At 43.6% G+C, this 288,358-nt stretch overlaps 4 protein-coding genes and 4 long non-coding RNA genes across 39 annotated transcripts in view; 5 read left to right on the top strand and 3 right to left on the bottom strand.

Moving 5' to 3' along the window:
• Nucleotides 1–4,247, top strand: part of LOC117086203 — a 6,824-nt gene extending 2,577 nt beyond the window's left edge. The window contains exon 2 of the long non-coding RNA XR_004438242.1: nucleotides 3,231–4,247. This is a non-coding gene — a long non-coding RNA (uncharacterized LOC117086203). The remainder of the gene's footprint in view (nucleotides 1–3,230) is intronic.
• Nucleotides 4,248–48,625: 44,378 nt separating this feature from the next.
• On the top strand, nucleotides 48,626–50,198 carry LOC117084870. Its single transcript, XR_004437723.1, has 3 exons — nucleotides 48,626–48,736; nucleotides 48,828–48,946; nucleotides 50,019–50,198. It is a non-coding gene; the product is annotated as an uncharacterized LOC117084870 (long non-coding RNA).
• Nucleotides 50,199–78,106: 27,908 nt separating this feature from the next.
• ACSL1 (acyl-CoA synthetase long chain family member 1) lies at nucleotides 78,107–148,735 on the top strand. 7 transcript variants are annotated; one of them, XM_033215829.1, is made up of 22 exons: nucleotides 78,130–78,280; nucleotides 90,457–90,521; nucleotides 101,100–101,326; nucleotides 115,113–115,227; nucleotides 119,849–119,913; nucleotides 123,712–123,813; nucleotides 127,140–127,239; nucleotides 127,461–127,639; nucleotides 130,875–130,907; nucleotides 131,037–131,088; nucleotides 131,616–131,689; nucleotides 134,369–134,446; nucleotides 136,366–136,500; nucleotides 138,070–138,204; nucleotides 138,827–138,922; nucleotides 139,908–139,980; nucleotides 141,800–141,888; nucleotides 142,532–142,648; nucleotides 144,570–144,713; nucleotides 146,413–146,514; nucleotides 146,627–146,698; nucleotides 147,069–148,735. In XM_033215829.1, the coding sequence occupies exons 3-22, from the start codon at nucleotides 101,132–101,134 to the stop codon at nucleotides 147,207–147,209; spliced, it is 2,097 nt and encodes a 698-aa protein (XP_033071720.1). In that variant the 5' UTR covers nucleotides 78,130–78,280; nucleotides 90,457–90,521; nucleotides 101,100–101,131; the 3' UTR covers nucleotides 147,210–148,735. The 7 variants fall into 7 exon arrangements, with proteins under 7 accessions (XP_033071718.1, XP_033071720.1, XP_033071722.1 ...); XM_033215827.1 differs by lacking the exon at nucleotides 90,457–90,521 and having other exon boundaries at nucleotides 78,107–78,280; XM_033215831.1 differs by lacking the exons at nucleotides 78,130–78,280; nucleotides 90,457–90,521 and adding an exon at nucleotides 95,922–96,418.
• On the bottom strand, nucleotides 108,832–162,372 carry LOC117086202. Its single transcript, XR_004438241.1, has 3 exons — nucleotides 161,182–162,372; nucleotides 110,909–111,372; nucleotides 108,832–108,957 (listed from the first exon to the last, which is right to left on the bottom strand). It is a non-coding gene; the product is annotated as an uncharacterized LOC117086202 (long non-coding RNA).
• LOC117086201 lies at nucleotides 147,709–151,622 on the bottom strand. Its single transcript, XR_004438240.1, has 2 exons — nucleotides 151,543–151,622; nucleotides 147,709–149,397 (listed from the first exon to the last, which is right to left on the bottom strand). It is a non-coding gene; the product is annotated as an uncharacterized LOC117086201 (long non-coding RNA).
• A 3,901-nt stretch (nucleotides 162,373–166,273) lies between the features above and the next one.
• On the top strand, nucleotides 166,274–210,125 carry CENPU (centromere protein U). 6 transcript variants are annotated; one of them, XM_033215821.1, is made up of 13 exons: nucleotides 166,275–166,595; nucleotides 169,611–169,659; nucleotides 171,548–171,665; nucleotides 174,492–174,597; nucleotides 182,589–182,649; nucleotides 183,153–183,389; nucleotides 187,069–187,138; nucleotides 193,560–193,668; nucleotides 201,322–201,400; nucleotides 201,621–201,668; nucleotides 202,894–202,955; nucleotides 206,117–206,273; nucleotides 208,819–209,222. In XM_033215821.1, exons 1-13 carry the CDS (start codon nucleotides 166,294–166,296, stop codon nucleotides 208,930–208,932), a joined length of 1,512 nt encoding a protein of 503 aa, XP_033071712.1. In that variant the 5' UTR covers nucleotides 166,275–166,293; the 3' UTR covers nucleotides 208,933–209,222. The 6 variants fall into 6 exon arrangements, 5 of the variants coding, with proteins under 5 accessions (XP_033071713.1, XP_033071712.1, XP_033071717.1 ...); XM_033215822.1 differs by lacking the exon at nucleotides 206,117–206,273 and having other exon boundaries at nucleotides 166,274–166,595; XM_033215826.1 differs by lacking the exons at nucleotides 206,117–206,273; nucleotides 208,819–209,222 and adding an exon at nucleotides 205,600–206,105.
• Nucleotides 208,352–255,569, bottom strand: PRIMPOL (primase and DNA directed polymerase). Of its 18 annotated transcripts, none has more exons than XM_033215803.1 (14): nucleotides 255,292–255,569; nucleotides 253,245–253,322; nucleotides 246,467–246,705; nucleotides 244,709–244,806; nucleotides 242,216–242,345; nucleotides 237,552–237,699; nucleotides 230,916–231,203; nucleotides 225,070–225,232; nucleotides 220,845–220,933; nucleotides 217,194–217,283; nucleotides 217,008–217,116; nucleotides 212,592–212,674; nucleotides 212,463–212,509; nucleotides 209,264–209,681 (listed from the first exon to the last, which is right to left on the bottom strand). In XM_033215803.1, the coding sequence occupies exons 3-14, from the start codon at nucleotides 246,644–246,646 to the stop codon at nucleotides 209,424–209,426; spliced, it is 1,683 nt and encodes a 560-aa protein (XP_033071694.1). In that variant the 5' UTR covers nucleotides 246,647–246,705; nucleotides 253,245–253,322; nucleotides 255,292–255,569; the 3' UTR covers nucleotides 209,264–209,423. The 18 variants fall into 18 exon arrangements, with proteins under 18 accessions (XP_033071708.1, XP_033071709.1, XP_033071710.1 ...); XM_033215808.1 differs by having other exon boundaries at nucleotides 217,194–217,280; XM_033215804.1 differs by having other exon boundaries at nucleotides 246,467–246,702; nucleotides 255,292–255,564.
• Nucleotides 255,570–255,642: 73 nt separating this feature from the next.
• On the top strand, nucleotides 255,643–277,067 carry CASP3 (caspase 3). Of its 4 annotated transcripts, XM_033215796.1 has the most exons (8): nucleotides 255,643–255,804; nucleotides 258,076–258,585; nucleotides 266,039–266,106; nucleotides 269,435–269,559; nucleotides 272,713–272,841; nucleotides 273,170–273,345; nucleotides 273,633–273,753; nucleotides 275,261–277,067. In XM_033215796.1, the coding sequence occupies exons 2-8, from the start codon at nucleotides 258,583–258,585 to the stop codon at nucleotides 275,488–275,490; spliced, it is 852 nt and encodes a 283-aa protein (XP_033071687.1). In that variant the 5' UTR covers nucleotides 255,643–255,804; nucleotides 258,076–258,582; the 3' UTR covers nucleotides 275,491–277,067. The 4 variants fall into 4 exon arrangements, with proteins under 4 accessions (XP_033071687.1, XP_033071689.1, XP_033071691.1 ...); XM_033215798.1 differs by lacking the exon at nucleotides 258,076–258,585 and having other exon boundaries at nucleotides 255,648–255,804; XM_033215800.1 differs by lacking the exons at nucleotides 255,643–255,804; nucleotides 258,076–258,585 and adding an exon at nucleotides 258,659–259,035.
• The last annotated feature ends 11,291 nt before the right edge of the window (nucleotides 277,068–288,358 follow it).

Here is a 288,358-nt window from a genome sequence, read left to right as displayed (position 1 = left end):
GTTAGTGACAAACCCAGCCGGCCTGCAACCCTCCCGGCAGAGAGTGAAAAGCAAACACGACTGGAGGATACCGCCCACCCTGGTCCCCAGAGAGCCGCGTTGTTTCCTCCCGCCGAGGCCTTTGGATCGGGCCACAGCAAGCATCCCTGGGCACCTGGCTGAAGCTAGAAACTCGGGATAAGAATGGAGGCCCTGGAAGGGAAGAAGAACTGAGGAGTGAGCTTGCCCTGTGAGAAGGGGTGGAGCTCTTCAGAGGATGGGGGTGAACTTACCAGACACCTGAGGAAATGGAGGCTGTGCTGGAATGGGGGAGCCTGGATGAAAATCAGAGAATGAGAAGGCCGGGTTCAGAAGGGTGGGAAAGTCCCCGGGTGTTCCCCTCGAGGGGGATGAGGTCATCTGGGGCCACTAGGAGGACCAAGCCTTTAGGCAGAACCTCAGTATTTACCCTCCTGTGTTGTAATCCTGCCTTATTTTGGGTTTCTAAAAATTGCAGTAAGATGTACATAAGAGTTACCATTTTAACCATTTTCAAGTGTACAATTCAGTGGCAGTAAGCACATTCACGATATTGTGTAACCATCGCCCCACTGAGTTCCAGAACTTTTTCATCATTCCAAACACAAACTCTGTACCCATTAAGCAATATTACCCTTTCCCCTCAACCCCCGCAGCCCCTGGCGACCTCTGCTCTACTTTCTATCTCTTTCAATTTGACTAGGTATCTCAGAGAAAGGGAATCATATAATGGTTTTCCTTTTGCATTCGGCTTATTTCGCTTAGCATGTTTTCAAGGTTCATTCATGGTGTAGAATATATCCAAATGGCATTCCTTTTAAAGGTTGAATAGTATTCCATTATATGTAGATGCTACCTGACAGTCAATGAATGCGCTCACTGCCATATGTGCATAGAAACCCGTACTATGGCACTGGCTTTTTTTGGAGTGAGAATCTTGCTCTGTTGCTCAGGCTGCAGTGCAGAGGCACGATCTCGGCTCACTGCAACCTCCACCTCACAGGGTTTAAGCAATTCTCATGCCTCAGCCTCTCGAGTAGCTGGGACTACAGAGGCACTCCATTGTACCTGGGTAATTTATATATTTTTAGTAGAGACGGGTTTCGCCATGTTGGCCAGGCTGGTCTCAAACTCCTGACCTCAGGTGATCCACCAGCTTCAGCCTCCCAAAGTGTTGGAATTACAGGCATGAGCCACCGCGCCTGGCCTGATTTACAGTATTTGAAATCAAATCCATCCTCAGCGTTTCCCCAAGGGGATCAGAGCAGGGCACCCGGGAACATACTTCCTTCAGGAGTGTTACAGAAGCTTAGCTACTGACACGCTCTCTCCTGCTGCACTTAAAACTGGAAACAACTGAAATGGTCAGCAATGTGTGATGGCTGGGAAAATCACAGTCCATTTCACCAGTAATGTCCTTCAAGATTTTTCAGTGAGATGGGCAAAAATTTCATGATATAAAATTGAATACAAACAAAGCAGATGACAAAAGACATATATAATGTTATACATTTGTAATACGTCTTAATACATCTCAGTAATACAGAGTGCATTGCGGTAAGAGATATGTACATATATAAAAGCAGGAAAGAGATGTGAAGTATAGTTTGTCTCTGGAAGATGGAGTGAGGAATAGTTTTTGTCTTTTCTAAATTTTTCATAAAATCCTGTGTCATATTCTTACGTTCATCTCTGGGTGGTCACCCATGTCAGGACCATGAGAGGCCCGTGAAAGAGGCAAAAAGAATCCTCAAAAAATATCTACCCACTAAATTCTCTGCATGACCTAGTCTCAGGAAGGAAAGGGTGGAATCTTGTTACCATATTAGCAAGAGTGGCTGTGCACACGCTTGCGGGGAAGAACTTCCCTATTATGACACTATTTTTCAAAACAGGCTTTTCCGTGCTTAATCTGTTTTGTGAATGATCCTCTCTCTGCCCCTCCCCATCCTACAAAAGAGAAGACATTCATTTTTATGTGTGTCAATGGTAATTCTGTTGGTAAGGCTAGGTCCTATTGCCTGGCCACAAAGGGGAACCCATTTAAGACCTCTGTCCCTTGTGGTTCCATGGCCTGGGGATGCATAGGAAGGCAGTCACCACACAGTACGGGAAGAGAACCTGATGTTCTCACTCAGCTACTGGTTCACTTGGGTTAAAAAATGTCATGGGCAGACAGGCTGGCCAAGTTGCTGTATTCTCTTTGGATTCAATAGCAATATCACTTATTTTTATGTATTTACTTATGCATATTGTATTTCACAAGAACAGGCTTCAAGATGGTTTACTAGCATTTGTTTGCTTTTATTTATCACATTTATAAGTATTGGTTTATCAAATTTTATACTGTAATAAGATGTTAAAAACAAACCAGAAGAAAAGAAAAGTAGAAGAAAAGGAGGTCGGGGGAAATTAGTGTGCAGAACACCTGCTGTGAGACTTTGCAGAGTTACCAAAGTTGGATGGGAAACTCAGCTGGGAGCTTCCTGGTGGTTAAGGGGGATCCCAAACAGAGGGTCACCTTAGAGCTGATTCAGCAAGGAGAGGACCATGAACCAAGCACTCTTGCTTAATGGACTCTAACCATCTTAAAACACTGTCAACCAATAATTGAAAACTCACCCAGAGTCCAACAACAGCCGTGTGCAGACACAATCTCCTGGGGTGGCCAGAGAGGACAGAGACATGTTCCAGCTGCCAGATTCATTGCTGCTATCTTCTGAGAAGCTGGGAGTCAACACTAGGAACTGAACAGTGCCCAGAGAACAGCAAACTAGGGCTGGGTCTTAAAAAGCCCTTGCCTAACTTTATAAAGTCTAAATGAGTTTTGGTTTTATCCTAAAATGTTGGTAAAACTCCTTAGGCTGGTATTCAAGGCCACCACAAGCCAACACCAACAAATATCTATAGCCTTGGTCCCACTTCTCCACATCACCTGTCATTCCAGTTGAACACTGGCCTCAGGCTCGCTGTGCCTACTGTTTGACACCCCTTCCTCTTCTTTGCACAATTCTTTCCTTTAACCTAGAATGATCTCCAGAGTGATTTCCTTTCACCCGCAATGATCTCCAAATGGGGTCGTCTGGGGCCCAAGGGAAGCCCCACCTAGAAGAGAACGTTAGAGCATTCACAAGGATTTCTTCTTCTGATAAGAACACCAAAGTTCCTTGTGGGGTAACTAGTTTCTCTTCTATTTCCGTTTTCTCTTCTAGGAGGACAGCACATTGCACTCTCACCTCCTTTGCAGTTAAGTGTGATATAGTGCCAACAGAGTGTGAAAGAAAAGAAAGAAGATGATTCACCTCCCAAAGAAGGCGATTCCCCACTGCTGTGTCCCTTCTATCACCTTGATTCAAAAAACCAAAATGGACCCAGGAACCACGTGTTGAAGATGGGAGAGCTCCAAAAGAGACTGGAGCCCTGAGTCACCACCTGGAGGAAAACTACCCACCCATCAGGAATTTATACTATACAATTGGGAGTTTTTGGGTTACAGCAGCTACTTTAACTAAAACACCCAGAGACAAGAGTTATTATTGCACACACTGGTTACCTTTTTGTATGTGTGGGTCCTCTCTGTTCGATGAGACTGCACATTCCTTTGAAACACGTCTGTTTAAAATTCTTATATCCTCAGACAGCCTAGCAGAGAGTATGCACAGAGTGAGCCTTCAGTAAATGCTGAGTAAATAAGCTCCTAAAGGATGAAACTGGGTCTTCAAAGCTTGTTCTGACCAGTACTTAGTATAGGATTTTGTGCTGTTGGTCACTTTTCATAAAGGTTCTTGCTATTAAGGAACTTGATATCCAAGGTACTCACAGAGTAGAAATTCAGGGGAAACAAACAGAAGAGATATGTCCAAAAATCCATTTAAAATTTCACTGACAGATATTTATCTCTTTAATCCTGGAAGTTGTTGCACGTAAGGGAAGGTTCAGTAGAACGAAAATAGGACTGCAAGCTGGGAGGAGATTTGGGGTCTCTTGGCCAACTCTGCCACAAATTGTGTTACCTTCAATTTCAATTTCCCTGCTGGTAAAATGAAGTCAGTGGTCCCCAAAATGAAATTTGGACTAATGGCAAATTAGCTAGCATTTGATTACACATCGATAGGTTCCCCATGTGATTTTAATGCACAAATCAGATTTGGGAACCATTAGGTAGGTGATCTTATCCTATGAGTCTATCTTTTTCAACATGGAAAAATAAATGTGTTTTGCTGACCGAAGGCTGTGTAACTTAGAACTGGAAAGACACATAGAATCGAATAACCCATCTCTATGGGGCAAAAAAATTAAACACCTTTAGTTCGTCCAAAGATGAAACGGAAAAATAAACATGTTTTAAGATGATTTGGTAGAGAAAATATTTTCTTTGCCAGGATATTAGAGAATTTGTCAAGAGTTATTAAACAGGAGGGTCAAAGGTTTCATTGCAGGAACTTCATAAATATTTGTTTATTAGCTGATTAGTGTGCTGATCCAAGCAGAGAAGGAATTCTGTCTTTGTTTTAAAGCCAGGATTTCTAATTGCCCTTTAGGGATAAAAATGTGCTCTGTGTTCAGCTAAGCAACCTAAACTGTCTACTCCATTATTCAAACAAACACCAAAAGGGATTTAATGTATCCTCTGGCAACCAAAGATCATACTCCCAGGTCAAGCTTCCTTCGGGCAGATATCAATGGTTACTTTTAGCTATTGAAAAATATTGCATAATTCACGCGCTGTGCTTGACAAAGTTGATCCAAACTCTGGGACCCTCAGGAATTTCAGGCAGAATTCCTTCCTCTTGGAGGGTGTCTTCGTTCTCCACCCTGGGTGTTTATCATGCCTCTGAGTGAAACACAATGATAACAATGGCATAGCTTTTCAAAAAAGAAATGATCCAGAGTCCTTTCTAAAGTGCAGCAATCAGAACTATTGATTCTGAAATTGAGCCATTTCCAGTGGTACTAAAGAAGTGGCATATTAGAGAATTAGAAGATGTCTTCTGTTCAGCACACTCCAAATCACTCTCTATACAAACGTATTCAAAATGTATTTTTATTCAACATATTCAGAATGTTCATCCTTCAAAAAGTGCTTCCCCCATTAGCCAGCCACATGCAAGTCGGTTGTTCCCACCTTTATTCTACTGATATGGAGGTCATTTGAATGCTCTTTTCTCTGTTAACATGCTGTCATTTGAACAATACACTCACGTTTCATGCAAATTTGAATTATGCAAGTTTTAAATAATGCTATGTAAAACAGCAATAAAATACTACTGGAGATTGCTCAATTTCAGAATGGGCAACATTTGAAATAGTCCAAATTCCTCCAAATTTGCATGATTTATCCAGAATGGCATAACAAATCCAGAGCACAGCCAGTGAAACTTACACCGTGTTTGGACCCTGGTCTGGTGGCTGTGCCACGGTTGTGGTAAACAGAAACCTCCACGGGGAAACCTCCACAGGCCTTGGTCAGTATGACGGGGAGTCGTACAATGAATCAAAGCAGATGTTTTCCTGAGGGATTTTTGTGGCTATAGTGCAGTTTAAAAAAATTCATCGTGTTAATAATTTAATATTTTTGATATCCTATGAAAGTATCACATAAGCTTTTATAATATAGTGGCACTGAAAACGTGCTGTAAATTATTATACTCCATTCAGTATGACAGGGGAATGGTTCCAGGACCCCCAGCACCTTCTACCCCAGGATACCAACATCAGCGATGCTCAACTAACTGATAGAAAATGGTCTAAGATTTGCATAGAACCTACTTACATCTTCTTGTATACTTTTTTTTTTTGAGACAGAGTCTTGTATACTTTTTTTTTTTGAGACAGAGTCTAGCTCTGTCTCCCAGGCTGGAGTGCAATGGCACGATCTCAGTTCACTGTAGCCTTCGCCTCCTAGGTTCAAGCAATTTTCCTGTCTCATCCTCCCGAGTAGTTGGGATTACAGGCACACGCCACCACGTCCAGCTATTTTTTTTTTTTGTATTTTTAGTAGAGACAGGTTTCACCATGTTGACCAGACTCATTTCGAACTCCTGACCTCAAGTGACCCACCCACCTCGGTCTCCCAAAATGCTGGGGTTACAGGCATGAGCCACCATGCCCAGCCCCTTCCCATATACTTTAAGTCAACTCTAAATTACTTACAATATCTAATTTTATATTGAATTACTTAGGATTTATATTAATCCTAAGTAAATAGTCATTATACTATTTGGCATAGGGAATAATGGCAAGAAGAAGCCTGTGCGTGTTCAGTACAGACACAACCATCTTGTTTTTGTTGTTTGCTTTTTGAATACTTTCCATCCATGGTTAGTTGAATCTGAGAATGTTGAATCCCTGGATACTGAGGGTCAACTGTAGTATGAAGCAACATTAGATGTGATAGATGAAGAAGGCCTGTCACTGGCCATGATCCACCGTGCCATTAATTTGGGAGAAAGACTCCGCAAAATAAAAGAGACTGTGCTAAGACGCATTTTGAAGCATCTTTAAAGCAAGTATACCATGAATATAGAATATAGGCACTCTGATAACATATTCCCTTCCTGTCTTGTGATTATCTATAGGAAAATTAGACTTAGATTAAGCACATCTTGGATGATGCCATTCTTCAGGAATGTGGCTGCCTTTAAACTATTTTTATGTGAATATAGTGCATGTGCTTCCTAGATTGCAATCTCAGAAAGAAGTGGAAACCATCTGTTGTTTTTATATCCCACACTCCAGTTAGCTAATGACAATAATGGTGGCATTGTGACAGTAGTTTACTGTTTACAAAGTGCTTCTGTCTCAGTTCATCCATGTGACGACATTGCAAGGTGAGTTTTCTTGGTTTCTAAGCTTGACAGGCCAGGACCCAGAAGAAGTGTAGAGAGAGTCGTTGATTTGTCTGGGTCACTCAGCAACAACTGGTGGGTAAGAAACTGGAGAATGGGAAACTACAGGCATCCGAATGGGAAGCTACAGGCACGAAATGAGAAGCTACAAGCATCCAAATGGGAAGCTAAAGGCATGGGATGGGAAGCTACAGGCATCTGAATGGGAAGCTACAGGCATGGGATGGAAGCTACAGGCATCCAAATGGGAAACTACAGGCATGGAATGGAAGCTGCAGGCATCTGAATGGACTTCTTGCATCTGTCTCCCTTTAAAGCCCTGCATCTGATTCTGTCTCTTCTGGGTACAGGCATGTCTGGCGACATGGAGGATGAACACCTCTCACGCTGCCTCTCTGCTACATGATCTTTGCCTGTGGTCCCACACTGATTCCTCAGAGCATCAGTTCATTAGGGGGACTTATCTGGGGCTGGTTGGTGAGGAAGAAGGGTCCCTGGTGTGCACTGATGTTCACCGCATGGAAATGTGTCCCGTGGGATGGAGAGAAGTGGAGGGGCACACTCCATATCAGAGCAGAGTGGTCATAGCTACCAGTCCCTGAAGAAGCAGCAGGAAAAGCCAGGGGACCACATTCTGTTTCCAGCCATAAGGAGTCATGAGATCGTGGAAAGATCCTTTAACCTCTCCAGGCTTAATTTCCTCATTTGTAAAAGAAGAATAGCACTTGTCCAAGCCACCTCACCAGACGGTTATGAATGATGGGAATTCTTTCTTTCTAACACATGCCACGCTTGGGCAGGGCTGCCCTGGGACCTCCGGTGAGCCTGCAGGAGAGAAGCCTCCCCCCACCATGCCAACAGACCCTCCCCACCCAGCCCCCACACTCCCTGGCTGGCACGCGTGGGACTTTGTTATTATTGTTGTTTTAAAAAATGGATTCGGGGTTTTGCATTTGAAGAATAAATAACAAATATTCCAGCTGGTCAAAGAAACTGAAATACATATTTATAAGCCAACCTGTTTTGTTAGTTTTTACAAATATAAAATTATGTCCCCTTTTGGTCTGTAAACTAAACTCTATACAATTATCTGAGTGTGAGGAATGAAATCAGTTTTAAGAAATTTACTTTAGAGGCTGGGCACAGTGGCTCACTCCTATAATCCCAGCACTTTTGGAGGCTGAGGCGGGTGGATCATTTGAGGTCAGGAGTTCGAGACCAGCCTGACCAACATGGCGAAACCCTGTCTCTACTAAAAATACAAAAATTAGCCAGGTGTGGTGGTGCCCACCTGTAATCCCAGCTACTTGGGAGGCTGAATGACGAGAACCAATTGAGCCTGGGAGGCGGAAGCTGCAGTGAGCCAACATCGTGCCACTGCGCTCCAGCCTGGACAACAGAGTGAGACTCTGTCTCACACCAAAAAAACAAACAAAAAAGAAAGAAAGAAAGAAAGAGAGAGAGAGAGAGAGAGAGGGAGGGAGGAGGGAGGGAGGGAGGGAGGGAAAGAAAGAAAGAAAGAGAGAGAGAGAGAGAGAGAGAGGAGGGAGGGAGGGAGGGAAGGAAGGAAAGAAAGAAAGAAAGAGAGAGAGAGAGGAGAGAGAGAGAGAGGGAGGGAGGGAAGGAAGGAAAGAAAGAAAGAAAAAGAAAGAAAGAAAGAAAGAAAGAAAGAAAGAAAGAAATGTACGTTGGAAATGTCCAGAACAGGCAATTTAGATGAATTTATGAGGACTCTCTTTTCCTTGGCGCAAAGGCACCTAGGGCATAGCTTTACCAAACCAAGGAGATTTGGCAGGGCATGTGCCCTTGTCCTCCAGAAAACAAAGAGTGGGTCTGTAAGCAACATAGGGGAGGAGGAGGCTCACTCCTACACACACACACACGTACAACTCCAGGAAGGAGGCAGGTGGGAAACAGGAACACCCCCTTCTCCTCTTCTCAAACCTCCACCAGTACCCATTGTCCTTTGGTACCAGTCCTGCCCCTCCCTGGCTGCCTCTGGGTTGCATCTAATTTCGCCTGAGTTAATGTCTCTGTCAATGGTTCTATGCAGTGGGCTTTGCTCTGGGGAAAGATAGAAATAAATTTTGTGTTGTGGTCTTTTGATTCTGGCTGCTGGGAGTGCCATGTTGAAGGTGAGTCTCAGGTGAGTCGTGGCTCAGGGAGAGTAGTGAGCACCCATTCCACAGAGCTGCTTTCCCTTCCCCTGGGCCTGAAGTTCCCCTGGGAGGCTCTTGGCTGGCAGCCCATGGCAGCCAAGCTTCTTTGTTCATGGTAGACACACCAGAATTCGACACAAGTCAAGAGTGTGCAAGTGTGTGTTTAGAGACAGAGGGCTTTCCCTCTTACCCATTGCATAAATTAGTTTAAAAGAATCTTCGAACTGCAGATGTTCTAGTGTGTTTCTATGTCCATCCACTACCTCCACTTAACCCCTTTGGTATATAGACCTGTTCTGAGATTGGGGAAGGAGGCTTCAGAAGGCCCTGTGGCTTGCCCTAGGCCACTCGGACAATTGGTAGAAGAGCCAGGCCTGGAACCGGTTATCTGCACCCTCCCATCTTGGGACACTGCTAGCATGACCTGGTTCCCTGGTTATCCCCTGGGTGGGTCAGACTGTGCAGGTCAGAACTCAGATAAGGCACCGGGGGAACACACGGAGAGGCCTTTGCCAAGAGCAGTGCAGCCTGAGAAACAGAATGAAATCTTTGAATGTTGTGGGTGCAGAAAGAGGCGAAGTAATTGACTGCTGTTGGAACCCAGGAAAGGAAGCTGGGAGCAGGCGATGTCAGAGATTGAGATGTTTGGTACCCAGGCCGCAGGCACTGGGCCCCATTTTCGGGAACAGGCCTCTTGCCCCTGGGAGGGCATCCAGCACTAAAACGTCAGAAGCTCAGTCCTACAGGGACTAAAGTGGTTGGCAAGGGACATAAATGGATATTCAAGTTTATGAAATAGGGCTGGAACCTCATGATTACGTCAAAGATGGGGCTCATGAGGGGAGAGGGGGGCAAAGCAAAACCACAGCATCCAGAAAAAGGTGTCTGAGTGTCGGGTCAATCCCACTAGGGCCACAGATAGGGGCGGTCCCAGAGGCGAGATGGGGGTTGAGCTTGCAGATTTGGAATAGTTAAGGGGATTGGTGCAGGGACAAAGGTGAAGGCTGCTGACCAGGCAGAACTTTTGCACTGACTTTTAGCCCAGTGCTCTTTTCTATTAAATATTTATCTATTAGAAGTTCTGCAAGGCTAAGACTTTTCACCCTTGTACCCTATAAAAAAAGGAGGGTAAAGAGATGTGAGGTTCTGACTCGCTTCTGCCAGTTTGGGGAAAGCAGTCATATTTACCCAGATTTGGCAATCCCATATTGGATAACTCAAGCAAAGGAAAATCATAGCCCATGGTCAAGCTCCCATTTCTTCATAAATACCAGGAAAATGGGCTTTGAAAAGGTGTTACATAAGTCATCCTATTGAAAAGTCAGGTAGGAAGTACAATGTGCAATTCAGTCAGTAAGGCAGTTGCCACTAGACTCGTGGAGGAAAGAGGGAGATTGAGACTCCTGTCAGAGGCAGGATAGAGAGGGGAGGAATACTAGTCTTATAGTCAGAAAACCTGGTTGACTCTGCCATCCCACTGCTCTGGGCAATGTCCTCATCTATAACATGGGGAGTACACACCCCAGAGAGGAATGAGAAGTAAATGAAATTGTATCTTTGCAAGAGCATTGAAAGAATTGCAGAGAATTATTTTCCTATAATTTATACCCACCACCCCTTTCCTCTTTCTTGGCTATTCAGATATTCTTGGCTGAGTCAAGGAATGAATACCCAGCTTGATTAGGCAGGTGTGGACTGAGGCTGGTGACCAACCCCATGGTCCCTCAGGAGCTTGGTGGTGAGTTCTTCTAGCAATAACTCACCTGCGTCTAATCCCACATTCACTCTCTGAGAGCAATAGAGAGAGGCTAGCGTTCTGCTGACTGTCCAGGCACTGAAATGATCATGGTCAAGTCATATCCAACTAACTCCTTTTTTTCTGTAGAAAATACTGTATTATAGAGTTGCACGTGCTCTTATTGTAGAAGGGGGCTGAAAAACTGATGAAGAACATAGCTTTGCTTGTTGATTAATGTCAGTGTGCTAGCCAGAGCGAGATCATTAGGTCTCTGTTTTTGGCCATGGTCAAACTGACAACTTAATGAGTAATGCAGAGAAAGCGCACTGATGAGATCTGTAAATGTGGGAAGAATACTTACGACCAAATAACAAATGCTAACTAAATAGATGATAAACAAAACCAAATAAATGCCCACAAGATTCTGCTAATGATTTTCACTCCTGGTTATGCACTAGAATCAACAGGGAAACATATTTTTTAAATATTCGTGCCTTCTAATTTAGTTACATTTCCCTGGGAATTAAAAAAACAAAAAGAGAGAGAGAAAAATCACATGACTAGGATCCTTTCCCAGAGATTCTGAGTATGGGGCCAATCTATGTGAAAATCGTTTTAGAAGGGAGTAAAGGCAAAACAAAACCAAGATGCAAAGTGGTATACACTTTAGGATACTAAGTATATGAAAATACATATGCAGAACAAAGATGATAAGAAAATATAAGAAATTGTTAACTGTGATTAACTCAGGATTAACAAACAGACTGATAATAAGTGACCTTACTTTCACTGTATTTTCTACATAAGCCTTCAATAGTCATAATGTATTGCTTTTTAATCAAGGGAGAGAAGTTGATTTTTAAAAAAAAGATGTTGGAGTTGACTGACTACTTCGGTGAGCCAACTGTATAATGCTGGTTACTAAGAAAACCATCAGAATCATAGGCTGCCTGTCCATGAACATGGTAGCTACTTAAGGTCACAAATGACACCATGGGCTTTGTGCTGAGCAGAACTCCCTGGAGTTGTGTTTGACTCTGAGGGCCACATATGGACAGAGATATCATCCACCAGGAGACGAAGGGTCTGCAACACGTCATGAGTCAAGAGCAAGAGGCTGGTTGGAAAAGAGGAGACGGGGGCTACGGCAACTGTCTCTCTATATCGGAAGTGCTTTACTATAGAAGAAGGGGCAGGCATCCTCAGAAGCCATTCATCAGCAAGAACATGCTGGCCCAACCTAAGAAAGAGCCTGAAAGAATAAAATGGTGCAGCAGCAGGGTAGGCTGCTTCCAAACGTATGAGGTTCCCCGTTATGCAACGTGTAGTGCATGCTCTGAAACTTCATGTATTTGGTAGGAAAAACTTCTGTGTCCTATTTATTCATAAATGTATTGAAATGTTCATTTATTCAATAAATATTTATTGAGAAGATTGTTGCAAGAAAGTTGGAGTAGGTGCCTTTCAAAAGTTCTTTCTGATCAAATCATGCTTCTGCTTAGTTCAAAAGAAGTGTTGGGGCTCTGATATTATATTGACTGAAGGAAAGAACATCCAACTTTTAAAGAATTAAAGTTAGTTTTATTCAGAAGTCTGACTCAGGACTATGGACTGAGGACTAGAGCCTGGGAGGAACCTTTCAGGGAGGTCGGACTCCTCCAAAGCAGTGTTTTAGTTCATAGTTTCACATCAAACTTGTTCAGACGTTACAGTAAAGCAGAAACACATCAAGTTTTGGATGTAAGAGTACATCTGATTCCAGGTCACAGAGGCATAATCGTTAACCACACCAGATGTTGTCTTATATCTAGGAAAGGGCAAAGACCAGGGTCACTTACCTTTTCTGGAATACAGTGACCCAGGCAAGAGATGTAGGAGCCGTGTGCTCTACCCTGCTGTGTCTTCAAAGCGTCCCTCTGGAAAGCTACACACACTCGCCACAGGGTCAGGGGCTCTGTGAAACTATGCTAGCCAGCATATTGAGAAAACGCAGCTTCTTACATGTGCTGCTCTGTCTCACCACTATGTGTGTTCAAGAAAGTTTTATTAGGTGCTAATTACCTAAGGAATAATTATTAGCATGTACCATGAATAGGTACAAGATTAAGGTTAAGATGCATGGATTCCAAGCCTGCAAGGCTAAGGCCTTTGGTAGCAGTTACAGGAAACTCCGAGTAGTCCTGAGAATCCAGGCCCAATTCCAGATGGAGTCATTTAGCTTGACTGATCAGGCCAGGGGGCAAGACGGACCCAAGCAGGAGGTGAGCAGCCTTGAGAGGACCCATGAGAAGGGGCTAAGGCCAGGAGATGGGGGTAAAGGCACTGAGAAAACAAACTGAACGAGGCCAGAAGAGAACTGGACTCTTAAATTGGAGTGAGTGGAAACAGAGACAATGAAAAGGCTGGGAAAACGATCAGATTTTCTCACAGAGCACCCCTCCCCATCCCCACCTCCCCTCACTCCCCATAGCTGGCCTGCACTGCAGCCCCAACCCCCACACCTCCACTCCTCCACTGCAAGGACCTGATCAGCAGTGAACATGTCTTGCGTTGTTCCATGGTCAGTATAGAAAGGGCGTCTTTATCTTTTTCACTAACACTTCCCCAAGCTCTTATTTCTTGATTGAAACACACACACACAGAGACACACACATACACAGCTTTTTTGAAACTCAAGATCCAAGAAAAGATGTTCTCATTGTTGATCAGCCCATTAGACCAAGGCCAAGAGTCTAGAATGAGGTTCCACATGGAATTCCAGTAGCTCCTTTGTGACTCCCCCATATAAACTCTCTCATCCCTCACTGACCCTGGGACATATAAATTACCCCCCACTGTGGGGCAGGTATCTCAAGCTGGACATGATCCTGTGGCATTGGCCAAATCCTAGAGCCAAAGAACTGACCATGCTCAAATTACCATGGTCCAGCACAGGAACCAGAGAAGATTCCAGTGGACCTTTTCTGGGAAGGTGACATTTTTTCCCTGGCATGGTTGCTGTGTCTGGCACTATGCTGTCTGTTATATATATATGTACTAATTCTTACAAAACCTTTGAAGAGCATGTCATTTTAGAGATCAGTAAGATGAGATTGATAGAAGTGAAATGAGTTACTTTGTATTGCCAGGTAGTGGAGTCAGCATTCAAGCCCAAATCTGCTCGAGAGCAAAGCTCATGCTGCTTATACAATACCACACAACCTTCCTCAGAGCAATGCTATTCATCAGCTGCATCTGGAGAACAGGGCCATGAGCCAGAGCAGAAGAACCAAAGGCCCACAGCCCATTAGATCAAGGCCAAGAGTGGAGTACTGACAACTTACACCCTTTCTTCCCTCCTTTCCCTCCCCTTCTCCCTCCTGTTCCTTTACCAGTGCAGGAGGGATGAGACCCCTGGGAGGTGACAGAAGCTTGGGCTGGGTCTGGAGGTGCACCTGGAAAGCAAGGCTCTGTAGATCAAACAAGCAAACCAGAGCTGCGACTTCACAAGGAGCCACTGAACATGAACCAAGTACTCAGTTCAGACAGCTTACATCTTCATTAGAGAATCGCAGAGTTGCCCCAAATTGTTAAGCAACACTCAGGGCTGTATGCAACCAAGCCCTGAAGGAGGCTCCAGAAAGCCAGGATTCAGTCAGGGCTGAGGTCAGAGGAGAGCAGTGTGGGTAAAGGCAGCTGAGAAAGGCCCCGAGGGACTCACAGTCACCCACAGAACTTCTGCCTCTGCAGTGTCTGGATCAGAGTGTTTGTTGAATGACAAATAGAAAATCAAGGTGGTTTGAATTCAGATGGAAAGAAATGAATTGAGATGACATTCTTAGAAAGAGAAAAAATATCAGATAAGTCATAGGGGTGCAAATAAGTGGGGAGAGGGAGGAAAACTGCCATGGTTCATAGTGGGAAGAAGTGGTGGATCACACGGGGTAGCTGGGTGGGACTGATGACTGCAGGGCCATGAGGGCCTAACAAGCAGCTGTTTTGTCCTATAGACACAATCTACTCACGGGCACTCTGGCATCTCCATATGGGTGTCTAATAAGCATCCTGAACTTCACTGGTTCTAAACTGAGCCCCAGATCCCAGGTTTTTACATCTTGGGATGCATTGATGGCTACTGCATCCTCCCACTTGCCAGGCCAAAAATCTTGGAGTCAGTCTTGACCCCTCTCTTTCTTTCATAAACGGAGTTTAATCTGTTAGGGAAAAAGATTAGCTCTACCTTCCCAATATGCCTAGATTCTAAAATGCAACCCCTTTTTCCCACGCCCACTCTCCACCCCGGTGCAGTCTCTGCTCCCCCTGCCCAGCTCACCACTGTGGTTCTTGGGTTGACTGCCCTGCTTCCATCCTTGTGCCCTGGAGTCTGCTCTCCGTGCAGTTGCCAAAGGCATTATTTTTTAAATGCAAGTCAGATCATATCATTCTGTCTTAGTCCATTTTGTGTTGCTACAAGGAAATACCTGAGATTGGGTAATTTATAAAGAAAAGAGGTTTATTTGGCTAACAGTTCTGCAGGCTGCACAGGAAGCATGTCACTGACATCTGCTTCTGGGAAAGGTCTCAGGCAACTTCCACTCGTGGTGGGAGAAGGGGGCCAGCATGTCACATGGTGAGAGAGCAGAAAAAGACAGGAGGGGTGCCATGCTCTTTTTAACAACCAGCTCTTGAGTGAACTAATAGAGTGAGAATTCACTCACTACTTTGAGAATAGCACCAAGATATTCATGAGCGATCCACCCACCACAAGCCAAACACCTCCCACCAGGCCCCACCTCCAACACTGGGGATCACACTTTAACATGAGACTTGGTGGGGCCAAACTAATCGTATCCAAACCATGGCATGCTCCCTCACTCAAAGCCCATCCTTGCTGCCATTTCTCTCAGAGTGAAAGGCCAACATTGGAAAGATATTGGAAAGACATCCTTCCAATGTCCGGCAAGCCCCATGGTCTGTGCACCTACCTCCACGCTGCACCTCCCCAGCCTTCCTCCTGCTGCCCTCGCCCCACTTGCTCCCTCTGTCCAGCAATACTGGCCTCCTTGCTGGTCCTCAGCTGCTCTGGGCATGCGCCAACCTCAGGGCCTTCATGATTGCTCTTCCTCTCCTGGGAATACACTTCCCCAGGTACTCCCAATGGCTTCCTCATCTGTCCTCCAGGTCTTTACTCCAATGCCATGTCTTTGGTCAGCTCTTCTCTCACCGCCTGGCCTAACACTGGGTTACTCTTCTCCCTTGGCACTCTTATGCTTCCTTCCTTGCTTTTTCTTCATAATATGTATTATAATCTGACTTAAGTACCTATTTAATATACGTCGATCTTCCACAACTAGGATGCAGCTCCATGAGGATCAGATCTTTTGTCTGCTTTGCTTGTTGATGTATCTGGCTCCTAAAATAGTGTCTAACATATAACAGGCATGCAATCAATCTGCAATGAATTAATAAGCAAATGAGAGAGAACTTGGTTCAGGGAATGTTGAAAGTACATAAAAAGAACAACAATAATAACAATCATACTACTTTTAATTTAAGTTACTATCTGCTCAGCTTTTTTTTTTTTTTTTTTTGAGATGGGGTTTTTTGTTCTTGTTGTCCAGGTTGGAGTGCAATGGTGCGATCTCGGCTCACTGCAACCTCTGCCTCCTGGTTTCAAGCAATTCTCCTGCCTCAGCCTTTCGAGTAGCTGGGATTACAGGCATGCATCTCCATGCCCGGGTAATTTTTGTATTTGTAGTAGAGATGGGATTTCTCCGTGTTGGTCAGGCTGGTCTCGAACTCCCAATCTCAGGTGATCTGCCTGCCTCGGCCTCCCAAATTGCTGGGATGACAGGTGTGAGCCACCGCACCCAGCCACTATCTGCTCAGTTCTTTAAACTCCACCCTGGTTGAGGAAGCCCCTCCTTGGCTGCATTTCATTATCGATCTTCTCCCTGTCAGGTGGGGCTTTTGTGGATTGGTTGACAGAGAAAGGGTTTCAGATGATATTATGGGTTACATTATGTTCACTCCAAAGGATACGAAGTCCTAGCCCCCAGTACCTCAGAATACGACCTTATTTGGAAATGGGCTCTTTACAGAGGTCACCAAGTTAAAACGAGGTCATTAGGGTGAGCCCTAATCCAATGTGATTGGTGTCCTTATGAAAAGGGGCAACGTGGACACAGGCAGACATGCACAGAGGGAAGCTGAGGTGAAGACACGCACAGGGAGGAGGCGACTGGGGAAGGTGCAGGCGGAGGCTGGAGCTCTGTGACTGCAGCCACGGAATTCCTGGGGCCACTGGATGCTGCAAGCAGCATGGAGCAGGCTCTCCCTCACAGCCCTGGGGAGGAATCAACCCACCCTGCCCACACCTGAACTATCCTGGACTTCCAACCTCCAGGAACGAGAGACAAAAAATGTTCCATTATTTAAGCCTCCCAGTTCGTGGTTCTTGGTTACAGTGACCCTGGGAAACTAACACAGTTGGGAAGCTTCCTGTTCACCAGATGGTCAGCCTGACTTGGGTAAAAAAGAGAAACCCAGACCTCACGTTGCACTGATGCCAATGGATGGGATGTGGAGGTGAACTGGGGTACACATGGCAGGACACGGGCCCGCTGGGGAAGGGTAGAGGAGCTGAGGATGGCTGGCAGGGCGGACAAGGATTTCTGACTTCTGCCTTGGCCATGGCTGTGCCCTGTTGTGTTGGCAAATCACTCCACCGTTGGTACCTCTCTGTCATCACTTGCAAAGTGAGTTTTTGGAGTGGGTGTTATTCCATGGTTCAGTGGCATGCTAAGAGGCCTGGACATCTGCAAAAGGCAAGAGGAAACAATATCTGATGAACAGTGACCATGAAAACATTTTCCAAATTATGATTAATTTGCAGAGCCCAACTCCACAATTTACAAACTTTTCATGTTCCCCTTGACTGGTGTTTCCTCATTTATTTCTAGCCTGGGTGGATGTCATTGATAAAGTGAGTGTAAGATGACGTCAGTGCTTCAGGAGGGTGAGAGGCCCTGAGTGGCAACTATAAAATTAAGCTAGCTGCAGCCTGTTAATGTCCAATTCAAAAGCAGACGTGGAAAAATAAAAAAATCACAAAAAGGAAGAGGCCCAAAGAAAGACATTTTTGATCTCTTAGAGAATAGGTCTGCGCAGACAGGCCCCAAATCATATATAAATGGCGAGCTTCTTGTCAACTCTGCCACTTCAGTCCTGGTGGGATTATATGTCAGTTGCATAAACTGCTGTAATTATTGGGTTGGCAAAAATTATATCCAGAGAGAAACTCTAGTGTCCTGTGGGAGCTATATCTCTGAAATACTCTGATTTGGAAACAATTAACTGCCTCCAACATCTGTCCCCACAGTCTGCAATCACCTAAGCATTGTAGCAACCCAAAGGTGAGTGCTCCCCTCCCTGCAAAGTAGGGGTGACGGGATTCGAGGAGATGGTGCCAGCTTAACCTGGGCAAGATACAGCTATGGTTTAAGGGAAGCAGGGACCTTTGAGGTTATCTATGCAACCCTCCAGTCCATTCAGGAAATTAGAATATGAGCAAATGGAAGGATTTTTCATTGATTCATTCAACAATGAATCATTATGGGAACTTACTATTTTCCAGGTGCTAGACACTGGACATTTGCTTCACTAAACTTGCTTTACTACGTTTATAATTTCAGATGAAAAGCTGGAAAATGCAATAAGAACTGTGAAGGAAAGAAAATCACAAGGGCACTGAACTCTGATAGAGCGACCAGCTTTGATAGAGACTTCTGTGAAAGGCAAGGCTGAGACCTGCAAAGTGAGGAGGAGCTGGCCACGGGAAGAGGGAGAGCAAGGCCAGTCCACGTGGAGGGAATGGTGTGTGCCACGGCCCTGAGATGGAAAATTAAATGTCTGCTTCCAAAGGAGAGGGAGATACTGGGAAAACAAATCCACAAGTAGAACAGAATTAGGCATCTAGGAGGAGCCATAGACAACAACTTGCCAAACACCATTAGTTTATATTTTTGAAAGTATAGACTGGGCATAGTGGCTCACGCCTGTAATCCCAGCACTCTGGGAGGCCAAGGCAGGAGGATCACCTGAGCCCAGGAGTTCGAGACCAGCCTGGGCAACATAGTAAGACCCTGTCTTTACAAAAAAATTTAAAAATTAGCTAGGAGTGGTGGTGCATGCCTGTAATCCCAGGTACTTGGGAGACTGAGGTGGGAGGATCGCTTGAGCCTAGGAGGTCAAAGCTGCAGTAATTCATGATCGCACCACCGAACTCCAACCTGGGTGACAGAGCAAGACCACATCTCAAAAATTAAAAAAAAAAAAAAAGTTTAGAGAGGCTCATTTTCGTCCCTAAAGTCTTACAGCAAGCCAGTGGAAGAGGGCGACTAGAACACAGAACTCTGGACTACTTCATATCATCACCTCCTTACCCTCTCTCTCTTCTTACTATATTCATCGTGTTGTACAATAGACCTCTTGAATTATTCCTCCTGTATAACTGAAATTTTATATCATCAAAGTATTTTCCTAAATGGTACTTCTGTTCTTAACAGGACATCTGCTATTGGATTAATTTTTTCCCCTGCTGGCCAGGGGTGGTGGCTCACCACTGCCTGTAATCCCAGCACTTCGGGAGGCCGAGGCAGATGGATCATTTGGGGTCAGGAGTTCGAGACCAGCCTGGCCAACATGCTGAGGCTCTGTCTCTACTAAAAATGCAAAAATTAACTGGGTGTGGCGGCATGCACCTGTAGTCCCAGCTACTCAGGAGGCTGAGGCAGAAGAATTGCTTGAACCCAGCTGGCAGAGGTTGCAGTGAGCCAAGATCTCACCACAGTACTCCAGCCTGGGCAACAGAGTGAGACACAGTCTAAAAAAAAAAAAAAAAAAAAAAAAAAAAAAATCCCTGCCTTACAAACTATGAAGGCTTTTTCAAAAGAAATATGCTGATTTTTTTTTCTATTAGGCCCCATCTGTCTTCATGATGCCATGCCTGCCTCACACCTACACCTTCTCCTAGAGAAAATGTGCTTTACACATGCAAAATGATGAACCAAGCCCTCTCTGTAACCAAGCAGAACAATTTGAGTTTAATCCTATTCTTGTTTTTCCAAAATATTGGAAACCCTGTATGTTACATAAGTGAACTGCAGAGTTGGAAGGAATGTAAGCGGTCATTTCATTTTATTTTATTGCATTCATTCATTCATTTGCTCGCTCATTCAACTGGCCGGTGATCCCCTAAAGGAAACGCAGTGCCCAGAGCACGGCTACTTCCCTGGTGACTGCACTTTTCCACTCTGTGCTGGCATTCTGTGAACTTGTCTGTATCCTTCGTGAGACCAAGAGCTCCATGAGAGGCACTCACGTATCCTGAGCACCAGAGAGTCCCCAGTGCTTAGCGTAGTACTCCATTAATATTTGCTGAAAGTCAAATGAATGCCTGAATGGATGGATGAATAAGTAAAGGTTGAATATCCTCGGCTCCTAATTAGAAAATTCACCTGTGAGAAGGTAGAGGTGTAGTGATGCACGCTCCAGTTTTGTCTTCAAGCACTGTCAATAGGGAATTTGGATACCATTAAATGCTCATCCACCGTGAGGGACCATTAAAATCCAGCAACAAATTTTACGTTGACCATGGTCCTCCCAACACTTTCTAAATGTCTTATTGTTCCCAATAGGTAATACATGTGCATTATTCCAAAGTCAAAGCAATACAACAAGATGCACTTTGGGAAGTCCCCAGCTACTCTATCCCCCAAGCCCTATCCCTCACCCCCTCTACGTAGAGTGACCATGGGAACTGGTTTGTCTGGAACAGTTCCAAGCTACGTCTGTTGTCTTGGGATAAATATTAATAATTTGACTCGGTGTGGTGGCTCATACCTGTAATCCCAGCACTTTGGGAGGCCGAGGCGGGTGGGTTACCTGGGGTTGGGAGTTCGAGACCAGCCTGGCCAACATGGTGAAATGTTGTCTCTACTAAAAAATGCAAAAAATTAGTCAGGTAGTCAGGCGTGGTGGTGGGCGCCTATAATCCCAGCTACTTGGGAGGCTGAGGCAGGAGAATCGCTTGAACCCAGGAGGCAGAGGTTGCAGTGAGCCAAGATCACACCACTGCACTCCAGCCTGGGCAACAGAGTAAGACTCTGTCTAAAAAAAAAATTAACACTGACCCTCTTGCTCTCAAAACTATTCCATTTAGGCAAAAATAATATGTTTACCCTATCTATAGTTAACCACTTTCACTACTTCCTTCAAGCTTTTCTTGATGCAGAATCAAGGAAAGAGGAATATAGATTTCTATTTTCCCCTCTTATGTATTCTTTTTTAAAAATTTTTTTTTTATTATACTTTAATCTTATGTATTCTTTTCAGCACCTGGCTTTTCTTCCTAACAACAGGGAACCCTTTTTATAGAGATGATCCTCATCTTTTCTTTCTTGTTTCCTTTCTTTTTTTCTTGCAGCTGCATGGCACATAGATGACTATGGCTTTTTAACCAGTCTCCTGTTGATGGACAATTTGGTTATTTCCAATTGTTTTTATTACAAGTACTACATCAATGCCATTCGTTTACATGTGTGGCGTTGTATCTATAGAAAAATACTCAGAAGTAGGATTGCTGGGTCAAATACAAGTGTGTCTGTAATTTTGAAAGATATTGCCAAATCTCTCTTCATTGAAGTAATGAGGTTCTGCAGTCCTAAAACAAGATATGAGACATCATGTTTTCCTACAACTTTGCTCTTTTTTTTTTTCTTTTGAGATGGAGTCTCATTCTGTCACCCAGGCTGGAGTACGGTGGCGCTATCTTGGCTCACTGCAATCTCCGCCTCCCGGGTTCAAGCGATTCTCCTGCCTCAGCCTCCCAAGTAACTGGGACTATAGGCACCTGCCACCATGCCAGGCTACTTTTGTTTGTTTTATTTTTTAGTAGAGATGGGGTTTGCCCATGTTGACCAGGCTGGTCTCTAACTCCTGACCTCAGGTGATACGCCTGCCTCGGCCTCCCATAACTTTGCTCTTAAATGTCTCACAGACTGTGTGACTTCTTCCAAAATGCGAAACTGTATCCCAGAGGGGAACACCGTTGGCTTGTTCTTTTCCCCAAACTAGACTTGGCTCCCTAGACCTGGCAAAGACATGGTAGTACATTGTTTATTCCAATAGTGATATAATTTGATGATTTTTTTCAACAATGTTCTTTATATCAGACACTTTCATCAACACTAAGAACTTTCAGTATTTTCCTATCTTTTTTTTTTTTTTTTAATGATTAACAGTTTTTCTATGAAGCCACCTAACAACCTGGTTGCTAACTGGTGGTGCTTCTTTAGTCTGAGGCACAAAAAGGATCATTATGAGCTATGGAAGATTGTCTTGTCAATAGATCTGTTGTAATTCACCAGGTAGCATTTGGTAAGTACTTACCTGTTGTTACACTTTTCAAACTCTTCAGGCTAATGAGGTAAGTTGGGTGAATTGCCCACATACTGCTGTGCTACAAATGAAGCTACATCATTTAACTCATTACTGAAGCATTTCTCGAACTGTGGTCCGTAGGCCACCTGTATCTAAGTCATCTGAAGTGCTTGTTAAGAGGGTAGGTTCCTGGACTGCACTTCATATCCACCCAGTTTCTCTCTGCCAGTCTCTTCACATGTTATTGTTCTGATCGCTCCCACTGTTAATCATAGTACTGAAAGTCATGTGCAGGACAGCAGACCGGTGATCTGTAGGGCACTCCTAGCTCTTCTCATGGATTTTTAGAGAGCATTGTTTTCTTTCTTTTCTTTTCTTTTCTTTTCTTTTCTTTTCCTTTCTTCCTCCCTCCCTCCCTCCCTCTCTCTCTCTCTCTCTCCTCTCTCTCTCTCTCTTTCTTTCTTTTCTTTTCTTTCTTTCTTTCTTCTTTCTTTTCTTTCTTTTCTTTCTTCTTTCTTCCTTCCTTTGATTTCTGCCTCACAGTTTGTAAAGAATGTTTTATGGGCTGGATACAGTGGCTCACACCTGTACTACTGGTGCTTTGAGAGGCCAAGGCAGGAGGATCACTTGAGGCCAGGGGTTTGAGACCTGCCTGATCAACATAACCAGACCCCATCTCTACAAAAGAATTAAAAATTAGCGGGGTGTGGTGGTACATGCCTGTAGTCCTAGCTACTTGGGAGGATTGCTTGTGCCTAAGAATTCAAGGCTGCAGTAAGTTATGATCACACCCCACTGCATTCCAGCCTAGGTGACAGAGCAAGACCCTTCTCTTAAAAATTTTTTTTAAATGTTTTATTACAAAAATTTTCAAACATATGTGAAAGTAGAAAGAATAGTACAATAACTTCCATGTATCCATTATCAACTTTTTTCTTTTCCTTTTTTTTATTTTTTTTTGAGACAGAGTCTTGCTCTGTCACCCAGGCTGGAGTGCAGTGGTGCGATCTCAGCTCACTGCAACCTCTGCCTCCTGGGTTCAAGCAATTCTTTTAACCTTAGCCTCTCGAGTAGCTGGAACTACTAGCATGTGCCACCACACCTGGCTAATTTTTGTGTGTGTTTTTTTAGAGAGGGGGTTTCACCATATTGGCCAGGCTGGTCTCGAACCCCTACCTCATGATCCACCTGCCTTGGCCTCCCAAAGTGCTGGGATTACAGGCATGAGCCACCGTGCCTGGCCCCATTATTAACTTTAATAATTATCAACTCATGACTAATTTTGTTTCATCTATATCCCCACCAATGTCCCCCAACTGCCTGGAAATGCCAGACATCATTTTTTCCATCTGGAAATCTATTGTAGTATGTATCTAGAATTCTTCCTGCTCCCAGAGAGGAGCAGCTGAGCGGGGGAATGAGGCCCCCCGGGCAGGTGGAGAGAGGTTATCTTGGGGGAAGGATTGCCCAGCTGGGTGTCTGGTGCACGTCCTCTGGGCTGTGTTATTCTGCTGTGAGGGGCTGTGCCAGGCACATTCTAAGGTCCTCCCTGCCTCTAAAATGCAGGTTCTGTCCTGTCCCCTGAAGGGACTATCCCTGCTTAGTTGTTATAGCTTGAATACTTGCCAGACTTTCCTCACACATTAATAGGTATAGCTTCTGAATTTCACCAGCATTTTGCCCTCATTCCCTATGTAAGCACTTAAATTCTAAAAAGCACCCTCAGAATGACACAGTCCCACAGTCCCCCTCCAAATCCTGCCTGAATTGGAAGTAGGTATTTTCTTCCCTTTTTAAAGAAACACATGGCTGTATGCAATATAATAATTTCTGTTTTTATAGAGAAAACCCAAGCACATTATTAACTGTGACACCAAATATTATTTTTGATTTTATAGCCATGATGAACTACCATCTGTAATTCCCTAAAATCCTGAAAAGCCTTCTGACCTAGCTGAGCCGGGGGGCAGAATAGATTGTGGTAAAACTGAAAAGTTTGAAAGCACTAAAAGTACTTCGAACAGATGCTCACATATTCACATCGATAATAGAGATAATAAGGAGATAGCAAGAATAAAGCACACCAAACTGCAGGCACTACAAAAGAACTCTTTCAATCATTTTGGAGTTACATTTCATATTACATTGTCAGAGGTGATATTGGAAGATAAGGCTCTTGACTGCTCTTTGGCCCATGTATCCAAGGGTTTCTTGGTTTTTCAACTGCTTTTCATGAAATTGGCAACCTCACATTCTGATTTCTACAGATTCTTTTTACTGCAACAAATTTCCCTTAGCCAAGATCTTTCATCACAAGGTGAACTCTGCCTAAAGGAGATCTATTTCCTCGGGCTTAAGACACCACTGATGTCTTGTGAAAGATCATGTTTTCAGAGCACGAAGTAGAGTTGGACACAAAGCTCAGGTTTCTCAGCCTGGCCAGTGCCTTGCTGTGTGACCACCCAGGCTCTTGGCTTTAAGACCACTTGGTGGAGGCTAGTTGAACAAAATCAATCACTGTTATCAGGCATCCTGGAAAAAAGAGGAGGCACCGGGTTCCATTTTGTTGTTGTTATAACTTTCTTGATCAGCCTAGAGTTCAAAACCATCCACAAAAGATGTGTGTACAACATGAGAAAATTAAATGTCCAAGAATGTAGGTTGGACTGGGTTGTTATAAAGTTATAAAATAGAAACCTCTGAAGTCATAAAAAATCACAAGTTAGAGCTACATTTATTGGCATAAAAATATTCCATAAGGCCAGGCGCAGTGGCTCAAGCCTGTAATGCCAGCACTTTGGGAGGCCGAGACGGGCGGATCACGAGGTCAGGAAATCGAGACCATCCTGGTGAACACGGTGAAACCCCGTCTCTACTAAAAAATACAAAAAAACTAGCCAGGCGAGGTGGCGGGCACCTGTAGTCCCAGCTACTCGGGAGGCTGAGGCAGGAGAATGGCGTAAACCTGGGAGGCAGAGCTTGCAGTGAGCTGAGATCCGGCCACTGCACTCCAGCCGGGCGACAGAGAGAGACTCCGTCTCAAAAAAAAAAAAAAAAAAAAAAAAATTTCCATAGTACATTTTATTTTCTTTGGTGTGTATTTTTATCTGTTTTTTCCCTCTCTTTGCAATGGCGGATGCTACCACCATCACGAACATCAGACTGTCAGATACTCTATTGCACTGCGATCTAAATAGACACTAGGATTCTGAGAAGGTGAGTGTTCCTGCTAACAGTTTCAGTAAAATGGTACAAGGAAAACTGATGGCTCCTTTAATGATATCAAACTCAGAGGCCATCATGGAGATCAGATCTCCCTTAGGGAAAAGGTAGCTGGCCTGTGCAGTTGCAAATCTGACTCTTGGATAGTCATTGTCATCCTTAGAGGAGTCCATGGAGGGCATATTTCCTTATTCTCACTAAACAGTCTTGATGGAAAAGTGAAATCAGTGCAGCTGGAAGGTTAGAAAAAAGATGATAAAATGCCCATTAAGTATTGAGGCAGGTGAAAAGGAAGGATGCTCCTTACTGTTTAAAGACCTTTGACTCTGAGGGCAGGTTTCCAGGCATTACGCACAAAGGGAGCAAAATGTAGAGCAAACATCCGAGACGGGTCAAAATGGTGCTTCTCTACAATCAGAAGTTTTGTCTGAATTCTCCTCTGACAGGGGAAAGTTTATAAATGTATATGTTTGCTCCTGAAATAAACATTTATCAAGCACCTACTGTATGGCAGCTTGGAGATATAAACATAAGCAAATACCATCTCTTGGCTTCAACACAATTGCAGTCAATTCAGAGTCAGCAAAAGCTGTTTCTGCGACATAGACGGAGTGATGTGGGAATGGAAAAGGGGAGGTGGCCTCTGGTGGCAGGGACGCAATTCTGAAGGACAGTGACGAATACCACAGTGGAGAGGGGTAAAGAGGGTGGCCTGGCCGGGCGCGGTGGCTCAAGCCTGTAATCCCAGCACTTTGGGAGGCCGAGACGGGCGGATCACGAGGTCAGGAGATCGAGACCATCCTGGCTAACACAGTGAAACCCCGTCTCTACTAAAAAATACAAAAAACTAGCCGGGCGAGGTGGCAGGCGCCTGTAGTCCCAGCTACTCGGGAGGCTGAGGCAGGAGAATGGCGTAAACCCGGGAGGCGGAGCTTGCAGTGAGCCGAGATCCGGCCACTGCACTCCAGCCTGGGCCACAGAGCGAGACTCCGTCTCAAAAAAAAAAAAGAGGGTGGCCTGAGCCACTTTGGGAGGCCGAGGTGGGTGGATCATGAGGTCAGGAGATCGAGACCATCCTGGCTAACACGGTGAAACCCCGTCTCTACTAAAAAAAAAATACAAAAAACTAGCCGGGCGAGGTGGCGGCGCCTGTAGTCCCAGCTACTCGGGAGGCTGAGGCAGGAGAATGGCGTAAACCCGGGAGGCGGAGCTTGCAGTGAGCTGAGATCTGGCCACTGCACTCCAGCCTGGGCGGCAGAGCGAGACTCCGTCTCAAAAAAAAAAAAAAAAGAGGGTGGCCTGTTTGAAAACAGCAAGCCGCTTGTCTTGGCTGGAGGCTAGGAGAAGGCCAGTGAAGGAGAGAGTGACCAAGAAGACCAGAGGGTAAGGTGGCGACTGGCTTATTAGGCCTCTATTAGACCAAGGACTTTAGACTTTATCTTACAGGAAACAACCATAGAGTTATTTTCAGTAGGGTTTATTATTATTACACATAACAATATAATTTCTGTCAGTAACATCAACCTTGGGACCAAGGCATTATCCTGCCTGTACCCAGAGTTAGAAGCTTTTCAGAGGGACTAAGACATGGCTTCATTTATTTCTTTTTGTGAGTAGGGGCTGAGAACACGATGCAGCCATCACAAAAAGTCACTAATTTGACCAATAGCATTAGTAAGAAATCATTAGGACTATACTAAGCCTCAGTTGTGTAAGACTAGATTTATTATTCATTCATTCATTCATTCATTATTTCTCCAAAATAATACTTGTTGACCCTCACCATGTATTAGTAACTGTGCTAGGGCTTGGGAATACAACAGGTATGACACCTACCCGTCCTCAGCCTACAATCTAATGGGAGAAATAAAAGAACAGAACAAACAATGGAAATATAGGCGGATAGCATTGGTCTCTAAGGAGCCCTTTTCTCAACTCAGCGTGAACCCTTCCCCTCAGCTCTGGGTTGAAACTATTGTCTAATGTAGGCCAAGGACCTGCTATCAAAACACTGACACTGGCTCCTGCTGTCCCAGAATGGTTGTTTTTTTCTCTTGTGTTCCAAAAGGTGTTTGATCTTCAACAGTTCCCTGATTGGTGTGATAGACACTAAATGGAAGCAAAACTCTGGGTAGGTTATAGTTATATGGCTAAATAGATAATAACTAGTCCTTTTTCCAATATAGATTAAAAAATCATTATGATTAATAAAATACAAGTTCATTTGAAAATGTTACTGAATTCATTGCAACTTTTGATTGCTTTTGCTTTTTTTCCCCAATCACTAGGTACCAAAAGTATAATTACTAACATGTGGGAGAAATCCTCAAGGTTAGTTTCATGTTAAGCAACAAACTTCATTCATCTAAATGCTGTGAATTATAGACATGAAGAATAAATTCTTAGTGGAGTGGAGAGGTGTATTAGTCAGTTTTCCCATAAATGAAACATTTCATCCAGAAATGATTGGAGATAGACAGATAGATGATAGATAATTGATAGATAGGTAGATAGATGATAGATAGAGAGATGACAGATAATAGGTAGATAGATAGATAGATAGATAGATAGATAGATAGATAGATAAAAGAGATTTAGTATGAGGGATTTGCTCCTGTGATTATGGGGGCCAAGAAGGCTTATGATCTGCAGTCTGCAAGCTCAAGGCCCAGGAAAGCCAGTGGTGTGGTTCTGTTTCAGTGATAGAAGCCCCAGTGCAAGTCCAAAGGCTTAAGGACAAGCAGTGCTGATGTCCCAGGATAAGAGAAGATGGATGTTCCAGCTTAAGCAGGGAGTGAATTTGCCCTTCCTCCACTTTTGCATTCAATTCGGGCCTGCAATGGAATGGTGATGCCCACCCACGGTGCTGAGGGGGATCTTCTTTACTCAGTCCACTAATTCAAATGCTAATCTCTTCCAGAAACACTGTCACAGATACTCTCAGAAAAATAAATGTTTTGCCAGCTATCTGGGCACCCATCAGCCCAGTCAAGTGGACACCTAAAATTAACTGTCACAGGAGGAGAAAAGAGAGAGGTGAGGGTGTGTAGGAAAGCAGGATTCCTGGGAAGGAGGAACCAGGCATTGAGGAGACACCATTCAAAGTGTGCGTATTTAATTCATGTACACCAGACTCCTGGAGTTGCTAGGTGGGCTAGCATGTGTTTTAGTTATGTTCTAGGTGGGCAAGTCCCATTCTACAGAGCTTTCAATGACTCATTCAATTAATCTTTTTTACTAAATCAATTAAACTAATTTGGTTGATCGGCTGCTTTAGTGTCACATAGATATAACCTGGCCATCAAATGTTAGGGTTCCCTGAAGGCAAAGATCAAGTAGGCCTGCCGCCTGTTATAATTCAAGTTTTCTAAATTCAGAATTATCCTCCAGTAATGCTATTCACTGCATGTCCACTTGTCACCTGCCTCTCTTTGTGCTGCCCTGTTGGCACCGGGGCTCCAGGAATTGGCATAAAAAACGGTACTCAGCCTACTGCTTTTGCTATGAGTAATGAAGTCCTGAGTCTCTGATATCTTCACATATGACATATGTCACAGGTTCCACCAGCACCCACGAAACTGTGGCAAGGTAACTTGCAAGTAGGATAAATTCCCAGCATCTTTACAGTTGTTGACACCATCCACTGTACTTAACCAAAGACACAGGCCCAGCCATTCAGGTCCTTGACATGGCCCCAATATTACCAACGAACCACAATACTCAAGGAAATGCAGAAAATGTGATTTCAGCGTATGAAGTGTTCACCCATATTGAAAAGAAAGCCGGGTACGTGACTGTGGAATTTACCTCTAAGAGCACATCAATTCAGAGCATTGCCACGTAGTCCTCTTAACCACGAGCTGGAAGCTTCACTAGGATGATCTGAGCCATCTTCTTCCAATCGCAAAAGAAGAACTATTGCTAAGTCTGCGTGCTACGCTTTGCACGATGTAACGCAATCAGAACCTCCTAAAAAGCACAGCCCCTCTCTTTTGTTATGAGTGGAATCTGTCTGCTACCAGCGCTCATTTGCCTCTGTAAAAAAAAAAAACAAAAAAACTTCATCCTGAAGATGTTACAGAAATCAGAGTAAATAATACAGTTGTCCCCCTTATTCACAGTTTTGTTTTCCTTGGCTTCAGTTACCTGTGGTCAACTGCAGTCTAAAAATATTACAGTATTCTGAGAGAGAGAGAAGAGAGAGAGAGAGAAACCACATTCACATAACTTTAATTACAGCATATTATTATAATTTCTCTATTTTTATTAGTGTTATAATCTCCTACTGTGTCTAATTTATAAATTAAACTTTATTATAGGTGTGTATATATAAGAAAAAAATATATCTAGGGCTTGGTACTATCCATGGTTTCAGGCGTCCACGGGGGGACTTGGATGGTATCCCCCATGGATAAGGAGGGCCTACTGTACATCCATTTGTGCATCTGCCTTGGGAACAGAGCTCAAAATTCCTGCTCTAGCAACCCTTTTGTGGATACATTTGTTCATTACTGCCTTGGAAGATGCCCCTGGACAATGAACTCTGCCTATTAAACACCATGATGGCAGCCTTGCTTCTATTCCATTGAGGATTTCCTAAATGTTGGATTCAGCTCGACCACCTGAATCACCACACACAGTTACAACTTCATACATTCACTAAATTCCTGGACCTTGCACTAGACTCCAAATCCCAGCCTTCCTGGGCTTTCTGCCTTCGTGCCCAGATAAATAACATTCACTCATTTTGTCAGACTCCCAGCTCCAGCTGGTCCAGGCCGCCCTGCCTGGCTTCCCACACAAGGCCCATCGTCAGTGCCACGGATCTTACATCAGCGCTTCCTGATCACCATGACAACTTTCCAACCTGATATTTCAGTGCCCTTTGTTTTCATTTCTAATTTAGTGCATATATTTTAATCTTATATTCTACAAGGTAAAAGGACAATTTTTACAAATAGGAAAACTGCTTTTAAAAAATTCAATGCTGGTCAGGTGCAGCGGCTCATGCCTGTAATCCCAGCACTTTGGGAGGCCGAGGCGGCTGGATCACCTGAGCTCAGGAGTTCGAGACCAGCCTGGCCAACATGGTGAAATCTCGTCTCTACTAAAAACACAAAAATTAGCCAGGCGTGGTGGTTGTCTATAATCCCAGCTACTCAGGAGGCTGAGGCAGGAGAATCGCTTGAACCCAGAAGGCAGAGGTTGCAGTGAGCCGAGATCGCACCACTGCACTCCAGCCTGGATGACAGAGCGAAACTCCATCTCAAGCAAACAAACAAACAAATAAAAATTCAATGCTAAGTATGTCCTTGCAAACTACTGTTAACCTTGGAAAATATAATTGAGACCTGAGAATTCAAATTAAATAAATAACTGAGCAGTACTTGATCTTTTAATAACACAGAATTAGGCCAGGTGCAGTGGCTCATGCCTGAAATCCTAACACTTTGGGAGGCGAAGGTGGGAGGATTGCTTGAGGCCAGGAGTTCCAGATCAGCCTGGGCAACACAGTGAGACCCCATCTGTACAAAAAAATGAAAATAAAATTAGCCCTGCATCATGGCCCGCACCTGTAGTCCCAGCTACCTGGGGAGGCTGATGTGGGGGGTCGCTTGAGCCTAGGAATTCGAGGGTGCAGGGAGTGATGATGGTGCTACAGTTAGGGTCAAGTCAGGAGAACAAACTGCAGCAGTTAATCCGACAGGGAGAATTTGATCTAAAGTGTTATTAACTGGGTGAATGGCAGTTCCCTCTTGCTGCTGTAACAATTACCACTAATTTAGTGACTTAAGACAACACAAATCTATTACCTTACAGTTCCAGAGGTTAGGTATCTGAAATCGTTTCACTGGGCTAAATCGAGGTGCTGGCAGAACTGTGTTCCTTCTGGAGGCCCTAGGGGACAGGGCCTCCAGGCCCAGGAAGGAAGTCTGTTTCCTTCCCTTTCCCAGCTTCTAGAGGCCTGTGGCATGGCTCCCATCGCTCCAGCCTGCTTCCCTTGCTGCGTCTCCTTCTCTGACTCTGGCCCTGCTGTCGTCCTCCCATAAGGACCCTTGTGATTACATTGGGCCCAAGCAGATAATTCTGGGTAATCTTCCCATCTCTCAGTGCTTAACTTAATCACACCTGCAGAGTCCCTCTTGTCATATAACATAACCTATTCCCAGGGTTGAGGGATTAGGGTGTAGGCCTCTTTAGAGGACCATTATTCTAAAAGAGTAACTAACAAGCAGAAACAGAACGCTAAGGTACCATAATTTATGCACGGAATCAGCAACTGCAGGAAGCCGCAACCTCCCCTAGGGTTGAAGTCATGAAGAGAAAAGGTTGGAATGTTTAAAACTTGGAGCCTTCAAAATGGGACCCCGCAGGGCAGAAACACAGACCCCGGAGGATGAGATGCCTATGGTTAGTGCTGGTGTCCCTGGAGGGGCCCAATGAGGCAGATTCTCTGAAGGTGGGGAGAACTGCAAACTACTGCATCCACAGTAAAGTGCAGCCGCGGGGGCGAGGGGTGAGGGCTGGGCAGTGGGGTGGCCAGGCAGAAAACAGACAGGAAGCTCACAGGGAGCTCCAAGAAGGGGCAGATCCCTCTCACCCTTCTTCCTGCCTGCTGGTCTTCCTCTAGTGCTCCTCATTGGCAGAGTCCAAAAGGCAGCCAGCAGGCAAAGGATGTGTGCAGAGACATCGCAAGCAGAGCACAGAAGAGAAGCGCGAAGCTGAGAGACAGGAGCTTTCCAGGCGCTACGGGACTCAACTTGATGGAAGGCAAAACGCATGATCAACCAAGTGTTCTTGAGCAGGATTTCTGGATCAATACAGTGGATGCTGCATCAGATCATTTCAGTAATGAGTAATAAGGAAAGGAATAAGTGAAAGGAACAGTAATAAGTGAAAGGAAACCCATAGAGGAGACGTCCAGAGTCACAAAGTCAGATTTTGAAAAATCTATCCCATTTTGAGAGTGCAGCCTATGTGTGTTCACTCATATTTTGGCCTCGTTTTAATGACTTGTGTGTATACAGTTTTTCTAGACCTAATTTTCCATTTTCATACACCAGGGTGGTTTTTTTTTTTTTTTTTTACAATACTACATATGTTCCTTAATATACTCCAGATATCAAAGTATTCTTGAATTATAAGAGCAAGATTCAAAAAGCTCAACGTTCTTGTGTCTGTCTAGCATTTTATGCTCCATGGTGACTTCTAGAATGCACCTGGCATAAGCACCTGCCGTGGTCGCTCTTGTGCTCTTTCACTCTCTGTAGACTAATTACGATGCTCCTGCATCTCAGCCTCGGTTGGCTACTATTGCTTTCACCATCATTCACTAAAGAATGACTCAAACTAAAATATTTATTCAGCTGCTTCTAACACCCCCTCCTCACTAATTCTGTTTGCTTTCCTCTCCCCTATTTATAAATGCATCGTTTGATGATTTTGTACCATAGTACCAAATTGCTGCACCTCTGACAGTTTTATTTATTTATTTATTTATTTATTTATTTTTGAGACAGAGTCTTGCACTGTCACCCAGGCTGGGGTACAGTGGCATGATCTTGGCTTACTACAACCTCCACCTTTCAGGTTCAAGCAATTCTCCCACCTCAGCCTCCCGAGTAGCTGGGACTACAGGTGCCCACCACCACACCTGGCTAACTTTTGTATTTTTAGTAGAGATGGGGTTTTATCATGTTGGCCAAGCTGGTCTCAAACTCCTGACCTCAAGTGATCTGGCCACCTTGGCCTCTCAAAATGCTGGGATTACAGGCATGAGCCACGTGCCTGGTCTCTAAACGTTTTATGTTTATTTCCAGTCATTGATTAACCACTTCATTGGAATGCTTTTGTAAGTGGATTTTTTCAATGAAAAAGAATCCAATACAAGGAAAATAAAAATTGTATCAGGAATTCATTCCAAGAACATCGTTCAGGATGAATTAGGTCTCTACAAACTCATCCTGCTCCCACACACATTTTATATTTCCATCTACTCAGTAAAAAAGACGGTATAAAGTGGCGATCCCAAGTAACTGATTATAAAGTCCCAAAGCACTCAAAGCTGTTGGAATATGAGATATTCAATGTAACTATTGAGGCAGGAAATGACAGATTACCTTATACAAAACTGATTTTTCAACAAGAATTTATATTTAAGGGAATTTTCTGCTTAAGGACTTTACTTTCATTAATTTCTATTTTATTACTACTTCCTCTGCTATTATTTTTGTCGATGATAGTGTTTAAGATTTCTTTCTTTGTTAAAAAATCACTGCTGTACTTTTGGTTTTGATAGTATTCCCTTGCTCTTAGTTTGGCTTTTTTTCCCCCTCTCACAGCCACCATACAGTTATCCAGATTTTTATATTTTAGATTTTCACTGTTCTCACATCTTTCTATGGAATGATCAATTTTTGAAGGACAATCTTTTTGTTCCCTAATAATTGACCAATTGCATCTTATTTTCTTGTTTTATTACCTGAGTAACTGCAGTGTATATAATTTCCTTTTTCTCCTCTGAGTTTCTCACTAATACCTTAACAGTTTGGGTTTATATAACAAATGTCCTTACACTTCCCAGGTAAATGTATAAAGGTAAAGACATTGTGTGTTATAGAGGGGTGTGTGTGTGTGTGTTATAGAGGGATGTGTGTGTGTGTGTGTTATAGAGGGATGTGTGTGTGTGTGTTATAGAGGGATGTGTGTGTGTGTGTTTAGAGGGATGTGTGTGTGTGTGTTGTGTGTTATAGGGTGTGTGTGTGTGTTGTGTGTTATGAGGGATGGTGTGGTGGTTATAGAGGTGTGTGTGTGTGTATAGAGGGATGTGTGTGTGTGTGTGTTATAGAGGGGTGTGTGTGTGGATAGAGGGATGTGTGTGTTATAGAGGTGTGGGTGTGTGTGTTATAGAGGGATGTGTGTGTGTGTGTTATAGAGGGGTGTGTGTGTGGTGTGTGTTATAGAGGGATGTGTGTGTGGTGTGTTATAGAGGGGGGTGTGTGGTGGGTGTTATAGGGATGTGTGTGTGGGTGTTATAGAGGGGTGGTGTGTGTGTATAGAGGATGTGTGTGTGGTATAGAGGGGTGGTGTGTGTGTTATAGAGGATGTGTGTGTGTGTTATAGAGGGGTGTGTGTGTGTGTGTATAGAGGGATGTGTGTGTGTGTGTGGTATAGAGGGATGTGTGTGTGTGTGTGTTATAGAGGGGTGTGTGTGTGTGTGTATAGAGGGATGTGTGTGTGTGTGTGTTATAGAGGGGTGTGTGTGTGTGGATAGAGGGATGTGTGTGTGTGTTTAGAGGGATGTGTGTGTGTGTGTGTTATAGAGGGATGTGTGTGTGGTGTGTTATAGAGGGGTGTGTGTGTGTGTGTTATAGAGGATGTGTGTGTGTGTGTGTTATAGAGGGATGTGTGTGTGTGTGTTTATAGAGGGGTGTGTGTGTGTGTTATAGAGGGATGTGTTGTGTGTGTGTTATAGAGGGGTGTGTGTGTGTGTTATAGAGGGATGTGTGTGTGGTGTGTTATAGAGGGTGTGTGTGTGTTATAGAGGGATGTGTGTGTGTGTGTTATAGAGGGATGTGTGTGTGTGTGTGTTATAGAGGGGTGTGTGTGTGTGTTATAGAGGGATGTGTGTGTGTGTGTGTTATAGAGGGATGTGTGTGTGTTATAGAGGGGTGTGTGTGTGTGTGTTATAGAGGGGTGTGTGTGTGTGTGTGTTATAGAGGGATGTGTGTGTGTTATAGAGGAATGTGTGTGTGTTATAGAGGGATGTATGTGTGTGTGTTATAGAGGGATGTGTGTGTGTGTGTGGTATAGAGGGATGTGTGTGTGTTTAGAGGGGTGTGTGTGTGTTAGAGGGATGTGTGTGTGTGTGTTATAGAGGGATGTGTGTGTGTTATAGAGGGATGTGTGTGTGGTGTTATAGAGGGATGTGTGTGTGTGTTATAGAGGGATGTGTGTGTGTTATAGAGGGGTGTGTGTGTGTGTGTTATAGAGGGATGTGTGTGTGTGTGTGTTATAGAGGGATGTGTGTGTGTTATAGAGGGGTGTGTGTGTGTGTGTGTTATAGAGGGGTGTGTGTGTGTGTGTTATAGAGGGATGTGTGTGTGTTATAGAGGGATGTGTGTGTGTGTAATCAAAGATAAAAGAAATATTGTGAGGCTATACCCATGTTTCACTTCTGTTCATCTTATGCTCTTTACATAAAACACAAACATGCTAAGTTCATGTACACATGATTTCTAAGATTTTCTTTTGTAGGTTGCCTTTTCCTTTCCTCTGATTCTTTTCATTCATACCTAATCATCTTCCTTCCTGGGGGTTCCATTTCTAGTTGTGAGAGTATAAGTAATTCAGATTAATCCTCTTGTTGAGAGCTAGAAAAGCTAATAATTACTTTTTGAAAATGTTTGAAGGCATCCGGGAACCGCGAAGTTAGTGCAGAATCAAGAAGCCGAGATGTTAGAAAAGCAGGAAACACAGAGAGATGAGCAGGCATTGGGATTGCTGGAGTTTTCTGAAGAGGCAGATGAGAGGCTGAGGAGCTCCGCAGAAACACCAAAAGCTCATGAAGCTTGGGAGAAATACCTGGAGCTCATACGATACCAGAGAAGGAGATTCTAGTAATTCCCCTACGCTTTGGAAAAGCTACAAGACTACACTCTAAGACCAAGAGTGAACTATAAGTGGGCTGACCTTCGTAGGGAGTAGAGCCAGATTCAAATCATCTCCATCTCTGATTAGACTAAGGTTATCTGGGATTGCTAGAATCCTTAACTGCTAACAAGAAGAAAAAATTTCCCTCTTTATTGAAAGATAATAACATCTCAGACTTCTATTTATCTCTACAATTTTTTATATACAATACCTGGCACTCATTAAAAGATAATCAGACATTTGAAGAAACAAGTTAATGTGGTAGATAACTAAGGGAAAAATAGACAATAAAGAAAGGAATTCCAGGTATCTAAGTTATCAGACACACAGACCTTAAAATAACTGCACTTTACACGGTCACTGACATAAAAGACAAGGTTTAGAATTTATGTAGAAAACTGGAAATGATTTTTTGTTTTTTGTTTTTTTTGAGACGGAGTCTCGCTCTGTCGCCCAGGCTGGAGTGCAGTGGCCGGATCTCCGCTCACTGCAAGCTCCGCCTCCCGGGTTTACGACATTCTCCTGCCTCAGCCTCCCGAGTAGCTGGGACTACAGGAGCCGCCACCTCGCCCGGCTAGTTTTCTGTATTTTTTAGTAGAGACGGGGTTTCACCGTGTTAGCCAGGATGGTCTCGATCTCCTGACCTCGTGATCCACCCGTCTCGGCCTCCCATCTTGGAAATGATTTTTAAATGAAATTTCTAGAATAGAAAAACTCTATAATGAGTTTAACAACCGAAAAGAGAATTAGTGAACTGAAAGGTCAGTAAGAAATATCCAAAATAAAAGCACAGAGAGATTTTAAAAACCTAATAACAAATGCAGAAAATAGGCTAAGAAACAGAGGATACAGTAAAAAGTTTTAAAATATGAGTAACTTGGTGTTCAGAGGAGAAGAAAGAGAGAATTAGACAGAAGGTATATTTGCCAAGTTAACAGCTGGTAATTTTCCAAAATGGGTGAGTGATATCAAACTGGATTCAGGAAGTGCCACAAAACCAAGAAAGCAAATGTAAAGAAAATGACACCTTTGCACACTGTAGCACAAATGCTGAAAACCAAAGGCAAAAATGCCTTTGAAATAACTAAGAAAAATAAGCTCCAAATTAGCAGCAATAAGACCGACAGTTAACATTCCAACAGAAGCAATAAGGCCAGGAGACAACAGAATGATATCTTCAAACCACCAAAAGGAAATAATTGTAATCTATGTTTCATCCAAAATGTCTCCTAAAATGTTGGTTAAATACATTTTCAGATAAACAAGAATGAAGAGAATTCAGCAGTAGCAGACCAGCACTAATGAAAATACCAAAAGATCTTGTGATCCCAAATGGCAGCTCAGAGATGCAGAAAAGAATGAAGAAAAAACCGAAAGGTAATCAGACAAGGACTGTAAGTGAATATCGATGGTTTAAATCATCATAATAAAATATTTGGAGGCTTAAATATATACAAAGCAAAACACATGGCAGAGTCACTTTGGAAAGCAATGTGATAGTTTCTTAAAAAGCTAAGCATACATTACCATGTGACCCAGCACTTCCAGTGTCCCTGAAACGGTGAATATATAAACAAATTGCGGAATATCAGCACGGTAGAATACCACTCAGCTCGACAGAATAGTAGAAAGCAATGGCCAGGTAGTTTATCTCGATTAAGAAAAAAGCTACATGCTGCTTGCAGAAGACACACAACAAAGATAAGGATACAGAATTCAGAAGCATGGAAAGTAAGGAAAGAGAAAAAATAAATTATGCAAATATTAACCCAAAAAAGCCAAGGTTATTGTATTAATACGAGAGAAAGTAGAAGGCTGGGCGCGGTGGCTCACGCCTGGAATCGCAGCACTTTGGGAGGCCGAGGCAGGCGGATCATCTCAGGTTAGGAGCTCGAGACCAGCCTGACCAACATGGAGAAACCCCATCTCTACTAAAAACACAAAATTATCCGGGCGTGGTGGTGCGTGCCTGTAGTCCTAGCTACTCGGGAGGCTGAAGCGGGAGAATCGCTTGAACCCAAGAGGCGGAGGTTGCAGTGAGCCAAGATCGTGCCATCGCACTCCAGCCTGGGCAATAAGAACAAAACTCCATCTCAAAAAAAAAAAAAAAAAAGAGAAAGTAGACTTTAAGGTAAAAATAATTACTAGAGATATATAGGAATATTTCTTAATAATCTATAATCTAATTTACCAGAAAGATATATAATTACTCAAATGTGTGCATCTAATAACACAGCCTCAGAATGTGTGAGACAAAAATTAACCTTATGACAGAAAGAAATGTAGAATTCTGCAATCATAGTGGGAGCTTTAACATACTCTCTCATTAAGAAGACAAAAACAAAACAAAAACCAGGCAAGGTGGCTCACACCTTATAATCTCAGCACTTTGGGAGGCCAAGGTGGGAGGATTGCTTGAGCCCAGGAGTTTGAGACCAGCCTGGGCTATGAGATAAGACAAAAAATAAAATTAGCTTGGTGCACTGGTGTATATCTGTAGTTTCAGCTGCTTGGGAGGCTAGGGCAGGAGGATTGCTTGAGCCCAGGAGTTTGAGGCTGCAGTGAGCTATGATCTCACCACTGTACCGCAGCCTGAGTGACAGAACAAGACCCTATCACAAAAAATTAATTAATTAATTAAAAATTCAAATACATATTTTTAAAGACAAAAAATAGATTTGAACTTCACAATTAACAAACCTGATCTACCGACATATAAAGACTATTTCACCTAATGCTGTAGAATTCATTCGTTTGAAAGCACAGAGTATTTATAAAAATTACCACATACTGATTCTAAATGCAATCTCAACAAATATCAAAGGCTTGAAATAAAAATGGTTGTTGTCTGGCTAGGAGAATTACATTATAAATAGATTATAAGAAGATAATTTGAAGATCCCTCCATATGTGGAAATTAAGAATTATTATTTAAATAATCCATAAATCAAAGAAGAAAAAGCAATGTATATTGGAACATATTTTAGTAGAATGAAAATGAAAATATTACAAAGAATATTGGTAATGGGTGGTTAAAGCCACAGAGGAAAAGTTATACCCATATAGTACACACAATAGAAAAAAAAAAAAGGCTGAAAAGACAATAATGTAAGCATCTCTGAGGGTGGAAAAAACACACTCAAAGTGCTTTATTGCTGTTCTTTCACTGTACGACAACAACACAGAAGACTTCCGTGATCAAATATGGGAGTTTCTCCCCAAATACCAAGAAAGCAAGCAATTCTGCAGCCAGCACCCCAGCTGGGTGTCCTCCAATTCACCTCCAGCATCATCTACCTGGAGAGAGTGTCAGATCCCACAGGCTGAAGCAAAGTCCCCAAGACTGCTCCCACCTGAGACACCAGTGGCAAGTTTGGGCCTCAGGAGCTTCTGACCAATGAGCTTCGAGTTGGTGTTCCCACAATCCCCTCTTTGAATTTGATTGATGTGCTCTGAGAGAACTCAGAAAAACACTTGAGTTTACCAGTTGAATACAAAGAGTATTACAAAGGACACAGATGAAAAGATGCATAGGGCGAGGTGTGGGAGAAGGGACACAGAGCTTCCAGGTCTTTCCAGGGTGCGCCTCCTACAGGAGCCTCCGCGTGCTTGGTCAGTACTAAAGCTCTCCCTACCCTATCCTCTTGGGCCTTTCACGGAGACTTCATTGGGCAGGTATGCTTGACAACCATGTAGATATGTGATTGGACAAAAAGGGTCTGATCTAATAGACTGGGTGGGGACACCCAGCAAGGCCTGCCTGTTGAGATTTTTCTTGGCCTCTTTGTGCGGCATACATTCTTCCAGCGTGTGGGGCAGGAGCCCTTCTGAAATGAGGGTCTTAGGACGCACAGTCACGTAGGGGAATAGTTGAGCCCAGCCTTGAGCAAGTGAAAGGAGGGCAGGAGAAGTTCAGAGAAAGAGAGATAATTGGTTTTCTGAGTCCTGCTTCTGAGGCCTGAAGTTCCCCAACATTATTACAAGACTGTAACAGGAGCTATGGGAGTTATAAGACAGGAGCTGTGGATAAAAACCTACATATATATATGCTTTAATTATGTATGTATTGTATGTATTATGTAATATCCCAACATCTGTTTCAAAAAGTTAGAAAAATATCAAGTTAAACTCAAAGATAGTTAAAGAGAGAAAGTATGAAAGAGGAGAACTAAATGGAACAGAAAACAAATTAAATATATATATATACTTTCTCTCTTTTCCTTGATCCATCCCACCAGGGATTTAGGACTTTGCTAGTCTTTTCAAAGAACTAGCCGTCATGTCTGGCCCATGGGTTTTTCTGTTGTTGTCATTCTTGCAAAACTAAGACAGCAATGTCTAAAAAGGTGAATACATTGTGACCAAATTGACTTATTTCAAGAGTAAGAATGGTTAAATATTTGAAAACGTAAAATTCATCTCATTAACAGAAACAAAGAGAAAACATAACACTGCCTTCTAGATAAATGCTGAAAAGGAATTTAATGAAATTCAATATACATTCATGATCAGATCTCTTAGCAAATATAGATAGAACTGCTTGAATATGATAAAATGCACCAACAAAAAACTTACATAAACATTTTGGTTAAATGTTAAAAACTTTCCCTCTGAAATTGAGAATAGACAAAAGTGTCCTGGCCAATCTGATGAGCAAGAGAAAGAAAACAAGCATAGGAATGTGAACACAAGGACGAAACCTGTTCCTATTGACAGGCAATTCAGTGATGGACACAGAAAATCCACTGGCATGGTGGCTCACGTCTATATTCCCAGCACTTTGGGAGGCTGAGGCAGGAGGATCTCTTGAGCTTAGGATTTCAAGACCAGCCTGGGCAACATAGGAAGACCCCTATCTTTACAGAAAATTAGAAAAAAAAAAAACCCCCACCAGGCATGGTGACATGCCTGTAGTTCAGCTACTTGAGAGGCTGAGGCAGGAGGATCACTTGAGGTTGTAGTGAGCCATGATCATGCCACTGTACAATCATGCCACACCCAGCCTGGGTGACAGAAGGAGACCCTGTCTGGAAAAAAAAAAGAAGAAGAAGAAGAAAAAAAAAAATCCTGAAGAATCTACAGATGAAATACTAAATTTAAGTTTACCAAGGTTGCTGGATATACAGATGCAAAAATCAATTCTATATTTTTGTCACAACAATAAACAAAAATATAAAAAATCAATTATACCTTTTATAATAGCATTAAGCTTATCATCAACAATGTAAAAATAAACCTAAATAAAGACATGTAAGACACCTTCAGTAAAACTGTAAAAATATTATTAAGAGAAATTTTAAAACATAATAAGTGAAAAGTTACATCATGTTCATGGGTTAGTAACTTCTACACTGTAATATAGAATATGTCAGTCTCCATGAATTCACCTATAGACTCAAAAGAAGTTCCAGACGGGGCACAGTGGCTCACATCTGTAATCCCAGCACTTTGGGAGGCCGAGGCAGGTGGATCACTTGAGGTCAGGAGTTCGAGACCAGCCTGGCCGACATGGTGAAACCCTGTCTCTACTAAAAATACAAAACTTAGCTGGGCATGGCGGCATGCACCTGTAATCCCAGCTACTCTGGAGGCTGAAGCAGGAGAATCACTTGAACCTGAGAGGTGAGGTTGCAGTGAGCCAAAATCATGCCATGGCACTCCAACCTGGGCAACAGTGCAAGACTCCATCTTAAAAGAAACAAAAACAAAAGAAGTTTCAGGTTTATATTTTGTGGCAGTTGACCAGGTGACTCTAAAGTTTATGGGAAAATTAAAAGGACCATAAACAGAAGGCGTTACCCCAGAAGAAGGTCAAGTAACCAATCTAAAGCACATTAAATCAACAGGACACCATTTTCCATCAATCAAATTGGCAAAGATATCGTAAATGATAACAGTCCATGCTGGCAAGAGTGTAATAAACTAATTTTTTATGCACACCTGGAAGAGTGCACACAGGTACAACCTGTTTGGAAAGCCACTTCACAAGCAAATTGGAAAGAAAACATGGAGGTGTTTTGAATTTCATATCCTCCATCACAGTGCTTCACCTTCTAGGAATCTATCTTTTGAAAATAATATTGATCACACAGTTGGCTAAAGTTTTATGTCTGAGGGTGCTGCAGCCTTATTTGCCATGGCAAAAGTATGAAATCACCTCAATGTTCACACACACACACACACACACCAGAATGATTAGATTACCATGTCCACCTATAGTGAGACTGGCAGTCAATCAGAGGAAATATATTATTCTGGAAATGGATAGTGGTAATGGTTGCACAACCTTGTGAAGAAACTGCCACTGAATTATATACTTGAAAGTGGCTAAAATGGTAACTTTTGTGTTAAGAATGTTTTACCACAATAGAAAATGCGTAGAAAAAACTGTATGCATGATTTTTTTTAAAACACATGCTTTGAGACATAGGACAATGTGTAGTGAGATATTAAGGTGTCATCTCAGAGTATTCATTGATTCATTGAAAAAAACTAATTCTATTGAGCCCCTGCTTGTGCCTGTTACTCTTCTCATTCTGGGGACGGAGCTTGATAAACAAGACAAAGAGCCCCTTGCTCTAGTGGAGGGGGTAACGGACACTGGGGTTATAAGAAGATTCTTTCGTTTTTGCGCCTTTCTATATTTTCCAATCTTTCCAATGGGCATTGTATTTTTATGTATGGGGAAAATATAAATGGAAGAAGGGAGGCAATTATGAGATCAATGTTGGCCTGAGATGGTTGTTCATTTTCCTCTTCCTCCTGGGCTCATGCTGTGAGCACACACCTCATCAATACAGAGAGGACCAGGTCCGATGAGGATGAGGGAGGGATGCAGTAGGATCAGAACTTATGCAGCAAGAGAGTGGCGCCTGCGCAGTCTGCCATCCTGCTGTCTCCCAGCTATGCTTTGAGCTTTCTGGCTTCCAGAGGCACCAGAACTCCAGTGATCTGTCAACCCCCCTCACTCCACCCAGTGGTCGTTTACATCAGTGTTCAAAAGATCCAGAGCTTCTCTTTTTTTGGTGCCGGGATTCTTATTCTTTTAACAATAGTCCCGCAATAGCTCTTGAATAATTGTCTTGACCCCTCCTCTGCTTATACCAGGCTATCACCCTTCTAGAGACTTGAAAAGTTATCTGAAAATACCAGGCAGAGGTTAATAAATGAAAGGCCTCAGCACCTTTCCTCCAAGAAATTATTGCTAATTTGGGGCTCCTCTTGCAACATAGCAAAACCGAGAATTTCAGGGCTTTGCAATACAAAAAGTCTCCAGTGGCCTCATTTCTACATTTCCTCTCCACCCCCAACTAATTGACCCTAAGTTTTTGTTCATTCTTGTCTGATCTTGGCTGATATTAGGGGAGGCAGTTTGACCCAGATGAATGAAATTCTGCTTCCTTGATCATGGCTGCAAAGAGACACCGCCCCACGCCCCACCTCCTCAGTGCGGAGATAGGAGGAATCCCTCAGACCCCGCAGCTCTCTCTCATCTCTGGCAGCCTGCGCCCCGTGCTGTAAGAGATGAAAGAGATCCACACGATGATCCCTGGCATCTTTGGCTACTGTTATTCTTCTGTATCCCTTGGCCTAGGGATCTATTTTAGGCATTAACTTCCACTCCCTTTCTGTCAGAAACCTCTCTCATCATTGAACTAGATTTTGAAGTGTATGAACATCTGGTTTTTGGACTGTGAGTCCCCTCAAGGCTGATAGCATGTTTAATTTTAGCTAATGAATGGATGTTTAATGTATGAGTATATGATGAATGAATAAAACCAGCTTTGATGGTTTCATTTTAATCTCATTCCAAGACAAATCTTACTTTCTATATTTTTCCCCACAAAAATGGATTTTTCTTCTCTATTTCAATTATTTTTATCTCCCTCTCCCCAAAATCTCCAATTATCAGCTCTTCCATGGAAAATTTATTCTCTACTCTGTATTCTGACTTGTTCATGATCCAGTCGTTTTCTCTAAAGAAGGCTATGTAGTTTGGAGGTTATAAAGCTCAGGCTTCCTGCTTTCAAGTCCTGATTCCACCACTTGGTGGTTGTAACCTCTGTGTGCCTCAGTGTCCCCACTTGTAAATTGGGGCTAGTCGTAGACACCAAGTTGTGGGGTCACTTCAGGAGGGGTAATGAAGATAAAAAAAGAACACATATCATTGAACCTGGCAACTGATGAAAGATTCAATAATGTTGACTGTTAGTAACATAGATAGAGGTTATGATATCATCTAGGTAGTTAGCCCTTTCTTAAAGGCCTTGGTCTAACCCAACACTTTATCATATGGGGAGAAAATGTGTAATTGAACTGTGAGGAAAACTCCGGAAGAATGGGTTGCTGGTGCCAGAGAGGAGGTGACTGGAAAGTGTGACAGCTCCCCTTGCCCTGCCGCGTCTTGCCTTGAACCCACTTCCGTGTGCCTCAGAGCCTTTGAGCCTCCAGCAACTCCACCATCTGCTCCAGGTGTGAACTTTGCACATGGTGAGCTCACTGAGGTCCAGCCTACTTATCAGCTGTCTTATTCCCCTCTTTCAAAGAAAGGAGCTGCACTGTCATGAGTACAAACAACTTGCCTGGGTCTACAACCCCAAGGTGACGGTGTCGAGTTGTGATCCCACGTCTTCAGAGGACCAGCTGGGACCTTTGGGAGACGCAGAGCTGGTGGGGTGCTCTTCACGTGCACTTAATCTGCTGTGTCCACTAAATCTACCCCACTTCTAACACCCCAGTCCCAGGCTCCGTGGGTGCAAAACGTGAGTCTCTGCACCCCTCTTCACATCCCGGGGGGGCTTGAGAATAAGCCAGCAGCCCTAACCCGGGCTCTGTGGCCTGGTCATGACTGCCAGTGAGGGGCCTTGCATCTGTGTCCTCAGCCCCCAGCCTGGCCCCATTTTGGGGACTTGAACTGACCCACAGAGTCAGTTCCTGCCATAAACAGATTTCAGGGGATAGCAGCGCTTCCTCTTGACTCCCAGGCACTTGAAGGCCGCCTGCATCCCCCACTCCTAGGCCTTGCCAGCCTGAGGGCAACTCCTTCCTTGACCTGCAGCTTCAGAAACTAGGCCCTCCTCCTTACTTCCCATCACCCATTTTGTCAAAGAACCTAGAATGTTTTGTTATCCGAGGAGCCTGGGATTTGACAAACCCTAGGATTGCTAGTATCTCTTTTTGGAGTGGACTTGAACTGTTTACTACAACTGTGACATGCAGCAAATCATTTTACTGCTCTGAGGCTTTACTTCCTTCTAGCTAGAATGAGAATTAGGCTGGGCATGGTGGCTCATTCCTGTAATTCCAGCTCTTTGGGAGACCGAGGCAGGTGGATCACGAGGTCAGGAGTTCAAGACCGGCCTGGCCAAGATGATGAAACCGGATGTGGTGGTGGGTGCCTGTAATCTCAGCTACTCAGGAGGCAGAGAATTGCTTGAACCCAGGAGGCGGAGGTTGCAGTGAGCCAAAATTGCGCCACTGCACTCCAGCCTGGATGACAGAGCAAGACTACATAAAAAAAAAAAAAAACAAAAACAAAAAAAACCAGAGCATTAAATATATGACATCTTAAAACTGTGTGGATTTTCTCTGCTGTAGGTGAAGACCTCTAGTCTTTATTTTCAACTCATATGCCTCATGCTATTGTTCGAGAATCATCTTTTCTATTCATGTAAGCTATATCATACTGATCTTTTAAAAATCTTATTTATTTATTTTTTATTTTTGTGATGGAGTCTCCCTCTGTCACCCAGGCTGGAGTGCAGTGGTGCAGTCTCAGTTCACTGCAACCTCTGCCTCCCGGATTCAAGTGATTCCCCTGCCTCAGCCTCCAGAGTAGCTGGGATTATAGGTGTGCACCACCACACCTGGATAATTTTTGTATTTTTAGCAGAGATGGGGTTTCACCATGTTGTCCAGGTTGGTCTCAAACTCCTGACCTCAGGTGATCTGCCCGACTCAGCCTCCCAAAGTGCTGGGATTACAGGCAAGAGTCACTGCACCCAGCCCTTTTTGTTTTAGTACCATCAGCCTTGTGTACTAAGCTACTGTTGTGACAACCATGATAAGTTCCCTCTGAAAATGGTTTGGAGACGTGAAATAATAAAAATAACCTTTAAAATGCAATATCACTCTGATTCTATTAGGAAACACGTAAGTCACTGGATTTAAACTATGTCAATGCCCTGTACTTTCTGTCTCTCAGTAGGTACTGTAACTGTTGGTTAAATGATTATTTTTCATGCTTCCTTTCTCATTTCTGCTTTTTAGATGTTTAAAATGTCTTTGCTTCTTGATAAGTGAATTATTTCCTCCCACATGACCATGAGTCATGACCTTATACTCTTGTTTCAGGACAGGCGAAAGTGTCATTAATTTACTAATGCATTCATTCAGCAAGTAAACTTCTGCAATCCTCGTTTACTCATGTACTTTTACAAAAACAAAGAGACCCACAAGCTTTTTGAGTCTTCCCAACCCAAAACATGTATTTGAAACTGAAAATTAAATCATTCCATGTTTATAGGCATATTGCTTGATAGAAACATATAAATAATTACCTGGATTTTTTTTTTCTTTGAGATGGCATCTAGCTCTGTCACCCAGGCTGGAGTGCAGTGGTATAATCTCGGCTCACTGGAACCTCCACCTCCTGGGTTCAAGCTATTCTCCCGCCTCAGTCTGCTGAGTAGCTGGTATTACAGGCACCCACCACCACACCCGGCTAATTTGTTTTTTTTAATTTTTAATTGAGACAGAGTTTCACCATGTTGGCTACGCTAGTCTTGAACTCCTGACCTCTGGTGATCCACCTGCCTCGGCCTCCCAAAGTGCTGGGATTACAGGCATGAGCCACCATGCCCAGCCTGGATTTTTTTTTAATCCAACCCAATTCCATATTTTCCTCTAGAGAGACTGAGTCACCAAGCCTATCTCTTTTTCCTGGAAACACAATCAGATTAACTTTCCAGTCACCACTGCATCTAGGTGAGGCCATGTGAGTAGTTCTCACCAGTGGAATGTAGTGAAAACGAGATGCTGTCTCTTAAGGACTAAGGAAGCTGTCTTTCCTCTTCTGACATTTGCTGACTGGATGATGCTAGATGATCTTGAGACCCTGTGCTGAAGACTGGAGAACTGCGGGAAAGGAGCAGTGTCTCTGAATCATCGTGTGGAAGACTACTTGTCTAACCTCTGATGACTGTGAGGTAAGTCATGAAGGATCTGGGATTGTCTGATATAGCAGTTAGCAGGCCCTGACTGACATATCCCTCTTACTCTTTAAGTTGAACAAATTAGAGGCTGGAGTTTTCTGGGTAGCCTTGCTATATGGCATGGTCAAAGACGGCACTTCACAGGTGATTTACAACCCTCCTACCATTTACTCTGTATTCATTTCAAATAATATAACCTATAATTTCCTAACGTTCAGCAGAATAGGAAAAAAGGCTCAAAGCCACAAACACACACGCTTCCTTTCAGTGTACCTTTGCTGTTCACCCACAGTGGCGAGTTTATGGGCCTGGCAAGACCTCTCCCTATTTGGGCATTTCGTGAATACAGGAGAATGAACACCCTGGTGTGACTCAACATCAGAATCCAAAACATGGCATCTTTACCTAGCCCTTTTCGCTTCTTTTAGATCAACAATAAACATAATCTGTATTCTTTCAAAATAACATGGTTATCTAATTCCCTTCATTAGCAGCTAGCAAAAGAGGCCCCCGGCTTCCCATGACCTAATTCACTGGGTCCCTGAGCTATTGCAGGCTTTCCCGCTCGCTCTTGCGACAGACACAATCTCACTTCTTTAATGTAAGGTATGGTTTTTCTGTTGAAATATGCTTCCTGTTTTTACCTCCGTAACTTACAGGCATGACTGCCTGGGTCTCCTCTCATGATTCCCAGCCCACTGCCTCTTCATATCCAGTGGTACCTCTGTCTTCAGAGCCTCCTTCACTACTGTTCCTGGAAATTTATCTCAGATCATTTCCTTTTGGGTCTATCTCTTCTTTAAGAGAAATAATTTTAAAGTCAAAGCTCCATAATACAGAGATCTGTGTCTCTTTCCCACCATCTGTTTTCTGAACCTCCCCTCCTGGTTCAAGCCTCTGCAGGGTAACTTGAACACAAATCATCGACTGCCAACTGAAATCAAACAAGATAATGTCCAATTGCCCTTTTTTCTCTCTCATTTGTCCCAATGTTTATATTTCTCTATCAATCAATGAACAAATCACTTTGGTACACTGTGCCAGTAGCTTTGAGAGGAGAACAGAAGAAATACAAGCAAGCTCACCAGTAACTTCCAGTAACTTATGAGGCTCACTTACATGAAGCCATTCAAGAATAAGACAATAGATGACAGCAGTCACCTGGTGTATACAGAAAGACAGAAAGTGCATTCAGAATTGCAGAGGGGAGAGATCAATGTGTGCTACAGCCAAGGAAACATTTAGTAAACATGGAATTTAACCCCTAAGCACTGTCAGGCTAGAGCAATAGGAAGTACAAACGTTTCATATGCAGAGAATAACATGAACAAAGGCACAGGAGCAGAAATACGAGTCACAGACTCAGTGGGTCCTGTTCGTGATGCACCTGTCCTGACTCGTGCACCGTGCCGGGCCCTTTGCATTCATTGTATCTGATGCTCACAGCAATCCTGAGATTACGAGGTGGGTATTTTACAAATACAAGAAGTCAGTTTTAGAGAAGTACTAAACGGCAGAATCAGGATTTCATGTCTGTATATCATTCACCGTATAGGAAGGTGAAGGTGGTTAAGGAGGTGCCGCTCTGGGAGCAGAAGGCAGTCACTGGGGCAGATCGGTGGAGCTACGTTATGGAGATCCGGGATGGTCAGTGAGGATGCTGGGCCTCACCTGGTAAGCAACAGGGACTGCTGTAGGTGTTTTAGCACAGAAATAGAACGGCAAACTTTAGTCAGACACCATCTGAGTTCAAGGCCATGTTCTGTGTTAGCTGTGTGACTGGGAACCGCAGTTAAGCCTGCTGAGATTCTGTTTCCTCCTCTGTAAAATGTGTTCAACAGCAACATCAGTGTATAGCATTGAAAGGTTTAAATGAGATTTTACTAAAGTACCTGAGCTATAGTTAGCATTTACTATATGATAGATGCTGTTGCTGTTACTACTTACTACCACCACCACCACTGCTGCTGCAACAGTGCTTAAGGATGATAATCTGGAGAAAAACAGCTAACAGATATTTCCTGAAGACATGAAATGAGATGGCATAGATAGATAAATAGATAGACAGAAAGATAGATAGATGATAGGCAGAGATATATGCCATTTGGTTATATATACACAATCAAACTTGACTCTGGAAATACAGATGAATAAAGGTGAATTAGAGTCTAGGATAAAGAGAGAAATCGGAGAATGAGGATTGACACATCTGGGATGTCCACAGTTGGGGAGCCAGACATGGGAGAGAGTCAGTGACAGACACAAGGAAAATGCAGAGGAAGAAGTAAGATGGTCACGTAGACCACAGCAGTCAGGTAAAAGGAAGGGGTTCCTCAAAGGGTGAGTGAGGTCTACTGTGCCCAGGCGTGCTGTGGGGAGAACAGATTGAGGACTGGGAAAAGGCTTCTGCAGTTGGGGCAGTGACAACGTGGAACACAGACTGGGAGGAACCAGGTAGGAATAAAAGACACTGGCCACAGCCACAGGCACTGCCCATCCATCTGAGGTGTAAGTATACAGAGAGAACTCGGCTGTGGCTTGAAGTAATAGCAAGACAAAGAAGGAGGTTATTTTTAGTTCTTGGAGAGGCCAATACTGCTGATAATCCTGAGCGAGCTTCAGTTCATCCCTACTCCTTACTATGGCACAACTCTTCATGGACTGGTCCCTGAGCCTGCACCCTCTTACGGTGCAGGTTAATCCTGCACTTAGTCTGGGTTCTGTTAACTCTTGTTTTCTCTTTCAGGTCTCACTGTTGCTACGCCCCCCCCATCAACTTGATCTGTTTGCCCCCAATCCCACCATTTTGGATGACATTATGGATCTTCTGATCTTTAACAAATCCGTCCAAGAGTGTCTGTTTCTTCTTCTAAGGTGTCGCCAGAAATGAAGATTCTTTCACCGGATTTATTTTTTCTGGTTTAACACGTGTCTGAAAAAATAATAGCAATTATTATTATTATCATTGTAGGATTCATTTCACTCCTCTCAAACACATTCAAAAAGTCTCTTCATCTCTTCCATTATGATTATACTCAACTGTTACCCAACTACCCAACTGTATCTTGGGGTTGTGTAATTCTGTCATGAGTTGTACTCAACTGTTATCAAACATATCTTGGAGCATGCACCAGGAAAAAACTCCCTGATTCAGCCCACCTTGCAAGTAATTCTTTTTTTTCTTTTTTTTTTTTTTTTTGAGACGGAGTCTTGCTCTGTCGCCCAGGCGCCCAGGCTGGAGTGCAGTGGCCGGATCTCAGCTCACTGCAAGCTCTGCCTCCCGGGTTCACGCCATTCTCCTGCCTCAGCCTCCTGAGTAGCTGGGACTACAGGCGCCCGCCACCACGCCCGGCTAGTTTTTTTTTTTTTTTTGTATTTTTTAGTAGAGACGGGGTTTCACCGTGTTAGCCAGGATGGTCTCGATCTCCTGACCTCATGATTCGCCCGTCTCGGCCTCCCAAAGTGCTGGGATTACAGGCTTGAGCCACCGCGCCCGGCGCAAGTAATTCTTAGACACACACTTTCTCCACAAAGCCTGTCTAGTTGAAGTTCTCTAAATCCCCTCCCCCCCGACCACCAACCCCGGTTAAGCATAGGACTTCCATGGTTACATCCCATTTATTACTTTCCCAAACATGCTTAATGCATTTCATTTCCAGTTACAAACATTGTCTGCTAATGAACAATATAGATAGTTACCACGTTGTATAAACAGTTACTTATTTCCCTTCTGTTGTTGGTTTTATCCAATAAACTCATCCCATCAGCTTCAATTTATATCACCTTATCTCATACAGATGAGAAACTGTATGTAATTCAGCCTGTCTAAACTGGAGGTAACGCTAGACTGCAGTATCTCTGCACAGTGTTATATTAAAAATGGCACCCTATAAATTTTTTATGAATTAATAATGATTGTGATCTTATTCCTATTTTCTACAAGTTCTTCTATTATGATGGCAATTAAATAGCCTCACTTTCCTTTCATTTTCTGCAAACCTGCTGCAGTCATCATTAACTTTCTTAATTGGCAGTGGCTCTGAGTCTTTCAGAGAGTTCCCATAAACAGCCTCTTTCTTAATACTTATGTCATAATGTTTTCCTCCTTCCCTTGCATTTCATTCCACCTTTGGGCAGGAACAGCATCATTTCTTGCTCTTCTGGGGTTTCAACACTGACTTCAAAGCACCCTTGCTCGTCTTACTGGGAGACGCTGCAGCCAAGCAGAGATTTGCATGAAGCCCACCCACCCTTCACCAGCACAGGATACATGGACGTAACTGCAGTGACTCTTGGCGACTAGTCTCTGTGGTGCACACTCTCCACCCTACCACCAAAAAGGTCCCCAGGACCCTAAAAGGAACTGTGGACTCAAATATCACCTCAACTAAGATGAGGTCTGTCTGAGAGAAAAGAGATGTTGACCCAGGTGATGGGGAGGGGATAAGAGGGAGTTGATATAAAATACAATTATAGGCTCTACATGCTTTTTCAAGGTGGGGGATGAGTCAATGATTCCTGACTGGTCTAACAGCCATATGTCAATTGAGGCTAAAATGCAATTTGAATTGCAACTCTCTGAAAAGAAGGGGAAAAGCTGAGGAGATAAAATTTAACAAGGTGAGTCCTGAATTTAGATTTAAACGAACTCCACAAGTGCAAGAAGGCAGGGGCTGGCAACAGTACTTGCTGTCATGTTTAGTTGGCTACTGGTCAGTCTGACACAGTAGGGGTTGTGATTATGTAGCAGCTATGGAAAGCTTATGCTGCATTTAATAATAGTAGTCATACTTCAAAGCGCATTTCAGTTATGAATGCTCTGACCAGAAAAGTAACTTGCACTAGCAAGTCAAATAGCAAGAAGTATGGAGAAGTGGCCGCTTGCTGTGCTTCAGCAGCTCAACAGTGTCTCTATTCTCTTAGCCTCTTCTTCCTGCTTGCCACCTCTCAGTGACAAGATGGCTGCTGCCACCCAGGCTCATAGCCAAATTCAAGGCAGCAAGAAGGCCATGGAGTGGCCCCTGCCAGGTATGGTCTTGTTCCAGGCATCCCCAGCAGATTTCTCACTGTCTGTAACCGCATCCCACGGCGTTCTTTTTTTTTTTTTTTTTAATTATACTTTAAGTTCTAGGGTACATGTGCACAACATGCAGGTTTGTTACATATGTATGCATGTGCCAAGTTGGTGTGCTGCACCCATTAACTCATCATTTATATTAAGTATATCTCCTAATACTATCCCTCCCCCCTGCCCCCACTCCACAACAGCCTCCGGTGTGTGATGTTCCCCGTCCTGTGTCCAAGTGATCTCATTGTTCAATTCCCAACTATGAGTGAGAACATGCGGTGTTTGGTTTTCTGTTCTTGCAATAGTTTGCTGAGAATGATGGTTTCCAGCTACATCCATGTCCCTACAAAGGACATGAACTCATCGTTTTTTATGGCTGCATAGTATTCCATGGTGTATATGTGCCACATTTTCTTAATCCAGTCTGTCATTGATAGACATTTGGGTTGGTTCCAAGTCTTTGCTATTGTGAATAGTGCCACAATAAACATACGTGTGCATGTGTCTTTATAGCAGCATGATTTATAATCCTTTGGGTATATACCCAGTAATGGGATGGCTGGGTCAAATGATATTTTTAGTTCTAGATCCTTGAGGAATCACCACACTGTTCTCCGCAATGGTTCAACTAGTTTACAGTTCCATCAACAGTGTAAAAGTGTTCCTATTTCTCCACATTCTCTCCAGCACCTATTGTTTCCTGACTTTTTAATGATTGCCGTTCTAACTGGTGTGAGATGGTATCTCATTTCCCACGGCATTCTTAGGTGTGAGGCTGGCCTGGAGAGTCAGCGCTTGGGTTTTCCAATACCTGCATGGGACGTGGGCAAGAAGGAAGGGAGTTGGGTTTAGGAAACCAGTAGTGCCAGCCCTTTACTGACATCACATCTGATCCCCACAGCAACCCTGAGGAGTTGCTATTTATTATCCTTATTGAGCGAATGAAGAAAATCAGAACTGGTAACATCAAGAAAAAATGAGGAAAGGCATACATTAGTAAATAATAAAGCCAGGGTTCCAATTCAGGTCAGGTTGAATCCAAAATTCCTCTCCCTGCCATTATAATGCATCATAGTGTTCGGGTCATGTGGGCCTGGGAAGGATGAATCACATTCAACTATCCCACCACATTTTTGTCCATTTTTTAAAAACTAAAGTATAACATACATCTTGTTATGTTAATACTGACGTCTCGAGAATATTAAATCTTCCAATCCATGAACATAGACTGTTTTTACATTTATTTGGTTTCTTCTTCGATTTATTTCAACAAAGCTTTGTAGTTTTCACAGCATAAGTTTTGTACTTCTTTGTTAAATTTAATTCTAAGTATTTTAGTCTTTTTATCTTAAGTGAAATTACTTTCTTAATTTCATTTTTGGTTTGCTCATTGCTACTGTACACAATACAATTAATATTTGTACATTGCTCTTAATCCTGTAACCTTGCCATACCTTATTCATCTTGTTTGTTCTTTGACTATGTGAAACATTCAAAAGATTTTAAAAGCCAGAACTATACACAAAGGTATTGTCCTTGTAATTTTATGTCTGATTGGAAGAATTCTCCACAGACTAGCTTCTGGTGGTGTACTTTTCAAACCTTGTTTTCTCCACTACCCATACATTTTCATGAGAATTCTGGGTACTAGAAGATACAGTCGTACCACAGTATGACCTCTGGTCCTGGACTTTAGTATCACGGTAATGTTTGAGTTAGTCAGTAAGCCATAGGAGTATTCCTGGAAGCCATTTCCTCACTGGGGTGCCCAGTAATAACTTAACCATATGTTGAAGTTACTGGAAACCACATCATTATAACCTACTCCACCAAAACTAAATGTATCTATAACTCAATTTCTTAATTGGGTCTCCAAAATGCCCAGTAACACCTGATGCAAGGGGAAATGTGATGGAGGGGAGGCTGAAGTGAAGGCACAGCAGACTTAACTAGTTGTAGTAAGGATGCTTTACCTCTGAACATTTACAAAACGTATGACCATGTGAACACAATTCTGGGTCCCCTCTGGGGCTCAGAAGAAGGTGTCAGTCTCATGAGGGGCTCTAAAAGTGAAAACTTCATTAAATTCGTTGCAAATCCACCTTTCTACTCCAACTCTGAGTTGTGTTCCCTTATTTGCAAAATACAAATAATATTTGCTTTGCCTATTTGAAAGGTTATTGTGATATATAATGAAATTTGTGTTTTTTTAAAAAAATATATATTATTACTTAATGCCTGATTACAGTTTTTGTGTATTTCACGCATTAGAGTTTTACATGTATTTTCCAGCATTGGCTATGACAATATCTCCCTTCCCACATTCTCTTCTTATGATAACTTTGACACTCCTCCACTGAGAGGCAGGATCTTTGCTCCCTCTCTTTGAATTTGGATATCATCTTGTGACCGCAGCAGAAGTGATACTATGACTCCAAAAGCTACGTCATAAATGGCAATACAGCTTTCACCCGGCTCTCTTGAAATCAAACTGCTGTAAGGAAATTCAAACCATAGAGAAGCCCGCACGAAGAACAGACAGCTACCTCCGACCTTCCAGTCACGCGAGGGAGCCCATTTGAAAGTGGTCTCTCCAAGTCCCGTTAAGCTGACACAGGGGGGAACACAGACAAGCTGTAGACTCAAGAGCAAAAGCAATGACTGTTGTTGCTTTAAGCCTTTAGATTTTGGAGTGGTGTATTATGCAGCAACTGATAACTGATACACCATCCCAGCTTTCCCGTGAAAGCCCCCTCCACTCACGCCAAAATGAACTTCCCCCGTTCTGCAATACACTTTGTGTTTCCCCCTAATATGCCTTCCTCATGCCATCTCTTCCAGAATGTTTTCTGCCCATTGAAATGCGACTTGTTCTTAAAGGCCTCTCTCAAATGCCACTTCCTCTCTGAAGCTTCTCTCACTGCCCCCTCCAGTTTTCCTATCTCCCACCTCGAAAATCTTGGAGACCTTTGATTCTATCATTTATACAGTACTTATTGCCAGGATTGATATGTAGAATATTTGTCAACTGACCCGGAAGGGAAGCTTCCTGGATTATCAGTCCTGGGAGCGCCCTCTGCCTTGTGGCAAAGTTGGTTCCACACCTTTGCAGCTCCTCCTCTTCTAGCCTAGAAGCATCTTAAGGGCAGGCTGCCTCATATATTTTTCCTCCACGCAAAACATAGGTTCTTGCACATAATAAACGTCATACAATATTATTATTATTATTATTATTTTGAGACAAAGTCTTGCTCTTGTCCCCCAGGCTGGAGTGCAATGGCACAGTCTCGGCTCACTGTAACCTCCGCCTCCAGGGTTCAAGCAATTCTCCTGCCTCAGCCTCCCGAGTAGCTGGGACTACAGTGTCCGCCACCACACCCAGCTAATTTTTGTATTTTTAGTAGAGGTGGTGTTTCTCCATGTTGGCCAAGCTGGTCTCAAACTCCTGACCTCAGGTGATCCACCCACCTCGGCCTCCCAAAGTGCTGGGATTACAGGTGTGGGCCACCGCACCCAGGCCATACATTTATTTTATGAATAATTTGTTGGGACTTAAAGATGGAGAGAAAATACTCACAAGGGAGAAAGAAGATTAAACCTTTAATACTATAAATTACTGAGAAATGAGATCATTTTTCTCAAATTGGGATTCTGAAGTCACAGGATTTTTGATCTGGCAGCTTTTTAGAGATCATTTAATTGGGTCTCACTTTTTTTTTTTTTTTTTGAGATGGAGTTTTGCTCTTGTTGCCCAGGCTGGAGTGATCTCAGCTCACTGTAACCTCTGCCTCCTGAGTTCAAGCGATTCTCCTGCCTCAGCCTCCGTAGTAGCTGGGATTACAGGCACACACCACCACGCCGGCTGATTTTTATATTTTCAGTAGAGACGGGGTTTCATCATGTAGGCCAGGCTGGTCTCGAACTCCTGACCTCAGGTGATATGCCTGCCTTGGCCTCCCAAAGTGCTGGGATTACAGGTGTGAGTGACTGTGCCCAGTGATTCTTACATTTTTCTGTGCAAAAGAATCCCTTGAGGAAGATGGGGGAGGGTCATGCACATTCTGGAGTCCCCTTCCAGACATTCTGAATGGGCAGATCTGGATGGGCTGATGCAGTTGCCTCCTTAACAAGCTGCCCAACCTGGCGCTGATGTGGGCAGTCTGAGGCCCACGGTGTCAGAAGCCCCGGTTTAGTCAGGCTTCTGCATGGTGACTGGTTTGTCCCCTCCTGCAGGAGTCACGTGTCCTCTGAACTGGCCATGGAGCAGCAGAGGTCGCACGGCCAGAAGGAAAGGAAAACTGGTGAGGAGAGCCACAGCTCTGGGGCTGGCTTTGAAGGAGAAATCACTGCCTTTCATCCTTGGGTGGTGGTAAAAGCGCGTCTTCCTTTGGGGCTGTCCTCAGGTGGGGTGATCTGTTTCTTCACAGTCAGTCATTGTTAATGGTGTGAATCACTCAACTCTGGTTCGGCCTCCAACCTTGGCTACTGGTTCCCACCACTCCCTCGTCTGATTTCACTTGCTCACAGCCCCAGGGCCATGCTGAGATTCCCCAGTCCCACCTCTGATTTCACTTGCTCACAGCCCCAGGGCCATGCTGAGATTCCCCAGTCCCACCTCTGATTTCACTTGCTCACAGCCCCAGGGCCATGCTGAGATTCCCCAGTCCCACCTCTGATTTCACTTGCTCACAGCCCCAGGGCCATGCTGAGATTCCCCAGTCCCTCGTCTGATTTCACTTGCTCACAGCCCCAGGGCCATGCTGAGATTCCCCAGTCCCTCGTCTGATTTCACTTGCTCACAGCCCCAGGGCCATGCTGAGATTCTAACACTAGATCATCTACTGCCACCCGTTTTTCCTGCATAAAATTTACCTTGTTCTGAAACCTTCATCTATTTAGAAAGAAGCCCATGAAGTCTTTCTAGCTTATTTTTCCAGCTCCCGCCTCCCTATCCCCTAGAATCGTTGACAAAATGAGTGAATCTGCGCTAGGATCTGGGTCTCTGGCTGAGGCCTTGGAGCCACTGCCTGTGCCTGTGAGCTCACCCATCATCGCTAACAGGTTGCTCCACAGCCTTTCAGATCTCAACATTTCCCTAACATAAAACCCAAGGCGCCAGGCGTGGTGGCTCACGCCTGTAATCCTAACACTTTGGGAGGCCGAGGCGGGTGGATCGCTTGAGGTCACGAGTTCGAGACCAGCCTGGCCAACATGGAGAAACCCCGTCTCTACTAAAAATACAAAATTACCCGGCGTGGTGGCACGTGCCTGTAATCCCAGCTATTCGGGAGGCTGAGGCAGGAGAATTGCTTGAACCCTGGGGGTGGAGGTTGTGGTGAGCCGAGATTGCACCACTGCACTCCAGTCTGGGCGACAGAGAGAGACTCCATCTCAAAAGAAAACACACACACACACACACACACACATACACACAAAACCAAGGGACTTCCGGGAATTAAAACACCTCGACCCTTTCATCACCAGTGTCTTCCTCATCTTAGAGGCAGAAAAGGAAAAAAAGCAGTGGGAAGCAGTAAGAAGCTACAGCTGACTCACTATGAATTACTGCTGACTTTGAATTATTCGGCAGCTGCAGAATAGCCAGCCATCTTTTGTTTAAAAAAAATAGGCTTTTCTGAAATGCTTTTTGTTTTTTTATTTTTATAAATACCTGCCCAGAACAGTCAAGACAACTGACATCTGCTAAGTGACTGAGACCCTGTAGAATTTGTATACTGGCATGGTGTGCAGTTTCGTGCAAGTATAACTACAGAGACAGACAAATCTCTATCATTGCCACAGACTGCTTATAGCAAAATTCCAGAGCTCCTGTCATTGGTCTTTAACAGTTGTGCTTTGTTGATTTGGTTATAACGTGTGCATTTGTGTCAACATTATACAAAGTACTCCTTATCACAAGAGCTAGTTTCACTCTACAACCATGCTGTAAGAGAGGTATTATTTTAAGATCAAGAAACCAAGGCTCTGAGAGGTTTAGTGACTCACCTAAGATCATGAACTAATAATAAGCGACAGATCAGGGACATGACCTGGGACATTGATGCCAATTCCAGGGCACCTTCCACCGTATCATGTGGCACTTGCTCTACATATGTGCCAGGCAGCACCCACACGACTTTTGCTCACAAAACAATGTGGACCCAGGCCTACACAGCAGTTGTGAGAAAGTGCCTCCAGCTGGGAACACATCTGGCCCAGGGCACCAGCTGCCACTCCACGCTCTGAATCCATCCTGGCCTGTGCTGAGGCTCCCTTTCCATGAGCTGCTCCCCGCCCATGATGGCGCATGGCCGAGACACTAGGCAGGCCCCTTCCTGAGAGACATGGGGCTCCTCTGCCTAGAATGTTGTCTCAGTACTTCCCTTCTGCCTTGCTGAACTTTCCCTAGAACCAAGGAGGCCTCCATACAACCTGTCCTCTCCTATGTTTGGAGTCAGACTTGCATTGCAGTCTAATGGTCATCCCACTTTTCTCCAGGCCATAGATAAAATCTACGGCCTCTGCTTCTTGGAGGACCCAGATTATCACAGCTTATCTCATTCCTTTGCAACAGATGCCCCGGCAAGCCATCTCTCCAGGCTCAGGAACCTAAAGAAGAATCTGCCCAGATGTGGTGGCTCACACCTGTGATCCCAGCATTTTGGGAGGCTGAGGCAAGAGGATCACTTGAGCCCAGGAGTTGGAGACCAACCTAGGCAATACAGCAAGACTCCCATCTCTACAAAAAACAAAAAAGGAAAGAAATTAGCTGGCTGTGGTGCTGCACATCAGTAATCCCGGCTACTCTAGAGGCTACGGCTGGAGGATCACTTGAGCCCAGGAGTGACCTATGACCACACCATTGCACTTCAGCCTCGGTGACAGAGCAAGACCCTGCCTCAAAAAAAATAAAATAAAATAAATAAGATAAAACAAATAATAAAGGAGACCCTAGTGCTCAGGTTCTCTAGTGAAGAGGAAGGCGAAAGATAGAAAGGTCAGACAAACTTGAACATGCATGCCAAGATTGGCCTGGGTCTGCCTGTAGACATGGAGGAATCTTCTGGTAGAATGTTAGGCAGGGAAACGGACGCTGCTATGAGCATGTCTGCCTGGGCAGCTTGCGATGGTCAGGAGGAGGTGGTTGCTCCCCAGCAGCGGTGCTTCCGATGAAGCCCCACGTTGCAGTGGAAGACAAGCCATTCCTGTCTGGCCTTCTGCACCGCACCTAGGCTTCCAAAAGCTGCTATCGTCAAGACCTATTTTTGTTCACCTTTAAACTGCTGGTTATGGGGAGGAGCCAGCCAGCCATGACGCATACTCCTTAAAGAAAGAAGCGCCCATGGTGAGCTCTCCTGATAAGAAGAGAGAGCATTCGTCATTGTCTGTATCTGTCGTTCGAAGAAGGAATCAATGTCAAAAATCCCACACATTCTGCTCCTGTGAGTCACAGGGTAAGCCTCCCATTCTTGAGCTCGTTCAGTTACCAAACACATTCTGATCTCTCCTATGCCCAGGCGGTGGGATTTAGAGAAGAAATGCTGCCTAACAGTCAGCACCCAGTGCCAGGAAAACAGGACAAGGGGAGTTATCGGGGGAGATACCAGGATTAAAGTTGCTTTTACTAAAAAGACATTTTTTTTACCTTGTTAACAAATATATTTACCATGGTACATGGTAGCAATGCTCTCAGTTTTAAAACACAGCAATTATCCTCCAGTGGTCACTAATTAATCCAGGTATGGCTAGGAACAGCTAGATATTGATCTGTGTGACGATGGCACCTCTGTCATCTGGCTGCCATCGCTGGCACTTTGGGCAACGTGGACTGGGGTTCTGTTCTGGGGCGGTGTGCCCAGGGTTTACACCTCACTATCTTACAGCACACTGGAGCTCCCAACAGTCCCCCAAGGTCCGGAGATAACCAATGGGCAGGAGACAAGGGAGGGGTTTAGACATCAAGGAGCCAAGTTCTACAGCATCCTCTAGATCCGGGCTATCGAGCATTTGAAATGCAGCTAAGTCTGAACTGAAATGTGCCGTGTGTAAGAGACACAACAGATTTTGAAGACAGCATGAGAAAAAGAAAGTAAAATATCTCAGTAATTTTATATTGGTTCCATGTTGAAATAATACTAATTTTTGATATTAGTATTTTTGATATAATTTTGATATATTGGGTTAAATAACAGCTGAGCCGAGACTGCGCCACTACACCCCAGCCTGGGCGACAGAGCAAGAATCCATCTCAAAAAAAAAAAAAAGTATGAGTGAACAAATAGCATCTGCTACTCATTTCTGGTAGGTCAAGAAGCGGTTCTACCCTCTCCTAATCTTAACCTAACACCTGAGAAGGAGGTAGGAGATTTGCAAAAATCCATCTCCCAAATTTGAATTTTCAGCCCTGAACTCCCCTGAGGTGTATATCTGACTGCCTACTTGCAAACTCCACTAAGATGAGCAATAGACATCTCAAACTTCACATTTCCAAAACAGAATTGTTTATTTTCCCCTCAAACTGGCTCCTACCTAAGTCTTTTTCATCTTATAGATGGCCCCATGATCCGTCTGGTTTTTTTCAGGGCAAATACCTAGAAGTCATTCTTGAGTCCTGTAGTTTCCTACTCTTCTCCCCCATGATCACCACCACCCAGTCCCATCCATTCAAGAAACAGTCCTATTGCTTATGCCTGTAATCCCAGCACTTTGGGAGGCCAAGACACGTGGATCACTTGAGGTCAGGAGTTCAAGGCCAGCCTGGTCAACATGGTGAAACCCTGTCTCTACTAAAATACATAAAAATGAGCTGGGCATGGTTGTGTGTGCCTGAAATCCCAGCTACTCAGGAGGCTGAGGCAGGAGAATCGCTTGAACCCAGGAGGCAGAGGTTGCAGTGAGTTGAGATCATGCCACTGCACTCCAGCCTGGGTGACAGAGTGAGACTCTGTCTTAAAAAAAAAAAAAGAAAGAAAGAAAGAAAAGAAAGGAAACTATTGGTTCCATTGCAACATCCATTCCTACTACATCCACTTTTCCCACTGTCACTGTTATTACCTAGGGATAAGCCCCCTCCATCTCTCACGTGCATTATTTCTGACTGTCCAGGTGTTGCTGCCACCACTATCAGAATTCTGTAAGCCATTATTATCCTTCTGACAAGACAAAAACATGGATGCTATGAACTGTACGGCAAGATGACTTCGATCCACGTGTAAAAGATGCACTTGCATCTACAGAGACACCATGTGGGAGAGAAACAACTGGAGGCAGTCATCTAAATATACAACTGCCTTCGGGCAAGTCTTCACTTGGCTGGTCCAGACAACAATCTACCCTCTTTATAAAGCCCTCCACAGATGTGAGGTTCAGAGACAGGCAGGCCTAGGCTTTGACTCGACCATTCATTGGTTGAATAGCCTTCCCCATGGGGTGGGTATAACAACAGGTACAATAACGACAGCAAGCATCACTTTCCACCCCATTGCTCTTCCTGCTGCCTTTGGGGACCTCACCAACATCATTCTCCAGTTCAGAAGCAAGCAAAGCAGAACCCTCACTCCCACTTAGAACATACAAAACAAAAAACAGCCTTCATCTGCAGGATCACAGAAAAATGAAGGAGAAATCAAAGATGATGGAACTACACACAGACACACTTTCCTGATTTGGTTATTTAATGATTTTGTATTGCTACAGAATTGCAGAGGAAATTAACTTAGCTTACAAGAAGACGAAGGACTAGGAGCCTGAACGTTCCACATGAGACCTTTGCCTACAAGAGCAGAGGACACTGATGCTCCTCTCTGTGATCAGACTAGGGACTCTGCACCTTCATGCCCTCCCTCTTCCTGCCCCTAAACGTCACCTTCTCTTATGGCAATCCTCCTGAAACATCCTCCTCTCTTACAACTCAATAGGCCCCATGAACACACTGCCATCCTTCCAGTCATCTTTGACTCCTCCTTCTGCCTGACCACTCATCTCCGTTGGTAACTCTTATGTGTTCCTTCAACTGTTTCTTAGACCTGCAGGCACCACCTGGAGCAGATATCTCCATACTTCATGCGACCTACCAGGAAGTGGTCCTTTCTTCACCATCTTCCCTGTTCAGTCCAGCTCATCATGATCACTGCTGCCAGGTTAATCTCCCAGAAGCACCATTTTCTTTAAGTCATTGTAAATAAGAATCTGCAGCAGCTCCCTATGGCTTATTCATTCATTTTTTAAAAATCCATTCATCCAACACATAGTTATGACAAGCCATATGCTAGGTGCTGGGGATAATGGTAAAGAAGATAATTTAGCACCAACTTCATAAATTCCAAGGAACTGCACACACCCTTCTGTATGATTTTCAGCCCTTCATCAGCTCTCAATAGGGCCTTTGCTTTCCTTATTTCCCTAATGTGAAGTTTCTCCTCCCCTTACTTTATCCTCTGAATTTTGCTCATCATGAAAGGATCAATTCAAAGCCTCCCTCCCCAATACTTCTGTGAATTCATATCACTGACTTCCTATATACCATTCATTTGGTTCCTATCCTCTACGGCCTTTTAAAAAGTGCATTTCACAAATGAAATTACTGTTTCATTTCTGAGTCTTATCCCCACAATTATATAATACAAATGTCTTGAGGAGGGTTCTCCCACAGATTTTTAGTTGGTAGAGTGTTTCATACCAATTTTTGATTAATTACTTTATCTACATAGAAATTTACTATTTGGGTTAGGCATGATGGCTCAAGTCTGTAATCCCAACACTTTGGGAGGCCGAGGTGGGTGGATCACTTAAGGTCAGGAGTTCGAGACCAGCCTGGCCAACATGGCCAAATCCCGTCTCCACTGAAAATACAAAAGTTAGCCAGCATGTGGCATATGCCTGTAATCCCAGCTGCTCGGGAGGCTGAGGCTTGAAAATCACTTGAACCTGGGAGGCAGAGGTTGCAGTGAGCTGAGATCGTGCCTCTGCACTCTAGCCTGGGTGACAGAGTGGAACTCTGTCTCAAAAAAAAAAAAAGAAATTTACTGTTTGAGGAATCGACTACAATTATGTCAGTGAGAGCCATAAGGGAGAAAATAAGACTATTATTTTACTGTTGTCATCATAGCAAATTGTCCAGTTGAATTTCTACTATTTAGACTGTATATTAAATCTTTAATAAGCCGATATTTAATATCCATCCTATACATTGAAAAATTATTTACAAACTCCATTTGTAAAATAGGAGCAATGATTAAAGTCAGGATTTGGTATTTCACTGTTCTTTATTATTTCTTGTGCTCCATATGACCTTGAACAAACAGCAAGTGCCCGTTAAAAATAATTCACTGTAATATTTCCCTATATTTCAATGGTTAATTTTCTTGTCTGACTTTGCCATTGCTTTCTGACTTACTCAAAGGCAAGACTGTGTTTTGTCCACTGTGGCATCAGTGGTACCCAGGACAGGCCTGTTACTGACTGGAGGGGAAAAGACCAGTGAAGGTGATGGATGGATGAAAGGATGCCTGAATAGACAGATGGATGGATAAATGGGTGAGTGACATAGAGCAGTAGAGATTTCTCCCAGTCTGGGGTATTAGAAACTTCCTCAAGGAACTGGCATTTGAGCTGAATCTTACAGGCTAAGGAAGATTTCGCTGTGTGAGGTGATAACAAGGGCAAACCCAGGCAAAGTCAACATCCTGAGCAAAAGCTCAATGGGCCAGAAAAGTGTGACTGCAGGAGAGTTGGCAAGCTATGGAGACATGGAAAAAAAATTGACGAGAGAAGGTACTTTTGGTGTCTCTTGACCAGGCACAGTGGCTCACACCTGTAATCTCAGCACTTTGGGAGGCCGAGGCAGGTGGATCACAAGGTCAGGAGTTCAAGACCAGGCTGGCCAACATACTGAAACCTCATCTCTATTAAAAATACAAAAATTAGCCAGATGTGGTGGGTGGTATGTGCCTATAATCCCAGCTACTCGGGAGGCTGAGGCAGGAGAATTGCTAGAACCCGAGAGGCAGAGGTTGCAGTGAGCCGAGACCACGCCATTGCACCCCAGGCTGGGTGACAGAGCGAGACTCTGTCTTAAAAAAGAAATAAAAAAAAAAAAAAGATACGTTTGACGCCTTCTGAGCCCCTTAGAAGGGGTTTAAGCTCCTTGAAGGCATGGCCAGTTCATGGTTGCGCTCCCAGTTCCTAGCACAGTGCCTCTCGCACTGAAAGAATGAAACAATCAACAATGCACGAATGAAGGTTGGCCCCTGGCCAATTCTCTGAAGTCATCTCCCGTCACCCTTTTCTGGCCCCTCCATGACGTCATGTAGATATTCTCGTCTTCTCTTCAACATGACTCGGAGCCTTTGTGTGTGCTTTTCCCTCATTCCGTGCTCCGCAACCACTGACCTGCCTGCTCTTCCTCTCACATGCCCTGAGACTTTTCCACTTGCCATTTCTTTGATCTTTCCTGCTTGGAAAATTCTTCCTGCCTATCTTCACTTGATTCCTCCCTTCATTTGAATATCTGTTTAAAATCTCTTTCACTTCTTTGAGAGGCCGTCCTGCCAGCCTATGAAGAGTTACCTCTCTCCAGTCACTCCCAAATCCCCTCAACCTGCTTTGTTCTTTATAGCACATACCACCATCTTATATCGTTAGAGTTGTTTCTTTATTGTTGACTGCCCCCCACTCCTCTTGCTAGAATCTAGCTCTCATTCAAAAGACCTCACATAGTGGGAAGGACTTTGCTTATTTGGTGCTAATTCTCTGAAGCCTAGAAGTGTGTTTGAGACATAAATAATAGTAAATGTTTGTTGAGGTCAGCGCAGTGGTTCACGCCTGTAATCCTAGTGCTTTGGGAGACCTAAGCGGGAGGATCACTTGAGGCCAGGAATTGGAGACCAGCCTGAACAACAAAGCAAGACCCTTGTCTACTCGCCCTTGCCAAAATAAATAAATAAATAAATAACTTAGCAGGATGTGGTGGCATGTGCCTGTCATCCCAGCTACTTTGGAAGCTGAAGTGGGAGGATTGCTCGAACCCAGGAGTTCGATGCTATAGTGAGTTATGATCACGACACTGTGCTCCAGCCTGTGACAGAGTGAGACCGTGATTCTAAAAATAAAATAAAATAAAAATAAAAAGATTTGTTGAATAAGTAAACAAGTAGTTCAAATACTTTATCCTGCAATTTAAGTTTTTTTTTTTAATAGTCATACTCCAATCTGCCTTTACAGTAACAAAGTCTAAAACTTTGAAGGTAGAATGGACTACATTAGAATTGTCTTATCCAATCAAAGCACTTTAAAAGATGAAAATAATGAGGCCTAGACAGGTAAAGATCAAGTTGGAGGCCAGATCACACAGCTAATTGGAGAAAAAGCCAGAATGAGACAACTTGGTCTCTCCGGGCCTGGCTTACCCCAGCCCACGCCAGTTCTTGCCATCCACTCTCTGTAGAGGGACCAAGGTGAGCTTTCTAAAAGGCAAATGTGACCTGCCTTTGTCTAAAACTGCTCAGTGTCTCTCTGTTCATAGTCCAATGGTATAAGCTGGCTGAGAAGGGCAGCCAATTCTGCCCTGTCTCCTTTCTGTACTCCTCCAACCTCACGCTCTATGCTGTCTCATATATCTGGGCCTCTGTATACATCAGCATTTATGCCTGGGCTTACCATTATCTGCATGGTGATTCTTATCCATTCCTCCTTCAAAATTTTATTTATAAGTCTACTCCACTGTGAGATCTACCATTATTTCTCCAGTAAATAATTAATTCCCACTGGGCGTAGTGGCTCATGCCTGTAATCCCAACGCTTGGGAGGCCAAGGTGGGTATATTGCTTGAGGTCAGGCATTTGAGACCAGCCTGACCAACATGGTGAAACCCCGTCTCTATTAAAAATACAAAAATTAGCTGGGTGTGGTGGCATGCGTCTGTAATCCCAGCTACTTGGGAGGCTGAGGCAGGAGAATTGCTTGAAGTGGGGAGGAAGAGGCTGCAGTGAGCTGAGATCACACCACTGCACTCCAGCCTGGGCAACAGACCGAGACTCAAAAATAATAATAATAATAATAATTCCCCTCATCTGAACTAATTGTAATGTTAGTACTTCTCTTACCATTGAACAAGGAATGTGGTGGAGTTTTGTCATTTTTTACTACCTGGTATTTAACCTTTTCATACTTGGAGGGGTCACATCACCCTGTCTGCAACTACAGACAACAAAGCAAAGGGATCCTCTTCCTCACTCCACCCCTGGCAGCCAGGGCACAGGCACAGGACCAAAGATTGGCAACCAGGAGCTCTTGCCTAGAATTCTGACCACTGGGTACATGCAGCAAAGATAAAAGGAGGGCTGGAACCTCCTTGTGCAGTAGCTGTGGCCTGCAGTGGACCCAACCTGATGGCAGTTACTGTGGCTGTGGTGGTTGGCAGCCTTCTGAGTAGCCTGTTCTTGTTAAGAGATGGCTGTGATTCTTCCTGCTTCTTGGACCACACACCAGCTCAGGTCTTTCAGTCTCTGAAAGTCTCCAATTTCCTTTCAGTGAATTCTGTATCTACTCACATTGCTCATGGTGGATTTCTGTTGCCTACAATCAAGACGCCAGCTGTCTCATGCTCACAGCAGTTCCTGGCCCAGAACTGTACAAATTAGTAGGTGCTCAGTAAGTAGAAGTTAATAGTAAAGGGGAAAAGACTCGAAAAGGAGACACACTGAAGTAGGCCAAATAACCTAAATTGTAAACTAGACCACTGTGCTTCATTTTTGTTTTCATTTAACATCCAAATTATGGAACCTGAATGGCATGAGGAGCCTCAGTAGGAACAACACCAAAGAGACAAAGGTTTCAAAACGTTACAATTATCGAAGTCTTTAGGAATCTCTCCAGATTATTACCAAACAGCCAGGTTCTTGGCAAAGTGGGAGCTTAGTGCATTCCCGTAGACTGTTCGACTTGAAGAAAAGACTGTGAGAGCAGAGGTGTTTGAACGTGTTCAGCAGTGAGGCCAAATGCCCACAATGCCATGAGCTGTTTACATTTTCAGTTGAGAACTATGCTGAAAAGAACAGCCTGACAAGCATCTTAAAAATGGATTTTTAGCCATGATAAAAAATCATTTCCCCAAAAGTTAATCTTCAGCTGTGTAGAGTGCAATATTATAATCAATTTTATTCAGTCAGTGAGAACATTGATATTTACCGTATTGAACTAATTTCAAAAGCTGTGCATTCAATATATTCATGCCAAAGACACCACACTCAATTTTGACTACACAAGAATATCCCTAATGGAGGCTCTTGGCATTGAATTTAACAGAGTCAAGGAAGAGAATGTGTTTTCACAGAGATATATGGGTGTCAAACATAGGCCAGACTTTGATCCCATAGCCAAAATGCTGGAGGTATCAATAATAAAATGTCATTTTAGTGGGTTAATCGGGTAAAACATTTTACGCTAAACATTTTAGGCAAATTGCATTCTGTGGATAGATGGATACTAGCTCATCATGCGAGCTCCCTGAGATCTCATATTATGTTCAACTCTGTATACCTTTCACAGCAGGTATAAACACACACTTGCATACTCCAGCACCTACCACTGTGGCTAGCACATAATAAATGCTCAGTAAATGGTTTCACGTGAGTGCATGAAGACCTCTTCAGGAAAGTCTTCATGAAGTTGGCATGAAACTTCCACCTGTTAGCTCCAGGGACTTGCAAATGGTAACCACGTATCTAGGAGGCTGAGACAGGGAAGACAAAACTGAAGACCTATCACGTAGCAGGTCCCTTACAACCTGCAGTGCTGGCCTTACCTCATTTTCAGATGTAGAAATTGAGGCTCAGAGAGATCAGCCACAGAATTAGTAAGAGGTAGAATCAGACCTTGAACTTAGATTTCTACAACTACAAATCCAGTGCCCTTTCTATTCCCCCAGGGGCTCTTCACTGGGGACCCCAGGGAACCCATAGAAAGAGTGTGGGAAATGTTTATGAGGAGGGTCTGTATCTTCCATTGCATTCCCATGGTGGTGCACGGCCTCCAAAAGGCTGAGATGTGAGCTCCTGGCTGTCTGCAGGCTCTGGGCCGGCGTCAGCCTGCTGTAGGAGAGAAGTAGAGGATGCAAATGGAAGTGGAGGATGGTGGTATGTTGTTCCACTCACAGTTTCAACATCCCTCTGAGCCAATATGCCAACTCTATGGGGTCCTGGGGCCCTGCCCCCATAGGGTACCATAGGGTGACAAATGACCTCATCCAAGTCCCATCCACTGCCCATGGCGTTTATAGACACACTCTACTCACATAAACTTAAAATACTGATGTTTGTGAGCATGTGTGTGTGTGTGTGTTGGGGTGGGGGTGAGGGGTCCAAAAGACCACGGGGACATGGATAAGACCTGCAATGTTTCTCTCTGTTGTGGTGATGTCACTGGGTTGTGATCTAAAAAGGAGAGAAAAGCCAGCAGAGTTTATACCCTAGGGATGCAGTAAGAAACAGCTATTGATAGATTAAATGTTAAATCTAATTTTACTCTGGATCTCTGGGCCATAGGCCTTCTTGGGCGTAAGACAGCGATCGAAACTCTGTTTCCCAAATTTAACAGGTGTTGGCCAGGCACAGTGACTCATGCCTGTAATCCCAGCACTTTGGGAGGCCAAGGTGAGCAGACCACCTGAGGTCAGGAGTTCGAGACCAGCCCAGCCAACATGGTGAAACATTGTCTCTGTTAAAAATACAAAAATTAGCCGGGCCTGGTGGCAGGTGCCTGTAATCCTAGGTACTCGGGAGGCTGAGGCACGAGAATCACTTGAACTGGGAGGTGGAGGTTGCAGTGAGCAGAGATTGCCCCACTTCACCCCAGCCTGGGTGACAGAGTAAGACTCAATCTCATAAATAAATAAATACATAAATGTAAGAGGTATTTATAGAGTATTTGCTGCTGCCACTAGTCATGGTACGGGGGCAACTCTGTGTAATATAAAGAAATAAGGAAAATTCTTTATGTGTGCATGTGAACACTTACCACAGTTCAGTGTGACAAGACTAGAAAGAAGGTAGGGTGCTGTGGGAGCACCCTCAGAGGAAAGGAAGATGATACCCAGGCGAATGAGAAGCAGTTCTGTTGGCAGTGACATGTCACTTCAATTAAATAAACACATACCAAGTGCCAGGCAATGTATTGGCTTGGGGATGGAAAGTGTCTAGACACAAAATATCTGCTACCAAAGCGCCCAAAGCCAGGCCCACGGAAGCACAAGAAGGACAACCCGCTACAACAAAGGCAATGTGCGTAAAGCACAGGGCGGCACAGCCCTGGGAGCAACAAACTGTGTGTGTGTCCTAGGGAGAGTGATGTCTGAGTCAGGTTTGGGAGGATAAACATGAATTTACCAGTGTAGAAAGAAACACAGACACAAATGTGATAGTAATAGTATGTACAGAACATTCACCAGGGGCCAAACACTGTACTAAGTGATATTACTGACATTATCTCACAGGGCACTACTACTCAACTCTTTGAGGTAAACACTACTACTCTTAGTACCTGTGCACTCTTAGTACAAATTTCTTCAGACTTTATTATGTACACAGTCAGGATGTGGGTAGATTGCAAAATAGCCAGCAAAATTCTCCTCCTCATACTCATGTGCTTCAGTAGTTCTTTCCCATACTGAGTCTTGATTTGGTCATGTGGCTTGCTTTAGCCACAGAACCCATCCCTGCTGTAATTCCCCTCTCCAGCAAGACAGAACTCTCTGCAGGTTAACAGCCAAGGGTCTGGAGCCAGATTGCCTGGATTCGAGCACACAAACATGATGCAAGGGGTTTGAAAAGCATTTACACCCTGAGGCTTGTCCCCTTTGCTGTGCTTGGAGCCCTGACACCACTATTTGAACATGCTTGAGCTAGCTTGCTAGGGCGGCCACGTGAAGAACTGAGGAGCCTCAGCAAATAGTCAGCCAACCATCAAACATGTAAATGAGGCTATCCCAGAGCATCTGGCCCCAGCTGATCACCAGCTATTGGTGGCTGCAGGATGGAGCCCAAGAGAGACCAGCAGAGGAACCACCCAGCTGAACCTAGCCCAAGTGCCAACCCACAGAATGATGAGCTAATGAATGATTGTGGTGTTAAGCCATTAAGTTTTGGTGTGATTTGTCCCATATAGCAAAAGCTAATTGATAGAGGGTGCATCTTCCAATGGACAATGTTTTGCAATTAAAGTCAGCAGATATTCTTTTCTTTATTAAGGCTACTTAAATTAATGGTGCATCTTACAATTGGTGACTTAGATTTGATGCAATACAGTATAATATTCACTCAGCAGATAAGAAAGATAGGGATTTGACGGTTACTTGCCTTGGGTCCGAACTAGTAAGTAGTGGAATTGGATCCAAGCAGTGTGACTCCAGACTTTTGACTCTTGACCTACAGATAGCTGGAGAGGAAAATGACAAGAACTTGTCAGTGGGGAAAGCAGGGTTGGGTTATGAAGCGTGCCTTAGAAACCCTTGCAGAGGTTGAATTTTACTGGTTGGGAATAAGTGGCCAGTTGAGTGGGAAAGGTGAAGTCATTATCATTTCTTTTTGACATTGACTACATAAAATCTTCATATCACTTCCAGAAGCAAAAAAAAAAAAAAAAAAAAAAAACCAAAAAAATAGAGCGCTGTGGGGATGCAGGGTGGGGTCTGGAAGCCCTGGTTTGTCAGCTCTGTGTTGGGGCAGAACTGCAATGCCGGGAGAGGGCCTGAGCAGTGAGTCTGGGAGAGTTGGAGGCCTCTGACCCAGAAAAGAGAGGGGAAATGCTGGGCAGCTGCGGCCTAAGCAGCTGTGGATCGTTCTCCCTCATGGAGTGCATGAAGCCAGCGGATCAAGTGCATGCTAAAACTAAAAGGGTTGTAGAGAAAGGGACTATGGCTTCATCAGGGCCAGTGAAGACCATGGGATAATTATCAGTAGTGTTAGAACAGTGTCCGCCTGGTGGAAAGGCCTCTTCTTTACTACCGCTGAAGCCCAGGATAGTTGTACCATCAAATCCAAGCAGTAGCACCATAACGGTGCAAAAAGCATTGCCAACGAGTAGATTTATTGCGAGGCTCACATAGCTTAATTTTTAGGGCTTCTCACTTATAGAAGCCCCTTGTGAGACCTTGGGAGGGGCTCTGGCAACCTAGTCACTTGGTTAAACATTTCCACAGAATTTGCAAAAGTAAGACCACATAGCTGCAATCAGCTGATGCAGCACATTGCACAGTTGGTGCACTCTATGCCAAGTCTCTTCTGTCACCACCTCATCCCATGATGGTGCTGAAGTGGCCAAGGTCATCTTTGGAACCCAACTAAGAGGAGCTGGAGCTGAACATACATTTCTTTGGGTCTGAGGAGACGTAGTTATGGAATTCACAGTGACTTGCACGTATAGCTCTAGCTTTCTCTGCACAGGAATGCCTTCAGGGATACTTCTCCATCCTCTCCATCAACTTATCTAGCATCCTGGCAGGAGGTTCAAGGTCAGAGGTCATATCTCCCCTCTCCTAAGGCATCTTAGGACATGGGCAGGGGAAGAGAAACACGGAGAGAAATGGACATAGCCGGTAGGTTTACCACTGCAAATTCTTCCAATCAGCATGCATTTAAAATGAAAAGCAATGAATTTGGTACTCATCAACACAGTTTTGATTTTGAATCAAAACTAACAATGTAAGAAAAGCCCATGAATCACGGTAGAGAAAAGTCCAAATTTTCTTCCTGTAGAAAATTATATTATAAAAATGTCATGTGGCCTTCCTCCCAAAAACCTATAGCCCCAGTCTAATCATGAGAAAAACATCAGACAACTCCCAATAGAAGTATGTTTTACAAAACACTCACCAGTATGCCTCAAGACTGTCAAGGTCCTAAAAAACAAGGATACTCTGAGAAACTGTCACAGCCGAGAGGAACCTAAGGAGGCATGATGAGTACATGCAGTGCCATATCCTGGTTGGGATCCAATGCAATGCCATATCTTGGTTGGGATCCCGGGACAGAAAAAGGACACTGGGTAAAAACAGATGACATCTGAACAATGGATGGGCTTTGGTTATAATAATGTGCCATTATTGGCTCAATCATCATCACAAATGTTAATCTAAGATGTTAATCAGTGGAAATTGGGTGAGGGGGTTTATGGAACTTGGCAATTTTTCTATAAATCAAAAACTGCTTTATCAAGTTTATTTAAAATGTCGCATGAAGAAAACATTCAAGGCCGGGCGCGGTGGCTCAAGCCTGTAATCCCAGCACTTTGGGAGGCCGAGACGGGCGGATCACAAGGTCAGGAGATCGAGACCATCCTAGCTAACACGGTGAAACCCCGTCTCTACTAAAAATACAAAAAACTAGCCGGGCGAGGTGGTGGGCGCCTGTAGTCCCAGCTACTCTGGAGGCTGAGGCAGGAGAATGGCGTGAACCCGGGAGGCGGAGCTTGCAGTGAGCTGAGATCCGGCCACTGCACTCCAGCCTGGGCGACAGAGCGAGACTCCGTCTCAACAAAAAAAAAAAAAAAAGAAAACATTCAAGAGTATGCAGCCCAAAACATAGAAAAAAAACTTATTAGAGTGGTAGGAAAAAATAATTAATAAAAATTTTCAGTTATTTTTTTCCGGATTTTGTGAAATTTATGATTGCAATTATGTATGTGGGCAACACTTTTTCCCTTCCCTACTGCTGGAGGCCCTAGAAAGCCCAAACTTTCAAAATTTGTATTTTACTGTGATTTCTGTTCTAATTCTAAAGGAAACATTCACTTTTGTATCCAACTTTGTATTTGTAATTTTCTTAAAGAGGTTCCCTAAATTGTGTAAGTTTAAGGCTCCGAACGTGGGTCTACCCTTGGTTGACGTTGATCACATCTGAGTAGTCAGAAAAATGTGTCCAATTCAACAATTGAATACCTACTCTGTGTAAACGCAGAGGACTTGCAGGGGAGTAAGAAAGACTGGGATGGTTCATGAGGATTCACGGGACACACTGCCTCCTTCCAGGCCCTTAGAGTTTCAAGGGGGCATGGATGTACGCCTAATAGAGTTGCAGCCCCAAAATGGATTGAACAACAAGCACTCAATTACTGATGCCAATCTTCCTTTAACCAGCCAATTACCAAATTGGTTGGTAATTGGCTCTGTAATTAAAAGCACATCGGCCATTATTAATTGATGTGGCTGTACTTCAGACAGCCATGCCCAAAAGCAATAGACACAGAAGATTAAAAATAATTACAGCTTTGTAGTTCCTAATCACAAGTGAGAACTTTTGAGACAAGACCACTGTAAACCTGCTCATCAGCTTGTCCCAGAAAGACTTTGATTCTTTTTGTTGTTGTTGTTGTTGACATGGTCTTGCTCTGTTGCCCATGCCAAAGTGTAATGGTGCAATCACGGTTCACTGCAGTCTCGACCTCCTGGGTTCAAGAGATCCTCCCACTTCAGCCTCCCATGTAGCTGGGACTACAGGCTACAGGTGCACACCACCATGCCGGGCTAATTTTTGTATTTTTTGTAGAGACAGGATCTCGCCATGTTGCTCACACTGGTCTCGAACTCCTGGGCTGAAGTGATCCACTGACCTTGGCCTCCCAACACGCTGGGATTACAGGCATGTGCCACTGCACCCAGCCCAACTCTCTTTAGCTTCTCTAGGAGATTGATCAATCAGTGGTAGGCAAATATCAATGTGAATCTAGCCAGAACTAGCCACAACATTTTAATCAGGCCAAAATGTAACAAGAGCAGGAGCAACCAAAAAAAGACTCAAATTTCCACTAGGAAATTTGCACCACTATAATATCCAATTGGCTCTTATTCCCTTGGCTAGAGAGATGTTTGAAAAGAAAAGAAAGTAGAAAGGAGGGTTAAGACTGATTTCTTAAGGAAGTAAGTACAAGGAAGTATAAATTCATGCTGCCTACTTCTAAAAGAATTCCATTCCTCATAACTACATAGCATTATACTACTACTGATTCATAAGAAATTTAATTCTATTGGAGAGGACACCAGGATTATTAGTGTTTATTTTCATCCAGGATCTTTATTCTTTAATGTTGCTGGTCCCACTGACACATTTCAGTATATAAAAACACTGCAGCATCAATAGCCAAAAGAAAAGCCATTATGATGTGAATAGTGGTCATTGTGATCACTGTGATACAAATTTTTAAAAACTTTTTCTGGCCGGGCGCGGTGGCTCAAGCCTGTAATCCCAGCACTTTGGGAGGCCGAGACGGGCGGATCACGAGGTCAGGAGATCGAGACCATCCTGGCTAATACGGTGAAACCCCGTCTCTACTAAAAAATACAAAAACTAGCCGGGCGAGGTGGCGGGCGCCTGTAGTCCCAGCTACTCGGGAGGCTGAGGCAGGAGAATGGCGGAAACCCGGGAGGCGGAGCTTGCAGTGAGCTGAGATCCGGCCACTGCACTCCAGTCCGGGCGACAGAGCGAGACTCCGCCTCAAAAAAAAAAAAAACAAAAAAAACACAACTTTTTCTTACAGACAGGGTCTCACTATGTTGCTTAGGCTGGTCTTGAATTCCTGGACTCAAGCAATTCTCCTGCTTTTGCCTCCCAGAGTGCTAGGATTACAGGTGTGAGCTACCGCACCTGGCCTAATTAAAAAAAAAAAAAAAAAGTATGTCCTTCATTTAAAAAAAAAAAAAAAAGGCCAGGCACGGTGGCTCACACCTGTAATCCCAGCACTTTGGGAGGGTGAGGCAGGTGGATCACGAGGTCAGAAGATTGAGACCATCCTGGCTAACCCAATGAAACCCTGTCTTTACTAAAAATATAAAAAACTAGCCAGGCGTGGTGGCGGCGCCTGTAGTCCCAGCTACTCAGGAGGCTGAGGCAGGAGAATGGTGTGAACCTGGGAGGCGGAGATTGCAGTGAGCCGAGATCGCGCCACTGCACTCCAGCCTGGGCGACAGAGCAAGACTCCATCTCAAAAAAAAAAAAAAGAAAAGAAAAAAAAGACTTTTTTTTTTTTTTTACTTAAGTCACAAACTCCCAAATATAGAGTCGGGAATCTTCATTTAATGAGAACACCAAGGGCATGGCTGTCAATCCTATGACACCTGTCTGAGGTAGGCATTGTTCCTTATTTAAGGACGATGCAATGAGGCTTGATGCAGATTCACTGACCCCAAAGCCTGTGTTCTTAACCACTATGCAATACTGCTTCCCATCAAAGTCTTTACTCAAGGCCACAAGACAACCCCATACATTGTAAAACTTTTTGGAGTGATTAGACTTAAAAAGTTTTGGGTTTTTTTTTTTTTAAGTGTTTGTGCTGAAAGAGACCTAAGAGATTATTTAGCCCAGCCCCCTTATATCCTGAGGAGAAATCTAGCTTCTAAGGAATGAAGGTGCTTCCCAATGTCACATAGAAGTTCTTGCCAGAAGGAGTGCGAACTCAGGTCTGATTCTGGGTTGTGTGCCTTTCCCACCCTTGAGTTGGAAATCACCTGCATTAAAGGCTAGAGCCCAGGGAGAGGCACCTGGTTTAAGAGTAAAGTGTCTTGAGGAGAAGAGATAAGGAGAGACAACCAGTGATGACTGTCCACTTGTTACAGGTTGAATTGTCCCCTCCACATTCCCCAAGTTCACATGTTCAGGGTTTTTTGTTGTTGTTGTTTGTTTGTTTGTTTGTTTGTTTTGAGACAGTCTCGCTCTGTCTCCCAGGCTGGAGTGCAGTGACGCGATCTTGACTGGCTCACAGCAGCCTCCACCTCCCTGAGTTCAAACAATTCTTGTGCCTCAGCCTCCTGAGTAGCTGGGACTACAGGTATGCGCCACCACACCCCGCTAATTTTTGCATTTTTAGTAGAGACTGGGTTTCACCATGTTGGCCAGGCTGGTCTTGAGCTCCTGACCTCAGTTGATCTGCCTGCCTCTGCCTCGCAAAGTGCTAGGATTACAGGTGTGAGCCACCGTGCCTGGCTGTTCAGGTATCTTAGAATGGGATCTTACTTGGAGATTACCTCTTGATTACAGAGGTCATCAAGTTAAAATGAGGCAAGTAGGATGGGCCCTCGTCCAGTATGACTGGTGTCCTTATAGAAAGGGGGAATTTGCACACACACACACAACAGGGAAGATGGTGTGAGGAGACATAGGGAGAAGACGGACATCTGCAAGCCAGAGAGACCTGGCACAGATGCTCTTCATGGCCCTCAAAGGCAGCCAGCCCTGCCCTTGCCGCGATTTTGTACTTCTAGTCTCCAGAACCAGGAAAGACCATACCATTTCAGTTGTTGAAGCCACTTAGTGTGTGGTACTTCGTTCCAGTAGCCCTTGAAAAAAATACACCACAGAACTTGGGAGGTGCCTGCGGAGGCTCTGGGGCTGAGGGACTGGTTGGAGAAGTAAGATGGAAAAGGAGAGGCAAAGATGACAAAATCATGGGTGGGGAGGTGAGATCTGGACAGAAAAACCAGGGATTAGCCAAGCGGGAAGCAGTGAAAACGAACGTGGAGTCCATTTTTTCTAGATCTGGAAGATACAGATCTAGAGGAGATCTAGAAGAACTGAGCTGCCAGAGAGGTTGCTGGTGTGTGCGTTGCCCTCACCCCACTGCACCGCTGCGCCCAGCCTACTGTGGGAGAGACCCAGGGAAAGTCCTTCAGATATTTGTGGGAGTGAACTGCAGGGTGCCTGAGGCCTGAGGCGAACTCACGGTCAGTTTCCCCGGCCTGCAGCCCAGACATATTCCTGCGGTGGTTGTGCCCACACTCTGGGGGCGACCTGAGTGCCAAGTGTGGTACTGCCCTCACTAGCATTTAACCTCTGTGCCCCAGCTTCCTCTTCGGTGAAAGGACAGTAATGACAGCACCTACCCCACCGGATTATGAAGATTAAATAGAATAATGTGTATGCAATGTTCGTAGCAGTGCCTGGCATCAAGCACTGGGTAAACAGTATCTGTTATTATCAAAGGCCTTTATGACAACAATCATTCTTCAAACGGCCCGCCAGCCAACGCTGGGCGCAAACCCCACGGTAACCGGGACCACTGTTGTTAGAAGTTGAAGTTCCTGGTCGGTCCCAGGTGCTACAAGGAAGAGCAGCCTTTGGAATGTGAGCCCGAAAACCATCGTGTTGGCTTCTGAAGCCCCCAGATGGGCATGGCAGGGACGCGGAAGCCCTGAGAACCGCACAGCAGGTGGCCGCCCTGGGTGCAGCGCGCAGTCGTCCCTCAGCTCCCCTGCACTGGTGTGAGCTGCAGGCGCTGCCCACGTCAGGCTCTGCAGACACCAGACAGAAAAGGTCTTCCGGCCAGGCAGCGTGGCGAAGCCCTGTGGCGCCGCGGTGAAAAAGGGCTCAAAGCGGCCGCGCAAGTCAGTGTCAAGGAAAAACGGAGAGGAAGGCCCTTGCCGCCAGGGCCCGCGCAGCAGAAGCCTAGCCTGCCAGGAGGCCAGCGGGGCATGGGCTGAGGGTGCAGGATCCGGAGGACGCCGCCCGCCCCTCAGGCATCGCAGGGCCCAGGGTCCGCGGGGCCTCTGAGCTGAGGCGGTCCAATGTACCCTTTGTCCTTCCTCAGATTCATTATGAAATCCGAGGCAGTCCGGGCGACTCCAGCTGCGTTCGCCCGCCGCTGCCTCTCGCCCGCCGGCCATCCGCCAGCCACGCGCGCCCAGACTGTAGGGCGGCCGGGCGCGCGGCGGGGCGGGGCCTGCGGATGGGGCGGGGCCTGCGGATGGGGCGGGGCCGCGGGTGGGCGGGGCCGCGGGTGGGCGGGGCCGGCGCGGCGAGCGCACCAGCAGCATCCTGGCTCAACCGCGGCGGTGGCGGGGGCGCAACTAGCAGGCAGAGGCGGCGGCGCCAGCGGCGCCTTAAATAGCATCCAGAGCCGGCGCGGAGCAGGGAGTGGGCTGCGGTGACAGCCGGCGGCGGAGCGGCCGGTCCACGGAGGAGGTGAGTGCGCCCGCCGTGCGGAGCCGCGCCTGTTCCTGCGGCGGTGCCCGGGCCCCGGCCGAGGCGCGGGCTGAGGTTGCCCTTCAGGGCCGAGCCCGGAGCAGCGGCCGCCGCGGAGGCGCTTGAGCCGCCACAGGCTCGTGGGGCCGCGCCGCCTTTCCGGCCTCCTGCCGCGGCCCCGCTTCCCTCGGCAGCCAGAGGCCTCCAGAGCGCCCGTGCCGCCGCGGCTTCCTGTGTCTGAGCCGCGGGCGGCGCGGGCGCGGGGCTTGTGCGCGGCGGGGGATGCGCGCGGCACCGACCCCTGTGTGTGCGGCGGCGGGGACCGGCCCGGCGGAGTGGCCGGACGCCGCGCTTCGGTTGGGAGGAGGTGGCCCCGCCGGGCCGCTGACGTTTCTCTCGGCCGCGGCCCCCGCCTGCCCCAGAGGCCGGGTTCGCGGGCGTTCGGACCGCGCGTGGGGCGGGACTGCACCCGCGCCCGCTGAGATGCCGGCCCCATGCCGCGCGCCGGCACGAGGCCCACAGGCAGCTCAGAGGCCACTGCCAGTGGCTGACATTCTCGCAGTGTCTCCAGAGGAGTGCCGGTGGCCCCTGCACTTGTCCGTGGAGTCATTGATCTAAGGAGTGCTGGCATTTTTTGAAATTGAGAAGCAAAAATGATGTCTGTCACCTGGCAGCGTAGATGGAGACTGGCGGTTGATGACTTGAATGGACACGTGGATTCGAGTCTGGGGACAGGCGTTCCCCCAGTCCGTGCGTGTGAGAGTATGGAAACCCCTTCCCCACTCCGTCCAGTTTCAAGGTTATGGAGCGTAATTAAGAGTGACCATTCTAAAAGCGTCCTCTAGTGCCCTGGCTAAGACTTTTAAGCTTCTTGGTGCAGGAGTATCTGAAGTCCCGCGACTCTAACTGCCCTGCCTTTTATTATTTCTTGACTTTTGATTAGCGTTGAGAGAAACTGGTTAAATCTTGCAGTTTCTGCCACACATGTCACAACTTAACCTGTGATTGTCCCAAAGAAAAGAGTTATTGGTTTCATGCCAGCAAAAAATCAAAAACTTCTGGTTGATTTTTTTTTTTTCAAGTGGACGTGGAAGGTTAGGTTGGCTAAAACGTAAAGTTTGAGTTGTAGGTGTGTGCTGCGTAGGCTTGAGAAGATGGAGCTGTTTAAGGAACCATTGCTCGCCATCAGATTGGAGCTAGACAGTGCAGTGCCATATAGTGGAAAAGGACCGGGTCTGGGAGACTTACTTTCTTGTTCTGACTCAACTCGGAAAACACCTACCTAGTCTGAGGCCCCCTCAGACTATCTCAGAGTTGCTGCCACAAACACTGGTAAAACTGTCCCTACCTTCTAGGATGCTTAATGTCTACGTCTTGCTATATCTTTTTTGATGTAACTGTTTTGTGGAAAATGGTTGTGTGTTTGGGGAGACTTTTGAGAAAAGATAAGGTTGTCTTGTCATTAGAGCTGGGTATTTCTCCTCCTCTCTCCCTTCCAGTTTGTGAACAAACTGCATTAGACTAAATTTCATGAGTCCAAATACTATGACTAGAAAAATAAACTTGTTAGCAGCACACGTTATACCTCTCCCCTTTAAAATAATAGACATATTAAAGACTTCTGTTTTCTGAATTTACTGTAAACAGAATACTTAAAAAAAAAAATTACCCAGACGGGTGCGGTGGCTCACTGTAATCCCAGCACTTTGGGAGGCCAAGGCGGGCAGATCACTTGAGGTCAGGAGTTCGAGACCAGCCTGACCAACATGGAGAAACCCTATCTCTACTAAAATATAAATGATTTTAGGCTAGGCGTGGTGGCACATGCCTGTAATCCCACCTACTCGGGAGGCTGAGGCAGAAGAATCGCTTGAACTCAGGAGGCAGAAGCTGTGATGAGCTAAGATCCCGCCACTGCACTCCAGACCGGGGACAGAGCAGGACTCTGTCCAAAGAAAAAAAAAAATTACCCTTCCCCCACAATTATAAGCATTTTGACATATTTCCTTCCTGTCTCTGTTGTTCCTATTTTTGCAGTATTTTTATTATTATTACAGGCAGCCTGACCAAAAAGAAATCTGGGCTTTTAAGTTTTTGGTATTTAGAAGGTAGATACATGTGACCCACGCATGTAGGGACAGGTATCTATTTATACCATACAGGTAGAGTTTTCATAGCCACCTCTACTTTTGGGTGAAGTTTAGGCTAACTGAAAGTGTACCAGCATGCTGTGGTGTATGCAGAACAATGAACATAATTCAGATTATGTGATAGTTTTCTCTTGTTGGCATTATATATAACCCAGGGCTTACCACAAACTCAAATTTCTTATGCATTGACATTCAGCATTTGATGTAAAATGACTATCTCAGAGTTGCTGCCACAAACACTGATAAAACTGTCCCTACCCTCTAGCATGCTTAATGTCTAGGTCTTCCTACATCTTTTTTGATGTAACTGTTTTGTGGAAAGTGGTTGTGTGTTTGGGGAGACTTCTGAGAAAAGATAAGGTTGTCTTGTCATTAGAGCTGGGTATTTCTCCTCCTCTCTCCCTTCCAGTTTCACTTTTCTGGAAATAGCAAGACTGTAGGAATAGTAATTTGTAGATATTTATAGTCAGTAACCTTAGAGGAATGTTTCACTTTTAAGATCAATTGAATTTATTGTGTGAGTTTGCCCTTTAAAACGTGCCAATTTGTGTTTACTGTCTCTTGTAACCAAACTCTGTTAAATTAGAATCTATTAGTAATGTTTTGTGGACAGTCTTGTTTGGATGATGCAATGCATGAGACTCCTGTACTACAAAATAGAAAAGAATTTCCTTTTAGGCAGCTCAAAGCTGTTGGTATCCTAAAGCCTTTTTAGGCCTCATTCTCTGACAGGCAGTGATCTGACAGGAGGTAGATAAAGGTGCCGGAGTTCTTAGTGAAGGCTGGCAGTCCAACTTGGTAGTCAGACAAACACATGACAGTCAAAAGTGCCTTCGACACTGGGGCCTGGAGAAGAATTCTCAGTGGCCAGCGCTGATCTGAAGCTGCAGGGAGTTGAGTTTGAGTTTCTACATGCTGGTACTTCAAGCGGCTTCTGAAAAGTTTTAAAGGAGCACAAGCCCGAAGGAGTAGCTGAACTTAGTGAACTAGAGAAGGCAGGGGCAGTTTTGCCAGGGTTTGTGGCAGCAACTCTAAGATTGTCATTTTACATCAAATGCTGAATGTCAATGCATAAGAAATTTCAGTTTGTGGCAAGCCTTGGGTTGTATATAATGGCAAGAAGAGAAAACTGTCACATAATCTGAGTGATGTTCATTTTCTACATCATGACATTTTCACTTTCTTTTTTTTTCTTTTCTCCCAGATAAGGTCTCACTCTGTCGCCCAGGTTGGAGTACAGGCACAATCATGGCTCATTGCAGCCTCCACCTCCCTGGGCTCAGTTGATCTTCCCACCTCAGCCTCTCCTGTAGCTTACAGTACAGGCGCACACCACTATGCCCAGCTAATTTTTGTTTTTTTTTGTTGTAGTGGTGGTGAAGCGGTTTTGCCATATTGTCCAGGCTTGTCTCGAACTCCTGGCTCAAGTGATTTGCCCTCCTTGGCCTCCCCAAAGTGCTAGGATTATAGGCGTGAGCCACTGCATCCAGCCCACTTTCACTTTCTTGACTGTGTTAGAAACAACACAGTATTCATTCACTTATGACCTTTGAGGAATCAAGAGGGGTGGGTGAAATACTGGAGACTCCTTGAAGTGTGGCTGGCTTCAAAGGTGTCACCCTTGGACAAAAACTTAAGTGGAGGTGAGTAAGGGCCCTGCTCCCCTGTGCTGCCAGCCTTAGAAGGATATGATCATCTGGAGGCAAATAGCTTGTTGCTTGAGGCCAGGATTTCAAGACCAGGCTGGGCAACACAGCAAGACCCCATCTCTAGAAAAAAAGTAAAAACAGTAACATAAAATCTCAAAACTGGTGGTTCCATATAGGTGCCTGGGCTGATTCTCTTTATGAAATATTTGCTGGTCTTCAAGTTTAAATAAAATTCTGAAAGCTGTCTAATATCTAAATCAAAACCACTTGCCACAGAAAAGCTATATTCATTTTTCATATTTTAAGAGTCATGCATGCTTATTGGAAAAAACTTGGGAAATAGGAAAAATGAAGTTCTCCCAGAGATTAAATACTATTAACATTTTGTTGTATCTCCTTCCAGTCTTTTTTCCCCATACAATAAACAAATTTTAAGCATACATTGTTAATTAAAGATTAAAATTTTGACAATTTAATCACCTAAGTTATATTGTGGGCTTTTTTCCACCTCGTTACATATTCTTCAAAAAATAAGTTCTGAAGACGACTGCGTTATTTGCTGTATGGACCATAATTTAGTTGCTTCTCCCCTGCTGTTGGATATTTTTCAGAACAGTTTACCCACCTTTGTTATATGTTTAAATAGGTCTTTAAAAAATAGGGCATGTTCTGCTTTAAAACTCTTGAAATTAACAATAATTTGAAAAGTGTTTTTACTAATGAATAGGCTTGATGGACTTTTGGGTTCATGTGTTCTAGTCAAAAAAGAAATAGGGATTTCATGGTTTGGAAAGAGAAATGGAAAGAAGTTAGGGCATCAGAGGAGGAATGGGGCCTGCCTGTAGACCATTGCCTCATTCTGGAGGGGACTTCTGATAAATGTAGGCTCTATCCATTAGCACAGCTTTGGCTGCTATAGAAATGGGCACTTTCCCCTTAGGTTTGTTGTGGGAGAAATGTCCATCTAAGAAGGACTGAAATACTCTGAATGCTATTTATTCCTTTATTAAGCAGAGTCATGAGAAAGTGCTTCCGGAGCTAGTTTCTCCTTCAGGGCCCAGGTGTCTGCCACGAAGCAGGGCTGTGGTAGCTGACCGAGGTGGTGGCCACAGCCTGGACACAGCCAGGTTTAGGAACGAAGCAGTGACCATAGCAGCAGACAGAGCCAGGTGCTGCTAAGCTTCTGATGGGTTAACTCATTATTGGAGTTATGCATGCATTCATTGTGCATACAGCAACCCTGTAAGGTAGGTCCTGCTGCTAGCCTTACTGAACGCAAGATAAAGGAACAGGTGCAAAGATTAAGTTGCCCAAACCAGAATTTGAACCTAAGCAGTCTGGCCTCAGGGTCTGTGCTCCTAATTGCTTGACTCTACTGCCCCTCCAGAGCTAGAAGTTTCTCAGTCTAGGAGGGCCTAAAAAGTTCCAGGTTAGGCCAGGCGCGGTGGCTCACGTCTGTAATCCCAGCATTTGGGAGGCTTAGGCGGGTGGATCAACCTGACCAATATGGTGAAACCCCGTCTCTACTAAAAATAACAGAAATTAACTAGGCATGATGGCGCGTGCCTGTAGTCTCAGCTACTCGGGAGGTTGAGGCAGGAGAACTGCATGAACCCAGGAGGCGGAGGCTGCAGTGAGCCAAGATTGCGCCACAGCACTCCAGCCTGGGCGACAGAGTGAGACTCCCATCTCCAAAAAAAAAAAAAAATGGGAAGAAAGTTCCAGGTTATACAAGTGGCAGTAAGACAGGAAGGACGGAGCTGGATCTCCTTCGGTGTCACTGCTCCTTGATTTTACCCCCATCTCATCTACACTCTGCCTTGAATTATCTGTTTATACCACTAGAGTGCTGAAAGAGACCACACATTTTGATTCAGCTTGGCTCAGGGAGTGATAAGATCACTTGCTATGTAGCTGTGACTTTCTAGAGAATTACAAAATAAAAGGCTTTGCCTGCCCTGGACATTGGTCTTGTAAGGCTGGAGAACAATTGAGGCGCACAATGAATGCATGCATGTGCTGGAGGAAGAGAGCACATTTCAGCTGGGAACAGGACCCAGGCTGAGCAGTGGTGGAGCAGCGTCCGCTAACGTAGGAGACTGGCCTCACCGCGCCGGTAGGTTTGCTTTCTGCTGTGTGTGGTGGGGTACTTTGATCTCTTAGCGCATTCTAGATCGTATTCAACACTTTCAATAGACAAGAATAAAATTGGGACTTTTCAGGGTTTGAAGGCACAGTAGCATTGCCTAGTGGTTATGGATCTCTTTTTCCCAGTGAGATTTTAGGCAGAACCCTGAGAGATGAAATACATAAAAGCAGGGCTGCGGTGGTTGAAGGGCTTCCTCTGTCTCCCTTTGCCACCTGTGAGGGACTTCAGAGCAACACTGAAATAAGCCACCTTATTCTTTGCACCCGTGTGGGGACTGCAGGGCTCGGAGCGGGGGTGACTTGGCCAAGGTGACACAACCTGCCTGCCCCTCTGGCCATGCACACATGTGGAGTTTGTTCCTGGATCCTGTGCCTATTCAAAGAATGGCTGGACCTTGGTGTTGCCCTTGATTTCTGCCCTGAAGTCCAGTCAGCCAGCAGTTCTGCTTATTCTGACCTACTCTCTGTGCAGTATTGCCCAACGCACATGCATTTCCTCCTTGCCTTCTCAGTATTGCCATCCTGGTCCAGAATTGTCACCTCCAATTTAAACAGTGAAGGCCTTTGTTAGAAAGGGGGGCAGGGTGCAGAGGGGAATGGTTGCTTTTTCTAAATCACAGCTCTGATCAAATCCCTCCTGAGCAGAAGCCTTCCAGGCCCCCCTCTGTAAGGCCCCAGGTGTTTATTTACCTTACCTGTCAGGGGCTTCTGCAGCTTGGTTCTTACGTGCTATCTCCACACTTCTCCAAACCACCACATCCTGAGGCTTCTAGAAAGCAGACTCTGGTGGCATGGGGTTAATGGGTCTGTGTACCCAAGACACTGTACCTGGGTGCTGTCATCTGCCCGACTGACCTTCCTATGTCCTGGTCTGATGGTGTCTTTGATCTTACAGCTAAGATCAAGACACTAAAAGTCTCTAGACTCAAGCCTGTGTTTTTGCTGGGATAAAGTTCGTGTTGAGTACATCTAGGCTGGGTGTGGTGGCTCACGCCTGTAATCCTAGCACTTTGGGAGGCCAAGGCAGGCGGATCACCTGAGGTCAGGAGTTTGAGACCAGCCTGGACAACATGGTGAAACCCTGTCTCTACTAAAAATACAAAAATTAACCAGGTGTGGTGGCAGGCACCTATAATCCCAACTGCTCAGGTGGCTGAGGCAGGAGAATCCCTTGAGCCTCGGAGGCAGAGGTTGCAGTAAGCTGAGATAGCGCCACTGCACTCCAGCCTGGGGTATAGAGTGAGAATCTGTCTCCAAAAAAGAAAAGTACATCTGAATGGTACAATGCCCACCTCGGCCTGTTCGGAATGCCATTCCTTGTCCCACAGAGCACCCCTTCTTCTCAGAGATGCTTTTCCTGAAGTGACTCTCCCCTTCCTCAGCTGCGCTCACTGTCGTTCAGCTGGGGATGCACCAGCGACCACGCTAGTGGTTAAAGTATGGAAACACTCCCATCCTGGCTAGAGAACAGCTGCTACCCTAGTGCCCCACCCTTAATATGGAAACTAAAGGGTTCATACATGGGGCAGCAGAGGAACTTCAGAGCCCTGTTCTGGTACCCTGGCCTGTGTCTTTTCTGACTGGTTGGTGCCTGGCTATACTAGGTATTAAATATTTTGACGAGCATCCCAGCCTCTGTCCCACATGCATCTTTTCATGAGCACATACCTGGCTTTCACAGATTGGCACCCTAGCCACACTCTAAACTCTGGGCACATGGGAGACCTAGTCACTGTCATTTCTGTGTTTTCAGCAGCGTTTAATACAGGGCCTTACCGCTAGTAAGCATGTATGATTATCTGATGATGGATTGAGTGTAGGGCAGGTTCCGATGGTCAGATGTCCCATAGAAGGTAGTCCCTAACAAGAGTATATATTGTAATGTTCCAGGTTTGTCTATTCTGATCCTATGCAAAACTTAGATCTTATAGCTAAGATCCAGGCACTGAAAGTCTCTAGACCTAAGTCTGTGCTTTCACTGGGTGAAGTTTGTGTTTCAGAGTACATCTGAGATGTTTCTTTCCGGGTAGTTTGAGTTGTGGTGGAGAAGCAGGTGGCTGTGGTCTTTGCAGGGTGTGGGAGGGGAGGAGATTGGTGTTGAGACCCAGCTAATGTTACATAACTCTACTGTAGCCTTCCTTTACCTGGTATTCTTGCGTTCAAATTGCCCCTTGTTTCTGTGCCACTAGTGAAATGGTCAAATGGCGCATTGTTCCTTCTGTGGACAATTACCTACATTGTGCCTCAGGCAAGCTTCTGAGGCATCCCAGGATGGGGAGCTGGCAAGGGCCTTGTCTGTCAAGCATCCCAGCCAGGCACCTCACAGTGGACGGAACTGAGTTCTCGAGGGGGTAGCTGAGCAGTCCAGACTCTCACGTTAGACTCTCAGCCAGTCTGTGCTTTTCTCTCCTGATGTGAGTCAGAGGCAAATTTTGCTGACGTCAAGACCTCCCTGGAGTTCAGGCAGAATGAAGATCCTTGTCCTTGGGGTCAGGGCTGAAGCTTCAGGGTTTCCAGGACAGACCTTCAGAGGAGGCCAGTCCTGGAGCCTGGCATGGGTCTCAGCCTCAAGTCTCTGTCCTCCACAAAGGCGGGCTCAGTCTACTAACCCTCTCTCGCAGGCCAGGTGACAGTCACCAGCAGCGTCTTGCCCTCTCTGGCATGCTTCTCTCCATCACTGGGTGATGCTGAGTGTCTTAGCCTCCCTCCTTGATGTGACAGTCCCTTTTTACAGGCTTTTGCAGACACTGTCCCTCTGCCTCCCAGGCATGGCATGCGTTTCAAGGTGCTCCATTAGCAGCTTCATTCATTGTTGCCCATGGTGGGGAACAGATGGAGATGCTAGCCAGGCAAGCCACCAGAGAGGCTGCAGGGCTGCTCAGGAGATTGAAGGACTGTCTCCAGAGTGGGGTATGTGCCCCATAGAAGCTGGCCAGACCATCCATTAGGGTGTGTAGAATAGAATAGAAACATTAGAACTTCTATGGATAGTTATTTTTTGGCCATCTTTTAAATTCATATTTGTGTGTTTTCTAATGTTCAGAAAATATTTGCAGAATGTATATGTATATCGTTTATAGATAAAAGCATTTACAGGTGAGGGGTGCATGTATTTATTAGGGTACATCATCAGAAGTTTAGAGAACCAGAAAGTTAACTCCTTCTCTAGCACCAGTATCATGAGAGACCTCTGAATGCCATTTTTTCAAAAGGAAAGACTTTGTCAGTTAAAGGGGAATAGAAACTGCTCTCTGGCTGGGTTGTGGTTCATGTCAAATAGGCCTGTGACTTCAGGAGAGTCGGGTTAACTCCAGAGTGTGTTTTGTCTTGGATCCCAGAGCTCAGCAATGTGGAAGCCTCATTGGGATCGGGGTTTTATTTTTTTCTCTTTTGTTTACTGTCATATCCCCTGAGGCTGGAGCTGACTTGCATATCCTCAATATTTGCAAATTGAATATATGAGACTTTTTATTGCATGGTAATTAAGTATTATGCTGAGTTGGATGCTTCAAGTCAATATTCAGGTTGGCTCCTTTTGTTTAAACCGTTGGGCAGTTGGCAAGATGCAGCCTACGTGCCAGTCAGTTTTACTGTCCTATACATCATACCCCCATGCGGTGGAACCATAGAGCCATGGAGGCCTCAGAAGTGTCACCTGAGAGACAGGGTGTTGGGATGTAACTTAAAGTAATTTTTTAAGAAGTGGGTATAATGAAACAGTAGTAGCAAAATGTTGATCATTACTGAAACTGAAGTTGGAGTCATGGGTACATAAAATACAGTTTTATTATACTACTATGTCTACTTTTGAATAGATTTGAATTGTCATAATACATTTTAAGTGAAACATAAAGGGAATATAGAGACCCCGAACTAGTATCACCCATTCCAAGCAGGTAATGGCCGAACTGCACATTCTCTTTTTCTTTCTGTCTTTTAAACACCGGTCATTATTCTGTAATCTTCTGCAACTTGTTAGGTTTGTTTTGATTTTGGCTTCCCTAGGGCCAGTCGCCTCTTTTTATAGTTACCTGAGCCCTTTGTGTAATTTTAGCTCCTGTCTCGTGGTTGTCACCCATACCTCTCTTCTCCTTCCCCATACGATGGGCTAAATCCTGGTTAACCTTTTCTCTGTTTCACTTGTTGCTTCCTGTGACACCACTGAGGTCTTCCATGTAACAGGCACAATTTAGAGGTCAGAACAGGGTCCCATGTTTTTTTGCAGGCTGTATCCAGTCCTGGGAACTCACAACCTATGATTATCTTGTAGATTCCATTCATCTCTGCTTTTTTATTTCTCTTTTTGACGGAATCTCTGTCACCCAGGCTGGAGTGCAGTGGCGCCATCTTGGCTAACTGCCACCCCCGCCTCCCAGGTTCAATCGATTCTCCTGCCTCAGCCTCCAAGTAGCTGGGACTACAGGCGCCTGCCATCGCGCCCGGCTAATTTGTGTATTTTTAGTTGAGACGTTGTTTCGCCATGTTGGGCATGCTGGTTTCGAACTCCTGACCTCAGATGATCCACCCACCTCTGCTTCCCAAAGTGCTGGGATTACAGGCATGAGCCTGTAAACTTGGCCTCATCTCTGCTTTTTAAAGTCACAGCAGGTACCTGTTGAAATCTGTAAAAACTCAAGTGTATTTCTCCAAACTCTTGAGAGGCTGGTCTTCCTCTCCCTGGGCAGAGAGGTCTTTGTGTTCTGTCTTCTCACCCATGTCCTGCTAAGCCATTTCTGTGGTTATCAGTCTCTGAAACCTTGATGTATTTTAAGAGGTGTAAGTAACTCTACCCAACCTGTGCCCTCTTTAGCCTTCTTATCCAGGTCACTGATATGTGATAGCTGTGACCTCTGCGAGCCGTGGGGTGGTGTGGACTCCTTGAAGACAAGGACTGGGTCTTGCTCCTCCCAGTCTCCCACCCCAGGCCTGGGTCCTGGCGGGGACAGGAGGGCTTTATGAACTAAACACCCACTGGGCGAGGGCGAGCCTCCTGCAGCCAGCTGTTTCTTACTCAGCCAGTTGACAAGAATGCGTCATGGGAGAGAGAGGGAGAGGCTCCTGGCGGTTGCTTTACAATGTTGCTGTGAGTCCCCAGCCCACCTGCTGCTCCTGCAGGGCCTCCTCCCTGCCTCTTTGCTCACAGCACTGTCTGGCTGTTGCTGTTCTCCACCCCCTCCTGTCTCTGCCTGTTCAGACTTGGCCTGGTTCCACCCTCCGCTCTCTGGACAGCCCTCCTCAGATGCCCGGTGCATGCGTACTGTTTCCTCCCTCCTCTAGATTCCTGGAGCACCAGGGCTCTACCTGCTGTGGTTATCAGATCTGTCTTCCATAGCTCTGTTAACTCTTGCAGGTGTGTTTGTCTTCATTGATATCCTAAACTTGCTGAAGGCAAGGAAAACCTTGTAAGTGCTCTCTCCTCAGGCTTTCTGTTGGTCAGGGACAAAGGAGAGTTCCTCACCCCCTGTAATGTTCAGTGTTGCTTCTTTTTTGTGGTGTGACCCCTTTTTCAAAGAGGCACTTAAGTGGAAGTGGCTCACATAGCAGGTCAGTGGCTCAGCCGGGTCCAGCGCAGGCAGACGATGCAAAGCATAGCTACGTATTTTCCAGGAAGGGTTTATATCCTATCTGTCATTCTGTCCTAAGGACAGGTCACTACCCTAAATCCTTTGTGGAGCAGGTGGGAAATACATAAATACAAGAGGACATTAACTGACCTGACTCACTGATAGCTTCTTTATCTTGAGAAACTTTAAACATACAGCTAATAGTTAGGATGGCATGTTCTATATTGTATTAATTTTACCACAGTAAAAAATTGGAAAAAATGCAGCAACATACAAAGAACAACAACAGTAGTGAAAACATCCATAGACTCGCCACACAGAATTGAGGGTTTTATCATTGACCCTTTTATTCATACATCACTGTTCCTGGGGCTTTTGGGTATAGGTGGAAACTTCATTGTTTACTCCTGTACGCCAGGACTGCCTGGCCATCTTTTCCCTTCTCTTACATAGTCTTGGAGAAGCTACTGTGGCGTTCATGATGGAACGAGGCGTAGCTTTCCTCTGTTCCCACTCTCTTCTTTATTCTCCCTGAAGCCCGCACCGGTAGAGGAGCTGGCTCAAGATTTTGCAGCTGATCAGAGGCACAGCCAGTACCTAGAATGTGATCTTCTTGCATTTGGTCTAGGATTCTTTCCATGTTCATATTCTCTTTATTTCCATAGTCACTACGGGAAGATGGGAAGATCCTGACTTTGGGCAAAGCACCTGAGAGGACCCCAGGATCTAGGTACCTTCTCTGCGTGCAGTTTCTCAAACAAGCGGAGCTTCCTCTCCATCCCTGGCCCTCGGAGGAGGAGAGTGCCTGCCTAGCTTGGGGCCAGCTCTGGCTGTTGTGAAAGGACATTTGATCCTCTCTGCTGTTAAGTTGTCCTCCCTTCTCCTGGTTATGGTCCCTTGCTTCAGGACTTACTTTGTGGTTCAGCAGAGTCCAGTAAGGTGAAGAGTCTTCTGGATTATTTCAGTGGCAAAAAGCCATTTATTTCCTTCTTTTTTTTTTTTTTGAGACGGAGTCTCGCTCTGTCACCCAGGCTGGAGTGCAGTGGCACGATCTCGGCTCACTGCAAGCTCCGCCTCCCGGGTTTACGCCATTCTCCTGCCTCAGCCTCCCGAGTAGCTGGGACTACAGGCGCCCGCCATCTCGCCCGGCTAGTTTTTTGTATTTTTTAGTAGAGACGGGGTTTCACCGTGTTAGCCAGGATGGTCTCGATCTCCTGACCTCGTGATCCACCCGTCTCGGCCTCCCAAAGTGCTGGGATTACAGGCTTGAGCTACCGCGCCCGGCCTTATTTCCTTCTTTAGCTTTTGTAATAACAGGCAGTGCTTGTCTTGCCTAATACCCTTAAAACCTACTGTTATGTTCTTCAACATGCAGTCATACAGACACAATTCTGACTCTTCCTGTGCTGAACGTCAACTGAAATAACGTGCTGTATTGATCCAGTTCATGAGTGAGAAGTTTAATCTACACGAGCCTTTTCTGTCTTGCTCTTTGCAGAATGGTTGCGTCAGCCTAAGAAGCAGATCTTTCTGTCTCCATCCACTGCCACAAAGCTGTTGACTGAGGCTATCTGCCCAAGTCTGCTGGCTTCTCTCGCTCTTATCAGTAAACTTCTCTGCCTCGTTGTGACGTATCTACAACAGTTGTTTAGCCTTATTCAATCAGTATTGGAAGACAAGTGGAATAATCTTGCTTCTCAGGACATTTTTTGAATGGAAACTTGCCCTCTTAAATATGTACTGCCAAAATTTAGCCCTGCTGTCCCACACAAAGGCTGTACATGACCTGGATATCTTCATGGGGCATGTCCTAACTATAATCATCATTTTCTCACGTGGATGTACGTGACAGATATTTGTAGCTGTGTGTGAAGAGAGAAGGGAGGAGAGCTCTATTTTTTTTTTACTCTGGAGAATGTTGGGCAGGTCCTGTTGTCAGCATTCCGTACATCACAGATGGCCGCCCACTAGCTCTGTGTTTCTGGGAGCTTTCTCCTCATTGGAGCCCTCACACGGGACTCTGGATCTTGTGCTTGAGTCTTGTCTGTTTCCCTGGTTTGGAAGATTCTCTTTTCTGTCATAGAAAGCTCACAGAAGTTGGAGTCCGGCCCTGATATGGGGCTCTGGGCTCAAGCCTTTCTGACCATTTGCTGTTTTACCTAAGAAAAGTACTTGATCTCTTCCCTTCCCTGTGGGCAGCCTTGATTTGTTTTAAATGAATCATCAGTCGTCTGTCCAAATCTCAGTGTATCTCAGTGTCTTCTAAAGACACTTGCCCTTAGAGTTGACAGCAGCCTTGGGCTGACATTATACATAAGTGAAACAATTTGAGAAATATAAAACATGATCAAAATAAGAGCAAGAGAATATTTTTATGTCCCCTTTAAATCAGTGGCTCATACCCTTTTCTTTGTCCCCCAGTCAGCCAGGAGATGTTCTCTACACCTTTCTGGTATGCTGTACAGGAGTCTGGTGGGGGTAGAAGGAGACGACTGAAGTTGGAAAATGCTTTCAATACCCCCTTTCTTTTTGGAGAATCACTGATCTATGAATATATCCTCCAGGGACCTGCTGCAGAGACACGGTCAGAATCACAGAGGGTCATTCATGACTTGGCAGATGTTTGTTAAGCACCTGTCCTGGGCTTGGGACTGTGTTAAGCACCAAGGGCATATAAAGACAGACGGGAGGAGACCCTGGCCGGGGAGAGGAAGGAGCAGCTACGTAGGTACTAAGTACCACTCGCTATAAGTGTAAGACAGGAGGGCCTAAGTACCACACAGGGGTTACAAATAAAGAAGTCCTGGAGTTCAGAGGAAGGACTGATTGTTTCTCATAGAGAGGAGGGGATTGTGTAAGATTTCGAGGTGGTTGTGGAACCGCCGCCTCCTCACACATGAAGAAGGGCCTTGAGGACCCTGGAAAGTTGGGCTGGTTGCTCACAAATCACCTTCCTGTCTCCTCCTCCCAGTGTCTCTTCAGTATTTTGCCATTCATTCACAGGCTCAAAATTACTTCTCTTTTTTCCATTTGTATCTCACTTAAGCAATTTTTAAAAATAATTAAACTTTTTTGTTGTAGTAAACTATATATAACATAAAAATGTCATTCTGATCATTTTTAAGTATACTGTTACACAATGGCTGAAGTACATTCACAGTGTTGTATAACCATTACCACCATCTAGTTCCAGAATTTTTTGTCATCCCGAGTTGAAACTCTGTACCCGTTAAGCAATAATGCTCATTCCTCCTCCCCCCACCCCAGTAACCTCTCTGCTGCCTTCTGTCTCTGTAAATTTGCTGATTCTGGGGACCTCCTAGAAGTGAGATCATGCGATATTTGTCCTTTGCTTCATCCATGTCGTGGCATGTATCCAAATTTCCTTCTTTTTAAAGGTTGGGTAATGTTCCATTGTATAGACTACATTTTGTTGATCCATTCATCTGTTGTTGGAAATTTGGGTTCGAATCCTGGGCTCTTAAAGCATGGTGCAGCTGGGCGCGGTGGCTCACACCTGTAATCCCAGCACTTTGGGAGGCTAAGGCGGGCAGATCACGAAGTCAGGAGATCAAGACCATCCTGGCTAACACAGTGAAACCCTGTCTCTACTAAAAATACAAGAAAAAAAAAATTAGCTGGGCGTAGTGGCGAGTACCTGTAGTCCCAGCTACTTGGGAGGCTGAGGCAGGAGAACAGCGTGAACTGGGGAGGCGGAGCTTGCAGTGAGCCGAGATCGCGCCACTGCACTCTATCCAGCCTGGGTGACAGAGTGAGATTCCTTCTCAAAAAAAAAAAAAAAAAAAGGCATTGTGCATCATGGCTTGTCATTATCAGTGTCACCTATGCCCTCTGTCTAGACTTGAACACCCACGCATGCCTGGGCTGATGTACTTGGCTCTTGAGGTCCATGGGCTTTGGCTTCAGATCCAGGCAGTCATCCTGTTCTCGTGTGGAACAAGGGCAAGACATTTGACTCCTATAGTTTCCTGATCTTTGAGCTGAAGGCAGTAACAACCCCGTGCAGTAAGGGCTGTGACGCGCATGCATTTAGCCCTGTGCGCAGTCGCTTAGCACAGCGCCTGACACACGCCAAGTACTTAAGCACAGTGGCTCCTTACAAAATCATAGCTAAGCCGATTTCCCCACACATCTTCCTTCCCCTCTCCTATCCGCTTGAGCCCTATTGTTGGTTCCAGATTAATGTGCAAAAATGCGAGCCCTGGGGTCAGGAGGCATTTCTAGTAGCCTTGTCTCTGTCCCTCTAGCATGAAGGGTAGCTCATTTTCCTAGATGATGCTCATTCGTTGAGGACCAGCTCAGCTGTGCCTTCTCCATGCAAGTCTCCCTGAGAGAGAATGCTCCCTGTCAGAATTCCTTTTGCACTTACTGCTACTTTGTTATCCACTATTGTGTGTAGATATTTACGTTATGTCTTTTAATTCCAAGCCTCATTAGTGAGGTCTGCAAGTTTTTCCTCAGTTTATACCCCTATCTGAATATGAAACAATTCACCTGCCCCAATATAAGATGAAAGTGTCCCAAAACTCTCCTTCAGTCTTCCTGTTTGAGTGTTGCCAAGGCTGTCGTAGTGTGAGGTGCTCTCAGCCCCTGTATTTAGAACAGCCTCAGGGAGAGAGAAGGCACCTTGTCCTGAAATCATCTCTGCCAGTCCTAGTCATGGGTCTTTGTACAGGTCAACTAGCTGAATTAGACTTTTTCTAAGGCAAATTTAATGCTAGCTGGGTAATTATTTCTTAGGGTTTGACCTTACGAAAGCAAATGTTGGTTGTTACTGTAAAAAGTACATTTAAAAATCCATTTAAAAAGCAATAGAGTATGAGGTTTAGTTAGATAAATGTGGACCCATAGGACAAAATTTCTCCTGTTCTAATAGCATTCAAATGTGTTCTTGTGACTTGGGAGGGTTTTTCACTAGTAGCACATATGTGACTTCAAAACCTACCTCAACTTCAACAATTTCAATGGAAGAGGAAAAATGTGAACGTATGCCACAGAAAACTGTTCGATGCTTCAAAAAGTGGCTGTAGAGATGCCCCAAATCCTATTTGAAGATGCGTGTTCAACGAACTCAAAGAACATAGTAATGAAATGTGAATTTTTTTTTTTTTTTGAAATGGAGTCTCACTCTGTTGCCCAGGCTGGAGTGCAGTGGCGCGATCTCAGCTCACTGCAAGCTCCACTTCCCGGGTTCACGCCATTCTCCTGCCTCAGCCTCCCTAGTAGCTGGGACTACAGGCACCCGCCACCACACCCAGCTAATTTCTTTTTTGTATTTTTAGTAGAGACGGGGTTTCACCATGTTAGCCAGGATGGCCTTGATCTCCTGACCTCGTGATCCTCCTGCCTTGGCCTCCCAAAGTGCTGGGATTACAGATGTGAGCCACTGTGCCTGGCCTAATGAAATGTGAATTTAAAACAGTATTTCTAAAGTAATTTAATTCTTCATGTGACTTAAATATAGATGTAGTTTAATGAATACAGAAACTGCTATACAGTATTTGACCCTGCATCCTAAAAATTTATCTGTTCAAATTCGACATGTTGTGTTTGAGATCTCTTTATTTTGGGGGATATATATGATATTTGTGACCAATGTGAATGGTTGAGGTATGGTCCTCATTTTACTGGTTAACACTTAAAAGCTTTGTGTCTCACTCTGATAACTTTATAAGTGGATGGGCAGGGAGTAGTTTAAGTGTAGAAGTATTCAGCTCTACTTGGTATTTCAATAAGATTTATAAAATCAGGGCATCCACTCTGTTTCTCCTTTTTAAGTCTTTTGGAAATTCAATTGGTGATCTATAAGATCACTTTAATGAAAATCAAGTGGGTTTAAGATTTATTATACTTAATTGGGAAGAAAAAGCCCCAAGGCAGTGAGGTGGGAATAGCTAACTCCCTGTGGATCCACTTGCATGTTTGTGCACGGGATCCCAAAGTTACCCCACATCTTTCTCCTGAAGCTCGACGTGAGGAGATGGGCCCAGGGCAGTGACCACAGTCAGGACTCAGTGGGATAGGGTTTGGACAGCGACCTCTGCTTTCCTCTCTAGCTGGGAGACTGGCATCTCTTTTGAGCTGCTGTACCTCCCTCTCTCTAGGGAGAGCCTGACTGATCTTTTGGTTCAAAAGGGAATGGCTTAAGCAAATCTAACTTTAGGGAATTTGCCAAGCCAGGGTTAAGGAGCACAAATCCAACGGGTTTGGAGTGGGGCTTTGAAAGAACAGCAAATGGCCCGGCTGCTGCTCTCTTGTTCCTCCCTGAAGCCTGAGCTCTGCCCAGCTAGTGAAGGACAAAGCGGGTGCTTTCAGCCTCTGTAAATAGCCTATTGTACAAGGGGAGGAGGCGGGGCACGGAATGGCAGCATCTTGCCAGCTTGGGTTGCTGCGTTAAGGAAAGATGTCAGGCTTTCTTAATTTGCCACTGCTGGGGCAAGGGTGCTATTTATGTGGGTTTGTTTGAGGGCTGCATTCCTAGTGAAGTATTCCATCAGATTGCCATTATTCATCTTAATGAAAGCTTGAGGAACTTTAGAAGGAGAGAAACATTCAGACCACCCGGTTTTTGGTTTCTAAATGACATGAAGAGAATACAATGTTAATGTAAGTAAAAGTTTGCAGAATTGCAGGGGTTGTGTGTGTGTGTGTGTGTGTGTCCTCAAGATAATGATGTCCTTGTGAGTCACCTCAGGCCCTGAGCCACTATTTTCATGGTACAAATAAAATGGTGAAGAGGTGAACCTTTGTGTATAGTAGGCCTCGAACCCACACGTTCAGAGGCCAGGGTGATGGGATAAATGCTAACGTTTGTGTAAGACATTGAGCATTTAGATGGACCTCAGTACGGAGCTCTCATAATATTGGGAGTGTGAGTACTGGAAGGACTTTAGAAACCTGACCTCATGGTTCCTAACCTGGGTTGGGCTAAAGGAGACTTGTGGTAATTATGTGTATCCTCGGGGGAGAGGGTCAGTGGCTTAGCAGAGTTTAAGAATTATTAGCATAGGTGGGATTTAGAGTCACATTGCTTGGTGTCCCGTTCTTGACTAACGTCCTGGGGAAGCCTTGTAAGTCTCTGACCTTGGTTTCTTCCTCATCAGTTTGCGTTTGTGATGTTCGGATAAGACACTGAGTTATGAAAGCCTTTCCAAAACACTAAGTAAATGCTAATTGCCTCTTTAGTTCTTCTATCCAAAGTTTGGGTAGACTTTCTGCTTTCTGACAGTCATGCAGTTCAGTTTCCATCACCCTGCCTCGCTGTGCCTGTCTCTGCCCAGGTCTATTTAAAGGAATCTTCTGTGCTGGATCTTTACACTGGGCTTATGCCCAGATTTCCTTGGCCATTGTTACCTTCCCTGTCCTTCCGTGGTTTTAGACTCCAGGTTTGTAGGAAATTCAGAAAACCCAGCTGAGCAAACCCACTTGCTGTAAGAGTCGGAGGAGGGTGCACAGGAGTGGCTGTGGAGGAAGGAGAAGCTGGCTGTCAGTAGCCTTGTATGTTCCCGGCTGGGAAATACTGGCTCCTTAAGCCCTTAAGCCAATTGAATCATATTTTTGGCAAACTGCAGCATGATTTATATGCCCAGGCTATAAATTTCCTCAGATGTTTATGTGGAAATTCGATTTTGAAAGAATAAAGAAATATTCAAACCAGAACACTATTGGAATAAGAATAAAATCTGAGTTTTGCCATTTGTTAGCAAGTGTATGAGTCTTAATCCTTCTTAGAGACCCCTCAGTCTAATGCTTATGTTCACATACAGCATTGAAAGGCTATTTATTGTGCCTGATTTCCCTTGGATGTAGGTCTGCCTCCATAAATACCCCAAGTGCCTTTTCCTTAATAGCAGTTAAATAAAAGGAAAAAGGTTTGTAATGCTATCAGTTTAAGAGTTGTTCTTCACACAGATCTAAATGAGCCATTGTCTTAGTTCTTTATGCAGACTATAGTTTTCCTGTGTATAGCATTAATCAGTTGGTTCAGTGAAGTTGGCTTGCAGCTTGTTACCTGGCTGCCATCTAAGAGGCATGAATTAAACTGCTATAGTTTGTCATTATCACCCACTAAATACAGGAATTTGGCTGGATTCAACCCTTAGTATTATAGATTAGTATCTAATGAAATGCTCTTGTATACATGCTACTAAATATATAATTTTCTCAAGTTTTTTTAAAAAAATGTTCTTAGATTTAATACACTTTCTTGGTATAACGCAGTGTGTAGCATGGCTACTGCTGATGCTTAAAATAGACGAATTAATCACCTGTGTCTGACCGTATTTGTTTACAGAGGAATTATTTAATATTCTCACTCAGGGATGTGATTCTGTTGAACAGCACCTGCAAATTCACACAATCTAGGTTTTATGGAGTTACTGTAGGAGCTTTGGGGAGAGAAGAGAGAAAGGCATGGCAGTGTGTGTCGGGGTGAGTACTTCCTATTCAGACCTGGAGTGCTGCAGGGTGATGAAGACAACTAGAGGTGGAAGGATTTGAGGGCAAGGCAAGTTTGCACATTATATTCCTAAGACTGCTTTGAGATTGTGGGGTTGCAATACTGTTTCTGAAATCTGACCACTCAGTGTCAATAGGACATGGACTTGATTTGTCTGCTTATCCCACTGGTGCACATCGCTTCCTCAGAAAGGCCTTCCTCAGTGCCTTGCAGACATTGCTTGTTTGATTTTTATCTTCCCTGCTAGAAGGTTAGCCCATTGAAAGCCTAGACCAGGTCATCAGCACTGTCTTCCCAGCGCCTGGCCAAAGCCTGGCTCACACTAGGTGCTCAGATATGCAGAGTGACAGGAGGAGCTCAATTCGTATGTATTCGTCTAGAATAAATCTGCTGTCGGCATGCTCTGGTCAATCTGTTTCTTTCTTGGTATGCCTTACCTTGGTTGGACATACCCCCCAGCATCCTATCCTTCATTTCAGTGGTTTAAAAAATATATGCCCATTGTCTCTTATTGGGAAGCTGAGCAGAAAGAAAACAGTGTCTGTTTTCAGAACCGGTCCTGGCAGCAACACTCACTGATGCCTGTCCCTGCCCATGGGTGGAGCAGTGGGGTGACTCTGCTGCTGGCTGCCCATTGGCCTATTCTCCACCCTCTGCTCTCCTAAGAAGTCAAGTGTGGATTTTGTCTGCTAGTTACCTTTAGCCCAGTGGGCAGCAGCCTGGGGCTCGGCATGTGACTTATGCCCTGAGAGACCTTAGCAGGCTGGGGGAGCGCAGCTGAGCCCTGCTAACCCCCACCCCACCCCCAGGCTCACCGCCTTCTTCTGTGTCTGCAGTGGGGTGTCACCTAGCAGTCAGCTGTTGGTGGCACAGATGGTGAGTGGTTTTGGAAGTGCTGGTGCCTTCTTTCCAGAATCATGGCCTGAAGAACTCTGCTTATCTGTTCTTTCTTTGCTGTCATGGTAAACCTTGAAATTTCATATGTGTGTGTGTGTGTGTGTGTGTGTGTGTGTACACTTACACAGATTCATTGTAGCAAAGATTGAATGAGCAGAGCAAATACCTTATGTTGGTTCTGGTAGTATTAATGGCCTGTAAAACAGGGACTATTAAATTTAAAATCAATTTCATTTAAATTTAAATTTTAGCAGAAAATTTCTGTATTTTAACAAAGAAAAAGAAAATGCACATCAAAACCACAATGCATTTCTCTGATGACCAGTGATGATGAGCATTTTTTCATGTGTCTGTTAGCTGCATAAATGTCTTCTTTTGAGAAGTGTCTGTTCATATCGTTTGCCCACTTTTTGATGGGGTTTTTTCTTGTAAATTTGTTTGGGTTCTTTGTAGATTCTGGATATTAGCCCTTTGTCAGATGGGTAGATTGCAAAAACTTTCTCCCATTCTGTAGGTTGCCTGTTCCCTCTGATGGTAGTTTCTTTTGCTGTCCAGAAGCTTCTTAATTTTATCTGAACACTCCTTGTAGGCAGTGTTTTTACCTGCATGCCTTGCTTGTTCTGCACTCAGGATGAACCACAGAGCGTTGGTAGAGGAAATAGTCATAACATCTAACATTTTTGAGCGCTTTCTCACGTGTGTGAGATCATTCTTACCTCTTTACTTGAGTCATTTAGCCGCCGGAAAAGCCCTGTGGGATAAGGTGCTATTTCCAGCTCCATTTACAGATGAGGAAACTGAGGCACGTGGAGGTGAGGTCATTTGTCCCAAATCATACAGCTCATAGGCTGGGGAGGCAGAATTTGGCTCTAGTATCTAGCATTTAGGGTCTTTTTTTTTTCTTTTTTGAGACAGAGTCTCACTTTGTCACCGAGATTAGAGAGCAGTGGCTCACTGCAACCCTCTGTCTCCTGGGTTCAAGCGATTCTCCTGCCTCAGCCTTCTGAGTAGCTGGGATTACAGGTGCCCACCACCACACCCGGTTAATTTTTGTATTTTTTGAAGAGATGGAGTTTCACCATGTTGGCCAGGCTGATCTTGAACTCTTGACCTCGAGTTATCTGCCCGCCTCGGCCTCCCAAAGTGCTGGGATTACAGGCATGAGCTACCGCGCCCAGTTGCATCTAGGATCTTAAATACTATTCCCTACTTTCTCTCAAACACTGTGCTGTATTCCCTCTTTAGACATCTGGTGATTGGTTTAAAGTTTATGCACACCAATTTATCTGTTGTTTCTTTTGGCTATAATGTCTTGGGGAGTGTAAAAGAAACGGATCTTACCAGAATAGGCAACTGTGGGTTTCCCAGCATTCATATTGACACCGTGGTGGTGTGAGGAGTACAGGAAGGTGAAATTTGGATTGGTGTGTTTAACCAGTTTGGGAACTTGCTCTGAGATTGTTGGAAGAAATAGAAACTGATGGCCCTTAGGTGGTTTGGGCTTGTTCTTCCCCTTCACTCATATTCCCATTAGCCTTGACAATGAGAGTCGAGTGTTTTTGATTAGGTGGACGGGGGAGAGCAGAGACATAATAGCAAAGAAGAAAATAGAAACTTAAATCTACGTATTTGAGTTTTTATGGGAAGAATTCTTCATGAGTAAAATCTTTTTAATATGATTAAAGAAAGGAAGAGAATGGGGTTTTTTCAAGACAAGATAATGGAGAAATAGAATGAAAATGAAATCCTAAAGTGTTTTTAGAAAAGTGACACTCAACAGCCAGGAAAAGACCTGGACCATTAGATTGTGGGTTTAATGCCTGGACTGGCCGAGCAGCTACCCCGTTAGATGGCTGGCCTTTGGGAATTCTGGAGTTGTGGAGAGGAGTCCTGCTTCCCTGGAATGAACATGACATTTTTCTCTTCCAACAGAATTCAGCTTAGAGAACTATCAACGCAGGACAATGCAGGCCCACGAGTTGTTCCGGTATTTTCGGATGCCAGAGCTGGCTGACTTCCGACAGTACGTGCGTACTCTTCCGACCAACACGCTTATGGGCTTCGGAGCTTTTGCAGCACTCACCACTTTCTGGTACGCCACGAGACCCAAAGCCCTGAAGCCACCATGTGACCTCTCCATGCAGTCGGTGGAAGTGGCGGTGAGTGGAGGGCCCAGCCTGCCTCGTGTGTTTTCTCTGCATTTCCCCAGATGAGCTAAGCCCTGTTGAATGTTATGGCGATCAAGATCACAATCACAACAAAATATTTGTTTATAAGTACACTTTATAAATGGAAATGTGCCAAACAAACAAATTACTAATGCTGGTAACCAGAGGTACAGGGCAAAATGTAGGCACAGGGAGAGATGAGAGGGTGTTGGTTGGCTGTCTGCCTTCAGTCACATGGAAGATCATTCTAGAAATCACATTGAGTTTCTACCCTGTGGTAGGCATTGTGGTCAGCCTGGAGGATTCCACAAGGAAAAAGACAGCACAGAACCTCTGTTCTCCCAAGGCTTAGATTCCGGCAGGAATGAGAGTTTTCAAACAAACGTTACCAAAAGAATGCGCTTGTGGTGCATCCGACACTTAGAACGCATCCCCAGGCTGTGGAGGGACTTTGGGATTTCAGATAGAATAGGGCTGGAGTAAGAACCTGACGGAAGAACATGGCTGCAGAATTCAGGGCAGGACATGAAGAAACAACCCTCAAGAGGCGCGTCTGGCTGGGTTGCTGAGTGCTGTGGTTGTGGGTGACTTGGGCAGACTGGAGGCTGTGCTCTCATGTTAGGAAAATGAAACTGGAACACAGGCGATTAGGGCTTAATAGGTGGGATGGCATAAGGAAACCTTAGGATCCTGTAGAAAATGAAACTGGAACACAGGCGATTAGGGCTTAATAGGTGGGATGGCGTAAGGAAACCTTAGGATCCCGTCAGGAAGATTCTTAGTGCTCCTGCTCTCCCTGCCTTTCCTAGTGAGAAAGGCGGGGTGTGGAGAAGGTGAAGAGGCCACATGCTCACTGCTGCTTCCACTCCTCACCTGTTCTTTGGTTTTCTCTATGGTGGCTTGCTTTCCTCTACCCAAGTCAGTCACCCTTCAGTGTTTCCCGCATTCAGCAGATACGCAGAAGAACATTGTGAAACACAGAATCCCCCCATTTACTGCTTCCAGATGGAAGGGATGGAAAGCCTCCCCCACCCGCCCGGGCCGACCGCCGCAGAGGGAGCGCGCGCCCTTCCACACACAGCCCTGGCTGGAGTCCGCGTTTTTGTTATTTATGGGATGCTAGTCTTTGTTTTGTTTTAGACAAGTTCTTGGATTCATTAATGTGAAACTCTTAAAATATATAAAAGATTCTTCAGTCTAATTCATACTGAGATATAAATGTAGAATGACTGAACTGCTGAGAAAAGTTAACTTTCTGCTTGATTTCTATTTAGAAGGTCAGGGTACGTTCATATTTCACCTCTGTTGATCACATAGGCTGGGGAAATGAGTGGAATCTCGCTTTTCCTAAGGGATTCCTGTGAGGTTCTGGCATTCCTTCTCTACTGGCAGAGCACCTGATGTATCACAGCAGCACTACCGTCTCTATGAAGAGCTGTTGGCAAGTGCAGTGTTAAGACATGTATAACTTAGCAGTAACTGTAAGAAATGAGTAATTCCTATTGCATGAGAAATTGTGGGGGCACTTACATATGGTTTTAAGACTTTAGCTTAGCATAAAAATAAAAATCAGGGTTGTAAAGAAGGGGTTAACACTCATGCTGGTGACCTCTAATGAAGACCTAAATTAGAGAACAGGACAGACAAGCTGGGTTAGGAACAGAATCCAAAAAGTGTTTCCTAAGTGTTGGAGCCTGGACTGATCAGGGCCCTGTCTGCAGAACCATGTCCTTGTGTCTGTAATGGCAGCTCACAGTCGTAACTGTGACTCCCTGCGTGCCAAGGAAGAACTTCCATCTTCTGAAGGGTTTTACTGCTGCTGCTCTGTGACTTTGAGCAGTGGATGGAAGCAGATTTTGTGGGTTTGGTTTGTTTTTACATCACCGTCACAGATAATGCAAGCTTTCCGGGGTCAGCCTGTGTTCCGGTTTAGCCTGACTAAATGCGTCAGCCTATTCTCCGAGATTGAAGCCCCATGGCTCCCTAGTGAAAACCGTCTTCACTGGAGTGACTGGAAACCTTTTGGGATTGGTCAGAGCCAGACACACGTGGTTCCGTTATGCAAAGTACAGGAGCATGTTGGAGCGGAAAGGGACCAGGGAAAAGAGGGATGGAGCAGATGTGAGACTGGACTCCAACTTAGACCAAGCAGCCTTGGGCAAGTCCACCAGGCTTTTCTGACCTTCAGATTCCTCATATGGAAAACAGCAGTGACAGTACCTTTCCTCCTTCAGTGTTACTAAGAGGACTGAGCAGTTATGCAATGTCTGCTTGGCCCACAATAAGTATGTAGCAATTGTTTTTTCCCTTTCTCTTTTCCCTTCATATTTTATACACAGGAAAACTGAGTCCAAAGAGGTAAAACTGTATCATACAGTTAGCAGAAGGTCCAGAACTCTGTTTTGCTGCCTTCATTATAGTAGTAGAAAGTTGTATATTGTAACTAGGGCTTTGGGGAAGGGGGCAGTAAACCAGGATAATAAGGAAAGTTTGGATCTGTCCAGATCAATATGAAGAGTCAGTAAACTGAGCCTCTGAACCCAGGAGCAGGCTTGTTTGTTTATTTGGAGACAGTCTTGCTCTGTTGTCCAGGCTGGAGTGCATTGGTGTGGTCATAGCTTACTACAGCCTCAAACTCCTGGGCTCAAGCTGTACTCTCACCTCTAACTCCAGAGTAGCTAGGACTATAGGCATGCAACACCATGCCTGGCTAATTAAAAAAATTGTTTTTAGAGATGAGGTCTTGCTGTGTTAGTCTCAAACTAACGCAAACTAACTAGCTTGTGCCAGGCTAGTCTCAAACTCCTGGGCTCAAGCAATCCTTCCACCTTGACCTCCCAAAGTGCTGGGATTACAGGTGTGAGCCACAGCACCAGGCCTAGAGCAGTCTGTTTTGAAAATGGCTGTGCAGGCAAGGTATTGATGGAAATGGATGGAGCCAAAGGGACAGATCAAATAAAAACAGAGTCTAGGTTCTGTTGGGTATAGGATCAGAAATTGTCAAGAATCGGGCAGTGGGCTGGGCACAGTGGCTCACGCCTATAATCCTAGCACTTTGGGAGGCCAAGGTGGGTGGATCACCTGAGGTTAGGAGTTCAAGACCCGCCTGACCAATATGGTGAAACCCTGTCTCTACTAAAAATACAAAAATTAGACAGGTGTGGTGGCATCCCTGTAATCCCAGCTACTCGAGAGGCTGAGACAGGGGAATTGCTTGAACCTGGGAGGCGGAGGTTGCAGTGAACCGAGATTGCGCCACTGCACTCTAGCCTGGGCGACAGAGCGAGACTCCATCTCAAAAAATAAATAAATAAATAAATAAGTAAAAAATAAAAAATAAAGAATCGGGTAATGGTGAGGACTGGTATGAAAGGGGCACAGGACTGTGAAAACCTAAGTGGTTCTGCCCTTCCCTCATCCTCTATCCCTGAACCAGGTCAGACATAGGTGAAGTCAGAGCAGAACTTGGTGTTGATGCGGTTTCAGGTCCACCTATCAGAGTTTGCGAGATTTAGGCCATGAACCATTATAAATATAGATGAGAACCTTTGTAATTGCCGAAGGAGGTAGTAGTGCAGGCAAGTCCTGTGTGCAAGACCTGCTGCTCCCAGTTAGTACGGACTCCTGTGACATTTCACAGAAGCTCAGAATGTCTGAGATGCTCTGGAAGCCACCTTATCTCTGTCTACAGCTACAACTCCAATGATCACATTCAGCGCTACGCTGGCACAGCCAGCCTGGCCCTGCTCTGGATTGGAGGCATCCTCAAGGGCTGCTTCCTGTGGAAGCAGTTTCGCTGGACTGCGGGGAGCCACTGGAATTTTGGATACTGGGCCTTGGGGTCACTCGGGAATGGGAATGGCTGCTGTGTGGCCCTGTTTGCCAGAGGGGGGCCGTTGGTGATGAGCCCCATGCAAGTGGCACCTGCCCTGCACCTGCTCCTTCTAAGCCAGTGAGACAGAGACCCTCCAGAGAGAGTAGGTGAGTTACTCTCCTTATGAGAGAGGTGGTATGGGCATTGAGATGACTGACTTGTCAAATTAGTTCGGAAAGATTTTTGACAACTACTACAAGATCATAATGTCCTTAAACAAAAACCTGTGATATGTGTTATTTGTTTGTTTTTAAATATTAGAGAAGGGAATAAATTTTAGCAAGTGAAAACTTTTTTATGCCTTCAAGTCTTTTCCAAGACTTACTTTTTTTTTTTTTTTTTTTTAAGACTTAAGAGTATCAAAACCTGGGTTAAGATTTCCTTCTGGTGACTAATCCAGTTAGACTGTCACAGATTCACTGTTTAGATTGTTATCAGACCTTGGTTCCAGCGTGGGTTCATATCTTATAATACACAGAACCATTTCCTTGGGTATAACTGATCTTGTTTCCTAGTTGGATGACTAAATTCCACACCAAATGATCTCATGACCTCCAGGTCACATGCTGGCCGGTGGCCCTTTTGCATGAGAGATTGAAATTTATACATCCGTATGTTGGCATGTATATGGTTAGCGACTTGCTTTAGCATTTTAATCCTGTGCTTCATAAAGCCTGCCACAGAGGATGTGACACTTTGGGTTTAATTCTCCGCAAGTCACAGAGAATAGTTATCAGATCTATATTCATTCAGCAAGGACTTGAGTTTTTCTGGCACGATGTGCACAGTACCAGGGCAGAGAAGGCTGCTGCCCCCAGGGAGCTCCAGGCCAGCAGCAAGTACCACTCAGACCCCTTGTCCTTGGCAGAGGGTGAGAGCCATCTTGAGACTAGAGCAGTCAATGCAAGTGACTTGTTTTCATGCCACAGAACTATCGCTGTGGGTTCATTCTCAGGTAAGGATTTGGAAGAAGCAAACTAAACGTGGCATATCCAGGCTGTGGAAGCCAGTGCCCAATCAACAGCGTGGTTTACAATTCGAAAGTCACACTCCACCAGAGGCCTTCTCAGTGTCATGATCTGCATGAACAAACCACAGACCTCCCAGCTCACATGCACACTGCAACAAGGACTAGCATCCTTCATCCATGTTTAGAGGGTGTATATGGACATATTACCAAGTAGGATTTCCCCATGTGGCTGGTGGAATCCCTCATTTCCACATAATGATACCTCACATGTATGCATGTAAAGGCCCACTTGCAAACTGGGAGAAGTAATTTTGCAGGAGAAGAGAGCAGCTCATTGATTCATAAGTTTTTATGAAAACTCACACCAGATTTGTGGAGAGAAAGCAAGTGTAGGCCTATGGGGATCATGCCAGTGGAAACGCTGAGGGTGGCGAGACACCCTTCTGGACTTGAGTGGCTGGGGCCCACTCTGAGCGGGAGCTGTTGTTGATCTGGGCAAGATTACACGTGTCTGTGAGGCAAACATTTAGAGACAAGCCTAAATGGAAACTGCCAGGAGAGGGCAGGAAGGGAGCTGTCCAGGAAGGGCAGCTGGGGTTAAGTTGGATGGTGGTGTCACTCGCCCTCACTGGCACCAGCCTGGTGGGTCGGAAGAAGGAGTGTCACAGTCAGTTGCAAGATGGGGCAATAGATGAATGATTTTGAACCAAGTGGGAGGTAGCAGGTGAACGTTGAGAGGAAGGGATAAGTATTAGGAACAGTAGTAGTAGCATCTGGTTGTTTCTGCAGTCATTTGTAAATATGACCTAATAAATACTGTTTCTACAGCCATTTGTAAATGTAAACCTAATTCTCATCTCTGGGAAGCTTTAGAACAGAAATCAGTTATCTGATGTATATTTAACTACAAGTGTGTGTGAGACCTCAGGAGAATCTCCTGATCCGGTGCTCAGGCTTCATCCCTATTCTTCATCCTTACGGAAATCTGGGCTGTTTTTAGGCATTAACTTCCATTTATTACCATGTGTGATTGCAGATTCTGGGTCACTATTCCCTGTGGCCTGTTATCCAATGGTCTTGATAGCAACATAATTGTGCAAATGGTCAAATGAAGCTGGAAGCAAAGATTTCCCCTTTTAATTCTACCCCTAGCAACTTTGCTGACATGATACTCAGAGAATTCCTGAAAAGTATTCCAGCATTTGAGGACATTTGCCGCAAGCGATCCTGGCAATTGGGGCAGTGAGGTCGTGTATTAGTCAGGGTTCTCTAGAGGGACAGAGCTAATAGGATGGATATATAGGAGTTTGTTAAGGAGTATTAACGCACATGATCACAAGGACCCACAGTAGGCCATCTGCAAACCGAGGAGCAAGAAAGCCAGTCTGAGTCCCAATGCTGAAGGACGTGAAGTCTGATGGTCGAGGGCAGGAAGCATCCAGCATGGGAGAAAGATGTAGGCTGGGAGGCTAAGCCAGTCTAGTCTTTTCACATTCCTCTGCCTGCTTTTTATTCTGGCTATGCTGGCAGCTGATTAGATGGTGTCCACCAGATTAAGGGTGGGTCTGCCTTCCCCAGCCCACTGACTCAAATGTTAATCTCCTTTGGCAACACCCTCCCAGACACACCCCGGATCAGTACTTCATGTCCTTCGATCCAATAAAGTTGACACTCAGTATTAACAAGCATAGGTGGGATGGAGAGAGTATGCTTAGAGGGGGTGTTTTTGTTTAGAAATGTTATTCTGGCAGGGTGCAAACATCAGCATTTTCATGCCTTGAGGTAACTTTAGCACCTTTTCTAAAACTTAATGAGCTTCTTAATAACAAGTTATGAAAAACCTTGCTAAATTACTTTTTCTTACAAAACTCACATTACAGGAAATAACTGAGTTGCTCTCTGAGAGACTGGAAGACATGTCTGCTGACTTAGGGACGCTTTTAGGTGGCTGAATTAGGTGGGAAAAGTGTTAGCGCTGGTAATGAGCAGTGGTGGTTGGGTGGGGTGGCCTGCAGGGTGAGAACTGAGGGCAGAGTTTCTGATCTTTATGCCAAGACCAGGCCACAGGAGTATTAAGTGCCTGGCTTGGGAATTCAAAGAAAGAAAGAGGTTGATTGTTCTATTTAAAAAAGTATTTCTGGACTCCCTTTACCTAGGAAGAAAAAGCTAAAGGTCCCTACAGATATATAGGGACTATGATAAAGCAGGTCTGAAAACACAATTTGATTTTGCACAAATGATGTCGCTTCTCACAGCTTCATTAAACAGAGAGCGTGTGTGCGCATACATGACAGAAATGCGTGCTGTAATATTTACTTATGTTTCAAAATAGCCTCCCCAAAATGGAACCAACTGGTGCCAAATGAAAAATGACCAGCATAGACTGTGTTTCTTGACAAAACCCCTTCAGTACCCATTGTCCAAAAGCAACCAAAGGTAGTAGATAGGAATGTGGCTCCCTTTGAACTAGGCAGAAGTGAAGCAGATGCCTTGTATATTCAAATGGGTGGCATGTAAAAATTCTACTGGCAATCCTCTTTCCTGGAACAGTGTGTGTTTGTAGGAATGTGGACGCTGTGACTTCACATTTTCTTCCCTTTCATTGAGGCGGGAGGGTGATACTTCCCCTCTTGTGGTCGGCTGATTTTTTTTTTTTTCTGGTGATGAGATATTTTGCAAAGTACCGTGTCAGCCTCCTGCCCCCGTCCCCCCGTCCCTCTTCAGCAAATCCTCTGGTTGGGATAGTGGGGACCTGGGAAGTTGGAAACTGGAGATGAACTAGGAATGAAAAGAAAAAAGGTTCTGAGGGTTTATGAGCAAGTGCTGAAAAATCAGAAAACCCAGCCAGGCACAGGTGACCTGGACCCCACCTCCTCAAGGATGAAGGATGTCTCCACACACGCACAAAGGAGGTGTGGGCATGTTTGGGACCTGCCTGTGAACTGCCAAGCAAACCTTGATGTATCTGGATGTCTCATTGAGCTATGTTTGAAGCTCCGCTCCACGATGTGGTGGACATGGGACTAAGAAGGGAAGCGGCCCCCCAAGTCTGAGCTTCCTCATCTGGAGAGGGGCTGGCCTTTAGCAGGCTCTGTACACATTTACTCGCCTTCCATCCTTCCTGCACACCAGTGTCAGGATAGTTCTGCCTTCTGTGCTCAGCTGGGAGGAAAGGATCTTGGGAAGTCAGCCAGTTCAACAGTGAGTATGAATAGTGAGCGTGAGGCCTCACTGTTTCCTTGTGACATTTACAGTTCACTGTATTGGGGGAAATCTGGGAATTTTACAAATATCTATCCATTGTCATTTAGAAATTATTGTGGAGGGGGAGTTGCCCAGGGGCTGGCCTTTAAAAGACCTAGTATAATATATCAAAGATGTAGTCTGCTAGATAAGAGAATTGATGGCCAGAGTTCCTCTCTGAAAGGTCACTGGATGGAAAAGTAGTTTTATGTCTGTTTACAAAAAGAAGCACATGATGGAGTTCTGAGCAGGCTAAGATGCATGTAAAATGGAAATGCTGGGAAGGATATATGGTTGGCGCTCTGTGACCGTGGATTAAAAATATTCCGTGGAAATAAATGGATGGTTTTGTCTGTATTGAACATTGCCAGACATTTTTTCCTTGTCACTATTCCCTGAACAATACAGTATAACAGCTACTTATTTACATCACAGGTATTGTGAGTAATCTAGAGACCGTTTAGAGTATACAGAAAGATGTGCATAGGTTATATGCAAATCCTATGCCATTTTATATCAGGGACTTGAGCATTTGGATTTGGGTATCCTGAAGGGAAACAGCTGTGTCGACCACGTGTTAGGTGTTAGAAGGAACGAAAAGGAATCACTTTTACCCCTGGTCTGTGGTTCTACGTGCTCCTTTGCACCCCAGAGATGGATTCCGCATTAGAACCCAGCCACGTCTTTGGCAGTCTCTTGGCTCTGCCTCTCCCCCTTCTACTCCTTTCCCTCTCTCATTCTCCCTTCTCTCCCTTCTCCCTTCCGCCCTGCCCTGCGTCCGCCTCCCTGTCCCTCGCCTGCATAAACAATAGCAACACAAGGGGCATTGAACTGCTGTGGCCTGTCCATGCCCATTTGGAGATGGAGATGAATGGCCATGAGTGGTAAAGCTTGGGCTTCTCTACCCCTAAGAAATCCTCCAGGGTATAATTTGCTTTTGCACTTAAGTAGGGGAGTGGTACAAAATAACTGGCCATTGTGTTTCTATTAGTCACATATTGGTGAGAGCTCTGGCCTTGGAAACCTTTGATATGCAGATGTTCACGGTTTCCTGGCCTTCCTGCCCCCAAGAGGAACTTGGACTTAATTCCTACTTCAGCCCTTGTGGGGAGATTGACCTCAGGAGGAACCTGAGCTTGTAGAGATGTTGTGGAATATACTCATGACCACCCATTTCACTGTAGTGGGTTTGACTCACCATCCTTTTTTTTTTTTTTTTTTTTAACTGGGAAAGCTATATAACCACATTAAAGAGATCTGTAGCAGAAGCAGTAAAAGACCCATGATGCCTGCTGACTCACTGGCTCATGACTGATTTCCTACACATTCAACTGGGGTTGTCTGCTTCTCTTGCCCTGTTTCTTGAGCCCAAGCGACTCCCACACACTGCCACCTGATCGGTAGGTTATGTCAGAAGGCCATAGGGCCAGATTTAAGCTATTTTTCATTTAAATAGGTGTCCCTAGAAATAGCCACGTGGACTTACCTAATACAGTATTTAAGTCCCCAGCTTTTGAAGTGACGCCATCTTGTAAAACCTACAGAAAATTTGGGCTCCAATTGTTACAGCTATGCTTCCCAGCACTCAGCTTGCAACCCCTTGCTTATGTAGATAAAACTAAGGTTGCTAACACCCAGTTTAAATATAGCATTTTTGTTCAAAGAATAGCAACACTGGGCCAGGCGCAGTGGCTCACACCTGTAATCCCAATACTTTGGGAGGCCTAGGAGGAAGGATCACTTGAGCCCAGGAGTTTGAGACCACCCTGGGCAGCATAGTGAGACCTTGTCTCTACAAATAATAAAACAATTAGCCAAGCAAGGTGGCATGTGTCTGTGGTTTCAGCTACTCGGGAGTTAAGTGGAAGGACTGCTTGAGTGCAGACGGTCAAGATGGCAGCAAGCTCTGATGATGCCACTGAACTCCAGCCTGGGCAACAGAGCACGACCCTGTTTCGAAAAAAAAAAAAGATTCATTATTGGAATGTGTGGTCCTTTCATAGAGCCACAGATTTTGAAGCATGGATCTTAATGTTTTGTGCCCTTCCCCTTCTTATTCAACCCCCTTTCTTGAAATTACAGTTATGTCTGACAACTGAGTGACAGTGTGACCTTTTATCCACTATCATCGAGCCTTCAATTAGTGTCTCCTTTTGGCAGATGTCTCATTTACTGCTTCATGTTCAAGCTCTTCTCATTATTCTAATTGCTGATTAGGGTAATAATAAATATCTTGCCCCAGGTTACATGTCACGATGTTGCTTTATTGGGGATATCATTCACTTCTTCAACTTTGATTTAGTTCGTTTGCCTCCGTGTTTCTCGGATTCCAGAAGATTATAGAACACCAAAAACTTAAACCTAACTAAAAAATTCTTTAGCTAAAAGTTTGTTATAAAATGGTCCTCTAGAGCAGTGGTTCTCAAAATAAAATTTGACGTTGACCAAGGTGGTTGACCTGTCTCTAAGGGTTATGGTCTCTATGTCCAAAGCTAAACTACTTCTCTTTTCTGCAGCCTACCCCCAGTGCCCAGTCTTCTATTTGATTAAAGGCAACAGTTTTTCTTCTCAGCCATCCTTCTTTCTGCCTGCACCCCATTACCTGTCAAATCCTGTTCCTGAGTGCTGCAGCACGCCCAGTGCCTTGGTCCTTCCCGGTTCCCAACTCCCACTGCCCTGTCCAGGTCTGTAGGAGTTGGTTTCTCTCCAGTCTCTCCTCTCCCTCCTGTTCCACACACTGCTTACACTTCTTGTAAATTTCTTTCTAACCCGTTAGCCTATCCTCACCATTTCCCTGCTGGAAACCTCAATGTCTCTAGCAAGGCGTTTCTCAAACCTTAGCATCCCCTGGAAGGCTTCTTAAAGCGCAGATTGCTGGATTGCATCCCCAGAATTTCGGATTCGGCAGGTCTGCTTTGATTTGCTTTCCTTACCAGTGCCAGGTGTTCCGCAGACCACACTTTGAGAACCTTGGCTTTAGGCTGAGCCTGTGCACCTGAGATTTCAGGCTTGCTTCTGTCTGCTCATCCTGACTCTCCCTGCACTCTTCTGCTCAGCCAGGGCTCCCTGGAGTCCCTCTGGTCACTTAGGGAGAAGACTTGGGCTCCTTCAGAACAGGCTTGTGTCTTGTTCACCTTATCCCCATCTGCCCATTCACAGCTGGGGAATTCCTCTGCAGAGTGCAGAAAGTGGTGTTGCTTTTGAAGAGATAGCGCTGAAAAAGACCATGAATGCATTTCTGTTGTGTCAAGAGGTATAGAAGGCACCATCCTAAGCAGAGCGTCGTGAGGACCTCCCTGTGGGCGGCCAGGCTGTCTGCATCTCTAGGCCATGCTGAGACAACCACACTTCACCATCATGCTTGGTGCTTTTCTTATCTCTTTTCACACCCTCTCAGTCTTCCTGTTTTCTATCATTTTGTCCTTTCCCCCTTTCTCTTCCTACCTTAGCCTTGGTGCCTTAGGTGTTTTTGGTGGCTTCATAGGTTAAAGAGGCTTCTGATACTCTCTACAAAGCCAGAAAATTGCTTCTGAATTTCAGGCTATTTGTTGGAGTCAAGATTGAGGTGATGGAGGACTTGGACTGTAGTTAGAGCATGTTATTGGGTGCACAAGTAATATTCTACACAATCATATTTTACAGGAAAGTTCTTCTCTAACAAAAAACAACCCTGGAAGTGGACTCATGATGTCTCCATTTTACAGAAAAGAAAACAGACTCAGTGATTAAGTAACAATAATGGATTAAGTAACAATAATGCGTGACACTAATGCGAAGATACTCTTCCATTCTTGTGCACGCAAAGAATAACATTTTTGCTTTACAAAGTAGCATGCTGTAGTTAGTAAGTATGTTTGGAATCACAGCCATAGGTATTAGAAAGTTTCTGCCGAGAGAGAAGACATTGTGATGATTAAAAGATATGATTGGGTCATATTTACTCCAGAAAAGTATTTGCAGTTTTGGATCAAGAGTTAAATACACATATGTAGCACACAGTGGATATTGACAGAATGTCTGTAAATGTATAAGCATAGAAAAAAGACTGGGAGGAATTTACCAAACTACTTATAGTAATCATTTTTCCTTGATATACTTCTATATCACTTAAATGTTTTTTAAACAGTATATACATTATAACTTAAGGATGGACAAAAAGCAAAAGAGCTTATAGGAAGAGGAATGGATAATCCTAATAAAAATACAAGAGTCCATGGAAACAGATCAGGCAGTCATCACCTTCTCAGGGGTCTCCCTGTGAGTTCATCCCCTGGCACCCATCCATTTCCTCCTCCGTGCTGCCCTCCTCAGCGCTGCCGCCCTACTCTGAGACCTAGCTTTTCCCCACTTCTTTCTGGTGTCTCCTGTTTTCTTTCATCACACCTTAAGCCAGAAATGATCTCTTCCACTTTTGGACAGCTCTTTGCTGTTGGTACCAGAAGTTATCATATCACAGACTAATTTCTCCAGGGGTTTCCAGACTGTTGTAAAAGTGAAGGCCCCTCTCTGAAATTTAAAGGACAAGTGGTAGGCTCTAACGTCATAGTCACTGAGCTTTTTTTTTATGAGCTAAGAAGTGCTTTTTGGCTTTCTGTGGATGTCGGGATGCCTTACAGTGTCCTTTGGCCCCAGAGGACTCAGCAGCTCGCATTGGAGACCTGCTACCTCTAAAGACTACTGCTGCTACTGTGGGAGGCTAGGCCCTGCCGCCTTATCCATCATTAGGAATTCTTGCGCATAGCAAATATACTCAGGAAGCCAACAGACGAAGACAACTTAGAGAAAGGTGCACAGCGATGTCACATCTGCACACCTATAAATGTTGCACCTAAAACTAGTGAAGACCTGTCTCTGCACAATCATATGTTTTGTAGCTGATTATTTTAACTGTTAGAGATGCTAGGAAAGAAAGTGAAGTTTCTAACAGATTATATTGCGCTTGGTGAGGAGATAAAATAGTGGAAATTGTCTCAAAAAGAATATAGGAAACATTTTAGAAGTATAGCCAAGTGGGGTTTCATATCCACCAGGGCTGAGCAGGATCAGTCCTCTGTGCTGTCGATGGCAGTGGCTTGAGAACTGTCAATGTGTGTAGTGGTAGCAGTTTCTGGCTCTTCTCTTGCTCTCTTTGGCCTTACCTGGCAGGACCAGCACTTATAGGTCTGTGAACCTGTTTGCTTTGTTCAGGTATCTTTTTGACAGCTCTGTTGTCTTAGCCGTGGTTCCCCGGAGCCTGTGCTTACCTCCAGGCGAACGATGGGTTTACCTCAGCACATCTTCCGCTGCAGTCTTTCAGCGCTCACTCACTGAGAAGCTGTTCCGCAGGGGGCCGCCTGGAGGGGTGCGGGCACCACAGGGGCGTGTTAGACTTTGTATTTAATTTTTAAGCATTTTATTTATTTTTTTAATGGACAAATACAAATTATATGTATTTATGGTGTATAATAGGAGGAACGAGTTCGGGACATCTATTTTTAATTAAAATGGTGACTGTGTGCACTATTAGTTGGTGACTGTAGTTGATAACAGTATACTGTATACCTGAAATTACTAATAGATTTTAAGTGTTCTCACTACAGGTAAGTGATAAGGATGTAAAGGAATGGATATGTGAATTAGCTTGATTTAGCCATTCCACAGTGTGCATATATTTCATCGCCTTCTAACCTGCCCCCTTTCTTTTTGGACAGGGCAGTGGCGGTGCACGGAGATCCGCACTGCTTGACAGCGACGAGCCCTTGGTGTATTTCTATGAGGATGTCACAACGCTATACGAAGGTTTCCAGAGGGGAATACAGGTGTCGAGTAAGCATTTTCCTGCGTTGGCGTGGCTGCCACTTGCCGTGTTTCCTGAAGAACGAGTCGCCTTTCAGAAATGCACATTTGCTCTATCTTTCACCTCCTTAGTATTGCTCAGGCCCCTCTGTGTCCACCGTAACCTCCCCAGAGTCTCCCTCTAGATGTTCTCTATGGCCCTGGGGGCTCCGTGGTCACATATGTGAGTGTCACATTCTGTATTTTATGGTGAGTCACATGTTACACCAGTGCACAGTAGGCTCTGACGTTTCCTGCAATAAAGAGGTCTGTTAAACTGGGCCCAATCCAGCATTTTTCATGCTTACTTGACCAAGAGACCCATATTTTGGGAAAGACATACTGACATCCCAGGATGGCAGTGTTTTATTAGAGACACTTGGGAAATGTTGGCTCATGGGATTACCCTTAATTATTAACTGTGGCGTAAGAAACCCTGTGATATCCAGCATACCTCCTTCCCAGCCTCTGTCCCTCCCAGGCCTCCTGTATATGGCTCTCAGGTCATACTGAACTTCGTGGAGAGCCACAACTACCTCTGCTCTCTCCCCAGCCCTGAGCCTTTGTGCAGTTTTATTTTGTTTTTTAGAAATGGGGTCTTGCTATGTTGCCCAGGCTGGACTCAAACTTTGGCCTCAAGTGAGCCTCCTACCTCAGCCTCCCAAAGTACTGGGACTACAGGTATGAGCCACCGTGCCCAGACTTGTGCACTTTTTTTTTTTTTTTTTTTGAGATGGAGTTTTGCTCTTGTTGCCCAGGCTAGAGTGCAATGGCGTGATCTTGGCTCACTGCAGCCTACATCTCCTGGGTTCGAGTGATTCTCCTGCCTCAGCCTCCCGAGTAGCTGGGATTACAGGCATGCACCACCATGCCCAGCTAATTTCGTATTTTTTAATAGAGATGGGGTTTCTCCATGTTGGTCAGGCTGGTCTCAAACTCCCGACCTCAGGTGATCCACCCACCTCGGCCTCCCAAAATACTGGGATTACAGGCCTGAGCCACCATGCCCAGGCATGCACTTTTTTTCCTTGATCATAAAGCCTCTTTCTACCCCCAGCCTGGATGCTTGATATGTATTCTTTAATCTTTTAAAACTCACTGCATTTCACCTTTTCTCCAAAACCTTCCTAGTCTATCATTTTCATCCCCTACCTCTCAGTGAGGCGTTTCTTCCCTTTCCCTCCCAGCACATTATATTCCTTCTGCGTAAACCCTGATGGCACAGAGGTGTTCACCTGGCATTCTGCCCCCCCAGCCCGAGCTCCTTGAGAACAGGGTGACTGTCAGTCATCTCTTTTCACAGCATTGACAGTGCCTGATACACAGGTTTGGTCCTAGCCTTTCTATTAACTCTTAGCAAGATTACACATGCAAGCATCCCCGCCTCAGTGAAGACACCCTATAAATCACCATGATCAAAAGGAGTAAGTATCAAGCACGCACAACGCGTGATACTAATTCATCCTCAGTGAAGGAGGGAGTACCTCTGGTTTCTCCACCCCTCTTTCTATTTTAGCCACTTCATTTTTGCTTATACCAGTTACTTCTCTAAAAATGGTCTTGGAATCTGTGCTTTGTTATTTAAATCCTCTGATGCTTAGCTTTTATTTGGGCCACTGCTAGCTAGATTGTAATCCCTTTATGGTCAGGAACCATGTGGTATTGCTGGCTCTATCCCTCATGATATGTTGCATGTAATATGCACTCAAGAAGTGCCTATTGGCTGGGTGTGGTGGCTCACGCCTGTAATCCCAGCATTTTGGAAGGCCGACGCGGGCATATCACAAGGTCAGGAGTTTGAGACCAGCCTGACCAACATGGTGAAACTCTGTCTCTACTGAAAATACAAAAATAGCTGGGCATGGTGGCACGTGTCCGTAATCCCAGCTACTCAGGAGGTTGAGGCAGGAGAATCGCTTGAACTGGGGAGGTGGAGGTTGCAGTGAGCCGAGATTGCACCATTGCACTCCAGCCTGGATGACACAGCGAGACTCTGTCTCAAAAAAAAAAAAAATGCCTATTGTTTTTTGCTTGACACTGGTAACTGGATGTCTCAGCTTGGCGAGTTTGTCCCAGTGTTCCCATAGCAGGTGAGACCAAGCTTACTTGTGTGTTATTTAATTTATGAACATTTTCAAAGTTGGTGTCAAGGTCAGGATTTGTCTGTGATAGTAAATATCCATCAGGTGGATCAGCCTAACATGTGGCACATGAAACAGTGTGTGTGTGTGTTCGTGTTCATGTTCTTTACCACCATCACAGCGCATGTGCAGTTCTTGGAAACTGCAACTTGAAAACGACTATAATGAAACCAATTTTCTCATAGGCTAATTGATATGAACAAGAGTTAGATTCCCACAGCATATTTCTAGTCACAAAAACATCACCAAACTTCTAAATAAAGACCACACGTCTTATATTAAACATTGAAATAAATGTGAGTGCTACATACATTTAGGAACAATTAATACAAACCAGTAAGATAAATATTTACCTGTTTATTCCAGTTCAGGGTCATGGGTGACTGGAGCCCATCTGGGCAGCTCAGGATGTCGGGTGAACTGCCCTGGCCAGCACATCCTCCCATCGTGGGAGACTCATACTCACACCCACTCACACACTCACACTCGCCCACACTCACTAGGACTGTGGAGATGCACCAGTTCACCTCACAGGCACAGCTTTGGGATGTGGGAGGAACCCAGAGTTCCCAGGAAAAACCACACAGATGTGGGGGGAATGTGCAAATGAAATGCCATTATTTGAGGACCTGCTGTATACATGTAAGTGTATATACATTCATGGAGGAGCTTACATTATGCTTTTGTCTCTCTCCTGATCTGAAGACAAGTCACATAACTTTTCTTTGGTCACTTGCTCCCCCTGGAAAATGAAAGTCCTATGGATGTGTCAGAGATGTGAAGGAAAGTGAGTCCAGTCTTCTTGATCTGTACTTATTGAAGGGAGCTGCTTTGCAGGTCTCAATCTGCTTCCTTTTTTTTTTTTTTTCCCAGAGGATCTTTTTATTCTAAGCTTTGATTTTCTTAGGCTACTGTAGAGTTAAACTTCTACAAAAGAGCAAGACCCAGTATTTGGATAAGGGGTCAGAAGTTTGTTGAATGATGGAAGAAGCCCGCCTAGAGTTTTTAAACCTCGTACTTTAAAACTGCACCAAGGAAGCCATTTATAAAGATTGAGCTCCTTGCTTCTCAGTGGCTCTCATCTCTAGCTGCACTTTTGTGCCGTCGGGGAGCTTCTGAAAAATACTGAGACCCGGGCCCCATCCCTATTCAGTTGAATAAAAAATTCTAGAGCCTGGGTATAATAGAGCCTGGGTATAGTATTAAGTTCCCCCGCTGAGCCTGCAGCTTAACTACTAGTTCTAGAACTGGAGTTGGCATACGTTTTCTGTAAAAAGTCTGATAGTAAATATTTTTGGCTTTGGTGCCATATGGTCTTGGTTGCAACTATTCAACCGCAGCCTCACACAGAACAAAAATGAATCAGTGTGGCTGTGTGCCACTATCACTGTGTCCACAAAAACAGGTGGTGGGCCTGATTTGGCCCTTGGCTGCAGTGTGCCCGTCTCTGTTTTTGAGGAATAAAATTGCATCATTTCATATGACTAATGCAATTTTTTTTTCTCATCTGGAAACAACATCTGATTGAACTCATCTTGTATGGCCCTTGTTACAGTCTCTGTATATTGGAGAGGGTCCGAGAATAACCCTGTTTTCATCAGGACTGTTTTTAGGGATGGCAAAGAAGTCAGTGTGTCTGGCCTGCGTCCTCCCCAGCCGCGCGGCTGACTCCAGAATCTGTGTGTGCAGCACACTGTTGTTGTCTGGGGCATGCTCTGTGTGATGGGGCCAGCCCTGCCTTCCATCCTACTTCCTGAGGTCCTCACGTCAAATCAGAGCCTCCTCACGAACACTCAGACCAAGTGTGCTAAAGCCAGATGCACTATGCTCCCCTTTTGCTTCTTCGAAACCTCAATGGGAATCGGGAAACATCTCGATATTTCCTAACTTTTGCTTCACAAATAACACTTCACATCCCCTCATTTCGCATCTTTTCTTTGTTTTTGTTTTTCTGCAATCACGACTTCACCCATGTAACTAGGATTCCAGGTAATTCTTGATACCTTTGGTCATCAAAATTTGGACACATAAAGAATTCTATTTTCCTTTCCGTACTCTGAGTTAGAATGCTTTAGACTTCTTGAAAAGTTTTGATGAATACCTCTTCTGAAAAGGTATCCCTTTACCACTACAGCAGGATCTCTTTACCACTCATCTGCTGACTCCTGGTCTAAAGCAGTAGGGTGTTAAAGAGGAATCACAAATTAAGTGCCCTTAAGAGTTGGATTTTGCCGTTTCTCCCCTCATCCCCCTCTCCTGCCCCACTTAAACGAAACAGAAATAAACCAGCAAAGAAAAAATCAGACCAAAACTGAGGGAGAAAACATTTCCAATCTGAAGCCACCATTTCTTACCTGAGGACTAAAGTAGACTCTAGCTGATGTTTAGTAGCGTGGGGCTGGGATGCGAATTAAAATCTGGGAATATGTGTGTATGTTCAGCCCATCCATTGTTTTTTCTCTGTTTTTTAGATAATGGCCCTTGTTTAGGCTCTCGGAAACCAGACCAACCCTATGAATGGCTTTCATACAAACAGGTGAGTTTGTATGAAACAGGCTCTGTGGACTCCTCTTGCAAGCAGGGATGCTTCCTTCCATATGTGAATTCTTGGAGCCAGATGGTTGCTCCAAAGTGTATGTGCTGGACCAGCTCAGAGCCTTGCCGTAAGCATGGGGCATCCCAGGAGAAACTTGGTACGAAGGTTTGGGGAGAACAAGTTAAGTCACTGGTGGTTCAAAGCACTGTATTTCAAAGCTGATGTGGATACATTGTGAAGTCGAGTATAAGTTTTAAGATAAAATTTTAGAAACTCTCCCAGTCCCCCTGGTGGGGTAGGATCATTCCTGTCCACTTGAGGGGCACTAGAAAAACTCAGAAGCTGGAGCATAGAAACATGTCCTCATTTTACAGATGAGGAGGACCTGTCTCAGGAAGAGAGGTGACTCACCCAAGGTCATAGCTGGTTACTGGCAGAACCAGGACCAGAAGCAAGGCCTGCAGCCTCTTGTGTAGGCTTTCCTAGTGCGTGCTACTGACCCTCAAAGCTGTCCTTGGCCAACTCACCATCTGTGTGACACCCCCAGAGCAGCCGTAGGGAGGAACACAGATGTTCGGGGAAGACACTTGTGTTACTGTATAAGCACAAAGGAAGCTGGGATCTGAGTGTGGTGACCCTTGTTAGTCTGTAGTCCCCACCCATCAATGGCTCCAATGGTTGAAACAGCAGTTCATGAGTGGCAGTAGCAGTGTAGGAAGACGTTGCTGTTTATTTATTTATTTTTTTGTCTTGATTACAATGAATGTGGATGCCATGGCTCTTCCCCAGTGCACACGGCACCCCGGGACAGGCAGGTGCCCCAGACATGCCAGCTCTGCTTTGCTGCCTGCTGCTTCCACACAGCTGTCCAGGAAAGGCTCTCGCCCCTGTCTCCCCCTCTGCTGCTCTAGGGGCAGGTAATCATGCGGATTCCTGAATACAAATGCACTTCCTTCTTCTGGGTTTTGTGTGAAGGGCAGTTTAGTGGCTGGTGTATTTGGGGTGCGTCTGTGGAAGGGATTGTTCTCTGCAACCGCAGAGTGTGTTGATTGTTCTCAGACTGAAGTGCGTGATTTCTCCCCGTCCATCCTCTGGGGTCAACAGGATGCAGAAGGCTTTGCTTGAGAGGTGTTCGTCTGTCTCTCAAGAGATGGGGAAGCGACTTCTCACACCTCCCCTGTAGAAGGAGCTAGGAGCCGTAGCTCACAAGACTGGAAGGACTTCCCATTTTTATTCTGTCCTACCAGAGCCAAATAGTTTCCTGCGTAAATAATAGTTTCCAGGATCCCTCATTTTCACAAGTGTAAGAACAGCCTGTGTGTGTTGAACATGCGTGTGTGGTGTGTGATGATCCTGAGGCATCATGGAGTCCTCTGTGTCTCCTGGGTTACTTCTGTTGTTTATTGGCTGGAAGAGAGAAGACACATCCATTACAGATTGGCGTTTTCAAGGCAGATTGAAAATCACTGGGGTTTCTGAAGGTGTGAATCTATGCCTTGCACGCTTCATTTGGAAGCGGGTGACGATACAAAACTGAAGCCAATTTTGGATTTGTACATTCAAATCTTTTTTTTTTTCAATCATCCAATGAATATGACCTTTTGGTGACTAGGAATGCCTTAAAGGGATTTTTTTTTTTTTGTTCTTTGTTTTTAAGAATGTATGACCGATCTAGAAATATAAATGTGCGTGTATTATTGAATCGTATTTACCAGCTACGTAGCATCCAATTGCAGGTATTTCTCAGGTTCCGATTCCTTAAATGCAACCAAGACTTTTGAACTCATCTGTGAAGGAGAGGATAGTAATGAACCTGTTTGTGTCATCCTGTTGTCACTTTACCATGATCACTCTGTTCCCCGTAGGCAGGGCCAGGATGGTGCCAAGGCCCAGAACCAGTAGGGTTCCAGGCCAGGAGTAGGTGTGGCCTTACTTCCTGTGGGTATGGGTATGCTTTCAGAGTGCTCCTGAGAATTTGCCAACTGAGAATAAAGAAAATAACTCCAGGCCAGGCACGGTATGCCTCATGCCTATAATCCCAGCACTTTGGGAAGCCAAGGGGGGCAGATCACCTGAGGTCAGGAGTTCAAGACCAGCCTGGCCAACATGGCAAAACCCTGTCTTTACTGAAAAATACAAAAATTAGCCAGATGTAGTAGCAGGTGCCTGTAATCCCAGCTACTCTGGAGGCTGAGGCAGAGAGAATTGCTTGAACCCTTGAGGCGGAAGTTGCAGTGAGCCAAGACCACGCCCCTGCACTCCAGCCTGGGCAACAGAGTGAGACTCCATCTCAAAAAAAAAAAAAAAAGAAAAAGAAAAGAACTGCAAAGTTTAAGATTTTTTAAAAATTTTATTTTATTTGGGGTAGGAACGGGGAGAGGATAGGATAACCCTGCTGAATTTTGCAAACCTACCAATTTTTACTTAGTTGTTATAATATGCATTTTTATATTTACATGTGTTGCTTATCATTATAATATTGTCCTAAGTTTGATACAGTTTTCACAATTATAATATTAACTAACTGTGTAGCATTTTCTTAGTGATTACCATCGTTTACTTAATCACCAGCCATGATTAGGTTTTTTACCCTAGAGATTTTTGATGCAATAATTTTGAAATATTTGCATATGTTTATACGTAGGCTTTTTTTTGTTGTTGAGATGGAATCTCACTCTGTCACCCAGGCTGGAGTGCAGTGGGATGATCTCAGTGCACTGCAGACTCCACCTCCTGGGTTCAAGCAATTCTTCTACATCAGCCTTCTGAGTAGCTGGGACTACAGGTGCACGCCACTATGCCTGGCTAATTTTTGTATTTTCAGTAGAGACGGGGTTTTACCATGTTGGCCAGGCTGGCCTCGAACTCCCTCGAGTGATCTGCCCGCCTCGGCCTCCCAAAGCGCTGGGATTATAGGCGTGAGCCACCATGCCTAGCCTATATGTAGGCTTTTAAAAACCTCCTCCTGAGACTGAACTGTTTCCTAAGAATATGTTCTTAAGAACGGAATTGTGGAACTTCAGGATAACAGCTTGCTCTTATTTTTTATAGGCCTCTCAAAAGTTGCTGTTTCTGTGTTTATACCAAATAAACAATTTTGGCTACTTTATAAATTTAAAAAAAATCCATCTCTCTACTATTTTTATAATTTTATAAAACTAAAATAGAAAAATATGTATAAGAAGCCTTGCCATATAATTATCTGTGACCTGCAGCCGTTGGGATAAGATTAATTTGCTTTGCAGAAGGAACCCTGCGGTCAGTTCTCTTAATTCTGATTTCTTTTTTTTTTTTTTTTTTTTTTTTTTTTTTTTTTTTTTTTTTTTTTTGAGACGGAGTCTCGCTCTCCCGGGCTGGAGTGCAGTGGCCGGATCTCAGCTCACTGCAAGCTGCGCCTCCCGGGTTTACGCCATTCTCCTGCCTCAGCCTCCCGAGTAGCTGGGACTACAGGCGCCCGCCACCTCGCCAGCTAGATTTTGTATTATTTTAGTAGAGACGGGGTTTCACTGTGTTAGCCAGGATGGTCTCGATCTCCTGACCTCGTGATCCGCCCGTCTCGGCCTCCCAAAGTGCTGGGATTACAGGCTTGAGCCACCGCGCCCGGCCTAATTCTGATTTCTTATGAATAAAACCTTGTGTTTTACCAAGAAACCTACCAATAAAGGAATGCCTGCGTGTTCCCTCTCCGCTTCCGTGTGCAGCATTGCGTGCTGGCTAAGATGGAAGCCTGTCCTCTGGCCAGCTTTGTTTCTGGAGCTGGGGCCCAATCTGTTTCTGACTTTCTCCTCTCCGTTTTAGGTTGCAGAAATGTCGGAGTGCCTGGGCTCAGCGCTGATCCAGAAGGGCTTCACGGCCACCCCAGATCAGTTCATCGGCATCTTTGCTCAAAATAGACCTGAGGTATGACCCAGTAGGTACTTACTGTGCATGATTTGGAGAATTCTCCAATGTAAGAGCCTAACTTCTGCTAGAGACCAGATTTTATAGTCTGATTGCTACTAAAAGTATAGCTTTGCGTTACACCTTAGAAAGTTACACATACGAAAACCTGAACCAGAGCTGGATGCGGTGGCTCACGCCTGTAATCCCAGTACTTTGGGAGGCTGAGGCGGGTGGGTCACCAGAGGTCGGGAGTTCCAGACCAGCCTGACCAACATGGAGAAACCCCATCTCTACTAAAAATACAAAATTAGCCAGGCCTGATGGCGCACATCTATAATCCCAGCTACTCGGGAGGCTGATGCAGGAGAATCGCTTGAATCTGGGAGGCAGAGGTTGTGGTGAGCTACCAGCCCGGGCAACAAGAACGAAACTCCCATCTCAAAAAAAAAAGAAAAGAAACCTGAACCAGGGCCTTTTAATCACCTTTAAGAGAAAAGAGAAATCACTTTTCGGGGGGGGGGATTATTTTAGTGTTTTTAAACCAGGTTCCCCAACAAAATCCTTAGATAACTAATAAAGGAGTCTTTTTACGTTAAGAGTCACCTCTGTGGTTAGAAAAATGACATTAATAAGTTATAGAGAGATTTAGATAACATTTTTGTTAATAGCAGCCTCCTTTTTTTCCCTTTCTGAAAGGTATGAGGCTTTCCTTCTGGTTGGTTTCCAGAGTTTAAAATACCATGGGTGATGGGGACAGTACTCAGCATTAGCCGGCCTTCATTTGCGCAGTGTGTCATTGGCAGTCTAGGCCCAGCACGGTTTCTGTAAACCAGTGTGTAAAAGTGTATTAGTCCATTTTCACGCTACTGATAAAGACATACCTGAGACTGGGAAGAAAAAGAGGTTTAATTGGACTTGCAGTTTCACATGGCTGGGGAGGCCTCAGAATCATGGCAGGAGGTGAAAGGCACTTCTTACATGGTGACAGCAAGAGAAAAATGAGGAAGAAACAAAAGCAGAAACCCGTGATAAACCCATCAGATCTCATGAAACTTACTATCACAAAAATAGCATGGGAAAGACCAGCCGTCATGATTCAATTACTTCCCCCTGGCTCCTCCATGTGGGAATTCTGGGAGATACAATTCAAGTTGAGATTTGGGTAGGGACACAGCCAAAACATATCAGAAATTGAGTTTAAATGAGCAGCTCTTTTGGAAGTACAGCTTATGGTGTGACTCAGCAGATTAGTAGATCTAGCTGGCCTGGAAAAATGGAAGCATCTGGCTTGAAGAAATCGAATTTATTCTTATACCTGCTTGTGGCCAGAAGACATGCTGATGCAATGCTGTGCTACTGACTTTTTTTTTTTTAATAAATAAAGATGGCTTCTTTAGAGTTTTGTGGTCTTTCAAGGGGAAAACAGCATTCTCCACAGCTGGACTATGACTGGGCTTTGTAGAATTTAGTTTTTTTCATCCCAAATGAACACATCAAAATGTTTGTTTTGATGGAATTTTATCATGAATCTAGAACTGCAGAATGAATCTCTTCAAGAAGTAGGTTCTTTCCTATATTTATGAGTTCGTTCAACAAATGTTTGCTGAGCACCTACTATATGTCAGACACTGTGTGGGGGTGCCAAAGCACAGTGACTCAGCCCCTCTTCTGAGCTACCACATAAGGAAAGACAGACCTAAACACCGGTGCTTTCTCTGTCATGTGGTAAGTGTGGGCGTAGGGCAGAAGGATTATGGGAGCTCAGTCAAGGAGGGCTTCCTGGAGGTGGCACCTGAGTAGAATCTCGAAGGAAATAGGGGTGGGGAGGCCAAGGGAATGCCCATGTTCACACCTGTGTCTGGGAGTGGAGCATTTTCATGTGGTGGAGTGGCAGGAAAGAGAGCCTTCCTTAAGCGTCACATGTGCCTAAGGAGCTTGGACCTGATCTCTTTGTTGTTGGCTGAAAATTCCTTCCAGGAAAACACCGAAACTCAGAAGCCCATTTCCAGGCCGAGTGGATGTGAGTGGGTTGTGCCCCCTTCCCCCGGCTCTGCCTTTATCTGTCCTGTGTGTCAGAGCTCTGCAGATGATTTCATTAGAAAAGGGCAGCCGCAGGCAGTGGGGTGCCCTTGGGTACGACAGAGAGTGGTCTTTCCCCTTTGTCCAGTCGGTAGGGCAGTGGCTGTGTGGCCAGTGCCGTCAGAGACATCTTACTGCATCTTCCATGTGGCAGTGTGGCCAGCTATTGTCTCACTTCTTTCCTTCACTTTTCTAGAGGGATTTTCTCAAAACAGTTTTGCTGCTAGACAAGGTACTCCTTCCCCTATTCCAGGGCATACAGTGCCCTGCTGCCAGAGGGATCTTCCTTGAGCCCCACAGCCACTGTTTTGTGAGAAACTCTCAGTGGCCGCCCCCTGCTCTCCAGCCAGAACCGTCTGTGCCAGTCACATCGCTCTAACCCCCCTGCTTTTGATCCTGCTGTCCCCTCTGTTAGCATCTCCCTGCCTCTATCTCTGTCTCTTTCTCTCTCTCTCTTTTTCTTTCTCTTTCCAAAGGCAATCTCAGTTACACCCTCCCAGTAGCATCTGTAACTACCTTGGCCAATGGTGGGCTTTCTTATCTCCAGTCAGTCACTATCTGATACTGCTAATTATCTTTTAACATATTTGCCTCAATTCTTCAGGCAGATTTTAATTTATTTTTCTTTCTTTCTTTTCTTTTCTTTCCTTTTCCCTTTCCTTTCCTTTCCTTTCCTTCTTTTCTTTCTCAATCTCTCATCTTTCTCTTTCTGTCCTCTCTCTCCTCTTTCTTTCTCTCTCTCTCTTTCCTTCCTTCCTGCCTTCCCTCCCTCTCTTTGTGCATACATACATACATACATACAGGATCTCACTCTGTCACCCAGGCTGGAGTGCATTGGTATGATCACAACTCACTGCAGCCTCAACCTTCTGGGTTCAAGCAATCCTCCCGCCTCAGCCTCTCAAGTAGCTGCGACTACAGGTGTGTGCCATGTCCAGATAACTTCTGTAGAGGCAGGGTTTTGCCATGTTGCCCAGGCTGGTCTTGAACTCCTGGCTCAACTGATTCCCCCCACCGTGGCCTCCCAAAGTGCTGGGATTCCTGGTGTGAGCCAGTGTGCCTGGCCTTAATTTCTTTTTAAGAATGGGGCAAGTGTTTTGTTCTCACTCTGAATCCCTCATAGCACCTGGCACAGAGTAGTAGATAACACCAATGTTAATTTTGCTACGTCAAAGGTTTTCACGTTGAATCTCTCTTGAGTATTGTTCTTATTGATTCCATGATGACATCTTGTTTTCTCTCCCTGACATTTACTGTTTGTTTAGTGGGTGATTATTGAACAAGGATGCTTTGCTTATTCGATGGTGATCGTTCCACTTTATGATACCCTTGGAAACGAAGCTGTGACGTACATAGTCAACAAAGGTGCGTCTGTGATCTTTGCCTGGACTGTTGGCATAGTTATTGGTTAGGGTCAGTGACTTTACATTTGCTTACATTTGATTTGACAAAGATTTTGCATGTAAATGTATATTTACCTTTTTATTCAAAGAATGTAGTACTTCAAGTATCCTTGTGCTGGATATGACAGAGTCAATCTTTTAACATCCCAGAGCTTATTCTTCATTGTATCTTTTCATTTACAGCTGAACTCTCTCTGGTTTTTGCTGACAAGCCAGAGAAGGCCAAACTCTTACTAGAGGGTGTAGAAAATAAGTTAACACCAAGCCTTAAAATCATAGTCCTCATGGATGCCTACGGCAGTGAACTGGTAGAACAAGGCCAGAAGTGTGGGGTGGAAATCATCAGCCTGAAGGCGATGGAGGTGAGTTCCCCTGCCTCCTTCCCCGAAGGCTTTCCCAGGGGCCATGCTGGCTCACACGTGCTATCCAGCACTATCTAGTGCCATCGTGCAGTCCCAGCGCTGGCCGGTCGCCTCCGCAACCCATGAAAGAGAGCAGAAATTTCTGTCTCATTGCTGGAGAAAGGATTCTACATGTGTGCCCAGTGTTAACACATCACACCTTACCCAAGTGCTTTCAGCACTCAAATATTTATTCCAGAGTACTGACAGGCTGTGCCCGGAAATGCCAGAAATGGGAATTACAGCTTCAGGCAGGTGAAGCTTTCAGTTTCTGTGTCTTCTTTGGGCTTTAATGCCTTTTATTTACTAATTTGTCTTTAATGCCAAGCCAAATATAGAAATCAGCCTCATCGTTCTTTTCCCTGGGTGGCTCGTGGAGAGTCCTGGTGAGTTTCCAACATACATGTTTGATGTGGTTTATTTTCATATTGACTCTTTTAAGAGTCATACCCATCACAACTTTAAAGGCAGCCAATCCAGGAGAATGAGTGAGGTCCATGCTCAGCATGGGTGCTTGATGTCAGATCATACGAGAAGTTGATCCCCGTCAGCCGGACTTGGATTACAGTTCCATCCAAGAACATGACCAGAGGAGGATCTTTTTATATACATATCGTAGCAAGTCATAGGAAAATAGAGTCAGTCATTCTCTTTCTGAAGGAGTTAGAAATATTTTTCTGAAACTGTTATAAATAGGATTTTAAATTTTTATGTGTAATTTTCCTCCTACAAAGAATTTGAGGCTGTAAGTAAGGATCCGTAAAACCTTTCCTGAGGAACCTAGTAGGCACAGGGAAGCTCGTGTGTTCTAACAGAACCTTCTCTCTTGTGCATGTGTGCACCCCTGCCCAGCTCTCTCTCAGTAGCATGGAACTGATTCTGTAAGTGCTGACCCGTGTGCTTCCTTGTTGAATTGGGGTTTTAGTTAGCTTGTTACCTGGTGTTTCCCCGCTTCTATTTTTTCACTTTTAACCCCCTTTTACTATAATGTAATCTCTTTTTCCCTTACCTTCCCAATTTCTCCCCTCCCTCCCCATAGATACAGGAATTTTTCTGGTGTTTTTTGACTGCTGTATGATAAAGAAGTAATGTTGAAATTTAAAAATTATTTAGATGATTGAAGATTATAATATAAAATTTATATTAAAATATTAATTTATAGAAGACATTGTTTTACACTTACCTGCTTAATATGCTTTATACTTAGTTTTTAAAAATATTCTGAGCAAAAGGTGAAGGTCTAAAGAAAAGAATTTAAAACTAGCATTATGGTTGATCTTGTGTTGAGTTTATATTAATGTATTTTTTTACAGGATCAAAAATAGAAATTTTGGTATTTGGAATGTTTGCATTTTTCAATATTTTAATTATGAAAATTTTAACTGTCCAGACAGTTGAAAGAATTGCATAGTAGACAGCTGTATACTCACCACCAATTGACATTGTAGTATATTTGCTTTATCACTTATCAGTCCATTACTTTATCCCTCCATCTTATTTTTTTGATGCATTTTAGTAAGTTGCAGATTTTATTACCCCTAAATACTTCAGGGTATTTATCATTAACTAGAATTCAGTTTTTGTTTATGGGTGGTTTTTTTTCTTGGAACATAAAGGTTTTTTTTAATAATTGTAGTATTTGGCCAGGCACAGTGGCTCACTCCTGTAATCCCAGCACTTTGGGAGGCTGAGGCGGCGGATCATGAGGTCAGGTTGAGACCAGCCTGGCCAGCGTGATGAAACACCGTTGTACTAGAAATACAAAAAATTAGCCTGGCATGGTGGCGCACACCGGCAATCCCAGCTATTCGGGAGGCTGAGGCAGGAGAATCGCTTGAACCCAGGAGGTGGAGGTTGTAGTGAGCCAAGATTGTGCCACTGCACAGCAGCATGGGCGACAGAGCAAGACTCTTTCTCAAAAAAATAATAATAATAATTGCAGGATTTTTCCTAAGTGATACCATAAGAGAGATGTAAGGCTGTGAAACTTTCGTGGCAACAGTGCACTAATTTGGATAATGTTTGTTCCCAATAATTAAGAGCCAAATTGTATGTAACTGGTGCTTTATTTTATTTAACATCAATTTTTGAAAACTTGGGCATCTCCCGAAGTTATGTAAGAATTTTTAATAGACAAGTAGAAATTCTGGAGCTAATAAAGGTTATTTTGAAAAAAATGTACAGAATTATTGCTGTAGCTTTTGGCTGACCTCTAATTGGATATATTAGTTCCTGTTCTTAATCGGTGGTCTGCCACTTACATCATTTAAAATGGAGTTAAGATTGAAACCTTAATGGATGCTGGGCAGAAACTCACCGAGCCCTGAGCACATCCATCTAATTTCCATGTGAACTGAACATGTTCAATGGCATGTTCATTCCATATCCTCATTCACGCTGTTCCATTGTAATAGGAAAAGAATATAAATCGTTCATTTGTTAAAATTAATAGATATTAAAGTGGCCACCAAGACCGCACTCATGCAGTCAACCAAACCCCATCGGTGGTAGTGGCTGGAAGCCTGCCGCTGGGAAATGCTGTCCCCGCGCAATGCGCCATTCTTAACCTTTAAGTCCATTCAAGAAATAGTCTTCGAGGTTCTGCTGTGGTCTGTTTTATCACTGGAGGCTCCCAAATCCTATCTCCACTCTACGTGGGGAGATATTTGAGCAGATAGTTGAGCCTCTCCAAAATGGCCAGCATTTCAACCGAGCAGAGATTGATTTTTCTTCTCAGATTGCAGATGTCAGTTGTGCAGAATGCGGGGGTGAGGTCGTACTGTGCTCTGATTTGAGGAGCCTGCAGAGCATCTACAGTATCTAGTTATGGTTAAGAACAGGGCTTTGTTAAAGGCCCTAATAAGGAGTGGAAGTGGGGACCAGAAATGCATTGTAAAGACTTTGACTGCTGTATTTTAATACATCCTATTTCAAAGGCCAGTCCTAGTATCATCTGTGTGGTTTTATGTAAGAGAAGAGAAAACTGGAAAATGGCTTCTCAGAACAATGAGTAAATATTTTGGTTTTGGTTAATTTAAACTACCATAGTTTCTTTAATTAGAAAATTATGCTGTTTTCAAGCCAGCTGTGAACGAAGCCCACAGTAAGGCCAGCTTTAAGTGCCTTGATGTGACCTTATCCTTTACAGTTAGAAAACGTTTCCATTTAAAATGGCTTTTTTTCTCTTCTAATCAAGGACCTGGGAAGAGCCAACAGACGGAAGCCCAAGGTAAGCACACTGTGTCAGACCCTGCTCTGTCCTCTTTGTAGTCTTCAGTATCTAGCCTGGTACTTTGTGGCTTATAGTTCTCTTTTCTGTTCTGATTTATATCAGCTTTTTTTTTTTAATCTTCTTTAGCCTCCAGCACCTGAAGATCTTGCAGTGATTTGTTTCACAAGTGGAACTACAGGTGAGTTTTGAGCTAGAATTGCCTCTACATGTGGCAGCCAGTGGGCTGTACTCTCCCCCACCTCTTTTGGATGACTTACCAGCTAACAGTAGATGGACCGAAAGCAGAAGAGAAGGAAGCGGGCCCAGTGCTGTCTTCTTGTGCTATGTGCGATCTTCTTGTTGCTCTGTAAGATCTTCTCAGAGTCCAAGAGTGCCGGATAATTCCTCAAACATTGATTGAGGGTGATATTAGGTTCACCTGTCTTCCTAGGACAGACTAGATCGGTGGCTCCCAGGGAGACAATTTCTGGTTTTTTTTCTCTTATGACTACATATACCCTTTAAAATTTGCCCATATTAATAAAGGTTTTTAAAGATAAGTCAGTGAAAGGATTGCAGGTTGCTCAGGAATTTAGTGTTCAACGTTTGGCTTTCATGATGTATCTTAACAGTAGAGGTGTCCGAGGCCCTAATTATGCGGGATTTCTGGGCCTCCTTCATTTCTGTCATTCTTTAACTTTGTTCTGCTTCATATGTGCTCCACAGGCAACCCCAAAGGAGCACTGATCACTCATCGAAACATAGTGAGCGATTGTTCAGCTTTTGTGAAAGCAACAGAGGTAACTTTTTGGGATGTTGTCATCTTTCCTCACTGGTTGACATTAGTCCTTGAGAATGAAAGTGCTGAAGGTGGCACCACTGTGTTAGGCCCGTGTGGTATTTAGAAACGAGGTGACATACGGATAAGGTCAGAACTTTAGGCCCAAGTCCACCTTCTCTCTTTTTTCACTTTGGACCTAATCGCCAACCCTTCTCTGTGATAATTAAGGTGAATTGACAGATGAAGTTCACTGCAACATTAATATAGTGAAACTCCATTCGGAGATTGCCCTAGAAATATGTCCAAGAAAGGACAGAGAAGAGATGGACTGTCTTGTGTTTTTATCCAGTGCCCCTGTATTTGGGAAATAATTTATTTTAAATTGGCAATGATATGCTAAAAATTTTTGAATTATTATTATCTGTTGTGGTCAGTGTGACTTCCATTGCACTAGAAGTATTAAAGACTTGCACTTCAACTAATTTCCCATACTTTTAAAGTTTACTATCCAGTGTCTTAGTCTATTCAGGTTGCCGTAACAAAAGAAAAAGAAAAAACCCACAGACTGGGTGGCTTATACAACAGACATTTATTTTCTCACAGTTCTGGAGGCTAGAAGTCCAAGATCAGCTGCTGGCAAATTTGGCTTCTGGTGAGGGCTGTCTTCCTGGCTTGCAGACAGTCTCCTTCTCCGGTATCCTCACACGGCCTTTCTTCCGCACATGTGCGAAGAGAGAGCGCTCTGGTATCTCTTCCGCTTCTTATAAGGACACTAGCCCTATCAGATCAGAGCCTACCTCCAAATACAGTCACGGCAGCGCCCTCTCTACATTGGGAGTTAGGACATCAACATATGAATTTAGAAGGAGGTGACGTGATTCAGTCCATAACACCAAGAGCCTTTTCCAAACTTCCCCTTTATAAAGGTGCTTATTGAACAATATAATGCCTTTTCCTCATACTCTTTTTTATAGTTAACATAATTGGCTTTTGCAGTCTCTTTGGGAGTATTCTGTAGCTCTGATTTTTGTAGCAGGAGCCTGAGCTTAATGGCTTTGGGGAATGGACTTGTTTGGTGGCTACAGAAAACTGATCTTTGAGGGATTGTGCACTTATTTTACTTGGCTCACCCTTTCCAAATACCCTTTGTAAAGCTGTATACTTTCTCAACAGAGTTCAACATTTAGTACCTTACCAAAGTGAAATTTTAATGTCGTAATTGGCCTTCGAAGAAAACTTAAAATGCATTGGTGGTTCATTGAGGCAAATGATTACACAATTTTGTTTAAAGTCAATTATAATAGCAAATCAATTACAATATCAGTTACAGTATCTGTCTTCTTAGCTTTGTAAAATGTCTGATCATGATCATGGACAATATTTTTGTTCTAAATCAGAATGTTGAAAAGTATAGGTAGAATGGAGTCTGATTTCTCATTATACTAATATAACAGTTTCATCCTGAGAAGTACTACTTGGGATGCCTGTCAGACTTGAATAAAATCAAGCTGAGATTACAGCATGCTCAGCCCACATCCAGTGCTTCTGGGGCTGCTGTGTTTGCTCAGGATTGATGCTTTCATCCATTGTCACATTATTATTAAGGGTGACCCAGCTTTAGGAAAGGAAAGGGCATGGCTCAGAACTTGGTACATCATCCCCTAGGTAACGACAATGTCCTCATTTCTTAGTTGGTGTGACAGCAGCTGCTGTTGGACACCCCCTGTTTTGGCCAGAATTCTTTATGTTAAAAACATGAATATTCTATACAAACCCTCACTATGCCTGCCCCTAAGTAAGGCCCATTCTGAGGGAAACCAGATGTCCAAACTTAATCTGTCTGTTTAATCATCATGATCAGTATTTTATAGGAGAGCAAATTCCTGGGTGCCGGATCTGAGGTTGCATTAAACAAATTATGTAAAGTAGGGCTTTGTGTATTTATATATTGATCAAACTCAAAATACTCTAAGGACCTTAGAAATCCACCTTCTTTTATCTTCTTTCCTCCTTTCCCTTAGCAACATAAAATGCAATTTTATGTTGAAATGGGACCTGTATTTCTTAAGGTAGAATTGAACTTGCTGGGTACTGGGATACTGTAGTGATGAAATACTGATTAGAGCACATAATCCCTTAACCTTCCAATTTGGGCAAAATTTTCCTTGTTTTGATTAAAGCCCTGAAGTGAATTTACTTTGTCATTGGGAGTGACTTCCACTTTATTTGAATAATGAAAGTATTGCTTTTTTTTTTTTTTTTTTTGAGTCAGAGTCTCACTCTGTTGCCCAAGCTGGAGTGCAATGGTGCAATCTGGACTCACTGCAGCCTCCGCCTCCCTGGTTCAAGCGATTCTCCTGCCTCAGCCTCCTGAGTAGCTAGAATTACAGACATGTGCCATTATGTCTGGCCAATTTTTGTATTTTTAGTAGGGATGGGGTTTTACCATGTTGTCCAGGCTGGTCTTGAACCCCTGACCTCAAGTGATCTGCCCGCCCCGGCCTCCCAAAGTGCTGGGACTACAGGTGTGAGCCACCATGCCCCTTGCTTTTCATTTTATTCTTTGGTGAGAAAATGTTGCAGACCATAAGCAAAAGCTGTTTCTCCTCAGTGTTGAGGTACTATGTGCTCAGAAATAAAATGGAAAGTTACTGGGAGTCTTAATGCTTTTCTGCCTTGCTGGTGTCTTTGCTTACAGAATTCAGTCAATCCTTGCCCAGATGATACTTTGATATCTTTCTTGCCTCTGGCCCATATGTTTGAGAGAGTTGTAGAGGTAGGCATTTAGTTTTGTTTTCCTTGCTTGCTTGTTGTGTATGTTCTGCTAAGTTGTTGTGTTTTACAGAAAGTACTTCCCTTGAATGCCAGTGACACACACATTTCATTTTTACCACTTGCACACATGTTTGAACAGCTCTTGAAGGTAAGTGTGACGTGCAGACTGTCATCTCTATAAAGAATTCTTTGCTCAGCCCCATTTTAGAAATGGTACAGATTTTTTGAAAGAATACAAATTCTTTTTCTGAGTATGAACAGGATACTTGAATTTAATCACTCGTTTTAAAATTAGGAGCTCAGGCTTTTGAAGGATACTAATATGGACATCAGTCCAGAAAGATCAACTATAAAAGAAAAGTCATTATTAATTTAGTTCTACAAAGCCTGGTGAGGCTTCTGTTCTGTAAGAAGTCTCTAGTTTTTATTGTGCTTGTTCATAATGGGCAAGTTGGCTTGAGACTAATTTTTTCAGCAATATTCTAAGTGCCCTTGGAAAAAGAGAATGATCCCCCAGCTGACCTTTGCTTAGGCTCCCTGTAATCAACTGTGTGACTAATTTTAAAACTGACCAAGAGCCACCTTTTTTCTTTCTTTGACAATTTTGGATTTTATACTGTAGGAAAAAACAATGAGCACCATTCATTCATTTAGTGAGTAGTTACTGAGCTCTAGCTGTGTGCCCGCTGCTGTGTTGGAGACAGGGCTGACTGACAGCCAATGCTTTGGATGGCAGCTGCCCTGTCGGATTTGCTCACCCCAGAGGATCGAAGGCGATTACATCCCATGTGCCATCTGTTCCTTCTACGTCCTGCACACCTCAGGATCTTCTGGGTTTATGAAGCAATCTCAAATGAGTTGCTGTACCTAACAAGTTTTAGAGGAGTGCCTAGAAGGCAGGCCACACTGAACAAAAGCTTTCTGAGCTGTAATTGTTAAACAGTGAACCATGGTGTACCTTTCTTGTGGTTTCTGCTTTTAAGCCAGAGAACATTTGTACTTCCCTTGTGTCATCCTTTGAATCTTTAGGCAAACTGTCAGTTCCATATGGCTTGCCAGTACGGTTTGTACTCCACAGGAAAAAGATTGTGCAGTGTATTCTAGCTGAATGGCAAGCCACTTTGGTATTAGATACCCTGGTGCCACAAATTCATCATACTTAGTGGCCTTTCAGAAACTTTTAGATTCAAACAAAAGAAAGTGAGACTTTAACAAACTTGAACTCTAGGCAAGAAGTTAAGTTTTTATTCTGAGAATAAATTAAACGTAAAGTTTCTGGAAGGCTATATAAATATATTTGAGACAGAGTCTCCCTCTGTGGCCCAGGCTGGAGAGCAGTGGCACGATCTTGGCCCACTGCAACCTCTGTCTCCTGGGTTCAAGTGATTCTCCAGCATCAGCCCCCCGAGTGACTGGGTCTACGGGCACCTGCCACCACGCCCAGCTAATTTTTGTTTTAGTAGACGTGGGGTTTCACTCCAACATGGCCAGACTCATCTGGAACTCCTGAACTCAAGTAATCCGCCCACCTTGGCCTCCCAGAGTGCTGGGATTACAGGCGTGAGCCACCGCACCCAGCCACTAAAAATATTTAGAATATGTAATACCATGTCATTCATTCAACAGACTACCACTTACCACCACACTAAAAGAGTAGAATCTCTGTGGTCATCACTAAAAACAACATAGCCTGGTTTTTTACTAAGTCCTGTATCTTCAGGATAACCAAGAGAAATACCACATCTCCATGTTGTACAATGACTAGTAAATGCACATTTTTTTGTACATTACCTATATTTAGGAAATTTAAGATTTCTGGAAACTGGCCTGAACGGCTAAAACTGAAGTGTTGGGTGTTGTCCATGTTGTGTCCCCCCTGCTGTGATGATAAAATGTTTGTTGTTTCCGTTGCCCCTGTAGTGTGTAATGCTGTGTCATGGAGCTAAAATCGGATTTTTCCAAGGAGATATCAGGCTGCTCATGGATGACCTCAGGGTGCTTCAACCCACTGTCTTCCCTGTGGTTCCAAGACTGCTGAACCGGATGTTTGACCGAGTAAGTTCCAAGCCGCAAAGTCCCAGAACTGAGCACTGACTTGGACGCAGGGGCTTGGGTTTGAATTGGGCTGTGCCATGTGCCATGTGCATGACCCTGGACAATCCTCTCAATCTTGTAGAACTTCAGTTTACTCATCTGTAAAGTTAGGGTGCATTTACCTCCCACAGTTGTTGATAAGGATTATAAGAGAAAACACATGAACACACTTTGTAAACCTGGTCACAATACAAGCGTAAGGTGGGAGGTTATTTTATTTTTACAGTAAACACTTGAGCCTCTGCTTCCTCGTGTATAACATGGACTGTTACCTCTTCTCTCCTACTGTTTGTCTCCAAAAGTTGCTAATGGGATCACATGAGAATAGTAACTATGAAATGGTTTTCTTCTTTGTAAAGCTCCTTGCATGGGCATGTAAAACATTACTTAATTGGCCACACTGAAAGAAGTGACTAAGCCACAGCAGAGCCCAAGAGAACACCAGCCCCTCTGTGGTGGGTATCATCGCGTGGACCACACAGCCAGGGTCAGGCGTGTGGGGCACGAGCAGGCAGTCTCCAGAATGAGTTTTCACTTAGAGGCAGGACTTCTGTTATCTCTCAGAACCTTGTTATGTTTTTAGTGGTTCTTTTTAAAAGAACAACTTTATCAACATATAATACTCTGTATAATTTGCGGATTTAGAGTGTATAATTCAAAGGTTTTGAGTACTTTCACGGAGTTCTGCAGCCATCACTACAATCAATTTTAGAACATTTTCATCACCTCCAAGAGAAACCCTTACCTGTTCTTTAGCTGTCATCGCCCAGACCCCTCCACCCTTAAGCATCCACTCATCTGTGTTCTCAATCTGTGCATTTCTGTATTCTGGACTTTTCTATGGATGGAATCATGCCATATGTGCTCCTTTGTGACTGGCTGCTTTCATGAGCATCCATGTAGCACATATTTGCTTCATTCCTTTTAATGGCCAAATAATATTCCACTGTATGGATATAACGCATTTTATTTATCCATTCCTTTTTTTTTTTTTTTTTTTTTTTGAGACAGGATCTCTCTCTGTCATCCAGGCTAGAGTACAGTGGTGTTATCATGGCTCACTACAACCTCCGCCTCCAGGGCTCAAGCAGTCCTCCCACCTTAGCCTCCTGAGTAGCTGGGACCACAGGCATATGCCACCATGCCCGGCTAATTTTTGTATTTTTTGTAGAGATGGGGTCTTACCATGTTGGCCACATTGGACTCAAACTCCTGAGCTCAGGAGATCCACCCACCTCAGCCTCCCAAAGTGCTGGGAATACAAGCATGGGCCACTGCACCTGGCCTACACATTCCTACTTGATGGGCATGTGGGGATGTATGTGTCCGTTACTCCTGGGTGTATACCGAGGTGTGGAATTGCTGGTCCTGTGCTGACCACACGGGACTGTTAGCGGACCGGCCAGGCTGTCAGAGCGGCTGTGCCGTTTTGTGTTCACCAGCCATGTATGCGGGTTCCGATTTCTCCACACTTTTTGACTCTGGCCTTTCTAGTAGGCGTGGAAACCTTCTCATGTCTTGCCTCATTAGATTTTTGGACAAGCAAACACCACACTGAAGCGATGGCTCTTGGACTTTGCCTCCAAGAGGAAAGAAGCAGAGCTTCGCAGCGGTATCATCAGAAACAACAGCCTGTGGGACCGGCTGATTTTCCACAAAGTGCAGGTAACACATGACTCCTAGCCGCTGCTCCCATGGAAACCAGCTCTGGTTTTCAGAGTTCTGGGAGGGCTTTTTTTGTGAGAGGGAGAGATGAAGGTGAGGGAGAGAATGACATGTTTTTGTTTAATTCTGGCACACGTTTAAAAACTAAGGCAAAGCCATTGAGGAGGCCTCAGTTTCTAAGATAAATAGTACTGCAGCCATCTGGGGGAGAAGGATTCCAGGTAGTGTAGCCTTTCTCATTCTCCATTTTGTTTCGTTTCTCCGGAACAAGTGTGTCACTCCTGAGGTAGTTTTTCAAGCATGAGTGATAATGTGTAATAATACTGTGCTCCCCAAAAGACCAGAACTGTGGTCGTTGCCACAGATCCCCCCAGTCGTGTTCTAATTTCCTGAACTAGCTTCTGCAGAGGTGGGGCTGACTTCCGTCCCCTTTGGGAGGGAACAGGGCAGTCACGGCTGGAAACAAACTGGAGCCCTGTGTTGCCATCGTGAGCACTGAGTTCTCCATGTGGCCTTCAGCTGTGGGTTAGGGAACGGGGTCCCAAGCGGGCCTGCTTGGCGGAGAGGCCGCCGACTTGCAGGTGTGTAACCCTCACCTTCTCCCACTCTCCCTCCCTGAAAGTCGAGCCTGGGCGGAAAAGTCCGGCTGATGGTGACGGGAGCCGCACCGGTGTCTGCCACTGTGCTGACGTTCCTCAGAGCAGCCCTGGGCTGTCAGGTGAGGTGGATGTCAGGGCGCCTGATTCTCCCACGCTAGGACACCCAGTCCTCTTCTGCGCTAAAAGTCGTCTGTACTCTGTGTGTGTCTGTGTGTGTGTGTGTGTGTCTGTCTGTCTGTTTTCATTGGCAAGCATATCTGTATTTGTGGCATACAACAGGATGTTTTGATGTATGTAAACATTGTGGAATGGCTAAATCAAGCTCATTAACATGTGTCTTACCGCCCATGCTTTTTTCTCCCCCCATGGTGAGAACACTTGGAGTCTACCCTCTGGGCAGTTTTCAAGGATATGCTACATTGTTGTTAGCTGTAGTCACCACTGGGTGCTATGGAGCTCCTGAACCCGTTCCTCCTGATGGAGACTTTGTGTCCGTTCACCAACATCACCCCAGTCCTTCCGCACCCCCTGCTTTGTGTGTGTGTGTTATTTTTGTTCGGAAGACTTGTTATTACTAGGTTGCTTGGAAAAGCAACCATATGTATATTTTTTACCCTAGGCAGGGGAATGTGTGTGTCTGCCATTTGTTGAATTTTCTCCAGGATCAGGCACACGATTGTCTAACCTTTAGAAGCAGGCATGCAGGTGTGGAATGGGTCACAGGTGATGAGCCTACCCGCACACCATGCCGACAACCTGTAGTAACGTGGGAAAGGAGGATTTGGTGACAGACGGGACATGTGTGGGGTACACGTCCTGTGAACCGGCCAAGGGAGTTCACTGCCGCTGGGTGGTGACCAGTCACATAGGGGTTCTCCCTTGCTTGGCAACAGGAAGTTAAGTAGAAAGTGCACCTGGGTGACGGCTGGTGTTGGCGTAAAGCACACTGGACCATTGAATGAATGTACTGAACAGACCATTTGAAACGAAATTTCACTACAGTCAGCCATGACTTGGGAGTCAGGGATACTTCATTGCTTGTGCACTTCCAGCAAAGGTGTGATTGTGCTCTTCTTAATAATGTCCCGTCTCTTGGTGCCCCAGTTTTATGAAGGCTACGGACAGACCGAGTGCACTGCCGGGTGCTGCCTGAGCATGCCTGGAGACTGGACCGCAGGTATGACTGTGGGAGGCCTCTTTTTGGAATATTGTTCATATTGGGTTATTGGTATGTCTGAAATTGGGTGAATCACTGATTGGTTCATTAACCATCTTAAACAAAAGTGCTGTGTTTGCTCGTAAATCAGGGCACTGTGGGGAAAATGCCTCCTGCAACTGAGGGGTGGCATTGGGGATCTGACTGTAAAGCTGGTGGCAGCAGAGACTTGCCTAGACCCTACTAGCGACATCTGAGAGGGGGCCCTGTGTTCCAGATTGAGAATGTCTGGCCCAACAGAGCTTCCTAGTAATTGAGTAGGGTCTCGTTATTTGGTCATTTTAAACAACAAATAGTTATTCAATTTGTACTGTGTGCTGTTGTGCTAGGTGTTAGGACTACCAATAGGAATAAATACAAGTCCTTTTTCTCAAAGAGTCTTTTCTCAAAAGGAAAAAGGAGGAGGACAAACAGAAATCATTGAGCACCTGTCATGGGTAAGCCTCTACGATGGTTGCTTAGGATGCACCTAATGTCCGTGTAACCCCAACAGCGTCCCTGTGAGATAAGTTCTGGTACTTCTCAGAGGAAATGATAGATTGTTGCTTAAGTAACACATAAATAATGTCTGAGAATTTACACAGCATTATGCTTTGGAGCCAGGATTTCAACCCCGGCCTGACTGCAGAACTTCTGTGCTTCCTCTGTGTCACCTGAGTAGTAAATTCTATACTGTGATAAATAAACTTCCCGGCTTATTTGGAGTATTATAAGTATTAACACCATTTAGTAACATAGATTCTAGAACCTAGCACTGTCTAGTAACATAATTCTACTGGAATTGGTACAGTCTGTGAATCTTCTTTATGGTATTTGTTTAATTTTTAACCTCAGTTTCCTGAACAGAGAATTTGGGATACTGATCTCTAGAAGCTCAAATTATTAAAACATAGGAAGAATTATTTGTGATATCCAATGTGATATCTAATATCTAACATATCTAATGTCTGATGTTGCTGCTTTTGGAAAAGACAACCCAGTCTTAACAGCCTTTGGCAAGAGAGTTAAGTTAGCTGTAGAAATAAGCACTGTCCCATCTTAGTAAAAACTGTAAGACATGCTTCTTCATATGCAAGGAAATAAAGGCCGTGTTGATGAGAACCAGGTGGTGTGTCAGGTTTGCCAAAGCTGCATATGTTCTCTCTTCTTACAGAGAACAGGGATGCTAAGAGGTCTGTGTAAGGGGAGGCCAAGATGGGCGGATCATGAGGTCAGGAGATCCAGACCACCGTGAAACCCCGTCTCTACCAAAAATACAAAAAATTAGCCGGGCGTGGTGGCGGGCGCCTATAGTCCCAGCTACTCAGGAGGCTGAGGCAGGACAATGGTGTGAACCTGGAAGGCGGAGCTTGCAGTGAGCCGAGATCGCGCCAGTGCACTCCAGCCTGGGCGACAGAGCGAGACTCCGTCTCAGAAAAAAAAAAGTCTGTGTAAGATGAGTGCAAGTGATGGGTGGGGGCGATGGGAGGGTGGAAGCCGGTTGAAGGTTTGAGCGAGCCTGCTTCCAGGTGTTTGCAGGAACCTTCACATAGAGGCCAAATTACTCATAATAACAGAGCATCACACTTGGAAAAGGTCCTGAAGAGACTAAATATGTTCTGCCCTAGTCTAAGAATAGACTCTCTTTAATTATACTAGGAAGAGAATGGCTATGACTGCAGAAATCAGAAGTTTATCCCAGCTGTTTTTCTTTTGTGGAATCCTGTTTGCTATCAAAATAATGTGACCTGAGGTTATAATTAGTTCCCTTAGGAATGACCTTTGCTTATTTAATATACAGGCCATGTTGGGGCCCCGATGCCATGCAGTTTGATAAAACTTGTTGATGTGGAAGAAATGAATTACCTGGCTGCTGAGGGTGAGGGCGAGGTGAGTGAAAACTGTCAGTCATTTCCCCTCACTGCCGTTTCCTGTGATCGCTGGCCTTTGCGAATGCAGTGGTTTTTCCCAACAGCTCAATAAAGCCATTGAGCTTGACTTCATTGGTGATCCTGGAGTCTGCCAGGCTTCTTTCTGAGGGTACATTTATGTTCAGCTCTCGGGGAGTCGGCAGGAGGAACACTGACGCCTGCCTTCCTCTGCCAGGCCTCATAGGGATTTGGGCTCAAGGGCCTGCAAAGAAAGGCCCGGTGGCCTCAGTTCCTGGGACGGAGCTCGTGCCTGTTGATTGCCCTGGGTTCCGGTTAGTGAGCTGCTGGCTACGGGATGGGAAACCTAATTACTTAAAAGGGATTTCATCCCCTGAGGGGGTTTCCAACAGCTTTGAGCCAGAACCCAGGGCAAGCCTTTGCCCTCCAAATTGACCAGAGCTGAGGTAATTCAGGAAGGGAAGTAGAGGCACTGGAGATCCCTCGCAGATCCCGGTGGGGCTCTGGTAACTCCCTCTGCATCCTGGAGTTTAGGGCTTCCAGCTAAAGGTTGGGGCAGACACACACGTACACACATGCACACACCAGTTTTCTCTGGAGAAGCCCCAGTAAATGCTGTTCACTGATGATCTTCTTTTCTTTAGGTGTGTGTGAAGGGGCCAAATGTATTTCAGGGCTACCTGAAGGACCCAGCGAGAACAGCAGAAGCTTTGGACAAAGACGGCTGGTTACACACAGGGGACATTGGAAAATGGTTACCAGTAAGTTGCCACCTCCTCTGGTCACAAACAGTTCTCTTCCACTGTAGGGAAGAAAATATCTAGTCTGCTGTACAGCTGCCACGTGGCTGTGGCACCCTGAATTTTCTCTTTCCCTTCCTCCTTGGTGAGTGGTATGATGTAGACTGTTCCATTTCCTGCAGGGGACAGGTTTACACTTAGCATCCTTGGTTGGATTTTCACTTTAACTTTAGCAAATGTGTTTTGTTTTGTTGGTTTTTTTGTCTGTCTGTTGTGTGTGTGTGTGTTTTTTTTGTTTGGGGGGTGGGTTTGTTTGTTTTTTTGAGACAGAGTCTTGTTCTTGTCACCCAGGCTGGAGTGCAGTGGCACGATCTCGGCTCACTGCAACCTCCACCTCCTGGGTTCAAGCGATTCTCCTGCCTCAGCCTCCGAGTAGCTGCGATTACAGGTGCCCGCCACCACACCCGGCTAACTTTTATATTTTTAGTAGAGACGAGGGTTCACCATGTTGGCCAGGCTGGTCTCGAACTCCTGACCTCAGGTGATCCGCCCCCCTCGGCCTCCCAAAGTGCTGAGATTATTGGCAGGAGCACCACTCCCGGCCTGTTTTGATGCTTAACATCAATTCTGGTTGTTGTTTCTCAACTGAAACACAAAGAGACAGTGGCTTTTTACAGTGTCCGTACTGAGCTGTGATGTTGAGGCTCAGTTAAATAAGATATGGAGGAATTTGTGGTGGACTTCCAGCAATGTAGGATGGGCAAGAATTTGGGAATAAATGTGTTTCTTGGGTTTGTCATCTCATTAAAAATAAGGTGTTTCACAGATTAGACGAACCCCTTGAATTTAGTTGGATTTAGTCTCAGAATCATTTACTGTAGAGAAATTCTGAAGAGTCTATCTTAAGAGTGAGAAGCTTGTGCAAGAAGCCTGACCTGTCCCACCTGTTGGTTTGACCAGTAACCTATTGTTTCAAAGTTATTACTATGCTGATTGCAAGCACTAAAATTACAAATATAATTTTTATTATTGTGTATTGGAAGATTCTTATAGATTTTAGGTGCTTACTTCTCTCGAATTTGTATTGATTAGAAAAATACCTCCCAAAATGGCTTCAGATTTTGCAATACCCAAACTATTTAGAGATAAATTAAGTCCCCCTCTTCCGGTTCAGGAGAGATTAAATGTCAGTTCTGATTCTACTGTGGCACTCACAAACACATCCCATAGTCTCTCTGGACCTTGGTTTGCTCCTTTTGAAAATGGGGAACTGGTGTGGAACAAAAGAACCCTAGACACTTTCTAGAGATCAATTTTGGAGGCGTGAGAGTGGCCCCGGGGTGGGGATGGGGTGAAAGTGAGACTAGTGTTTTGCTTACAGCACTACTGGGATGTGACTGGTCTGGTCCAGAGATGCTAGAGCACTTCCACAGTTGACTCACTCTTCCCAGAGGGCCAAGAGCACCCCTCCAGACATCGAGGAAGAAAACAGGAATTTGGCCTTTGTGTAGGAAACATTTCTTGAACTCTTACTCTGTGCAGAGCACTTTGGAAGGAAAAGTTGTGCTCCTGCTGTTAAGGAACTTGAGTCACTTGGTGAGCCAGGTGTTATGCACCTAATTCAGGCAGGGGGCGTACTGAGCGAGCAGAGCCTTGTTAGTGTTGACCAGTCAGTGGTGCCAAGTGGTGATGCTGAATGAGCACGGGCTCTAGGAACCCTTCTCCATCTCTGCACTTGGCCGAATAGCCTTGGACAGGTTCCTCAGTCTCGCTCATTCTTAGTTTTCCTCTCTGTAAAATGGGATCATAGCTGACCTCTGTGGGATGTTATTAGAATGAATCAATAATGTGTATTAAATACCTTTCACTGTTATATTGGGATCCATCCTGGTTGGAAACTAGCCATCAGCCCATTCATAACCCCCTCCCTTCTGATCAACAGAATGGCACCTTGAAGATTATCGACAGGAAAAAGCACATATTTAAGCTGGCACAAGGAGAATACATAGCACCTGAAAAGATTGAAAATATCTACATACGAAGTGAGGCTATTGCTCAGGTGTTTGTCCACGGAGAAAGCTTGCAGGTATGTGCTTTCTGGGTCGTCAGTTTTGCTGCATAGACATTGCCATTGCCTGGTACTCCAGGGGCTTTACATGTGACTGGAAGTTTGAGATGCCTATAAATCGGCTTTCATGTCTAATATACTAGAGCATCATTGACCTGTTACTGATTTTTGCTGCTTGGCATTTCCTACTCAGAAAAATGTGTTCTCTTTAATTTCCACATTTTTATTTTACTGAGAGAGGCCTGATGTACCAAGGGAGGTTGGATAAACATACCGGGGGGTGGGGGAAGTCTGGGTAATATATGTTTCCAGTTATGAAGGAAAATACTGACATGGGTTAAAAGAAAGTTTAAAATGTTCACACATATTAAACCCAGCCTATTGATGATATGCTTCCTAATCATTTTTGAGTAAATGGTGGTTGTGAACCAAGAATACTCAAAATTGAAAATCAAAATCAGTATTGCAGTGAAACATGTATGGTATTTGCCAAAATGTTGGACAGATGATGCCAAAGAAGAGAGGCTCTGGTTTCCTGAAAAGTTAACCTTTTGAAAAGTTGTTAGATTTTAAAATTATTTTAGAAGGATATTTTCTTATAAGAGAATGCACTTATTTTTCTTTGAGATTGCAGCTATTTTCCTTTGATCTAGAATCTTGTCATTCTTTGATTTTTATTTAATTTTATTGTTACTAGACTATAAAGAATGGGATATTAGAGATTTTTCTTAAAAAATGAACCTATATAAATTTTCTTTATTTATTTTCTTAAAGATAGGCTCACTCTGTTGTCCAGGCTGGAGTGCAGTGGCAGTCATAGCTCACTACAGCTTCAAACTCCTGGGTTCAAGGGGATCTTCCTACCTCAGCCTCCTGAGTAGCTGGGATTACAGGTGCAAGCCACCACACCTAGCTGATTTTTAAATTTTTGGTAGAGATGGAGTCTCACTATGTTGCCCAGGCTGGTCTCGAACTCCTGGCCTCAAGTGATCCTCCTCAGCTTACCAGAGTGCTAAGATTACAAGCATGAGACAGGCTGCCTTTTTTTCCTGTCTCATGATATCCATCATGTTCTTCTGATATCCATCACCTTGTTTATTTGACCCTGCTTTTAAAAAATAAGTATACAGGGCCGGGTGCGGTGGCTCAAGCCTGTAATCCCAGCACTTTGGGAGGCCGAGACGGGCGGATCACGAGGTCAGGAGATCGAGACCATCCTGGCTAACACGGTGAAACCCCGTCTCTACTAAGAAATACAAAAAACTAGCCGGGCGAGGTGGCGGGCGCCTGTAGTCCCAGCTACTCGGGAGGCTGAGGCAGGAGAATGGCGTGAACCCGGGAAGCGGAGCTTGCAGTGAGCTGAGATCCGGCCACTGCACTCCAGTCTGGGCGACGGAGCGAGACTCCGCCTCAAAACAAAACAAAACAAAAAAAATAAGTATACAGAAGTAAATACAAATTAGAGGTTTGTTAGATTGTTATTTCCAGTGGTTTTTAAAAAACACTAATTGCAAAATTCCTGATACCAGCCACATTTTAGAACCAGGAGTTCTTAATCTGGGCTGAATGAACTCCTGGGAGACGGGGGTAGTATGTTCTGAAGAGATGAACCATAATTTGGATCATATTCTCCCAGGGGGCCATAAGACAGAAAAAAAACCCCTATTTTAGAGCATTTGGATCAAGCTATGTAATGACTCATTTGTCTGTGTTAAAGGCATTTCTCATTGCAATTGTGGTACCAGATGTCGAGACATTACGTTCCTGGGCCCAAAAGAGAGGATTTGATGGGTCCTTTGAGGAACTGTGCAGAAATAAGGTAAGGTTCTGAAGGGTCCAGTCTTTCCTCATCATAACTTGGCATTAAATGTACCTGTAGATATTCAGGGACCTCCAACAGAGGAAGTAATTTATTTTTCTTACCCTATTAGGATGTCAAAAAAGCTATCCTCGAAGACATGGTGAGACTTGGGAAGGATTCTGGTCTAAAACCATTTGAACAGGTATGACCTTCATCTGAGTGCATGAATTCCTGTAAAACAAATTTTCCACTTGGAGATGTTTTACAGGTAGATTATATAAACATATGGGGTGACCTAAAGACATGCATGAGGAATAAATAATGGAGCAGTTTGACAGGGGAAAGGTTTTTAAATCAAGAGCACGTGTTCTCTTTTCCTGGGCATCAGAATATGATCCTGAATCCTGTCCTAAGAGTAGGGTGCCTGTCCTTTGTGGAGAAAGTGCAGCTTGGCTGAAATGAGAGGATAGATTGGATGGCTGGAGGATGTTGATTCCCTCCAAGGCTTATGTGCTTTTTAGACCGGTGGCCTGTGTCCTCTTTCCTCGTTTAACTGCCTTGTTTATTGGCAGGTCAAAGGCATCGCACTGCACCCTGAATTATTTTCTATCGACAATGGCCTTCTGACTCCAACAATGAAGGCGAAAAGGCCAGAGCTGCGGAACTATTTCAGGTCGCAGATAGATGAACTTTATTCCACTATCAAGGTTTAGTGTGAAGAAGAAAGCTCAGAGGAAATGGCACAGTTCCACAATCTCTTCTCCTGCTGATGGCCTTCATGTTGGTAATTTTGAATACAGCAAGTGTAGGGAAGGAAGCGTTCGTGTTTGACTTGTCCATTCGGGGTTCTTCTCATAGGAATGTTAGAGGAAATAGAACACTGCCTTACAGTCACCTCATGTTGCAGACCATGTTTATGGTGATACACACTTTCCAAAATGAGCCTTAAAAATTGTAAAGGGGAAACTATAAATGTGCTAAGTTATTTGGGACTTTCCCAGTTAAAAAGGTGGCTTTTACATCTTCTGTCTCCCTGTTTTTCTATTCAAGGGGTTAGGACTTTGCTCTCTCTGAGATGTCTGCTACTTGCTGCAAATTCTGCAGCCGTCTGCTGCTCTAAAGAGTGCAGTGCACTAGAGGGAAGTGTTCCCTTTAAAAGTAAGAACAACTGTCCTGGCTGGAGAATCTCACAAGCGGACCAGAGATTTTTTTAAATCCCTGCTACTGCCCCTTCTCACAGGCATTCACAGAACCCTTCTGATTCATAAGGGTGATGAAACTCATGTTCTTCTCCAGTCCCGTGTGGTTTCTGTTGGAGCATAAGGTTTCCAGTAAGCAGAAGGGCAGATCCAACTCAGAACCGTGCAGATAAGGAGCCTCCGGCAAATGGGTGCTCATCAGAACGCATGGATTCTCATTCATGGCAGAATGCTCTTGGACTGTGTTCTCCAGGCCTGATTCCCCCATTCCATCCTTTTTCAGGGGTTATTTAAAAATCTGCCTTAGATTCTCTAGTGAAGACAAGCATTTCAAGAAAGAGTTACCTGGATCAGCCATGCTCAGCTATGACACCTGAATAACTGTTGACTTTATCTTCACTGAACCACTCACTCTGTGTACTGGCCAACAGATTTTTAACGTGGTTTTCATATCAAAAGATCATGTTGGGATGAACTTGCCTTTTTCCCCAAAAAATAAACTCTCAGGCAAGCATTTCTTTAAAGATATTAAGGGAGTAAATATACTTGGGTACTTATTGAAATGGACAGTAATAAGTAAATGTTCTTATAATGCTACCTGATTTCTGTGAAATGTGTTTGAGAAGCCAAAATTCTAGGATGTAGAAATCTGGAAAGTTCATTTCCTGGGATTAACTTCTCCAGGGATTTTTTAAGTTAATTTGGGAAATTAACAGCAGTTCACTTTATTGTGAGTCTTTGCCACATTTGACTGAATTGAGCTGTCATTTGTACATTTAAAGCAGCTGTTTTGGGGTATGTGAGATTACATGTATTATATACAAGCACAACAGGGCTTGCACTAAAGAATTGTCATTGTAATAACACTATTTGGTAGCCTAACTTCATATATGTATTCTTAATTGCACAAAAAGTCAATAATTTGTCACCTTGGGGTTTTCAATGTTTGCTTTAAGTGTTGGCTGTTTCTATGTTTTATAAACCAAAACAGAATTTCCAAAAACAATGAAGGAAACCAAAATAAATATTTCTGCATTTCAGGGAGTGAGGCATCTTTTTTAATGTCACATTTAATATTCAGAAGAGCCTGTAATGTGCAGAAGCAAAGAGCAAGAATGGCCCTGGGCCTGGAGTCCTTCCCAGTTGTCTCCTTTTCTTCTTAGTCACCCCCTCTAACTCAGCTGGCCTCAGACACTGACAGACACTGACCCGAGCCTCCCACCAGGTTGTCTGTGGCAAAAGTCCTAATTGGTTGTGGAAAAGAAAGTCATGGTGTGAATAACAGAGAAGGTCCTGAAAATGCAGCTTCCTTGCTGGAAAATGGATTTCAGGTGATGCTGGCTGTAACTGGTGATTCTGTGGTGAATTTAATTCCACTATTGTATTTTAGCAGTATTTAGTATTCTCTTACTGTAGAATTATTTTAGATGTCTCTTTATAGCAGCCAACTTTTTCTTGTTTCTTTTCTTCTATCTCTACCCTATTCCTTCTGTTACAATTTTAAAGATTTTCTTTTCCACAGGTATTAATGAATCAGCCCCCCAATTTCTTCCAAGCCTGTTGTGTTTAAATCTAGTTTCCTCCCTTAAATTCTGTTTGGTGTGATGATATGCACAGCAAGCCCTGTGCAGATGCTCTGTCATCCATTCTTCCACTTTTATTTATTAAGATCCTTATCTTAGCGGGGGGCAGTGGCGTGCACCTACAGTCCTAGCTGCATGGGAGGCCGAGGCAGTGGCGTGCACCTACAGTCCTAGCTGCATGGGAGGCCGAGGCAGTGGCGTGCACCTCTAGTCCTAGCTGCATGGGAGGCCGAGGCAGTGGCGTGCACCTACAGTCCAAGCTGCATGGGAGGCCGAGGCAGTGGCGTGCACCTATAGTCCTAGCTGCATGGGAGGCCGAGGCAGTGGCGTGCACCTACAGTCCTAGCTGCATGGGAGGCCGAGGCAGTGGCGTGCACCTCTAGTCCTAGCTGCATGGGAGGCCGAGGCAGTGGCGTGCACCTACAGTCCAAGCTGCATGGGAGGCCGAGGCAGTGGCGTGCACCTATAGTCCTAGCTGCATGGGAGGCCGAGGCAGTGGCGTGCACCTATAGTCCTAGCTGCATGGGAGGCCGAGGCAGTGGCGTGCACCTATAGTCCTAGCTGCATGGGAGGCCGAGGCAGTGGCGTGCACCTATAGTCCTAGCTGCATGGGAGGCCGAGGCAGTGGCGTGCACCTATAGTCCTAGCTGCATGGGAGGCCGAGGCAGTGGCGTGCACCTACAGTCCTAGCTGCATGGGAGGCCGAGGCAGTGGCGTGCACCTCTAGTCCTAGCTGCATGGAGGCCGAGGCAGTGGCGTGCACCTCTAGTCCTAGCTGCATGGGAGGCCGAGGCAGTGGCGTGCACCTACAGTCCTAGCTGCATGGGAGGCCGAGGCAGTGGCGTGCACCTACAGTCCTAGCTGCATGGGAGGCCGAGGCAGTGGCGTGCACCTCTAGTCCTAGCTGCATGGGAGGCCGAGGCAGTGGCGTGCACCTATAGTCCTAGCTGCATGGGAGGCCGAGGCAGTGGCGTGCACCTCTGGTCCTAGCTGCATGGGAGGCCGAGGCAGTGGCGTGCACCTACAGTCCTAGCTGCATGGGAGCCGAGGCAGTGGCGTGCACCTACAGTCCTAGCTGCATGGAGGCCGAGGCAGTGGCGTGCACCTACAGTCCAAGCTGCATGGGAGGCCGAGCAGTGGCGTGCACCTCTAGTCCTAGCTGCATGGGAGGCCGAGGCAGTGGCGTGCACCTCTAGTCCTAGCTGCATGGGAGGCCGAGGCAGTGGCGTGCACCTACAGTCCTAGCTGCATGGGAGGCCGAGGCAGTGGCGTGCACCTACAGTCCTAGCTGCATGGGAGGCCGAGGCAGTGGCGTGCACCTCTAGTCCTAGCTGCATGGGAGGCCGAGGCAGTGGCGTGCACCTCTAGTCCTAGCTGCATGGGAGGCCGAGGCAGTGGCGTGCACCTATAGTCCTAGCTGCATGGGAGGCCGAGGCAGTGGCGTGCACCTACAGTCCTAGCTGCATGGGAGGCCGAGGCAGTGGCGTGCACCTACAGTCCAAGCTGCATGGGAGGCCGAGGCAGTGGCGTGCACCTCTAGTCCTAGCTGCATGGGAGGCCGAGGCAGTGGCGTGCACCTATAGTCCTAGCTGCATGGGAGGCCGAGGCAGTGGCGTGCACCTACAGTCCTAGCTGCATGGGAGGCCGAGGCAGTGGCGTGCACCTCTAGTCCTAGCTGCATGGGAGGCCGAGGCAGTGGCGTGCACCTCTAGTCCTAGCTGCATGGGAGGCCGAGGCAGTGGCGTGCACCTACAGTCCAAGCTGCATGGGAGGCCGAGGCAGTGGCGTGCACCTCTAGTCCTAGCTGCATGGGAGGCCGAGGCAGTGGCGTGCACCTCTAGTCCTAGCTGCATGGGAGGCCGAGGCAGTGGCGTGCACCTACAGTCCTAGCTGCATGGGAGGCCGAGGCAGTGGCGTGCACCTACAGTCCTAGCTGCATGGGAGGCCGAGGCAGTGGCGTGCACCTACAGTCCTAGCTGCATGGGAGGCCGAGGCAGTGGCGTGCACCTATAGTCCTAGCTGCATGGGAGGCCGAGGCAGTGGCGTGCACCTCTAGTCCTAGCTGCATGGGAGCCGAGGCAGTGGCGTGCACCTCTAGTCCTAGCTGCATGGGAGGCCGAGGCAGTGGCGTGCACCTCTAGTCCTAGCTGCATGGGAGGCCGAGGCAGTGGCGTGCACCTACAGTCCTAGCTGCATGGGAGGCCGAGGCAGTGGCGTGCACCTACAGTCCTAGCTGCATGGGAGGCCGAGGCAGTGGCGTGCACCTATAGTCCTAGCTGCATGGGAGGCCGAGGCAGGAGGATCCCTTGAGCCCAGGAGTTCCAGTCCAGCCTGCCCCTTAAAAGAATTTTTTTTGAGACAGAGTTGTGCTCTTGTTGCCCAGGCTGGAGCGCAATGGCACGATCTCAGCTCACCACAACTTCTGCCTCCTGGGTTCAAGCTATTCTCCTGCCTCAGCCTCCCGAGTAGCTGGGATTACAGGCATATGCCACCATGCCCGGCTAATGTTTGTATATTTAGTAGAGATGGGGTTTCATCATATTGGTTAGGCTGGTCTCGAACTCCTGGACTCAGGTGATCCGCCCGCCTTGGCCTCCCAAAGTGCTGGGATTACAGACATGAGCCACTGTGCCTGGCAGGAATTTTTTTTAATGCAGATCCTTCTCATGTCTTTCTCAGCTTACCTTCCTCCCCTTCTCTCCTGATGAAGTATGAGGTTTTTAAGGCCTTTCCTTTCTCCCCTCTCCCTTAGCACTAAACATAGGGCTTAGAAACTAATAGATGTTCATTAAATAAATCTTTTGAACAAATAGCTGAAATTTTGAACAAAGCTCCTCTTGCAGTGAGGTTGATAATAAACACTGGGCTCTTTTAAAATCATGGTGAAATACACATGAAGTTAGCATCGTCACCATTTTTCAGCGTACAGTTCCGTAGCATTCAGGACATTCATACTGCTGTGCTGTCATCGCTACCATCCAGCTGCAGAAGCTCTTCATCTTGCCGGACAAACTCTGTGCCCGTTAAATGACAACTCCCCGTTATCCTCTCCCATTAAACTCCTGGCAGCCACCACTTCTTTTCTGTTTGTATTAAATTGACTAGGTACCTGATATAAGTGGAATCATACAGTGTTTGTCCTTTTGTGACTGGCTTATTTCACTCAGCATAATGTCCCCAAGGCTCATCCATGTTGTAGCATGTGCCAGAAATTTCCTTCCTTTGCAAGGCTGAATAATATTCCATTGTGTGTACAGGCCACGTTTTGTTGACCCACTCATCCATCGATAGATACGCAAATTGTTCTTACCCTATGGCTATTGTGAATTATGCTGCTGTGAACACTAGTGTACAATTCTGTGGAGTCCCTGCTTTCACTTCTTTTGTATATATGCCCTGAAGTAGAACTGCTGCGTCATATGGTAATTCTATGTTTAATTTTTTTTTGAGGAAATGCCATATCGTTTTCCACATCAACTATATCATTTTACATTTCCACCAGCAACGCACAAGGGTTCCAATTTCTCCACATCCTCACGAACACTTGTTTTCTGTTATTTTCAGTAGTAGCCGTCCTAATGAATGTGAAGTGTTGTTTCATGGTGGTTTTGATTTGCCTTTCCCTGATGATCAGTCGTGTTGAGCATCTTTTCACATGCTTGATTACCACTGGTATATCTTCTTTGGAGAAATGTCTATTCAAATCCTCTACCCCTTTTTAAAAAATGAGTTGCTTGGGATTTTTATGTTACTGAGTTCTCTATATATTCTAGATATTAATCCCTAAACACTGTTTTTAATTCTTAATTTTCACTGCCCTGCTAGGGTTCAGTGGCTCCTTAACAGCACTAGAGATGTGACGGTGCTTCTTCCCTCAAATCAAAACCGCCTCAAAAGCCCAGTGGTCTCTCTCCAGCCAGAACAGAAAAGAAAAAATATGATTGATTCCAAGATAGTTGTTTGCCTGGCTGTGTGGCAGTCCATTCTTCCATCCAGGCCTCTGGCATGCTGGTACTTCTTTCTGCAGCTTCCCTGAGAGCTGAAGTCTCCAGGAGGACCTGAGTCAGGAGGCCCAAGTGGGGAAGTGTGGGTCTGGCAAGAGCAGCCCTGCTGCCCTCAGAGCTCCCCAGGGACCCCTCCCAGGCCCCAGCCCTGCCATACCCTCATTTTACATCTAAACTCGGAAAGCAATCTATTTTTAAGTCTATTTGGCATGTGGTCGTTAAATATTTTTGTCCCACTCCCTATTTGTAGATTATTGTAATAATTAAAATGTGTTGCGACACGCCAGGAACATTTTACGTAGATTACCCATTTTATACTTACAAACTTTTGAACCAAATGCCGCCATTATTCCAGCTTACAGATGACGAAATGGAAGCACACCGATCATTTCATCAGTGTCATGCCCCCAGACAGAATTAGAGCTAGCCATCTGCTTCCAGAGGCGGACCTCGAAACCTCATGCTGGGGATGGCTATTCCTTCTGGTGTGTTTTTGGCACTGAACTTCCTGATAAGACTTGGTGGACTGCTTGGTGCCAACAGTTCTGCCTCCAAGCTTCAGTACAAATGGTTTTGATTCCCATCTAATGGCTTTTCTTTGCCCCATAGAGGCTAATGCCACTTCCCAGAGTTTTATTCTGGTTTTATAACTTGAGCAAAAATGAAACCCCAAATCCATCAAGAACAAAAGCTTGATAGAAACAGCACTCACCAGGTGTGGTGGCACACGCCTGTAATCCTAGCACTTTGGAAGGCCAAGGCAGGAGGATTGCTTGCACCCAGGAATTTGAGACCAGGCAGGGCAGTACAGTGAGACCTCTTCTCTACAGAAAATAAAACAATTAGCCAGGCATGGTGGTGTTCACCTGTAGTCCCAGCTACTTGGGAGGCTGAGGTGGGTGGATTCCTTGAGTCCAGGTGGTCAAGCGTATGGTGAGCCATGATCTGCTACTGCACCCCAGCCTGGGTGACAGAACAATAACCTATCTCAAAAAAACAAAACAGATACTCTGTATTAGGAAAAAAATATGCATGAGTCACAGATACGCAGGTTCACGTGATTCCCCAGAACTTCCACGAATCACTGACCATGGACATAGTAATAGCCATAGGTATTGTGGATTTGCTGACAGGCAGTATGCCATGCTGTGCTCTTCACACATGCTCTCATTTAATTCTCACAAAACCCCTGTTAGATGGGTGGTCAGTCCATAACGATGTATTTACTGTCAGCTAAGTGCCAGGCACTACTGTATGCTGTGGAGGTGCAGCAGCGAGTGTGGCAGACGAGATCCTTGCCCTGGGGAGGCTTACTTCCTCATGGAGAGAGAGGAGGAGGCAACTGACAGGAAAACAAACGAATAATGCCGATTGTGATGGATGCTTTGAAGAAAGCAGTTGTATTGACCGTGCCCATTTTTAAGTGTTGTGGTCAGAAAAAGGTCTCTTTGAGGAAGTGACATTTGGGGGGATAAGCCAAAGAATGAACAGAAAGCCTTACAAAGCTCTGGAGGAAATGTTTTCCAACAAAAGAAGTAGTGGGTGCAAGGCCCTGGGGTGGGAAAGAGCTCGATCTAGTCAAGGAACTGAAAGGAAGCTGACGTGTCTAAAGCATCATGAGCAAGGGAAAGAGTGGACTGGAAAGAAGTTGGTGATGCGGGGCCGGGTTACCAGGCCCTGCCGCCCTGCAGGGAATCTCAGTCTTCCACTGGTTCAGGAGGAAAGGGTTTGGGGCAAGGAGTGACATTCCTTGAATTCCCCTTTTGGGAACAGCTGCCGAGGGATAAAAGGAGAGGCACAGAGACAGGTGGAGACAGTATAGTGTGCAAGGGCAGCTTGAACCGAGTGGGTGGCAGTGGCTGGAGAAGGAATTTATTTGAAAGCAGTTTGGAGGTAGAACCACTGCGTGGGAGGAACCAGGAGCAGAGAGGGCTTGGGGTATGAGCCTACTGGGGTAGATGGTGGAGCTGTGCTTACTGAGACGGGGAAGATGCCAAGGCATGTGTTTAGGAGGAGGGGATCAAGAGCTTGGACTGGAAGTTTTCACTTGAGGTTCCTGTCAGACCACCACGTGAAGATACACACGAGTCTGCGGCTCAGGCTCAGGAGACAGCTCCAGCTGGAGAGAACAGTTCAGAAAGCCATCAGCTAGAGAAGGGATTTAGACCTGTGGGACTTTATCAGTTAACCCGGGGAAGATGTGTAGACAGGAAATGCAGTAGAGGACCCAAAACAGAGTCCTGGGGCCCTCTGATGAGACAGTTAAAGAAGGAGCCGGCAAGGGTGATTGAGAATTACCTGCCTTGCAGGAACGACCAAAAACCAAGAGTATGGGGTCCCTGCAGCCAAGGCAGAAAGGCATTGTGGGAAAGGCATAAGAGGCACTGGTTAAGGCATATGCTGTTAAAAGCAAAATATGTTGCCAGGCACGGTGACTCATGCCTATAATCCCAACACTGAGAGGCTGAGGCTGGAAGATTGCTTGAGGCCAGGAGTTCGAGGCCAGTCTGGGCAACCGTAGCAAGACCTCCATCTGTACAATTTTTTTTTTTAAGGTAGAATAACATGGGGATAGTCCACTGCATTCAGCAGTGGGGGTGACCCTGGCAGTAACTGCTCCAGCAGAATAGGAAGGACAGAGCCTGCTGGAGCACATTGAGGAATGAACTCCCAGGAGGTCAGGATAAAGGGTAAATAGCTCTATTTTGCTGTGAAGAAAGTGGAGATGAGTGGACGATAACTGCAGAGAGATGTGGGGTTGAGAGGTTCGCTTTTGCTTGCAGGTAGTGGTGGTTTCTAAGATGGGAGATACTGGAGTAGAATGACATGCTGGTGAGAGTGATCCAGCAGAGAAAGAGAATGATTTAGGAAAGGGCCAGCTCGGGAGGTGGGGAGGGTTAGAGCTGAAGGTTAGTGGCGAGACTGGCCTTTGATAGGACTCTTCCATTACAACAGGAGAAGACTGGGCAATGTGGGTTAGATGTTGGGTAGACCCATGGTGATTGGGGTGGAAAGATTAGGGAGCTGTCTGAATACTTCTGGTTTTTTTTTTTTCCTTGAGACAGAGTCTCGCTCTGTCACCCAGGCTGGAGTGCGGTGGCCCAATCTCTGCTCACTGCAACCTTCACCTCCCAGGTTCAAGCGATTCTCCTTCCTCAGCCTGCCAAGTAGCTGGGGACTACAGGCGCCCGCCACCACGCCCGGCTAATTTTTGTATTTTTAGTAGAGACGGGGTTTCACCATATTGACCAGGCTGGTCTTGTACTCCTGACCTTGTGATCCACCTGCCTCAGCCTCCTGAAGTGCTGGGATTACAGGCGTGAGCCACCGCACCCGGCTGGTACTTCTGTGGGTTTTTTTGTTTGTTTTTTTGTTTTTTCAGTTAAGTATTACCTCCTTGTTATGGATGAGAAACGACTTGGAGGGATCAGCTATTTTGTCCAAGTTCAGATGCCTATTAAGTGGCTGAGCTGGATATGCTGACTCCAAGGCCTCTGAGTGTCTGGATCACCTTTTTGCTGTTCCTTCCCCTCTGATGCGAAGCCCAATGTCTTGAGCACCCTGAGTGCCCAATCATTGTTGAGTAAGTTCTCCTAAGTAGCCAATCCTCGGGTGCAGCTAAACTTTCCATTGTAATTGTACCTGTTTGCGGTGCTATGTTAGTCATGCCATAAGGTGAAGGAAGGTAAATGCCAGGGACTCTGGAATTTCCTTTTTATGTTTTCGTATTTCCAGTTGCTGTTTCCTTTCACAGCAGCCTAGGCAGTAGAGAAACCTGCCACTCTGACCCCCATCGGTGCACAGCAGGTGGACAAAGAGCAGAAGGTCCCAGTAGGACCAGAACAGGAAAGGGCCACGGGTCAGTTAGACCAGTCAGGCCCACAGCATCCCTCCCCTTCCTCAGCCTCCAGCCCCCTCTTCTTTTATTATGAAAATGGTTGCAGCCCTGAATCTGACTGGAGGGAACTCTCCTTAGGCTCCCAGCACAGAGACAGTCCTTCCAACTCTTGTCAGCAGAGTAGTGTTGGTGCCCAGTGCTGAGAAACCTCCACTCCAGCTTAGTCTGGAGCCTGCCAAAGGGATCCCCCACCCAGTGCCCTACCCTGGCTGACTCTTCACCACTGTACCCTGCAGTAGATGCCTCGGTATGTATTGGTTTAGATTAAACTCACTTCTTTACTCAGCAAGAGTAATTAGGGAAATTTTCCCATCTTACTATTCATGTATTTGGCATGAACAGTGATCTAGAGTTTTCCTTTGGACTCAATCAACTCTTGCATGGTTGACTTGCTCCAAAGGTACAAGTCTTGCTAAAGGAATTTTGCTTCTAAGCTGTGTTCTTCAGGTGCAGAGGGATTCTGTTCTTGGCCTAAAACAGGATTTCTTTTTCATCAACATATTTTGCATGTAAGTTCTTAGTCACTCTTTTTTATTGAGACTTTTATCGGGCAGGGGGCGTGGGTTTGACGATCAAATTTCTCTGGCCGAAATCATCCTTGCTTAATACTAACTAACGCTACAGTATTTCTCCCCAAGAACTCCAGGCAGACTTCCTGCTTTGCATGTGGCTTGTTCAAATTGGAGAGTGAGCAGCAGAAGTACCAACCCCAGAGCCCAGCTGCAGGCACAGCGAAGCACCATGCATTGAACGGGACACACACGGAGCATATGTGAAAACCAGTTTGCCCACATTCTGCACCAGGCGACGTGTGCAGACACAGAACGACTCTGGTTTTGGAGTCCCACACCCACTGATACTGCGTTCCCCACCCTGCTGTGCTGCTGCCAGCGCCTGGACCCCACCCGGGCCCAGCTGTCAGTGGGCCATGCATTTGGGAGAAGTTCCAGGGCTGCTCCAGGCAGCCTCAGCCACCAGTTCCTGCTGCTGCTGTCTCATATCGGCTACCAAATCCGGCCACCTCTCTCCATGCCCCATTCCCACTCCTGAGGGCGGAGGCCACGTCTTGCCAGGACCATTGCACCAGCCTGTTAGTTGGCCCCCTTGCTGCCTATATGGGTCCCTGCTACCTTACCCATTCTGCAGCAAGAAAGATTTTTCTAAATCACAAGTCTTACCATGTGATTCTCCTGCTTCATTGTCCAGAGGCTTCCTAGTCTCTAGTCTGAACTGCTTCATGGAGTGAGAGAGGGGCTTCTCAAGATTGATTGTGCATCCAGTCATCGGAGAATTTTTTGTTTTTTTTCAGACAGGGTCTTGCTCTGTTGCCCAGGCTGCAGTATGTGGTATGATCACAGCTCACTACAGCCTTCACCTCCCAGGCTCAAGGATTCTCCTGCCTCAGCCTCCCAAGTAGCTGGGACCACAGGTGTACACCACCAAACCGGCCTAATTTGTTGATTTGTTTTTGTAGAAACAAGGTCTCACCATGTTGCCCAGGCTAGTCTCAAACCCCTGAGTTCAAGCGCGACTCCAGCCTCGGCCTCCTAAAGTACTAGGATTACAGGCATGAACCACCTTGCCCAGCCACCTGGGGATCTTGACATGAAGATTCTGATTCAGTAAATCTGCAATTCGGCATTTCTAACAAGCTTCCCGGGAACACCAGTGCTGCCGGTCTTCGTGCTACACTTTGAGGAGTGGGGAAACTGGTCTAATTTCTTGCCACTTGCCTAACTCTGTTCCGGCCATGCTTGTTATTCCAGTTCCCAAAGTGCATCCTACTTTTGCTCACCGCAAAAGAGCTGGCCTCCCTCCCCAGAGCACTCTCACCCTGGCCTGGCTGCTCCTACAGGATTGGAGACGGCACTTCCCTTAGAAGCCTTCCCTGATTCTCTAAGCCCAGGAAACAAATGGCATGTTTGTGGCCTGGGTGATAATGATCTTTATGCTCAATGACAAGGGGTGAGACAGCTGGCCTGTGAGGTGCAGGGGAGCAGCCAGAGGTTTCGTTCTAGAGCAGGTTCTATGAAGAAGGTTCCTGCATCACCTGGGAGGCATGTCTGCCACGTACCGTCTGCTGAGTCCATTCCTGCCTGAGCAGTAAGGGCTGCTGAGGTCAGGACACTGGCGGGACAAGGTCAGCCGCACAGCCGTGTGTACTCTCAGGTCAACCAAAAGTGCTGTCAGGATGAGCATGTTCATTACAGAGGTGAAAACCTTTTTCAGAAAGTTCTTTTCCCACCACAGCTTGAGGGAGAGTTATAGACACAAGACTCTACTGTAGACATTTTATTTCTTATTTTCTGTCCTTATTTCCTTAAAAAAAAAACAAAAAAAAAAAACTTTTTCTCTGGGATGTCCTTCCATTTTCTCTTTCTCAGGTTTTTTACATCCGTTTCAGTTGTAAAGTTACTGCTTATGCAGGTTGGAAGTCTGCCATTCCTTGGCTAAAGAAATCCTGAATTTTGCTAGCATGCTCCTGCCAGGGTCCCAGCGCCAGACTCTGCTGGCCCTTTAGGGAGCTGAGAATGGAATCTGAAGCATGAGACATTGCATGGTCATGATGTACTGGCCAGACCTATTTAGCCATGTGATCGCAGCTTGGGTAGGAGCAGTGCCAGTTAGGTCTGGAAAAAGTAAAACAACATTAGTTACACAGCAAATAAGTTCAGCAGCCGGGTAACAGCACCCAAGAAATGTTGAAAAGGATGTGACATAGGAAGAGATCTAATGTCATTGTGATTTGCTTCAAAAAATCTTTCTGCCCTCTAACTGTAAAAGGTGAGGAGTACTTCCTTTCTGGATTTTATTTCCTCTTTTTCTGAAAGAGAACATCGAAGAGAAAGTATTTTCCTCTGCTCCCCCATCTCTGCCCTCCTGGGATGTGTTAAGTCTGTTTTGCAGTGTCATAGTTACAGAGGTTGAACAATGGGTCTGCTTAAGACAGATAACAACTTCATTAAACTGCCAGGTTGAGTGAGATGTTCCTGTGTACCCAATAATTAGTAAGTGCTGTAGGAAGTTATATAAGAAAGTGGGAAAATTTGAGACATCAGTTCTTTTCCTCTCCATCATAGAAAATCATACTTTGCCTTATGGGAAATGGACAGGAATGGATCGAATAAATTGTGGAAGAATATCATTTATGTGAAAGGGGAAAAGGGTTAAGCAAGGGCAGCTAAAATGTCTAGTCTTATTCATCTTCTTGAACTGACTTTGAAGCAGTATTTACCACGTCTGAAAGTGAGGAGCTCTGTGCTCAATGACATCGTCAAATCTCCAGGCCCTTTCTTCATCTGCCCCCTGGTGGACCCAATGCTGAAAAGAAAATTCAACAGAAGAGCTCCCTGGAGAAAAGCTGAGTCCAATAAGAAATGGCGTCCTTCTGTGTATCCAGGGGCCTCCACATTCTTCTCTTATCCTCATGAGTATCCTGTAAGATAGAAAATAATATTCTCACTTAAAATCAAACTAATGAGGCCAGGCACAGTGGCGGAGACCTGTCATCCCAGCACTTTAGGAGGCCAAGGTGGGTGGATCTCTTGAGCCCAGGAGTTTGAGACCAGCCTGGGCAACACGGCGAAACCCTGTCTCTACGAAAAACACAAAAATTAGCCAGGTGTGGTGGCATGTGCCTGTAATCCCAGCTACTCGGGAGGCTGAGGCAGGAGGATCGCTTGAGGCCAGGAATTTGAGACTGTAGTGAGCTATGAAGTCACCACAGCACTCCAGCTTGGACAACAGAGTGAGACCCTTGTCTCAATCCAATCAATCAATCAAAATCAAACTAACAATTCCAAAACATGGAACTTATATATACATCAACCTCCATCACAGGGAACATATATTTCCACATGGAAGTGTCCAGGCCCAAGCACTCAGTTTATCCCAAGCCTCCCAAAAGTTTTGTCATTTTCTATAGTTTGTATAATAAAATCAATAGTTTTTTGTTTTTCCATTTCCCAAATATGAAAGCATATAACTTAAGGACCCACTACCTATGTCCTCCAGTGTCCTGAAGCCTCTGGTCCTGTGGTGTCCCTGAAGTTCCTTGCAGTTGCTCACACTGCTCCAGATCACCCCTAGGACTCCTGACCCCGCTGCCTCCACTCCTGCGTTTTCAGCCCATCCCTTCTAATAAGCATGCTTCACCCCACCCTGAACACTATCTCGTTAATGGCAGTGCATCCACACAGGTCTGCAGCAACTTCAGTTCTCGCTTCCTCCGAGGAAAGAATTTGACCAAGGGGCATAAGGCAGAGTGAGAGACAGAGGCAACTTTTAGAGCCGAGCGAAAGTTTATTTAAAAGTTTTAGAGCAGGAACAAAAGGAAGTACACTTGGAAGAGGGCCAAGCGGGGACAGGAGAGATTCAAGTGCTTTGTGGCCTTTGACTTGGGGTCTTACACGTTAGCATGCTTTGAGGGAGGGGGCAGTGTTACCTGTCCCCAGATTCTTCCCTTGGGGTGGGCTGTCCTGAAGCGCAGTGGCCGGCCAGCACTTGGGAGGGGCCCCCCAACGCACTGTGTTTACCGAGGCTGTGCACATGCGCAGTTGAGGCGTTCTCCCAATTAAACGCCATCATTTTGCCTCTTACCGCGTTTGCTTGAGCTCACTCACCCGATCTTATCGGGAAGCTGCTAATCACCAGCTTCAGATGTTTTCCTGGTTGTAGGGGCCCTCTCCTGCCCTGCTCACGTCTGCTTGACTACCTTGCTAACGATCCTTCCTTCCTCACCGCCCCTTAGACACAGAAGGCTGTGGAGTTTAGCAAACTTTACTAACGGTTAACTGGTGGAAAGAGACCAGCACAACGCAGGCACCATCTTAAAATGGAAAAGACTGGCCATGGCTTCCCTAAAAAGTAACCCGTCTTTCTCCTTGCGGGGAGTTTCTTTTCTGATTGGTTGGAATCTGCTGGGCACCTCTTGTCCCCTCTACACACCCTTCTCCCCTGACCAGCCTCCAGCCCCCACATTTATTTATATCAAGGGCTTATGATGAGCCTTTGTGTTCTCTTCCTGCCACTCCAAACCAGGTTCCCCTCCTGGCTTTCCATATCTAGAAACTCGCAGAGATGCTGTGGTTTCCATCCTCAACAACACAAATCACTACAGAAACTCTGAGATGGCTCTTCTGGGTCAGAATCGCAGGTAGGGCTCTCACACAACCTCTGCTCAGAGCACCCCGGGAGTCTCCTTCCTGCGATAGCATCCACTGGCTTTATCAGGTTACCCCGCCCCAGGCATCCTACTAGACCCCTTTCCCTCTGCCCTCCCCTCACTCAAGCCGAGAATCGTTGCCCTAAGCTGACAGTCTAACTGCGGAAGCAGCATGGAACAAAGGCAGGAGTGGGTTGGAATCTAGCTTCCCTATGAATAGCTCTAAAACCCTGCGCAAGTTTCTGTCATGAACGTATCTGTCTCTGCAGCATGTATTTTCCCCTTTCCCAGTTTATAGCCCGCTCCCCGCCACTCCAGTTCCAGCAGGAATCCAGGTGGTGCCAGGAAGGGAATGAGTGTATTCCATTTCCCTGGTCACAGGGATTGGTTCAGGGGCAGTGTGATGGTGAATGTGAGGTGTCCACTTGGCTATGCTATGGTGCCGAGTTGTTTGGTCAAACACCAGTCTAGGTATTGCCGTGAAGGCGTTTGTTAGGCGTGATTACCATTTAAATCAGTAGGCTTTTACTGAAGCACATTACCCTCCAAAATGTGGGTGGGCCTCATGCAATCTGTTGAAGGCCTTAAGACTGCAGTTTCCTGAAGAAGGAATTCTCCTCAGTCCTGCAACACAGACCCTCTGCCTGAGTTTCCAGGCTGTTTGGCCTGCTTTGTGGATTTTGGACTCATGATGGCAACATCAACTCTTACCTGAATTTCTAGCCCGTGCGCCTTTTCCCAGAGATTGCAGACTTGCCAGCTTCCACATTCGCATGGGCCAATTCTTAAAATCTCTCCCTGCTGTCCCTGTATGTACATTGGTTCTGCTTCTCTGGAGAGCCCTAATACAGGGAGGCGTGGCAGTCCTTTTTCTGGGAAGGCTGGGAGATATGGAGTCTCTTTCTCTGAATAGTGGAATTCAGACAGACATGGAATGGCTGCCGGGTTTCAAGCTCTGGACCAGGCTCCCAGGAGCTCAGGCAGGCAGCACCACTTCCTGTCAGTGGGACCGCTCCCTGGGATCCTCCGCTGAGACCTGGGATGACGGTGCCTACTGCACAGGGTAATTGTGAAGATTACATGAGTCAACAGATACTAATCACTCAGGACAACGCCTGCATCATAAGTGCTCGGTAAATCCAGAAGGAAGAGGGAAAACAGAAAACCCGGCCCCTGGAAAAGTCGACGTACGAGGTGGGCAAGCAAAAGGACTTAGAGCCCTGCCGGTTTCTCAAACCTCCCCATCCAACTCAGCTGGACGCTCATCCTAACCCTGGACGTTTCAGTGACTCAGGGCCCTGCCCGCTTCTCAAACCTCTCCATCCAACTCCGCTGCACACTCATTCTAACCCTGGACGTTTCAGTGATGCATGCTCCTGATTTTCTTTTATTATTTACATGTATTTGGGTTGAGCGTTTGTTATTTCCACCCAGAGTGCTGAACCCCTTCTTGTTTTGACTGGGTAGTTTCTTTTTTCAGACCTGCAAGCACAAAAGGTTTGACTACACCCCCTTTCCTAGAAAACGGAGCTTCTCACTCACTCTCTTAAGGGTAACTACTTTTAGTGGCTCCAGGAACTTATTTCTACCCACCCACAGGGAACTAACTTTAATACCTTACAAGTGATTCCCTTCTATGGCAGTTGCCCACATGATTTCCAGGTAAACAAGCATTTCACTGAAGAGGAAATAGGAATGGCCCATAAGCAATAAAAAAGATGATCAACTTACGGGAAATGCAAACCAAAACCCAACAGGATGCCCATATGGAAACCCATTTTAACTCACTGGATAAACAATGTAAAAGTCTTTAAAATGCTGAATATTGATAGTATTTGGAGCCAGTGGGGGGGGGGAGGGTGTAAACTGTACAATCTACAATGTGTAAACACTGGTATTATCATGGAAAGCTGAACTCTGTATCCTACATAGCAGTACTATCCCTACTGAATCCATCCCTAGAGAAGCTCTTAGACATGTCCCCTGCAAACTTCCTATAAGAGTGTTCAGTGCTGTATTGTTGGTAACAGCAAAGTACTGCAAACAACTGATACACCCACACACAAGAGAACAGATAAATAAAATATAGAGTATTTACTTATGCATTCCAAAGACTGAACATAAATGAACTGCAGCTACATGCAGATTTAGATGCAATTGCGGATACATCTAACAGTAATAGAATTATATGAGGACGCAAAGGCATTAAGAATGATACAATGGACTTTGAGGACTTAGGGGGAAGAGTGGGATGGGGGCAAGGGATAAAACACAACATATATGGTGCAGTGGGGTGATGGGTGCACCAGGATCTTACAAATCACCACTAAAGAACTTACTCGGCTGGCCGGGCGCGGTGGCTCAAGCCTGTAATCCCAGCACTTTGGGAGGCCGAGACGGGCGGATCACGAGGTCAGGAGATCGAGACCATCCTGGCTAACACGGTGAAACCCCGTCTCTACTAAAAATACAAAAAAACTAGCCGGGCGAGATGGCGGGCGCCTGTAGTCCCAGCTACTGGGGAGGCTGAAGCAGGAGAATGGCGTAAACCCGGGAGGCGGAGCTTGCAGTGAGCTGAGATCCGGCCACTGCACTCCAGCCTGGGCGACAGAGTGAGACTCCGCCTTAAAAAAAAAATAAAATAAAATAAAAAAGAACTTACTCGGCTGGGCGCAGTGGCTCACGTCTGTAATCCCAGCACTTTGGGAGGCTGAGGCGGGTAGATCCCGAGGTCAGGAGATCAAGACCATCCTGGCTAACACGGTGAAACCCCGTCTCTACTAAAAATACAAAAAAAATAGCCGGGCGTGGTGGCGGGCGCCTGTAGTCCCAGCTACTTGGGAGGCTGAGGCAGGAGAATGGCATGAACCCAGGAAGTGGAGCTTGCAGTGAGCTAATATTGGACCACTGTACTCCAGCCTGGGAGACAGAGCGAGGCTCCGTCTCAAAAAAAAAAAAAAAAAAAAGAACTTATGTTACCAAATAGCACCTGCACCCCAATAATTTATGGAAAAATAAAATAAAAAATAAAAGCAATAGCTTTAGTAAGAAAGGACGTTTGCAGAATACCTACCAAATATCATATAAAGTTTAGAAACATGCAATAATCAATACATCATTTGAGGCTATATCAAGGTAGAAAACCACAGGAATGATACACATAAAATCAGAAGAGCGGTTATTCTCTGGAGGAGGAGGGTGCCATTCAGAGGGGTACCCAAGAGTTATGTATAATAATGATTCATATCCCCATCCAGTGCTGGTTACACAGATGTTTGTTTTTATCCTTACATTACACGTTATATTCTTTTATATGCATGAAACGTAACTTTTTATCATAGTAAAATATACATAACAAAATTTAGCATTTTAACCGTTTGTAAGTTTACAGTTCTGTGGCATCAAGTACGTTCACCTTGTGCATCCATCCACCACTCTTTCCAGAACGTTTTCATCATCCCAAACTGCTGTTGGTATCATACCTAAGAAATCATACCACCAAGTCCAATGTTATGAAGCTTTTGCTCTGATTTCTTCTAAGAGTTTTAATTTTAATTTTAGCCTTTATATTTAGGTCTTTGATCCATTTTGCGTTAGTTTTTATACGCGGTGTAAGGTAAGGGTTCGATTTCTTCTGCATTACACATTTTTAAACAAACAAAATAAAAGAACAAAAGGAACCCTGATTATTTACAAATGAAGGTGCTGGGATAGAGAGGTAAAGTAACATGCTAAGCTCAGACAGCTGAGAAAGGCAGCAGGGGCTGGAAGCCAAATCCTGTGGGTCTGTCAAGACGACTGCGGCCTCAGCGGCAACAGCTGCGAACTCTTGTCTGCGCCCACCCACTTACCTGCCCACAGACTCCAGGACACTAGCTCCTCCCCTTTCCCCACCCACAAGGGGCGGTCCCACGTTGCTCCGGGGCTTTCGGGCTCTGGAAAACTGGCGATGCGGGTGGAAGGAAAGCCCGGAAAACTTTGGCATGACATGGACCGTAGGCAACTGGTTGTGCGGCATGGACTTCAGTTCCGTTGCGGTGTGATAGCCAGGCCCAGTTTTCCCTCACGCTCCAAGGCGGGGAGGAGCCTGGGGCCGCTCAGGAAGTTCTGCGCACGCGCGCGTGCTCGGCCCGGATTGGCTGCTCGGAGCGGCGGGGGCTTGGCGGGAGCTTTCAGTCGCGCGGGAGCGGAGAGCGGCATCATGGCTCCGCGGGGGAGGCATCGGCGGTCGCGGCGTCACAGGCCTGAGGGGTAAGTACTGCCGACCCTCAGAGCGCGGGGACGGAGACCAGCTTGAACTGCTTCCTGGCCGCCGCGGTTTGCGCCTCCCGGCGCTGTTCGTGCTCCACTGTGGAGCTCGCCCGAGTGGCCAGTCGCCCGGGTCCCCGGCTTTCTCGTCAGACTAGTGGGGATAAGAGTGATTCCCACCCGCCCGGGCCTGTCGGCCTAACACTGCCTGGCGCGCGGGAAGACGTTAACCAGTGTCGTGTCGTTTTGTGGGGGGGGTAGTAGTGCCGTCCAGAGTAGTGAGTGTCAAAGTGCTAGCTTGGAAGCAAAATATTCAGCAAATACGTATTGCCTGCGATTTGCCAGACTTTAATGTTAGTGGAGTTTACTCTCTGGGAATCAGTTTTCTTATTTTGAAGACCCTGGTGTTTTCGTACTGCAAACCACAGACCGGAGCACACGTCGGGCTGGGGGCGCGAGCTGCCGCTCGCCTTTCTTCGGGATGGGTCGAGCAGTTTTTGTTTATCAAAAGCGAGCGTGCGTTTGGTCGGTTGCGAAACGCGCTCTAGAATGCTGGCCGCTGCTTCGTTGGCCAATGGCCGTCCAAGGCCGGGCCTGGATCTGGCGGGAGGCTCTCGGCTGGCTGCAGACCGTGCACAAAACTGTACGCCGGGGCGGTCTGAAGAGCACAGGAGTCCCCCCGGGCGGGGAGGGCTGCCCGGAGAAGGTGGTGCTGGTAGATGCGGGGTTAGGGTGAAAGCTAGAGCAGGACACCGCAGCTAGCTGGGGAAACCGAGACCCGACCCCTGTGGCCAGTGGAGAAGAGGATTAGAAAAGAATGTCAGCCTTGAATCTCAGCTGAAAAGAGTTTATCCGAAAGGCTAGTGGTTTTTGTCTTTATTTTATTTTATTTTTTTAACATTTTTGGGTTTGAGACTCATGAAATCTGTTCATGCCGCCTCCCAAAACACACTAAGGCACATACAACAGAATTTTTTTTTTTTTTTTTTTTGAGACGGAATTTCACTCTGTCGCCCAGGCTGGAGTGCAGTGGCGCAATCTCCGCCTCCCAGGTTCAAGCGATTCTCCTGCCTCAGCCTCCAGAGTAGCTGGGATTACAGGCGTGAGCCACCACGTCCAGCTCATTTTTGTATTTGTAGTAGAAATGGGGTTTCACCATGTTGACCAGGATGGTCTCGATTTCCTGACCTCATGATCCGCCCGCCTTGACTTCTCAGAGCGCGGGGATTACAGGCGGGAGCCACCGCACCTGGCCCAGAAATTTTACCTGTGGGTTGTCACAGAGGTTTCTGTCTCTCAGAAGCCCCACCTTGACTGCAACCTAAGGCAAGGAGGAACCCTGACTTTTTTTTTTCCCCCGAGAAAGGGCAAGACAGCTCAAAGAGTTTAGATGAAGAAATTTATGTGGTCTAGTTTTTGTTGTGTTTCTGTTACTTGGCTTTGTGACCCTTGATAAGTCACTTAAATTCTAGGAACCCCGGAATCATCATCTATAAAACTGCCATAAAACCAATACTTGTCCTACCTTCCTCCTTAGGTTTCATGAATGAAGTAAATAAATCATGAACTTGTTAGAAATGCAGAATCCCAGGCCACAGCCCAGAGGGACTGAATCATACACTCCTGGAGTGGTGCCAAGCGACCTGTTTCACAAGCCCTGCTGAGAATGTTGATGGCACTCAAGGCTGGGAACCACCGCTCTGAACAGTTTTCTAACTTTTTTTTTTAAACTGTGATTCACAGTAATGATGTTTTACATCACACTTAGTACACATGCGCACACATCCACACATAACAAAACAAAAGGCTTATGAACATAGTATATCCAGTGCAATGTTTCATTTTATAGTTTCCTTTTTTTGTTTTTTTAAAATGCTGGCCTGGCAATCTTAAAAGGACGTTATAGGACAATTGATGTGATTTAGGTATGGACTGTAGATTAGATTATGGTATCAATGTTAAATTTCTTGATTTTAGAAATTGTACCATGAATATGCAGGATAATGCCCTCTTAGGAAAGACATATTGTGGTATTTAGGGGTGGAGGTGCACAGTGTCTCCAGTCACACACACACACACACACACACACACACACACCGCAAATGAGTAAAGGGCATACAGAAGGTCCTTGTACTATGTTTGCAACTTTTCTGTGAGCTTGAAATGATATCAAATAAAAGTATACTAAAACATTGGTTTAGACTCACTAAGCTGATTTTGCTATCTACAAATGAGAAAAATATGGCTACAATCTGCATGGCATATTTTAAAGTCGGGAATTATGTACTGTATTATTCCAGAGTATCCTCCTGTACTCTTGTATGATGCCTGGTTGGTGGAGGATAGTCTGTACATATTCAGTGACTCCTGGCACTATTATTAGTAATAATAATATATAATTCCTGCCACTGTTATTTCCCGTTTTTATTCTTGTCACCATTGTTACATCTGTTTCCTTGAAGCTTGTTGAAGATATATATACAACTTTATCATTTGAAGCTATGGCCCAACTGAGAGTGTGAAGAGAGGTCGAGGGCAGGCCCTGGATTTGAACTGATGTAAATTTTAATGCAGGCTTGTCTCCCTCCTGGCTCCGTGTTGCTGTGGGCAAGCATACATCTGTAACATGGGATTCACTTCTACCTTATAGGACTGTTAGAATTAAATGGGAAAAGGACGTACGGGAGCCAGGCACAGGATGGAGCAGGTGTCCGGACTTAGCATTAGCCTACCTCCCCTTTGTTCAGCTCTGCAGAGAAAGTCAATCACTGCTGATTGATTAAGGCCTCAGGGAAAAAGTTAACAGCAGGATTCCAACTTTTCCATGTCCCTGAGGGGGAGAGGTATGTTATTTTATAACATTGGTGATAGGATTTGACCTATAAAAAATAAATTTGTGGAATATGGGTTCTTTTTTTGGGGGGGGGTAAAAATGTGTGGAAAGGATCATAACTATGGTGTTTTCTCAGTTATTTTAACTATTTCCTAACTCTTGTGGGTTTTTTTGCTATTTAATAGTGCAAGACGTTCGAAGAACACTTTAGAAAGAACGCATTCCATGAAAGATGTAAGTTATCTTTTTGTGTTGTGGTTTTCTCAAAATTGACAGTACAAAATAACATTTTTTGGGTACCTCAGTTTTGTAGACTTCACTTGGCAAGTTCAGTGTTTCTTGTAGTGAAAAAGTGTGTTCATTTTCCTCACACTTTTTCCAGTATAGTGGATAAAATGACTTTTGTTAATGTTTTAGAATTTCCTTTATTTCTGAGCCTAGGTTGGTTTTATTTTCGTTTAGATAGTTGGCTTCATGTAAAAATTGTACAATGCTGTAAACTTTTTTCACTTAAAGCCATTTCTCATTGTACTTTTCAAGAATTGTTTATAATTTCATGATACTCCACTTAGTTCACATTACAGGTTTACTTTTCTTTAGAATAGAGTCTTAGAATAAATGTATGTTAAAGTGTGTACATTTCTTTAACATTCTTGATTGCTAATTCCAATATTTTTTCCAGTGGCTTGTGTGATTGGCATCGTAATCTCACATTAACAGTGTATGACAGTGCCAGGCACCCTGGAAGGAGTTACTTCTGCTTGTTCTGCCCTGGGCTTTCTTTGTCCTGCATAGTCCTTAACCCCAGCCTGAAGAGGATAGCTCTCTTCCCCTCTGGGAAACCCTGGGATCCCCCTGCAGAATTTTGCTCAGCACTCTGCTCCCACCCCAGCATTACTTCGGGGGTTCTTTGGGTGGGTTTCTCTCAGCTGTCCTGCCTTGCCCCTCCCATTGGTAGCCAAAGTCCAGTGTGCATCGGAGGGATTTATCTAAGCTTCAGCCTTAGCTGGAAGCCCAGAGTGCCTGGAATGGATTCAGCTTTCCTGTCCTTCCCTCTGCAAGGCAGTGCCTTACATGTGGTGGAGGCCCTCTATGCCTTGGGAGGGGCTGGAAGACCTGCCAGCTCTCTTTGCATTCCACCCACAAGCACTCCAGGAATGATTCTTTTACTGGGGGCATCTGAATGGTCAAGTTTGTATATGGTTTGCCAATTTTATTTTACCTCCTTTATACTTGCCAGAATTTTCTTATTTTCATATCTGTTAATACTACCCTTCCACATTTTCTGGAACTACCATGAAAGTTTTTCTCATTTTATATATGTTTTCATGTTTCATTAGATTTGGGGTAGCAGACTTCATGGGCGTATCAGTATATTGAACTGTAAACCCTGGTGTCCTTTAGGAGTTTTTAACCCATGTGTACCCTTAAAACTGTTTATGAACTTTTGGGTATATGGGCATATTTCCGGAGATAGGACCCATCACTTTCCCTAGGTCAGAGGTGTAGGCAAACTGGTCCATGGGCCAAATCTAGCCTGCCACCTGTTTTTGTATATCCCTGCAAGCTAAGAATGGTTTTGACATTTTTTAATGGTTGAAATAAAATGAAAATACTATGTCATAACATGTGAACATGGTATTAAATTCAAATTGCAGTGTTCAAAAGTCAAATTGTATTGGAACACAGCCATGCTCATTCTTTTCTGTGTGGTTACTGTCGTCATTCACATGACAGTGATTGAGTTAGTAGTCAAAAGAGAAACCTTATGGCCTGCAAAGCCTAAAATAATTTACTTTCTGGTCCTTTATAGAAAAAGTTTGCCACTCCTTGCCTTAGGTTATCAAAAGAGTCTGTGTCCCCAAAAAGTGTTAGCTTGCTTCTTTCTTTTTATTTTACCTGAAACATTGTAATTGTACACATTTGTGGGGTATGATTTGATCTTGCCATACATGTCTATGTTGTATAATGACCCAATCGGGGTAGGTAGTGAATCCATCACCCCATGCTTAAGGATTGCTTCCTTAGGCAGCAGTGATTACAAGAATATTTTTGCTGCATAAATCAGCCTGTTGTTCTTTGTGAGAGCCAACTCAATAACTTCAACTTTATTCACTTTTAGAAAACTGGTCAAAAGTGCAAGCCTATTGATGTGTTCGACTTTCCTGATAATTCTGATGTCTCAAGCATTGGCAGGCTGGGTGAAAATGAGAAAGATGAAGAACCTGATGAGACCTTTGGTTAGTACTTTAAATCTTTATCCTAACATAACTCTAAAGCAACAACATTTAGGCCAGATATAATAAAAAATAGAAATATCTTCAAATATAAAAATTAGTTGCCTGCAAGTAAATATAATATTCTCAGGGGAGTACTTGATAATTTGAATTAATTTTTCTCACGTCTAGGTACATTGAAACTAAGAACATTATCAAAGTGGTGGCACTCTTCTAGTGGTATTCGTTAACAATCCAGTCACATGAGGACACTTACTATAGTACTCTGTAAGAAGAGGAACATAGAATACATTTCTCACTTCATTCTAACATTTGATAGAGCCATTAATTTAGGGAGGAGAAGAGTATGGGTAATTTTCCTTTGTCCTAAACTCATGGAGGCAGGGGATACTTCGGGAGAGCCAGTGGGAGAGCTTCACCTGTGTTCCTTGGAGTATGAGGTAAAAGGTCAGTACCTGGCTGGCCAGGAGTGTATGAGTTGTCAGGGTGAGCTGCTTGTGTCACTGGGCACTCCAGAGGCCAGAAATGACAGAGAAAATGCCATGTGCCCCCACATCTAGAACTGTAGTAGTCAGACATTTTTGCTGGAATAAGTTTTAAGAGAATTTTGAAGGCTTTGGTTTAATTTTTTGTTAATAAAAGAAAATATTATACATTTTATAAGGTGAAATACATTCACCAGAATAATGTCTTTTATTATGACTTGACAAAAATGTCCTATTTGTCTAAAATGTAAATCTAAAAGATCTGAACCTAAAACCCCGTAATTTAAAAAATGGAAATGAATTCACACCATAAAATTCACCCTTTTAAAGTGTACATATCATTGGTTTTTAGTTTATTCACAAGGTTGTACAACTGTCTGCATTATCTAATTCCAGAAAATTGTTATCATCCTGTAGAGAACCCTGTACCCATGAGTGGTCACTCCCTCTTCCCCCTTCCTTCAAGCCCCTGGCAGCCATGAATCTCCTTCCTGTCTCTACAGATTTGCCATTTCTGTACATATCAGTGGAATCCTAGACTCTGGTCCTTTGTGACTGGCTTCTTTTACTTAGTTTGTGTTTTCAGGGTTTGTCCATGTTGTAGTGTGTATCTACTTCATTCCTACACGTTTTTATAGCTCAGCAATACTCCATTGTTTGAATATACCACAATTTGTTACCCGTTTATCAGTTACATTTAGGTGGTTTCTATTTTTTGGCCACTATGAATAATGCTGCTGTGAACATTTGTGTATGAGTTTTTGTGTGGGCTTTTTTCACTTCTCTTGGGCATATAGTGGGAGCAGAATTGCTGAGTCCTATGGTAATTCTATTTATAACTTTTTAAGGAACTGTTTTACAAAGCAGCTACATGACTTTATAATTCCATGGCAGTGTATGAGAGTTGTTGTTTCTGCACAGCTTCACCGAAACTTACTGAGTTTTTTATTCTAGCCATCCCAGCACCTCATTGTGGGTGTGAGTGTATTGGTGGGGGGTATGGGTGGTAAAATATAGTTTACCATTTTAACCTTTTTTAAGTGTGTTAACTCTGTAGCAGATAAATACATTCACATTGTTGTGCAACCATCATCACCATCCGTCTCCAGAACTTTTTCATCTTTTTAACTGAAACGCTCTATCTATTAAACAACTTCCCGTTCTCCCCTCCCCTCAACTCCTGGCAACCATCATTCTGCTTTCTAGGAATCTGATGTAAAAGGAAGCATACAATGGTTGGTTCTTTGGTAACTGGCTTATTTCATTTAGCATAATGTCTTTAAGGTAGCCTGAGTCAGAATATATATATATATATATTTTTATGAGGCAAAGACTTGCTCTCTTACCTAGGCTGAACTGCAGCGGCGTGATCTCGGCTCACTGCAACCTCCATCTCCTGGGTTCAAGCAATTCTCCCTGCCTCAGCGTCCCGAGTGGCTGGGATTCCAGGCGCTCCCCTCCCCTCCACACCACGCCTGGCTAATTTTTGTATTTTTTAGTAGAGATGGGTCTTTGCCATATTGGCCAGGCTGGTGTTGAACTCCTGACCTCAGGTGGTCCACCTGCCTCAGCCTCCCAAAGTGCTGGGATTACAGGTGTGACCCACCGTGCCCAGCCAGAATTTCCTTTTTAAGTTGAAGGGAGGCCTGGAATCTCCCCAAAAGGCTTTAAGTTGAAGGGCGGCCTGGAATCTCCCCAAAGGGCTTTTCATTAAAAAATACTGTGTGCCTGCTATATGCAGGGCACTTTGTGAGGTGACCTCTCTAGGCCTGTAGAGTTTATAGTTTAATGCAGTGGTTTCTAATGCAGAGTGTATGACACCTGACAGGGATGAGGAAAGAAAATGTTAGATTTCCGATTTATATTTTTATCTCATTAAAATTTCCCCAACCTGGGCAACATAGTGAGGCCCTGTCTCTACAAATAATTTAAAAATTACCTGGGCATGGTGGCATGTGCCTGTAGTCCCAGCTATTCAGGAGGCTGAGGCAGGAGGATCACTTGAGCGTAGGTGCTCCAGGCTGCAGTGAGCTGAGATCGCACTACTGCATTCCAGCCTGGGCAACAGCGTGAGGCCCTGTTTCAAACACCAAAAATAATCCCATATAAGTGCGGTAATAAAGGTTTATTATTCATAAATATTCATGTGTTTGTTGGTGATAGGGTTTAAAATTTTTATTGTTGAGGTGTGAGATCAAAAACATTTGGGAAGTGGCCTGTTTAATTGATTTTGATTTTGTTAGTTGAACAAAGACTGTTTTGTACTCCATTGTAAGGGAATAAACTTCAGTATTGCCCAAATAGCCAGACTTTTAAAGTTGTCTTCTTTTTTGTCTTTTGAAAGATCCTCCTTTACATAGCACAGCTATATACGCTGATGAAGAAGAATTCTCCAAACTTTGTGGACTGTCTATCCCTTCAACTCCTCCAGGAAAAGAAGCAAAAATAAGGTGCTGGTATATTTCAAGCAATTGTTTATTCATGGCTAATGGGATTTCTGAGATAGAAGCTCATAAAAAGAAAGCATTTTAAGATACTTTGAGCCAACTTGTTATGCTTTTTCTCAAGAGAACTGAGGCATAAAAACTTTATTAATAATTGACAATTACTTACGATAATTATAATAGCTGTGAGAACTGACAGAATTCATACCTGATTATCCTAGAAATCATGCCTACGAAGATAGTTTAGCTTTGAGTCAAATAAGAAAGGTGGGAAAGATTTTATGAGCATAAAATTTTAGGTGATTTTTGGGAGGTCTCTTTCATTTACAAATTCTCTTAATTATCACAAATGAGATGTTTCCTTGTATATGGTAGGTGATAATTACAAAGCAATACAAAGCCTGTTTCAGATGCATTGTCCCTCAGGTGCATTGGTTTGAGTCTTTCAGATTTATGTGAACGTATAGGTCAGGAAAATCTCTATAAAAATGATTTCATAGAGAAAACTTGGGAGCAAATTATATAATGCAGAACGCTTCGATAACTGTAGTACTCATTTTAAGTTGTTATCTAGAGCAGCTCTTTGACTTATGGACCTCTATTGGGTAATAGGTCAGTTCTAGTTACTAAATGTATTTAGCAAGTATCAAAAGTGCAGTGTTTGTTTATTTATTTATTTTTTTGAGATGGAATCTTGCTCTGACTCCCACGCTGGAGTGCAGTGGCGTGATCTGGGCTCACTGCAAGCCCCGCCTCCCAGGTTCACACCATTCTCCTGCCTCAGCCTCCCGAGTGGCTGGGACTATAGGCGCCCAACACCACGCCCAGCTAATTTTTTTGTATTTTTAGTAGAGACTGGTTTCACCATGTTACCCAGGCTGGTCTCGATCTCCTGACCTCATGATCCGCCCACCTTGGCCTCCCAAAGTGCTGGGATTACAGATGTTAGCCACCGCGCCCGGCCAAAACTGCAGTTTTAAAACAAATATGCCAGTTGGGCAGAAATCTGAGAAGTCATTTTGAGATTGTCTATACTAGAGAAGTTTTATAGTACTTGGTTATTTTGGAGACTCACTCTGTCACCAGGCTGGAGTGCAGTGGCGCTGTCTCGGCTCACTGCAACCTCCGCCTCCTCGGTTCAAGCAATTCTTCTGCCTCAGCCTCTCGAGTAGTTTGGACTACAGGCGCGTGCCACCATGCCCAGCTAATTTTTGTATTTTTTAGTAGAGATGGGGTTTCACCATGTTGGCCAGGATGGTCTTGATCTGATCTCATGATCTGCCTGCCTTGGCCTCCCAAAGTGCTAGGATTACAGGTGTTTACCACCGCTCCTGGCTGACTCCAGTTTTATATGTTATCTATTTATATGAAAATCAATAGAAGTCATACATTTGGAAAACATGCACTCTAAACAGTGGTGAATGTAATTTTTAAAGAGGAATGCTTTGAGTAAACATTCACATGGTTTAAAAATATAAAAAGGTGTATAGTAAGTCCTCATATCATGTCTACTATCCATCTAGCTCCTAGAACCCACTTCTTCCCTCTCCCTTATTATTTTCTCATATGTCCTTCCAGAATTTCTTGGTGCATATAAAAGTAAATATGAAATACATTTTAACCCTTTTTTTGTGTACAAAAGGCAGCATAGGTTCTACCTAGCTTTTTTCACTTACTACATCTTAGAGATCTTTACATGTCAGTACACATGGAGCTTTCTCATTCTGCTACCCTTTCCACAGCGTGGGTGTTCCTTAGTGTGATTATCCAGTCCTGTATGGATGGGCAATCAGGCTGTTTCCAGTCTGTGCTCTCACTCCCAGTGCCACTGGGAGTGCCATTTCACACTTGTGCTTGTGTATCTATAGGATATAGTCATAAAAGTGAAATTCTGAGTCAAATGAAATGTGTTTGTCATTTTTATAGTTATTGCCACATTGCCACCAAAGTGAGATCAAACTTGGATTTTTGCCAATGTGATAGGTCAAAAATGCTATCCCAGCCTAGTTCTAATTTGTATTCTTCTTAGGAATGATTGAGCAGCAATCATTTAAAAGCTCTTAAATTTGTCTTTCTGCAAACTGTTTATATCCTTTTTACTTTAGTTGATGTTGGTCATTTTCTTCATGACTTCATTTAAACATTAGTGAGATTAGCCCTATGTTACAGTTTTTTTTTTTTTTTTTTTTTAACTGGTTCATCTGTCTTTTGACAAAACACCTAATGGTGGTGTTTTTTTTTCCAACATAGAAAATGTTTAGTTTTATTTAGATGCATTGATATGTTTATCACTCTTAGCGTTTAGGGATTTTGAGTCATAATTAGGAAGACATCTCCCTTCATGTTTTCTTTTAGAACTTGTATGATTTGTATTAAAATCCTTGATCTTTTCTATTCTTCTGAGGTATAAATGCAGCTTTTCTCATTTTTTTAAATGACTTTTAAGAGCTACTTGTTAAGTTAAAAGCAAAGTTACAATCTTTATTGGGTTGAGGTAAATTTATAGATTTATTTATAAAAGCTGATCTTTATTAGTTTTGGATTTGGTTTGTTCTTGCTTTTCTAGTTCTTTAAGATGCATCATTAGGTTATTTATTTAAAGATTTTCTTTTTTGATGTAGGCACTTACGGCTGTAAACTTCCCTCTTAGTACTGCTTTTGTGGTATCCCATAGGTTTTGGTATGTTGTGTTTCCATTATCATTTGTCTCAAGAAATTGTTCAGCTTCCTTCTTAATCTCTTAATTGACCCACTGGTCCTTCATTAACACTTTTTCTCTGTGTGTTTGTATAACTTCCAAAATTCTTCTGTTATTGATTTCTAGTTTTATTCCACAGAGAAGATACTTGATATTTCAGTTTTTTAAAAATGTTTTAAGACTTGTTTTGTGACCCATCACATGGTCTGTACTTGAGAATGATCCATGTGCTGACGAAAAGAATGTGTATTCTGAAGCTGTTGGATGAAATGTTCTATAAATATCTGTTAGGTCCATTTGGTCTACAGTGCAGATTAAATCTGCTGTTTCTTTATTGATCTTCTGTCTGGAAGATCTCTCCAGTGCTGAAAGTCGGGTGTTGAAGTCTCCAGCTAATGTATTGGGGTCTGTCTCTCCCTTTAGCTCTAATAATATTAGCTTCATCTGTCTGGGTGTTCCGGGTGCATGTATATTTAAAATTGTTGTATCCTCTTGCTGAATTTGACCCCTTTTGTCATTACGTAGTGACCTTCTTTGTCTCTTCTTACAGTTTCTGTCTCAAAATCTAGTTTGTCTGAAATAAGTATAGCTATTCTGCCCTTTTTTTGGTTTCCATTGGCATGGAATATCTTTTTCCGTACCTTTATTTTCAGTCTGTGTGTATCTTTATAGATAAAATGTGTTTCTTGTAGGCAACAAATCATTGGGTCTTTTTCCCCCCCCCCCCAATCCAGCCACTCTATGTCTTTTGATTGGAGAGTTTAGTCCATTTACATTCAGTGTTATTATTGCTAAGCAGGGACTTACTCATGCCATTTTATTATTTGTTTTCTGATTGTTTTGTGGCCCTCTCTTCCTTTTCTTCCTTCCTGTCTTGCTTTTAGTAAAGGTGATTTTCTCTGGCAGTGTGATTTCTTGGTCTTTTTATGTATTTGTTGTATTTTTTATTTGAGGTTACCATGAGGCTAGCAGGTACTGCCATATAACCCATTATTTTATGCCGTTAACAACTTAACCCTGCTTTCATAAACAAGCAAAAAAAAACTAATAAAAACTCTACACTTTCACTTTGCTCCTCCACTTTTTAACTTTTTGTTTTTACTTTTATTGTACTGTTTATGTTTTGAAAAGTTGTTATTTTTGATTGGTTCATCTTTTAGTCTTTCTACTTAAAATGAGAGTAGTTTACACACATCAGCTACAGTGTTATCTTTTTCCGTGTACTTAATATTACCAGTGAGTTTTATACCTTCAGATGATTTATACTGCTCATTAATGTCCTTTTCTTTCTGCTTGAATTACTCCCTTTAACATTTCTTTTGGGACAGGTCTGGAGTTGATAAAATTTCTCAGCTTTTGTTTGGGAAAGTCTTTATTTCTTTTTCATGTTTGAAGGATATTTTCACCAGATATATTCTTCTAGGGTAAAAGTTTTTTTCCTTCAACACTTTAAATATATCATGCCACTCTCTCCTGGCCTGTAAGGTGTCCACTGAAAAGTCTGCTGCGAGACATATCGGAGCTCCATTGTAAGTTATGTGTTTCTTTTCTCTTGCTGCTTTTAGATTCTTTATCTTTGACCTTTGGGTGTTTTATTATTAAATGCCTTGAGGTAGTCTTCTTTGGGTTAAAGCAGCTTGGTGTTGGTTGTATAACCTTCTTGTACTTGAATATTGATACCTTTCTCTTGGTTTAGGAAGTTCTCTGTTACTACCTTTTTGAATAAACTTTCTTTTTTTTTTTTTTTTTTTTTGAGACGGAGTCTCGCTCTGTCGCCCAGGCTGGAGTGCAGTGGCCGGATCTCAGCTCACTACAAGCTCCGCCTCCCGGGTTCACGCCATTCTCCCGCCTCAGCCTCCGAGTAGCTGGGACTACAGGCGCCCGCCACCGCGCCCGGCTAGTTTTTTTTTGTATTTTTAGTAGAGACGGGGTTTCACCATGTTAGCCAGGAGGGTCTCGATCTCCTGACCTCGTGATCCGCCCACCTCGGCCTCCCAAAGTGCTGGGATTACAGGCTTGAGCCACCGCGCCCGGCCTTGAATAAACTTTCTACCCCCCTTTCTCTACCTTTCTTTAAGGCCAGTAACTCTTTGATTTGCCCTTTTGAAGCTTTTTTCTAGATCCTGTAGGCATGCTTCATGACTGCTTTTTCTTTTTTCTTTTCTTTCCTCTGTATTTTCAAATAGCCTGTCTTCAAGCTCACTAATTCTTTCTTCTGCTTGATAGATTCTGCTGTTAAGAGACTCTAATGTATTCTTTAGTATGTCAGCTACATTTTTCAACTACTGAATTTCTGCCTGATTTTTAAAAATTATTTCAATTCTTTGTTAAAGTGATCTGATAGAATTCTGAATTCCTTCTCTGTGTTATTTTGAATTTCTTTGAGTTTCCTCAAAACAGCTATTTTGAATTCTCTGTCTAGAAGGTCACGTATCTGCTGTTTCCCCAGTATTGGTCCCTGGTGCCTTAATTAGTTCATTTGATGAGGTCATGTTTTACTGGATGGTCTTGATGCTTATGGATGTTTATCAGTGTCTGGACATTGAAGAGTCAGGTATTTATTGTAGTCATTGGAGTCTGGGCTTGTTTGGATCCATCCTTTTTGGGAAGGCTTTCCAGATATTTGAAAGGACTTAGGTGTTGTGATCTGCATTAGGGGGTCTCATGACCCTGACTGGTGCCCTGTGCTACTGTGGCTGAGCTGGTATCCAAGATGGAAAACAAAGTCCTCTCCACTCTTCTCTCTCCTCTCCTCTCGCCGAAGAAAGAGGTCTCTTTTGGAGCCATGGGCTGTGTTGCCTGTGCGTAGGAGAGGGGTGATGCCAGCACACCCTTAGCCACACTGGTTGGTGTCTCAGTAGGTCTCATGCCCCCGCAGTCCGCTGGCTCCAAGCCCAGCTCAGCACTAGGAGTTGCCATCCTTGTGGCCTAGACTGACCCTCAGGCTCACGTGGGGCCCCAGAGAACTTTAACCCACAGTGGCAAGGCTTGTCAGAGCTCTACCTCCCACTGCCAAGATGGGCGATTCCCCTCACACCGGGACTAGTCCAAATGCTCCCTCCGTGTGTGATCATCAGTTTAGTTCAGCCTGGTTCTGCTTTCCACTGTTACAGGACAGCGCTGATTTCAAAGCAAAGCTTCAAAATCACTGCACTCTCCCGCTAAGAGCACAGATTCTCTGCCATGCAGCCACTGTCGGAGATGGGGAAGAGGTAGCGTCAGCGATTGTAGACTCTTTCCTACCCTCTTCAGTGCCTCTTTCAGCGATAGGAAGTCAAAAACAGGCACTGTGTGTACTCAGCTGACTTTTGTTTCCTGTGAAGGTGCTCCCTTTGTGTAGATAGTTGTTAAACTTGGTGTTCCTGCGGGGACAATCAGTGGAGCCCTCTGTTCAGCCATCCTGCTCCTGGCTGTTTCCTCTCCTGTTTATTTTTCTTTATGTGTAGGCGATTCTGTTCTCAGCCCTCTCTTCTCTGGCCCTCTCTTCTCCATCCAACCCCAGTTCACGCTCATGGTTTTAACTACCTGTGTGCCACTGTTTCTCAAGTTTGTCTGTTGTCCAGACCCTCTCCTGAGTTCCAAGATGTCTTGCACATTGGCCATATTTCTCTAGATGCCCATAGGCACCTCACTCAACAAAGGCAAAACTGAGCTCCTTTTCCTTCTCATCTAGTGTCAGTGAACTCCTTTGGTATTCTCTAGGTTAATAGTCTTGCCATTCACCCAGTCCCCTCCAATCCAGCAATCTGGGAATCAGTCCTGGTATGTTCTGTCTGGCCAGTCCTATTTTTCTGGCCTGTGACTACCTTGAGAATCCGTTTTTCCTTTCCACACCCCTGCCACCTCCCTGTGGCTGCCATGGTTTGGGGACTTCACTCTTACCAGCATTCCTGCGGTAGTTTCCTGTCTGGTGTCCTTATCTCTCGTGCCAGCTCCCTCTGGCCTACCTTCCCATACACTTTCCAGAGTGATCTTTTGAAACCCCAGTCTCGTCTTACTCCTACGTCCACCTCCTGTTAGGGCTCCCCTTTGCCTGTATGCATGGCATAGAGGGCCCCCATGCCAGTTTAGATCCTTGGGTGAGTAGACACTGAGGCAGTTAGGGATGGAAGGGGTTTGTTAGTGATATCTGTGAAGGGTAAAGTTGGAAGAAGCAGGATGGGGCAGAGATGGCCTCAAATTGCACTGCAGTGCCTACAGTTCTGAACAAGCCACTGCAGAGCTCTGGAAGAGTGAGGACTGTTAAAAGGAGGCCTGGCCTGTATCAGGCAGAAACGTTGAGGCCCCATACCCTTGCTGTACTTACTTGTTGGCTAAAGACTGCCCACAGCTGTAGCCTCTGCCCAGATGCTGCAGTGGATCCAGAAAGTGCTGCAGTGGATCTAGAAGACACTGCCGCTGGAGGCTGGCGCTGACCATAGGAGATCCATGCAGCATGCCCATGTGGGTACCCTGCAGCCCTTCAGTCATAGCCTTTGGCTTTTCCCGAGCGTTTGTTATCTTCTCTTAGAAAATACATTTTATCCGTGCTCTGTTACACGTTTCTTGAACGTGCCGGGCTGTTCTACACCACCATGCTTTTACATTAACTTTTCCATCTGCTTTAAATGTCCTTCTCCACACTTGTTTTCCTGAAAAAAGTTTTTTACCAGTCACCGCCAAGTGTCATAACTGTGATGCCTTTCCTAATACCCAAGCCGTGTCTCCACATCATCTTCTCTGTCAGGTGCTTGCCAGGTCATCACTCTGCACTATCTTTGGCCTTCCTACTAGACAGTGAACCCTTTGAAGGAAAACCTCTCAATTTTAAAGTAATTTTATTCACTGTACTTTGTATTTTGAGGTTGGTGTTAAATAAATTTGTTGTATTGAACAGAATGAAAAGATGAATTTTCATATCCCATCAGAAGTTAGGACTATTTTTTTCCTTTTTAAAGGATAAAAGGTGTTCCCTTTTCTATCACCTAAGGATGGGCCTAGTGGATTAGCTTTTAGTACAAATGATGGCCCATATGCCTGGGACTGGTAACTTGGAGAAAAGTGTAGTTCTCAGACATCACCACAGGTGCTGCAGTAATGGAACAGGTTACTTGCTTGCCTGGGATAAACTCATGTGGCCTGGGTATGGGATGACGTGGGAGGCAGCAGTAAACCTGGGAACATGGCAGGCTTGTATGTGACAAGTAGGATATTTCCTCATTAAATTGAGTCTGTTTTCGTGTTGGATGAGCAAGTTAGAGAAGACATGCGAATATAAATGGAATGTGTACAAGATATTGATGACTTGTACTTTTTACAGTTCAGACACTTCTGGAAATGAAGCAAGTGAAATTGAATCTGTAAAAATTAGTGCAAAAAAGGTATGTAGGAGTATTCGCTCTTCTATTTTAATTTGTAATATAGTTTGATTGGATTCAAATAGAGAAAATGTTCTGTGAAATATTTCATTTCCTCTTTAGATTGGATGCAAATAGAGAAAATATTCCGTAGCAACATTTTTCATAAAGTTCTATTTTTAGAATATACTTTTATAGTAAAAAACAAAATATTTTTGTATCTGAAGTGTTTTTCATTAAAGAGGTCTCACATCTCTATGTACTTTGTCAGTTTTCATAGCATTCTTGTACTGTGGTTAGGTCGTGATTTTAAAAGGCAGAGTGAATTGTTGGGAGTGTTAATCGTAACCTTTGATTTAGGTTTCCTGTCCTATCCATTAATTATGTTGCTGTCTTCCTATTATGTTCAGTTTTGAAGTTTAGAAGTGAGTAATGTGGACTGTATATATGGTTTTCTACTATTACAGTAAGAATTATAAGCATTTCTATTTTCTAAATAAGTAGTGCTGTTTTTTTCTTTTACACAGCCAGGAAGAAAGCTCAAGCCCATTAGTGATGACTCTGAAAGCACTGAAGGAAGTGATACGAGAAGAAAAGTTAAATCAGCAGAGAAAACAAATACACAGCGTCATGAGGTTATTCCAACCACAGCATCTTCAGAACTTTCAGAGAAAGCAGCTGAGTCGGTCACTTCTAAAAAGACAGGACCCCTTAGTGCTCAGCCCTCTGTTGAAAAAGAGAACCTGGCAATAGAAAGTCAATCGGTAAGAATGTCAGCCATCCCCAAGGAGAGCAAAAAAGGTTTATTGAAAAATTTTGGGGAAGAAAATGAAGCATTTTCTCTTTCCTTCATATCTTTTCAAAGATAAATTTTATATTTTCCTTAATGTAATAAAAATGTTTGTTTTAGAAAATCTAGATGGTATGGCCGGGTGCAGTGGCTCACGCCTGTAATCCCAGCACTTTGGGAGACCGAGGCAGGGGGATCACCTGAGGTCAGGAGTTCAAGACCAGCCTGGGCAACGTGGTGAAACCCCATCTCTACTAAAAGTACAAAAATTAGCTGGATGCAGTGGCACATGCCTGTAATCCTAGCTACTCAGGAGGCTGAGGCAGGAGAATCGCTTGAGTCCAGGAGGCGGAGGTTGCAGTGAGCTGAGATTGCACCATTGCACTCCAGCCTGGGTGACAGAGCAAGACTCCGTCTTAAAAAAAAAACTAGAAGATATGGAAAAGAAGATAAAATCACCTATAATTCCATAACCCAAAATAACCATGTTTTTTGGTCTATGCTGTTCAGTCGTTTCAGTGAGCTTTAATTACCCTGAGACCATATACTTGTTATTAAGTATTCAACAATGCGTAACATTCTGTTCATGACATGCCATAGTTAATCTCTTACTAATGAAGAATTGCTATTTAAAAAATTATAAGTGCTTTGATGAATTTTGTTGTAGCTAAATATTCGTGCATTCCTTAGATCATTTCCTTAGAAAAAAAACTGCTGATAAGAATTCTGGGTCTTAGGACAGATGCGGTGGCTCATGCCTGTAATCCTACCACTTTGGGAGGCCAAGGCATGCGGATCACCTGAGGTCAGGAGTTTGAGACCAGCCTGGCCAACATGGCAAAACCCCGTCTCTACTAAAAATACAAAATTTAGCCGGGTGTGGTTGTGCCTGCCTGTAATCCTAGCTACTCAGAAGGTTGTAGCAGGAGAATCAACTTGAACCCAGGAGGCAGAGGTTGGAGTGAGCTGAGACCGTGCCACTATACTGGGCAATAGAGTGAGACTCAGTCTCAAAAAACAAAGAATTCTGGGTCTTATTGGTTCTAAAATTGTTGACATATAATATCTTTTGGTCAAGTTCTTAATATGTGATTAATTCATTTGGGCTTACTTGAATAAATAAAATATGCTCATGTTTGAAAACTTTTTGAAGTATAGTAAGTTGTCCCTGCTACCCTGTCTTCTTCACCTTTCCACCTGCTAAACATACACACAGGTAACCTTATACTTTCTTATATCCTTCAAATTTCCTTTTGTACATGTAAACAAATATGAATGTATATTCTTATTTTTATTTCCTGTCTTTACACAAATTGAACCAAACTATGATCTCTGTTGTTGATCTGTCTTGGTAAACATCCCATGTGCACTTGAATTTGCAGTTGTGTTCTGTAAATGTCAGTTGAGGTCAAGTGTAGTTCAGAGATTTTGTCTCCTTACTCTTGTTTTTGGTGATGGGGGATGGTCTGCTTGATCTATCAGTTACTTAGAGGAGGTATTTTTTTTAACTTCTGCTAAAAGTCCATTGACTTTTTTTTTTTTTTTTTTTTTTTTGAGACGGAGTCTTGCTCTGCCGCCCAGGCTGGAGTGCAGTGGCCGGATCTCAGCTCACTGCAAGCTCCGCCTCCCGGGTTTATGCCATTCTCCTGCCTCAGCCTCCTGAGTAGCTGGGACTACAGGCGCCCGCCTCGTCGCCCGGCTAGTTTTTTGTATTTTTAAGTAGAGACAGGGTTTCACCGTATTAGCCAGGATGGTCTCGATCTCCTGACCTCGTGATCCGCCCGTCTCGGCCTCCCAAAGTGCTGGGATTACAGGCTTGAGCCACCGCGCCCGGCCAAGTCCATTGACTTTTGATGTAATTTTAAATATGGTGAGGTTCACATCTACCATACTCTGTTTTCCATTTGCTCCTGTTTTCTCTCTCTCTTAGAACTCATTTTGGATTAGTTGAACGTTGTTTTTGTATTCCATTTTATTTTCTCTATTGACTTCTTAGCTATACCTTTTTAAATTTGTTTCAGTGGTTGCTCCTGGGTTAAAAATGTACATCCTTAAATTAGCAAAGTCTATTTAGAATCAGTGTGTTATCACTTCATACATTCTACTTGACAATTAACTACCTCCCACTACATAAATGTAATTACGTAACAATATTATGTATAATTCTATTTATCCATCCCCATCCTCTGTGCTGTTTTGTCATGTTTTACTTCTGTGTTACAAATCTAACCTTATGGTATTGTCATTTCTGCTTGAAAGAGTTGTTTTTTTAAAAAAAATATGAGAAGCAGCAGCTCTGTAGTCTTCTACCAGTTCCTCTCTCCAGTTCACTGATTGCCTGCCTATAGATACTAGTTTCCATTTGTTATCTTTTTCCATCAGCCTACAGAATATCTTCTAGCATTTCTTTCATGGCAGGTCTGCTGGTGACAAATTCTCTCAGATTTTGTTTATCTGGAAGTGTTTTTATTTCAACTCTGTTTTTGAAGGATATTTCACTGGCTGTGGAATTCTGAGTTGACAGATTTATTCCCTAGCTCTTCATACCATTCTGTTGTCTTCTGGTCGCCATGGTTTCTGATGAGCCGTGAGTTGCCTCTTTCCCATGTACATTTACCTTGTCCTGTGCCCCCAATGCTGCTTGTCCTTCATTATCAACTATGTTGTTATCCTCATGATAGCGTTTTCTGGTAGGCTTTATGTGGTCTCACCCGGCACATGGGCAGTACTTAGACAAGGCCTCTTAGGACCCCCGCTCCACAGGCACCTGTGCTCTCCTGAGCAGCTTATTCCAAGTGCCTCTCAGCTGGGTAGGATTGTCATGTCCTGCTTAGACTTCAGCTCACTATACCCCATTTAGAAACTCTGTGTGTGTGGAGTGGGGATGGTAGTCATAGGGTTCACCTTCCAAGTTTCCCCTTTCTCCTGGAACTCAGTCTTGTATTGCCTATTGTCCAATACCTGAATAAAATTGCCACCCCCTTCCCCCATTTTATGGTTGTTTATGGCAAGCGAGCTAGTTTGGAAGCTGTTACTTCACCGTAGCTGGAACAGAAATTTGAGCTGATTCCACATGTTATTATCTTAAGTAATAAAAGTTCAAGTTTTCCATCAAGGCAACAATTGTTATAAGTCAACTGAAAGTTTTATTTGCTCTTATTTTGTGATGGTTTTGTTTGCAGTGCTTCCTTATATTAATGTAGATAATTTATATAACTAATCTGTTTTAGAACTAAATGAGAATTGTAGCTAAAGTGTTTTTTTCTTCTTGAGGTGGAGTCTCGCTCTGTCACCCAGGCTGGAGTGCAGTGGTGCAATCTCAGCTCACTGCAACCTCTGACTCCCCGCAGGTTCAAGCAGTTCTTCTGCTTCAGCCTCCCCAGTAGCTGGGACTACAGGCATGTGCCACCACACCCTGGCAATTTTTGTATTTTTAGTAGAGGTGGGGTTTTACCATGTTGGCCAAGCTGGTCTGGAACTCCTGACCTCAAATGATCTGCCTACCTCAGCCTCCCAAAGTGCTGGGATTACAGGCATGAGCCACTATGCTCAGCTAAAATATTGAATGACAGTTTGGTAACAGTCTTAATCCTTATGTTTTAAGAGAAAGAAAACTTCTTAAAACCTTAATGCTTTTTTTTTTTTTTTTGTAGAAAACTCAGAAAAAAGGGAAGATGTCTCATGGCAAAAAGAAGAAATCAAGAAGTAAAGCCGTAGGCTCAGGTAGAGAATGATGTTTTATATTTTGTCACTCATTCAGGAATTTCATGAGAGAAATAAGACCCTATTCTTAATTTGTTATAGTTGTAAATTTTAAGTACATAAAATTGCCACTTTTAAAAATTAGGAATATGTGACTTTGAAGTAACATTTTTTTCTAACATTTTGTCATGAAAATTTTCAGCATACAACTAAGGTGGAAAAAAATTTATATATTCATATACCCACTACTTAGATTTTACAGTTAACATTTTATTATTTACTTTATTAGGTAGTAAAGCAAGTATTAATCCATTAATCCAGTTTTTAAGGCATTTTAAAATAATGTAGACATCAGTACTTCCTCTGGAATACTTAAGTATGCACATGATTAACTGGAGTTCATTGTGTTTACAGTTTTTTCTTTGAATGTAAAATGTACATGCAGTACAATGTGTAACTCAAGCCGCTGTCAACATCTGAAGTCTTTACTCCAGAAAGTTCTCCCATGCCTCTTTCATGTCAGTCCCCACCCCATATCTCCGGAGGCAGTGGCTTCAGGGACGTTTTTTCTGCCATGGGTTAGTTTTGCCTGTTCTGGGATTTTGTGTAGATGGAATCTCATAGTGTGTACTCTTTTGTGTAAGGCCTCTTTCACTCGGCGTAGTTTTTTTGCAATCCATCTATGTTGTTTGGTATCATTTTTATTACTGAGCTTATTCCACTGTATGATTACACCACAGCTGATCCAGTCTCTTACTGATGGACAACTGAGTTGTTTTCAGGTTTTGGCTATTTGAATAAAGCAGCTGTGAACTTTTTTTTTTCTTTGAGACTGAGTCTTGCTCTGTTGCCAGGCTGGAGTGCAGTGGCTTGATCTCAGCTCACTGCAACTTCCGCCTCCCAGGTTCAAGCAAATCTCCTGCCTCAGTCTCCTGAGTAGCTGAGACTACAGGCCCACGCCACCACGCCCGGCTCATTTTTTGTATTTTAGTAGAGATGGGGTGTCACCACGTTGCCCAGGATGGTCTTAATCTCCTGACCTCATGATCCACCCGCCTTGGCCTCCCAAAGTGCTGGGATTACAGGTGTGAGCCACTGCAACCAGCCAGTGAACATTTTTATACACATTTCTTTGTGAACATATGTTTTCATTTCTCTTGGGTAAATAAAAAGGAGTGAAGTTGCTGAGTCATAGGGTAGGCATATGTTTAATTTTACAAGAAACTGCCAAACTTTGCAAACTGCATTCCCAAAGTGGTTGTATAACATAATTTTATACTCCTACCAGAGGTTTAAATGTTTAAATGCACAGTTTAAATGTTACTAAGAATATAATGAACAACTTCATGTGAATAAATTTAAAATAGATAGGGGAGGCTAGTGGGGAGCGGGGAGAGGGAGAGGCTGGTCAGCGGGTACAAAGTTACAGTTAGATAGGAGGTATAAGTTCAGGTGTTCTCTTGCACAGTAGGGTGACTATGGTTAACAGTGTTACACGTTTCAAAACAGCTAGAAGAGAGGATTTTTAGTCTTCTTACCACAAACAAATGATAAATGTATGAGGTGATGGATATGCTGAATGCCCTAATTTGATTTTTTAGACAATACATATATGTATTGACACATCACACTGTACCCATAAATATGTACAATTACTATGTGTCAATTAAAAACAAAAATTTGAAAGTGAATCCACCCACCCCGCCAAAATAGAGGAAAAGGAGATATCCTCTTCTCCCCCATATTGTAACACATAAATATCTAGAAAAATGCAAGGCTAATGAAGCTGGATTTTGAAGAAGAAAACTGAAATAATCCTGTAACTATCAAATTCAAACACTAGTTTTAAATTTTTCTATTAAACTAACAAAAACTCCTCAATTCTATATAGTTTTATAGGCAGGTCTAACACAGCAGTCCCCAAACTTTTTGGCACCCAGGACTGGTTTCATGGCAAACAATTTTTGCATGGACGAGGATTGGAGATGGTTTTGGGATAAAACTGTTCCACCTCAGATCATCAGGCGTTAGATTCCCAAAAGGAGCTCACAACCTAGATCCCTCGCATGTGCAGTTCACAATGAGGTTTGTGCTCCCATGAGAGTCTAATGCCACCACTACTCTGACAGGAGGTGGAGCTCGGGCGGTCATTCGCCCTGCCACCCTGCCACTCACCTCCTGCTGTGTGGCCCAGTTCCTAACAGGCCACAAACTCATACCGGTCTGTGGCCGGGGGCTTGGGGACCCCTGGTCTAACAGACATTTAATCCTAATCTTAGGGACAGTGACACCAAAAGATAGACCAGAGAAGAGACCCTGCATATATGGAAACTTGATGAATGTATGACAAAAATGTTGACTGCTAGTCAGTGGGGAAAGGTGGTTCTGTGACAGTGTTTCCCTGTAGAAAAATGAAATGAGACTGCCTCTGACTTGCAGCACACAAAAAAAGTTCTGAATTGAAGGCTTAAATATGACAGGTAAAATTGGACAATTTTTAGGAGTATTAATAAAAATACAACTTAGTAGAAAAATGGGCAGATGACACCAACATTTTTACAGAAGAGGAAATAGTAAAATTTGGAGGGAGTGCATTCCTAATCACAGAAATTTAAATTCACAGCTACAGTGAGACACTCTTTTGCACCTCCTAGTTTGGCACATATTTTAGCCTCTCAAGAGTCCATATTTAATGAGGATGTCGCCAGTGGAGATCCTTAATCACTGCAGATATGAAGAGATATAAGCACTTTGAAAATAATTTTGGCCATTCTCTGGCAAAGTTGAAAAAATATGCAGACTTTGAAACCTAGCAGTTGCTGGTGGGTGTATTTACTAGAGGAATTCTTGAACGTATCTGTGTATCATGTGTATGAGTGCTCTTAGCATTGTCTTTCATGCTAGCAAAATACTGCAAACAACTTATCACATTAGAATTGATAGATAAATTGCTGTACACATATGGAGTGGAATACAAAAGCAGAACTTTTACTGGTGCATAAGCAATTGTAAAAAGGTCAAAAACATTCTAAACTCCACATTGTTTAGGAATATATTTGTGTGCAATAAAATTATAACAAAGAGTAATATGATGATAAACACAAAGTTCAGAAGGCATTGGAGTCAGGTACGCAGAGTGCTTCCAGTGTCTTATTAATGCTCTCTCTCTTTTTTTTTTTTTTTTTTTTGACCGAGTTTTGCTCTTGTCGCCCAGGCTGCAGTGAAGTGGCGCGATCTCGGCTTCCTGCAACCTCTGCCTCCCAGGTTCAAGCGATTCTCCTGCCTGAGCCTCCTGAGTAGTTGGGATTACAGGCGCCTGCCACCACGCCCTGGCTAATTTTTTGATTTTTTTTTTTTTTAAGTAGAGAAGGGGTTTCACCATATTGGCCAGGCTGGTCTTGAACTCTTGACCTCAGGTGATATGTCCACCTCAGCCTCCCAAAGTGCTGGGATTATAGGCATGAGCCACCGCACCTGACCAGTGCTCTCCTTAAGTTGTACCGTGGTCCTATGGGCATCCCTTTTATTATGCATATTTATATTATGCATATATAAATGTTCTCATGTATAAAATAACTCATCATAGATCAATTCTGATGCCAAAATAAATGTTATGTTCAGTAAGAGTAGATAGCTTGGATATACAGTTCTTAATTAAACTTAAAAAAAGAAACTGTTGGTCCTGAGAACTTAAGGAAGATTTTATTTTTAGATACTGTCTTTTATAAACACAGAACTAGGCTGGGTGCAGTGGCTCATGCCTGTAATCACAGCACTTTGGGAGGCTGAGGCGGGCAGATCACGAGGTCAGGAAATCCAGACCATCCTGGCTAACACTGTGAAACCCTGTTTCTAACCAAAAATACAAAATTAGCCGGGTGTGGTGGCAGCACCTGTAGTCCCAGCTACTCAGGAGGCTGAGGCAGGAGAATGGCGTGAACCCGGCAGGCAGAGCTTGCAGTGAGCTGAGATCGTGCCACTGCACTCCAGCCTGGGCAGCAAAGCGAGACTCTGTCTCAATCAATCAATCAATAAATGCAGAATTACTTTTTGCAGATTACTGGTTTTTCTAAAAGTCATGGTGAGCTGAGTTTAGGTGAGTAGGGATTTATGTATATTGGGGTGGTGGCAGAATTGTGGGTAACAGTGTTATGGGTCTGGCCTGGAAGTATTATTGGAATACTTTTTACTAACTTCTGTTCCTACCGTTTCTATTTTATAAATTAGTAGCAACAAAGACAGCAAAGTATTTACTATGTGCCAGTCATTATACTGAGTGTTTAATGTTATCTTCTCTCTCATTCTTATAATAAACCTATGAAGTATAGATATTATTTCCCCCATTTTTACAGGTGAGAAAATTGAGGTCTTAGGTTAAAAAACTTGTCTGAGCTTACACAGCCATAAGTGGGTTCAGCCAGTGTTTTGGGTGTATTAATGCCTAACAAACTACCTTAAAACTTACTAATCTAAAAACTATGTGTAGGCCGGGCACCGTGGCTTACACCTCCCTTTGGGAGGCCAAGGCAGGTGGATCACTTGAGGTCAGGAGTTCGAGACCAACCTGACCAACATGGTGAAACCCCGTCTCTACTGAAAATACAAAAATTAGCCAGGCATGGTGGCACATGCCTGTAAATCCCAGCTACTCGGGAGGGCGAGATAGGCAAATCACTTGAACCTGGGAAGCAGAGTTCAGCCTGGGCAACAAAAGCAAAACTGTCTCAAAAAAAAAAAAAAAATCTATATCTACAATTCAAATTTAGTCCGTTGCCTGTTTTTGAAAATGAACTTTTATTGGATCACAGCCAGATTCACTCTTCTGTGGATTGTTTGTGGCTGCCTTCACACTACAATGGCAGAGTTGAACAGTTGGCCCATGAAGCCAACAGTAGTTACCATCTGGCACTTCACTGAAGTTTGCCAGCCCCTGATTGACAACGGTCATCATTTTATTTGCTTACAGTTTTGCTTTGGGCAATTCTGTTCGTTTAATGGCTGAGCTAGGGTGGAAGGTCTAAGATGACTCTTTTCATCTATCTGGTGCCTTGTTCCTCCAGCATGTGACCTCTTTTTAAGTGGCTAGCTTGGGCTTGCCTGTTGTTCGGTAGTCAGAATTTCATGTGACAGTTGATGTCCTAGAGGGAGCATTGCAGGAGGTGTAAAGCAGAAGCTGCAGATACCCTGAGACTTGGCCTTTCACTCCTTCGTGCTCTGTTGATCAAGCCAGTTATAGGGGCCTATCCCAGATTCAAGGGAATAGAAGTAGGGAAGAGTGGGAAAGAATTGGTGGCTGTTACTAATCCACCAGAGCCAAGAGTTGCACTCAGGTCATTGTGAATCTGGAGACAAACGCTCAGTATGTTTGTCAGTTTTGCAGTATTAAACAAAGAATTAATTATGGAAGAGGAGTAGACTTTCCTGCCAGTGGCTTCTGTGAACATACAAAACACTGGGGGCCGAGCATGCTGGGTGCACCTGTAATCCCAGCACTTTGGGAGGCTGAGGTGAGAGGACTGCTTGAGCCCAGGAGTTCAAGACCAGCCTGGGCAACATAGTGGGACCCCACCTTTACAAAAAATTTTCAAAACTAGCCAGGCATAGTGGCGTACACTTGTAGTCTCAGCTGTTTGGGAGGCTGAGGTGAGAGGATCACTTGAGCCTAGGACTTCGAGGCTGTAATGAGTGCTGAGCATGCTACTGTGCCGCAGCTTGGACAACAGAGTGAGACCCTGTCTCAAAAAAAATTTTTAAAGAAAAAAAAATTGGGGTATGCTTTGGAAATTGATAATAACACCTTACAGATGTATAGTAATTTATAGTTTTTGTAAATGCATTCACAGATATTTTCTTGCTTGAGTCTCATAATAAAAGAGAGAGCATTCTTTTATTCCATTTATCATTGAGGAAACGGCCTCTGGAAGGTTAACTGACTTGCCTGAGATCTTATGACTAGTAAGAAAGAAGCTCAAACTAGAACCAAAGTCTGTCTTCAGATCCCCGTCTGGTATAGTACTGTATATTACTACAATTATTTAAATTAATACACTGAGTAATCTTGCTGTATCCTATAAGGGGCCTATCAGATAGATTAAAATTCAGAAGATACAGCTAACAATGAAGAGCTTATCCCCAGTGATGTTAAATAACAGCACACTACTAAATAAAGATACAGTAAGGTGATTAAAAGGCAACAATGCTTTTGGTTGCTTTAGCAAAAGTAGGAGAACCAGCGAAATAGCAGTTAAAGTGAAAGTGTATGTAGGGGTTTACAAGACTGTGCACAGGGATAAGAAGTGAGTACGGCGCCTCCTCTCTGATTGTTCAGCTGTAGCTATCTTTTACAATTTGGTGAGACTATTTTTGTGGCAGGCTTTCAGAACCCTGGACCGACAGCCAAAATATGAATTAACCAGCATGTTAACTTATCTTAATATTCTAGATACTTCTGACACTGTGCACGTTTGGTGTCCAGAAGGAATGAAAACCAGTGACATCAAGGAGTTGAATATTGTTTTGCCTGAATTTGAGAAAACCCACCTAGAGCATAAGTAAGTCTTTTGATGATGTGGTATATTTACCTGATAAATTTCCCTTGAAGCACTGTTTTTGCTCATCATACAGTTTTTGTTATGTACTATTTTCATTGTCATTGTTTTAGATATTTTTACATTTATTATAATTGTCTCTTTAATTCTTTGAAGAATTCATATGTTTTTAAATGTCCCAATATGTAGACTTTTAAATTTATATTTGTGTATTAACCTTCTATCTTAAATATGTTGTGGTCAAAGATCATGGTCTGGTGATACTTTTTTTTTTTTTTTTTTTTTTTTTTTTAATTTTGAGGCTTTCTTCATGACCTGGTACATGATCTGTGTGGAATTTCAAATCATTGCATCTAGATAGACTCTAATTATTGGATCTATGTTCAGTATTTCTTGGTACTTCTATTCATTTGTGCTGTATGTGTTCAGAGACTATTAGGAAAATCTTGTGTAAAATTGCTCTGTCTTGCAGATTGAACATTTTAGTTGGTCACACACTCTATTCCTAAACATACTTTGTCTTAAGATTTATTTTATCTGATACTAATATGCATCATAGTTTTCTTTTGCTAGCATTTGCCAGAATTTTTTTTTTTTTTTGAGATGGAGTCTCGATCTGTCCTCAGGCTGGAGTACAGTGGCTAGATCTCGGCTCACTGCAACCTCCACCTCCCAGGTTCAAGCAATTCTCCTGCCTCAGCCTCCCAAGTAGCTGGGACTACAGGTGTGTGCCAACATGCCCAGCTAATTTTTGCATTTTTAGTAGAGACAGGGTTTCACCATGTTGGCTAGGATGGTCTTGATCTCCTGACCTCATGATCTGCCCACCTTGGCCTCCCAAAGTGCTGGGATTATAGACGTGAGCCACTGCGCCCGGCCAGATTTTACATTCTTTTTTAATTTCTTTTACTTCCAACCTTTTTGCTACCTTAAATTTTAATTTCTTTATTAGTCTTTTTAAATCCAGTGTATCAGTCCTTGAATTTCAACTCTTGAGTTTAGTCCATTAACATTTATTGTAATTATTGATATATCTTGAACAATATGTTAATATATTGTTACTTCTTTAACGTTTTTATTCTACTTTTTGATGTTCTGAATTTTTTTTAACTTAAAAAAATTGTATTTATAACACCACCTTTAATTCTAAATTAAGGTAGATAGAATTTCCCCTTCTGTTGTGTGTGTTTGTCTCTGTTTTTAAGACAATAACAAAATTTACTTAGGTATTTGATCACTTTTATCTCAGATATTTTCTTGCAATATCCTGTAGATAAGTATTTTCTCTTATTTAAATATTTCATCCAACACCACAGTGTGGCTCTTTATGTTGCAAAACTTCTAAACCTTCTGATTATTTTTATTATTTCTAAACCTTCTGATTATTTATTATTATATTTATTATTTTTATTATACTTGAATTTGAATGACAGCTTAGCTGGATATAATATTTTATGTTCTAAATTATTTTCTTAAATACTTTGGAAACTTTATATTCTTTTACATCGAGTGTTGCTTTTGGAAAATTTGATGTCTATCTAATTCTTTTTTCTTTGAATGTGATCTGTTGTTTAGCTCTCTGAACTGTTATTTTGTTTCTTTGATATTCTTAAATTTCACTATATTGAACCTGACCTTTTCATTCCAAGGTTTTTAAAATTTTTTTTTTAATCTATTGCTACTGAACAAATTACTTTTTTTAATTCTAAGAATTTAAAATATTTTTATCCTAATTTTCTTTTCTGTTATCTTATTATCCTTTGCTTCATTCACTGGGAGATTTCCTCAATCTAAGAAATTAGATTTTCTAATTTATTCTTAGAAATATCCAGTCTGCCATTTGTCCCATCTGTTGAGTTCTCTATTATATTTGTTTTTTGTTTTCTGTTTTTTGTGTTTTTTTTGAGATGGAGTCTCACTCTGTCACCCAGGCTAGAGTGCCATGGCGCAGTCTCAGTCCCTGCAACCTCCACCTCCCAGGTTCAAGCGATTCACCTGCCTCAGCCTCCCAAGTAGCTGGGATTACAGGCACCCACCACCACACCCAGCTAATTTTTGTATTTTTAGTAGAGACGGGGTTTCACCATGTTGGCCAGTCTGGTCTCTAACTCCTGACCTCAAGTGATCCAGCCACTGTTGCCTCCCAAAGTGCTGGGATTACAGGTGTGAGCCATCATGTCCAGCTATTTCTGCTGCTTTTTTTGTGTCTTGTATTCGTGTTTTATGCTGCTAATATCTTCCTTAGAATATCTGTTGGGTTAATTTCAAATTATTGAATCAGCTATTCTAAAATACCTGCTTCTGGTAAGGTTCCGGATATAATATGTGTTTTCCTTTTGAAATGGTTGAGTTCCTCCAGCATCTTGTTATTCCATTCTCTGAGCTTATTTTCCCGTGGACCTGTCCCCTTCTGTCAGACAGTATCTATAGAAGAAGGCCAAACTCCAGTCTCTGTTAGTGCCTGTGAGTGCAGGGGGTGGGGTAAGCCCTAGGGCGGGCAGCCTCAGCTACTCATCTCACAAAACAGCCTGTCAGGTCAGTACTTCACTCCTCGCCCTCCAGAGAGGAGCAGCAGGAAGAAAAGATGGACTCTGTGGGTCATCATTCTCCAGCCTGAGGGTTTGACTGGGGAAGGGTGGGGAAACAGCTGCCCAAAGTCAGTCAGCCTCCCATGTTTTTCTCTAGGCCCCACAAGTCCAACCCCAGTTTCAGTCTTGATGAGGACACAGGGACCGAGGTCTGAGTTGCTACAGGGGACCGGGGGTGGAGCAGGCACACTGTTGATGAGATTGGTGATGGGAAGAGGCAGGAGTCAGTTTCCCGCAGCTGTCTATTCCTGCCCTGGCCACAGCGCCACTCCTCACAGCAGTCATCCTCTCTACATGACCTCCCCCTCGGTTTTCACAGCTTTCTCCATTTTCTCTGTGGTATTCCCTCTGTAGTTCTGGGTGAGCTTGGGGAAAGGAGCCAGCCTGTCATGCCAATTCATCATTATCATTGTGGGAAGTACCTGTTTTACTCTTCTGTATATTCCAGAGCCAGTTTCCTGTTAAAACTAGCACAGTTAACACACCCAAGACCATCCTGCTCGTGTTATCCTTTTCCTATTCACAAATCTCTTATAGGAAGCTTATTACAGATTTCTGATGTTTTAGGGAAAATGGCATTGTCCCCTTCTAAATCATTTCTTATGTCAAGAACTTACTACCCAGTGGATAGTAAGGACACAGGGACAGAGGTCTGAGTTGCTGCAGTGGGCAGTAAGTTCTTGATATAAGAAATGATTTAGAAGAGGCATAGTATTTTTCTTAGACTTATATAACATTGCAGTATAACCTTGTATTTTTGTCATACCAAATAAGAATTCTGGTGAATCACTGATCTCATTTTGTTTCCTTAACAATGTGGTGTTCTCAGCCACGTGCAACACTTCACTCTTTCAAAATTAAGTCAACAACTATTTAAGGGTCTGTTTTTAATATCCTGTACCTAGCACTCAGACCTGAATAGCTTCACTGTTATATCAGTATAAACTGACGATAAGCAGTTTATGTATAAGTAGGGAAGTATGCCATGAAATGCAACATTACAAACGCTGAGAATATTCTATAGCTGATTCAAATAATTGAATTTTGCCAGATGTTTAAGTTGCTAGAATTTGGAAGAGCTGTCTTGTGTAGACCATCACCTTTGTGGTTGAAAGAATCCATCAATTTATCCTTACAAGCCATATGCGGAGAGGCCTGACCAGCTTTTCTTATTTAAAAAAAAAAAAAAAAAACTTTCTTTAGATGGGCTCTCACTGTGTTGTCCAGGCTAGTCTCTAACTCCTGGGTTTAGGGGATCCTCCCACCTCAGCCTCCAGAGTAGTTGAGATTACAGGCATGTGCCATGATGACTGGCTATATTTAAAAAATATTCTAATATCTGAAAATAATGATTTGATATTTATATTACATTAGAAATTCTTTTTTAAGTGGGACTTATGTAAATTTTTAATTGTGCTAAAATACACATAACATAAAATTTGCCATTAAGTGTTTTTAAGTGCACAGGTCAGTAGTGTTAAGTATATTCATGTTGTTGTGCTACCAGTCTCCAGAACTTCTTTATCTTGCACAACTGACATTCTGTACCCATTAAATCACAATGCTCTATTCTTCACCCCATCTCTAGTGCTTGGCAACCACCCTTCTACTTTCTGTTTCTATGAATTTGACTACTTCGAATACTTCACATAAATGGAACCATCCAGTATTTGTCTTTTTGTGACTGACTTATTTCACTTAGCATGTCCTCAAGGCTCATCTGTGTGATAGCATGCATCAGAATTTCCTTCTTTGTTAAGGCTGTGTTTGTGTATACACAGATGACCGTTCCTCCGTTCACTGTTTCTCCATTCATTCATCAGTGCACACTTGGGTTGCTTCCACCTGTTGTTGTGAATAATGTTGCTATGAACATGCATGTATAGAAATACCTCATTCATGAATTTTTTTGTTCAATGTGTAATAACAAGTTACAACTTTATTTTTTTTAATTAAATGTCTTCTTTTGAGATAATTGTAGAATCACATGCAGTTGTGAGGAATAATATAGGGATTTTATCATATGTATAGGTTTGTGTATTGCATCACCGCCAGAATTCTTGTGTTCTCATGCCCCCTCTGTCCTCATGTTGCCCTTTTATAGCTACACTCACAGCCCCAAGCCCTGGAAACCACTAACCTGTTCTCCATTTCTGTCATTTCATCATTTCAAGAATGTTATATAAATGAAACTCTATAGTGTGCAACCTTTTGGGATTGGCTTTTTTCCACTCAGCATAATGCCTTGGAGATTCATCCAAGCTGTGGTATGATTCCATTCCACTGCATTGCTAGGTCGCATTCCGTGGTATGGATACACCGTGGTTTGACACTCACCCATTGAAGGGATTTGGGTTGTTTCCAGTTTTGGGCTGTTACACACACAGTGCTGTGAACATTTGTATACATTTTTTTGTTTGAACCTGAGCTTCCATTTCTCTGGAATAAATGCCCAAGAGTGCAGTTGTTGGGTTATATGGTAATTGCATGTTTAGTTTTGTAAGGGACTGAGACTGTTTTCCATGGTGTATGATCCAGATTCTCTGCATCCTTGCCAGCGTTTGGTGTTCTCACTAATTTTTATTTTAGCCATTGTGATAGGTGTGAAGTGTAGAAATATTTTCTTTTTATTGTGTGTTAACTGTGTGCACCTTGTTAAGCAACCCATCTCTGGAACTAAAGCCTTATGAAACGGTAGCTTTGTACCCATTTGAGCAATGACTCCTCATTCCTCCCTCCCCCAGCAATCACTATTCTACTTTGTCTCTGTAAATCTAACTGCTCTGGGTACCTCATATGAGTGGAATCATACAATATTTGTCCTTTTGTGACTGTCTTATTTCACTCAGCATGATGTCCTCAAGGCTCACCCATGTCAAAGCATGTGTCAGAATTTACTTTTTAAGGTGGAGTCATATTCAGTCATATGAATACCCATTCATGTTACTTAACAACAGGGATGTGTTCTGAGAACTGCATCCTGAGGCAGTTTTGTCATTGTGTTAACGTAGAGTGTACTTACACCAACTTAGATGGTGTAGCCTAGTACATGCCGTGGCTATATGATGTGTTACCTGTTCCTCCCAAGGATACACACTTGGACAGCAAGTTCATTCAATACTATGTTACTGTATTAAATACTGTAGGTAATTGTATCATGATGGTAAATTGTGTATCTAAACATAGAAAAGGTACAGTAAAAATATGGTATAAAAGATAAAAAATGAGCCTGGGCAACATAATGAGACCCATTTTCTACAAAAAAGTTAAAAATTAGGCAGGCATGGTGGCATATGCCTGTAATCCCAGCTACACGGGAGGCTGAGGCAGGAGGATCACTGGAGTCGAGGAGTTTGAGGCTGCAGTGAGCCATGATCACACTACTCAGTCCAACTTGGGTGACAGAGTGAGACCTTATCTCAAAAAAAAAAAAGATAAAAAATGTTATACCTGTTTGGGGCACTTAGTAATTTATTATCAAGTATTATGTAGTATACCTAACTATATACACAACTAGGCAACACTATAGATTTGTTTACACCAGCATCGTGGCAAGTATGTGAATAATGCATTGTGCTATGACATTTTGATGGCAACAGTGTCACTAGGTGATAAGATATTTTTAGCTCCATTGTTGTCTTACGGGTCTACCATTGTATGTGCCATCCATTGTTGACTGAGACATTGTTCTATGGTCATGATTTTAACACATTTTCTTTATCCACTCATCTGTCAGTGGACACTTGAGTTGTTCCCACCTTTTGGCTATTGTGAATAATGCTGCTACACACATTGATGTACAATTGATATTCAAGCCCATGCTTTCAATTCTTTTGTGTATATACCTAGAAGAGGAATTGCTGGATCATGTGGTAATTCTATGTTTAATTAATTTATTTTATTTTATTTTTTGTTTTTTTTGGAACTGCCAATACTATTTTCCACAGTGACTATATCGTTTTACATTTCCACCAGCAACACAGGGGTTCCTATTTCTGTACTTTATCACCAACACTTGTTGTTTTCTGTTTTTTAAAATAATAGCCATCTTAATGAGTGAGTGAGCCAAGCCAGAAGAATCAGAGACTGGCCACCAGATCTCTTCTCCCCAGCGACAGAGACCTGAGGCAGTTTCTTTTAGTCAGTTTTATAGTTTCTGAAGAACTAACACCTGATTTATGGCTACTTTTTGGCTAGTCCAAATGTGTTACACAGTTGCTCCTCCTTTTGCTAACAGGCAAAGAGGGAGGGAATAAAATCTGCTGGGTCTATCAGGTAGTAGGAAAAGACTGGGATTAGCCATAAGCATTTCTACCTTACTTGATATCACCTGTGAGGTTGTTTAGTTTCAGGGAATTAAAATGACCCCGTACCAGAGGGCTTACGGAAAAATGTATTTGTTCTTTTTCTTTTGCTGATACGTGTTTCCAGTATTTTTTTCAGGCTGAACATTGCAATCTTAGTTAGTTGAAATGGTGCTCTCATATGTTCATCACAGCACTATCCATGATAGCAAAGACGGAATCAACCTAGGTGCCCATCAACTGTGGGTTGGATAAAGAAAATATGGTATATGTAGACCATGGAATACTGCACAGCTCTAAAAAAGAACAAAATCATGTCCTTTGTAGCAATATGGATGCAGCTGGAAGTCATTATCCCAAGTGAATTATTGCAGGAACGGAAAACCAAATACTGCGTGTTCTCGCTTATAAGTGGGAGCTAAGCATTGGGTACACATGGACACAAAGATGGCAGCAGTGGGTCCTGGGGACTCCTAGAGGGAATAGGGATTCAAGGACTGAAACACAACCTGTTGGGTATCATGCTCGCTACCTGAGTGATGGGGTCAGTTGTACCCCAGACTTCAGTGTCATGCAGTATGCCCATATAACAAATCCCTTAATCTAAAAAATTGAAATTATTAAAAAATGAGATGAAAGATATTTTTAAAATAAAAAAAGTATATGCCAAATTGTATGTACATGTTTGTTTATATGCTAAGCAAATGAAACACCTTTCAAAATCCATCATGGTACTTAGACTTTTTTTTTTAATTCCTCTACAGAAAAAGAACAGAATCTAGAGCTTGTAGGGCAGCCATCGACATATTTTACTTTAATGTTAAAGAACAAGTCATCAAATTGGTAAGCTCACTGACATGAATTTCTTGGTCTAAGGTTTTTCTCACTAATCCTGAAGCAGCATATTGTTGTCTTAGAAAAGCTTGCATTTGTTGGCAGTATGGTAATAAACTCATTAGAACTATTCATATTCCACATAACTTTTTAAACTGAATGTGATACATGTGAAACTAACATTTACTTTTGGAAAATAATGTACATATGTATTTTTTGTTTTGTGTAGCTTAAAGAAAGCCAGATGTTGAAAAATCTGAAAAGGAAGAATGCTAAGGTAAATTATGTATGTGATCAGAGTCATAGAGTCAATACTAACATGTAGGGTTATGTAAAGACTTGACTCTGGGTTTACAGCCTTTAGAGTGTGAGTAGATTTCATAATCTTGTCAGGCTTTTATTTGGTTGATGTTGTGGTTGACATGGTTGGTATTATTAATGCAAGGTAAGGAATGGGGATCCTAGTCACTTTTGTTTCCTAAGGCTGCACAAGTGTCAAAATAATTGTTTTTATAATTAAAGACAGAAATTTAAGCCTTTTATTAATGTCACAAAGTTAGCTTTTAAAAGACTACCAAGTCCAAAATGACCACTTATATGGATAAATATTAATATATATTTATGGCTTTTGCGGACGTCGAAAAGCACAACCTTTTAGAATAAAGAACTGTCCCAGGTAGGACAGCCTGGGAAGAATACTGGGTTAAGGGTCAGGAGACCTCATGTCTAGTCCTGGCTCTGCTGCTTCATTGCTATACCACCTATAAACTGTACACCACTGGGTCTGCAGCGGGTGACAAGCCAGCCAACACGAGAGTCTCCTTTGCTTACCTGGAAACGGTTGGACCAAATGGCCTCTGAGCGTCAGAGGTGAATCCAGGAGTGGAAGTCCACCTCTGCATTTAAAATAGAACTAGACTTGAAATACATACATTTTCCTTCCAGTGATTGCAAGCTCTAGGATGTTTTTGTTTTTCTTTCAGTTTTAATCTTTTATTGGTCATTTCTGCATTGCTTATTACCGAAAGGGAACATGAATGTCTAACAGTGGAGTATTAGGTAGTCAGTCACTAAAAGTGACTCGATGATTAAGATAATAAAATATATTGAAATGTTCCTTTTAAAATACAGAGTGGATCACAACACTCCCCTGCTTTGATAGTTTCCTAGTGCGCCTAGATAAAATCTCCTCACTTTACAGGTCACAGGGTCCAGTAAAGACCTGGCCCCTGCTTTCCTCCTGCTTTCCTCTGGTCATTCGAAAGTAGATACCCCTGCTTTTCTTTTCCAGAGTTCTCTCTTCTTTTCCTTTATAGCACATATCACAGGTTGTAAATACATATTGTTTCTGTGTAATATCTGTCTTCCCCATTAGACCAAAGTCTGTGATGGTAAGAATTGGGTCTGTCTTGTTTTCCACTGCACTTCATTACCTGGCAGCATATGTGGCAGTGCTCAAACAGTTACAAATTAATTTTAACACAAATGATTGTGTTACTTAGATGATTTCAGATATCGAAAAGAAAAGGCAGCGTATGATTGAAGTCCAGGATGAACTGCTTCGGTAAGATACTATCAAATCCTGTTTGAGCACTTACCTAAAAGGATGTAATTATGATGTGTCATTTAGGGGAGTGACACTTGCTGCTGTGTTGTATTAAAGCCCAGGTTATCTTCAAGCTCCAATACTCAGTGAAGGCAGGGTATGTTGCCTAGTTGCCCCACCTTTTGGCAAAGGAGAATTCCACATTGATCTATCTCCACAGATTTCTCAGCTCTGGCCTTAAGAGATATAATGCCTAGATTCCAGAATTCAGCTGCCTGGGTTGAATTCTAGAATCTATGCATTAAACTGCTTGAACTGCTTGGATTGTACCCAAGCTCTGCCACTTACTGGCTGCGCAACCTTGACCAAGTTATTTGATGTCCCAGTGTCTCAGTTGCCTCTTTTGTATATAGGCATAATCATCATCATACCTAGACTTCGGTATTCTCCAATTCTGCCTCTGTCTTTGGTTACTTTTGCTCACATGTGAAAAACATAGAGTGCTGTGGAAATCAGATGAGTACATATATAGAAAGTGCGCCACAGGGACAGGCGCATGCAGTAAGTGCTGTGTGTTGACAGTTGTTGTTTATGTTGTTATTGTCGAAGGGTATGCCTTAGAGTGGCATGCATGTGAATCCACTCCCAAGTGTGGGCCAGGTGAACTTACCAGGCCCTGCAGTCCAGGGCTGCCCCCAATTTCTGGTTAGGAAGACTGGAGCGCACATCAGGTGGCAGCCCACAAGTATGTTTTGAGGCCACGGCTGTCATGAAAGCTAGAGGCTTGGTAATAAAACAGTGCTAGATGTGCTGTCTGTTCCTGAGCTTAAAAATAGCTTGAGAAAGAAAGTGATATTATCAGAAAATAATGTGTATAATTAAAAGTTGAAACTTTAAAAAACTCATTCAAAACTAAGTTTTTAAAAAGAGCCTGCTAGGTCAGGCACAGTGGCTCACGCCTGTAATCCCAGCACTTTGGGAGGTCAAGGTGAGCGGATCAGGAGTTCAAGACCAGCTTGGCCAACATAGTGAAACCCCATCTCAAAAATACAAAAATTAGCCGGGTGTGGTGGCGCACACCTGTAATCCAAGCTACTGGGGAGGCTGAAGCACGAGAATCACTTGAACCTGGGAGGCGAAAGTTGCAGGGAACCAAGATCCTGCCGTGCACTCCAGCCTGGGTGACAGAGTGAAACTGTGTCTCAAAAAAAAAAAAAAAAAAGAAAAGAGAGACTGCCACAGGAGTTTAAGGGGGAGAAAGCAGTTGTCTAATCTGTTGGTTTCTAAATCGAGTCTCTGGACAGGTGCTGGCCTATGGTAAGGTTTTCATTGACCCAGACCAAAATAAGAAAAATAAAGGCAAGTACAATAAGGAAAGCTAACATTTACAAGCTTCCTATGTGGCAGGGCACTTCCCTAAACACTTTCTATGCTAACTCATCATCACAGTCCTATGAGACAAGTGGTTAGTTATAGTTATAGTCAGGCCGTGCCTGGTTACACTTGTCTTCAATGTGAGAGTACTGAGATGAGTTTTTGTGGGTTTTTTTGTTTTTTGTTTTTTTTGATCCAGAGTCTCACTCTTGCCCAGGCTGGAGTTCAGTGGCGCTATCTCAGCTCACCGCAAGCTCCGCCTCCCAGGTTCACACCATTCTCCTGCTTCAGCCTCTCAAGTAGCTGGGACTACAGGCACCCGCCACCTCACCCGGCTAAATTTTTTTTGTATTTTTAGTAGAGACAGGGTTTCACTGTGTTAGCCAGGATGGTCTGGATCTCCTGACCTCGTGATCCGCCCACCTCGGCCTCCCAAAGTGCTGGGATTACAGGCTTGAGCCACCGCACCCGGCCTGAGACATGTTTTAAAGACTGACTTTTGTTTCTTTTCCAGATATAAATTTAGAAGTTGAGAAGTATATTTTGAAAAGGCATAATAAGAAAAACTATGGTCTATCATTATTTTAACTTGCTATATGAAAACCTAAAGCACAGGCTTTTGTTTCTTTTCTAGATATAAATTTAGAAGTTGAGAAGTGTATTTTGAAAAGGTGTAATAAGAAAAACTATGGTCTATCATTATTTTAACTTGCCATATGAAAACCTAAGGCACAAGAAGGTAACTTGCCCACGGGCGCAGCCCTAGGTAGTGGGGGAGCCAGGATTCACTGTCAGCTGACTGACTCCAAATCTGGCACTCCTGCCCACGACTGCCAGCTCAGTAGTGAGTTTTCCCCAGCGCTGCATTTGTTCAATGTAAAGAATTGTTAAGGAAGACTTTTCGTGACTCATGCCGGTAATCCCAGCACTTTGAGAGGCTGAGGCGGGTGGATCAGTGAGGTCAGGAGTTTGAGACCAGCCTGGCCAACATGTTGAAACCCCATCTCTACTAAAAATACAAAAATTAGCTGGGCATGGTAGTGGGCGCCTGTAATCCCAGCTACTCGGGAGGCTGAGGCAGGGGAATCGCTGAGATCATGCCACTGCACTCCAGCCTGGGTGACAGAGCAAGACTCCGTCTCAAAAAAAAAAAAAAAAAGACGTTTTTATTAAATTAGAGAATAGTTGTGTTTTAAATCTTTATTTGGCAAAATACAAAATTTGCCGCCTTTGCTCCTCATTTTTTTGTTGGTCCATAAAACCCAAGTTATACCTTTTTATTTTATAGGTGAAGAAACTCAGCCATTGAGAGATGAAACAGTTTGCCCAAGGTCCCATGTTTTCATCCAGGCACTGAACGTCTTACACTGGTTTTATTAGACTTTGGAAAGTGGACAAGATTTGATAAGAGGAAGGAGCACTGGGAAAGCTTTTTGTCCGTGGTTTCTGTGTTAGACTGTAGTGCCTGGCTCCTCCGGCACGAGCCCGTGAATGTTAGTCAAACATACATTTGATCCAGTAGTTCCCAAGACTTGAATGGCTTGATGAATTTCAACATTTATAAGGAATATTCTTCTGTGAATGTCACTGCTAAGTATTCATTGTGCATTGTATTTCAGAGATTTTTTTTTCCTACATTTTAAACTGAAACCCAGAATCTTTTACACATTCATAGTTTCAGGGCCAAAGCAAGTCATCTAGTTGGCCAACCCCGGTTCTTCACACTCGCTCAGTGTACTTACAACCTCATTTTCACACACGATAGGCTGGTACATTTTATTATATGTCACTTATTTTTGTTTTAGGTTAGAGCCACAGCTGAAACAACTACAAACAAAATATGATGAACTTAAAGAGAGAAAGTCTTCCCTTAGGAATGCAGCATATTTCTTATCTAATTTAAAACAGCTTTATCAAGATTATTCGGATGTTCAAGCAAAAGAACCAAACATAAAGGAAACGGTAACTCCAATTTTACTTTTTACCAGCTTCAGAAGATGATTGCGGGAGGGCATTTTCATGCTAGAGTATCAGAAGCTTTGGGGAAAGACGAATGCAGAGACAGAATTACAGAGTCCACCTAAAATAGTATTGCTATAAGCCAGTGAAACTTCATTGTATCAGCACTTTTCTTAGCTACTTAATGAAGGCTGGAGGAGTAATGTCCAGAATTGCTGATTCGTGTAAGATATTTTCACTCGGACAGCTGAATTTCATCAAGGGAAGTGTATATTCTGTCTATAAATCTCAATTGAAAAATCACACTCTGCTGTATTATAATTTTCATTCATATAAGACCACTCAGCCATGTTTGAAAGACCAACCTTTTCTGTTTTGTCTAGCCCATGTTCACAGCATCTTTTACATATGAAAAACAAGCTATTTTCCCATATAAGTGGTAGGTATGATTTTAGAAGCTAAGAAATAGGCTGGTTGTGATGGCTCTCACTTGTAATCATAGCACTTTGGGAGGCTGAGGCAGGTAGATCCCTTGAGCCCAGGAGTTCAAGACCAGCCTTGGGCGATCTGGTGAAACCCTATCTCTACTAAAATACAAAAACTAGCCAGGTGTGGTGGTGCGTGCCTGTAGTCCCAGCTACTCAGGAGGCTGAGGTGGGAAGATCACTTGAGCCCTGGAGGTCCAGGCTGCACTGAGCTGTGATCGCACCACTGCCTGGGTGACAGAGCAAGACCTTGTCTCAAAAAAAAAAAGTTAAGAAACATTAAAAGGGAATATAATGGGAAAACATTTATTGTTTTAATACATTTTGTAGTTGCTTCTGGATTTTTACTGCAGACTTTGCTACTGTTACGCCATCTGCCTCAGATTAATAGAAATGTTTAGGTTCTAGGAAAAAAATTTGTATACCCTAATATAATTTTATATAAAATATGTATAATTATATGTAATGTATACATATTTTATGATCAGATTTCTATTCTTCACTTCTAAATTCAATGTTAAGGTTTTGAACACTGATCTAAGTTAATTTTCCTGAGCCTAAGATTTGTTTATATATTAGAGATCTGGAAATAGAATGCTTTTAAAGGTATTTTTTTAATTACCTAACTAGTCCAAAGCTCATGATTTGGAGTTTGGTTACTAAATTTGGGTAAGTTACCTGTAGCATTGATTCAGCTTGAACATAATACTTTGGTTAAAAGCGAGGTTTAGTGTCTCTGCCTTGTCTGGAAAACACCACTGGATGAGCATCCTGTTCTTGGCATGACCTCAGTGCCTTCTTGCACTCCTCTTATAGTAACTGTCACTTTTGCCTTATTGAGTGTAGATATTTGGGCATATGTCTTACTCTAAACATTTAGTGACAAATGTGACTTCTTCCCCTTTATCCCTCCCTAGAGCAGGTGCCCATGGGAGCTTGAACACATTAGTCAAATATTTGTATAAAATTTCATTATCATGTGTGGTAGTCACAGCATGACAGCTTTTCTGCTGTCATCTTGAAAACATGATTAATATTAAACAGCAAACTAGCAAAGTATGATACAATTCTGTAAGGGGAATTTAATCATGCACCCTTAGATACAATTTGCAACTGGAATTTTGACTTTGTTAATTATTTCAAAATCGGGGCTGGGCATGGTGGCTCACGCCTGTAATCCCAGCACTTTGGGAGGCCAAGGCGGGTGGATCACAAGGTCAGGAGTTCAAGACCAGCCTGGCCAACATGGTGAAACCTTGTCTCTACTAAAAAAAAAAAAAAAAAAAAAAAGCTGGGTGTGGTGGTGTGCACCTGTAATCCCAGCTACCCAGGAGGCTGAGGCAGAGAATTGCTTGAACCCAGGAGGCGGAGATTGCAGTGAGCCAAGATCACGCCACTGTACTCCAGCCTGCTGACAGAGTGAGACTCCGTCTCAAAATGTTAATTATTTCAAAATCATGAATTGGATGTTGTGTTTTATTTTGTGTTGGGTTTGTGTTCTAATTTTAACTTTAATCATTAAGAACATTTGGATTGGCAACCTTTGAGACATTTAACTGATTCTCCCAATAATTTCTTGAGATGATAGATTTGGGGTTTTTTTTTCTTAGGAACTTTTATGGATCTGGTGTCCTCATTCCATTAGTTCTTTAGTTAAAGTAAAACCTATCTTACAGTTTTCTGTGTTTTAAAATAGACATGATATCAAGCAGACCCTACACAGCACGAGTAGACTTGCCAAAACCAAGCCTTCCTTGACGTGTCCCAGGCATGATTTCCTGTCTTCAGCAATAGAGATGATATAGTTCTTTGAATCAACTGGTCTTCTGGGATAAGATCAGTTCAAGCTTTGCAGAGCAGCTCCCTAGCAACTTTGTGATCAATTATGTTCTAAGGAAATGGATTAAAACCAATTGTCTTAATGGTCCTAGTTAAAAATGAGAGGAGTAGTAGTTAATGGAAAGCTCAATCAAAATTTGCATTGGTCATAAGACTGGGCTACGTAAGGACAAGGTTATAAGTTTTTGATACTGCTAATTATGTAAGTTTTTTTCTTTCAACAGTATGATTCATCCAGCCTTCCAGCCCTGTTATTTAAAGCAAGAACACTTTTGGGAGCCGAAAGCCATCTGCGAAATATCAACCATCAGTTAGAGAAGCTCCTTGACCAGGAATGAGAAGAGCAATCTACTAAAATGTGCCCACAGGAAGACTAGTCTCATGCTGTTACCTTCTGAAACTGTACTTTTATAAATAAATTGTTTTGCAAAGAAGTTATGGCCTACTTGCCAGAATCTAAAATTTGTTACTCAAATTAAATGGCTGTGAACAATGTTAAATAGCATCAGTTTGTCCAATAGTTTTAGAGGCCATAATCATCTTTTCTGGTTGTAATTTAAAAATGTTGACCCCTGAATCAGCCCCAGATATGAGCTGTAATAAACCTGTAAAATTAAGTTGATGTGAACGTAATTTTGATTAGTTAAGGCGATTTCTACTGAATTTAAGTACATCAAAGGCTAAATTTTAATAAAATTGGTTTATAGAAGTAAACAAAAATTGGAAAGCAAAGTGATAAAACTTATCAGGTTGAATGATATATTTATCAAATCTCACAGACATCAGGCAAATTATAGCCTGTTGACAAAAAGTGTCCATAGTGAATTAGCTACTCTTGTAATACTTCTATAATTAGCTCATCAGGAATTTCATCTGCTTCATTGTTATAACTGAGAAGACTGTTCTCTGCAGCCTCAGCTAATTCAGCATCTTCAGTAGCTTCTAAAAAATAAGCATCATCAATGCTATTATCCCAGACAGCATCAGCAGATGCACCTGTTGACAGCTTGCTAGGTGATGGTTTATGAGGATTCTGGGTTTCATTGCTCCTAGTTTCATCTGCTTCATCTGTTGTCAACTCTTCTTCCTTTATTTCAGTGGTGACGGGTGAGAGAGTGGGACAGGAAAATATTTACTCAGGATATGTGATTTAACCATATACTCTATGTTGAAGTAAGGTATTAAGTGACAGATACTAAAGTGAATATGCTGAAGGAGTGCTGTCTCCGATAGCTCACCATGGGAATGAGTGCACTGATGCAAACATTGGTGCACCGAAGCTCAGACACACTTGAAACTCCAAATTTGAAATCACCTGCGGTGCTGTGACACATACTTTTCAATATTCCCCGATAGAGGAAGAGCGAGAGTAGATTTAATTTTTTAACAAGTGGACAGTCCAGCTGAAGACAAATCCAGATAAATTTGCTACCTTTACAATGGACTTATTACCCATGCTTTAAATTTTAAAAACTATGTAGAAAATTATAAACATGGATTGAAAAAAGATTAAAAACAGTTGCCAAAATATGACTGGATTGTATATTACATAATAGTATTGTGTCAATTATTTTACCATAGAATGTCTTCAGTATAGACGTTTAGTTGATCCTCTCAAAAAATTATGTAAAGAACGTCCTTATTCAGTGCAGTGGCAGGTGCCTGTATCCCAGCTACTTGGGACGCTGAGACAGGACGACTGCTTGAGGCCAGGAGTTTGAGACCAGCCCAGGCAACATGATACCCCCTTCTCATTAAAAAATCTACAGAATGTTTTATTCTTCAGCTATGTGCTTAGGAGATGAAGGGTTTTGATGTCTGCAGTTTGAGTCATCAAAAATAAGAATGCATATGTATATACAGTAGAAGGAGAAAACGAATGTTGCCAAATGTTAACAAATGGCAAATCTCAATGAAGGACAGACAGCAGAGTTCCTTATTCTTGTACATTTCTGTAGGTCAGACCTTTACATTAAATTTAAAATCGGGTCACCAATGAAATAAAATGATCAGTGCAATAGAAAAGCAGGTATAAATAAAACCAACTGGTAATTCAGTTTAAAATATTTTTTGAAAAACCAGATGAAGCACGAGGCAAAATGTTAACTGAAAACCAAGTGATAGCTACATGGGTGTTCATTATATATCTTTTATTATTTTAAAAAGTTATGTCCAAGTGGTAATATTGTACACCAATGGTACTTTCAACTTGGCATTTTTGATGTGTTACTGGATAAGTGGAAAAAGCTTAAAAATCCACTGCAACCACAAATATCTAAATCACAATCCAGACCAACAAGGATGATACAATCCTCCTCCTCTGGGAGACAGTTTATTTTTTTAAATTTACTTTGCTCTTATTTCAAAACACATTTTAACCTGGTATTTTGCCAGAGAATTTGGCTATCAGTTATTTTATGTCCAGCTCTTGCAGACCAAGAATGGAATTTCCACCATTTCAAACGGATGGAGTTTTTTCGAGAGACATGTTACAACTTGAGTAGATACCAGATTGAATTTTCTAGACTATACACCCAATCACTTGTTCTGCTTGTAGCAGGTAACTTTATTCTAACCATAACACTATAAAGGAAAAAGCTGATAGATGTGACCAAAAAAAACAAAAACACAAACTAAAACCTAAAAGTAAAAGAAATATGTCAAAAAGAGTACTTAAGTTATTGCAAAAAAGTTACAGAAAAATGGATAGAGGACAGGTACACTTCATTATAGAAATACTAATAGTGAATCTGAAAAAAGTTCATTAAAGAAATGCAAATTAAAACAACTGAGGTACTGCATTTTTGCCTACCAGATTAGTAGTGATTCGAGGTAAACAAGCACTGTTGGCAAAGTGTGAGGTAACAGGTGCTCTCAAATTATTTGTGGAGGTCTAATATCCTATACTTTGCATGGAGAGCAATTTGTACCACTGAAAATATTTGTGATACTTCAAGTAGAAAAAAACTGAAATAGTATGTGTGCTATCACAATGAACATACATAAATTCTCGAAGGTACATGCCAAAACATTTGTATAATTTATCTCTGGTCAAATGAGTGAGGAAGATTCCTCTTTTGCTTTTTATGTATTTCCTAATTTTATGTATTTTTTTGTTGTTTTTGAGGCAGTCTCACTCTGTCTGCCAGGCTGGAGTGTAGTGGCATGATCTCAGCTCACTGCAACCTCTGCCTACCAGGTTCAAGGGATTCTCCTGCCTCAGCCTCCTGAGTAGCTGGGATTATAGGCATGGGCCACCACACCTGGCTCATTTTTGTATTTTTAGTAGAGATGGGGTTTCTCCATGTTGGCCAGGCTGGTCTCAAACTCATGATCTCAAGTGATCCGCCTGCCTCGGCCTCTTAAAGTGCTGGGATTACAGGCCTGAGCCACCGTGCCCGACCTAATTTTATGTATTTTCAATTCATTCTACAATGCATGTTAATTATTTGGGTAAATAAAAATCTTTAAGAGAAAAATGTTGGTTTGACAATCTGGTAATACCTACCAAAATTAAAACTGAATATGCCTTTTAACACAATTCTACTTCTAGAAATTCATCCTACAGACACAAATGTTCAAAGAAACACAAAGACAGGTATTTTGTTCTTTGAAAAGCAAAATATGGGAAACTTCTCAAATGTCTGGGGCTGATGAAACCGTACACCTTCTCAAGCAGCAGTGAGAACAACGTGCGTATTAGGTATGTGCTGAAACGGGAAAATCACTACAACATATTCCTACAATACAGTCATAAGTGAAAATAAGGTACCAAATGGGTTTCAAAGCTGTTTGGACACTCGTGGCTCAGGTATACTATTGTACCAATAACTTCCTGGTAAGGAGAAAGACTAAAATCTGTACTTACCTCTTTGAAAAGAAACAGGAGGCATACTTCAGCAGGCAATGGGAAACCTGAATCAGAAAGACAGCAAAACTATGACATGATCGCGATCTAATTTTTACTTTGTGGTAAATGTAAAAATTAGTAACTCACAGTCAGATTTGAAGTTTTCCGCTTTACATACAGGGTCATGACATTTTTGATACCAAACTTCATTTTTCAGATCAACCAGAATCCTTTATGTTAAAAAAAAAAAAAAGTATTAATACCAAGACTGGGTAGAAAACAAAATCCAGCTGCATGCTGTTCCAAAAAAAATTCCTAAAACTTACAAAGATGGAGAAAAATTAAAAAGTGAACAGATAAAAATAGATATATACCAACCAAAACAGTGGTTGCCAAAAATCACACAAAATGAACTGCAGGGCAGAAAGTAGATACAAAAGTTCCCCCAGGAAGAAACAACAATTCTCAACCTGTATTCACCAAATAATACAGCTGCATCTTTGTAGAGCTGGGTTTTGGGGTGTGGTTATAATAAAAAGCACCATTAACATCAGGCCAGGCGCCGTGGCTCACACCTGTAATCCCAGCACTTAGGGAGGCCAAGGTGGGTAGATCACAAGGTCAGGAGTTTGAGACCTGCCTGGCCAACATGGTGAGACCCCATCTCTAATAAAAATATAAAAAAAATTAGCCAGGAGTGGTGGCGGGCACCAGTAATCCCCGCTACTCAGCGGGTTGAGGCAGGAGAATTGCTTGAACCCGGGAGGCGGAGCTTGCAGTGAGCCGAGATCGCGCCACTGCACTCCAGCCTGGTCCGTCTCAAAAAAGTACCATTAACTCCAGCAAAGCTCCGTCTCAAAAAAGTACCATTAACATCGACGGAGAACAAGGTATGAGCTAGGGAGGCTGGTGTCTAATCTGATTCCAAGGTTTAAGAGTGCATACATAGGCCTGGTGAGGTGGTTCACACCTGTAATCCCAGCATTTTGGGAGGCTGAGGTGGGAGGATAGCTGGCCAACCTGGGCAACAGAGAGAGACCCCATCTACAAAAAATTTAACAATTAACCAGCCATGGTGGCACACCTGTAGTCTAAACTACTTGAGAGGCTGAAGCAGGAATATCACTCAAGCCCAGGAGATGAAAGCTGCAGTGAGCCGTTGCTCTCTGTCCTCAAGCCTGGGCTGTGCCACTGCACTCGAGCCTGGGTGACAGGGTGAGACCCTGTCTCAAAAAAATGAAAAAAAGGAGAGTACACTTCCCATTAAGTAATAATATTTAAGAATGAAATAAAAGTTTGGTTGTTTGTTTTAGTTGATGGATACTGTTATTCAAACTGCCACTAAACTGTTAGAACATAAACACTTACCAAGGTGTTTGAAATTCATTACCAGAGCTCGGGTATTTCTTTCGGCCTCAGAGAAAACGTGAAAAAACAAAGACACCAGGGGAACCATGAACCAAGAAAATCTGGGAACTTGTGGACCAAATGCTAGGCGTTCAGTCCTTGCCTACAGAATGCTCTCTGCAGGACGCTTCTGATTGTAGAACTGCATTTGGTAGGTCAGTCTGGAATGGATGCATTATGAGGCACGCTTTCCGGAACGTCACCCAGCTGTGCCAATGGAGTCTACAATGCAGGGGAGCCATAACCTTCCCGCTGTGCGCAGGGCTGCTCACCTCTGCCCCGGGTTTCCGCGTGAGTCAGAAACAGCAGATGCCCTGGGCCTTGCTCTGCCCCATTTGTGCCTTTTCATTCCTTGCATTCTTACATTATTAGTAAAGCTTGATACTGGGCAAGATTTCTGATGTGCGTGGATGTAATTCCATTATCCAGTCCTCAACTTCATTCATCAGGGAAATTCCCATGAAAACCACAATATTGTTTTATATTTGCCAGATGAGCAAAACCAATTTTTTAATCCTAACAATACAAAAGTGTTGGTGAGAACATGGAACAGTAGAAAAATCTCAAAACACTGCTGGCAGGACTATAAACTGGCACATCCATTTGGGAAAACAATTTATGATCTAGTAAAATTAAATATGTACATATTCTACGACACAGCAAGTCCACTTTGAGAAAGCCTTGCATGTGTATCCTAGGTGCTATGTACAAGAAGGTTCCCACCTTCATGGTTTATAATAGCAACCCCAATGTCCACTGTGGGAAAATAAACTGTGGCATATTTCTATTTACGTACATGGCATGCGGCACAATAATGACCCGAATAAACAACAGCCGCGCGCTGCAACGTGGGTGAGAATCACAGACACGCTGCGGCAAAGCGAGGGAAAGGATGCAGTTCAAAAACAAGCAAAAGAAAACAGTATACTGTTTATGGCCGGGCGTGGTGGCTCACGCCTGTCATCCCAACACTTTGGGAGGCCGAGGCGGGCGGATCACCTGAGGTCGGGAGTTCGAGACCAGCCTGACCAACATGGAAACCCCGTCTCTACTAAAAATACAAAAAATTAGCTGGGCATAGTGGTGCACGCCTGTAATCCCAGTTACTCGGGAGGCTGAGGCAGCAGAATTGTGTGAACCCGGGAGACAGAGGCTGCAGTGAGCCAAGATCGTGCGATTGTACCCCAGCCTGGGCAACAAGAGTGAAACTGTCTCAAAAAAGAAAAAAAAAAACACAGTATATTGTTTAGAGATATGAACGTATATGGAAAAATCATGAAAACAAGGAAAAGATGAACACAAATCGGGACACTGGCCACCATCTCTGAGGGCCAGGGAGAGAGGGAAATTGGGGTTGGGCCCACAGGTGCTTCTGAGGTTTGATCAGGTTCTGGTTCTTAAGGTGGGTGGCAGATATGACAGGTGGTCATTTTAGTCTTTAAAATGTGCGTATAAAAGTGTGTTATCAGCTGGGTGTGGTGGCTCACACCTGTAATCCCAGCACTTTGGGAGGCTAGGGCGGGCAGATCACTTGAGGTCAAGAGTTTGAGACCAGCCCGGCCAACATGGTGAAACTCCATCTCTACTAAAATTACAAAAAGTAACTGGGTGTGGTAGCACGCACTTGTGATCCCAGCTACTTGGGAGGCTGAGGCAGGAGAATCACTTGAACCAAGGAAGCGGAGGTTGCAGTGAGCTGAGATCATGCCACTGCACTCCAGCCCGAGCGACAGAGCGAGATTCTGTCTCAGAAAATTTAAAAAAAGTGTGTTATCTATACTTTTGTATGTAAGATACATTCTATGGTTAAAAAATAGGATAGATCATGGAGACATAATACAAGGTGTTATGATCACTATGTGATAATGATTTTTTGGTAAGTTAATATGCATACAAAAAAGAACAGAAGATACATCAACTGATAGCTGCAGTTATATCCCGACTGTGGCACTGATCTCCTTCATGTTTTCTATGTTATAGCTTTGTGTATTGAGCCTATAGTTTTTGCAAGCTTTTTTAAAACTGAATTAACCTAAATACATCAAGTATGGCACCAAACCATGCTACCCAATGTCCAGCTTCCCAGCAAGAGCTTCCCGATCCTCTCCCCACGTCCTGCACACAGGCCACATATGCTCGATGATACGGGAGTTGGTTTGACATGAAGTAAAAAACAGCAAAATTTCTCACACCATAACTGATAACTACTGGGTATCTATTTATCTCTATTCTAATCACATCCTTTTATGTTGTAAAGTTCTATTTGTGGCTTTACTTCATTCTTTACTTTCCCTCCTCTTCCCATGGGCATTTTATAGAAAATCTCTCAAACAGGGCCTGGCATATATACCAAGCATTCAATAAACACTAGTTCCCTCAGTACCACGCTGCGTCTTGAACAAGTTAACACAATCCTAGCTCCAGTTCTTCACGATAACTGAGGAGATTCCTTCTTGCCTAAACCTGCGCACTTTCAACGTAGAGTCCATAATGTGGCAAGGGCCAATGTCAACAGGAAGGAGAGGCACGCTTCCCATCCTCACTGCACCCCGCCCACAGCCTTCTCCCAGCCCTACTCAACCCCACCTTTGTCCTCTCCAGATATACTAAGGGGTTATTATCTTAGCAAATAAAGTACACATAAAACTGATGTGCTAGAAGCGATGCAATAATTACACTGAAATTAAATATTATGCAATGCTAACCATATACAACAAATAAAAACTTAATACAACAGCTGGGCGCAGTGGCTCACTCCTATAATTCCAGCACTTTGGGAGGCTGAGGCGGGTGGATCACAAGGTCAGGAGTTGGAGACCAGCCTGGCCAACACGGTAAAACCCCGTCTCTACTAAAAATACAAAAATTAGCTGGGCGTGGTGGCAGGCGCCTATAATCCCAGCTACTTAGGAGGCTGAGGCAGGAGAATTGCTGGAACTCAGGGAGCGGAAGTTGCAGTGAGGCACAATCATGCCACTGCACTCCAGCCTGGGCAACAGAGCAAGACTTCGTCTTGGAAGAAAAAAAAAGAAATTTAATACAACTAAATTTATTTTTAAAACAAAATAGTTTTCATAGTCTCAACTTTATTTAAAAGTTATAAACATCTAAAATATAATATTGGTTAAATACACACAAATCATTAATATTACTTACATTATATTATTACTCTTATGGGCTCTTCCAATGTTTTCACACCACCGATATTTACAAATATCATAAACCAGTAATTCTTCTGGGAAAAAGTAGTTCCAACGCCGAATTCCTAAAATGCAAATAATGTTTCTAAAGGTACTATCACTCTATCATATAACAGTTAACAAAGGATGAGATTAACTTTACCTCCTTTAATGCCATCTTTATTCACCAAAGAAAGAACAAAATGATCAACTTCAGGATATGGAGAACACTGACAACCTTCAATGGTTTCTACTGCAACAGAGAGAATGATTTATAAATTACAATAGCTGAAAGCTGAGAAGTTACATTTTGATTAAATGCTGTTGAGTACAATTATGGGTTTTGCAATCTCTCGGCCTTCCCTCACTTTTTGCAATTTCAGTCAATTTATGTTTGTTATACTACAAGGAAGCAGGTAAAAGTCAAACCTCTCAATTAGGTCAAATGTTAACTAATTTCATAAAAAGCGTTTGAAATAATTTCAACTGCTGTCTTCATTTTGGCAAACAGAAAGGCAGTCCCTCACGTCCGGAACAGGCCTAGCTCCATCAGCCAGGCCTTGGTGTTGCCATGCGCTAGCCTGGCACGCCTACCTCAGCCTGGGCATTGTCCTGTGAACACAGGCACTCACAGAACGTGAACAACAGATAAAGCCCCTGTGGTCATGATAACCACTGGGTAATCATGTCCGAACACAGACAAAACAGGAACATCTTCCAAACCACAAAAATGACCAACACCCCTGATCCTAGCTAACATAAGCAACTGCTGGAGTTTTTGTTTGTTCGTTTGTTTTTAACAAATTACAGTTTTAATTTCTACTCTGATTTCCCTTCAGTTAAGCTTTACTAAGAAAATCAGTCATAGAATGGTGCCTGTCAACACCCAACTCAGAACAAACCCCAGGGTTCCTGGTATACTCCCCCCAGCCACCCATTCCAAGCGCAAATCCAACCCTCCTGGTCCTTTCCAACCCCTCTTCCCAAGATGCCCAACTTGACTGAGGTTCCCCACGGTGTGTGCCGGCCATTGCGTCCCTGGCAATACACTCAGCTGACCTGCTACAGGTGTGTGCCCTGAGGCCTTTAGCTGGAAGGTACTGACAATCCAATTATATTTTCTAAAAAGCTACTGTAGTAATTTAAAATGACCTATTTTAAGTATCGTTTAATTTTTTTTTTTTTTCTTGAGATGGAGTCTCACTCTGTCACCCAGGCTGGAGTGCAGTGGCGCGATCTCGGCTCACTGCAACCTCCGCCTCCCGGGTTCAAGCGATTCTCCTGCCTCAGCCTCCTAAGTAGCTGGGACTACAGGCGCCGCCACCACGCCCGGCTAATTTTTGTACTTTTAGTAGAGATGGGGTTTCCCTACGTCGGTCAGGCTGGTCTCAAACTCTTGACCTCATGATCCGCCTGCTTTGGCCTCCCAAAGTGCTGGGATTACAGGCATGAGCCACTGAACCCAGCCAGTATCATTTAATTTTTTTTTTTTTTTTTTTTTTTTTTGAGACGGAGTCTCGCTCTGTCGCCCAGGCTGGAGTGCAGTGGCGCAATCTCGACTCACTGCAAGCTCCGCCTCCCAGGTTCACACCATTCTCTGTGTCTCAGCCTCCGAAGTAGCTGGGACTACAGGTGCCACCACCACGCCCGGCTAATTTTTTATAATTTTAGTAGAGACGGGGTTTCAGCGTGGTCTGGATCTCCTGACCTTGTGATCCGAGTTTGCTTTAAACGAAGTTTATGTTTCACTTACTAAAATGATATATATAATTGGAGAAATATTGGAAAATATATTAATGTGGAAATGTGAGAAGTGGACTCTAAATCAATGTCTATAAATACATATGAAACAGAAGAAAATAAACATAAGAAAATGTTATCCATATTTTAAAGTAAGCTTGTAATCATACTATACACATAATTTTAGAGACTACTTTTTCTTTTAACATCACAAATGGGTGTTTTCCACATTATACAGGCTTCATAAATTTAAATTAAACAGCTAGAGGATTTCATAGTATATAACCAATTCACTTTTGCTGTACATTTAGATTGCTTTCAGTTTTTCACTATTATAAACAACAACAATATACGAACATATGTGTATAAAAATGTTTACTGGAGGGTTTATGTAAGAAATATTTGAAAAAAACACTCTATGTTCTTCAATAGAGGAATGGGCAAGTTATGACAGAGCTGTACCATGAAAAACTACACAACCATTAAAAGACTGAGGAAGATCTCTCTACATATATTGGAAACATAGGAAAAGCTCTTCTAGGTTAAATAGAAAATGACTGCAGTATTTATCTGACTGATTGTGGACAGAAGGACGAAAAATAAACTTAAGTTTTCATTTTGTTATGTGTGTATTTTACACAAATAACCTACATTATTTTTGTAGTTTTTCGAAAAACACCATAAAATGAAAATTAGTGAATTATATATATATATATTTTTTTTTTGTGATGGAGTCTCACCCTTGTTGCCCTGGCTGGAGTGCAGTGGCATGATCTCAGCTCACCACAACCTCCGCCTCCCAGGTTCAAGCAATTCTCTTGCCTCAGTCTCCCGAGTAGCTGGGATTACAGGCACCTGTCACCATGCCTGGGTAATTTTTTTTGTTGTTGTTGAGACAGAGTCCCGCTCTGCCGCCCAGGCTGGAGTGCAGTGGCCGGATCTCAGCTCACTGCAAGCTCCGCCTCCCGGGTTTACGCCATTCTCCTGCCTCAGCCTCCCGAGTAGCTGGGACTACAGGCACCCGCCACCTCGCCTGGCTAGGTTTTTATATTTTTTAGTAGAGACGGGGTTTCACCATGTTAGCCAGGATGGTCTCGATCTCCTGACCTCGTGATCCGCCCGTCTTGGCCTCCCAAGCCCAGGTAATTTTTATATTTTTACTGATTTCACCATGTTGGCCAGGCTGTTCTCAAACTCCTGAACTCAGGTGATCCACCCACCTCGGCCTCCCAAAGTACTTGGATTAGAGCATGAGCCACCACGCCTGGCGAATCCTTCTTAATAAACATCTTTTTCATACTTTTTGCATTTGAGATAGAAACCCTGAAGTAGATGAGTGATTGATTGATTAATTGACTGGCTGAGACAGGGTGTGATTCTGCTGCCCAGGCTGGAGTGCAATGGCACCATTAAGACTCAGTGCAGCTTCAACCTCCTGGCCTCAAGAGATCCTCCTGCCTCAGCCTCCTGAGTGGCTGGGACTACAGGCATGCACCACAACTCCTGGCTAATTTTTAGATTTTTTTGTAGAGATAGGGTTTTGCTAAGTTGCTCAGGATTGTCCCTAACTCCTGGGCTCAAGCGATCCTCCCGCTTCAGTCTCCCAAAGTGCTGGAATTACAGGTGGGAGCCACTGTGCCTGGCAAGAGGTAGTTTTTGCAAGATCAGTGATTATGAATACTTAACATTTAAGATTTTAAAGGCAAAACAGATTCTGCATCCTTACATTTTGATAGGAATTTTTTTTTTTTAATTACCTGAAGTAGCTGGGTGCAGTGGCTTGTACCTGTAATCCCAGCATTTTGGGAGGCTGAGGCAGCCAGATTATTTGAGCCCAGGAGTTCGAGACCAGTCTGGGCAACATGGTGAAATCTCATCTCTACTAAAATTACAAAAATTAGCTGGGCATGGTGGTGCACGCCTGTTGACCCAACTACTCTGGAAGCTGAGGCAGGAGGATGGCTTGAGCCTGGAAAGGAGGAGGCTGCAGTGAGCCGAGATCGCACCACTGCACTCCAGCCTGGGTGACAAAGAGATGCTGTCTTAAAAAGAAAACAAACATCAAAAAATTTACCTGAAGTGCCGATACTGTTAAAATATCCAACTCCTTTTTGTTTATTCTCAGATGGGTCACATGTAAGAATTCGTAAAGTATCTGAGAACCTGAAGAAGAAACAGGTAAAAGAAACAAAGCACCATTACACTGGAACTACAAGGCCTGGCTACAGAAAGGAAGCTGAATTCCTAATAGTTCCTCATTAAAATCCTTTGTTCAGCAGATAATTGTTCTAGGACATTTATTCCACATTTGCCCACAAAACCACGAACCCTACACATATAAAAAATATGATTTGTCAATTAAAGAAAATAATTTTTTAAAGAGTAGGTTGGTGATTACTTATAATACTATCCTCAGTTACAGAACGGATCAGGGACTCTAGGACTGCTGAAGCCCTGTCTCCATGGTTTCACATCTCCAGATTCAACCAACTGCAGATCAAAAGTATGTTTTTTAAAAAACAATAAAAATAGGCCAGACGCAGTGGCTCACGCCTATAATCCCAGGACTTTGGGAGGCTGAGATGGGCTGATCACTTGAGGTCAGGAGTTCGAGACCAGCCTAGCCAACATGGTGAAACTCGTCTACTAAAAATACAAAAATCAGACAGGTGTGGTGCCAGACACCTGTAATTCCAGCTACATGGGCGGCTGAGGCAGGAGAACTGCTTGAACCTGGGAGGCAGAGGTTGCAGTGAGCTGAGATTGTATCATTGCACTCCAGCCTGGGTGATGGAGTGAGATTCCGTCTCAAAAAAATAAGTAAATAAGTGAAAATAAAAAATAATAATAAAAATAACAACAAAAGTAATACAAATTAAAAACAATATAGTATAACAACTATATGGCATGTGTACTGTATTAGGTACAGGTAATCTAGCAGGATTTACAGTATTATATATGGAGGATGTGTGTGGGTTACGTGAAAATAGTACATCCTTTTACATCTGCAGATTTTTGTATCCACAGGGGTCTTGGGCTAATAATCACCCGCAGACACCAGGTGACGACTATATAACTCTATTCACCAAACATAAAGAGCCTTTGAATTTTTTGTTACAACAATTGTAGAGGTGTGACTTATAGGAAGAAATGAAGGAAGAAGGAGGGGTGAGAGCAAAGGAAAAACAGATTAAAATTAATGGAAAGAAAAGGTACATTCATATCATAAAGGATTTAGCCTTTCTTTCAATAAGTAAAATACCTGGTATTGACTTGGAATACACAAAAGACAAGGTAACTGTATTCAGCAGAAGAACCCTCCACCTCTGTAAGATTCATATTTAAACTGCGAAAGCAATGGGATTGGGTAATCGGGAGATTACCTGCACTTCAGGCTGTAGTTGCTTTTCCCATAGGAGCTAGAACTAACAGTATTGCTTTTCGCACTTCTCCACAAGTGGTAGAAAGAATGTGACCTTATTCTGGTGCCAACAGCGGGTGGCAGGAATTACACAATTTGTACACTCCTGCCATGGCACCTCCCATTTGCAGAGTCTCGGATACTACTACTGCCACCAACAACATTCACTGAGCAGATGCCAGGAGCTGGGCACAGCTGTAAATGTTTTACGTGCACAATTTTAACTTTTTAAATGCTCTCGACAACTCCATAAGGTAGGTGTTAGTATCATTGCCATTTAAAAGTAGGAAACTCAGACCTTACTTCGGAGACATGTTATTAAAAGAACTCAAAGAGTACAAATATATTATGAAGAAAAACAATCCATCTTCCATCCTCCTGGGTAATGGCTGTTAACTGTATAACCTGATACAACTATCCCTACTGCAATGTGTTTTAGACAATTACTAAAATTAATTTCTAGAGAACTTTTCCTTAAAATTATATTTAAGTGGCCGGGCACGGTGGCTCACACCTGTAATCCCAGCACTTGTGGGAAACCAAGGTGGGCAGATCACGTGAGGTCAGGAGTTTGAGACCAGCTTGCCCAACATGGGGAAACCCCGTCTCTACTAAAAAATACAAAAATTATCTGGGTGTGGTGGTGCACACCTGTAGTCCAGCTACTTGGGAGGCTGAGGCAGAAGAATCGCTTGAACCTGTGAGGCGGAGGTTGCAGTGAGCTGAGATCACACCACTGCACTCCAGCCTGGGCCACAGAGCAAGACTGTCTCAAAAAAAAATTATATTTAGAAAGGCAAAAGGAAAATAATTATGGCAAGCTGATGGTAATTTAGTCTGAACCTGAACCATTTTTTGGGCTGAAAAAGTTGCCAGCCTAGAAAAACGGGGAATGAAGGTAAATACAGTAAGTCCTCATTTAACGCCATGGACAGATTCTTGGAAACTGCAACTCTAAGAGAAACGACATCTAGCAGGTCTTTGAATAATGTTCTTTTGTGCAACGACATTTCCTTATAACAGCAGTCCCCAACCTTTCTGGCACCAGGGACGGTTTCCCGGAAGACAGTCTTTCCATGGGTGGGGCAGGGGCGAGATGGGCTGGTTTCAGGCTGAAGCTGTTCCACCTCAGACCATCAGGCATTAGATTCTCATAAGGAACGTGCAGCCTAGATCCCTCCCATGCACAGTTCACAGCAGGGTTTGCACTCCTATAAGAGTCTAATGCCACTGCGGATCTGGCAGGAGGCAGAGCTCAGGTGGGAAGGTGGTACTGCTCGTTCATTCGTCTACTGCTCACCTCCTGCTGTGGGGTCCAGTTCCTAACCACAGACCACTGGTCTGTGACCCGGCGACCACTGCCTTATAACATGGATGAGAAAAAACTGGATTCATCATACCTCACTTTGTTTAAAGTTCAGTTTCCAATAACTTATCAACATCAAATGATGACTTGGTATAGTATTTCTGTTGAAAGATGACTTTCACAGATTTTATATTTTTTTATTTATTTATTTTAGTTTTTAGCAATGAGGTCTCACCCGGTCACCCAGACTGGAGCGCAGTGGTGCATTCATAGCTCACTGCAGCCTTGAACTCCTGGGCTCAAGTGATCCTCCTACCTCAGTCTCCTGAGTAGCTGGGACGACAGGCATGTGCTACTGTGCCCAGCCAACTTAAATACTTTTAAAAAATGATCAAAACATGGGAACCTAAAGTTTCAACAGTAGAACTCACAATAAATTCCAGAGTGTCAATATAATGGAAATTTTACACAGGCATTAGAAGTTTTATTTACAATTAATTGTTGGCAAATTCTTAACAAAAATTCATAACATCAAGTAGAAAAAACAAATGACAATCATCTACATAATAATCTCAAGAATTTTTTTGAATAAAGGAGCTATACAAATTATATGTATGTGCATACATGAAAAGAAAATGAGGCATTTAATAGTAAAATATTTCCAAATGCAATACCAGTAGTACTGTTTTTTTCTTTACACAAGTGATAATCATTTTAGAAAAACTGGAAAACATACTAAATATAATCCTAAAAAGATATACAGAGAAAATTAAGTGTTCAAATATACGTTTTACTATTATCTTTTAGCTAACGGAGAAAAGAGAAAAGTTAACTTAGAACCGTAAGAACTGGCTGGGCGCAGTGGCTCACGCCTGTAATCCCAGCACTTTGGGAGGCCGAGGTGGGCGGATCACCTGAGGTCAGGAGTTCAAGACAAGCCTGGCTAACATGGTGAAACCCCATCTCTACTAAAAATACAAAAATTAGCTGGGTGTGGTGGTGGGCACCGGTAGTCCCAGCTACTTGGGAGGCTGAGGCGTGAACCTGGGAGGCGGAGCTTGCAGTGAGCCGAGATTGTGCCACTGCACTCCAGCCTGGGCGACAGAGTGAGACTCTGTATTCCAAAAAAAAGAGCGGTAAGAACTGACTTTTTCTTTTTTTTTTTTGAGACGGAGTCTCGCTCTGTCGCCCAGGCTGGAGTGCAGTGGCCGGATCTCAGCTCACTGCAAGCTCCGCCTCCCGGGTTTACGCCATTCTCCTGCCTCAACCTCCCGGGTAGCTGGGATTACAGGCGCCCGCCACCTGGCCCGGCTAGTTTTTTGTATTTTTTTAGTAGAGACGGGGTTTCACCGTGTTCGCCAGGATGGTCTCGATCTCCTGACCTCGTGATCCGCCCGTCTCGGCCTCCCAAAGTGCTGGGATTACAGGCTCGAGCCACCGCGCCCGGCCAGAACTGACTTTTTCTTAAGGTAGAATGAATTTAGATGATTTACGTTTTAGTAATACACAATGCCATTCACTGTTTAATAAATATTCATGAATACAAAATGGTTTGATGCTGCTACTACATACCTGACATTGCTGACCAAAGAAGAGAGAAAATACTGATATTCGTCAGAAACATCCTTTGACCGCATAGGAAAAAATGTGTTATCTTCAGTAACCTCCAAAGCCACACGCTTTCCTATTTTTGATGATTTATATAGCCGAAAGTTTCTATTTCTTGTATAAACTCCTACGTCAAAAATTAATAAAACAATATGAAAGCATGTTTTCTGTGATTAGTTTTATAGTCAGCAAATATTCAATTTTTATATAGCATTAATAAAAGAAATAAGTATTTTCTGCATATAGCTGTAAACAAAATAAACCAAATTAAAGCACTATATAAGTTAAAATAAATTGCAGTCAGCATGGAGGAATGCCACATTGTGAAACAGCAAACTCAATTATTCTGCAGCAATTCTGCAACTGGAACAAATGGAAAAGCTGGACGCAGGAACTGGAAAGTTTGAGACAACCAGAGAGCTTCTAAGACAGTGAGGTTGTGCCATGCCAAATCCCAGAGAAAAGGGAAGGACCAAAATCAAATAAATATCTAGAATGAATCTAACAAAATATGGATAAGATTTCTATTCAGGAAATTATAAAACATTATAGAGAAAAATTAGAGAATCCCTAAGTAAATAGATGGGCCTACCATGTGCATAGATTGGAAGACTCAATATTATAAAAATGTCAACTCTCCCCAAGTTGATCTATAGGGTCAAGGCAATCCAAATAAAAATTCTAGCAGGATTTGTTTGTGTAAACTGGCAAACTGACTCTAAAATTTAAACAGAAGTGCAAAAGGTCAAGAATAACCAAGAAATTTCAAAGAACAAATTTAGAGGAATTGTTTTTCCTAGACATAAAGACTTACAACAAAACCATATTAGACAGTGTGGTGCCTATCTAATACATAAAACTATATTAGACAGGAATAGATCAATAGAACAATGAAGCAGAACAGGGTCCAGAAACAGACCAAAATATATACAGCCACTGATTTATGGCAAAGGTGGCACTGCTGAGCAGTAGGTAAAGGACAGTCATTTCAACAAACAGTGATGAGCCAACCGGATATTCACAAAAGAAAACATGAATCTTGACTGCTCCTCACTCAATAAGCAAATCCTTTCCAAGTGGATTGTAAATCTAAACATAAAAGCCACGCCAGGTGCAGTGGCTTGTGCCTGTAATCCCAGCATTATGGGAGGCCATGACAGGAGGATCGCTTGAGGCCTGGGCAACATAGCAGACTCTGTCTCTACAAAAAATAAACAAATAAAAAAATTGTGTTGCTCTATGATACTTAGAAAGAGAGAGAGAGAAAGAGACAGAGGGGGACAGTGAAAGGAAAGGAAAGGGGCAGGGGAGGGGCGGAAGGGAAGGGGGAAGGGAAGGGAAGGGAAGGAAAGGGAAGGGAAAGGAAAGGAAGGGAAGCGGAAGGGAAGGGAAGTGGAAGGAAAGGGAAGGGAAGGCAGAAGGAAGGGAAGGGGAAAGGAAAGTGAAGGGGGAAGAGAAGGGGGTAGGGAAGGGGCAAGGGAAGGGAAGGGAAAGGGAAGGGGAAATGAAAGGGAAGAAGGAAGGGAAGGGGGAAGGGAAGGGAAAAGGGGAAGGGGAAGGGAAGGGGAAGGGAAGGAGAAGGGAAGGGGTAGGGAAGGGGAAAGGAAGGGAAGCGGAAAGGGAAGGGAAGGGGAAGGGAAGGGGGAAGGGGAAGGGAAGGGGGAAGGGAAATGCGAAGGGGGAAGGAAGGGGGAAGGTAAAGGGGAAGGAAAGGGAAGGGAAGGGAAGAGGAAGTGAAGGGAGAAGGGAAGGGAGAAGGGAAGGGAGGGAAGGGAAAGGGGAAGGGAGAAGGGAAGGAGAAGGGAAGGGAAGAGGAAGTGAAGGGAGAAGGGAAGGGAGAAGCGAAGTAAAGGGAAGGGAAGGGAGAAGGGAAGTGAAGGGAAGGGAGAAGGAAAGGGAAGGGAGAAGGAAAGGGAAGGGAGAAGGAAAGGGAAGGGGGAAGGGAAAGGAGAAAGGAAAGGAAGTGAGGGGAGGGAAGAAATTGATTTAAAAATGTGGTCGCATGCACTTGTAGTTCTAGCTACTGCTGAGGCTGAGGCAGGGGGATTGCTTGAGCCCAGGAGTTCAAGGCTGCAGGATCGTACCACTGCACTTCAGCCTGGGCAACAGAATGAGACTTTGTCTCTAAAAAATAATGAATTAAACATAAACATAAAAGGCAAAACAATAAGCTTTTAGAAGATAAAGAAGAAAAGCAAAAGAATACCTTCATGGCTTTGGGATAGGCCAAGTTTCTTTAACAGGATGCAAGAAACACTGACCACAGAGGAAAACACTGATAAAATCAGACTACTACTACTGTTTAATGACTTATATTCCTCAAAGACATGACTAAGGGTGCAAAGACAACCACAAACACACACTACAGTTTACCCTTGAATAACAAGGGTTTCAGCTAAATGGCACCACTTATATGTGATTTTTTTTTGCTTTCTTCTTTTTTTTTTTTGATACTGAGTCTCGCTCTGTTGCCCAGGTTGGATTGCAGTGGTATGAACTTAGTTCACTGCACCCTCTGCCTCCCAGGTTCAAGTGATTCTCATACCTCAGCCTCCCAAGTAGCAGGAATTATAGGTATGCACCACCACGCCTGGCTAATTTTTATATTTTTAGTAGAGATGGGGTTTCACCATGTTGGTCAGGCTGGTCTTGAACTCCTGACTTCAAGCAATCCACCTGCCTCGGCCTCCTAAAGTGTTGGGATTACAGGCGTGAGCCAAGTTTTTTTCAACAAGTATACTGGAAAATTTTGGGGGGACTTACAACAATTTGAGAAAACTCACAGATGAACCGTATAGCCTAAAAAATTAGAACACGTTAAAAAATAATTTAAAATAATTAGAAAAAGTTAAGTGTTCATGAATGCATAAAATACATGTAGATGGCTAGTCTAAGTTATCATTTACTGCCATAAAATGTACATAAGTCTGTTATAAAAAGTTAAAATTTATCCAAACATATGCACACCCTTGCAGACTGTACATGATGCCATTCGCAGTTGGGAAAAATCTAAACAAATGTAAAGATAGAGTATTAAATCATAACTGCATAAGATTAACCAGAGTACACACTACACTACCACAGTCATTTCTTCGCCGCCCCCTTTTGCTATTGCAGTGAGCTCAGGTATCTGCCTACAACACGGCCTGATGCCAGTCCTCTCCCTGTGAGCAGGTCATGACACCAATCAATTGCGTTTCAGTCAAAAGTGATCTTTGGCCGGGCACAGTGACTCACGCCTGTAATCCCAGCACTTTGGGAGGCTGAGATGGGTGGATCACGAGGTCAGGAGATCGAGACCATTCTGGCCAACACGGTGAAACCCCATCTCTACTAAAAATACAAAAAAAATTAGTCGGGTGTAGTGGTGGGCACCTGTAGTACCAGCTACTCGGGAGGCTGAGGCAGGAGAATGGCGTGAACCCAGGAGGCGGAGCTTGCAGTGAGCCGAGATCGCACCACTGCACTCCAGCCTGGGCGACTGAGTGAGACTCGGTCTCAAAAAAAAAAAAAAAGTGATCCTTGCAGTTCTCGCATATTTTTCACCGTGTTTAGTGCAATACTGTAAACCTCGAGTAATACCATGGGACCCATATGAAGTGCCACTCATGATGCTGGAGGTGCTCCCAGACAGAAACATCATGACCTTACAAGAAAAAGCTGAATCGCTTGACATGTACATAGACTGAGGTCTCAGCTGCTGTTGTCACCATTTCAGATGAACGATTCATCATGTAAAGAGATGACCTAAACTTATAGTAGCGATAAATACAGTACAGTATTGTAAATACAGTCCCTCTTCCTTACGATTTTAACATTTTCTTTTCTTTAGCTTACTTCACTGTAAGAATCCAGTATATAATACATACACAAAACATGGTGAATCAACTGTTTATGTTATCAATGAGGCTTCCAGTCAAGAGTAGGCTATCAGTAATGAAGTTTTTGGGAAGTCAAAAGTTATCTATGGATTTTGATCTGCACAGAGAAGTTGGTTCCCCTAAGCCCTGCATTGGTGAAGAGTCAACTGTATGTGATTCCAATTACACAGTAAAAGTACAGACAAAACTAACCCACAGAGTTAGAGGACAGAATAGTTGTTACCCCTGGGACAGAGGGAGGGGTCCTGACTGGAAGGGGGATGAAGTTGGGGGTCCTGGTCATCTATCTCTTGTCTTGGGTAGTGTGGTGACAAGGGGTGTTCATTCTGTAATCAATTATATATTTTTCTGTATAAATGTTATACTTCAACAAAAAAGTTTCTTAACAAGATTTCAGCGTACACTATGAAATCTCTGAACCGTTCCAAGGATGGGTTAGGAAACGACTTTCCCATCCTCTCTGGATATGTAAGTAAATACAGGCATAGGTATCAAGAGTACCAGGGAGATTTTCTTGCTAGTCCGGTAGCCTGACTTTCAAGGTTAGGTGTGCTGTGACCTGGGGTACTGTGTTATACTGGGGTAGAAGTAGAGACAGGTACTGGCCACTGCCGCTCTCCCTGGATCAACTTCCTGTTATGCACTCTGCCTCACTGACTGCAGGCTAGTCCCGCCCGGAGACGATATCCTGCTAATAAAGCAAAACTGTCAGGCTTGGAAGAAGGTGCCTCTGCCTGTGTGACTGCTCAACCTCACACTCCTCTGTCTTTCCAAGTTCTGGTGCTCGATTGCCAGGGGTGCCAGAAAAACATGAAATCCAGCAGGAACACGTCCCTAATCTCGGTACACTGTTGGCATGGGAATCTGACCTATACCTTAAACCTACTTTCCCTCAGCCTTTACACACTGAAGCTCTCCGAGGTGTTCAAAGCCAGCAGCAAAAATATTGCTATCTGGTGGGTACAATGGCTCACTGTAATCCCAGCACTTTGGGAGGCTGAGGCAGATAGATCATGAGGTCAGTAGTCTCAGACTAGCCTGGCCAACATGGTGAAACCCCGTCTGTACTAAAAACACAAAAATGAGCCGGGTGTGGTGGTACGCACCTGTAATCCCAGCTACTCAGGAGGCTGAGGGAAGAGAATCATTTGAACCCGGGAGGCGGAGCTTGCAGTGAGCCGAGATCGCGCCACTGCACTCCAGCCTGGCGACAGAGCAAGACTCCGTCTTAAAAAAAAAAAAAGAAAGAAAGAAAGAAAAAGAAAAAACCTGCCACTGTCATGGCTTTTGAAATCACAAGCTAGAGCCTCAGTATAAAAATGAGGTGCAGTTCAACAAATGGGAGCTGTTGTGTTAGGGTGTTGATTGGCCTGTTGTTGAATCATGCTCAAGTCCTGTCAGCCCAGGGCTTCTGACATCCTCAGGCTCTGAGATCAAGGCCTAGCAAAGCCACACTGGGTTGAGAAATCACTGGTTTCAACACAGCACGAAAGCTGATGAAATGGGCCCTGCCACGACCACTGAGATCTTCGGTGAGGAAAGCACCCAGGCTCACTGCGCCACATGAGTACTGCTTTTACACTGGGTCTGTTTTTTAAATGTCTGTACTCTGACTTAATCTCTCAGCAGTCCTGGAGGAAGCTGGTCCAACTGTTACTGTAAAACTCCCTCAACAGGAATCCTCTGGACATGCAGAGCAGAAGGCAGCCACAGCCATCCTCTGCTGGAGCTCAGGCCGGCCTGGACCCCTCTAGATCTCTGGAGAAAAACCTCAGAGATTCCCAGCACCTAACTCGCTGCTTGCATCCTGCTGGCGACTTGGGCAGTGGAGGAAGCGAGAATCTCAAGCACGGTGACAAGTGGGCACCAACCTGTCTCTCATGAAAGCACCAGGACCATCTGATAGAGACAGCTGTCAATCTTACTTACCAAGATCCACAAAAAGATGCTTCTCTCCCATGTTATTCTTCACAACTAGAAATGAAAGGTCAGGACTGCTTTGCTCAGCTGACCCCAGCCTCTCCAGTTTCTTTGAATTCAATGTCCAGCTTTCCCCTGTAGCCTTCTCCGTGAACATTTTGTTGAAAGAAAATCCTTGTCTTGCAGATGCTTCCAAAAAATGGGGAAATCCGTAGCCTGTTGTCTCTGAAGCGCTATCATCATCTTCACTGCCAAGCAAGTCAAGAGCAGGCTGCAAAATTTTTCTCAAAAAATTACCTAAGGAAAAAAGCTGTTATGATTCACCCGATTCTTTTCCACACACCATATCTTAAGGTCTAGCCATGAATCCACACACAACAATTTTATACAGAAAACCATTTTTTAATTTCTGGTTTCAAAACCAAGTTGCTATAAATTGTTACATGCCACTCCTGTGACTTCCTTCCTTTTGTGAAATCGTTTACCTTTTCAAGTCCATTGACTTAGGAGCCTGGTGTTAGATGTAAACAAATCATCTTAGAAGGGAAAGTTCATTTGAGAAGATGTGTCAATGCTGCCGGTAGGGGCCTGAGCCTAAGAGGCTGTCATCCAGAAAACACTACTTATTAACACATACTGGGAGGACTTATCTTCACATTCAATGATTAAAGAATGAAGGGCCTCGTGCCCTTAAGGGATCATAACAATAATAATAATGAAGAATGAAGGTTTATATAAGAAAACTGCTGCTCAGAATTGGAAAAAACGGCTTTAAAGTTCATATGGAACCAAAAAAGAGCCCGCATTGCCAAGACAATCCTAAGTCAAAAGGACAAAGCTGGAGGCGTCACGCTACCTGACTTCAAACTATACTACAAGGCTACAGTAACCAAAACAGCATGGTACTGGTACCAAAACAGAGATATAGACCAATGGAACAGAACAGAGTCCTCAGAAATAATACCACACATCTACAGCCATCTGATCTTTGACAAACCTGAGAGAAACAAGAAATGGGGAAAGGATTCCCTATTCAATAAATGGTGCTGGGAAAATTGGCTAGCCATAAGTAGAAAGCTGAAACTGGATCCTTCCCTTACCCCTTATACGAAAATTAATTCAAGATGGATTAGAGACTTAAATGTTAGACCTAATACCATAAAAACCCTAGAAGAAAATCTAGGTAGTACCATTCAGGACATAGGCATGGGCAAGGACTTCATGTCTAAAACACCAAAAGCAACGGCAGCAAAAGCAAAATTGACAAATGGGATCTAATTAAACTAAAGAGCTTTTGCACAGCTAAAGAAACTACCATCAGAGTGAACAGGCAACCTACAGAATGGGAGAAAATTTTTGCAACCTACTCATCTGACAAAGGGCTAATATCCAGAATCTACAAAGAACTCAAACAATATACAAGAAAAAACAAACAACCCCATCAAAAAGTGGGGAAAGGATATGAACAGACATTTCTCAAAAGAAGACATCCATACAGCCAACAGACACATGAAAAAATGCTCATCATCACTCGCCATCAGAGAAATGCAAATCAAAACCACAATGAGATACCATCTCACACCAGTTAGAATGGCAATCATTAAGAAGTCAGGAAACAACAGGTGTTGGAGAGGATGTGGAGAAATAGGAACACTTTTACACTGTTGGTGGGATTGTAAACTAGTTCAACCATTATGGAAAACAGTATGGCGATTCCTCAAGGATCTAGAACTAGATGTACCATATGACCCAGCCATCCCACTACTGGGTATATACCCAAAGGATTATAAATTACTCTACTACAAAGACACATGCACACGTATGTTTATTGCGGCACTATTCACAATAGCAAAGACTTGGAATCAACCCAAATGTCCATCTGTGACAGACTGGATTAAGAAAATGTGGCACATATACACCATGGAATACTATGCAGCCATAAAATGGATGAGTTTGCGTCCTTTGTAGGGACATGGATGCAGCTGGAAACCATCATTCTTAGCAAACTATCACAAGAAGAGAAAACCAAACACCGCATGTTCTCACTCATAGGTGGGAACTGAACAATGAGATCACTTGGACTCGGAAGGGGAACATCACACACTGGGGCCTATCATGGGGAGGGGGGAGGAGGGAGGGATTGCATTGGGGAGTTATACATGATATAAACGTTATGCACATGTACCCTAGAACTTAAAGTATAATAAAAATAAATAAATAAATAAATAAAAATAAAGATCTCATTAAAACTCCCATCTCAATTGCAAAAAAAAAGAAAACTGCTGCTCAGCTAACAGACAGAAGCACTGAGGAAATCTCAGGGAGTCAGTGTGCTGGCAAATTTCTCAAGAGCTTATTTTCTCTCCTTTACCTGCCACGACATGCCCTGCAAACCCTGGCTTTCACAGCCGTCAGCTCCCAGGCTGCTGCTCCTACCTCTGCCTCAAACTGGGCACAAAATGGACTGGACTACGGCCTCGGAGCTAACATCCACAACAAAAGCAATTCGATACATTTACTGTACTTCAACATTTATTCCAAGAACTCTGAGTAACAGTAGTCCTATCTGTACCATGAAAAGTTGGTAAGAAAATCCAGAACTTCGAACTCTCACATTTGACACCATGAAATCAAATAATTTGGCTATTGAGTTGCTTCATGTATACCAATACTCAAGAAATGCAATACTGTAAGAAAAATTTAATTTTAATCTGTAGAACTGTTATTGTTTAGATTCATTCTTCACTTTATTTACCAGAAAGGCTTGGGTCCTTACATTACAACAAATGCATGCTCTAAATTCAAAATTTTCTTTCTTCACATTAGATTTTATTACTTGCCTACTCAGCCAGCTGTGGTGGCTCACGCCTGTAATCCCAGCATTTTGGGAGGCTGAGGCAGGCGGATCACTTGAGGTCAGGAGTTCGAGACCAGCCTGGCCAACATGGTGAAACCCCCGTCTCTACTAAAAATATAAAAATAAGTTGGACGTGGTGCTGGGCACCTGTAATCCCAGCTACTTGGAGGCTGAGGCAAGAGAACTGCTTGAACCTGGGAGGCGGAGGTTGCAGTGAGTCAAGATCATGCCACTGCACTCCAGCCTAGGTGACAGAGTGAGACTCTGTCTCACAAAAAAACAAAAACAAAACAACAAAAAAAATTACTTCCCTACTCAAAGAAACAAATCCAATTTCTTACAAAGCACTAAATGTCAAAATCAAAGCAAACGCATTTGGTCTCGCAATGATATGCTGGTACGGGATGGATTCCTTCTGGAAGGAGGGAGGGAAAGTAAACACCACGTAGAAAGAAATCACAGCACATCAAAGGACAACAAAGCAAAATCTAAACCCAAACTGATAAAGCTAATCTTCCTGAAAACTTACCATTGCAGCTACTTGACCCCAGACAGTAAGAGAAGAGAGTGCACGGTTGCAGAAACGGAGGCAATGGCAGTGCTGGGGAGGCCACAGGCCTTGGAACCCTGGCATGGAGCAACCATGGCCAGGACCACGACATGAGGACTGTCACCAGCATCAATGCTAACACACTGGCCCCAGCAAACCACACTGCTTCCTACTTCCCTTCCAGGATCTTATTGCCCCCAACCCTCATGAGGACAGGAACTATCTTATTTGCTGGAAATAACTCAAAAGATTAGTCAGTCAGAAATTTGAGGTATGACAGCAAACTGGCAGAAGAGTATTTTTAGGCAGATCAAGAGCTAGGATCTCTTACATTTAACTGAATTCTCTTCTCTGAAAGGCTGACAACAGCAACTAGAAATGTCATCCAAAGATACACTAAGGGAAGAAAAAAGGGAAAATTCTGAATCACTTCATATTCTCTGCACTTCTGGCTCTGGCAGCTCCTAATTCTAGGGGAAAGGGGCTGAGGTGACAGCCCAGTTACAACGCCTGATCACATCTCTCCAGCCACACTAGACCATTCACTGTACCCATTAGCCATACACTCTTATCTCCATAGCTTTGCTTATGCTGTTCTGACTGTAAAGCCTTTCTTACCTTTGACTATACAATGAAATCTGACTGAAAGCCCAGATGAATGCCATCTGCTTTCAGAAGATATCTGTAGCAAAAACTGCTGGTACCTCACAAATTTCTATTCTCTCCTTCTTCCTGAGCAAGAGATTCTCAGCTTTCGGCCTGTGGCTAGTAGTCATAGGGCAGACGATGACCAGTAAACAGCAAGCAAAGAAATAGCCTATGTGGTGCTCTGCCTCCACACCCTGACAGCAGTCCCGCCTCACTATTCATGCATTCATTCGGAAGGGATCTACTCAGATACGACTGAGCAAGAAGGCCCCACACTGCAGAAAGGCAGCAAGCACTGGGGCTGGAGTCAGAGACAGCTCAGTTTCTGTTTTGGCTTTGCCATCTGCCAGCTCTGTGACTTTGGTCAAATCTAAACCTTAACATTCCCCAGCTGCTTAACAGGAATAACAGCACCTACCTTTTGGAGTTGCTATAAGGAGTAAACAAGAAAATGAAATTAAGGAATTAGCACAATGCCTGGCGCATGTAACCACTTTAAAGCCTTGGTTGTGCAGCCTTAGGACAAGTCCCTAAAGGTATTCATTACTACCTTCTGGATGAATGCACGAAGAGTAAGGAGGACCAGGTGAACAGGCCACATCGCGTGAGACAGCCGCATCAGCAAGTGCCAAGGCCAAGCACTGCAGCAAATGTGGCCCATGACAGGAGCTGAATGAAAAGGGCAGGGTGGCGGGAGATGAGGCTGCCAACTTGTATTTATTATTGCTGTTATTATTCTTATATTAATAATATTAGTAATGTTATTGATAACGATATTTTCATTATCGGCTAAGCTCTGGAAATACAAAAGGAAGAAACAGTCCCTGCCCTAGAGAAACATTAAGTAGAATAGAGGAGATGACAAAGAAAACAGGAAATGACCATAGGAAGTGGTAAATGCTTTGACACAGTAAGCTCTGGACGTTCTCTGCAACCCAGAGGAACACTAATCTAAGTAAGGCTTAGGGTTTCAGATGTGACAGAAACAGCTTCTCACACGGTTTGATGGCAACAGAGTCCTAACAGGCCAGGGGCTCATCCCTGTAATCCCAGCACTTTGGGAGGCCGAGGTGGGCAGATCACAAGGTCAGGGGATCAAGACCATCCTGGCTAACATGGTGAAACGCTGTCTCTACTAAAAATACAAAAAGTTAGCTGAGCATAGTGGCACACGCCTGTGGTCCCAGCTACTCGGGAGGCTGAGGCAGGAGAATCACTTGAACCCAGGAGGCAGAGGTTGCACTGAACCAAGAACGTGCCACTGCACTCCAGCCTGGGCGACAGAGCGAGACTCCGTCTCAAAAAAAAAGTTTTGAAAGTTTTCACTTTCACTGTTCTCCCAGCCTCTAAGTCCATTTTTTGGGTTTGGATGGGTGAGTGCGTTTCTCACAGGATTAGGGAGACAGACCGAGGAGGAACGTCCAGCTGAGCTCACAGGAAACAGGCAGGTGACGAGAGCCTTGTGAAAACAGCATGCTGGGTTTCTGTGGCCACCTTCCCCTAATTCAGAAATCAGGTTCCTGACTTTCATGCCAGTGCTTTAGTGACTATGTCCACACCTTTTATTCTAGGTGGCTGTGAAACTCTAAGACACTCGTAGCTCTGAACCGAACTACCTGTTACCTGAGCTTCAGTCACTCATCTGCTGTTTGGACCCTTGCCCTACCCTGCTTTGATACGCTCTCGGGATTTGGCTTCTGTTCAGACCTTCATTATGGTGTTCCCACTCCACCTGTGTTTCTCCTTTGGCCTGACTTAATGTTTAACACCTGGGCCTCTATCTCTAACTGCCCAGGACTGAGATAAATAATCTAGTTTCACTTTGAGACTTGTCCCTCTAGAATTCTCCCAACTCTGAAGCTCTGCCTGGAACAATAAACAACCATCTTTGATACAACCTGGGACCGAAGTCCCAAAGCAAGGCCAAAGCAAAGGTCAGAAATCCAGAAACGAGACTGCAGATAAGGCTTGAAATGGAAAGGCCGCTCATGAACTTCCCAAGAAACTGAAATAAATCCTGTTGGAGCAGGAACCACTCTTTGGACATGGATAGCCATCCCAGTCTCTATGATTAGAGATGCAAATGCCAAAGAAGTCCTGAATAGGCTGATGTGTCTAGAACAGAAAGGTCTAAAGCTAAAGGAACATCTTAAAAACATGAAGAAACACACTGCCTTTTTTTTTTTTTTTTTGAGACAGGGTCTCACTCTGTTGCCTAGGCCGGAGTGCAGTGGCGTGATCTTGGCTCACTGCAACCTCCGCCTCCTGGGTTCAAGCAATCCTTGTGCCTCAGCATTCCGAGTAGCTGGGACTACAGGCATGCACCACCATGCCCGGCTAATTAGTAGAGACAGGGTTTCGCCAGCTTGCCCAGGCTGGTCTCGAACTCCTAGCCTCAAGTGATGCACCCACCTTGGCCTCCCAAAGTGCTGGAATTGCAGGCGTAAGCCACTGCACTCGGCGCACATCGCATTTTTTAGGATAAGTTAATGATCATAAAAGTTGATATGTATGCACAAAATTTTAAGAGGAACAAGAACATATGAGTTTTGAATACAACTCCATGATTTTTAAAAAGCAGTATACTTACCAACATGAATGTTATCTTTAAATGCCACATCATGGAGCTGAAATATTAAATGCCGGCTGAATTTCTCATCAGTGCTAGAATCCAAGTTCAAAACATCTTCAGCTGAGCAATTAACACCATATAACTCTCGAAGTGCTTTACACACATACTAAAAACACAAGTAAAATGCAAATAATTTATATTTTTTGTCTTAAAATTTTTCTATGAGCAATAAGCATCTCTTTAAATATAATCTATGAGTTAAAAAGTCATTAATTTCTGATCAGGTGTGGTGGCTCATGCCTGTAATCCCAGCACTTTGGGAGGCCAAGGTGGGCAGATAACTTGAAGTCAGAAGTTTGAGACCAGCCTAGCCAACATGGTAAAACCCAGTCTCTACTAAAAACACAAAAATTAGCCAGGCATGGTGGCGGGTGTCTGTAAATCCCAGCTACTCAGGAGGCTGAGGCAGGAAGATCACTTGAACCCAGGAGGTGGAGGTTGCAGTCAGCCAAGATGGTGCCACTGCACTCCAGTCTGGGTGACAGAGTGAGACTCTGCCTCAAAAAAAAAAAAAAAGTCATTAATTTATTTTGTAATGGTTTTAATGACCAGAAAGGGTCTAATTCATACTGAGCCTGAATTCAGTTCTAAGAATACAGCCTCTGAGACTATATGGCACTGAGCATGAAGGCCATGCACAGTAGAAAGGCAGCAAGCACTGGGGCTGGAGTCAGAAACAGCTGTGTCAGTTTTGGCTTTGCCATCTGCCAGCTCTATGACTTTGGTCAAATCTAAACCTTAACATTTCCCAGCTGCTAAACAGGAATAACAACAGCAGCTACCTTTTGGAGTTGCTGTAAGGAACAAACCAAAAAATGAAATTTTTAGCACAGTGCCTGGCACATGTAACTGCTTAAAAGCCTTGGTTGTGCAGCCTTAGGACAAGTCCCTAAAGCTTCAATCTTCTCATTCGCAAAATGAAGCTACTAAGAACTACCATGCCATATTATCTTGACATGAGCAAAAATGTTTATGAACTGCCGTCACTTTAGATACCTAAAAGTTAGGCAACAAATTGTATTTTTAATAATGTGTTGGCATTCTTATACCACCACACTCCCCTCATGCTCTCTGGCTGTACTCTTCTGTAAATTCCCACTTTCTCAGACAGAGCTTCCTTGATTTCCCTCTCTACATCAAATTCCCCCTATATACTCTTTCTCTCTTTGTAGACTTACACAGCTACAATTTTAGGTTGATTTATGTGATTAGTTTGACATGTTTTATCTGCATTACAGAGGCTCTTCCTCCATATTTGTTCTCTCCCTCTGTAGAAACACACTCCTGATTTTTAGCTAGGTTGGAGGCCATCCAGAACAAAGACTACATTTCCCAGGCTCCTCTACAGCAGGGTGTGGCTGCTAAGTCGGCCAATGGGATGTGAGAAAGAAAGTATGCCATTTCTGAAAGATCCTCTAACAGGGAAAGGGCATGCCCTCCCCTGCTCCATTTGTACTGACTAGAATGCAGACACAGCGGTATGAGCCATCTTGGATAATGGAAGAAGGCAACATCTTAGGGACAGCAAAGCAACAAGCCTAGTCCCTAACAGTATGGAGACACAGTAGATATTACTTGGGGGAGAAACTGGTTTCTGTCTTGTTTAAGCCACTTTAATTTTGGGTCTTTATTATGGCAGCTAAATCTATCCTAATTTATTATCCTCCATTAGACTACAAAGTGTATGCCATCAGAAATTATGTCTCTTTGACTTTTGGTAATCCTAGTGCCTAGGCACGGTGTCTGACACTTAGTAGAGACTAAAAACTGATGAATGAAGTCGACTTCTGTACTTCATTAAAGTGGCTTAAACAAGACAGAAACCAGTTTCTCCCCCAAGTAATATCTACTGTGGCTCCATACTGTTAGGGACTAGGCTTGTTGCTTTGCTGTCCCTAAGATGTTGCCTTCTTCCATTATCCAAGATGGCTCATACCGCTGTGTCTGCATTCTAGTCAGTACAAATGGAGCAGGGGAGGGCATGCCCTTTCCCTGTTAGACTTCAGAGCCACAGAGAATAAATTTAGTGACACTTTAGGTAGGACAAGTAATCATATACTCCTAAATTCTCTTTCCCAAGATTAACTTTATTAAAACTTTAAGTTACTTAAATAATTAAATTATAAAATCCAGGAGTTAAACTTATATGATTGGATAATGTTGCCCTGAAATGTGGTCCTAATAAAATACATTAGCACCAGAATTCATTCTAACTGGGGAGAAGCGGCTTATTGAAATGTGCCAGTTTAGCCACTGAACCAAAGGGTATTTTACATTATCACCAATTATTATTAACCATCTGCTAAATTAACATAATAGCTAACCTAATTATGCCTCCTCACAGTAAGACTCAAAGGAAAAAGTACTTACTGGATTATAAACTTATTGCATACAAAGTAACCAATAAATGAAATTAATTTCAATGCAATCATTATAAAAAGCATTATATTAAGTAATCCAATGAGAACAGTTCTATCAACATGGTAAACATGTTAAATAAAAATGCTGTATAATTTTGAACTTAGATTTATACAGTTTCTTCCAACAGTTTTGCTGATGCAAAAGATTAGCTGTTCAAGACTCATTTGGAAAAAGTGGTATAAAGAATAAGGAGAAAAAAATTCTAAACATCTGCACAGCCTTTGCCGTACCAGTGTTTATTAATAGTGTTACAAATGAAATTTGCTCCAGTGTTCATTAGAAATATTTCTAGTTTCTAATGCAATGTGGTACTTCTTTGTTAATATGTAATGTTAAGTGGCAGTGAAAATCTCCGAATCGAGGTTCCTTGTAGCCCACGGAGAAACTACACAAGAAATCTTACTTTAGAGTATAGAAGAAAGTCAATATTTATGAATTATTAAAACATAATTAGGCCAGGCACCATGGCTCACTCCTATAATCCCAGCACTTTGGGAGGACGAGATGGGTATATCACTTGAGGCCAGGAGTTCAAGACCAGCCTGGCCAACATGGCAAAACCCCGTCTCTACTAAAAATACAAAAATTAGCCAGGTATGGTGGCACGCACCTGTAATCCCAGCTACTCAGGAGGCTGAGGCAGGAGAATTGCTTGAACCTGGGAGGCAGAGATTGCAGTGAGCTGAGATTATACCACTGCACCCCAGCCTGGGTGACAGAGTGAGACTCTGTCTCAAAAATAATAATAATAATAATAATAATAAAGGTCAAAAATTAAACAGAATTTACCAGCTGTAATGAAATAAGCATCTAAATTTATTTTTAAGGGTTCAATGGCTATTTTAAGAAAAACATAATTTGGGGGTTTTTTGGGGGGAGGTGGGGGAATTTATATATATTTATTCTGCTTCAAAGCCAGGATAAAGCTAATATTCTGTATACTTTTTAAACAGCATTCACATACATTTTCAAAAAGATTTAAAATCAAGCATGTAGAGGTCCAACAGAGAATACTAGCAGATATTCTTTATCAAAAACATTTTAATTTGGATATATTTTAAGAGTTACAAAATGGGTAATCTATAACATTATTATTCAGTTAACATTTAAAAGAAAAATAGCTAGTCAGGAAGTGTCAGTACCTACACTTAGGCCGAAGTATAGTCAGCACAATTTTAACACAACTTCCTGTGATACAATCTGAAAATTTTTTTGAAATAATCCTAATAGAACTTAGCTGCACAAGTCCATGCTATTCCTTTTATTAGTAACTTCCTGGTTGACACAGCTAACTCAAAAATAAAGAGCTACAATATTTTTCTCTTAGTTAAAACCAGTGATAACTATATTTATAGACAAGGTTTTACCAGTACTGGCTGTAGGGCCTTGAATAGGAATTCGGTTCGTCCGGGCCTTAATTTCCTCATTTGGAAAGGGAGAAGATCAGATGATTTCCAAAATTCCTGCAAGCTCCAAAAATCTGATACTGTGGCCGGGCGCGGTAGCTCAAGCCTGTAATCCCAGCACTTTGGGAGGCCGAGACGGGCGGATCACGAGGTCAGGAAATCGAGACCATCCTGGCTCACACGGTGAAACCCCGTCTCTACTAAAAAAAAAAAATACAAAAAATTAGCCGGGCGAGGTGGCGGGCGCCTGTAGTCCCAGCTACTCGGGAGGCTGAGGCAGGAGAATGGCATGAACCCGGGAGGCGGAGCTTGCAGTGAGCTGAGATCCGGCCACTGCACTCCAGCCTGGGCGGCAGAGCGAGACTCCGTCTCAAAAAAAAAAAAAAAAAAATCTGATACTGTTTGTAGTCAGTGTTCTTGAGGTTCATCTCAGTACCCAATTTTTACAGTAAAAATTATTTTGCTTGGCTTTTACCAAAGTCAGCTATTTGTAATGGAATTCAGAGAATTAATATATAATTTTAATATATAGAAAATTTCCAAACTGACATCTTTTTCAAAGCATGTTTTTTTACCAGATAGTAAAATCGCAAACTATATGAACATAAATTGAACTTTCCTTCCTTTTCACAGTTTACTCATAGAAGTAATATTAAAAAATCAAAGTCAAAAGGAACAGTAGCAAGAAAAAGAAGAGATACAGAACCTGCATATTATGTAGGCTGAATTCACTGAATGAATAAGCCAATGAAGAAGAATAGATAGAAATAAGGAAAACGTGAGTCGGCCATTTACCTTGATGAGTAATGCAACCATGTTTTTCCCAGCAGCTCCTGGGTTGGCAGGTTTGTTAAATTCCAAATCAAAATAAAGCTTGCACACAGCATTTTCAGGAATAACTTCATAGCAGTGTAAGAGATTTTTTCTAAATTGAATAATTCAAGATTGTTAAATTGATATCTTATACCTTTATTGATTGATTGAGACTGAGTCAGCACTGAATAATTCAAGATTGTTAAATTGATATCTTATACCTTTATTGATTGATTGATTGAGACTGAGTCAGCACTGTTGCCCAGGCTGGAGTGCAGTGGTGTGATCTCGGTTCACTGCAACCTCCTCCTCCTGGGTTCAAGCGATTCTCCTACCTCAGCCTCCCGAGTAGCTGGGACTACAGGCACGTGCCACCACACTTGATTAATTTTTGCATTTTTAGTAGAAACAGGGTTTACGCCATGTTGGCCAGGCTGATCTTGAACTCCTGGCTTCCGGTGATCCACCTGCCTCAGTCTCCCAAAGTGCTGGGATTACAGGTGTGAGCCACTATGCCCGGCCTCTATCTTATTCCTTTTAAATCGTGGCAGTTTCTCTTACATTGCAAGTACTGTGTTAACTGTGCTTTCACTACACACAAGTATGAAATAAGAACATGATAAAGTGAACTGTTCACCACAGGTTTACGGCTCATCGTGTCAAGGGTTTCCATCAAGCAAAATGCAACAATTATATCCTGTAACATTATTTAACTGGAAAATACAGTCAATCTTACAGTGCTATTGATTTACAGATGAGTTTGATATTGTGTAATACCTCTATATTTGTTTTTAATGTCACCATGAAACAAATTTTCTTTGAAAAAAAATGTTATTTTCAGGATGCCATATTCTTCGGATTCCATTACTTTTCCATGAGAATTTTTAAATTCTGTATTTTCATTGGAAGATAATATTTTAAAAATTGGTTAAAAAATTCTGAATCACCTGACTTTGATAAGCTCTCAATGCTCATGTTTGCAGTTACATTCTTTCTGTCATTAAGAGGAATGACTTTGACACAGGTTAAATAGGGAGAGATGCTGACTTAATTTGCAAATGATAATTTGGACTAAAGTTCAGATGGCATCCTATACAAATTAAGGACTTATAGTAATTTGAAGAGGGAAAAGTTATGTGAAAATTGTATCATTAGGTGGCACAGGTAGTGGAGGAACTCAACACACACATACATGTACACCCATACACATCCTGGAGCAGTCAGTACCATATTTACATTGCAAGATGAGACAGTTTCAGCAAAACATCTGTCACATCATCTTAATGATTTTCATTCAACTCTAACTGGTGTTGCATGTATATAAACATAAATCCAGTTTCATATTTGAAGCTACTTAGCAACATTCGAATAAAAGTATTCTAAATCAATATAGGGCATACATAACAATTTACTCTCCTTTTCCATACACTACACAAGTCTGAGAAATACTTGAATACAGCTGGGCACGGTGGCTCACGCCTGTAATCCCAGCACTTTGGGAGGCCGAGGCGGGCAGATCATCTGAGGTCAGGAGTTCGAGACTAGCCTGACCAATATAAAGAAACCCCGTCTCCACTAAAAATACAAAAATTATCCAGGCATGGTGGCAGGTACCTGTTAATCCCAGCTACTTGGGAGGCTGAGACAGGAGAATTGCTTGAACTCAGGAGGCAGACGTTGCAGTGAGCCAAGATCATGCCATTGCACTCCAGCCTGGGCAACAAGAGTGAAACTCCATCTCAAAAAATATTTAAAAAAATAAAAAAAAAGAAAGAAAAAAAGAGAAATACTTGAATAGATCACTCAGTTAAAATAAAGCTAATAAGCCAGGTGCAGCGGCTCACACCTGTAATCCCAACACTTTGGGAGGCCGAGGTGGGTGGATTACCTGAGGTCAGGAGTTAGAGACCAGCCTGGTCAACATGGTGAAACCCTATCTCTACTAAAAAACATAAAAATGAGCCAGACATGGTGGTGGACGCCTGTAATCCCAGCAACTCAGGAGGCAGAGGCTGCAGAGAGCCAAGATCATGGCACTACACTGCAGTCTGGGCAAAAAGAGTGAAATTCTGTCTTAAAAAAATAAAAAATAAAGCTAATAACAATTTAAAATAGTAATAATAAAGTCAAGATAAAGCAGATATTTCTTTATTACTAGGTAAATAACATACATATTCCTTTGTGATTAATAGTATAATTTAATACCTGTTTGCAAAAGAGAGATTTCAAAACTCCCTTTGGGTACACACATATATTTGTGTACGTGCATGATTATTTTCTCCCAGCACCTGGTGAGATACTCAAACATTGCTATGACAAGAAAACTCCAGATTTCAATTCTAAGAGTAAAGGAGCAACTAATAGTGTGGTCACAAACTGTGGAGGCCAATTCAGCCTGAACTAATTTCACCAAAATTCCTAGGCAAAGGAAATGGAACTCTAGCTTAGTGTGTGGATCTGCTGCGTGCCACCTACCTGGATTTATAGTAAAACCAAAACTCAGCATAGGTTGTCACAAGGTAAATACGCTGTCCATCTCCTACTTTGTATTCCAAAGCAAATACGTGAACATCCTAAATAAAATCAAAAAAGAATTCAGAAAAATTCACAAAATGCAAACCTAAACTCAACTGTAGCTATTGAATGTTCATAAAGAATTTTTCATTCAAGTTTTCAGAAACTGTAATTTGAACATTTGTATTATTAAATACAAGACAAGTCGTCACTAGGTTTATGCCATTCAAAATCTAATTATACCTATTTTTTAATCATTCATACAAAAGCTGAAAACAATTAGAATATGCAGACCAAAGAGAAAAAAGGAGAGAAACCACTCTTAAAAATATTACTCATTTGACTTATGATAGTTTTATTTCTTATTTTATGAAATTAAACTTATTTTTTAATGATTTGGGCTAAAATTAATTAGTAAATTCCCTAGTACATATAAAAATGTATGTAGGATACTTTTGTTTTTTTGAAACAAGAGTCTTACTCTGTTGCCCAGGCTGGAGTGCAGTGGCACAATCTTGACTCACTGAAACCTCTGTCTCCCAGGTTCAAGCAATTCTCCTGCCTCAGCCTCCCAAGGAGCTGGGATTACAGGCGCCCACCACCACGCCTGATTAATTTTTTGTATTTTTAGTAGAGACAAGGTTTCACTATGCTGGCCAGGCTGGCCTCGAACTCCTGACCTCAAAGTGATCTGCCTGCCTTAGCCTCCTAAAGTGCTAGGATTATGGGCGTGAGCCACCACACCCAGCCGGAACCATTTTTTTAAAGGTTAATTACTGTGATAGTGGTTTAAATATAATTGTTCATGCCTCCTGCCATAAAGTTTCTTCTAATAGAGGAATGCATCCACAAGTTATTTTGTTTCCTCTCAGCTAAAGGTAGCTGGTGAGCATATTTTTCTTTTCATGAGTGAAAAATCACAGGACTCAGTTACTTAACCCTAACAAAAATCTTTTTGAAATAAATTTTACAGACTGGTGATTAGCAAGTCCAACAAGCATACCCCATCTATATCTTTTTAAAATTCAAGTTCAGATGAATCTGTCAGTATTTTAATTGCTGCTGCTTGAATTAGGTTTACCCAAAATGACTAAGAAAGGTATTTCTTAAGCCATTCTCATGAGATTTGAGTAAGCATATCCTGACTAGAGAAAGAGAGGTCCTTCTAAAACTTCCAGCACTTGGAGCTTTTAGACAGCAACAGTGATCAGACTCACAGTACATTTCTGCTATCATATATGCATCTTATCTTTTCTTTCACATTTCTTTATATTCCCCACAGTGCCCATGAAAAAAAGAATGTGAAATACACATCTGTTGCTTGATTTAGTGATTTTTATTTTTGAGCACCATGTTCTTTGAAAGGCTGACACTCCTTTCTCCGACTTGCTTAATGTGTTAAAATAAATATGGTTCCCCGCCCTCTAAGCATAAAGCTTCATTTAAATGTTATTATAATTTTTAAAATCTAATGGGCACTGGATGTGTCATTCTTTTTCATTACTAATATAAATTAAATGGTAAATGATTCACAGGGATATTTTTCCTAAATCACATGCCATTAAGATTCCCATTAAATTCTCTTGGTAGAATATACGGCCTGAAATGAAGACAAATAATAGATTAAAAAAAAAAAACTGAAACTATAATGAAGAAGAAGAAGAAAGAAGAGGAGGAAGTGGAAGAGGAGGACAAAGAAGAGGAGGAGGAGGAAATTACTTCTTTACAGCTTTTAACAAAATTAAAAGCTTGAGCTTGTCGATGAAATAGTCTCCAAATGGAGGGTGGTTCCTCTGGCTTGGACAGTCTTGGTCTATACACTGAGGACAATGGTTTCCTCTCATAATGAGATGCTCGTTCTTCAATTTGCTTCAGTTTTTCTTCCCATTTTCTGTTCATTGGTTCAGAAGTACGGAGAGAATAAATCCTATCCCATGTAATATTTCTATCAATTACTACTAAAACAAACAACAAACAAAAAGGCCATTAATTTCTTTATTTAGAATATATTTTGTTTGATAAAGTTTCAAAACTCACTTCCTGACACTTATTTCCTTGTTTATTCTTTGCATGAAGTTTTACCACAGACCGAGAGCAAGGACGGTTATCAGAAATTCTTAGATCCTGGTTCTTCCTCTAACGGTATTATGACCTTGGACAGGTTAATGAAGCTCCCTGAATCTTATTTAATCAACTGAAAAATAGGAATCAATATTATCTTGAGTACTTTATATACTTACCTTGAAGATAAAGGTAATAAGACATAAGCAAATGATCTCTAGATTACAAAGCCTCATGTAAATATATGTGTTGGCCGGGCGCGGTGGCTCAAGCCTGTAATCCCAGCACTTTGGGAGGCCGAGACGGGCGGATCACGAGGTCAGGAGATCGAGACCATCCTGGCTAACACGGTGAAACCCCGTCTCTACTAAAAAAAAAAAAAAAAACTAGCCGGGCGAGGTGGCGGCGCCTGTAGTCCCAGCTACTCGGGAGGCTGAGGCAGGAGAATGGCGGGAACCCGGGAGGCGGAGCTTGCAGTGAGCTGAGATCCGGCCACTGCGCTCCAGCCTGGGTGACAGAGCGAGACTCCGTCTCAAAAAAAAAAAAAAAAAGGCCGGGCGCGGTGGCTCAAGCCTGTAATCCCAGCACTTTGGGAGGCCGAGACGGGCGGATCACGAGGTCAGAAGATCGAGACCATCCTGGCTAACACGGTGAAACCCCGTCTCTACTAAAAAAATACAAAAAATTAGCCGGGCGAGATGGCGGGCGCCTGTAGTCCCAGCTACTCGGGAGGCTGAGGCGAGAGAATGGCGTAAACCCGGGAGGCGGAGCTTGCAGTGAGCTGAGATCCGGCCACTGCACTCCAGCCTGGGCGACAGAGCGAGACTCCGTCTCAAAAAAAAAAAAAAAAAAAAAAAAAAAAGTAAATATATGTGTTTTTTGTATCATTATGGTTTTTACTATAACCATTTTACTGTGTCACATGCTGTGGCCCTGTCCACCATTCTTGTGCTATTATTTCTCAGGGTAGAATTCATTTCTAGATACCAATGTACAGCTTTTAGTTCCCTTTTCCTTTGTTTCTGTCCATGTCTCCGCTTCTCTCTCAATACAACTTTCAGTTGGGAATATGAATGGGAATTACAATACTGGCTAGTTTTGGATGTCTATAGTCATGGATGATTTTTCTTTCTATATAATACTTCCATGTCAACCATACCAGAGTAAGGATGCCAGGCAATAATTTTCCAATTTGGGATTATAATTCATTTACAAAAGAAAAAGAATAGGTTTTTAGAAGAAGAGTGGCAACACTTTCACTCTAGATTAAAAACAGCCAAATCAGCCACAAACCCCTTGCCACAAACTCCTTGCACCTAAACTCACTCTCATACTGACCCTCAGCTTGGCCATATGACTTGTTTTGGGCCAACATCACACTGACAAAAGTGAAGCAAGCAGAGGTTTAACGAGTGCCTTTGCAGCAGACTTGGTTATCCCAAAACCCTGCCCTGAGATTGCCATGCCATAACTCTAGCCTCATAGAGGATGAAAGTCCACATGGAAAAGAACCAAGGAATTGCAGCCAACAGCCAGCATAAGCAGTCAGATACGTGAGTTGGGCCATTCCAGACATCCAGCCATCATCTGAATTCAATGCATTAGTAAGCCTGAGTCCCACAGAGACCTACCAAACTGCCCAGCCAACCCACAGAGCTATAATAAAAAATAAATTTGGTTGTTTTGTCTTTTTCAAGCCAGTAAGTTTGGGGCTGGCTTGGACATAGAAACAGGTAATTAATAGAGTTCCTCTCTTCATTAATATCAACTTTGCCATAATTTACCTATGTGGAAAACAGATATATTAGGGCTTAAGTGAAATAATATGTACTAAATCATTTAACAGAACACGTTTGTGCTTATTGAGTTGATAAACATCGTCTTGAATTTTAGCAGAAAACTTGGCAGCAACACAAACTCATTGGCAAATGAGTATTTCCTGGAAGGAAAACCAGAAACTCCCTAAAAGATGAAGAGAGGGGGCCAGGCGCGGTGGCTCACGCCTGTAATCCCAGCACTTTGGAGGCTGAGCCGGGTGGATCATCAGGTCAGGAGTTTGAGACCAGCCTTGCCAACATGGTGAAACTCCATCTCTACTAAAAATACAAAAATCAGCTGGGCGTGGTGGTAGGCACCTGTAATCCCAGCTACTTGGGAGGCTGAGGCAAGAGAATAGTTTGAACCAGGAGCAGAGGTGCCAGTGAGCCGAGATCGCACCACTGCACTCCAGCCTGGGTGACAGGGCAAGAATCCATCTCAAAAAAAAAAGATTAAGAGAGGGTAGGCCGGGCGCGGTGGTTCATGCCTGTAATCCCAGCACTTTGGGAGGCAGAGGCAGGCGGATTACCTGAGGTCAGGAGTTCGAGACCAGCCTGACCAATATGGTGAAACCCCCGTCTCTACTAAAAATACAAAAATTGGCCGGGCGCGGTGGCTCAAGCCTGTAATCCCAGCACTTTGGGAGGCCGAGACGGGCGGATCACGAGGTCAGGAGATCGAGACCATCCTGGCTAACATGGTGAAACCCCATCTCTACTAAAAAAAAATGCAAAAAAACTAGCCGGGCGAGGTGGTGGGCGCCTGTAGTCCCAGCTACTTGGGAGGCTGAGGCAGGAGAATGGCGTAAACCCGGGAGGCGGAGCTTGCAGTGAGCCGAGATCTGGCCACTGCACTCCAGCCTGGGTGACAGAGCGAGACTCCGTCTCAAAAAATAAAAATAAAAATAAAAATAAAAATACAAAAATTATCCAGGCATGGTGGCGGGCTCCTGTAGTCCCAAATACTTGGGAGGTTGAAACAGGAAAATTGCTTGAACCCAGGAGGCAGAGATTGCAGTGAGCTGAAATTATGACACTGCACTCTAGCCTGGGCAACACAGCAAGACTCCATCTCAAAAGAAAAGAAAAGAAAAGAAAAAGGGCAGGGGTAGAACATCATGACCTTGTTAGAAAAAAACAAAGGCATATTATCCACAGATTTCAAATCTGACATCAATCATAACAGACCTAAGAAAGATTATTCTCTCAGAGTTCTACCTAATTCACATAAAAATTATAAACTAGGAAACAGAAATATAATTCTAAAGGTACTAACATAAATTTCATAACAGGTATGCTTAGGAAAAATATCAATTCAACTGGATTGAGGAGATGAAGCAATTTTTTTAAAAACTGCTTTGGCTGGGCGCGGTGGCACGCCTGTAATCCCAGCACTTTGGGAGGCCAAGACAGGCAGATCACAAGGTCAAGAGATCGAGACCATCCTGGCTAACACGTAAAACCCTGTCTCTAATAAAAATACAAAAAAAATTAGCCGGGCATGGTGGCGGATGCCTGTAGTCCCAGCTACTCAGGAAGCTGAGGCAGGGGAATGGCGTGAACTCAGGAGGCGGAGCTTGCAGTGAGCCGAGATAGTGCCACTGCACTCCAGCCTGGGCGACAGAGCGAGACTCTGTCTCAAGAAAAAAAAAACTGCTTTAACTTGTCAATACAAAGTGATATTGCTCCTTATTGCTAGATTCTGAGTATTCAGTTACTTTGATCTGCTTCACATACAGCTAAAAATCTGCTACCCTTAGATAAACCTAATTGAGAAACTGAGTTTCTATTATGAAATGTAACTTTTAACAAAGTCCATTGATTATTAGTGAAGAAAATAAATACAGAATGTCATCACATCTGAATTTAGCTAGTATCTAACCGATAACTGACTACAAATGACTATGTGGATGTTCATACTTAGTGACACTGAAATTTTATCATGAAAAATTGTTTGATTTTGTAAAAATCTTGGTGGGACTATAGCAGGATGAGCGGCAGACAAAACTCCTCAGACACCGAGTTAAAGAAGGAAGGGGTTTATTCGGCCGGGGACATCGGCAAGACTTTTGTCTTAAGAGCCGAGCTCCCCAAGTGAGCAATTCCTGTCTCTTTTAAGGGCTCACAACTCTAAGGGGGTGCGTGTGAGAGGGTCGTGATTGATTGAGCAAGCAGGGGGTACATGACTGGGGGCTGCATGCACCAGTAATTAGATCAGAACAAAACAAGATAGGGATTTTCGCAGTGCTTTTCTATGCAATGTCTGTCATCTATAGATAACAGAACCAATGAGGTCGGGGATCAGTCTTTAACTACCAGGCCCAGGGTGTGGTGCTGGGCTGCCTGCCTGTGGATTTCATTTCTGCCTTTTAGTTTTTACTTCTTCTTTCTTAGGAGGCAGACATTGGGCATAAGACAATATGAGGGGTGGTCTCCTCCCTTAGGACCATGGGAGTATGTCATACATGAACATCATGAAGTCACAATGAAAAAACAGCTTAAGGGCCGGGCGCGGTGGCTCAAGCCTGTAATCCCAGCACTTTGGGAGGCCGAGACGGGCGGATCACGAGGTCAGGAGATCGAGACCATCCTGGCGAACACGGTGAAACCCCGTCTCTACTAAAATATACGAAAAACTAGCCGGGCGAGGTGGCAGGCGCCTGTAGTCCCAGCTACTCGGAAGGCTGAGGCAGGAGAATGGCGTAAACCCGGGAGGCGGAGCTTGCAGTGAGCTGAGATCCGGCCACTGCACTCCAGCCTGGGCAACAGAGCCAGACTCCGTCTCAAAAAAAAAAAAAAGAAAAGAAAAAACAGCTTAAGACTCACTGAACTGGGGAAACGATGAGCGTCAACAAAAGAAGAAAGAGAAGTTCAGTACATCTCGTGCCCCCTTCATGTCTGCACAGTTTGAAAATTTTAACAGCTGGGGTGAGCATCAGAAGACAACTGGGGCTTGGTCTAGTCCAGCAGGAGGGTTGAATTACAAAAAGCCAAGGAAATGGAGAACAGGAAGGCATCTGGCATTCTGCTTTGGGACTATCACATTCCTCATCCGTCCCCTCTGGGGGAATATGTCACCATATTAGAAATGCTTTTAATTCCTGGTGGTGAAGAAGTGTTGTCTGTCTTTTACATAATTGTGTATCAAAGCTCCTTTCCACTCTGGGACTGTAACGATTTTTGGTAATAGTTTCCAAGTTCCAAAGGAAAACATTTATTGTATTTTAAAAGATTGGGCTCTGCCAGGGCGGGTGCGGTGGCTCACTCCTGTAATCCCAGCACTTTGGGAGGCCCAGGCGGGTGGATCACAAGGTCAGGAGCTCGAGACCAGCCTGGCCAACATGGTGAAACCCCATCTCTACTAAAAATAATAATAATAAAATAAAAGATTGGGCTCAGAGAGTTTCCATTATTTACTTCTTAGCATTGCACAGAATGTTTGCTTAACCATGTTTGATTATTTAAGCAGGCTTGATACCGATCTTTCAACCGAAGATGACTGAGCTAGAAAAAAGGCTATGTTAGTCCTTTTCGAGTAACTACAGTGGGAGAAGAGGCAGCGGGGATGGAAGGGGAGAGATGACGCAGACCTAAGTAGCCCCAGCTTCCCTGTGTTTATGTCCAGACTTGCCCAGCTGTGACACTTGATGGCACGGATCCCAGGAGCAGCTGAAGGAGGGGACACATGCTTCATATTTACTGGTTTCTGGGGGGACCTGAAGCCAGCCTGGTCATGGTTCTTCCTAGCCTAGTTCTCTCAGTTTCCTTCTTTATCTTTCTTCCTCCCTCCCTCCCTCCCTCTCTTCCTTCCCTTCCCTTCTTTCCTTCTTTCCTTCCTCCCTCCCTTTTTTCTTTTCTTTTCTTTTTTTCTCATCACTGGTCAAATTCCTATTCCCCTACACCAACTTCTCCCTCTACCCTGAGATTAGATTCATCAGTATTTTGTGCTTTCTGTCAATACTCTAGTTCTACGATTTGGTAATATCCTGGTATTTGACAATATTTTCTTAATATAATCCCTTTTCTAGCCTCTTGGAATGCATTTGCACTATTTCTCCCACTGCTAAAGTATTTATTATAAAGTATGTGATCAAAAAGCACTTACAAAAATATTATTATATAAGTTCACTTTCTGGATGAAGAACACCTTAAGAAATTAAGTATAAGTGACTGGATTTTCTTTTTTTCTCCTGCTTCAGTCACTTTGCCATTCTACGCTTCAGCAAAAGTAACTCATATTTAAATTTCCCCAAATCCTCTTGTAAGGAGCAAGAAAACACACAGTGATATGTTGTGCTTTTTTTTTTTTTTTTTCCAGTTCCTCCTTTCTATCCTCCCCACAGGATCTCCCATCCAAACAGCATAACTCTGCCAGACCAATCACCCTTAAAACCATTTTCATCACTTTTCACAGGGATAATGATTCATAGCAACATTCAGCTCACACAGGTAAACTAACGTCATGAAGTCTAAACTCCCCTCCAGAATCTGGCCCTAAATCATTTACCTATTTCATTTCTTACTCTTCCACCATCTCACCAAATGAATTGATAATGACCTCTCCTTTCTCCTGAGCCACTCCAGAAACCTCCCCCCAACCCGGCACACATTTCTCTTACCTGGAATGCTCCACGTTGCCCTTCCCGAATTCTTGCCCTTCCAGGCCCAGATCAAGTTCTGTCACCTCTGGGATACCCCTGTAAAGAGAAAATTATTGGCTTCAGTCAGAAGCCACTGCCTCCAGCCTACTGTTTTGCTACAATTAAAATGTTTGACTGGGTACAGTGGCTCACGCCTGTAATCCCAGCACTTTGGGAGGCCGAGGTGGGTGGATCACCTGAGGTCAGGAGTTCAAGATCAGCCTGGCCAACATGGTGAAACCCCATCTCTACTAAAAATACAAAAATTAGCTGGGCCTAGTGGTAGGCACTTGTAATCCCCAGCTACTTGGGAGGCTGAGGCAAGAAAATCATGTGAACCTGGGAGGCAAAGGTTGTAGTGAGCCAAGACTGCACCACTGCACTCCAGCCTGGGCAACAAGGGTGAAACTCTGTCTCAAAAATAAAAGTTCGTAGACTAAGTAAATTAGTATGATTTACAGGAATCCAGAAAACTGCTGCTGATGCTTGCTCATTTTAGCAAGAAAGTCGAGCACAGGAAGGGGTTTGGGTATCACAATGGGATAAGGACTAGTTCAACCACACTAGTCCCCTCTTTGCAAATTACTGCTCTGCAGAGCCACTGTTAGGGTTGGGAATGGGTCCTATTTCTCAGTTTTATTGAGGCAGAAAAAGGACTGTCAAACATTGTGTTCACTCAATTCGGGAGGGATAAAGAAAGGCCTAAGTCGTATTTGTGGGATCTGAGTTTAACTCCTGTGACTCTTTTTTCAGCAAGAGCAAACTACTTAACACTTTTTTTTGAGATGGAGTCTTGCTCCATCACCCAGGCTAGAGTGCAGTGGCACAATCTTGACTCACTGTAACCTCTGCCTCCTGGGTTCAAGCGATTCTCCTGCCTCAGCCTCCCAAGTAACTGGGATTACAGGCGCCCGCCACTGCACCCGGCTAATTTTTTTATTTTTTTATTTTTTATTTTTGTATTTTTACTAGAGACGGGGTTTCATCATCTTGGCCAGGCTGGTCTCAAACTCCTGACCTCATGATCCACCTGCCTCGGCTTCCCAAAGTCCTGGGATTACAGGCATGAACCACCTCGCCTGGCCTTAACCTCTTTAAATTGTAATTCCTATCCCAAGGGATTGTTGAAAGGATGAAACAAACAAATGTATTATGAAAATGTAAAAGCATGCAATAAACTCTCAGCAAGTGGTAACGATACATAAAACTAAATATATTTCTGTGCAGAATACAGTCCCTGTAGTCGAATAGGCGCAAGTGTTAGAAATAGGCTCTGCCATGGGGTCCCTGATCTGACTTCTGAATGTCAAGAACCTTTTGAAATCTGATGCAGAATGTCGTGCTCACGTGTTGGAGAATTCTGCGAAAACGATTCACACAGCTTGCTTCAGGGTCTAAAATGAGTTCATGACCCAAAATAGGAAGGGGATCAGTAGGGCAGTGTATAGCACACCCTTGACGTAACTATTAATAACTCCATCTCAGGAAAAGACCCCATTTTATATTTCACAGGGCATTTGCCAACAAGGATACTATACTTTAATAAACAAATAAAAAACTAGTCCGCATCCAACCAGGTAAGGACACAAACAAGCACCCTCTTCCACTGTCAGTTCTCACCCAGGACTCTGCCTTCGGCAGCTCCAAACAGTCTTCATCGACCCTGTCTTTGCTGAAGGACCTCTCAGGCCCAAACCAGGCTTCTTTTTCTCTTCTTCACTCCCTCTGGATTGGTTGTTCATCTCTTTGTCCTATCTCTTTTTTTCCTCATGATGTTAAATGCTACTTTGTTTGCTGTGGGATGCTTAACTTGTAACATTTATATACGGATTAAGTACACTACTAGGTACGGTTTGCAGTACTGACGCGCGGAGTGGCTTGAGCCTGTGTGTCCAGCATGCGTGGACCTGCTTATTACTAGCCTGGCACCCTGGTGACAGGAGGTTAAGGCTTTTGATTTAGGGAGAGGGACCTGGGGGTAACCCAAGGAAAGGTCTCAGGTCACCGGAGGGGAGACGGAAATTACCGGTGGGCGTCCCGGCCCGCTCCTCTTCTTCTCAGAGCTCACACTGGGCAGCAGGCCTGGCCTTGTCTCCCTTCTAGGTCCCCGTTGGTCCTGGCGCGGTTTCCAAGTCTTCCTCAATTTACCTCCAGAATCCCGCGCTGGGAGCGGAAGCCCGCGGACTCTCAGGAAGATCTAGCTTTCAAATCCGGGGCGGGGGGGGCCGGGCCGGGCCTCGCGGGCGGGGCCTCGGGGGCGGGACCCAAGGGCGAGGACAAGCGCGGGCGCGGGGGCGGGGCGTGCTGCGGTGGGCGGGCGGCTCCCGGGGCCCAGCCCCGGCCGGGGTTCTCGGGCGGGCGGGAGCTAGGGGACGGGCCCCAGCGAAGGGGGCGCGCGGGGCCGACAGGGGCGGGCCGGGGGCGGAGCCAGTGCTGGCGCACATTCCCCGGCGGCGGGCCGCTGAAGCCGTGCAGACGCGGATCGTAGCGGGTGGCTGCTGCTGTGAGGCGGTTGTGGAAGGTGTGAGGAGGCTGTGCGGTGAGTGCCGCGCTCGCTCCGGGCGTTCAGCCCTACCCCCGCTCCCTGCGGACGTCCTCCCAGGCCCAGCGCCCGCCCGGGCACCTGGGCGGCGGAGCCTTTGTTTTGCCACCTCACTCGGGGCGGCGGCGAGCAGTGAAGCCCGCGGAGCGAGAGACCTGGCCCGGGGGCGGGAGCCTGGGCCGGGGCCGGGGCAGCCAGGCAGCGAGTTAAGGCTTTTGATTTAGGGAGAGGGACCTGGGGGTAACCTAAGGAAAGGCCTCAGGTCATCGGAGGGGAGACCTGACCCGGGGGCGGGAGGCTGGCCTGGGGCCGGGGAGGCCAGGCAGCAGGAGGCCGGGGCCGGGAGGTCGGGCACGGGGCACCGAGCTCCGAGGGCCGGAGACCTGGCGGCCGGACCGGCCAGCGGGAGGCAGCGGCAAGCTGGAAAACGGATGGCGCTGCCGCGGGCGGAGGAGTAGCCCCGGGAAGCGGTGCGGCGAGGGCGGGGGTGGCCGGGTGCTGACTGTGAGGTACTCGCCCTCGGGGCTGATCCTTCCAATTTTGGGCGAGGCTTCCGTCTCTGCTGCTTTCCATGCCTGGGGCCTGGATTATCCCGGGTTGACTGTGTAGTTTAGCTCTTCCAGAGAGCTAGTTGCAGCGTTTAAAATCCAATTCCTTTTCGGCCCTGCAGAGTTTCGTGAGTGCTCACAGCTCATACCTGTGGCTGTGTATCCGTGGCCACAGCTGATTGGCGTCGCCTTGAAATCCCAGGCCACGAGGAGTGAGCGAGCCCTGCTCACGCTCGGCCCTCTTGTTTTCAGTGGGTGTGCCCTGCACCTGCCTCTTTCCCCCATTCTCAGTAAGTGGCACCCAAGCAAGAAACCGGAAAACATCCTTCTCAGCCCCCTCTCGCCCACCCACTTCTTTTCCGGCTTAGTCACCAAGCCTTGTCGACCTTGTAAACGTCTGCCAGATCTGTCCACGTCTCTCCATCTCCACAGCAGCCTCTTCCCTGGTCTCTCCACTTCCAGACCCGCCTGCTCCTTTATAGTCCACTTTTTACAGCACAGAGGGATCTTTATGAAATGAAAGTCTAGAAAGCTCGTCCTTTGCCCTTAGGTTAAACCCAGCACTTAATATGGCTAACAAACCCCAGCATGTGTTGGGTCCTGAGTGCCCCCACCCCTCCTTATCTTTAGCACCGATTCACTTTCTGCGCAGCAGTGCTGACCTTCATCGCTGGTGTCGGCAACACCTCTGCATTCCCTTTCTCCCGCCATCACGTTTGATGAGAAGTAAGAGCTGCTACTTAAACTTCTGTGTTCATTAAAACAGTTCAAGGTTCAATCTTCCTATGCTGTGTTCTTTCTGCAGCCAGCATTCCCTAAGAGAGATGTGTCACATCCTTTCCCGTTGCTTGTTTACTGTCTTCCCTGCTAGATTTGCAGGCAAACTCCAGGAAGGACGGACTTGGTTTATCTTGGTGTCCTTAGTGTCTTTCCCCAAATGCGGGGCCTGGCACAACGCAGTGAATGCCCGTCCGTTGTGTTTTTACTTTTATGCCCTATCTAGAAAAAGTAGACCTGGTTTAGGATTATTTAGCAAATAATAGTTAGAAGAGAAATGGTAGAGGTGACATGGAGTCACTGAAACCATGTAAACCTGCCAGATAGCAGAAAGAGGGCCAGGAAAGGTGGTTAGACTAGACTGTGTCGAAATGGGCTCAGCCGCTGTGAATGTGCGTGCTGTGGTTACATAATCTCTAAAAGTGAAATGTAAAGCTTAAATCATCTCTATCACAGCCGGATGCCTGGGCTTTGGTTTTGCTTTGCCTTTTTGCAGAAGAAGGTTTTTGAAAGTGAAAATGTATTTTAGTGAATGGACGAGCAGTTTATTGGAGTATGGCAATAAAACCTGTTCAGAGTAAGAGACTTTAGACATTGTACCTAGTTAAATCAGGTTTGCTTTTGCTATCCTGAATAAAGGCCTTGCCTCTTGCCTTTTGAAGAGACTGGCATCTGATATAGGCAATTATAATGCTTCTTCACTGTTTTGCTTTCAAACCTCATTTAACACAATCTCCTACTGCTTCATCCCCCTACAAAGCAGTCTTTATTTTCATGAATGATATATTACATTGCTTCTGGTGCCTACTAATAGATGTTTAAGCTCTGCCCCAAAGATAGGAAGCACTGGTGTTTGGGCCTAAAAAAAGATGTGAGAATTCTTACGTTTATATAATGTTCTTTCTCTGCATGTTTTGTTCTTACCTTCGCATGTTGCCTGTAGGGCTTCTTTGCATTACAATAATGAAATCAAGCTACCTGATACGTATTGGACACCGTCTGGCATCTGCTTTGTTGAGCCACTTTTGAATACCGGTGAGCATCGGTATAAGCCCTGCATAGAGATAGGGTTTGTCTCTTCCACTGCTTGATACACTCAGGGTCTAGTATAGTACTCTGCACACGGTTGGTGTTCAGTATATTGTTATGGTGCAAATATCAAATGAATAAATGCTACTGAATCTGACTTTTGGCAGTTTCAGTCTTCCAGACAGTAGGATTTCTTCAAGCGGTTTTAAACCTGAATCTGATTCTGCAAAGTAGTCATTCTTGGTGGGAGTGGTGAGGCTTTAAAGTTATCTGTAATTTTTATAAAAAAGCATTCAAGATCCTCCATTTTACACTTACATAAATCATTTAGATCTGTGAAGGCTTTCCCATTTTCTCCTTTTGTCCCTCCAAAAACACTATCCTAGGACTTCATGTGGCAGGGAAGACAGACCTTTTGCATATGGTAAGTGCCATTCTTTCTGACTTGTGTCATAAACTTGTGTCATAAACTCGGAGGCTTTGAATAGTGGGGAATGCTCTATACTGTCTTCCTGGTCACATGGCCCATGCCAGACAAAAGGAAAAGATGGTTTGTTTGTATAGTACAATGGAACTTATTTCAATTTATTCTGTATTTGATTTTACATTCCTGTTCTCATATTTTTACCTTAATTACGTAATAAATATTAAAAGATTGACTTCACCAGGTCCAGTGACAATAGCCAGTTTGATAATTCTTGTGTGTACCCAAATGAATTCAGAGACCAGATGGGGAAAGATTTTGATAAAACCTCTGGTACATTACAACTGAAGTCTTTTCTTGTCCACAAACTATTGTGAAACAGATGTTCTTTCTGTTTCATTTGCTAAATCTGGAAACCTGACTGCTTTTGAGACTTTTTCCTCTCTACAGGTAATAAATATAATCCTGATACTTTTCAAGTTGTTTGACAGAAGTGTAATCTCCCCAGAAGTCCTACTGGACAGGCTTCGCTTTTCCTTTGGAGGAACACAGAGATATAGGAAATATGTTTTAATGAGTTATACCAAATGCTGAGCATAAAACTAATTATTTTACTTTTATTGTTATTATTTTTAGAAGCAGAGTCTTGCTGTGTCACCCAAGCTCAAGTGCAGTGGTGCGATCATAGCTCACTGCAGCCTCCAATTCCTATGCTCAAGTGATCCTCTTGCCTCAGCCTCCTGAGTAGCTGGGACTACAGGTGTGTGCCACCACGCCAGGCTACTTGTTTTTACTTTTTTGTAGAGATGGGGTTTCTCTGGCCTCCCAAAGTGGGATCGCACTGGGATTACAGGCGCGAACCGTGTCTGGCCTATTTCACTTTAGAAGTAAATTGAATGCCACATGTAGAGTTTGTTAAATTTTTTTTAAAAAGAAGGAAAGAAAAAATAAAAATAAACTACCTAGTCACATCAGAAATGCCATACTCATTTTTGCCATTTTTTCATTCATTAGAATTCAGTGCATTATGTTATTTTGGTATCTCTGCAGTAACTCTCATGTTATTTATGTTCTTTGTCTTATTTAAAGCTTCTGAGATTATGGATTTTTGTTTCCTTCCCTGAAATTAAGTGTTATCACTCATATAGTACTAAACTGTCTACAGAATAGTGGGAGTCTTCCCTCTTTGAGTTGGGAAGATCCTAGTTTGAATCCTGGCTGTACCGCTTTAAAGTTCATTAACTTCTCTTAGCCTCAGTCACCTGCACTCTGCAGTGGGGATCTTTATTCCTCAGAGTGTCACTGGGAGGACTCACGAATGATACGCTTGTACTTTGAGTTCAGTACCTAGCCTGTATGAGCCAGCAGTAAGAGGGATAGTCATCACACAGCGCCTTTGCACATACCTCTCATGTCACACTGTTCTTCCTTTGGCTACTGTCTTGGTAAATCTTTACTAGTAAATGTTTCTTAAAAGCATTTACATTCATGGACATGATTCAGAAACTAACAGAGTTGTTTTTTAGGTCTCATTTTGAGATTTAAAAACTGTTAGGGCAGAGACCAGATTTTATTTCTTACCTCAGAGTTTTCCTGTAGGACAGGAACCAGCAATAGCCTAATGACGGGTAACAGATGAGCTGATTAAGAATTCTAGAGATTTAAAATTTAAATTAGGATTGCCAGTTTTAGAGACTGGCAATCCTAATTTAACATCTCCTTTCGAATTCCCCACCACAGGCACACTTTCACACATTCACTCTTTAATAACAGGTTGTTTCAAATTGTTAATACTTTTAGCTTAATATAGAAATTTCACTTTAGAAATTAATTTTTATTTCTCTGCCTTAATGCTGTAGATGTTGCATTCTGCTTTACTTCATTATTGTAATGAGTAGTTGGCTCGCCACCATGTAAATAGGGAGAACATTCCAGTTTTTTACTTGTGTAGGAAAACACAGCTTGAAATGTCTAAATATCTATTTTAGAGTGAAGTAAATTTATACTGACAGTATTTTTTAGTGTTTGAAGACCTGACTGTTACAGCGTTGGTGGCAAGTGTTAAGGGATCCAGGAACTAGACAAGTGATTCTGAGACCTGAGTTCCAGGTTTCTAAGTAATATCAGTTGGTCTACTGAGAACTTTGCCATAAACATATGCGTTCAGAAATTTCCTTTTTTAGCAGCAGCATCCTGAATTGATGAAAAGAATTACATCAGCCCAGTAAAAAACAATTCATGTTAAGTTCATTGCTATGGTAGGATAAACTTTTAAATCCCAATTATTTTTCCTGTTTATGTTTTGTCAAATAAGAATGTTCTAAAAACCTAAATTCTGTTTTCATTTAAGGCAGTGAATATTTCCCATATGATATGATTTTTTTATGCTTCTAAGATGAGATCACCTTCCTCAGAATAATTTGTACTCTACTGGGCACTAGCTAATGGAGGTGATGTCATGCTAAGCAGCACTTGAGTGAGTTTTGTGGGAACCAAAGCTCTGCTCCCAGGAGTGTGGATTTGGTGCTTTCATGTGGAAAAAGCGGATGATGACACATAGAGAGCAAATGTGCGCATGTCTGATGCTGTAAGGATTTCATTTACCATCATAAAAATTTTTAGAAGTGTATCAAAATAAACTGATCACTGAGGCAATGTAGGTTGTTCAGATCCTAATGATGAAGTTGATGAAGTGCACTCTAGTATTTGTCCCTGAGAAATCTTTATCAAATAGACAATATTTTAAATCCTTTTGTAGAAGAATTTGTTTTTTCTTTCAGCGACCAACTCTCTTACTAAAACAAAATTATCTGTTGTGTCTAATATCAGAAATGATTAATTTATAGTTATTTGTATTGATTGGTCTCTTTGAATTTTTTAACTGTATTGACTTGATGTATAGAAAGAAAATGACTTTTAAGTTAAGTCACCTAATATTTAGAGGAGATCTTAGATTGGTCTGAGCCAGGAAGCAAATATTTTAAGTACTCTGAAAAGCTGGTCACTATTTAAAGTTTCCACCACCAGTCACAAGGGGAGAATAATTTTATCCCACAGTTTTATTGCTGGCGAAAGACACAAGTTTATTGAAAGTCGGTATTTCGGTGTGAGAGTTACTAGACTGTTTGCAGAAGTGTTGAAAAGAGGCCTTCAGAGCCTTGGTTGTCTGTGGGAGCTGGTCAACATTCGGGGGTTCCTGAGCACAGACTGTGAGCCCTGCATTTGGCAAATGCTTTCAGAGAGCCAATCTGAGGCAGACTGGGGGCTAGAAAGGATACTGCCAGGAGCTCCAAGCTCAGCTTCAGAAATTAAGTGTTATTTCCCAGTTTTTAAATTAGACTTCATGTTTTAGAGCAGTTTTAGGTTCAAACCAAAATTGAGAAGAATGTACAGAGATATCCTATATCCCTCCTGCCCCCCCCGCCCACATGCGTGGTCTCCCCCGTTATCAACATCCTGCACCAGTGTGTACCCTGACACATCATCACCCACACTCCGTTGTTCACAATCAAGTTCACTCTTGGTGGTGTTTGTCCTGTGTGTTTGGACAATTTTACAAGGACATGTATCCACCATTATAGTGTCACACAGAGTAGTTTCACTGCCTTAACAATTCTCTGTACTAGCCGGGCACAGTGGCTCAAGCCTGTAATCCCAGCACTTTGGGAGGCTGAGGCGGGCGGATCACGAGGTCAGGAGTTCGAGACCAGCCTGGCCAACATGGTGAAACCATTTCTACTAAAAATACAAAAATTAGCCAGGCATGGTGTCATACAACTGTAATCCCAGTTACTCGGGAGACTGAGGCAGGAGAATCACTTGAAACCTGAAGGCGGAGGTTGCAGTGAGCCAAGACCATGCCACTGCACTCCAGCCTGGGCAACAAGAGCAAAATTTGATCTCAAAAAAAAACAGAAATTATCTGTGCTGTCTCCCTCCCTCCTAGCCACTGACAACCACTAATCTTTTTACTGTCTCCGTAGTTTTGCCTTTTCCAGATTGTCAGATAGTTGGACTCATGCAGTATATATGGCCTTTTCCAACTGGCTTCTTTCACTTAGTAATAATGCATTTAAAGTATCCTACATGTCTTCATGGCTTGCTAGCTCATTTCTTTTTAGCGCTGAATAATATTCTGTTCTCTGGATATACCATAGTTTATTTATTCATTCACCTACTGAAGGACATCTTAGTTGCTTCTGGTTTTGACAGTTATGAATAAAACTGCTATAAACATCTGTGTGCAGGCAGGCTTGTGTGAACATAAGTTTTCAGCTCCTTTGGGTAAAAACCAAGGAGTGCGTATTTACCATATGGCTGGATCATATGGTAAGAGTGCGTTTAGTTTTGTAGGAAACTGCCAAACTGTCTTCCAAGTTGGCTGTACCATTTTGCATTTCCACGAGCACTGACTGAGCATGCCTGTTGCTCCACATCCTCGCCAGCATTTGGTGTTCGTGGTGTTCTGGATTTTGACCATTCTGCTAGGTGTGTAGTGATACCTCAATGTTGCTTTAATTCGCATTGCCCATTATGTGCAATCTGTGTATCTTTTTGAGGCCCACTGGATTTTCACTTTAGATTTTCTATAGATTGGCCATAAAGTCTTGAAACAAACATATTTCCTCATGGATTATAATGCAGTATCAGTAAACTATTATGTGTTAACCTGTGTTTCCAGACTTGTTAGCTACCCTGTACTGTTCTCTCAGTTAATCAAGTCAACCACAATTTGTTTCTCAACCGCAGGTGGCTAATGATTTTGTCTGTGGTCTGTCCGCTTTGAATTGATGTGCATGGGGCAAGTTGGTCTCTATGATATTTATGGTTCAAGGAAGTTTGAGATTTCCTGCTACCTAATACATGTTTATTGTACCTATGAAAGAAAAAAAGAAAGGCAGATAGATGGGAACATGTTACTGAGCATGATAGAGGCAAGGAAGGGTGGCTACTTTGACAGGAGAATACCCTTATTTTTGTCACCCTTGAAACAGGGCCAAGAGTTGAAATTGGCTAGAACAATCCTGACCTTTGTGGATACTATTTTATAGAATAATATTTGTTGCTATTTTCTCACTAAAAAGTTGCAGATGCTATAGAAAAAAATAGAAGATATAGAGGAATGTTAGGAGTAAGTTGTCAGTAATGCCATCACCCAGACAACCACTATTAATAAATATGTTAATATGTAGTATGTCCTGAGTGACGAATGGCAGGTCACGTAGCTGTCTCGGTTATCAGATCAACTGTCGTGGTATGGCGGTGCTTATGTTCACGTAACCCTTATTCGTTTTTGTTGTTAATCCCTTTCTTCGCCCAATTTATAAACTAAACTTTTTCATAGGTCTGTATGTATGGGAAAAAACATGCTGCATATAGGGTTCAGTACTGTATTTGGTTTCAAGCATCTACTGGGGGACTTGGGAGGTACCCCCTGCCCCTCCCCTGCCCCGCAGGTATACTACTGCATAATTATTCTTCTATCTAAAGTAAGAACTTCTGGAAGATAGGAACTTTGTCTTGTCTTCCACTCTTCCTATTTCCCAGGATGATATCTGGCACAAAGTATTTGTTTACTGACAAACTAAAAGATGATTTATCCCCGTTATAGTCACATCTTCCCTTGGTTTTCCAGAAACCCTACAGAAGTAAGACGGTAGAAAAGCAAAGTCTTCGTAGAAATGCAGAGCATAGACTGGCTCTTGGAGAAGGTCAAACATCACCGTCTCCTGTGTTTAAATTGAGATGGTGGTTCTGGCTCTCCTCAATATTATTAATGCACCTTTCCCCACTAGGGTTGCACACAAAACTGGGAGAGAGGGGAGGAAGAAGCTTAGCTTTGTCTTAATAGAAGGGAAGAAATTATGTTTTCCAAGAGACCTTGAAATTGGGGACCTTGGTAATGAGTTTCAGTTTGGGAAGATAAAGTTCTGGGATGGATTCCAACAATGTAACTGTACTCAGTGCCACTGAACTGTACACTTAAAAATGGTAAATTTTGTGTCTATTTTACCACAGTTTTAAAGATTAAAAGTGGGGAAGTTATCTAGGACTTTCTAGAAGGACTTTTGTGGGTTAGCAATTCCTGTTATAGGATTGTGTATTATTTTGGTATTTCTGATTGTATCGTAGGAGTGAGGTTAAAGTTGTATTTTGACTGGAATTTTTGACATTGTCAGGGTCTCTAGAGCCTGGAGAAGGTCATTCAGTATTTTTTGTTCTTGTTTTTTGTTTTGCCTTTGGTCTTGTTTTCCTCTATGTAGGGAGGTGGATTGCCATGGGAAGTACCTTTGCTTCTGAAAAGCCAGAGAATGCCTGGTAGAACCGCAGAAAAGTAGTACGCAGCTGGCTTCTTCAGAGGCAGCATAGCAGAGTGGGAACAGGACCCTGTCACTTAGCTTGTGACTGTCGACAAAGTCACTTAACCACCAGAAGTTGGGTTTTCTGACTTTTAGAATTTTGAAAAGATTAAAAATGAGTGCCTTGCAGAGCATCTGGTGTATATTAAGTGCTCAATAAGTGATAGTTGCTTTGCTTATAAGAACAGGTTCACCTTGTGAGATATAATTGTGTGATGGAAGAATGAAAGCAGAAACTGTAGTTTTTACTTTTACGTTTCGTGGGCCATTTTACTACCCTAAATGAGACGGTGGGTTTCCAAAACCCAGTTTAAAAATAAAGACTAGGCCGGGTCCGGTGGCTCTTGCCTGTAATCCCAGCACTTTAGGAGGCCTAGGTGGGCAGATCGCTTGATCCCAAGAGTTGGAGACCAGCCTGGGCAATGCAACAAGACCCTGTGTCTACAAAAAATACAAAAATTAGCCAGACACGGTGGTGCGTGCCTGTAATCCCAGCTACTCAGGAGGCTGAGGCGGGAGAATTTGAGTCCAGGAGGTCGAAGCTGCAGTGAGCCATGATTGCGCTGCTGCCCTCCAGCCTGGGTGACAGAGTGAGACCCTGCCTCAAAAGAAAAAAAAAAAAATGAGTGGAGATTTGAAACATCTTGATACTTTATCTTGGGAATCTAAGCATTGTAGAATTGTGTTATGTGAGTTACACCATTGTGGTGGGAAGTGTTTGATTTTTGTTTTAACTGTGTTGAGTTGCAGTTCTTAGAAATGACCCGCTGTGTTGTCTTACAAAAGAAATAAACTGTAATCCATATCTTAATCTGATGAGGGCATGTAAATATAAAAAATTGAGCTGTATACTATCTATATGCTTTATGTAATTCACTATATATAATTCATAGCTCAGTTAAAAAGAGAGAGAGGCTAAATTGTATGTACCATTGCTAAGAAATCATTATCCCCAGAACTGACTCACATACACTTTTAACAGTCGAGGTGGAACTGAGGCATTCATTTGGAAAAATAATCACTAGGATAATTAATATAATGCAGTGGTTTTATGACTGATTTTTTTATTAACTTCTATTTTCTTTGTATTCTAGTTAATAAAGGTATCCATGGAGAACACTGAAAACTCAGTGGATTCAAAATCCATTAAAAGTTTGGAACTGTGAGTATTTAAATGGAATTCTTTATAATCAGAGAAAGATGGGGATGTGTAATACAGCAAACCTCGAGGAGTGGGAAAAGCAGAAAGAGAGTGGTCTCTTTCAGGCCAGAGAGACCAAGCTGACGTCCCACCTGAGACAGCTGTGTGGCTTTGCATAAACGAACCTCTTCTCTGAACCTCGCCTTTCACATGGAGCTAAAACTTCTACAGAACTGAAGGGAAGATGAAAGGAAAGGCCTAGTAGGGTGTGTGACCCATAGTTGGAAACCTAGTCCTGGAACCAAAAGGACACTACAGGAGAGGCAGGACTCCCAAGCCCAGGTGCTCTCTACCCTGCTGAATCACTCTATAGGATTAGAGGGTTTGGGTTTGGGAGGAGTTTTTTGACCTCTTGTTTATAAGTTTTTTTGACTAAAATGCAATGCCAGTTTGCGGTCCAGGGAGGAATTGCCTAGTTATGGATGAATTTTACCTTTTTTTTTTCCCCATGTCTTTTTGGAATATTCTGCTTACTAATGCTTCCAATAACTAGCAGATGGAAAAAGGGAAAAGATAAAACTCAAATTCGCTTTTTAATTCATGTCTGTTATTATTTATTTGGGATCTCTTGCAATACTTTAAATTCTGAAAGTTTATTTCTGAAACCCAGTATTATTATTCTCGGCTGCCCTGGAAATTACAAACTAATTTATTACTAAACAATACAATTACAGAAATACTATTAACAAGTTACCAGCAAAGATTTCACAATTTTTGTTTAGCAAAGGGATTTTTCTAGAAAGTAAGCTTTTGAAATGCAGTCCCATTTTAAAGAGTTGTTGTTGCTATTTAAATCATTTTAGCCAATGTAGTGGTTTGCTCCTGTAACCCCAGCTACTTGGGAGCTGTGGCAGGAGGATCACTTTAGGTAATGGAGAGTTCGAAACCAGCCTGGGCAACATTTTGAGACCCTGTCTCTACAAAAAACAAAAGCAATTAGTCCACCATGGTGTGTGTGCTTGTAGTCAGTCTTACCTACACGCCAGAGGTTACAGTGAACTATAATTGCACCACTGCACCCTACCCTGGGCAACAGAGTAAGACCCCATCTCTTTTTAAAAAATCCTTTGAAAGTGATTTACACATTTTCCTACTACTTTTTTTCTTTCTTTCTTTTTTTGAGACAGGGTTTTGCTCTATCACCCAGGCTGGAGTGCAGTGATGTGATTATGACTGACTGTCCTCCTGAGCTCCAGTAATCCTCCCGAGTAGCTAGGACTACAGACATGTGCCACCATGCCTGGTTATTTTTGTTTTTTATCTTTGTGGAGATTGGGGTCTTGCTGTGTCTCCCAGGCTGGTCTCCAATTCCTGGCCTCAAGGGATCCTCCTGCCTCAGCCTCCGAAAGTGCTGGGATTACAGGCGTGAACCACCCTGCCTGGGCCTACCTTTTCACGTCATACAGAACACCACTTCAATAACAAGTTGTACGGGAGCCCCAGACAGGTTTAGGGTTGTTTTGATCCTGTGATAAGTTGCCCTCACATTCCCGGCTTTCACAGTCTCTGCCTTTTGTTAGGAGTATCCCCTCTTGGACTAGCTATCATATGCTTGTAAAGTACCTACCTCCTTAGGAGGCAGCCAGAGCAAGTGGGGAATAAGCATTGGGAGCTGGGAGTTATAGTTCTGTGATCCATTATCTGTATGACTCCAAGGTCAAGTCACGCTTTTAGGATTTAAATTTAATCTGTAAATGTGAAGCTCTTCACTTGTAGTTAAAAATAATAACTGTTTTCTGACCTTGACTCCTTTAATTTACTACATTTAATCTTTTTCCAACAGTATTTTTGGAATTGTGTATAATGTGAGATAATCTAAGTGCATGAGTATATGGACTGTAGGTGTTAGTGTTTGGCAGTTCCTAGACCTGTTTTTTCCTGACTCTTGGTCTAGATCAGGGATCAAGCTTGAGGCCTGTTTTTATCAAATTTCATTGGAATATAGGCACACTCATTCCCTTACCTATTGTCCTAAGCCCGTTTCACCAGGAGAATTGAGTAGCTATGGCTGGGCGCATTGGCTTACAACTGTAATCCCAGCACTTTGGGAGGCCAAGGCAGGAGGATCACTTGAGGCCAGGAGTTCAAGATTAGCCTGGGCAACATAGCAAGATCCTGTCTCTACAAAAAAATACAGAAATTAGCTGGGCATTGTGGAGCATGCCTGTCTGTAGTTGTAGCTACTCGGACTGCTGAGGAAGGAGGATCACTGGAGCCCAGGAGTTCAAAGCTGCAGTGAACTATGATGGCACCACTGCACTCCAGCTTGGGTGACAGAGTCAAACCATGTCTCAAAAAAAAAAAAAAAAAATAGAATTGAGTAGCTGTAACAGAGACCAGATGGCCACAAGCCTAAAACACTTAATATTTAGCCCATTAAAAAAAAAGTTTACTGACCCCTAATCTAGATAGCAGAGATTTTTTTAGATAAGTGACTTCCAGACAGATATTTTCAATTATTTACAATAATGCTTTTATATATTCATGAATTACTAATTTGTTAAGCTCATGGGGTTTAAGGAATAATTTATGAATTGTGATAAATATTGTGCTTTGAGTTATATTTGCATTTTGTTGATTTCCTTTCATTTCAGGGTAATTTTTAAGATTTTTACTTTTACCTCAAAGGATAAAATATTTCACAAAGTTCATAAGTAATTTTTAAATTATAAAGGTATTTGGTGGAATTTAGAGGAAAATGTAAAACATGGAAGTTAAAAGCCTGAACTTGGCTGGGCCCGGTGGCTCATGCCTGTAATCCCAACACTTTGGGAGGCTGAGGCGGGTGGATCATGAGGTCAGGAGATCGAGACCATCCTGGCTAACAAGGTGAAACCCCCGTCTCTACTAAAAATACAAAAATTACCCGGGCGTGGTGGCGGGCATCTATAGTCCCAGCAACTCGGGAGGCTGAGGCAGGAGAATGGCGTGAACCCTGGAAGCGGAGCTTGCAATGAGCCGAGATTGCACCACTGCACTCCAGCCTGGGCAACAGAGTGAGACTCAGTCTCAAAAAAAAAAGAAAGCCTGAACTTTGAAGTCCAACAGATATTTTCCTTCCTTCTTGACTGTGACTCAATATTTGCGTAACCTTTAGCACATTTCTAGCCTCATGTCAGTTCATTTTCTCATCTGTATAATTGTTGATGTGAAATTGAAATGAAGACAGCCTGTTTTATAACATTCAACAAGTGTTAACTGTTACTGTGAGTTATAAAAATTGCACTAATGTAAACAGAAAGCACGGTCATTTCTACCTTTATGAAGTTCTTATTTGATTTCTAAACAGAAAAACCATACATGGAAGCAAATCAGTGGACTCTGGAATATCCCTGGACAACAGTTATAAAATGGATTATCCTGAGATGGGTTTATGTATAATAATTAATAATAAGAATTTTCATAAAAGCACTGGTACGTATCTTACATAATTTTTAATCCTTTTCAAATATTTGTGCCATTTACATTTGATATGAAAAGGAGTATTGTTGAGGTATTATTAGTCAGTAAACTGTGACACAGACTAGTTGTGAAGTAGAGATTGGGCAGGACCTCCAGGTCCTGTGATACATGTGAATGCTTCCTCTTCTGCTCAGCATCACAGCCTCCCTTTCCATCAGCTGGCCTCCTGTCTGCATGCTTGGCCGCTTCTGCCCTGACTTCTCTGTAGTCCTTGCTGCTTTTTCTTCTTTCTACTACCTCTTTGAACCCGTAAGGTTCTCAAAAGACAGTTAAATGGTAGTATTTATTTTTTCCCCAGAAACTGCAAGACATATCACAAGCATTGCCTTATTTAATTTTATGACAACCTGGAAAGTAATGATGAAATTCTGAAAGGTTAAAAACCTTGCACAGTCACACAATATGGCGGCAGAGCTAGGTCTCTGTGGCTCCAAAGCCCAAAATCTAAATCCGTCTTCTGTTCTGCTTCACTTCCTTGTGTCTTCATGTGCTCTGTTGCCTGTCTTCCCTTGCCCTACGAAGCTCCCCATCTTAGAGAGACCTTTCTTTTACTCTGCTCCTTTTAATTCCTTTGATATTTTATCTCCTTCCCTTCTTCCTTCAATTTTGAATACATGTAGTTTAAGCCTGTGCTCTTTACTTGTTTCTGTTCCTTCTTGAGCCTTTTTCTATTTTCTATCTCTACTGCTGAAACTGCTCTCATTAAACTTACCATGGCCTTGTCACCAGATTCCCCTCTTGACTTCTGTACTATGTACAACTTGAATGTAGCACTACATTTGAGAATTTTTTATTTTTTGAGACGGAGTCTCGCTCTGTCGCCCAGGCTGGAGTGCAGTGGCCAGATCTCAGCTCACTGCAAGCTCCGCCTCCCGGGTTCCTGCCATTCTCCTGCCTCAGCCTCCCAAGTAGCTGGGACTACAGGAGCCCGCCACCTCGCCCAGCTAGTTTTTTGTATTTTTTTTAGTAGAGACAGGGTTTCACCATGTTAGCCAGGATGGTCTCGATCTCCTGACCTCATGATCCGCCCGCCTCGGCCTCCCAAGAGAATTTTTTTTAGAAATATAGATAATAAAATCCTTCACAATGCCAGAAAAGCTAATTAATATTTGGTGTATTGATATTTTTTCTTGACAGTTTTTTTTAAAGCTTGATTTTATTCATAACATGTAAGCAATGTTGTATTCTGCTTGTTTCACTTAAAGTAATAGCATTTTTCATATGGCTGCATAATTTTCATATCTGTTATCGTGATTATATAATACTGCATCCCCAAAAATACCATTCACTTAATTTCAAAAATTTACTGTATGAATGAACATTATGGCTGTTTCCCTTTTAAATTGATGCTGTGATAATTCTTTGAATTGGCATATTAATCGTATTAGAGTTAATTTTTAATTAGCGAAGCTATAGTAGATCTAATGTGGGCCAGTACCTATCAGAGTGGTAGTGGAAATGGAAGGAAGCCAGATCACACTGGGAAGATAGCAGGGTTTGTGTCAGATTAGTTATAAGGAGTGAGGAGAGAATAGTTGAAAATGGAACTCTAAATGGCACCACATTTATTGCTTTTGGCTATAAGTTGAGATGCTACCTTCGACCATTAACACAGCACCTTGTTTACTTTTGCTTTATGCATATTTGGAAATTTACTTCCAGATATTCTGCCTCACATTTCTAGTTAGGATACCTTCTTCCTATAGAATTTTGCACTGTTGGCTCTATTGTTTAAAAAACCAAAAACAAGCATATCATTCCACTACCACCAGCACCTCCCCTACATATTTAGACCAGCAGTCTGGGATTTGCCCTCAGTGAGCTCCTTTCCTACTTGCAGTGTAAAGGTTGGGTTCTCATGAGATCTCTGGCAGGCTGGTGTTGGGCCAGGCGCCGTGGCTCACGCCTCTAATCCCTCTAATCCCAACACTTTGGGAGGCCAAGGCAGGAGGATCCTTGAGCACCAAAGTTCAAGATCAGTCTGGCAACATAGGGAAATCCCATCTGTACAAAATAGAAAAAAAGGTAGCAGGATGTGGTGGTGTGCACCCATAGTCCCAGCCACTCAGGAGGCTGAGATGGGAAGATAGCTTGAATCCGGGAGGTTGAGGCTGCAGTGAGCTGTGGTTGCTGTACTCTAGCCTGGGCCACAGAGCGAGATCCTGTCTAAAAAATAAATAAAAAATAAAAAGGCAGCCAACACAGCACCAGAAGCCAGTGACCTTGTCACACAGCTGAGATAATCAACAACATTTTGGAGATATGTGTAGACTTTTTTGTATTTAGTCTTCATACCCATCAAATTTACTCAATTCTGAGGGGTGTTTCCCACCAAGATTTAGCATTTTGAAATCTGAGTGCATCATGCAGTCAATCTGTACATTCATGGGGAAGGTTCTCTAAAGAAGTGGTAGAAAGCCCAGGAGCCCTGGCTACAGGCCCAGCATAGCTTTGTCACTTTGGACTGGTTTGTTAACCCTACTACATGTCCCACATCTGCACAAGTGAAGCTAGTAATAATACAACTCTCATGGTGATTGGGAGGATAGAGATTACCCGTAGCAGAATACCTGATGAACCGTGATAATGTCTGGGGGTTTTCCTTGAAGACACTATAAATGTTGTAATGCTGTCTTAAAATTGTTGGGAAGTTCGAATCAGAGACATGCAGTTCCTCTGAGTATGACAGATGTGTGTATGTATTATAGGATCATATTGTTTTCTAGTTTTATTTTTTTAAATATGATTTTCCCATGGCAACATTTTATCTGTGAAAATGACAACATAGTATACCCCATCATATAAGTGAGTGTCACTTGTCTAACCACGCCCCTAGCGTTAGACATTTGTTTCTGTTTTTCACTGCCTAAACAGCTGTGAAAGATCATTTTGGCTATAACACTGATAAGCTTATATTATGAAATATCTTGGAAGCTACAAAGTTGAAGAGATTTTGTGTCACCAAACTCAAAGTAGTTAGAGTTCTCTTACCATTTAAAAGGAAGAATTTATTGTGGACTTTTGAATTGCTGGGTAGTTAATTTCATTTCAAAGTAGTTATTCTTTGTTTTCAATACAATTAAAAGTAATTCTTTCTGTTCCAAGGAATGGCACCTCGGTCTGGTACAGATGTTGATGCAGCAAACCTCAGGGAAACATTCCTAAACTTGAAATATGAAGTCAGGAATAAAAACGATCTTACACGTGAAGAAATTGTGGAATTGATGCGTAATGGTAAGAAGAAACAATTAGAAGAGTGAACTTCATTGTACAATTTTATATTATGGTCTAGCAATAATTACATGTATAATAAAATATGAGAACTGTGGGATTATACTGTGCATAACCCTAATCTTACATACTTTAGTAAGAAGTTAAAAAAAAGTTATTTATGCCAACTTCCTAAAATGGTTTGAGATGTGTTGCTGTGCCCCAGGTTAGATTAAGATGATCTCTCAGTTTTATTCTCAGTTTCTTCATCATGTTCCCATACAGTATATCTGAAGTTGTTGAATAAAGTCATGGATTTTTTTTTTCCTTTTATTTGCAAATGTCTTTCCAGTTTCTAAAGAAGATCACAGCAAAAGGAGCAGTTTTGTTTGCGTGCTTCTGAGCCATGGTGAAGAAGGAATAATTTTTGGAACAAATGGACCTCTTGACCTGAAAAAAATTACAAGCTTTTTCAGAGGGGATTGTTGTAGAAGTCTAACTGGAAAACCCAAACTTTTCATTATTCAGGTAACGTATGACTGAGTGATTTGGTTGTTGACGATTAAGCAGGGGTTACTTTTCTCAATTGTAAATTATCCAAAGGATTTGTGGTTTTTTTCCTGAAGTTAATGAACTATTGTTATTTTTCATTTATTTAAACTACCACTTAAAAGATACAGAGTAAATTTTAATTTTATTCTTATATCAAAAAGGCTCAGCATAATTAACATCTATTTTTACATAACGTTTTTAGGAATAAGTTACACGTTCACACACAAATTTTTATAAATAAATATTTGTTTTCTAACACCCAGGCCTGCCGTGGTACAGAACTGGACTGTGGCATTGAGACAGACTGTGGTGTTGAGGATGACATGGCATGTCATAAAATCCCAGTGGAGGCTGACTTCTTGTATGCATACTCCACAGCGCCTGGTGAGAAAGCTACACATAATGAATGTGGCGTGTGGATTCTAAATGAATTACACTGTGACTAATCCGAATTATACAACGAAGAATGTGTTTCAGGGACTGTCAAGGTTTTCATATCCCTAAAGATAACCAAACTTGTTTATATTTTAGGGAGCCCTCATCAAAGAGAGGTCTCAAAAAGTTACCTTTAGCCAAAAGTTTGGCTAGGAAATAGGCATACATAGCCAGGCGCAGTGACTCACACCTGTAACCCTAGTGCTTTGGGAGGCCAAGGCAGGCAGATCACTTGAGGTCAGGAGTTCAAAACCAGCCTGGCCAACATGGTGAAACCTTGTCTCTACTAAAAATACAAAAAAATTAGCTGGGTGTGGTGGCACATGCCTGTAATCTCAGCTACTTGGGCGGCTGAGGCAGGAGAATTGCTTGAACCTGGGAGACAAAGGTTGTAGTGAGCCAAGATTGCACCACTGCACTCCAGCCTGGGCGACAGAGCAAGACTCCGTCTCAAAAAAAGAAAAAAAAAAATATGCATACATAGAGTAGACTAGCACGATGTCATTCATTGGACTTATGTGGTAACAGAGGCCAAGTCAGAGCTTCCACTGCACCTTATAGAAAGAAGAGAGGTCTGTTTCTCAGGAATTATTTGAAAGGTAGTAAATAAAAAAGATAAACATGACTAGTATACAAGAGGATAGATGTGGAGTGGGAGAAAATAAAGAAGGTAAAAAATGATACATGAATATGCCGTTAACCTCCACTTTTTTACAGTTCCGCTGCATACGTCATCATCTAAATAAATATTTGTTGATTATACCAGCATTTACTTACACAACTAACTCAGGGTGTCAGAGTTTGGAAACTTAAAGTAAATGTATTCTTAAGCAGTGTGGCATTTTAAAATATGCTCAATATGGTTTATTTTATCCTCTAGGCATCTTTCCAAGCAAAGTACCTCTAAGTTAAAAGCAATGGGTCTAACATTTAACCTAGAAAACAAAGTATGATAAATACACTATTTTCCCTTTTTAGAGCTTTTGAATACTCGGTAGTGTGTTTATTATACTTTATTCAGATGCTCTGTAGACAAGTAGGACACTCAAAGCAATTTATTTCTAGACTAAGTCAGTATTAAAGTAAGGTGAAATCTGATTGGAACACTGTGCTACTTAAACAATGATCCTTTTTATACATCTTTACTTTTACATCTTCTGCGTGTTTGCTGTTCTTGCCTATTGAAAGGGGAGTCCAAAAAGTAACACTTTGAATAATTCAGTGTTGGTGAAGCTGGTCCTGGCCCCGTCTTTGCTGAAAGCAGGGGGTGTACGCATAGCACACATTCTTCCTTCTTCAGCATCGTTTCTTCTGAAACCAGAGGTGTCTTTTTTTTTTCTTTGGCTAATAAGACTTGTGGGTTTATGCTTATTCTTGCCTTTATGACTACATAATAATTTATAGAATCAACTAAAATCATCTATCCATGGTATTTTCGTTGTATTTTGCCTTTTAGGTTATTATTCTTGGCGAAATTCAAAGGATGGCTCCTGGTTCATCCAGTCGCTTTGTGCCATGCTGAAACAGTATGCCGACAAGCTTGAATTTATGCACATTCTTACCCGGGTTAACCGAAAGGTGGCAACAGAATTTGAGTCCTTTTCCCTTGATGCTACTTTTCATGCAAAGAAACAGATTCCATGTATTGTTTCCATGCTCACCAAAGAACTGTATTTTTATCACTAAAGAAATAGTTGGTGGGTGGTTTTTTTCAGTTTGTATGCCAAGTGAGAAGACGGTATGTTTGGTACTGTATTTCCCTCTCATTTTGACCTAGTCTCATACCGCAGAGGGTACTTTTAAGTCATACTCCTTCCATCAGGTGGAACCACTGTGAACTACCTCAAACTTACAGCCAGGTAGTTGCCATTGAATGAAATTAGGAATAAATAAAAATGGATACTGGTGCAGTCATTATGAGAGGCAGTGATTGTTGATTTACAGCTTTCATGATTAGCAAGTTGCAGTGATGCTGTGCTATGAATTTTCAAGTAATCGTGAAAAAGTTAAACATTGAAGTAATGAATTTTTATGATATTCCCCCCACTTAAGACTGTGTATTCTAGTTTTGTCAAACGGTAGAAATGATGACGTGGAAGAACTTAGGCATCTGTGGGCATGGTCAAAGGCTCAAACCTTTTGTTTAGTATTGATATACAAAGATGACCTAACTGCATTTTTAGACCATTTATCTGGGATTATGGTTTTGTGGTGTCTGTCCTGAACACTTCTGTTGTAAAAAATAATAATAATAATGTTTAATATTGAGAAAGAAACTAAGTATTTTATGTGAGAGGAAGTGTGAGCAAACGACTCTTTTAAGACTAAAACATAACATTCCTAGAGGGTGGAGTTTTAACTGTAAGGTGCTACAGTGCAGCTGATCTACCAGCAAAAATACCTTCTGATTTGTCCCTGTGCAGATCAGGTGAGCTTCACATACCAGCAATCTATCTGAAGAGCTGTTATATAAAAAGCCCAAACTGTTGATTGTTAGCCAGGTAATGTGAGTAAATTCTATAGGGACATATGAAAATACAACTTAAATAATAAAAAGTAGAATATAAGGAAAGCAATAAATGGATGGGCTGAGCTGCCTCTAACTTGCGAGCAGATGGTTTGATCTTGGGCAGAGACATGACTCAGCCTGTTCCATGAAGGCAGAGCCATGGACCAAGGTTTCAGGAAGGACCTGCAGCCTGCTTCTCCATACACACTGGTGTGTGTGGACAATGCCGCCAGGGCACCATTGCCAAGTAAGAAGGTGAAGCAAATCAGAAACTTGTGAAGTGGAAATGTTCTAAATGTGGTGAGTTACAATAAAAATCATAGTACTCTTTGTAGCACAATTCTTAAGCATGTTATTTTCTGTTGAAGTTTACAATCAAAGGAAAATCATATGTTTTATACTGTTTACTGAAAGAAGAAGACCATGGCACGTAGGACTCTAGACGGTATCCAGCTGCAGGCCAGAGCTGAGCACCCAGCCTGGGAGGCAAGCTCGAGGCCTCAGCAGGTGCTGAGCCGTCGCTCACCAAGTCTCACTGGCTTTCAGTCTGACATTTCACGGGAGATTTCTTGTTGCTCAAACAATGAACTTGCATTTGTCAATGACTGTTTTTTTTTCTTACTAGATCTGTAACTTTTCTAAATACACATAGCATGTAATGGTATCTTATTAAAGTGTGTTCCTGTGTGACAATTTTGTACAAATTTGTTATTTTCCATTTTTATTTCAAAATATACATTCAAACTTAAAATTACCAATGTGTTTGAGTTTTTTGTTGCTGTTGTTTTTGATGTTGTGCTACTAATTGGAAGTTAAAATGTTTTTAATCAGAGGCATGGTTTGGAAGAGTCAAAGAGGAGGCACCAGAACTCTAGCCTAGTTTTTGAGGTGGTGGCAGTTACTGAACAGGGCAGACAGATCACTTATGCTTCCCAAGTCCTCCCAGGAGGTCCTGACCCTGAAATCACCACAATGCCAGGAAGATACTTTGTTTGCACAGATCTCAGGCCTTCAATGTGACCATATTTGTGAATTTGAAACTTTTTCCACAAGATAAATTTTAAATGTGTCTAATGGGAAGAACAACCTAAGAGGTTGTACAACAAGCCCCTGATGTTTACTGATGGCCTTCTCTGGGTGCTGGGATTTTGACAGAGGAATTTGCTGTCTTTTTGCTTCATATGCTTAGAAAAGGAATGTAGGAAAGTGGGGTTGTGGGTCGTTTTTAAATCAGAAACTAAATAGAATTGTCCTGATGAGGAAAAGGGGACTTCTGTTTCTGAGGAGGAGAGAGTAGCATGAATGAGTTCAGGCCATATGAAAGCGGTGGTTCTGTGAAGTGTTGAGGAAAATCTGGCGTGTTCTAGTCTCCCTGTGAAGTAAAGAGGTGTCAGATACAAAGGAAAACACCAGCAACACAATAGGAAAATGAGCCAAGGACATGAACAGACAGTTCACAGAAAAAAGAAAACCCAAATGTCCCTTAAATTCAATAAAGAGGTTGATCTGCATCATCATAAGAGAAATGCACATTAAAGTATCATCTGTCGTCTATCAGACTGGCAAAAACCCCACTTTGGTAACATATTCTGTGGGCAAGATGTGGGAAGTGTATACTCTCCTGTTGGTGGGTGGGAGTACAACAAGGTAACATTCTCTGTGGAGGGGAATCTGACAATACCTGTTAAATTCTTTGCTCTTTGAACTAGCAGCCCCATTTCTTGGAATCCAGCCTAGCCATACACCTATGTGTGTACAAAATTGTATATGAGCTTTTCATCACAACGTTGTTTTGGTGTTAAAAAATGGCAGCAACTCAGCTGTGAAGTGTTGCGGGAAGTTGGGGACCCCAAACAGAGGGACCTGCTGAGGCCGTGACAGAGGGACATAAATTGTGAAGATTTCATGGACATTTATCACTTCCGCAGTCAATACTCTTGTGGTTTCCTATGCCTGTCTTTGCTTTGATCTCTTGCTCCCATCATCTTCATAAGCTGAGGATGTGTGTGGCCTCAGGACCCTGTGATGATTGTATTAACTGCACAAATTGTTCGTAGGGCATGTGTGTTTGAACAGGGTGAAATCTGGGCACCTTAAGAACAGGGTAACAGTGATTTTCAGGGAACAAGGGAGATAACCTTAAAGTCTGTGGGCCGGGCAAGACAGAGCCATATTTCTCTTATTACCAAAAATGGGTAAGAGAAATACCGCTGAATTCTTTCCCCAGTAAGGAATATTAATAATTAACAGCCCTGGGAAAAGAATGTATTCCCAGAGGAGGCCTCTGAAATGGCGACTCTGGAGGTGTGTGCCTTATGCAGTTGCAGACACGGGATGAAACGCCCTGGCCTCCTGCAGCGCCCCCAGGCTTGCTAGGATTAGGAAATTCCAGGCTGGCGAATTCTAGTCAGACCGGTTCTCTGCTCTTGAACCCTGTTAAGATGTTTATCAATGACAATGCGTGCACAGCGGGACATGGAAGTTCATTAGTGATTCTAGTTTCGCCCTGACCTCCTGCCTTGTGATCTTTTGTCGCCCTTGAAGCATGTGATCTCTCTGACCCACACCCTATTCGTACACTCCCTCCCTTTTGAAAATTGCTAATAAAAACTTGCTGGAAGCCGAGCGCGGTGGCTCAAGCCTGTAATCCCAGCACTTTGGGAGGCTGAGACGGGCGGATCACGAGGTCAGGAGATCGAGACCATCCTGGCTAACACGGTGAAACCCCGTCTCTACTAAAAAAAATACAAAAAACTAGCCGGGCGAGGTGGCGGGCGCCTGTAGTCCCAGCTACTCGGGAGGCTGAGGCAGGAGAATGGCGTGAACCCGGGAGGCGGAGCTTGCAGTGAGCTGAGATCCGGCCACTGCACTCCAGCCCGGGCAACAGAGCAAGACTCCGTCTCAAAAAAAAAAAAAAAAAAAAAACTTGCTGGTTCTGCGACTCAGGGAGCATCACAGAACCTGCCAACATGTGATGTCTCCCCCGGACACCCAGCTTTAAAATTTCTCTCTTTTGTATTCTTTCCCTTTATTTCTCAGACCGGCTGTCACTTAGGGAAACAGAAAAGAACCTGTGTAAAATATCAGGGGCTGGTTTCCCCGGATAATGAAGGAGACAGGTTGATACACTGGAGCTTCCACACAGGAGAGAGGGAAGGAGCTAGAGGAGAAAGTGAGTTGAAAGACTTGGGGGTTTTGTTTTTTTTTGTTTTTTTTGTTTTTTTTTTTGAGACGGAGTCTCGCTCTGTCGCCCAGGCTGGAGTGCAGTGGCCGGATCTCAGCTCACTGCAAGCTCCGCCTCCCGGGTTCACGCCATTCTCCTGCCTCAGCCTCCCGAGTAGCTGGGACTACAGGCGCCGCCACCTCGCCCGGATAGTTTTTTGTATTTTTTAGTAGAGACGGGGTTTCACAGTGTTCGCCAGGATGGTCTCGATCTCCTGACCTCGTGATCCGCCCGCCTCGGCCTCCCAAAGTGCTGGGATTACAGGCTTGAGCCACCGCGCCCGGCCGCAGTAAATTCTAGCATAGCTGGGGGTGGGGTGTGAAGAGGCAAAGAATCTTTTTTTTTTTTTTTTTTTTTTGAGGCGGAGTCTCGCTCTGTGGCCCGGACTGGAGTGCAGTGGCCAGATCTCAGCTCACTGCAAGCTCCGCCTCCCGGGTTCACGCCATTCTCCTGCCTCAGCCTCCCGAGTAGCTGGGACTACAGGCGCCGCCACCTCGCCCGGCTAGTTTTTGTATTTTTAGTAGAGACGGGGTTTCACCGTGTTAGCCAGGATGGTCTCGATCTTCTGACCTCGTGATCCGCCCGTCTCGGCCTCCCAAAGTGCTGGGATTACAGGCTTGAGCCACCGCGCCCGGCCGAATCTTTTTTTTTTTTTTAATGGGCTGGTGTGAAGTTAAATTTGTAGTTTTGTGGCAGGAAGTTCCCTTAGCGTAACTTCTGTATTTTCTCTGAAGCAGAAGACAGAACTCTGTTCAAAGTTAGGGAGATGATAGATCGAGGGCTAGAAGAGTAAGGCAGGCTTGAAACAATCATTGTCACGAATGGGAGTTGACCAGAGATTAGTAAGGTCGCTGGACCATGTGTAGGGGCCCCGTTGAAACCAACGATTACAAATGTGCAGTGGTTCCAGGCTGTGCGGCTGTGTGAATCTACCCGGTGACACTCGGCTGTTTGGGTGCTGCCATGGATATCGCATGTGTTGGCTTTGTCCAGCTTTGGGCTTTTGTCCACACTGATTTTAAAAAGAGGAGCCACATATTTTAGAGTACTGCAAAATGATTTTCTGAATTGATGAACCATGGACTGTAAGCTGGATAGACAGAGAAATGAAAAGAAGGGACTAATAGGGAATAAGACGTGTGATCCATGGTCCGATAGCGCTGATGGACGTGAAGATCCACTGTTGTGGGAGGAGTGGAACACTAACACTAAATGATGGGGGCTGTGGTCAGAAACAGGTTGTCTGAATTGGAGGGGCACATGTTTGGTCATGAAAATGCTGGGACTAAGAAGAATGAAGGGGCATCAGGAGACCATTATAGAAATGATGTGAACTAAGGGTGACGATGTTGGGTGTGTGCTCTTCTGTATGGACATTGATTTTATACTAAAATGAGATTCAGTATATGGGAACATAGTAGTAAAATAATATTGCCGGGGCGGTGGCTCATGCCTGTAATCCCAACACTTTGGAAGACTGAGGTGGGCGGATAGCAAGGTCAGGAGTTTGAGACAGCCTGGCCAACATAGTGAAACCCTGTCTCTACTAAAAATACAAAAATTAGCTGGGCGTGGTGGTGGTCACGTGTAATCCCAGCTACTCGAGAGGCTGAGGCAGGAGAATTGCTGGAACCCGGGAGGCAGAGGTTGCAGTGAGCCGAGATCATACCACTGCACTCTAGCCTGGGCAACAAAGTGAGACTCTGTCTCAGAAAAAAAGATGTGTTATAACTTAGTTGTGTTTACAAACTTTTGATTTTATGGATTTGAAAAAAATCCATTGCTCATTTTTGCCAGATAACATTTTTTAAAGCAGTCACCCACTATTCATAACAAGAAAGACATTTTAACTCCCACCTCCTCATTTTCTTCTCAACCCCAAAATAAGTAGGGACATAATCCCAGATTAAAGGATAATACACTGGGCGTGGTGGCTCACGCCTGTAATCCCAGCACTTTGGGAGGCCGAGGTGGGCGGATCATGAGGTCAGGAGATCGAGACCAATCTGGCTAACATGGTGAAACCCCGTCTCTACTAAAAATACAAAAGATTAGCCGGGCATTGTGGTGGGTGCCTGTAGTCCCAGCTGCACGAGAGGCTGAGGCAGGAGAATGGTGTGAACCTGGGAGGCGGAGCTTGCAGTGAGCTGACATTGCACCACTGCACTCCAGCCTGGGCAACAGACGGAGCGAGACTCCGTCTCAAAAAGAGAGAGAAAAAAAAAGGATACTACTTCCAAGGAAAGGCATATCACACATGCACACACCCACACATTCCTCAGGATCTAACCTTTTGCAGGTTGAAACCACATTTGGGAAGCAATACTCTAATCCACTAAAATAAAATTTCACTTACCACTTGAAATAAACTTGAACTCAGAAAATGTCCCTCCTTGGTGAGACTCAGGCAGTGAGAAGCAGCCATGACTAGAAATGGCACTGAACTGTCCCTTAGAAACCCTTTTACAAAACATGTTCATTGTGCTCGTTATTGTGTCATCACTATCAGTGACATGTCAGAACTTTCCATAGATAAAATAAATACTCCAAGTTAAGTCGTTTCTTTTCAGATTTGTGTGAATTTCAGTTGATCCAGAGCAAGAAAAAATGAACGTTCACGTGTGAAAGTCTGTGGGTCCATTGCATAGATGATTAAGAAATAATGGATAACAGATTCAAGTCAAATGCAGTAGGCATGTGGGTGTGTGGCCTAAGATATTTGGATTCCAGCCTGTTAGGCCACTGATAAGTGATCTTGGCCAAATTACAACTTCTGTTGTCCACATTTGAAGACTCAGGCCCTTTCAGCTCTAATATTGTATATAAGAGTAAAAGGCAGCTGGGCACAGTGGCTCACGCCTGTAATCCCAGCACTTTGGGAGGCCGAGGCAGGAGGATCATGAGGTCAGGAGTTCGAGACCAGCCTGGCCAACATGGTGAAACCCCACCTCTTCTAAATACAAAAATTAGCTGGGCATGGTGGCGGGTGCCTGTAGTCCCAGCTACTCAGGAGGCTGAAGCAGGAGAATCACTTGAACCTGGAGGCAGAGGTTGCCAACATCATGCCATTGCATTCCAGCCTGGGCAATAGAGTGAGACTCCATCTCAAAAAAAAAAAAAAAGTAAAAGGCACTTTGAGTGTGTAGAGACTGTTCACAGCTCTACTTTTTTTTTGAGGCAGAGTCTTGCTGTTGCCCAGGCTAGAATGCAGGAGCGCAATCACAGATGACTGTAGCCTCAACCTCCCAAACTCAACTTATCCTCCCACCTTAGCCTCCCAAGTAGCTGGCACCACAAGTGTGTGCTACCACACCCTGCCAGTTTTGTAAAATTTTTTGTAGAGACAGGATCTTTCTATGTTGGTCCAAGCTAGTTTCATACTCCTAGTTCACAATATCCTCCTGCCTCCCAAAGTGCTGGGATTACAGGTATGAGCCACCACACATGGCCGCAACTCTTCATTTTGACAGGCCATAGTTCTCAAACTTTAACATACATCATTGTCATCATGTTAAAAATGACAATGCCAGATCTTCATACTCTGGGATTCTGGTTCTTCATGTTGTTAAAGAGATGCAGAGATTCAGGCATCTTCGTGTTGTTAAAGAAAAAAAGTGTACATGGCACTTGATAAAGAAGGATAAGGCAGACATTGTTCAGGGGGAGGATTGCGATAGCTGTAGAGAATGCCACGATGGGGTTTTGCAGTCATTCGGGGCGAGAAATTAGGCTCTACTCCAAATACAACAAGGAAGAGTGGGAATTTATAGTTGAGGAGTTGGTGGGGGTGGCGGGAGGATCAGAGGTGACATCAGAGATACAGGGGGATTCCAGCTAAATCGACTCTAACAGGCTTCTTGCTGAAGGCAGGCCAGAGTGATCAGACATTACCTGGGGGTTGGTGGAGGACGAGGAACCCAATCAGATATCAAGGTTGGGGCGTTCTGGCTAAACTGACTTGGCAAGCTTCTGGCTATAATTGGACAATGCAAAGGTGAACAAAGAAGTCCAGAAGTCAGAGCCTCGTGGAGAAGAGAGTTCAGACGTGCCGGCTTAGAGATCAGTGAGGGAGGGTCTTCGTCAGGGTCTAACAAGCACTTCAGGAGATCCCCATGCCATTGTTCCTAGGATCACACCTGAAGAAACGCTGCTGATGTCTATGTCACAGTCCTTTCTGTCTTACCCGTGAACCAAGTGAGAAGACTGCATTGGCCAGCAGTTTTTATTATTTCTCTTTAACTCAGGTTTGGACTTGAAACTTTCATCTGCCTCTCTCTCCTACTTTCGTGGTGTCTGGAATGTTTTCTCAATGCCAACAATCAGTTGTCTGATTCTCCAGACACCAGCTGGATATCCTACATTCAATTCTAATACTGTCTGCCTGGAGTTTGCACAGACCCCACAGGTTAAGGGCTCGTTCCCACAAGACCCCCACAATTTCAGATGTTGGTTGCAAGGCCTGGCCGCCTGCACTTCTGACCCACTGGCTGTAATTCAGGGGTTCATGCTGAAACTGTAATAGGTCCATCACCCAACGCAGGCATCAAGTCCGTACACTAGACCCCCAGCTGCGCAGAGAAAGAGGTATTATCATGGAGCCACCAAACAAGAAGACAGGAGGGAACCTTCAAATCCATCTCCCCAAGGAGTTGGGGGCGTGGGCTTTTTTTCTTTTTTTTTTTTTTGTGAGATGGAGTCTGGCTCTGTCCCCAGGCTAGAGTCCAGTGGTGTGATCTCAGTACACTACAATCTCTGCCTCCCGGGTTCAAGCGATTCTCCTGCCTCAGCCTCCCGAGTAGCTGGGACTACAAACACACGCTACCACGCCCGGCTACTTTTTGTATTTTTAGTAGAGACGGGGTTTCACCATCTTGGCCAGGATGGTCTCGATCTCCTGACCTTGTAATCCACTTGCCTGCCGCAGCCTCCCAAAGTGCTGGGATTACTGGCCTGAGTTACCACGCCCTGCCTGGGTTTGGGCTTTTAAGGGTTTTGGAGTGGGCAGAAGTGTGGAGATGGTGGATTGGCTGAGTAGTGCGGTGTGAAGTCATGGGACAGGAAGATGAAGAAGCTGTATTCTCACACTGATTGGGTTCCTCTGTGGGGTCTTCACAGTGGTTGGTTTCAGCTGCTTCGCTGGAATTCAGGGTCTGAGAAAAACATCTTAAGCAATCCTCAAACAAAAGTCTTATGATTCTAATGTCAGAGATCCTGTCTATAGGAATAACGGGAATGCAAATGGTCGGTGGCAGGTGCTACGAGACTTGAAGCAGTGAGGAAGGGGCCAGAGCGCAGCCTGACAGATGCTGAATTATAACCATGTTTCATTCTTGTTAATGCTGTGGGGATGCCTTCATCACAGCTTCCTCCTCAGGTTTCATAACATGTTAGAATGAGTCACAGAACTCAGGAACACACTTTACTTACATTTACCGACTTAAGATAAACAATGCAACTAAGCAACAGCCAAATGGAAGAGAGGCACAGGACCAGGCATGGGGGAGCGGCATGGAGCAGCCCTGCCACCTCTCAGGCACCAGCCTTCCAAAACCGATGTATTCACCAGCCTGGAGTTTCTATACAGTTCAACCTCCAGCTTCCCCTTTCCCTTGCATAAGGCAAAGGTCAGGGGCAGAGTGAAAATTCCAACCTTTTAAACATTTAGTCTTTCTGATGACCAGCTGCATCCTGAGTACCTAGGGGCCACACTCTAGACCACCTAATTAGCATAAACGCAGATGTGATCAAAACGAATTCATTATGAATAACAAAAGACTCCCATCAGTCCTGACATGGTGGCTCACACATGTAATTCCAGCACTTTGGGAGGCTGAGGCGGGTGGATCACTTGAGATCAGGAGTTCAAGACCACCCTGGCCAACACAGTGAAATTTCATCTCTACTAAAAATACAAAAATAAATTAGTCAGGCGTGGTGGCAGGCATCTGTAATCCCAGCTACTCAGGAGGCTGAGGCAGGAGAATCGCTTGAACCTGGGAGGTAGAGGTGGCAGTGAGCTGAGATCACACCTCTGCACTCCAGCCTGGGTGACAGAGCAAGACTCTGTCTCAAGAAAAGAAGACTCCCATCACTTAGGCAATTCCAAGGGTTCAGGAAACTCTGTGCCAGGAACTCTGTGCCAGGAACAGGGACAAAAACCAGATACATATATATATGCTTTTTAAAAATATAATTTCAACTTTTATTTTAGATTTGGGGGCACATGTGCAGGTTTGCCACATGGGTATATGGCATGATGCTGAGGTTTGGAGTGTGACTGATTCTGCCATCCGAATAGTAAGCATAGTTCCCAACAGTGAGTTTTTCAACCCTTGCCCCCTCCCTCTCTCCTCCCTCTAGGAGTCCACAGTGTTGCTGCTGTCTTTATGTCCATGAGTATCCAATGTTTAGCCTGCACTGATCAGTGAGAACACGGCATATTTCATTTTCTCTTCCTGCATTAATTTGCTTAAGATAATGACCATATATATACATATATATATATTCTGTAGCGAAGGACTCGTCTTTGTACCTGTAGGCAGTATTTACAATGCATGCATCAAATCGGTACCTCAAGACGACCACCTGCAGCCGAGAAAGAGGTTTAATCGTAGGGCCACCAAACAAGAAGACAGGAGGAAACCTCAAGTCCATGTCTCCAAAAAGTTTGGGATTAGGGATTTTGTTCAGTCGCTGAATATAACTGGCCAGTGCAGAAGAGCCTAGTGAAGGTGGAGAATGGGGGAAGGAGGGCCCCATGCTGGAGAAGTGACGGAGATTTGAAGTCTTGGAAGGTGACGACAAGGGAGATGCCAGAGACGACACAAAACCTAGTACTCTGTTAAACATCTGTAATCTAACAGTCTTCTATGGGAGTTTATTATATTTCCATATCCTATGTTCACTTATAGTGAGAAATAAAAATAAAATCTTAAGCCCCCCACAACAGATTAAATGGATCCCATTGTGAAAGGAAAATACCTTGAGCCTCCAAAATCACTAAGGAAAATTCAAGCTGGAAACTGCTTAGGGCAAACTTGCCTCCCATTTTCTTCAAAGTTATCCCTCTGCTCACGGAGACAGAGGCCTATCTGATTGCCGCCTTTGGAAAGGCTCATCAGAAACTCAAAAGAATGCTACAGTTTGTTATCACCTTTGTGTGACCTGGAAGCTCCCTCCCTCCCCGCTTGAGTCTTCCTGTTTTGTTTCAAACTGTCCCGACTTTCCAGACCAAACCAATGTACTTCTTATGAATATTGATTGAGGTCTCATGTCTTCCTAAATCATATAAAACCAAGTTGTGCCCCAACCACCTCAGGCATGTGTCGTCAGGATTTCATGAAGCTGTGTTATGGGCGCGTTCCCCAACCTTGAAAAAATAAACTTTCTAAATTAACTGAGACCTGTCTCAGATTTTCTGGGTTCACATTATTGTGGTCAAGGGGACTCCCCATGTAACTTTGAAAACTAATTTCTAGGCTGTGAGGGGATGGGAGGTCAGAGGTCAGACGTACCTTGTTGCACACCCCCACCTTGCTAACCCCCTTAGGCTTTCTTCCCTAGGGGCTAAACAGAAACCAGCTCTTTCCTTATATTTTTTTCTTATCCTTTTTTTTTTTTTTGGAGAGGAGTCTTGCTCTATCGTCCAGGTTGGAGTGCAGTGGTTCGATTCTGGCTCACTGCAACCACCACCTCCCCAGGTTCAAGCAATTCTCCTGCCTCAGCTTCCTGAGTAGCTGCGACTACAAGCACATGCCACCATGCCCGGCTAATTTCTTTTGTATTTTTAGTAGAGATGGGTTTTCACCATGTTGCCCAGGCTGGTCTTGAACTCCTGAGCTTAGGCAATCCGCCTGCCTCGGCCTCCCAAAGTGCTAGGATTACAGGCGTGAGCCACCGCACCCAGCCAAAACCGGCTCTTTCAAAAGACTCCAGTGCTGATATCAACAACTACCTGAGGCTTCCCCAGCCTTTTGCAGTGTCCACATAACAATTAACCAGCTTCCCTCCTGATAAGAGACCCCCGACCCAGCGTGGTTCTGGCCAGTCTTCAGAGGCTGCACACGGAGAGCCTGTGTGTCCCTGCTTTATCTTTTGATGTATAAGACCTAACTGTAATGCATTTAAATGTTAAGTCTCCACCCCAAAGTGAACATGGGACACATGTTGCATGCATGTTAGCCTACTACACACGCGCGAGACTCCTCTTCATGAATATTCATAGCTCCTCCTGTAATCGGTTGAACATGTATATACTTAACCCGCCTGCTCAGCATAAATTCCTGTTCCCTTTACCCCTCTTTTGAAGTGCGTGTTTCCAGCTTCTGGCCCAAGTCTACGCTTTCCAGCCTGTCAGAACGGCTGCCTGCAGGCAGCAACCCTCTCGGAGAAAGAAAGCTCTCCTTTCCCAATTTATAAATGTCATCATACTTCAGTTTACAATAGTATTTAAGTTTTTGACCTTTAAGTTCTCCAAGGTCCTTTCCCATTTTTAAGGCTTTCAAAATTAACTGATGATTCTACTAAAAAGCTAAAAATATGTTTTTTGTTTCAGAACATAATATAGTCGAAAGCACCATATAGAAATAGTTCCCTGTTTCCAGCCAATACAGCTGTGTCTCTGTTTTGAACATTTGCCTCCAGAGTGTTGCTGATGCAGTTCAAACAGAAAGGACTGAGAAATAAAATTTGCAAGTGGTTTCTGTTGAGAGTTTCTATTGTTTCTAAGTCTGTGAGAATTAGTTACATTACAGCAGGGTGAGAGAGAGAAGCAGCGGGTACCAAACCTCGCTGAGCTCCTACCTGCCCTCCCCATTTCTTGC

This window comes from Trachypithecus francoisi, unplaced genomic scaffold, assembly GCF_009764315.1.
Source record: "Trachypithecus francoisi isolate TF-2019V2 unplaced genomic scaffold, Tfra_2.0 Lachesis_group1, whole genome shotgun sequence".
Classification (NCBI taxonomy): Eukaryota; Metazoa; Chordata; class Mammalia; order Primates; family Cercopithecidae; genus Trachypithecus; species Trachypithecus francoisi.
The sequence above is the reverse complement of the archived record's forward strand: the minus strand, read 5'-3'. Positions and strand labels throughout refer to the sequence as shown.

Coding starts and splice junctions, on each gene's coding strand:
- CASP3 (XM_033215796.1), top strand. Junction 269,560..272,712: donor GAATTTTCATAAAAGCACTG/GTACGTATCTTA, acceptor TTCTGTTCCAAG/GAATGGCACCTCGGTCTGGT. Junction 272,842..273,169: donor TGTGGAATTGATGCGTAATG/GTAAGAAGAAAC, acceptor ATGTCTTTCCAG/TTTCTAAAGAAGATCACAGC.
- ACSL1 (XM_033215827.1), top strand. CDS start 101,132: ATGCAGGCCCACGAGTTGTTCCGGTATTTTCGGATGCCAGAGCTGGCT. Junction 131,690..134,368: donor CTTTTGTGAAAGCAACAGAG/GTAACTTTTTGG, acceptor CTTTGCTTACAG/AATTCAGTCAATCCTTGCCC. Junction 138,205..138,826: donor TGATTTTCCACAAAGTGCAG/GTAACACATGAC, acceptor CCTCCCTGAAAG/TCGAGCCTGGGCGGAAAAGT.
- CENPU (XM_033215821.1), top strand. CDS start 166,294: ATGCGGGTGGAAGGAAAGCCCGGAAAACTTTGGCATGACATGGACCGT. Junction 166,596..169,610: donor CGGCGTCACAGGCCTGAGGG/GTAAGTACTGCC, acceptor GCTATTTAATAG/TGCAAGACGTTCGAAGAACA. Junction 193,669..201,321: donor AAAACCCACCTAGAGCATAA/GTAAGTCTTTTG, acceptor ATTCCTCTACAG/AAAAAGAACAGAATCTAGAG.
- PRIMPOL (XM_033215801.1), bottom strand. CDS start 255,007: ATGAACAACCAATCCAGAGGGAGTGAAGAAGAGAAAAAGAAGCCTGGT. Junction 231,204..237,551: donor TAAAGATAACATTCATGTTG/GTAAGTATACTG, acceptor TTTTTTCCTTAG/GTAATTTTTTGAGAAAAATT. Junction 217,284..220,844: donor TAACAGTATCGGCACTTCAG/GTAAATTTTTTG, acceptor TCTCTGTTGCAG/TAGAAACCATTGAAGGTTGT.